General features: G+C 68.8%; 24 protein-coding genes across 66 annotated transcripts; 11 read left to right on the top strand and 13 right to left on the bottom strand.

The window, feature by feature from the left end:
* Positions 1-12,322: 12,322 nt before the first annotated feature.
* LBX2 (ladybird homeobox 2) lies at positions 12,323-16,561 on the top strand. Its single transcript, XM_080589803.1, has 2 exons — positions 12,323-12,915; positions 15,920-16,561. The coding sequence occupies exons 1-2, from the start codon at positions 12,585-12,587 to the stop codon at positions 16,315-16,317; spliced, it is 729 nt and encodes a 242-aa protein (XP_080445929.1). The 5' UTR covers positions 12,323-12,584; the 3' UTR covers positions 16,318-16,561.
* Positions 16,562-21,856: 5,295 nt separating this feature from the next.
* On the bottom strand, positions 21,857-28,189 carry TTC31 (tetratricopeptide repeat domain 31). Of its 2 annotated transcripts, none has more exons than XM_080589797.1 (17): positions 27,961-28,189; positions 27,735-27,802; positions 27,578-27,638; positions 26,998-27,209; positions 26,460-26,543; positions 26,163-26,231; positions 25,879-26,028; positions 25,603-25,734; positions 24,787-24,883; positions 24,348-24,438; positions 24,113-24,254; positions 23,902-24,003; positions 23,742-23,829; positions 23,447-23,594; positions 23,171-23,245; positions 22,799-22,901; positions 21,857-22,710 (listed from the first exon to the last, which is right to left on the bottom strand). In XM_080589797.1, the coding sequence occupies exons 1-17, from the start codon at positions 28,046-28,048 to the stop codon at positions 22,627-22,629; spliced, it is 1,794 nt and encodes a 597-aa protein (XP_080445923.1). In that variant the 5' UTR covers positions 28,049-28,189; the 3' UTR covers positions 21,857-22,626. The 2 variants fall into 2 exon arrangements, with proteins under 2 accessions (XP_080445923.1, XP_080445924.1); XM_080589798.1 differs by having other exon boundaries at positions 23,742-23,826.
* A 289-nt stretch (positions 28,190-28,478) lies between these two features.
* On the top strand, positions 28,479-32,668 carry CCDC142 (coiled-coil domain containing 142; the record flags this gene model as incomplete). Its single annotated transcript, XM_080589778.1, has 8 exons — positions 28,479-30,660; positions 30,733-30,888; positions 30,988-31,145; positions 31,243-31,401; positions 31,576-31,690; positions 31,763-31,940; positions 32,012-32,223; positions 32,383-32,668. 8 exons carry the CDS (start codon positions 28,479-28,481, stop codon positions 32,634-32,636), a joined length of 3,414 nt encoding a protein of 1,137 aa, XP_080445904.1. The 3' UTR covers positions 32,637-32,668.
* A 493-nt stretch (positions 32,669-33,161) lies between these two features.
* LOC308194219 (programmed cell death protein 4-like) lies at positions 33,162-36,621 on the top strand. Its single transcript, XM_080589801.1, has 11 exons — positions 33,162-33,404; positions 33,514-33,784; positions 34,238-34,335; positions 34,433-34,546; positions 34,826-35,047; positions 35,234-35,331; positions 35,394-35,508; positions 35,840-35,947; positions 36,016-36,126; positions 36,212-36,351; positions 36,429-36,621. Exons 1-11 carry the CDS (start codon positions 33,177-33,179, stop codon positions 36,478-36,480), a joined length of 1,557 nt encoding a protein of 518 aa, XP_080445927.1. The 5' UTR covers positions 33,162-33,176; the 3' UTR covers positions 36,481-36,621.
* Positions 36,622-36,702: 81 nt separating this feature from the next.
* On the top strand, positions 36,703-39,643 carry MOGS (mannosyl-oligosaccharide glucosidase). Its single transcript, XM_080589779.1, has 4 exons — positions 36,703-37,101; positions 37,219-37,439; positions 37,565-37,758; positions 37,827-39,643. The coding sequence occupies exons 1-4, from the start codon at positions 36,750-36,752 to the stop codon at positions 39,535-39,537; spliced, it is 2,478 nt and encodes an 825-aa protein (XP_080445905.1). The 5' UTR covers positions 36,703-36,749; the 3' UTR covers positions 39,538-39,643.
* A 248-nt stretch (positions 39,644-39,891) lies between these two features.
* On the bottom strand, positions 39,892-42,011 carry WBP1 (WW domain binding protein 1). The gene is made up of 4 exons (XM_080589802.1): positions 41,784-42,011; positions 41,422-41,524; positions 41,174-41,335; positions 39,892-40,994 (listed from the first exon to the last, which is right to left on the bottom strand). The coding sequence occupies exons 1-4, from the start codon at positions 41,850-41,852 to the stop codon at positions 40,336-40,338; spliced, it is 993 nt and encodes a 330-aa protein (XP_080445928.1). The 5' UTR covers positions 41,853-42,011; the 3' UTR covers positions 39,892-40,335.
* Positions 42,012-42,167: 156 nt separating this feature from the next.
* Positions 42,168-44,931, bottom strand: INO80B (INO80 complex subunit B). Of its 2 annotated transcripts, none has more exons than XM_080589799.1 (5): positions 44,733-44,931; positions 44,340-44,535; positions 44,046-44,164; positions 43,510-43,691; positions 42,168-43,258 (listed from the first exon to the last, which is right to left on the bottom strand). In XM_080589799.1, exons 1-5 carry the CDS (start codon positions 44,776-44,778, stop codon positions 42,392-42,394), a joined length of 1,410 nt encoding a protein of 469 aa, XP_080445925.1. In that variant the 5' UTR covers positions 44,779-44,931; the 3' UTR covers positions 42,168-42,391. The 2 variants fall into 2 exon arrangements, with proteins under 2 accessions (XP_080445925.1, XP_080445926.1); XM_080589800.1 differs by having other exon boundaries at positions 42,620-43,230; positions 44,733-44,897.
* Positions 44,932-45,358: 427 nt separating this feature from the next.
* RTKN (rhotekin) lies at positions 45,359-53,157 on the top strand (the record flags this gene model as incomplete). Of its 14 annotated transcripts, none has more annotated exons than XM_080589790.1 (14): positions 46,760-46,825; positions 47,196-47,436; positions 49,212-49,411; positions 49,493-49,554; positions 49,671-49,724; positions 49,791-49,908; positions 50,136-50,357; positions 50,427-50,521; positions 50,797-50,903; positions 51,168-51,296; positions 51,362-51,527; positions 51,611-51,715; positions 51,945-52,053; positions 52,397-53,157. In XM_080589790.1, exons 2-14 carry the CDS (start codon positions 47,332-47,334, stop codon positions 52,401-52,403), a joined length of 1,479 nt encoding a protein of 492 aa, XP_080445916.1. In that variant the 5' UTR covers positions 46,760-46,825; positions 47,196-47,331. The 14 variants fall into 14 exon arrangements, with proteins under 14 accessions (XP_080445911.1, XP_080445908.1, XP_080445910.1 ...); XM_080589787.1 differs by having other exon boundaries at positions 51,165-51,296; positions 51,852-52,053; XM_080589789.1 differs by having other exon boundaries at positions 46,762-46,825; positions 51,165-51,296.
* On the bottom strand, positions 53,131-58,860 carry LOC308194216 (drebrin-like). Its single transcript, XM_080589796.1, is given in 15 exon segments — positions 53,131-53,630; positions 53,714-53,768; positions 54,037-54,152; positions 54,275-54,860; positions 54,862-54,980; positions 55,061-55,181; positions 55,257-55,331; positions 55,477-55,531; positions 55,649-55,800; positions 55,911-55,988; positions 56,103-56,240; positions 56,706-56,780; positions 56,992-57,104; positions 57,197-57,249; positions 58,697-58,860. Coding segments are annotated over 15 exon segments (1,923 nt in total). The 5' UTR covers positions 58,783-58,860; the 3' UTR covers positions 53,131-53,529.
* A 2,184-nt stretch (positions 58,861-61,044) lies between these two features.
* On the top strand, positions 61,045-66,280 carry LOC308194210 (rho-related BTB domain-containing protein 2-like). Of its 3 annotated transcripts, none has more exons than XM_080589774.1 (9): positions 61,045-61,321; positions 61,430-61,533; positions 62,647-62,832; positions 62,919-63,841; positions 64,176-64,294; positions 64,529-64,679; positions 64,900-64,988; positions 65,100-65,205; positions 65,286-66,280. In XM_080589774.1, the coding sequence occupies exons 1-9, from the start codon at positions 61,130-61,132 to the stop codon at positions 65,453-65,455; spliced, it is 2,040 nt and encodes a 679-aa protein (XP_080445900.1). In that variant the 5' UTR covers positions 61,045-61,129; the 3' UTR covers positions 65,456-66,280. The 3 variants fall into 3 exon arrangements, with proteins under 3 accessions (XP_080445900.1, XP_080445901.1, XP_080445902.1); XM_080589775.1 differs by having other exon boundaries at positions 64,905-64,988; positions 65,286-65,444; XM_080589776.1 differs by lacking the exon at positions 61,045-61,321 and having other exon boundaries at positions 61,437-61,529.
* Positions 66,281-66,340: 60 nt separating this feature from the next.
* On the bottom strand, positions 66,341-72,855 carry WDR54 (WD repeat domain 54). The gene is made up of 9 exons (XM_080589777.1): positions 72,582-72,855; positions 71,998-72,060; positions 71,723-71,789; positions 71,310-71,366; positions 70,871-70,998; positions 68,959-69,059; positions 68,613-68,775; positions 68,376-68,450; positions 66,341-67,919 (listed from the first exon to the last, which is right to left on the bottom strand). Exons 1-9 carry the CDS (start codon positions 72,804-72,806, stop codon positions 67,788-67,790), a joined length of 1,011 nt encoding a protein of 336 aa, XP_080445903.1. The 5' UTR covers positions 72,807-72,855; the 3' UTR covers positions 66,341-67,787.
* Positions 72,856-72,919: 64 nt separating this feature from the next.
* On the top strand, positions 72,920-76,470 carry LOC308194208 (uncharacterized protein C2orf81 homolog). Of its 3 annotated transcripts, none has more exons than XM_080589771.1 (4): positions 72,920-72,981; positions 73,661-73,886; positions 74,063-74,275; positions 74,755-76,470. In XM_080589771.1, the coding sequence occupies exons 2-4, from the start codon at positions 73,662-73,664 to the stop codon at positions 75,616-75,618; spliced, it is 1,302 nt and encodes a 433-aa protein (XP_080445897.1). In that variant the 5' UTR covers positions 72,920-72,981; position 73,661; the 3' UTR covers positions 75,619-76,470. The 3 variants fall into 3 exon arrangements, with proteins under 3 accessions (XP_080445897.1, XP_080445898.1, XP_080445896.1); XM_080589772.1 differs by having other exon boundaries at positions 72,923-73,003; XM_080589770.1 differs by lacking the exon at positions 72,920-72,981 and having other exon boundaries at positions 73,319-73,886.
* A 1,164-nt stretch (positions 76,471-77,634) lies between these two features.
* On the top strand, positions 77,635-80,622 carry LOC308194209 (retinol dehydrogenase 12-like). The gene is made up of 6 exons (XM_080589773.1): positions 77,635-78,013; positions 78,892-79,131; positions 79,208-79,297; positions 79,366-79,554; positions 79,925-80,031; positions 80,139-80,622. Exons 1-6 carry the CDS (start codon positions 77,857-77,859, stop codon positions 80,331-80,333), a joined length of 978 nt encoding a protein of 325 aa, XP_080445899.1. The 5' UTR covers positions 77,635-77,856; the 3' UTR covers positions 80,334-80,622.
* Positions 80,542-83,724, bottom strand: LOC308194207 (uncharacterized protein). The gene is made up of 4 exons (XM_080589769.1): positions 83,663-83,724; positions 82,520-82,677; positions 82,243-82,409; positions 80,542-81,900 (listed from the first exon to the last, which is right to left on the bottom strand). Exons 2-4 carry the CDS (start codon positions 82,668-82,670, stop codon positions 80,614-80,616), a joined length of 1,605 nt encoding a protein of 534 aa, XP_080445895.1. The 5' UTR covers positions 82,671-82,677; positions 83,663-83,724; the 3' UTR covers positions 80,542-80,613.
* Positions 83,725-83,916: 192 nt separating this feature from the next.
* DCTN1 (dynactin subunit 1) lies at positions 83,917-152,742 on the top strand. Of its 11 annotated transcripts, XM_080589764.1 has the most exons (32): positions 83,917-84,052; positions 87,162-87,306; positions 101,955-102,203; positions 106,416-106,494; positions 109,399-109,430; positions 113,028-113,048; positions 127,212-127,232; positions 130,538-130,726; positions 133,803-134,000; positions 136,506-136,710; positions 137,864-137,942; positions 138,415-138,574; positions 139,519-139,623; positions 139,936-140,127; positions 140,911-141,027; positions 141,924-142,076; positions 142,642-142,802; positions 143,794-143,962; positions 144,391-144,459; positions 144,976-145,038; positions 145,136-145,285; positions 145,742-145,903; positions 146,221-146,352; positions 146,846-146,974; positions 147,331-147,473; positions 148,078-148,244; positions 149,734-149,748; positions 150,366-150,499; positions 151,351-151,540; positions 152,063-152,139; positions 152,287-152,376; positions 152,470-152,742. In XM_080589764.1, exons 3-32 carry the CDS (start codon positions 101,976-101,978, stop codon positions 152,605-152,607), a joined length of 3,768 nt encoding a protein of 1,255 aa, XP_080445890.1. In that variant the 5' UTR covers positions 83,917-84,052; positions 87,162-87,306; positions 101,955-101,975; the 3' UTR covers positions 152,608-152,742. The 11 variants fall into 11 exon arrangements, with proteins under 11 accessions (XP_080445890.1, XP_080445892.1, XP_080445893.1 ...); XM_080589766.1 differs by lacking the exon at positions 113,028-113,048; XM_080589758.1 differs by lacking the exons at positions 83,917-84,052; positions 87,162-87,306 and adding an exon at positions 91,712-91,975.
* Positions 152,743-152,946: 204 nt separating this feature from the next.
* Positions 152,947-157,073, top strand: NOP56 (NOP56 ribonucleoprotein). Its single transcript, XM_080589750.1, has 12 exons — positions 152,947-153,030; positions 153,228-153,317; positions 153,490-153,604; positions 153,696-153,857; positions 153,964-154,162; positions 154,391-154,578; positions 154,682-154,833; positions 155,035-155,135; positions 155,476-155,624; positions 155,816-155,937; positions 156,133-156,267; positions 156,491-157,073. The coding sequence occupies exons 1-12, from the start codon at positions 153,028-153,030 to the stop codon at positions 156,671-156,673; spliced, it is 1,599 nt and encodes a 532-aa protein (XP_080445876.1). The 5' UTR covers positions 152,947-153,027; the 3' UTR covers positions 156,674-157,073.
* A 336-nt stretch (positions 157,074-157,409) lies between these two features.
* IDH3B (isocitrate dehydrogenase (NAD(+)) 3 non-catalytic subunit beta) lies at positions 157,410-165,729 on the bottom strand. Of its 7 annotated transcripts, none has more exons than XM_080589752.1 (12): positions 165,629-165,729; positions 165,263-165,364; positions 163,643-163,741; positions 162,703-162,823; positions 162,245-162,305; positions 161,639-161,771; positions 161,043-161,176; positions 160,487-160,589; positions 159,859-160,074; positions 159,666-159,760; positions 159,496-159,556; positions 157,410-157,579 (listed from the first exon to the last, which is right to left on the bottom strand). In XM_080589752.1, the coding sequence occupies exons 1-12, from the start codon at positions 165,662-165,664 to the stop codon at positions 157,502-157,504; spliced, it is 1,239 nt and encodes a 412-aa protein (XP_080445878.1). In that variant the 5' UTR covers positions 165,665-165,729; the 3' UTR covers positions 157,410-157,501. The 7 variants fall into 7 exon arrangements, with proteins under 7 accessions (XP_080445878.1, XP_080445880.1, XP_080445881.1 ...); XM_080589754.1 differs by having other exon boundaries at positions 157,410-159,106; positions 159,859-160,005; XM_080589755.1 differs by having other exon boundaries at positions 159,859-160,005.
* Positions 157,692-158,946, top strand: LOC308194709 (uncharacterized protein; the record flags this gene model as incomplete). The annotated part of the gene is made up of 3 exons (XM_080590909.1): positions 157,692-157,800; positions 157,940-158,742; positions 158,794-158,946. 3 exons carry the CDS (start codon positions 157,692-157,694, stop codon positions 158,944-158,946), a joined length of 1,065 nt encoding a protein of 354 aa, XP_080447035.1.
* A 151-nt stretch (positions 165,730-165,880) lies between the features above and the next one.
* On the bottom strand, positions 165,881-175,016 carry VPS16 (VPS16 core subunit of CORVET and HOPS complexes). The gene is made up of 24 exons (XM_080589745.1): positions 174,815-175,016; positions 174,626-174,714; positions 174,418-174,515; positions 173,780-173,908; positions 173,243-173,387; positions 173,060-173,175; positions 172,655-172,777; positions 171,761-171,816; positions 171,343-171,432; positions 170,681-170,775; positions 170,431-170,507; positions 170,069-170,200; positions 169,846-169,973; positions 169,536-169,571; positions 169,266-169,374; positions 169,051-169,185; positions 168,841-168,949; positions 168,414-168,511; positions 168,163-168,267; positions 167,580-167,657; positions 167,222-167,391; positions 166,979-167,075; positions 166,693-166,796; positions 165,881-166,291 (listed from the first exon to the last, which is right to left on the bottom strand). The coding sequence occupies exons 1-24, from the start codon at positions 174,865-174,867 to the stop codon at positions 166,147-166,149; spliced, it is 2,517 nt and encodes an 838-aa protein (XP_080445871.1). The 5' UTR covers positions 174,868-175,016; the 3' UTR covers positions 165,881-166,146.
* Positions 175,017-175,545: 529 nt separating this feature from the next.
* On the bottom strand, positions 175,546-178,145 carry LOC308194202 (N-acetyltransferase family 8 member 3-like). Of its 3 annotated transcripts, none has more exons than XM_080589748.1 (2): positions 177,948-178,145; positions 175,546-176,352 (listed from the first exon to the last, which is right to left on the bottom strand). In XM_080589748.1, exon 2 carries the CDS (start codon positions 176,336-176,338, stop codon positions 175,646-175,648), a length of 693 nt encoding a protein of 230 aa, XP_080445874.1. In that variant the 5' UTR covers positions 176,339-176,352; positions 177,948-178,145; the 3' UTR covers positions 175,546-175,645. The 3 variants fall into 3 exon arrangements, with proteins under 3 accessions (XP_080445874.1, XP_080445873.1, XP_080445875.1); XM_080589747.1 differs by having other exon boundaries at positions 177,794-178,142; XM_080589749.1 differs by lacking the exon at positions 177,948-178,145 and adding an exon at positions 177,775-177,941.
* Positions 178,146-178,309: 164 nt separating this feature from the next.
* Positions 178,310-180,174, bottom strand: LOC308194201 (putative N-acetyltransferase camello). Its single transcript, XM_080589746.1, has 2 exons — positions 180,042-180,174; positions 178,310-179,413 (listed from the first exon to the last, which is right to left on the bottom strand). Exons 1-2 carry the CDS (start codon positions 180,094-180,096, stop codon positions 178,752-178,754), a joined length of 717 nt encoding a protein of 238 aa, XP_080445872.1. The 5' UTR covers positions 180,097-180,174; the 3' UTR covers positions 178,310-178,751.
* Positions 180,175-180,320: 146 nt separating this feature from the next.
* On the bottom strand, positions 180,321-187,850 carry CPXM1 (carboxypeptidase X, M14 family member 1; the record flags this gene model as incomplete). The annotated part of the gene is made up of 14 exons (XM_080588920.1): positions 180,321-180,591; positions 181,254-181,356; positions 181,902-182,041; positions 182,120-182,417; positions 182,516-182,695; positions 182,760-182,956; positions 183,043-183,166; positions 183,279-183,367; positions 183,469-183,619; positions 184,444-184,528; positions 184,599-184,738; positions 185,258-185,367; positions 186,147-186,254; positions 187,502-187,850. The coding sequence occupies 14 exons, from the start codon at positions 187,848-187,850 to the stop codon at positions 180,326-180,328; spliced, it is 2,340 nt and encodes a 779-aa protein (XP_080445046.1). The 3' UTR covers positions 180,321-180,325.
* Positions 187,851-211,246: 23,396 nt separating this feature from the next.
* On the bottom strand, positions 211,247-227,779 carry LOC308194341 (transcription factor COE1-like; the record flags this gene model as incomplete). Of its 5 annotated transcripts, XM_080590120.1 has the most annotated exons (18): positions 211,247-212,019; positions 212,136-212,211; positions 212,330-212,533; positions 212,709-212,891; positions 212,987-213,161; positions 213,456-213,521; positions 213,887-213,975; positions 214,311-214,437; positions 214,503-214,636; positions 215,631-215,748; positions 216,628-216,709; positions 220,983-221,051; positions 221,670-221,743; positions 222,019-222,074; positions 222,137-222,200; positions 222,371-222,527; positions 226,842-226,957; positions 227,525-227,779. In XM_080590120.1, 17 exons carry the CDS (start codon positions 227,777-227,779, stop codon positions 212,141-212,143), a joined length of 2,040 nt encoding a protein of 679 aa, XP_080446246.1. In that variant the 3' UTR covers positions 211,247-212,019; positions 212,136-212,140. The 5 variants fall into 5 exon arrangements, 3 of the variants coding, with proteins under 3 accessions (XP_080446246.1, XP_080446248.1, XP_080446247.1); XR_013950455.1 differs by lacking the exon at positions 227,525-227,779 and having other exon boundaries at positions 214,311-214,407; positions 214,503-214,730; positions 226,842-227,094; XR_013950456.1 differs by lacking the exon at positions 227,525-227,779 and having other exon boundaries at positions 214,503-214,730; positions 226,842-227,091.
* A 3,076-nt stretch (positions 227,780-230,855) lies between these two features.
* Positions 230,856-235,594, bottom strand: LOC308194340 (RING finger protein 145-like). 2 transcript variants are annotated; one of them, XM_080590119.1, is made up of 10 exons: positions 235,239-235,594; positions 234,430-234,538; positions 234,138-234,229; positions 233,542-233,777; positions 233,247-233,422; positions 232,979-233,119; positions 232,633-232,815; positions 232,298-232,445; positions 231,738-232,043; positions 230,856-231,577 (listed from the first exon to the last, which is right to left on the bottom strand). In XM_080590119.1, exons 1-10 carry the CDS (start codon positions 235,399-235,401, stop codon positions 231,035-231,037), a joined length of 2,097 nt encoding a protein of 698 aa, XP_080446245.1. In that variant the 5' UTR covers positions 235,402-235,594; the 3' UTR covers positions 230,856-231,034. The 2 variants fall into 2 exon arrangements, with proteins under 2 accessions (XP_080446245.1, XP_080446244.1); XM_080590118.1 differs by having other exon boundaries at positions 231,738-232,094; positions 235,239-235,592.
* Positions 235,595-239,809: the final 4,215 nt, after the last annotated feature.

Below are 239,809 nucleotides of genomic sequence, written 5' to 3'. Positions count from 1 at the left end.
GAGCTGCTGGGGTGCACGGCTGTCCCTCCCCGGCACCCCGGTGACCACCGGTGCGCAGCACGGGCACGCTGGCATATGGCTGTCATGGTGGGAATGAGCTGTCATGCCGGAGCGGGGAAATTACCCCGTAACGAGGCGCGCTGGAGATTAGGCTAATGAGAAAATCAAAACACAATTTAATTCCTGTCACCGCCTGATCGTCTTTAAACGACGCCGTGCGGTTCTGACGGGCCGGCCTGCTGTGCCCACGCGCCCCCCGGCACGGCGCCGGCCCTGCTCCGGCACCGCGCCACCGCCGCTCCCGGCCCTGGGGTCCCGCACCAGCCCCCGCCGAGCCCCCGCAGAGGGAGTGGACCTGGGCGGAGTGGGGGGGCAGCGCCCGCTTCCTGCCGGCTTCCCGAGGATGTGGGCACCGGAGGCTGGCACCGGGATGCCCGGCACCGTGGGAAAGTGGGGCCGGGGGGGGCACCTTCCTGCGGACGGAGGGGCCACGGCAGCCCCAGCCCCATGGGACACAGCCTCAGGGCCTGGGAAAGCCGTGCTGGCCACGCAGGGCTCTCTCCCGGCCAGAGCATCAAAGCAGCAGCCATGGAGGGGTGGGAGGGCTTGGGGTGCACATGGAGCTCAGCCCCCTGCATCCCCCAGCACCCCCCCGCTGCAGTCCTGTCCCCACCCTCTGCCGGGTGCCGGGACCACGCAGGCCCCATAGCAAGCCCAGAGCAGCCCAGGCTGACCTGCACCAGCCCCAAAACTGTGCTAGCCAGCGGCCCTGGCCCCGGCCCTTGGCTGCAGGGATGAACCTGGGACCCAGCGCCACCAGGTGCGGGCAGTGACAGCGTGGCTGCCCTGGCACAAGGGGCGCTGGGGCCGGCACCTCCAGGCCTTTCTCCTCCAGCCCCGTGCAGGGGCGCACGGGAGGTAGGGCTGGAGGCCGTGGGAGCACGGCCAGGCGGGGCGGGAGGGCACCCCCTCACCTTTCCCGGTTTATCTTGGACGGCGGCATTTCCTCCAGCCCTTTGTTTGCGAGGCTGCGCCGCCCGCGCCCCACCCTGCCTTCCTCCGTGCCGCCGGGCACGGTGCGGGGGGATGCGCACCGGGATACGTGTGGGGCCGCGCTCGCGCCTTGGGGCCACCACCCCCGCGTGCCCCACCACGGTCTTCAGGCTGGGGCCACCGTGGAGGGTGCTCAGTGCCCACAGGACATGGTGCTGGGCTCACCGCAGCCAGCCCCGTGCACACAGCAGTGCCCACACGGGAGCCGCTCGCACGGGGTGCACGCGTGGGATGCATGTGCCAGATGCGTGTCCTGGGTGCGTGGGCTGGATGCAGGCGTGGGGTGCAGACGTGCTCGGGGTGCACGTGCAGGGTGCACGTGGGCTGCGGTGCCACCCGCGTCCCCGGGGCCCTGCCGTCGCGGGTGCCACAGCACTGGGCCCGTCGGCCCCGCTATTGTTGCGGCCACAGCCCTGTGCGGCCTTTGAAGTTGGCGAGACTTCCTGCCCCGAGGTTTTATGGCCCGATCTGTCTGCACCGCGCGCTTCCCCCTGCCCATAAATCACTCGGCGCTGGGAGGCTTGGGGGAGCGCAGCGTGCCTGGCCGTAACCCTCAGCCCCGGCCCCGCACGAGGGCACCGTCGGGGCCCACGCTGGCCTGGGACCTGCCCGGGGAGGCGATGCCCTGGGGCCGAGTGCTGTGCGCACGGAGCAGCCGTGGGGCGGTGCCCGGTGCCGGGGCTTCACCTCCAGCACGGACAAGGGCAGCCGAAGGACACGCGGGCAGCTCCTGCGCGGGACCTGGGGTGCCCCAGAGCCCTCGTGCCTGGGGGTCCTTCCCTCCTGCCCTGAGGGATCCAGGGCGTGACTGGGGGTGTCTGCACCCCTGGCCAGGGGGTCCCCTGCCCTGCTCTGTGCCCCTGTCCTTGCATCCCCTGTGCTGGAGCCCTGCCTGGCTGTCTCAGGGACAGACAACACCCTGCCATCCCCATCCCCATCCCTGTCCCCAAACCCATCCCCATCCCTCCAGAACTGCCCCACCGCTCCCCACCGCACTGCCCAGCAATAAAACAGGCAGTGGTTTAACGAGGAGGACGTGGGGTCAGACTTTTAGGGCTAATCACTGCAAGACTGGAAACACCAGCTAGCAGCGAGGGCTGCGTGAGGGCTCAGCCCCGGCCTGAGGCATGTCGGGTGCTGTCCAGTGTGGGGCTGCGGGATGGGGATGGGAATGGGGATGGGGATGGGGATGGCAATGGCGATGGCAATGGGGACAGGGCAGCCTCGCAGAGGCCCCCAGGCCCCAGTCCCTGCCCAGCCGCTCCATCTGCCCGATGCTTCCGGCTTGACTCAGCGCAGAGGCGGCACAAGGGCTCGGTGGAGCAGTTACCTTTGCTATTCAGAGCATTTCCTGGGTTTTATTGTCTTCCCCTCCTTGTCCCACCTTCCTTGCAGGAAGCCCCCGGTCCCAGCGGAGCCAGCGGCTCCATGCCCAGGACGGTGCTCCCAGCCACGGGGAGAAGCGGGGCTGGCGCCTGCCCCCCGGTTCCCAGCCCAGGCCCCTGCAGCACCGGTGCACGCAGGGCAGCCTGCGCTCAGCACCAGCCCTGGCACCAGCCCCAGACTTGCCTGGGCCATGTGGAGCTGATCCGAGGAACTTGGGCCCTGCGGAACTGGTCCAAGGCTTTGCAGTCCTGCACCCGCTGCCAGCCCTTCTTGCAAGCACTGTGGAGGGAGAGCTCGGGGGGTGCCCCCGGTTGCATTCCCTGCGTGGGACATTTGTGGTCGCATCCCTGCACGGGACGCCTGCAGCTGCGTTGCTGCACAGGACGCCTGCAGCTGCACCAGCACCCGGCCCAGGGCACTTTCCTCAGCCTTCACCCCGGCCGTCTGCCCGCTGGCCGTGGCCACAGGGCCTGGGGACCCCAGGCTCCTGCTGCCAGCGGGTGCCTGCCCAGCCCCAGCTCCCCGCTGCGGTCGTGGGATGGCTCCAGCCCCACTTTGGGCGCTGGAGAAGCCACCAGCTGGGCTGGCTCTGCCCCGCAGCAGGCAGGGGATGCTGAGTGGGCAGGAGCGTGCAGGGGAGACCCCAGGGCTGGGAGCAGGCATGAGAGCAGCGGTCCCCTCCCCGCCCCACGCTCAGGCTGTCCTGGGGTCCCCGGCGAGGCCCCGACCTGGTGCAGGGCGAGGGCTGTGCCGCGCCGTGCCACATTGCAGTGGCTGGGCGGGAGGAAGAAGAGCCGTCGCAGAGGAAGCCCCATCCTTCCTCCTCCTCCCGCTCCCAGCCCAGGTCTATTCTTAGCCCCGGTCTGTCCTGCATCCTCCCTGCCCGGCCAGGGTCTGGCCCATGCTGTCCCAAGGAGGGCAGAGAGCACGTGAGGGACCCGCTGGGGGGGCCCTGCCCCTGCCTGCCCCTCCCTGCCCCAGGCCCTGCTCCCCCCGGCCGCACCCCCAGGGCCAGCCCAGCCGCAGTAACTCGAGAGCCTGACAGCTGTGCCCTGTGCCTTGCCGTGTTGTGCCGTGCCATGCCGTGCTGTGCCGTGCCGTGCCGTGCCGTGCTGTGCCATGCGATGCTGTGCCGTGCTGTGCTGCACCATGTGCCGTGTGCCATGCTGTGCTGTGCCCTGTGCCGTGCCAGGCAAGGACGCGGGGGGGGAGACAGAGCCCACTGGGTGGCCACCGGGCACCTCTGGGGCATTAGGACCGAGGGGATGGAGCAGGGGACGGCGTGGCCGGGTGCGGGTGACGGCAGTCTGCCTGCCTGCCCAGTCCCACCAAGCCCCTCTGCTTGGCCCAGGCCGGGGGGGACCCAGGTGTCCCTGGGGATGGGCCCTCCTATGACAGTGCCTGCGGCGTGGGGACAGCGGGTGGCGCCTACCGGGAACGGTCACGGCACGGTGACGCAGTGACAGAATCCCTGCTAGGCTGGGGACGCTGGGGACAGCCCTCTCCATGGACAGGGACCTCCGGAGCGGCACCCAGCTGGGTCTGGGGGCCGGGGTCGCGTCCCTCCTGGCGGGGCGCGGGGCTGCGTGGCCGCGGCCGTGGGCGCGGTGGCACGGGTGGGTCCCCGCGACCCCCGTGTCCCGGGGCCGTCCCCAGGCGAGCGGGGTCAGCGTGCCGGGAGCGCCGCATTCCTGCCGCTGGCCCGGCCGATCGGGTTACCCGCAGGCATGAGCCGGGCTCGGCCCCGCCGATTAATCTTCCCCTTGTAACACTTTGTAATTTGCCATTACAAAGCCCATTAAACGCGCGGGCCGGTCCCCGGCCGGGCGCGGGGGGGCTCGTAAATATGGGCCGTGTCAGGAGCAGGTACTCGGGGCCCGGCCGCGGGGCCGCGGGAGCAGGCACAGCCAACATGGTGATGGATGGGCCGGCAGCGCGCCCCTTTCATCTCCGGCCGGCCCTGCTGGGGCCGATTACGCCCGGCCGGGGGGCGCCCACCTGAGCCGGCGCCCGGGGCCGGGGCCGCCCGCGGGACCCCCCCGCGGGACCCCCGCTGCAGCCCCCGGCGGCCACGGCCCCGCCGCGAGGCCCGGGATGGCCCCGAAGCACGACGGTGCCGCGGCACCGGGTAACGGGGCGGGAGAGGGGCCCCGCGTTACCGGGGACCACAAGCACTGAGCCGCCAGACGGAGCCGCGGCGTTTTAATAACCCCGGAATTGATTTAGGGAGCGCGGGAGCGGGCGGCGGCGGTGCAGGCAGCGGGAGCCCCCCCTCGGGGCTGCGCCCGGCCGGGCACGTGGGGGCGCGGGGACTCCGGGCCGGGTCGGGGCTGCAGGCTGGGGACACGGGGGCACACGGCGGGGGGCAGGAGGGCCCAGAGCCCAGCGTGTCCCCCCCACACACACAGAGGTGTGCACAGGGTGGCACAAGCGTGTTTGCTGGTGCTGGTGCACACAGCAGTACCCCTGTGAGCATACAGAACAGCTGCATGTGCTACTCAGATGCCTACACCCACGTGTGCCAGCGCACACGAATTCACGTGTGTGTGCACAAATACCGGTGCGCATGCAAACATCCGCAAGCTGAAGCGCTCGACCCCTGCCGGGCGCACACCCCCTCACCACGTGCCGCACAGGCACCGGCACACGCAGCCATGCTCAGATGTGTCCTCACTGCCAAGCAGCCACATCTCCCACAGCGTGCGTGTGAGCACCCACTTGCACCACACACGTGCACACACGCACCCCAGGTTTGCACCCAAGAGGCACCCGAGCGCATGCATGCAGCTGGGGTGTGCAGGCAGGCGCATGCCCACTGTGCCCGAGCACCCACACGCAGGCAGCAGGCACAGAACCCCCACGTGCACGGCACACGAATACCCCGACCACGCGTGTGCGCTTGCAGAAATCACACCCATGCATGGACACACACAAGGCAGCGTGCGGGACACGGCTGGGCTGGGGGTGCCGGGGCTTGGGGGGGGGGGGGGGGGGGGAGGGGGAAATCTCCCCACAGCTGAGTCCAGCGGCCCCGCACCCTGCCCAGCCCTGGCACCCACGGGCGGGGGGGGTCTGTGTGGCGGCCGGGGGGCAGCGAGCAAGTGCTGGGGTGGGGACAGGGACGGGGTGGGGATGGCGGCGCTCTGCCCTCCTGCTGCCTGCCGGCAGCGCTGTGGCCGCTCCAGCCCGAGCCCCCACCCCGTAGGTGCCCCCCCCCCCACGGAGCAGGGCCCCAGCACCCGCCTCGCTGAGCCCCGCAGCCCTGGGGCGGGGACGCCCCGCAGCCGCCTGTCCCCCCCTGCTGTCCCACAGCCCCACCACCACCACCACAGCCCTGAGTGACAGCCCATGCTGCTGGGGGGGGGGCGATCAATGGCTGCCCCCAGCGGCACCGTGCCCGCCTGCCTGCACCAGTGCCGACGCACCAGCCCCCCCACAGACACCGCTGCTGCGTTTCGTTGAACTTTTCTTTTTAATTAACCTCTCGGCGGCGCGGCCCGGCAGCCCTGTCGGGGTTAATGATATCACTGACCCGCTGCGTGGCGGCCCTGATCGATACCCCCCCCCCTTCCCCGCGCCTCCGCCTGCCGCCACGCTGCAGCCCCAGCGCTCGGTGCGCCGACGCACGCCGCCCCACCGCCCTGCCCACCGCTGATCCCCCCGGGAGCCGGTGGGGTGCCCAGCACCCTGGTGCTGGGCCTCAGCGCCCAGCCCTGCCTGGCAGCATGCTGGTGCCTGCTCTGTAGGGCCGCAGGGGGGCGTGGGGCTGTGGGGCACTGGCGGGACTGCGCTGTGGGGCGTGGGGACGGCTGCGTGCTCCGGGAAACTGGTGGGGAGTGGTGTGCGGAGCTGCAGCCCTGGTGGTGGCAGAGCAGCTCAACCCTCACTTGTTGCCTCCTGACCACATCCCTGTCCCCATCCCCGTCCCTGTCCCTGTCTCTGGAGGATGCCCCACGGGCGATGTCCCACCAGAGGAGAGCGCTGCGGCACTGCAGCCCTGCTGTCCCTGAGCCATGCCCTGAGCACCCCAGGGTGCTGGTGCCGGTGCTCCCAGCTCATGCTCCCTGGCTGGGGAGGCTTCACCGAGCCGAGCGGTGGCTCCAGGCCGGGGTTTGTGGGGCTGAGATCGCACGGTGCCCTGCAGGTCCTGCATGACTGCCAGCCCGGCACCACTGGGTGCCTGAGGGGCCTCGCTGTGGCTGCAGACCGCCATTCCCGGGGCTGTACCCCACAGGTGCCAGGTCCCCCTCGCCCCTTGGGCATCCCAGAAGCCCTCTCCCCAGCCCCCCTCGGCCCCTCTGCCGTGTCGGGGTCCCGGGACACCCTGCCTGCGGCCGCCCCAGCCCTGCTCCTCACTCAGGTGCGCCCTGTCAGCGTGCGAAGCTTTAATCCTGCGGTCGTTTATCTTCTGAGCGCGGCCCAGAGCTGTCAGCGGCTCAGACGAGCCATTTCCTCATTTCATTGCCCCGGCGAGGGGCTGAGCTGGGGTCCCCGCGCTCACAGCCCTAATTGAATCCGCATGGCTGCGGGTCGCCGTGCCGGCCCCACCACGGCACCCGGCCACCCCACACCGCCCAGGGGCCCCGGGGTGCTGCGGCAGCGGGGCAGGGGCCAGCCCGGCCCACAGCCACCCGTCCCCGCCACCCCCCGGAGGGGACCCTGATTCCCACCCGGCCCCCACTCCGCACGGTGGCTGGGAACCCCCGGGGGCCGTGGGGACGCCAAATGTTGCCGTGTGCTCAGGACAGCAGTGGGAGAGGGTCCCGCAGAGCCCCCCCGGCAGCTGCCCCCACTGGCTGCCCCGTCGCACGGGCAGGGCTATTTGTGGCGCGGGGCAGGAAGCGGCAATGGGGAGACGGTGCTGCCTGCCCCGCTTCCTGCCCTCGCCGGGCGCGGGCGCACAGCCCTGCACAATGGCCCTGCCCGACCCTGCGGCAGGACGTGGTTCCCACGCCGGGGAGGCTGTGCAGACGCTCGCCTTGCTGCAGCTGACAGCGCCTGGCCCCGCGGGGCAGGGGTCCAGGGCCGCTCCCCGCAGCCCCCGCCTGCTCCCAGCCCCAGGTCTGGCCGCAGCCCCTGCTCCCCTCCACTCCCTCCTCTCTGCCCTGGGCAGCGTGGCCTCCCCCTGCAGCACCCCTCGCCCCAGCACCCTTGGGAAGAATCCCCAGGCCCTGTGGAGGGGCCTGCATGAGGCCACCCGGCACAGGCACCTCGCCAGCGCATCCCCCGCTCCCATCCCTCCGCTGCTGGCTGCTCCACGGGTGCCAGAGGCCACCACGGGCTGGGGCTGCCCCCACCGTCCCTGGGAAAGGGGACGGGGCTGTCCCCAGCAGCCCTGCCCTGACCCAGGGCCAGCGGGGCGCGGGGCTGAGAGGCAGCCCGGGAGGAGGGAGCAGCGTTTGCTCACAGCCGGAGGCTTTGAAATGCAACCACCCCCCCCAGGCCCATTTGGCTAGAGTTTGGCCCAGGCCCATATGGAGGCCCCTGTGGCAGGGGGGGTCTCAGGGGGAGGGCGGCAGCTGGGGCTGGGGGCTGGCAGCTCCCCCCATGGCACTGGGCTGGGGTCCTTGCAGCGGGGTCACCTGGTCCCTGCTGGGGCATCACGCACAGGGCTGGGTCCAAGCCTTCCCCAGGGCTGGGCGCTGCCTGGGGCCCCCAGTTTGCCAGCACGTCTGGTCCCAGTTTGCAGCCTGGAGCTCTGTGCACCCCCATGCACGGCTGTCACACGCCTGCACACCTCTGTGCACGGCCGCAGCTGCACGCAGGGCCGCTGGGTGTCTGCTGGGGGTGCACGCACACAGCACAGACGTGGGGGTGAGCACTGCCTGCACACCACGCACACCTGCACGGCCCCACGCATTTCAGGTGCCCCCAGCCCCTCAGCTCCCAGGGGGCACGAGCCCCTGCCCACTCCTTGCCCTGTCCTCTCCCGCCAGCGCTCATCCCCGCCGCGCTCTCCGCTTGATTAAGCTGCGGGTCCGCCCAGCACTTGTGCGTGCAGCGAGGTCAGTGCACGGTAATGAATAGATCATTTGCCAGTAACCCCTGGCGAGGGATCCCCGGCGCCCCCCCGCTCCCCGGACACATTAATACGCCGTTTCCCCGGGGCGAGTGTAATCACATCAGTTGCTGCTTCGCCGCAGCCGCCCCAGCCGCGAGCCGGGTGAGTGTTTATTGCCAATAATTGGCCGGGTCTCCTCCCCCGGCACCAGGGCGCGCAGGCCCCGCACAGCAGCTCCCCTGGTAATGCCCCGCGCGCCTCCGCTACTGACAGTTTAATTTTACACCGAGCTATTCCCCTTATTAAAGGAAAATTCATTTGCAAGCAATTTCCATGTGCAAACTGCTCTGCATTTCTAACTCTGGCGCGGGGCTGGGAGCGCCCCTAATTGAATTACTGCCAGGCGGTTCGTCATGGAGCCTGCGTTATTGAAATGGATTCACTAAATAATAGATCAGGGGCAGAACGCGGTGCCTTGGCATAAGCATATTAGAGGGCTGAGCTGCCGCCTCCCGCCCCTAATCACGTTACCCTGTCACGGGGAATTCGCTGCACAGCGCAGACACCCGAGCGTGGGGCGTCCCTGTCGCCTGCTCCCAGGGCTGCCATGGCCACGGGTGCCCAAAGCCGCGCTGGTGCCCCCCAGCCGCTGGCACCCCAGGCCACGGGTGCCCCTGCGCCATGGGTGTTTTGCGCTATGGGTGCCCTCGAGACATGGGTGTCCTGGGCAGGGGCGTCCGGGCAACCCCCAGCCATTGGCGTGGGCACCATGCAATGCACGCACGCCATCCTGCGTGTGCTCACACAGCCCTGTGTGCACGCACACCCTCACACGTGCATGCGCAGCTGTGCTCTGGCGCTGCTCACGTTGCTCCCGATGCGAGTGCTGCAGACCCTGCGCAGCTGCTGGGGCAGAGCCACGCTGAGCTCCGCCTCGGCTGTCCCAGGCCGTGCTGGGGGCACCCACGGGTGCGCTGGGGGCAGCTGCCCCCACTCAGGCCTGCACCAAGGGAGTGACATACAGGACACGAGGCAGGTGCTGGCAGAGCAGCACGGGGGTGTGCACCCCCACGGTGTTGGGGACCCCAGCTCTGTCCCAGCACCCGTGCAGGACGCAGCACCCGCCGGGCCGTGGGCGCCTGGCCAGCTTGGGGCCGGCCGCCAGCCAGGGCGCTTTGCCCCGCTCAGCAGGAAGCTGAAATTTTCCTGCAAAAATTCAGAAGTCTTTTTGTTTTCCACCTTGTGTCCTGCTTTGGGGTGAAGCGCGTTTCCCATCCTGTTCCCAGCAGCTGGGGCCGACGCTTCCCCACCCGGTGTGAACCAGGGGCCAGTGCCCTCTCTGTGCCTAGCTGGAGTCCGTGTGCCCATGGTGAGCAGGGCCGGAGCAGGACAGTGAGCCTGCTGCAGGGTGGGGGCGGCGGGTGGCACGCTGCTCTGCGCCCTTGTGTCCATCTCCGTGGCTGTGCACTCCCCCAACAGCTGCCCTGGTTCAGGCTGTGTGGGGCACGTGCTGGGGGGGATCTCACGTCCCAGCAGGGTGAGCACTGCAGCCAGACGCAGCCCTGTGACCAGCCCAGGTCCTGGCCCCACGGTCCTAGCCCCAGTGTTGAACTCCAGGCACCGCTGGCCCAGGGCTTCGTAGGCGAAGTTCTCGTCCCGGTCCCCAGAGCAGATGAAGTTGCAGGGGGAGATTTATTCAGAGGTGCAGGGCTGCTACAAACCCCGGTCAGTGCAAGAACAAGGAATTAGCCTAAGCAGCAATTTCCTGGTGTGTGTCACAGGGCATTAGCTGAGACAGAGCACAGGGCGCGGGCGTGAGCTGGGGCTCAGCCACCCCACAGGGCTAGGACCAGGGTGAGGAAGGCTGCAAACACAAGAGGGCTGCGCAGGCTGAGGGTGCAGCTCGTGGGAATCACAGCCCCAGCATCCCGGGGGAGAGCTCCCCTCTCCCCACAGCACATGTGGCTGGGGAGCTCAGAGAGCCCCTTCCCTGCCTGCGCTGGGTGGCTGGGACTCAGGGTCCGGCACGGTGCCCCTGTGCTGCCCGGTGCTGCCGGAGGGGACAGCGCGCACAGCTGGCACTGCCACTCGCTGCGGCCCAGCCGAGGCCTGGGCAACTCCTGCGGGGTCAGGGGCCAGGGGAGGCAGCGGGGGCCTGGCTCATCCGCGCCCTGGGACAGGCACTGCAGAGCCGGGCAGGAGCACGTGCAGCGAAGGTGGCACCACCGGCTCCTTGCCGTGTCTCTTTACCGCCAGCTGAGCGCACGAGCCCTGCGGAAAGGACAAAAGGCTGCGAGGCAGCCACATGGACGCTGCCGCATCGGCGCCGTGTGCAGGGGGCCGTGGGTGCCCCCACGAGCGGGACCAATCCGGCAGCACACAGCCAGCACCAGGGGAAGGGGCAGCCCTGAGCTCTCCCAGCCTGCGCCGCGGCACGGGGACTTCCCGAGAGCAGCTTTAAAACCTCTCAGAAATTGGTTAAATCTCACGCTGAGGGCTGGAGCGCCGGCAAGCCCTCACCCCACCCCCGCCCCGGGGTTTAATTGCTCCGGCTGCTAGGAAATTTCAAGGTTGAATTTGTCTAACTCCAATTTCCAGCCAGGGGATCGCGTTCTGCCTTTGTCAGCAACATTGGAAGCACCCCCCCCCCTCAGCTCTCCCCCTCCCCAGCACCAGCAGCGGCACACGCGGGTCCCCTTGCACCTGCTCCCACCCGCCCGGCGCGGTTCCCCCACGGCCCCCAGCCCACAGGTTCATTTTCTGTCATTACTGTGGTGACCCCTGCACCCGCAGCAGCATCTCTGGGTTCCCCGCTGTCCCCTCCCCACATTCAGGCTGCCCTCCCTCGGAGCATCACCCACCCCAGAAGGGCACCGGCACTGGCACGAGCCCACCCTGCCCAAGCAGGATCCCCTCTCCAAAGCTCCCCCAAAAGTGCATCACCAGTGCTGCATGTGCCGCACATTGGCCAGCCTGTGCCCACATGAGCTCCAGCAGCGCAGGGCTTCACCGCTGCACCCAGCAGAGCTGCTCCCCGCTTACTGCAGCATTTCCTCCTTCCCATTCCCCCCAGCAGCTGGGAGAGCCCCCAGGCCATTCCTTGCCTCCTGGGGACAGCCCCTCGCCCCTCCTTTCCCCTCCTATCTGCAGCATCCTGGGGGTGGCACTAGGACAGTGGGACGGTGTCCTCCACTCCCTCCCTGTTCCCATAGCTGGGTGCCCCCTCCCCAGACCCCCAGGGAAGATGCTGCCCAGCGCCCAGGCAGCATTCCCCTAGGATGCACCACTGGGCCTGGGAAGGATCGAGACCTCTGGGCAATGAGACAGCTCCTGGTCCCAATCCCGCCTGGGAAACCGGTCCCGGTGCCGGCGGCGGGGCTCACCTGCGTGTGCGGGCGTCCCTGGGCCTTTACGAGCGGACGGGATCACGGAGCTATTTGTACCGGGGGGTTTACGGCCGGGCCGCGCTCTGAAACCCAAAACCCGCCCGAAGCGGCCTAATCACTCCCAGACGCGGCGGCCCCTGCGCTTTTATGGGGCGTTTTAGAGCAGGGGAGCTAATAAATTTCTGCGACGGCAAAAGCCCCGCCGGGTCGGGCGGGGGGGCTCGGCGGGGGGCTAGCGGGCCGCCCCCGAGGAGCTCTTAAAACCGGGCGCGGTGGCGCGGCGCTGCGCCCCGGCTGCCTCCCGTTACAGCCGCACCGGCCCGGGAGCGGAGCCCCCCCCGCCCCGCGGGGCCGGAGCGGCGGGGACCCCCCCGGCCCCCCCCCCGCTCCCCCGCTCCCGGCTCCCGCCCCCGCGGCTCCTCCTCCTCCCGGTGCCCCGTTATCCGCCCCGGCCCCGCGCCTTTAAGGCTGCGGCACCGGGGCCGCGGGGGGCAGCGGCGGCGGGCGCGGAGCTCGCCCTGCCCGCCGAGCGGCTCCCGGCGCCGGGAGGCCGAGCGCTCCGCCGCCGCCGGGCCCCCGCCGAGGGGGCGGGCTGCGCCCGCCGGGTTTAAGTGCGGCCGCGGCCGGCGCGGAGCCGCTTCATGCGCGGGCGGGGCGGCCGGGACAGCGGCTCCGAGGGGGGATCCGCCGCCGCGGCCCCGGCAGCATGAGGCGGGCGCGCCGCTGAGCCGGCCCCGGTGCAGGACCGGGGACGCGCCATGACCTCGGCGCGGGAGGCGGCCGGTTCCCCCCCGCTGCCCGCCGCGGGCGAGGAGCGCCGCCGGGGCGCCCTGGACCAGCTGCCGCCGCCCGCCAACTCCAACAAGCCGCTGACCCCCTTCGGCATCGAGGACATCCTCAGCAGGCCCTCGGGCCGCAGGGCGCCCCCCGGGCACGGCGCGCCCCCGGCCCGGCTCCCGGACAAGGCGGCGGGGCCCGGCGCGCCCCGCAACGGCGTGTGCGCCCCGTCCTCGCCGCTCTGCGCGCTGGAGGAGCTCGCCAGCAAAACTTTCAAGGGGCTGGAGCTGAACGTGCTGCAGGCGGCGGAAGGTACCGGGGCGCCTCGGGGCCGGGCCGGCGGCGCGGGGCCGGGGCGGGGAGCGGGGCCGGCCGGGGAGGCGGCCCGGGGCCGGCGGGGGCCCGGAGGGAGCGGGGCAGGTGCGTGTCCGGCGGCCGGGCCGGGCCGGGCGCGGAGGGGGCGGCGGGCGGCGGACGCGCTCCCGGGGCGGGCCGGGGCTGGGCCGCCTCCGGGGTCTCTCCTCGCCTCCAGCCCGGCGCGGCGCGGCCCGGCGGCTGCGGTAAGTTTGGCTCGCGTCCGCACCGGGAGAGCGGGGCCGCGGCGCCGGCCAGAGCCCGGAAGGCGGCGGCGGCCCGGGAGGGCCCGGTGCGAGCCCGCAGCGAGGACCGGGCGCGGCGTTACCGCTCCGCGGAGCCGCGGCCCGGAGGGAGGCAGGGGCCGGGGCCGGCCCGGGGGGCCCAGCGAGCCCCCCCGCCGTGCGCACCGGCCGAGCCGCTCCGCGGAAGCTCCGCCGCGGCCCCGGGACGGGCGCGGTCAGAGCCCGGTACCGGGCCCTCGGCGCCCCGGAGACAGCGGGAGCGCGAGCTCCGCAAAATGCCGCAGCGGGCGCGGGGGCCGGGCCCCGGCGCCTTTACCGGGAGCCGCACATAACGAGCCGCCGCCGGGCCGGGCCGCGGTGTCCGCGCCGCAGAGAGCAGGGGATCGGTCCCGCCGGCGGCCCCAGCCTTAAAACGGAGGCACCGGCCCCGCGGCGGGTGCGGATCCGTTACCGAGCGCTCGGGCAGACCGGCCGCGGCCGGCTCGCTCCCGTCGGTAACGAAAACCTTTAACGAAAACCCGCGCCGGGCCGCGGCTTTTCCGCCCCCCGGAGCGGCGCTGGGTTCCTCGCCGCGTTACGAGCGGACACGCCGGCCCCGGCCGCGATCCGCGTTTGTAGCGCAGAAATCCCGTTTGCGCGGACTCCCGGCCCCGGCGGCCGCTGGCACCCGCTACCGGCAGAGGCGGCCCGGCGGGGCTGGAAATGGCCGCGCGGCTCTCGGGTGGGAACGGCGGCGGCAGCCCGGCCGCTCAGCCACGTCGCCGGCGGGGCCCGGCCCGGTCGCGGCTCCTCCGAACGCCCCGGGCGGCCCCGGGCTCCCGGCAGCGGCAGCCGCCGTGTGCGCGGCCCGGCAGCCCCGGCCCGACAAAGGCCGTTACGGGGCGGACACACGGGCGGGCAGAGCGCGGCCCTCGGAGCTGACGAAAAGAAACCGTTGCACGGGGACAGGGACGGGCAGAGCGGGCTCCCGTGATTAACGGGGAAAACAAAAACGTACCCCGAAGGACACACGGACAGAAACGGGACAGCTCGGGGCTCCGTAATTATCGAAAAAATAAAAGCCCGTACCCGGACGGACACACGGACAGAACCCGGGCAGCGCGTGGTTCCGAAATTAACGAAAAATCCTTTACCCGGACGGACACACGGACACGGACGGGCAGATCGGAGTTCTCATAATTAACAACGAAATCCTTACCCGGATGGGCAGAGCGGGGTTCCTGTAATTACTGAAAAAAAAGAGAAAAGAAAAAAAAAGAAACGTTACCCGGACAGACACCCGGACACGGACGGGCAGATCGCGACTCCCGCAATTATCGAACAAAACCCTTACCCGGACGGACACACGGACAGAACCGGCACAGCTCGGGACTCCCGTAATTAACGTAATTAACGAAAGAGCCCGCTGCACGGACGGACACACGGGCAGAAAATTGGGACAGCCCGGGGCTCCCGCAGTTATAAACGAGCGCGCCGCACGGACGGACACACGGACGGAGCCGCCGCCGACCGGCGCCTCGCGGAGACCGGGCCGGGCCGGGCAGCCCCGTTACGGGCGGACGGGGCCGCAGCGGGGCCGGGGCCGGCGGCGAACGCTCAGCGGGAGGAGAACCGAGAGCGGCCCGGGCCGCGGCCCCGCGGGCTACGGCGAAACGTTAGCGGGAGCCGCACGGGGCGAGCCGCCGCCGAGCCGGGCCTCGGGAGCCGCACTACCGAGCGCGGCGGGTCGGTGCCGCCGGCAGCAGAAAGGCTTCAGCGGCCGGGCGGATCCACGGGCGGAGCGGGACCAGGACCGGGACCGGGAGCGGGACCGGGACGGCGCCGCCGGTGGGAAGCCGTTACCGAGCGCGGAGCAGACCGGCCGCTGCCGGACACGGATCCGCGCATTTCGCAGAAGCGCTTTACCGGGAGGAGCCGCTGAGCGCGGTCTGTCGGGGCCTCGGAGCTTCGGCGCGGCCGGAACCGACTCACACCGCAAACCGGCCGCGGGGCACCGGCCCGCCGGTAACCGGAACGCTCTGAGAGCGGGCCCCGGGACGGGCCCGCGGGGAGCGGGAGTTCCTAAAACCGCTGAAGCGAAAGGACAGCCGGCAGCGCGGGCCGGTCGGGGGCCAGCCCGGCCCGGCCGCGGCGCGGTGCGGGCCCTGCGGCAGCGGCTCCGGGACGCACGACCGGGGGCGAGCCGCCGGCGAGGAGAGGCCGGACCGGAGCCCCGGAACGCTCCGCCGGGCCGGGCCAGCGGAGGACGGAGCGGCCGCGGGGCCGCGGGACACGGGTGGGCTCGGCCGGGCGCGGCGGGGAGCCGGCGGGCGGCGGCTCGGCACGGGTCGGGGCCGCTGTGGAGCGGCGGGGGAAGCGGGCGGAGCGGGCCGGGAGCGGCGGGCGGCTCCGGGCCCCGGGAACCCGCGGCTGGGCACTGGGCTCCGTGCGGAGCCACGGGCAGGGCCGCGCCCGGCACCGGGCACGGCACGGGGCGGCATGGAGCGGCGCGGCTCGGCTCGGCACTGCAAGGCTCGGCACGGCTCGGCTCGGCTCGCTTTGCACGGCTGAGCGGGGCCGGCTCTGCAAAACTCGGCACGGCCTCGTCGGGCACCGCTCGGCACGGCTCGGGTCGGTTCAGCACGGCTCGGCCGGGGAGGGCCCGGGGGGCGGCGGGGCCGGGGGGGGGGGGGGGCGGCGGGGCCGGGGGCGGCCGCGCTGACGCCGTGTCCCCGCAGGTCGGGAGCCGCTGGGCGCCTTCGGGCACCGCCCGGCCTCCAAGAAGCGGCGCAAGTCGCGGACGGCGTTCACCAACCAGCAGATCTACGAGCTGGAGAAGCGCTTCCTCTACCAGAAGTACCTCTCCCCGGCCGACCGCGACCAGCTGGCGCAGCGGCTGGCGCTGAGCACGGCGCAGGTCATCACCTGGTTCCAGAACCGCCGCGCCAAGCTCAAGCGCGACCTGGAGGAGATGCGCGCCGACGTGGCCTCGCTGCAGGCGCTGCCCCCCGCCGCCCTCGAGCAGCTGGCGGCGCTCCCCGAGCCCCCCCGCGCCCCCGCCGCCGCCCCCGCCGCCGGCCCCGAGCCGCCGCCCGCCGCCGAGCTCTCGGAGGAGGAGATCGACGTCGGGGACTGAGGCGGCGGGGCCGGGCCGGCACCGGGAACTGACCGCGGGCCGCCGCCGGAACGGGGCGGCCGCGCTGCCCCCGCCCCCGCGCCGGGGGCTTTGGTGCAATTTCTCTTTTTTGTCTTTGTTCTTTTTTTTTTTCTTTTTTTTTTTTTTAATTTTATTTTCTATCGTGACTGTCCCGTCGGTCCGTCCGCGAGGCCCGGGCCGCCCCGCGTGTATATATTTTGAATAAAGGAGACACCTTATTAACGAGGAGCGGGGGGGGCTCGCTGGGGCGCGGCGGGTTGCGCACGGGCAGACGGACGGACGGACGGACGGAGGGACGGACAGACGGACGGATGCGTGCACCCACGCACACGCAACCCCCGCTGCAGCCCGAGCTGGGCGCGCTGCGCACACGCGTGCAGTGCTCAGCCCGGGGGGGCTCCGGGGCGGGCGGGGGCCGAGGTGGGGAGCGGAGCCGCGGTCCCTGAGCCCCCCGGCGCCCTGCCCGGCCCCGCGCCCGGAGCGCTGGGACCCCCCGGCAGGGCTGGGTGCGGGGACGGGCTCGGGGCGCCGCCACCCGCAGCCGGGGCAGGGAGCAGCGGGGGGGCGAGCAGCGGGCCCCAAACAGCACCCGCAGCTGTGTGTCCGTGTGTCCGCGTCTGTGTGCTTGTGTCCGTGTCCGCGTGTCCGCGTGTCCCTGCCCGCGCGTCCTTGTCCGTGCTTTTGTCACCGTCTGTGTGTCTCTGTTGGTGTGTCCGTGTCTGTGTGTCTGTACGTGTCTGTGTTCGTACATGTGTGCGTGTTTCCGTGTCTGTGTGTGTGTGTTTCTGTGTCCGTGTCTGTGTCTGTACGTGTCTGTGTTCGTACATGTGCGTGTTTCCGTGTCTGTGTGTGTGTGTTTCTCTGTCCGTGTCTGTGTGTCTGTGTGTGTTTGTACACGTGTGCGTGTTTCTGTGTCCGTGTCTGTGTGTCTCTCTGTGTGTGTGTTTGTACATGTGTGCGTGTTTCTGTGTCCGTGTCTGTGTGTCTGTCTGTGTGTTTGTACATGTGTGTGTTTCTGTGTCCGTGGCTGTGCCCGTGTCCGTGCCCCCACCGCCCAAGCAGGGGGAGGCGGGGGCGCACCCCGGTACCCGGACACCTGCTCCGAGCCGTTGGGCTCCACGCCGCCGCCCTTGACGTCATGCTCCGGTGACGTCACCGCAGGGGGGGGCGATGACGTCACTCCCCGAGGAGGCTCAGGGCGAGCGGGGGGTGCCCGAGCGGCAGCGAGGCGCTGCGCCGTGCCGGGGGCCCGGCCCCGCACCCCCCCGTCCGTTCCCACCGAGCCGGGGCGGCCGCGGGGAGGTGACAGGCAGCTGCCGGCCCCGTGCCCTCGCCAGCGGTCCCCGGAGCCCCCTGTCATCGCCGCTACGTGTGAGCCCCCCCGGGCTCCATATGAGCCCTCGCTGATCTAATTACGCCGGTGCAAACTTCCGAACGGAGACCCGCTTCTTCCATTATTTACTCCATTTTTAATTGCATTGTCCTTCCCTTCCCCCAGCGCTGCAGCAGCGCCGGCCGAGGGGGAGGGGGAGAAATGAGATTTAGCCCTGAAAGTGCCTTTGAGCGTCCCCCCCCCGGGGAATTGCTTTTAATTTGACAGGTAGGAGGCCTGGGGAAGGCGGGCTCGGTGCGTGCGCGGGGCCGCGGCCATGCCGAAGCCCCAGGCTGCGGGTGTACCGCGGGGGGGGGAAGGCGAGGGGGGCGGCGGTGACCGGGGGCTCCCCTTGTGCTACGGCTGCGGGCACCCCGCGGGCGGGGGCAGAGGCCCCGGGCAGGGCTCCGGAGGAGAGGGGGCAGAGGACAAGGGGTGGGGGGAGAGGACCCCCAGGGGGTCCCGCCCTGCCTCCCTCCTCCCTCTCCTCAGTGCTTGTGGACTCCGGGGGTTGCCCGGCCTCGGGAGCCCCCAGCTCAGCACCCACACGGCTGCCCCGGTGCTGCTCCGGGGCTGGCTCCTTTCCCCCAGCTCCGCACAGGCCTCCAGAGGCCCAGAGACTTGGGGGGGCCTCACACCCCGCGGGGAGGGTTTGCACACCCAGCAATGGGGTTTGCACACACAGCGATGGGGTTCACACACCCTGCGGGGGGGGGTTGCATACACAGCAATGGGGTTTGCGCACACAGCAGTGGGATTTGCACACACAGCAGTGGGATTTGCACATGCAGCAATGGGGTTTGCACACACAGCAGTGGGATTTGCACACGCAGCAGTGGCGCTGCACGCCCCGCGGGATCCCAGGACTCTCACACTGACCCACGGTGCCCGCAGCCACGGCCCCGCAGGGCTGGGGCAAGGCTCCGGGGTGCTGTTGCCGCAGACGCCTCATTCACTTGATGGGCGACCAAAAAGCGGCGGTTTGTGCCCAGCCCCAGAGCCAGGAGCCCTGCGCTCACCCCACGAGCCCCCAGCAGCCGCAGCCAGGAGCCAGGAGCGAGATAACGAGGCGCCCCCACGGCCCCGCAGCCCCCCGGCCAGCACCGGCCCCCCCGGCCCCCCCTCCCGGCAGGCGGCCACGCCGGGCGATGTCCCCGGTCCCCACGATAGAGACGGGCACGGGGCCGCACGCCCGGGGCCGGGGGCTCCAGCGCCGCTCCCCCCCCCGCTGTCCCGGCGCTCCCAGAGCCTCCCCGAGCGCGGCCGGGACCCCACATCCTCGGCCCCAGCCCGCCCCATGCGCCCCACAGGCTGGGGGGGGGGGGGGGGGGCAGCGTGGGGCAGGGACGGGGGAGGAGGAGGGGGCTCAGGCCCCCGCGTTTCGGCCCCGTCCCCGCAGCGAGAGCCGGTGCCAGCACCTCCCGCCCCTCCGTCTGCGGGGCCCGCCGGCTTCGGTGCCCCTGCCGCGGCCCCAGCCTGCCCGAGCCCCCCCCCGGGCCCAGCCCCCCCCCCCCGGCCGGTCCCGCGGGCGCAGCTCATCGGGGCGGAAGCGGCCGCGGGGCCGGGCAGCGGCTGGAGCCCCCCCGGCCGCCCCGCGGGAGGCTCCGCTCCGGGACGCGCCGCAGGCGCCGGGCGCGCCGCCATCGGCAGCCGCTTCCCACCGCCGGGGGCGGCCCCGGGCCCCCCGCCCGCAGCGGCACCGCGCGGGGGCAGCCGGCCGCGGGCTCGGGCACAGGCAGCAGCTGCGGCCCCCCCGGTGGGCGAGCTGGGGGCGCTGCGGGGCTGCGGGGGGGGAGCGGGGCTGCGGGGAGCAGCGGGGCTGCGGGGGGGGAGCGGGGCTGCGGGGAGCAGCGGGGCTGCGGGGGGGTGCGGGGCTGCGGGGGGGAGCGGGGCTGCGGGGAGCAGCGGGGCTGGGGGGGGGAGCGGGGCTGCGGGGGGGGGTGCGGGGCTATTGGGGGCAGCGGGGCTGCGGGGGGGAGCGGGGCTGCGGGGAGCAGCGGGGCTGCGGGGGGGTGCGGGGCTGCGGGGGGGAGCGGGGCTGCGGGGGGGGTGCGGGGCTATTGGGGGCAGCGGGGCTGCGGGGGGGTGCGGGGCTGCGGGGCTGCGCGGCGCCGCCCGAAGCGGGGCCCCCCTCGCGTACTCCACGCGCACGGGCGCTGAGCACCCCGGGGGGGTTCCCCGGCTGCAGGACCGGGCCCCCGGTCCCGGGAGGCTCTGCCCGGAGCCGAGCCGCGGGCACGCCCCAGCCGCGCTCGCCCCCGGCCCCGGCCCCGGGGCAGGCTCCGTGCCCGCGCCACCCGCGGGGGCACCGCCAGGCCCGGCCCCGCGCTCCGCTCCTCCCCACGCGCTCTCGTCTTTTTCCTCTTCCAATTTTCTGGATGATTAACTCTGCTGCTGTTTCCTGACAACCTCTGCTGTTGGTATTAATTTCTTTTAACTAGTGATTAATTACTCGCTGTCTCCCGCGCTCCTTCTCCCCGCCGCCCATTTGCATATTAATCAAATCCTACTTGATGGCCTGCCTACTGCCTTCCTGCCACAGCCCCTGCGACTCCCGTCACCTGCAGATGACATTACAGGCACTGCTCTCCTAACAGCGGGGCTGGGGGCCCACAGCAAACACAGCGTGGCCCTGTACCGGGGGCAGCGGGACCCCCCCGGGCCCTGCCCCTCGCCAGGACCCCCGCTGACGGGAAACCGGGGCACCGGGAGGCCCCAGTGGGAGGCACTGGGGGCTGCCTGGGCGCTACCCCCCGCCTCACCCCAGGTGCTCAGAGCCTGGCATGCCTCGATGCCTCCCCCATCCCCATGCCCCTGGGACTCCCAGGCTCTTCCCCACACCAGGAGGTTCCCAGGGTTGGGGGCCCAGTGCAGTTGGGCTGACCAGGGAGGTGGTGCCCTCCCCATCGCTGGTGTATTCGAGACACGTGGCCGAGGCGCGAAGGGACGGGATTTAGTGATGGGACGTGGTAAGCCAGGTTGGCAGTTGGACTTGGTTGAAGCTCATTTCCAACCGAGGTGGATTCCATGAATTGGTGATTCCGCACTGTGCGGAGCAGCCTGGGCACGGAGCTGCCCTGTCCCTGCTGTGTGACACCGCTGTCCCCCCGGCAGCACCACCACCTCTCCTGCAGGACCCCCGCACTGCCCTGGGCAATTGCCCACCCCCTCTGTCCCTGCTGTCCCTTGTCCTGTCCTCCCCGGCCAACACCGTGTCCCCACTCCTCCAGGGAGGGAAAACAGCCCCAGGGGAACAGCCACACGGGACCAGGGCAGGGAGTGCCCACGCCCCCCCCTGCAGCACAGCCAGAGGGCAGCTCCAGTGGCAGGGCAGCAAGACTCAGGGCAGGCGAGCGACCAAAGCAGCAGCCCTGCGGGTGCTGGGCCCCTGAGGACACGGAGCCGCCTGGAGCACATGCACCAGAGCCGCTCACCGCAGCCCGGTGAGCAGCGACGGGCCCCGCACGGCCCCAGTGTGGTGAGCCAGCAGCCCCATGGTGAGGGCTTGGCGGGATGGAGCTGCGGCAGCGCCCGGCTGGGAGCCTGCCCGACACTCGCTTCTCTCCCATGCAAAAGCCACCGAGCACGGCTTGCCTCTGTAAATCACATGAAACCCTCAGATGCCTCAAAGGGCAGCTCCATTAGAGATAATCCCGCTAAAAACCCACAGATGTTCGCTGGGAAACCAGCCTCCCTGTGTGCCGCGGGTGCTGCTGCAAAGTGAGCTTTAATGGAGCTCAGCAGCAGCCCCAAACGCTTCAAAGGCCGCGCGCAAGTCCCAGGCCATCAATCGCTGCCAGGGCCTGGAGGGACTGAGAGACAAAACACATCCACCGTGCCCTGCCTGGGAACGCGGCCCCCCCCCCCGCCCCCGTGTTGGGTTTCCCCAGAGTCACACAGGGGGGCTGCGCGGGGGGGCTGCACCGCAGCACAGGGAGCCCGTGGCAGGCGACAGGGCAGGAGCTGGAGGAAAGCAGGGGCAGCAGGAGGTGGGGGGATGAGGTGTGACGGTGGCAGTGCCCCGGGGGGGACGCAGAAGCACAGCCCGGGTGGGGGGGGAGCAGCTTTGCACTGATGTGAATGGGGGGGCTGATGGGGTGCCAGGGACAGGCAGCAGGGCAGGGGAAGGAGCAGCACAGGAGCACATCTGGCTCTTGGTTTTATTAAGAAACCCAAAGCAGGTACAAATCCCTGAAGGCAGCGTCTGCCGCTGTGGGCAGGGCCCAGCCCCACTGCGTGCAGGGCTCCCGGGCACAAGGAGCTCCATGGGCAGCCCCCGGGGCAGCACGGTCCCTGGTCCCCAGAGCCCCCAGGGGGGAGGCCCCCAAGGCACAGCCACACCAGGTGGCAGGAGGTAGGGCCCTGGGCTGGGACCAAGCCCAGCACACAGCAGCACGGGGCCAGGGCTGCTGCTGCAGAGGGAGAGAGGGTGCGGGCAGGGCCCCCCCAGCCCGCTGAGGCCCGGGGAAGGCACCCTGCAGGGTGCCCCCGGCTCCTCCCAGGGCTGGGGACCAGCTCCGAGAGCCCAGCGCACAGCCAGGAGCCGCTGCTGCAGGACGCGGGGCACAAAGCGCCAGGCTGGGGAGGAAACCAGAGCAGGGAGGGCCTAAACCCAGCTGTGCTCACTCCTTGGCTCCAGGGCCTGGGGAAAACATCCCAAGAGGTCACAGCCCCCGCGGCCACAGCCCTGCCAGGAGGGGTCCGCGCTCCTGCTGGCTCCCCGGGGCGCGAGGCCGGGCGCTACGGAGCTGGGTGGCGCAGGAGCAGCAGTCTGTTGGGGCCAGCCCCTGGACAGGGTCCCAGCGGTGCAAGGGGGCAGCGTCCCACCACAGGGGGCCTGGCTCTGCTCCCCGTGAGCTGGTGAGGTTTGCTGGCTACAGGAGCCCCCCGGGGAGGGCACCCCCCTCGCAGCAGGCCTATGGGCGCTGCCAGGGGCTCGGCGTGGCGTGGGAGGGGTGCTTGAGCTGCAGCACCAGCCTGCTTCCCTCCAGGTCAGCATCCTGGGGAGGGAGAGATATCGGTGCTGCCATGGCCCCGTTGGACGCAGAGCCCAGGAGGGGCCGTGGGTCCCCCCGGCCCAGTGCTCACCAGCATGTCCTCGTAGGCTGCTTCTGCTGATGCCTTCTGCTTGAAGTTGATGAAGGCACAGCGTTTGCCTGGGAGCATCCGGATGGACTGGATCTGCCCAAACCTGCGTGGTGGAGTCTCAGCAAGCCTGCCCCACGGCCACCCCGCACCAACGCTCCCCACGCTCCGCAGGGAAGGTAAAACACAGCAGGGATGGGGCCGGGATGTGCCATCGCAGAGCAGGGCTCACTCCCACCACGGAGCACGGGGAGCAGGGGCCCAAGTGAGTCAGCCCCACAGGGCAGGCAGGGGGCTGGCAGGGCACCGTGGATGCAGGGTCCTGGCACCGGGATGGCGACACGGAGCAGGGCAGGCGCAGGGAGAAACACTCACCGGCTGAAGCAGTCCCGCAGCACCTTCTCGGTGATCCTGGAGGTGACGTTCCCAACCCACAGGGGATAGCAGTCCCTGCCAAACCGCACCACCATCACCGGCAGCTGCCTCCCTCCTGCCCACGCCTGGAGGGCTCCCCAGCACCCCCAGCTCGGTGGCAGCAATAGGCTTCACCCGGCCCTCCCGCTGCCCCGAGTAAGCACCAGGCACCTCCCCTGGGGCCCTGGGCTGCAGTCCCCGCCAGCCCCGTCTCCCTCCCCAGGCCCTGGGCCCTACCTGCCAGGATGATGCGGAGGCAGCTGCTGCTGCTTGCTGCTCGCTGCGGCTGTGGCCCGGGCCTGGCTTTTCGAGTGGCTCCTCGAGTTCACCACGGTCACAAAGCCACTCATGTCGGTGTCACAGCAGCTCCCGTTCACCCACTCCTCTGGTGAGAGGCACCCAGGGCTCAGCACACTGAGGGCTGGGGGCCAGCCCAGCCCCTGCATCCCCCGCTCCCGTCCAGCTCCACCGCACCCAGGGCCCCCCAGCACCATCCCTGAGGCAGAACTGCTGCTGGTGCTGAGCCCCTTACCGGGCAGGGGCAGCGGTGGATCCCCATCTTCCAGCAGGGACAGCACGGGGACGCCCCCAGGGCCGCCAGCCGTCTGGGCGCTGCTCTGCTGCGGAGGAGAGAGGGGTCAGGGCCCGTGGGGTGGCGCTGGGGCCAGCAGCACAGCAGGGCCGGAGCTCACCTGCAGCAGCACCCGGCAGGCCTGCAGCTGGGCGGCCGCGTCAGCGTGGGCACCATCCAGCCGCAGCAGCTCCTCGAAGGTCCTAACGGCCTCGGCGTAGCGCTGGGGCCACGTGGGGAGAGGGGCTGAGCTCCTGTCCCCAGGGACATGCTGCCTCTGCCCCCATGCAGGGCTCTGCCAAGCACCTGCAGCCCCCTGCCCGCCCTGGTACCTTCAGCCCCCGCAGGGCTTTGCCCTTGCGGAAGAAGCCTTTGGGCCAGTTGGGCTGGAGGCTGAGGGACATCTGCGCATCCCTGAGCGCCTCCTCGTATTGCTGGAGCTTCTCGTAGCAGTACGAGCGGTTCCCGAAGAGCCTGGGGGCAGAGCAGGGTCGTGGCTGCATGCTCTGTGCACACCAGCTGGGACGCGGAGCTCAGTGACCCCTCAGCGCCCAGCCCCGTGCTCACCGGTGCTCCCTGGGGTTCAGCTTCACGGCCTCGGTGAAGGCCTGCACTGCCTCCATGTAGTGGCCCTCCTGGGCGGCCTCGTTGCCGTGGCCTGCAGGGAGAGCATCGCCCGCTGCCAACCCTCGAGCGAGGCGGGCAGCCCAGGTGGGGGAGCAGAGCGGTGTCCCAGCACGCGGCAGGGACACGTGTGTCTGCTGGGGATGAGCAGGGCCACAGAGAGGAGGTGGCAGCAGCTTCGCCTTCACCCCGTCAGGTGGGAAAGGTGCCTCGGAGACAGCCCGGTGCCACACAGACCCACAGACAGTGAGAAGCACGAGGGTGCATGCCCAGAGCAACCCTCCTGGGGCAAAGCTGCCCACAGAGCCTGGACAAAGCAGGGCAGAGCTGCCATGTGCCCACCCTCTTGCTCTCGCTGTCCGGGGAGGCCCGAGGCACTGACCTGCAAGAATCAGGCTCTGCTCCACCACGCTTGTGTCCAGGGGCACAGGCTCAGTGGCCTGCGGGGCAGCCAAGCACGGCAGCGGGGGCTCAGGTGCCTGTGGGGCAGCCAAGCAGGGCAGCGGGGGTGAGGACTCCTGCCCCAGCCTGGGGGCCGAGGCAGACGGCCCAGGAGAGCTGCCTGTCCCCGGTGTGCAGGCACCGCTCCCCGCTGTGCCCCAGCTCATAGGGCTGGGCAGAGGATGGGGGCACCCCCACCCCCACCAGTGCAGCGCAGCCAGCTCCAAAAAGCTGGGGGAGGCTGGGGAGGAGCTGCCATGGCTCCCGGCCTAGAGCACCGGGGTGGACACTGCCCCTGTCACCACCCAGGCAGACAGAGCACGGCCCTGGGACCCACGTGCTGCGCCAGCCCCTTGGTGACTGGGGGCTCCCTCTGCCCACACACGGTTTCAGCTGTAAGTCAGGAGCTGGGCCAGCCACAGGCTGTGAAGAGAGCCCAGGGCGAGTCAGTGCTGAGGGTACTTACGGCTCCCATGCATCCTTTACCAGGTTCCTGCAGCTGCCATCAGCGTGCTCAGGAGGCCCCAGCCTGAAGGAGCTCTGGCACCAGGACCGCTGGTGCCCAGCCTTGGGACCGGCGGCAGCAGCACCGCTGCCCACGGCCGCCCTGGTTCCCACTCCCTTCCCAGGAACTGCCCAAGGGACCGCCCTGCCCGAGGCCCCTCGTGGGCAGGGGTCCTGCAGAGACGCCCCAGCCCCCTGGCAGCGCGCTCCTGCCTGCAGGGAAGGCCCCTCTGGGGGGCGAGATCCAACTCACTGTCTCCTGCAGCCCCTTGTCGGGCTCTACAGCACCAGGTTTGGTCGGTTTCTCCTTCCCAGGCACTTGCAGCTTCACACCTGCTTTCTGCCGTGCTTTGAAGACAAAGGTGCAGCTCAAGTCCAGTTCGTCCTAGAAGACGAGATGGGTCAGAGCCGTGCAGAGCCGCGTGCCCTGTCTGCATGGCAGGCAGCGGTCAGGGAGCGCAGCAGGCGCCACGCGGGGCTGACCCTGGCTGGCAGGCAGGCAGCGCAGCCCACGGCCGCAGCGCCTCACCTCTGCCTCCTCCACGCTACCATCCTGGTCCCCTGCTCCCTCCTCCGCACCATCCCCGAGGCTCTGAGAGGGGCTGGAGGCTGAGCAGCCCTTCTCCTCCTCAGCACCATCAGCATCGGCGGGAGCAGCGCTGTTCAGAGACGAAGTACTCTGCAGGGAGAGAATGGGAGCGGGAAGGCAGCTGCAGGCAGGGCTCTGCCCCCGGCAGCTCTCGCAGCCCCAGCTCTGCACGTTCCGAGGTTTGTGGGAGCCCTAGGGGGAGAGAAAGGTGCACGGCCGCTCACCGACTCAGCCTCCTGCTTGCTTTTTAGCTCTTGTTTTAACTTTTCCTGCTTCTTCCTGTCCTTCTGCTTCTGAAAGGCAGAGATAAAACCACGCGTTGGCAGCAGCCCAAAGCGGCACAAACCCAGGCCTGACCCGTGGCGCAGCTCTCTGCCCAGCGTGCTGCTGCGGGCAGGGAGCGTAAGCAAGCGCCAGCCCCCGGGAGACATGCCTCGCACCGGGGCTATCAGCGGGGCTCGGACAGCAGGGACCACGCTCCAGGCAGGCCGTGAGAGAGCCCCACAGCGGCACACACCCACCTTCTTCTTCAATTTCTTTTTCTCCGCTTTCTTCTTCATTCGCTCCTCCTCTGCCACCAGCTCCTTTGCGTTCTTCTCTGCTTCCTGGGGGGAGAGAGGTGTCAGTGACCAAGTATGAGCCCCCGACACCGCACCCCAGCCAGGAAAGGGCTGGGGTGTGCAGGCAGCAGGGCCTCGGCTGCCCCTGAGCGTGGTGGGAGCTGCTGCAGGGCTGACGGGGACACCACGGAGCTGCAGGGATTCGTGGGGGAGCCACGGATTCGGGAGGGGATCACGGGCAGGAAGCTGCAGCGGCTGCTGCTCACACAGGAACTACGACGTGGCCCAGCCACAACAGGCCGGAGCCCAAAGGGGCCATCGGGGCAGCCCTGCAGAGCTGGAGCCAACGTGGGGATCACAGGAGCAGCTTGCGAGAGCTGAGCCTTGCTGCAGCCAGGAGGCGGAGGGACCGGCGGGCACAGCATGGCAGGGACGGGTCAAGCTGGCAGCAGGGGCACCTCGGGGAGCAGGAGCAGCGCGTGTGGCCGAGGGCACTCACCTCCGCTGTGACCTGGTGCCTCCAGGACGCGTTCAGGCCGTGCACGCCCAGGTTTAGGAAGCCAGGGGCTGGGTGCACAGGCAGCGGCTCCCGGCACAGGATGGGGTTGTTGGTCCCGTGGAAACTGAAGCCGGGGCTGCTGTAGCTCCGGGCGTAGTCGATCCAGTTGTCACCCTCCTCCTCCTCGCTGGACTCCGGCTGGCTGGGGCAGCCTGTGCAGGGCGAGGCGCTGCCCACACCTCCCCACGGCCGTGCCCCCCGCAGCCCCAGGCACGGCCGCCCCCACCCCGCCTCCCTCTCCCCCCCGGCACCGAAGCAGCAGCAAACGGCCCCGCAGGCGGGGGAGCCGCCGGCCGCTGAAGGCCACGCTCCGATAACGGGAGCGGCGCTGCGGGGGAGCGCCCAGCCCCAGCACGGCCGGGCCGGGTCCTCCCCCCCGCCTGGCGGGGGGCGGCAGCCGCTGCCCGCTCCTCCAGCGCTTCGCCCCGGTGCCGGGGAACGCCGGGCACCGCCGGGCCGCTCCCAGCCCCCCCCCCCCCGCCCTTGGGGTCCCCAGGGGCCGAGCCCCCCAAGCCCTCACCTGGCAGCGGCTCCGCGGCGGCTCGTCCCGGCGCCGTGCGGTGCAGCGGGGGGCAGGCGGCCTGCGGGCGGAGCGGGCCGGGAGGTGCCGCGGCCGCCCCGCACACACCGGGGGCGCTGCCCCGGGGCTCCCAGCCCCCCCCCGGCCCGCCGCCTACCTGCACCTGCCGCATCCTCCGCTCGGCCTCGGGGGCTCCGGGCAGCAAGTGCCGGGGGCACGGGGGCGCTGCGGGGGCCGGGGGCAGCGCTCAGCCGCCGGCGGAATCGAAACCGAAACCCGGCGGCGCGGGGCGGGGCGGCGCGGGGCGGCCCCAGCCCTCCCCGCTCCCCGCTCCCGGGACCCCGCCCCGCGCCCCCCGCCGCACCCCGCCCCCAGCCCCGTACCGCCGCTCCAGCCGCCGGCGCCGAGCACGCAGCCCCAGGGGCCGGCGACGGGGGCGGCCCCGGGTCCCGTCCCGGCTGGGCCCCGCATGGCCCGGCCCCGCCGCTCCCGGTGCCCGCCGCCGGACCGCGGAAGCTCCCGCTCGGCGCGGGCCGGAAGCGGGGCGCGGGCGGGGCGTGAGGCCGCCGGCCGCCATCTCGGGTGCGGGCAGGAGGGCGGCCCGCGAGGCCCGTCCCGCCCCCAGCGGGGCGATTCGGGGGGCCCCGCGGCCCCTCGGGCTGCCCCCGGGGGTCGCAGCCATGGGCGCCGCAGCCCCTCCCGCCGCCCGTCCCGGGGCACGGCCGTGCCCCCCCGCACCCCGCGGCGCTGCCAGCAGGCGGGGGCGGGAGCGGGCGGGCGGCCGTCCCTGCCCGCAGCCCTGCGCCGGATTAGCGGGGCTCACGAGCGCTAAGCTCATTTCCCGGCGGCCCTGCCGGCGGCGGTCGCCCGTGCCCGGAGCCGTGCCCGTGCCCGGCCCAGCATGCAGGACGGACGGCCCGGGAGGAGCTGCGGGACGCCCTGCGGGCAGGTGAGGCCCCGAGCCCCGCGGGGACGGCGCGGCGGGGACGGGGCGCGCAGCTCTGCCCTCGGGGCCCGGCCCCGGTCCCTGCCCGCGGCCCCCGCTCCCCGGCGGCGCCGTGGGGGCCTTAGTTGGGTAACGGGCGAGCGGGCTGGTGGGGAGCTCTGGGGCCGGCGCACCCGGGGAGGGCCGGGCCGGGCCGGGGCGCAGCAGGGCGCCGCCACCCGCCGGCAGCACGGCCCCGGCCCGGCGCAGAGGTCGCGGCCTGGCGGCGGCACCGGGCCCGGCCCCGCTTTCGGCGTCTCCTCGGCAACTGCGCCCGCCCGCAGGGCGTCACGTGGCCCCGCCCCGGGAGGGGGCGTGGCGTTCCGGCTCGGCGGGCACCGATTGGCGGCGCGGGCGGGCGGCCCCGCCCCCTGCTGCCCGCCCCCTGCCCGCAGCCGCCGCCCGCCGCCCGCCCGCCCCCGCTCCCGGTGCCCGGCCCGGTGCCCGCCCCGCCGGTCCTGCCCGCGCTGCCGCCCCTGCTGCCGCCCCTGCTGCCGCCGCTCGCCGCCCCGCCCCGGCCGCCCGCGGAGCCAGGTGAGCGCCGCCGCCCCCCGTTCTCCCCGCCCCGCGCCCGGCTCGGTCCCGGTGCCGGTGCCGGTGCCGGTCCCGTCCCCGCAGGCGGCGGCCCCCGGGGCGGCCTGGCCCGCTCGCTGCGGAAGGCGGAGGCCATGCTGCGGAGCTGCGTCGGCCCCGGCCTGCGGCGCCTGCTGCCCCCCCCCGCCCGGCCCGGCCGCCCCGGGCGGGGACGCGGAGGAGCGCCCCGAGGCGCTGGCGGGGCTGGAGCGGAGCCTGGCGGGGCTGCGCCGCGCCTTCCGCGCCTGGGAGGACCCGCGCACCGAGACCTTCCGCGGCCACGTGCGGCACCAGCCCGCCGACGCCTTCTCCTTCCACCCGCTGCACCCGCGCGTGGCCGAGCGCGGCGCCACGCTGCAGGCGCTGCTGCGGCACCGCCACCTCCTGCGCCTGGCCCGCGAGTACTGCCGCCGCCTGCACGCCGCCTCCGCCTTCCTCCGCCGGCTGTTCCCCGGGGCGCCGGGGGCGGCCCGGCCGCTGCGGGGGCTCTGCGAGGAGCTGCGGGCGCACGCCGGGCACTGGAGCGCGCTGCAGCGGCGGATGCGCGGCGAGGCCTGGCTGCGCCCGCTGCTGCTGCCCCGGCACGAGGCGGTGGCGCACATGCGGCGGGCGCTGGGGCTGCTGGCGCTGCAGGCGGCGCGGCTGCTGGAGGCGCGGGCCAAGGAGGCGCTGCGGGGCCTGGCGAGGGCCGGGCCCCCGGGTCCCCCCCCGGCGCTGCTCGCCGACCTCTTCCAAGGGCTGGAGATCTACAACCGCGTGCTGGGCGACCTGGACCCCGAGCTGGGCTCCGTCCGAGGCTGGGCGGGGGGGCTGCCCCGCGCCTTCCCCCTGCAGAGGGTGCTGGCGGTGCTGGCGGCTGAGCGCGGCCGGCTGGCGGCCAAGCGGCTCGGGCAGCTCCTGCGGCACGGGGCAGAGGGCACCGAGCTTTGGCCTCCAGCTGGCTGCCCCATCGCAGCGGGGGATGTGGGACCTTCGGGCCGGGGAGTGCTGCAGAACCTCCCCGAGGAGCTGCGGGCGCTGTGTGTGGAGGACAAGGAGCTCGTTGGCCCCATCCTGGAGGTGCTGGTGGCCTCCGCTGACAGCCTCTGGCGCCACGTGCTCAGCGAGCCCGCGGGGAGCCCCGTGCCCCCATGCACGGCCCCGCGGCCGGGCTCCCCGGGCTGGAAGTCGGTGCGCTGGCTGGACACGTCCCACGCGGCAGCGGCCGAGGCCCTGTACACCCGGTACCTCCCGCTCTTCTGGGACGCCACCAGCGCCGCGCTGGGCCTGCGGCTGGAGCTGCTGGACTGCAGGGCAGGACGGGCCCCCAGCAACACGCAGGAGCTGTGCCAGGCACTCGCCCAGGGTCCCTGCGGAGTGGTCGCCTCCGGGAGACCCCCAGCCCTGCACCGGGGACCAAGGGTCCTGCAGGGCGTCCCTCAGCGCTGTCCCCCTGCAGCCTGCATCCCCCCGGAGTGCCAGGAGGAGCTGGAGCGGCTCTGCCTGCGCCTGCTGTGCCAGGGCGTCCTGCGCACCTGGGAGCGAGGTAGGGGGTGCGGGGTGGCCAGGGGGGCCCTGCCCGGTGCCCAGCACCGCTCACCCCGTGTCCCCCTCGCAGACTTCACCCGGGCACTGGGCTCGGGGCTGTGTGACCGGTGCTCAGCGGTGCCGGAGCCATCAGGGGGAGCGGCGCAGAGCAGCACCGCCCGGCTCCTGCAGCAGCTCTACCCAGGCCTGTCCTTCGCCCTGCGGCACCTGCCGCCCGCGCTGGAGGGTGAGTGGCACCTTGTCATGGCCCTGCTCTGCTGAGCTCCTGCTAGGTGCGGCGTCACCGCAGCCACCACCACGTCCCCACCGCTCTGTCTGCCCCCAGGCAGCCCCCCCGGCTCGCCCTGCCTGCGCCTGCAGCTGCTGGGCCGGTGCCTGGCCACGGTGCAGGCCTCCTGCTCCTGGCTGATGGGCAAGGCCTTCCAGTACCTGGCGTCCTGGTCCCTCCACCAGTTCCTGCTCGTCACCCAGGGAGACCTGCAGGTGAGTGCAGGGCCAGGGTGGGGGCAGAGGGGGCTCAGCCCCACTGCGGGGCTGGGGGCAGGATCTGGGTCACTCTTCTTCCCTCTGCCGCCTACAGCTGCTGAAGGCCGAGACAGACGCGCTGGTGCTGCTGGTGAGCGCGGCCTTCCTGGAGTCCGGGGACAGCCCCCAGCACCTCGCGCCCCACCAGCGGCTCCGGTCCCACCAGGAGATGTGGCTGTGCCAGCAGATCCGCTTCATGGCTGCCAGCATCCAGGTAGGGCCGAGCACTGCCAGCAGCTTGTGTGCCACTGCCACAGCCCCAGGTGCCAGCGGCTGCCACGCACCGAGCCCTGCACTGTTGGGAGAGGTCCCGCAGCGGGGAGGGAGTGGTTTGGCACGCCTGGGCGCTGGGCTGCGCAGCCCCAGCTCCCCTCGCTCCGCTCCCCAGCAATTTGCGGGGGAAGTGCTGAAGATGTTCTCCACTGACTGCAAGCGGATGTCGGCCGAGATCTTTGACCAGACCATGCCACTGGGCAAGCACTGGAGGGTCAGCCTCCGAGCCGGTGGGTAGCAGGCGCCCCGGCCCCCCCAGCCCTGGCAGGGCCGCGGGGCTGACCGGGTCCCCGTCCCCGCAGAGCTGCCCAGCTCCCCCAGCGAGTACGCGGCGGCAGCGGCCCAGACGGTGCTGGGCCAGGTCCTGCAGGGTGCCCAGCTGCTGCCCCGCGACTGCCAGGTGCCCGCCCTGGCCCGGGTCACGACGGCCTTCGTGGAGGCCTGGATGGATCACATCCTGGCTCGGAAGATCAAGTTTAGGTGAGGGTGGCGGGGCCGCGGCTGGGCAGGGGCAGGGGCCGGGGGCGCCCAGGCTGAGGCGCTGTGCGCAGCCTGCAGGGCGCCCTGCAGCTGCAGCAGGACTTCGCGCTGGTGCGGGACCTGGTGCAGTCGGAGCACTACGGGCTGGCGCCCGAGACCCGGCAGTCGCTGCTCTCCCTGCGCGTCTTCCAGCAGATGGACAGCGCCATCCTCTGCCTGCTGCAGCAGCCCAGCGGCAAGGCCTACCTGTCCTCCCACCCCTGGCCCTCCCTGCGCCAGTGCTGTGAGTTGGGACGGGGACAGGGATGGGAGCCCCCAGCCCGCAGCTCCCGCGGTGCCTGGCGCGGGCTCCTCATCCCTCCCCGGTGCCAGGGAGCTCGGGACGGGGGGCATGGGGCAGGCCCCCATCCCTCCTGTGACCCCGTCTCCTCTCCCCATCCAGGCTCCAACGATGGCGCCCGCACGCAGGAGCTGGGCACGAGCAGCCTGCACAGCCTGGAGACCCTGGAGGCGCCGGGGGCCGCGGCGGGGCCCCCCCCGGACTCCCCCAGCGCAGAGCCTCCCGGCCGGCTGCGCGCCCCCCCCGAGTCCTACCTGGCGGGCAGCCAGCAGCAGTGGCTGGCGCTGCGGCTGCGCGGGGCCCGGCGCTGGCGTGTGCCCGGCCTGCCCTGCATGGCCAAGAGCCCCGAGGGCTGAGCAGCAATAAAGCGCCCAGCGAGCTGAGCTGAGCCGGGCTCTGGGCCTCCGTCCCCTTCCCTGTGGGGGGGTCCCGTGGGAGCACCCGGGGGGGGCAGCCCCAGCCCCGGCTGCCGACTGCCGGCGCTCGCGGCCTCGAGCAGGGGGCCCGTGGCCGTCGTCCCGGTGCCGCTCCCTGCCACCCCGCGTGGGTGCCCGCCCGGGGACACCCCCGGGGACGTCCCCGTCCCCGCTGTGCCCGAGGGGCTCCGCCGGCCCCGCCAAGCCCCGTGCGGCTCAGGCCGTGCTCGCCCGGTGCTGCCCGGTGCCGTGCTGCCCACCCGGGGCCGGTGCGGGGGGGGGGGGGGGGGGAGGTTCCCCGCGGGGGGGTCGGGGTCCGCACCGCGCCGCTGCCGACCCCCGTGCCCCTGCCGTGCCCCCGCCGTGCCCCCGCGTCTCGTTTCTCCCCCCCCCCCCGCGGTGCCGCCGCGCCCGGTGCCGGGGTCTCCCGGCCCCCCGGTGCTCCCCGCGCCCGGTGCCGGCGAGACTACGGCTCCCATCATGCCGCCGCTGCCGCCCGGTCACTTCCTCCGCGCGGCGGGGCGGGGCGGGGTCGGGCCGAGCCGCGCACCCCTTCCCCGTCCCGGTCCCGGTCCCCGTCCCCGTCCCGGTCCCCGTCCCCGTCCCGGTGCCGCCTCGGGCCCGGCCCGGCCCGGCCCCGCCGCCGCCGCGATGTCCGCCGCCAGCGCGGCCGAGCTGGGCGCCGCCGACCGCGCCCCCTTCGCCACGGCAAGTACCGGGACCGGGACCGGGAGCGGGACCGGGAGCGGGAGCGGGAGCGGGGCGGGAGGGGCCGGGTCCCGGCGGGGCGCGCGGTGACGGTGCCGGTGGTGCGCAGGGCCCGTGCCCGGCGGGCGCCGAGGAGGACGGGGCCGAGGAGCTGCCGGGGGCCGGGGGGCCGCTGGCCTGGGCCCCCCGCGAGAAGCTGCTGCACGAGGCGCGGCTCAAGGCCAAGGCCAAGCGGCGGCTGCGGCGCGCCTCGTCCCGGGACTCGGCCCGAGAGTCGCTGTCTGAGGGCGCCGAGCCCGGCCCCGAGCCCGGCAGCCCCAAGGGCAGGGCCCACGACCGCAAGTCCCGCATGGGCAAGGGCCGCGGGCTGCCCAAGAAAGGTGAGGGGCGGGCTGGGGTCCCCGCGAGCCCCGGGGGGCTGGGACCCCCCTCCATTTCCCCCTGGGGCTGGGGACCCCGCACAGCCCTGTCCCCCCCCCCCCCCATGGGGCTGGGACCCCCCTCTTCCATTTCCCCCTGGGGCTGGGGACCCTGCACAGCCCTTTCACCCGCCCCCCCCCATGAGGCTAGAACCCCCCCTCTTTCCATTCCCCCCGAGGCTGGGACCCCCATACAGCCCTGTCACCCCCCCATGAGGCTGGGACCCTCCCCTGCATCCTCCCTGACCCGCACAGCCCTGACACCTCCCCACGAGCTTGCCCCCTTCCCCCCCCCTCCTCGCATCCCCCATGGGGCAGGGCTCCCTCCCATCCCCCCAGGCTGGCCCTGCTGGTAGCCCCCCCCGGGTGGTTTCAGTGCCCCCTGTGGCTGAGCCCCCTCTATGCCCGGTGCAGGCGGTGCCGGGGGCAAGGGTGTGTGGGGTGCCCCCGGCGTGGTGTACGGCTACCAGGAGCCCGACGCCCGCGACCCCAACTACGACGAGGTGGCTCAGGTACAGCCCCGGCCCCCTCCCTGAGCCCCTGCCTGGGGCAGCCCCCACTGTGGGCGGCTGGAGCCCCACGGATAGCCACGTCCGTCTGTCCCCGCAGGGGGACACGGTGTATGCCACCGTGGTGCCCGAGCTGGAGGAGGACGAGCTGGAGAAGAACGTGCAGCCCATGGTGCTGGAGTACTTTGAGCACGGGGACACCAGCGAGGTCATGGTGCGTCGGGGCAGGGGAAGAGGGGACCCTCGGTGAGGGGGACGGGGCCAGCTGGTGCGGGGCAGGGTCCCGGGGAGGGGAAGGGCCCCTTGGAGCGAGGAGGGGGGTCCCTTGCTGGTGGTAGCCCTTTGGAAGGGGCAGGGTCCCTCGGGGAGGGGACGGGGTGCCTTGGTGATGGGGAGGGGAGATGCAGGGGCCAGGCTGGTGGTGGGGCAGGGTCCGGGGAGGGGCAGGGTCTGGGGGGTGTGCGCGGGGCCGGCGTTAACGTGCTGGGCGCAGGCGCTGCTGCGGGGGCTGAACCTGGGCAGCCAGAAGCACGCGGTGCCCTCGCTGGCGGTGGCACTGGCGCTGGAGGGCAAGGCCAGCCACCGCGAGCTGACGTCCCGCCTGCTGTCCGACCTGGTGGGCCGCGTGGTGAGCCCCGAGGACATCGCCTGGGCCTTCGACAAGATGCTGCAGGACCTGCCCGACCTCATCCTCGACACCCCCGAGGCCCCCCAGGTGTCAGCGGGCGCGGGGACGCGGCCGTGCCAGGGCGCGCTCTGGGGTTGTGGCCATGCCGGGGGCTGCCGTGCGGGGAGGTGGCTGTGCCGGGGGGGTGGACGTGCCAGGGGGTGCCAGGGGAACGTGGCCGTGCTGGCAGTGCTTGGGTCGGCGGCGGGCCACGCGCTGACACCGTGCCCCCAGATGCTGGGGCAGTTCATCGCCCGGGCGGTGGCCGACCACGCGCTGCCCCTGGACTTCCTGGAGCGCTACAAGGGGCGCGTGGACTGCGAGCACGCCAGGTAAGCGCCGCCCCGGCCCCCGCTGCCCGCCCCGCGCCCGGCCCTCACCCCGTCCTCCGCAGGGCCGCCCTCGACCGCGCCGCCGTCCTGCTGCGCATCAAGCGCGACGTCAACCGGCTCGACAACGTCTGGGGCGTGGGGGGCGGCCAGCGCCCCGTCAAGCACCTGGTCAAGGAGGTCAGCGCGTGGCCGGCCCCGCGTGCATCCCGCGCCGCATCCCCCGGTCCCGCCCATTCCCCGTCCATGCGGATGTCCCCACGCTTCGTCCCCTCCCATGGGCCCTGCCCATGCCTCCAGACGTGCCGTGTGTGTCCCCCGCCGCACCCCTCTGCACGTGCGTGCCCACGTGGCACCCACTGCTCGTGTCCCCGGTCTGTTCTGCCATACCAGCAGCACCCCCAGCTGTCTCAGTGCCACCCCCCCATCAGGACCCCATTCCCAGCCCTCCCCACACAAAGTCCCGGTGCTGTGTCCCCACTGTCTCCACCGCAGCCGCCTCTGTCCCCAGATGAACCTGCTGCTGCGGGAGTACCTGCTCTCCGGGGAGGTGTCGGAGGCTGAGCGCTGCCTGCGGGCGCTGGAGGTGCCGCACTTCCACCACGAGCTGGTGTACGAGGTGAGGGGCTGGGGGGGCTGGGGGTGCCGGGGGGGCCCCGCGGCCGTGCTGACGCCCGCTGCCCGCAGGCGGTGGTGATGGTGCTGGAGGGCTCCGGGGACGCGCCAGTGACGATGATGGTGACGCTGCTGAAGGTGCTGTGGGAGACGGGGCTGGTGACGCTGGACCAGATGAACCGGGTGAGCGCGGAGGCAACCGTCGGGGGGGTGGGGGTGCGGGGCGGGGGTCCCAGGGCTGACGCCTGCAGTGTCCCCGCGACCCCAGGGCTTCCAGCGGGTGTACGCGGAGCTGGGGGACATCAGCCTGGACGTGCCCCTGGCCCACGGCCTCCTGGAGCGGCTGGTGGAGCTCTGCTTCCAGCGCGGCATCATCACCAGGGCGCTGCGGGACGCCTGCCCCGCCAGGTACGGGGGGGCGGGGGGGCGGGGGGGCCTTCATCCCCTCACCCCCTCCTCCTCCTCCTCCTCCTCCTCCTCCACAGGGGCCGAAAGCGCTTCGTCAGCGAGGGCGACGGGGGCCAGGTCAAGCAGTGAGCGCCGGGCACGGCCCCCCCGGGCTCCGAGGGCCCCGCCGCTGCTGCCCCGGGACCAGACCCGGAGCCGGAGCCGGGGCCGGGGCCGGGGCCGCCGGTGCGGGCGGGCCGGGCGCGGGCACAATAAAGCGGCTTCCAGGGACGAGCGCGTCTGCGTCTGCGGCTCGGGCCCCGCCGGTACCGGGGACGCCGCGGTCCCCCCCCAGCGGCGGCCCCCGGAGGCGCCGCCAGGGGGCGCTCCCCCCCCCCCCGGCCCGGTGACACGCGGCGATGGCGGCGGAGCGGCGGCGGCGGGGCGCGGAGGGGCCGCGGGAGGCGCGGGGCCGGCCCCGGGAGCGGGAGCGGGAGCGGGGCGCGGCGCGGGGGGCGCGGGGCGGGCGGGCGGCGCTGGGGCTGGCGGCGGCGCTGGCGCTGGGGCTGGGGCTGGCGGCGGCGGCGGCGGCGCTGGCGCAGTGGGGCCGGTGGCGAGCGGCCGCCCGCGCCGTCAGCCCGCACCCCGCGCCCCCCGCGCTGCCCCCCGGCGCCGCCGGGCCCCGCGCCGCGCCCCGCCGCTTCTGGGGCTCCTACCGGCCCCACGTCTACTTCGGCATGAAGACCCGCAGCCCCCGCGCCGTCGTCACCGGTACGCGGCGGGGCCGGGGGGGGGGCTCGGGCCGGGCTCGGGGCCGGCGGGCGGGGGGCGGCGGCGGGGGGCCGGGGACCGGCAGCCGGCTGAGCGCCCCCCGCCCCGCGCCCCCAGGGCTGATGTGGCTGCAGCAGCGGGAGGCGGGGGGCGGCCTGCGGCACACGTGCGAGCAGGGCGACGGGCTGGCGAGCTACGGCTGGCTGCGGCACGACGGCGACAACTTCGGGGTGCAGGACGTGCGCGACCGCGGGCTGCTGCTGCGCACCGAGTTCGTCAAGCGGCCCGGCGGGGAGCACGGCGGGGACTGGAGCTGGCGCGTCACCGCCCGGCCCGAGGTGGGTGCTGCCGCACGCGACCCCCAGCTGTCAGCTGGCAAACCCCCCTAGTCGTCGGCGTCCCCGGGAGGGGAACGCGGGCGGCCCCGGCACCCCCCGATCCGGACGCGTCCCCCCTCCCGCAGGGCGCGGGCAGCCCGGCCTCCCTCGTCTCCCTCTTCTTCTACGTGGCCACGGACGGGCAGGGGACGCTGCGGCCACACGTGGAGGACGGGACGCGGCTGGCCGCCGTGACCGGGACGTCCGAGGAGCTGGGCGACTTCAAGATCACCTTCCTCAGGCCCACCACGGAGAGCGGGGAGGACCCCAAGTACAGCAGGTGCCTCGCAGTGCCCGCGCCCCCCGTCCCCGGGGTGCCGCCGGGCGCTGACGTCTCTGTGCTTGCAGCTACCACTACCTGGACGCGTGGAGCCCGGGGCTGCACCGCCTCACCGACGTGGTGCGGAGCAGCCTGAGCGACCGCTTCGTCTTCTCCCCGCCGGGCGGGCCCCGGCAGCGCTTCCTGGCCGTGGACACCTTCCACGGGCTGCCGGGAGCGGCGGAGGCCCCGCACAGCCACCTGCTGCTGCACCAGGTGACGCTGCGGCTGCCAGCCCGCGTGGAGGTGACCTTCGAGTCGGGCAGCGTGCGGGACCGGCACGGCCCGCTGGTGGGGCCGGCGCTGACGGCGGAGCTGGCGCGGCACGAGGCCGCCTTCGAGCGGCGCTTCGAGGAGACCTTCGCCCTGGAGCGCAAGGGCTTCCCGCCCGCCCAGCGCCGCTTCGCCCAGGCCGCCCTCAGCAACATGCTGGGTGGGATGGGCTACTTCCACGGGCACTCCCTGGTGCAGTCCCCGCTGCACGAGCACCCCGTGCCTTACCCCGAGAGCTCCCTCTTCACCGCCGTGCCCTCCCGCTCCTTCTTCCCCCGCGGCTTCCTCTGGGACGAGGGCTTCCACCAGCTGCTGCTGGCGCGCTGGGACCCCGAGCTGAGCCGCGAGGTGATCGCGCACTGGTTCGACCTGATGAACGCGGAGGGCTGGATCCCGCGGGAGCAGATCCTGGGCGAGGAGGCGCGCGCCAAGGTGCCCCCCGAGTTCGTCGTGCAGCACAGCGAGACCGCCAACCCCCCCACGCTCTTCCTGGCGCTGCAGCGGCTGCTGGGGACGGCCCCGCTGCCCTACCTGCGCCGCCTCTTCCCCCGCCTGCGCGCCTGGTACGAGTGGTACAACAGCACCCAGGCCGGGCCCCTGCCCTACACCTTCCGCTGGCGCGGCCGCGACGCCGACCCCGAGCGCTTCCTCAACCCCAAGACGCTGGCGTCGGGGCTGGACGATTACCCCCGCGCCTCGCACCCCTCGGCGGACGAGCGGCACCTCGACCTGCGCTGCTGGATGGCGCTGGCCTCCCAGGTGCTGGCGGAGGCGGCCGAGCGGCTGGGGGAGCCGGCGGAGCCCTACCGGCAGATGCAGCGGGCGCTGAGCGACAACGAGCTGCTGGAGCGGCTGCACTGGGCCGAGGAGCTGGGCGCCTTCGCCGACTACGGCAACCACAGCCGGGCGGTGGGGCTGCGGCGCGAGGCGGTGCGGGCGGCCCCCGGGCGGCCCCCCCCGGCCCCCCGGCTGGTGCGCGTGGTGCGCGAGGCGCCTCGGCCCCGCTTCGTGGGGGCGCTGGGCTACGTCAGCCTCTTCCCGCTGCTGCTGCAGCTGCTGCCCCCCGACTCGCCACGCCTGGCCCCCGTGCTGGCCGCCATGCGCAGCGAGCGGCAGCTCTGGACGCCCTTCGGCCTGCGCTCGCTCGCCCGCGACAGCCCCCTCTACATGCAGCGCAACACGGAGCACGACCCCCCGTACTGGCGGGGCCCCGTCTGGGTCAACATCAACTACCTGGCGCTGCGGGCGCTGCACGCCTACGGCAGCCGCCCCGGGCCCCACCGGGAGCAGGCGGCGGAGCTGTACCGCGAGCTGCGGCACAACCTCGTCACCAACCTGTACCGGCAGTACGCCGAGAGCGGCTACCTCTGGGAGCACTACAGCGATAGCACCGGCGCGGGGCAGGGCTCCCACCCCTTCACCGGCTGGTCGGCGCTGGTGGTGCTGGTGATGGCCGAGGACTACTAGGGCAGGGTGTGCCGGGGGGGGGGCCGGCTTTCTCAGGGGCAGGTGGAGGCGCCCCGGGACCGGGGCTCGAGTCCTCCACCGACAATAAACCTTGGCCGTGACGCGCCTCGGTGCCTGTGTCAGGGATGGGTGCGAGGGCCAGGCATGCGGCATAGGAACGGCCGCTGCTGCCCCCGCACCTGCCGGACCCCAGCTGTCCTGGTCCTCCCCTGCTGCTGGGGGGGGGGCAGCACCCGCTCACTGCAACGCCCCCGCCCACGGGGAAAGATTGGGGAGGGGGAGGGGGGGTCACAGCTCAGCCCCAGCTCCACAGCACCCTGCGCTCCCCCAGGCCCCACAGAGGAAGGCGGCGGGGCTGTAACTCCACATCTCTTTAATGATGAGGGAACGCTACTCAGACCCCGCGCACAGGCCTGCGGGCTGCGGCGGGACGGAGCCGCCCCCCCCGGCCGGGGCCCGGCTCCCTGGAAGCAGTTCAGGGGGGACAGCGGGGGGCACGGCGGCGCCGCGGCGGGGCCATCCCGGGGGCTCCGCGGCCAGAGTCCACAGCCCGGGGATGGCGGCACAGCCCGCGGGGCCGCAGCGGGGAGCGGAGGCGGGGGAAGGCGGCCCCGCCGCACCCGGGGCCCTCTGAGCAGGGGCGGCTTCAGCACCGAGGTGCCCCCAGCCCGGCTGCTCCAAGGCGGGGAGCGGCGGCGCGAGCCGTGGCGGCGGGGAGATGCGCGGGCGGCACCGGGCCGGCCCCGGGGGCAAGGTGATGGTGGCGGCGGGGGCAACGGCAGGGTCGGGCCGGGCCCCTCAGACGGGCAGGGCGGGAGCGCCCGGCTCCCCGCCCCCCCCCTCGGCCGGGATGCTGCACCGGGCCGGGGGCGGCGCGGGGCCGGCCTTGCCCAGCAGGCGCACGCCCTCGCCCTCACCCTCCTCGCCACCCTCCTCCTCCTGGCAGCGCCCCACCTCGATGCCCGAGTCGCCCGTCAGGCGCCGGTGCCGGTAGTGCTCGCCGCCCTCCTCCGGGGCCGCGCCACCCTCCTCCTCCTCGCCTTCCTCGATGTCCGAGCACCGGTGGCAGTCGGCCTCGAAGAAGTCCACGTTGGAGGAGAAGAGGGCGTGCTTGTGCGGGGCCGGGCGGGCGGGCAGCTCCTCGGGCAGCTCCCAGCTGGCACCGGTGCCGGTGCTGCTGGTGCCGCCCTCCTCGCTGGGCGTGCTGGCCCGGCTGCGCTCCGTCTCGTCCGTCACCTGCACCGACAGCGAGGTGCTGCTGGGGGACGTCACGCAGCTCGACTCGCAGGAGCAGCTGGTGTAGTTCTCCGAGCTGGGCGAGAGCGTGAGGCTGCTGGAGCCCAGGCGGCTGCGCGGCCCGCTCAGCTGGGCCAGGATGGCGCTGTAGGGCGGCGGCGGCGTGCTGGGCCGGTGGGCCACCTCCTCGTAGGCAGGCAGCTTGAAGGAAGCCAGCATCCCTGCGGGGGGCACGCGGTGAGCACGGCCAACGAGAGCCCCCCACCGGCGCCCATCTCTGCGGGGCGCAGCCACCCCAAACTGCCACGGCCCCCTCTGTCCCCGGGGGGTTCCTCAGGACCGGGCCGAGCGCAGAGCCGAGCGCGGGGCCCTGGGGACGTGCGGGGGCAGTGGCACTCACTGAGATCCATCATGGAGGTGGGGTAGTTGCAGGCACCGTGGTAGGCGATGAGGTTGATCTCCCGCTGCCGCTGCTGCTGCTGCAGGCGCAGCTTGGCCCGGCGGTGCCGGTAGGCACAGCAGCAGCTGAAGAGGATGAGGATGGTCCAGAGCAGCCAGAACCCTGCGGGGCAGAGCGGGGTGACCGTCCCAACGCGCCGCTGCCCCCGCCTGCCCCGCGCCCAGCCCCCGCCCCCCCGCCGCACTCACACCACAGCTCGTAGTAGTACGTGCAGCAGCCGGTCTCTCCGCAGCAGTGCCCGGTCTCGCACACGTAGGGCTGGTTGTTCACCCCCGGGCAGTACTCCCGAGCCTGCGGGGGGCAGCGACACCGTCACGCGCGGGGCGCGGAGCCGGGCCGCCCGCCGCCGCTGCTGGGCGCCCGCTGCAGGGCACCGGGACCGGCCCCGGGGGGCTGCGGCGGGGCGGCACGGGGCGGGTCGGGATCGGGCAGAAGGAGACCGGACGGGACGGGACGGGACGGGACGGGACGGGACGGGACGGGACGGCACCGGCCCGCCCCGTCCGGGCTCGCGGCGCCCCCCCCGCCGCGCGGCCTCTCCCGCCGGTACCTGCTGGTGCTGCCGGCCCAGCAGCGCGGCCCAGGCCCCCTCGGCGCCGCCGCTCCCGGGCCGCTCCATGGCGCCGCCTACAGCCCGCCGCGGCCCCGCGCCGGCTCCTCCCGCTCGGCCGCCCCGGCCCCCGCCGCCCGCAGCAGCAGCCGCTGCCCCCCCGCCGCCGCCGCCGCCCCCATGGCGGCCGCCGGGGCCCCCGCCGCCGCCCGGGCCGCAGCCGCCGCCGCCGCCATCGCTCCCGGGCCCGAGGTCCCGCCCCCCCGCCGCCGCCGCGGCCAATCGGGCGCCGCCTCGCCGCCGCCCGCCAATCGGCGCCTCCGCCGCCGCCCTGCCCCCGCCAATCGGGTGCCGTCTGCCCGCACCTCACGCCCAACAACAGAGACAAAGGGACCGAGCCCCGCCCCCGCGGGGAGTGGCGGCGGCCGCGGCCAATCGGAGGCCGAGCACCACCTCCCCGGCCGCGACGGACGTGGCTCCTGCCCAATGGGGGCCTCGCCCTCCGTAGGCGCGCCTGACGGGCATCTAGTACCACCAATGGCGAGCTCGGTCCCGTCCCAGAGGCGGGCGCTTAGGAAGCCGCAGCTAAACAGACGCGAAAGCACAGCTCAGGCGAAAGATTGGCGGAGAGGCCGACCAACCAGCGGCGTTGTTCTTTGCCAGACAGCGCTCCCAGCCAATAGGGCCCGCCGGCAGCTGCCCGCCCACCCCCCACCCCCTGGCCCCGCCTCCGTTGCCCCGGGAGGGGCGGAGCCAACCGCGGCGTGCCCGGGGGGGCGGGGCTGGGCCCGGGGCCCGGCGGGGACCCCCCCGGAGCCTCCCCCAACGCCCCCCAGCCCTGGCCCAGGGACCACCGGGAAGCACCGGGGACCCCCCTGGGATTCCCCCGGTCCCAGCCCTGGCACCCGGCGGTGCCGCCAGTCCCGTCCTGTCCTGTCCCGTGCCTCCGGTCCCCTCCGGTCCCGTCCCGTGGGCGCCGGTGCTAGGCCGCAGCCTCCTGCAGCCGCAGGTTCTTCTTGTAGCAGGCCAGGCTGCAGAGCGGCAGCCCGGTGCGGGAGCAGGAGTAGCGCTTGTGGTTGGCGCAGCCGCTCACCCCGCAGAGCGTGGGCGGCGGCGGGGTGGGGGCGGGCACGGGCAGCAGCGGCAGCGCCATGCCGGCCGGGAAGGAGACGGTGATGCGGTCGGCGGCGTTGCAGTAGTGCACGACGGGGCAGGGCGCCTGCTTGGCCCTGCGCTCCCGCAGCGTCTTCACCTTGGCCTTGTTGGTCTTGGTGAGGCGCTCGATGGTCTGGTTCTTGTTCTCCTCCGCCTTCTTGGCCGCCTGCAGGCGCCGCTTGCGGGCCCGCTCCTCGCGCTTCACCAGCATCTCCTCCGTCATCTCCTTCGTCTTGTAGCCCATGGGCAGCTCCAGCAGCGGCTGGCTCTGCTGCTTGTGCAGGAGGGCTTTCTGCGGGGGCCACGGGGGTGCCATCAGGCTGCAGGAGAGGCCCCGGCAGGCGGGGGCACCCCGACCTGGGCCCCCATCCCTGTTCCTCCGAGGGCACAGAGGCTCCGACCTGATTCCCAGCCAGCTCTGGGGTCCCCACGCTCCTCATCTCGCCAGAGCCAGCCTCCTCTCAGGCAGCACCCAAACTAGGCAGGATGCCCCTGCCTGGGGGCTGCCCCTGAGCAGGCTTCACCACCACCACCCCAGCCCAGTCCCATGCCTCCATCCTGCCACCCTCACCTGTCTTGCCGTCAGCAGGGACTCATCCACTTCCTTCTTGAGCTCCCCGTTGTCGTCCAGCTCACCCTTCTCCAGGGCATCGAGCCAGCGCTCTTCTTCCTCCTCCTCCTCCTCACGGGCAGGGAAGCAACTCTCTGAGTCCAGGTCTGGCAGGGGTGAGGGGTCCAGGTTGCTGTCCTCATCTAGGCCAGGCAGCAAGGGACAAAACGGTAACTGCGGGAGCGCAGCTGCCGTGTCTGCTCCATCCTGGGGTGACGCCATCCCCAAACTGCATCAGGGTGACTCGCACTGCCCCCATGATGCAGGAACCATCTCTGCCCCCCTCAGTGAGGCACTGGACACTCGCAGCCTGCTTAAAGCCTGGAGGAGGGAACCAGAACATCCTTCCAGGGCTCCCCTCTTGCTCCAGCCCCTCCACTATCCCCTCCAGCCCAAGCCTTCCTCAGAGACCCTCCAGCCCCAACACCTCCCTGCCTTGTGCCCACATCAGTGGCAGCGGCCTGGGGCTGGCCGAGTGAGACCGCCCCAGCACTCACCCAGCCAGGCCCGGTACTGCTCGATGGGCACCCCCTCCGTGGGCTCGTCCTCCTCATCCACCACCATCAGCGGGGAGGGGGAACGCGGCGCCTCGGGGACCACCGTGAAGGTTGGCACACTGCGGAGAGAGCGCGGCAGCCCCTGAGGCCGGGACAGGGCTCTGGGGGGTGGGGGCGGGCACGGGTGCTGCGGGGCTGGGGGCGCTGGGGCAGTGGGACGCGGGAGGAGGCTGGCGGCCTGCCGGGCCCCTGTGCTGGGCAGGGTCTCAGGGTACAGCGGCCACGTGCTCTCACCTCTTGGTGCCCAGGATCTGCCCCCCGAGCTTGATCTTGAGCTTGAGCTGCGGCTTCCGCAGGGCGGCTCCAGGCTCCGGCGCCTCGAGCGCGGGCGGCCCCGCGGGCTCGTGGTGGTGCTTCTTCTTGTGCTTTTTCTTGTGCTTCTTGTGCTTCTTCTTGTGCGAGCCGTGCCCGCCGGCATCGTCCTCCTCGCCTGCGGGGCACCGGCATCAGCCCTGCCCGGAGCCCCGGCCGCGGGACCCCGGGAGGGGCAGGCGGGGACACCCCGCGGGGCCGGGGCTCCCGGGGCTGGGGCCAGGCCGCCGGCCGACCCAGGGGCACCGGGCCCGGCCCGAGGGGACCGCCGGGGAGCGCCCGGCCCCGGCCCGCCCCGGCCGCCCGGGGTCTCACCGTGCTCGCCGCCCTCCGCCCTGCCCCGCCGCCACGCCTTGCTCATCCGGCCGAGCCGCCCGCGCCCGGTGGCGGTGCTGGCGCCGACGCCCGAGCCCGCGACGTGGGGGAACCGATTCCGGACGGACCCGCTTCCGCCCGCCGCGGAGCACCGCGCGCAGCCTCGGGAGGGCGGGGGAGCGCCGCCGCCGCCATCTTTGAAGCGGGCAGAGGCCTCCGGGCCCCGCGGCCCGGGTGGGAACCGCTGCCGCGCGCCCTGGGGCCGGGCCCGCCCCTGCCCTGCCTCGGCCCGGCCACGGCGCGGGGGGGCCCGGGGCCGGGGTGCGGGGCGCGACGCGGGGGCGGGGGGGAGGGGCCGGGCCCGCCGGTACCGGGGAGCGCCGCGGCCGTCCCGGGTCAGCGCCCCCGGCCGGGGGGTCCCGCGGCGCCCCACGCGTGGGGCCCGACCGCCGCCCCCCCGGGGCGCGACGCGCGCTCGGCCCCACGCGCGTGCACGCCGGCGGCCACGCGCGTGTGCGCAGCCCCGGGCACGCGGGGCACGCGCGGACCGGCGGGCGCGCACAGCGCGGGGTGCGCGCGTGGGCACGGACACGCGCCCAGGCCACCTGCACGCCCCCCCGGCACGGGCACGGGCACGGACACGCGCGGCCCCCCCGCCGCCCCCGGCCGCAGCTGCCCGCCCTGACTCGGGCTTTGTCCGCCCGGGGCCGGCGGCGCCACGCGCGGCTGGGGGCACCGAGCCCGCCCCGCCCGTGCCAGGGGACGCCCGGTACCGGCCCCGGCCCCGGCGCCGCTCCCGCTCCGGGCGGGCTCGGTGCAGCTCAGTGCGTGTCGGTGCGGCTCGGTGCGGCTCGGTGCGGCTCGGTACAGCCCGGTGCGTGTCGGTGCAGCCCGGTGCGTGTCGGTGCAGCCCGGTGCGGCGCCGCCCGCCCCCGCCGCCAGGTGCCGCCGGCCCCGGGGAGGGGTTTGCGCGACTTCGGAGCTCAGGGAAGTTCCCGTGGGACCCGGAGCGGCCCTAGCCCCCGGCCCCGGCCCCGGCCCCGGCCCCGGCCCCGGCCCCGCCGCCGCGATGTTCTGCCGCAACCACCGCAGCCGGGTGACCGTGGCCCGCGGCTCGGCGCTGGAGATGGAGATCCGACGGGGCCGCTGCCGCCTCAGCCTGCTCGGCGCCGCCCCGCAGGTAGGGCCCGGCCCCGCCGCCGGTACCTGGGCGCCCGCCGGGTGCCGCCGCCCCGGAGCCCCCCGCGCAGCCCGTGCGCGCCGCGGGACGGGCGGGAGCCCCACGCGTGTCCCCACGTGTCCGCGTGGGCGCGCCGGGACCTCCCGTGCCGCGGGGTCCGCGCGGGGCCCCACGAGGCTCCCGGGGCCGTGGGAACGGCCGGGGCCGGGCCCGCGCAGCCGCCTGGGAAGGGCGAAGGCGGCGGCGGCCGCTCCCGTCCCGTCCCGTCCCGTCCCGTCCCGTCCCGTCCCGTCCCGCCGGTGGGACCGGGCGTTGCCGGCCCAGCGAGCCCGGCCGGGCGGAGCGGGAACCGGCCCCGCGGCACGGGAGGGGCCGGCGCCCCCGGCGGCTCCCACGGCCCCGCGCCCCCCCCGCCGGCTGCGGGGCCGCGTCCTGCCCGGGGCGGCGGCGGGGCCGTGCCGAGCCCGCCCGTGCCGTGCCGTGCCGAGCCCCGCGGCTCGGTGTCTGCCTGCGTGCGGCCGGGGGGCTGCGGCCGCGGGGGGCTTCGCGCCCCGGGCAGAGACGGGGAGGTCCCGGCGTGGGGGCGCCCGAGCCCCCTGAGCCCCGGGCCGGTTTACGGGGCGGGGGTCCCGGTAGCCCCGTACCGGCTGCACACGCGGCGGCGGGGTCTCGGTACACCGGGGGGGGACGGGGGACGGGCGGAAGGACCCGCCGCCAGGGGGCGCCCCCGCGCCCCGGGGTGCCGGTGCCGCCGGTGCCGCGGGCGGGGGGCCGGGCCGGGCCGGGCCGGGGGCGGCCCCTGTAACCGGAGCCGCCGGAGGAATGCCGGGGGAGGGCGGGCCGGGGGCGGGCGGCCGCCGCCTTCCTGTGCGCGCCGCGCCGCGCCGGAGCAGCGGTCCGGGATCGGCGGCAGGTACCGGCGGGGCGGCCCCGCTGCAGCGCACACCGGGGCCGGCAGGGGGCGGCGGGGGGGCGGCGCGGGGCGCACCGGGGCCACGTCCCCGCCACGCACCCGGGACCCCGACCCCGCAACTCACGCCACGTCCCGGCGCCCCCCTCACCCCCCTCCCCTTACACCCCCCCGTGCCCGGCCCCGCTCCCCCCGCGCCCCCCGCGCCCCCCGCGTGCGGGTTTCGGGGCCGCTGCCTCCCCCCCCCCCCCGCCGCCCCTCCCGGTCCCGTCCCCCCCCCTTGCCCCCGGCCGCCCGCGCTGCCCTTTCCCGGCACAGAGGCCGCTTGTTCGCCGGCCGCGGCCGGGCGATGAAAGGCCCTTTCTCTCCGCAGCCGGGCCGGGCCGGGCCGGGCGGGGGAGGCCGCGCACGGCGCTGGACGCGGCGGGGGCCGCGGGCCGGGGGCCGGGGCGGATGCGGGATCCCCGCGCCCGGTGTCGGCGGCTCCCCGTGGGGCCGCGGCGGGGCCGATGGAGGTGGCCGGGCGGGACGGCTGCGCCCCGCTGCAGGACAAGCTGCGGATCCTGGAGGACCTCAACATGCTCTACATCCGCCAGATCGCCCTCAGCCTCGAGGTACGGGGGGGTCGCGCCCCCCGCCCCCTCGGCAGCGGCCCCCCGGTACCGGCTGCCCCGCGGCGCCGGGGCCGAGGCTCGCGGCCGCCCGGCCCCGCGGCGGCACCCCCGGGGCGATGCCACGCGGCGAGGCCGGGACGGGGCGCGGGGACCCGGGGGCGGCCCCGGTAACGGGCCGGTCCCGCAGCCCGGGGCCCTGCCCTGCCGCGCGGGGGCCCCCCGCGTCCTCCCGGTGGGGCGGACGGAGCCCCGCGGCGCTCGGAGCAGATCCCCCCGCAGCCCCCTCCGCCCGCCCGGGCCGGGCCCGCTGCGACGCTCGGTTTGGGGGGGGGGTCCCCCGTCGGTCGCCCCCCCCTCGCCCAGCAGCGCCCCCGAAAGCTCCCCGCCGTGGGGCGGGCGCCCTGTGGCGAGCGGGGCCGCCGGGCGCGGGGAGAGGGAGCGGTGCAGGGGGGGCGCGGGGCTTACGGGGGGGGTCCCGGGGGGGCTGCAGCCGCCCGCGCCCCCCGCCGCGGCTCCGGTGGCTATTTATAGCTGCCGGTGATGTCACCGCTCCGGCGCTGCGGCTCCGCCAGCCCCGGCCCCGCGCCCGCCCGCAGCTCTGCCGGGCCCCGCTGCCGGGGGCCGGGGGCAGGGGGCTGGGGCGCGGGGGGCGGCAGGGGGATGCCCTGGGCCGGCATGGATCGCCGCGGCACCGGCAACGTGAGTCGGGGGCCGAGCCGGCGGGGGGGGCGGGGGGGATGCGCAGTGCCGAGGCTGCGGATTGCGGCAGGGGGGCTCCGGGGGGGTCCTGCGGGAGGGGGCGGCCCCGCGCCGGGATCTGGCATCCTCCGCCCGTGCGGCTGTGGGGTGCCCCCCTCCCCCTGCGGCTGCGGGCCCCGGGGCGGGGGGCTGGGGCTGCGGGGGCTTTGCCACCCTCCGATGTGGCTCCTGTGCAGCTCCGGTCCCGGGGGGGGGGGAGCTGGGGGGCAGTGCTGGGGGGGGCTGGGGTGTCCGTGGGGTGCGCGGCACCTCCGTGCGGCACGTCAGGCAGCTGCGGGATGCGTCACCGCTCTGTGGGGTGCGGGGCAGCATGTGATGTGCCTGTGGGGCACGGAGCTCCCCCGGGAGGCACGGTGAAGCTGTGGGGTGCGTGGCACGTCTGTGGGGCGCGTGGTGGAGCTGTGGGGCACGTGGCACCTCTGTAGGGCGCATGATGGAGCTGTGGGTATCCGGCTCCCCTGTGGGGTGTCTGTGGGGCACGTGGCTTGTCTGTGGGATGCATGATGGACCCGTGGGGTGTGTGGCACAGCTGTGGGGCATGTGATGCAACTGTGCGCTCTGCGACGTGTCCGTGGGGTGTGGGAAACAGCCGTGGGGTGGATGACATACCCGTGGGGCATGCGGCATACCCGTGGGGTTTGTGAAGTGCTTGTGGGGTTTTTGGCTCTCCCGCAGGGTTCATGATGTATCCGCAGGGCGTGTGGCGCTCCGCGGGGCACGCGACACGTCCTTGGGGCACGTGGCTCCCCAGGGGCCTGGGCTGGGATGGTGGCTCTCTGCCCAGGGGGTCAGGGGACGTGTCTGCTGGTGCAGCAGAGGCTAGCTTGGGGCAGGAGGGTCAGCCCCGGGCACTGGCCGTGCTGGGGGGAGCGGGGCCGTGTGGGGGCCGCTGTCCCCTCCATGTGAATGTGGCTGCCCCTTCCCGGGGACCTGCCGGGGTCTGCAGTGGCAGGGGAGGGCGGGACCTGGGACCCCCCCCAGCTGGGTCCTGTGCTCCCACGCCGCCTGTCCCACAGGACACGGACATCCAGAAGAAGATTGACCATGAGATCCGGATGCGGGAGGGGGCCTGCAAGCTGCTGGCCGCCTGCACGCAGCGGGAGCAGGCGCTGGAGGCCACCAAGAGCCTCCTGGTGTGCAACAGCCGCATCCTGGCCTACATGTCGGAGCTGCAGCGCATGAAGGAGGTGCAGGTGATGCAGCGCGTGGCCAGGCGGTGAGGACCCCGCGGCGGGGGGGGTGGGCGGGAGGTGGGGGTCCCCGGGCAGCGGTCACGGCTCTGCGCTTCCTCCCGCAGCCCCTCGGACGCTGGCCCCACAGACGACCGCCTGCCCTGCCGGGGCAGGGTCTGCATCTCAGGTATGGGGTCCCCAAAAGCCCTGCGGGGCCAGGGGGGTGCCGGGGGTCCTGCACCGGCCCCTGGGGTGAGGACAGGGCCCCGGGGGTCTCACCACCACTCCCCCCCACCCCCGCAGACCTGCGCATCCCGCTGATGTGGAAGGACACGGAGTACTTCAGGAACAAGGGAGGTGAGTGGGGGGGGTGGCAGCGCGGCCCCCAGCCCCACGCTGGCCTGACCCCCGCCCCCGGCGCAGAGCTGCACCGCTGCGCCGTCTTCTGCCTCCTCCAGATCGGGGTGGAGATCTACGACACCGAGATGGTGCTGGTGGACCGGACCCTCACCGACATCTGCTTTGAGAACGCCGTCCTCTTGTGCGCGCTGCGCCGGGCAGGTCCCCGCGTCCCTGCATGTCCCCGCGTCCCCCCGCGTCCCTGCAACCCACAAATCCCCGCCTATCCCCGCGTCCCCATTTCCCTGCATCTCCGTGTCCTTGCGTCCCTGCATCCCCACGTCCCCGGGGGCTCCCCGGCAGTGCCCCCCCGGCAGCGGGGAGGGCGGGGGCCGGGGGCTGCATGCGCCCGCTGAGCCGTGCCCCCAGCACGGAGGCCGGGCCGGACTTCGAGCTGAAGGTGGAGCTGTACAGCGCGGGGCTGGAGGAGGAGGCGCCGGGCAGCGCGCCCAAGAAGCTGGCCAGCAAGCTCAGCAGCTCCCTGGGCCGCTCCTCGGGACGCCGGCTGCGCACCGCCATGGACGGGGGCCCCGGCAGCCCCGGCGGTAACGGTGGCAGCGGCCCCCTGCTGCTGCCGGCCCCCAGCGTGCCGTGAGTACCTGACCCCCCTTCGACACCCCCCCCACGCACCTGCTTGCCCCTCACTCTCAGTTCCCCCAGGGGCCCCAAGTATCACCTGCTGGCGCACGCGGTGCTGTCCCTGGCCGAGGTGCAGGACGGTTTCCGCACCCACGACCTCGCCATCGCCTGCAATGGTGAGCGCAGCACCGTGCGGCTTCCCTGGCCAGGGCTGGGGCTGGGGGCCTGGGGGGGGGCAGGGGGGCTGGGGTGTGATGGGGCGGGGGAGAAGCAGCTGCGGGGTCCCAGCTGGATGGGGGCAGAGGGGGTTGTTGGGCTGGGGCTGGGGTCCTGGCAAGGTGGGGGGGCAGCACCGGGACGTGGGCAGCTCTGGGGAGAGCTGGGGACAGGCAGGGGGGAGCCATGGGGGCCCTGCCCTAGGGCCCCCCTGTGAGTGCTCTGCCTCCCCCAGAGGAGAGCTCCTTCTGGCTGCCGCTGTATGGCAGCATGTGCTGCCGCCTGGCTGCCCAGCCCCGCTGCATGGCCACCCAGATGATGTGCGGCTTCCTCAAGGTGCAGGTGAGCACGGGCACGGGATGGGGATGGGACGGGGACGGGACGGGGACGGGACGGGAACAAGGGTGGCGCAGGGACAGGCTGTGTTGGGGCAGGGTGGGTAGGGGACAGGCAGTGCCAGCAGCCCGCCTGGTGTCGGCCGTCCCTGCCGTTAGGCTACGGACCGTGGTGGGGACGGGGAGCGGGGATCCCTGCACTGGGGACGGGGCTGCTCCCACCCCCGGGGCCGGGCTGTGGGCGCTGAGCAGCCCTGTCCCACGGCAGCAGGCATCGGGGGAGCCGCAGGGCTGGGCTCGGCTGTTCTGCGTCCTGCGCGGCACCAACCTCCTCTGCTACCGGCGCCCGCAGGAGGCTGAGGCGGGCGTGGAGCCAGCGCTCACCATCGCCATCAACAAGGTAGGGGCCGGGCCGGGGGGCTGGGGGGGCGCGGGGGCGCGGGCTGACCGCAGCGTGCCCTGCAGGAGACCCGGATCCGCGCCACGGAGCAGGAGGCGCGCGGGAAGCTGCACAGCATGTCCGTCACCAACCGCTACGGGGCCGAGGAGGTGACCCACACGCTGCTGGCCGAGAGCCGCGCCGAGACGCAGCGCTGGATGGAGGCCTTCTGGCAGCACTTCTACGACATGAGTGCGTGCGGGGACGGGGACGAGGACCCCCTGCCCCGTGGCGCACTGAGTCCGGCCCCCTCCCCTCCCGTCCGCTCCCCGCAGGCCAGTGGAAGCAGTGCTGCGACGAGCTGATGCGCATCGAGGTGCCGCCGCCGCGCCGGCCGCCTGCCCCGCTGCCACGGCAGGGCTCGCTGTACCACGAGATGGGTGAGCGCGGCCGGCGCGCGGCTTCCTCACCTTCCTCGTCACCTTCCTCGTCACCTTCCTTGTCATCTTCCTCCTCATCTTCCTCCTTATGTTCCTCCTCACCTTCCTCCTCATCTTCCTCTTCTCCACTGACCAGCCTCTCCTGCCACCTGCGCCTCCCTAACCTCCTGCCTTCTCTCTGCTGTCCTCTGCCTCTCTCTGCCCCTGGCCGTGCCCTCCCACGGTGCAGCCCTGCCCGGCCCTGCCGTGCCGCCCTCGGCCTGCGAAGGGCTCCTGCTGCAGGATAACGCCGTCTCGGCGGAGATCCGCGCCCTGCTCTCCTCCTATTACAGCGACAGGTGACGTACGGGGCCGGCACAGCTACACATGGCGCGGCCGCGGGGCACGGCACGGCCACCCCGGCCACAGGGCACGGCACAGCTGCCCCGGCCTGCCGGAGGTGTCGCAGCAGCACCGGCTGCAGGGCAAATCCCAGCTGCCCTGGCCACAGGGCGCATCCTGGCTGTCATGGCCATGGGGCATGTCCTGGCCACCCAGGCTGCAGGGCACGTCCCAGTTGTCCCAGCTCCGGTGCACGTCCCAGTCCCGGTGCCTTTCCCAGCTGCGGGGCACGTCCCGGCCCTCCCTGTGGCGGGGGATGCACGTGGCTGGCCCCCCGCTGACCCCCGCTCTTCCCCGCAGCTATTGAGCCGGCCGACGACATCGAGGCGGTGACGGATATCCTGACGCGGCGGGCGGCGGGGCTGGAGGGGGGGCCGGGGCTGGGCTGCCCCCCCTGGCTCTCCCTCTTTGAGGGGCCCCCCCTGTGCGCCACCCCCCCCAGCGGGGTCAGCCCCGGCCCCCGTGCCCGGCCCCGCACACTCTCGCTCGACGCCAAGCTCAGCACCCTGAAGGGGCGGGGGGCCCGGCGCGCCCCCTCCCCGCACCCATCGCCCGGCTCCAGCTCCTCCAGCCCCGGCAGCAGCAGCCCGGACACGGAGCGTGCGCCTCCCCCCCCGAGCCTGCCGGCCCCCCCCGGGTACCTCCAGTCCCAGGTCTGAGCCCGGCACCTGCAGGGGGCCCTGTCCCCCCCCCCCCCCGGGGGGGCTGACACCACAGAGGACCTGTCCTGGGAGGGAGTGGGGGTTCCCAGGAGTCCCTGGCCCTGCTGGGGGCTCAGAGCTTCTTTCCTTGGGGAGAAACTGGAATTTACGGTGCCCCTGTGCCGGGGGGGGGGGGGGGCACTTGGGGCCAATGCCGCCACTGCAGGGGGCATTTGGGGCTGACCCCCTCCGAGGGGTGCTCGGGGCTCAGCCCACCATGAGCAGGTGTGGGCCCAGCCCCCGGGGGCCAGAGCCCCCCCACTCTGCTTTCCTCACCGTTCCTAACCCTGGCCCCGCTGCACGCCGTGGGGACCAGCCGACGCCACCACCTCATTCATGTGCATTAAAATTTATTTAACAGCCACTGCGTCTCACTGGGGGGGCTGGGGGTCGCGGGGGGGCAGGGTCCTGCTGCCTGCCCTGTGCCCCCCAATCTGGGGACCCGTCCCCCCCCAGCCCTGTGCTGCACAGGTGGGTCGGGGCTGTGGGGTGCGTGGCTGCTTCCCAAAGCTGCTGTATGGGGGGGTAGGGGGCCAGCGGCCCCAGTGCAAGAGGCTGTGCTGGGGGGGGGGGGGGGGCAGGGGGCTGCAGGCACCACACCGAGCGTGGGGCAGTGGGGCGAGGTGTGGGGCAGCCAATGCATGGGGGGCTGGGGGCAGCCCCGGCTGTGGGGGTGCTGGGGGGCACAGTAGGCAGTGCTGGGGGGGGCGGCGTGCTGCTGTCCCCCCCCGACTACACAGCATGGGGGGAGAGGTCCTCGTCCTCGGCTGGGGGGCTGCTGCCGGCAGGCAGCTGCTGGTGGGGGGCATCGCGGGCCAGCAGCAGGGCGAAGCCTGGGGGGGAGAGGGGGTGAGGGCTGAGCCCGGCCAGGGGTCTCGGGACACACGGGGGGGGGGTCGGGGGGGTGCAGCGGTACCTGGCTTGGCTTTGTGCAGCAGCTCCGGCAGGATGGTGTCGCTGGGCTCATCCCCCTGCAGGAGAGGGCCCCGGGGGTCCCCTGCTCTCAGGGCCCCCCTGCCCGGCCCTGCCCCTTGCCCCCAGCCCCGTCCTGCCCCCCCTTACCAGCCCCTGCCCTGTCTTGTCCCCCCCCCCCCAGTCCCGTCCCTGCTCCCCCTGCTGTCCCCTCCCAGCCCCCAAACATCCACCCCCAGCCCCCTGCTGCCCCCCCACTGCCCCCCACCTGCCGCAGGTGCCGCCCATCCCACCCATGCCACCACCACCTTGTGCCCCCAGCCCTACCTGCACCGGGGGGTCCTGCTCCCAGGGGGCTGGCCACCCCCCATGCCCGAGGCCCCCGATGCCGTTGTGTCCCAAGTCGCGGCGGGCCGGCTCCTGCTCGGGCTCCCCGATGGTCCCTGGGGGGACGGGGGCACGGCTGAGCCCCCCCCACCAGCCCAGGTGCTGGGGCTGGGGGGGTGCAGAGTGCAGGACCCCCACCCCAGCCCCACGCAGCGGGCAGGGGGCTGCGGGCACCCACCTTGCTGCGGCTCCCGGGCTGCCAGGCTGGGGAGGGCCGGATCCTGTGGCGGGCTGGGGGGGCTGGGGCCGTGCGGGGGCACCGGGGCGGGCGCCAGCCCAGGGGGAGGAGACCCCCCCCGGGGGCTCGGGGCCCCCTCACCCGGCCCCACCGGCAGCCCCGGAGATCCCCAAGCCGGGGGGCTGGGGAGGGGAGGGGTGCCCGGGGGGGGGCCCTCCTCATCCAGGGGGGTGCCGGGGGGGCTGGGCAGAGGCAGAGCCTCAGCCCCCGCGCTGTCGGTGGGGGACGGCACGGCCGGCCCCGGGGGGGGCTGCCAGGGAGGGCTCGGGGGCGGCAGCCCCCCGCCGGAGCTGCTGGGGGGGCCCAGCCCGGGAGTGCCGCGGGGGGGCTCGGGCTCTGCCCCACGGGTGCCGTCGGGGGGCCCCGACCCGGGGGGGCTGGCGGGGGGCGGGGACCCCGGCAGGGTCGGGGGGGGCCCTGCCCCGGCTGGGCTGGGACCCCCCCCGGCGGCACAGCGAGGGGGGGGCCCCGTCCCCGCGGGGCCGGCGGGGAGCGGCGGCGGGGGGCGGCGGGGGCTGGGGGGGGGGCGCCGCCCTGAAAGCCCCGGGGTCGAGGGGCGCGGGCGAGGGCGGGGGCTCCGGCCGGCGGAAGATGAAGGCTGACTCGGTCAGGCTGCGCTGGTACCGCAGGAACGGCCGCCGGGCTCCTGGGGGAGCGCGGGTCAGCAGCCGGCCCCCGGCCCGGCCCGGCCCCCCCGGCCCGCCCCCTCCCGCCCCCCGCACCTACCGGGCCGGGCGCCCAGGGGGCCGGCGGGCAGCGGAGCCCCGGAGGCGGACCCCGCGCGCTCCCGCTGCCGGAAGAAATCCCGGGGGTTCTGCGGGCGCTGGGACACCAGCACGGCCGCCTCCTGCAGCACCGGGAGGGGACGGCCGTCAGCGGCGGCCCCCGGCCCCCTCGTTCCCCCCGCCCCCCCCGCACTCACGGCCGCCTTCTCGATGGACTCGGAGCGCCGGGAGCGGTCCCGCGTCGCCTCCTCGTGCTCCCGCTGCTGCTGCTCCTGCGGGACCGGGACCGGGAGCGGGACGGGGCCGCGGTGAGGCGGCTGGGGCGGGGCAGCCCCGTGCCCGCGCCGTCCCTCCGTGCCCCGTCCCCCCGTGCCCCGTCCCCCGGTCCCCCCGTGCCCCGTCCCCGTCCCCGCTCACCCAGCGGGCTTTCTCCTTCCTCCGCTCCTCCGCCTCCAGCCGCGCCTGCTCCTTCCTGCCGGGACGGGGACCCTCAGGGCCGGCACCGGGGCCGCCGCCGGGGCTCGGGGACCGCGGGGACCGCGGGGACGGGGCGGGGGCGGCTGCGTGCCCCCGGGGGTGCCGCGCTCACCGGTGCTCCTCGATCAGCCGCTCCTTCTCCCTGAAGCGCTGCTCGCGCTCGGCCGCCTCCCGCCTCTCCTCCTCCATCCGCTCCCGCTCCCACCGCCGCCGCTCCTCCAGCAGCCGCCGCCGCTCCTCCTCCTTGCGCTGCTCCTCTTCGCGCTGCGCCGGGCGGCACCTGGCTCAGCGGGGCCGGGACCCCCGGGAGCGGCACCGGGGCCGGGCCCGGGCCCCCCGGGAGCGGCGGCCGCGCGGGGCCCCCCGGCCCTCACCTCGGCCTGCGCCCAGAAGGAGTCCCGCTGCGTCCGGCGGATCTCCAGCGCCGGGTTCGTCTTGCGGTAGTTGGTGCCCTGCGGGGACCGGCCGGGCCTCAGGGCGGCCCCGCGGCGGCGCCGAGCACCCGGGGGGCGCCCTCGCCCCGCCGGTCCCGGTGCCCGGTCCCCGGCCCCGCCGGCCCCGCTCACCACCAGCTCCTCGGTGTCGGCCGGGGGGGCCCTCCTGGCCGGGGGGGCCGCGGCGGGGGCCAGCTGGGCCAGAGCGCGGCTCAGCCCCTCCTGGGTCACCTCCTCGGCGCGCCGGGCGCTCAGCACCACGCTGGCCTCCTGCCGCCAGACGGGGACGGCGTCAGCCCCGAGCACCCGCGGGGGTGCCAAGGCGCCGGCAGCCGCAGCCCCCCCCCCCGCTCCCCCCGGGACGGGCCCGCAGCCCCCCCCGGAGCGCTCCCCAGGGAATCCCGGCGCCGTTCCCCGCCGCGTGCGCGCGCCCGACGGATCCAGGCGCGGGGCCGGATCCGGGCGCGGGGCCGTCCCGCAGGGCGGGCTGGGGCAGCGTCCCCGCTGCTGCGGGGCCGGGCAGGATCCGGCCGGGGCAGGGAGCCCAGCCACAGCCCCGGGTCGGCGGCCAAGGCTGGGAACTGGGAACGGCGGCGCCTGAGTCAGCAGCGCCAGGAATGCACTGAGCGCAGCAAGCAAAGGTCGGGGCTGCCCCGGGCTGGGGGGTGGGAGGAGGCGCGGGGGGAGCCCCCCCGGGTCGGGGCCGCCCCCGGCCCCCCGCCGGCCCCGACTCACCCTGAAGAAGGCTCTGATGGCCGGCAGGTGCCCCGCGCACGCCTGCCGCTGGGACTCGGGCGTCTTCTCCCCGACCTGGCACGGGCACAGGCGGCTCAGGGCTGGGGCCCCGCCGCGCCCCCCCCCGCCCCGCGCCCGCCGCCGGCCGGAGCCCCCCCCGCGACCCGGCGCGGCCGCGGGGCCGGGGGCCGGGGGAGGTCTCGGCCGTGCCCGCGGCGGGCAGCGAGGCGGCGGGGTCAGCCCCAGCCCCCCCCCCCCCCCGCAGGAGCCCCCGGCCCGCGCTCACCCAGCTGATGAGGACGATGCGGGGGGCGCCGGTGGCGGGGTCCCGGAGGCGGCACAGCCCATACATGACGCTGCCGGCGCAGAACTTGCCGGCCAGCTCGTCCGCGCCCCCGGCTGCAAGGAGGGGGCGGTCAGGGGGGGGCCGGGCGCTGCGGGACCCCCGCGCACTCCGCGGGGGCAGGCGGCGGCCGGGCCCCCCCTCGTACCTCCGGAGTCCAGCAGCTTGAGGTCATGGTGCTTCTCGTAGGCAAAGACGGCCCTGGGGGGGCAGAGGGAGCAGCAGCTGGGAGGGGGGGAGGCGGCACCCCCGGGGGAAGCGCCGGGAGGAGCCGGGGCAGGGCCGGGGGGGCGGCGGGGATCCAGCCCCGGGTCCCCGCCGCACCGGGACCGCGCGGCTCCGCCGGCCGCCGCCCACCAGTGCCCGGCCCCCGCGCCGTGCCCACCCCATCCCACCCCCCCGCCGTGCCCCCCCCGCTGCCCGCCGGGCTGAATTCGTGGAAGTGCCGCCGGCAGCATCCGCCCAGGGGACAATGGGGCCGCGGGAAGCGCCGCAGCGCCCGGACCCCACCGGCCCGTGCCCGTCCCCCTCCTCCCCCGGTGATACCGGCCCCGAGCCGGCCTCTCCCCGCTGCCCGAGAGCCCCCCCAGCGGCCGGGCAGCCCCGACCCGCCGGCGCCCCCCGGCCTCGTGCGTCCGGGGCCGGGGCCGGGGGGGCCGGTGAGCCCCCCGCCGGGGCGGCATTCCCCGCCAGCCGCCGCCGCCTTTGTCTCGGCACGGCTCCGATTACAGCCGCATGTGGCGGCACGCTGCGCGCCGGGGACACGGCGGGGCCCGGCTCCAGCAGCACGCGTGCGGAGCGGCACGGCTCGGCACGGCCCGGCACGGCTCGGCACGGCACCGGCACGGCACCGGCACGGCTCAGTAGCGGCGCTCTGGAGCACGGCGCGGCTCGGGGCCACGGGGCAGAGGGCAGCGGCCGCGGGGCCGCGCGGCACCGGGAAGCGGCGGGCGGCGGGGAAAGGGGCGGCCCCGCCCCCGGCCCCCCCGCCCCCCCCGCCCCGCCGCCGCCAGCCCGGGGGACCCGCCGCGACAGCCGGCCCCGACCGCGGCCGCGCGGTGTCGGGAGGGCGCCGGCTCCCGGCCCGGCTCCCGCGGGAGGAGCGGCACCGGTCCCGGGACAGGCTCCGCCGCCCCGCCGGCAACGGGAGGGCGCGGGGCTCCCACGCCCGGGCGGGGCCGGGCAGGAGCCGCGGTCCCCACGCGGTGCGGCCGGGGGGGATGGCAGAGCCGGGCGGGGCGCTGCGGGCACCCCCGGGCGGGCACCGGTGCGGGGGCGCGGCCGCTCCCCCCGGCCCTGGCGCGTCCCGGGGCCGTTCAGCCCCGGCGGGCCCCGCGCCCCGGAGCCGCTCCCAGCCCGACGAGCCGGGCCAGGCCGCCCGGTTCCCTGCCCGGGTCCGCGGGCTCAGCGCCGGGCGGGGCCCAGCCCCGGGGCCGCGGCACCGTCGCGGCACCGTCCCGCCGTCCCCGTTCCCCGGGGCCACGCTCGGCCGGCCCCGGTGCGCGGGTCCACGTGCGCCCCGGGACCCCCCGGCCCGGCTCCGGTGCCCGGTTCCCCGGCCCCGCGTGGGCCCCCCCCCGCCCGCTGCCCCGTACGTCGCGGCCCCCGCCCGTGCCCGGTGCCGAAGCCCGGTGCCCGGTGCCCTCACCAGTTGGTGGCCGCCCGCGGGTTGCCCACGTCCTCCTTGGCCGCCAGCAGCGCCAGCCGGTGCCGGTCCAGCCCCGGGGCCCCCATGCTGCGCCCTGCCCGGCCCCGCGCCGCCCGGACAGATCCTGCGCCCGGCCCGGCCCCGCCTCCGCCGCCGCCGGGAGGGCGGGGAGGGACCGGGCGGGACCGGGCGGGACCGGGCGCCGCGCCAGCCCCGCGCCCTGCGCCCGGCCCGGAGGGGGCGGCGGAGGGGGCGCGGGGCCGCTACCGGCGGCGGGGCCGTTACCGGTGCACGGGGGCCTCCCGGTGGCCGCCCGGGACGGGGTCGCTGCCGCCGGGGGGCCCGGCCCGGGGCAGAGCGCGGGGGCGCGGCGATGCCGGGCCCCCCCCCGGCGGTTCGGGAGCCCGAGGGCGTGGGTGTGGGGCGTGGGTCGCTCGGCAGGCCGTGGGCTCGCGGGTGCCACGCGGTAACGTGGGCAGAGCGCGGGGCCCACACCGCGGCGTGGGGGCGGTGCGGGGTCCCGCTGCGTGACGTGGGCACAGGGCAGGGTCCCACGCGGTAACACGGGAGCAGCGCGGGGCCCCACGCGTAACACGGGTGCAGGGCAGAATCCCCCGGGGGGGCCGGGACGTGGGCACAGGGCAGAATCCCACGCCGGGACGTGGGTGCACCGCGAGGTCCCACGCCGGGACGTGGGTGCGCCCGGTGCGGCGGGGCCCGTGCGGGCGGACGCGGCGCGTGACGCGGAGCCCCCCCGGGGCCCGGCCCCCCGGGAGCGGCCTCCCCACGCGCGGGGCCGCCCGGCGCCGCTGCCCTTATTTGGTCACCGCGGCCTCCGAGCCCCAAAGCCCCAGAGAGGGAAAAAATTCGGCGGCGGCAGCTGCGGCCGGGCGGGGGGGGCGCCCCCGGGGGGCGGGGATGAGCCCCCCCCCGCCGTGTCGCCGCACCGCCCCGTGTCCCGCACCGCCCCGTGTCCCGCAGCGCCCCGTGCTGCCCCCAGCCCCGCACGCGGGGGTGCCCATCACTGCCCCCCCCGCCCCCCAGCTCTCGGCTGCCGCTGCTGGCGGCATGGGGGGAGGAGGGCGGAAGGGGGGGGGGGCCCGGTCCCGCAGCCCCCGGACGCCGGGCACGTCCTGGGCCCTCCTCTGCTGCGAGCAAAGGGGGCGCCGCTGGGGGCCCCTGCGGGGGGGCCGAGCTGCGGCCCCCTGCGGGCACGGGGACCCACGCGCCACAGCCCTCGCCCCCCCCCAAAACAAGGGTCCCCGGCCGCAGCGGCCACCGACGCCCTGGGCCACCGGCTCACCGCGGCCCCCAGTCCCGGGGGGACAGCCCCGAGCCGCCGGGGACCCGCAGGAGGAGGCCGGGGGCAGGGAGAGCCCCGGCGCTGGGGGGGACCGGGCGGCAGGGAGCGGTGTGCCCGCAGGGCCCCGTGCGGCACCGGCACCCCGAGGCGCTGGGGCAGCAGCGCTGCGGGCACCGCGGGGCTGCGGCGGGGGTTTGGAACGGTGCTGGGGGCGTGGGGACAGCGGGACAGCGGGCAGCCCTGGAGGCCCACGGTGTCACTGGGGTCACTGGTTTGTACTGGAGCGTGCTGGTGGTGCTGCGACCGCTGGTGTCCCTGGGGTCCCGCTGTGCCAGGCGTGTGCTGGCTGCGCTGGGCCACTGGCACTGCTGGTGCCACTGGAGTCACTAGTGCCACTGGTGTCACTGGTGCCACTGGTGCTACTGGAGTCACTGGTGCCACTGGTGTCACTGGTGCCACCGGTGCTGCTGGTGCCACTGGAATCACTGGTGTCACTGGTGCTACTGGTGCCACTGGTGCTGCTGGTGCCACTGGTGCTGCTGGTGCCTGGTGCCACTGGTGCCACTGGTGCCACTGGTGCCACTGCTGTCCCTTTTACCGCCGGTGCCCCTCGCGGCCCCGCTGTCGCTCCGTGCCCCCGCCGCTCCCGGTGTCTCCGCCGTCCCCCCCGTCGACGCTCGGCGGGTGGGCGTGGCGCGGGGGCGTGGCTTCCCGCAGGACCAGCCCACGCGGGGGGCGGGGCTTCCTACGCGACCCCGCCCACCGGGGGCGTGGCGCCGCCGGCCGCGAGGAGCGCGGGGGCAGGGGGGCGGTCACGTGGGCGCGGCGCCCCCTGGCGGCGCTCCTTTGTCCGCGCGCGGGCGGGGCCGCGGCGGGGCGGGCGCGGATTGGCGGGGGGGGGCGAGGGGGCGGGGCCGGGCGGGGCGGGGCGGGCGCGGGTTGGCGGCGGGCGAGGGGCGTGGCCGGAGGGGCGTGGCTCGGCGCGGCGGAGCGGGCGCGGATTGGCTGCGGGGCGGGGCGGGGCGGGGCGGGGCGGGGCGGGCGGGGTAACGGGCCCGGGCGGCGGCGGCGGCGGCGGCGGCGCGGGATGGGCGGGGGGCGGCGCGGGGCGCGGCGCTGAGCGGGGCCCCATGGACCTGGATGTGGACTACGAGCGGCCCAACGTCGAGACCATCAAGTGCGTGGTGGTGGGCGACAACGCCGTGGGCAAGACGCGCCTCATCTGCGCCCGCGCCTGCAACGCCACGCTCAGCCAGTACCAGCTGCTGGCCACGCACGTGCCCACCGTGTGGGCCATCGACCAGTACCGCGTCTGCCAGGAGGTGCGGGGGGGGCGCCGGGCGGGGGCGGCCCCGGCCCCGGGGGGAGCCCCCCGTCACCGGGGGGGGCCCGCCCCGACCGCGGGGAGCCCCTGACCGCCGCCCCCGCAGGTGCTGGAGCGCTCCCGGGACGTGGTGGACGAGGTGAGCGTGTCGCTGCGGCTCTGGGACACCTTCGGGGACCACCACAAGGACCGGCGCTTCGCCTACGGCAGGTGCGGGCGGCGCGGGGGGGGCACGGCCCCGGAACCGAGCCCGGCGGCGGGCGGGGGGCGCCGAGCCCGAGGGACCCCCGGGCGCCACCCGCGGCCGGGCGGGACTCGGGGGGGCCGGGAGAGGTCTGACACCCCCCGGCCCGCCCCACCCCCCCCCGTCCGGTGTCCGGTTGCAGCCCCGGGGGCACCGTGACCCCAGGGCCCGGGCAGGCACCGGTGCCAGGGGCAGCTCTGGGTGCTCGCGGCGTCCCTGGCGGGCAGCGGCACCACCGGGGGGCTGCGGGGTATTTGGGACACACGGGGCCCCGCCGCACCCAGGGCTGCACGGCCCTGGTGTCCCGGGGCAGGACCCGGGGATCCCCTGCCGTGGCCGAGAGCACGCACTGAGCCCCGGTGCCGTGCGGCTGAGCCCGTCCTGGCACCGGGAGATGCCCCGTGGCCGTGGCTGTGGCTGAGCGGGTGACAGCCCCCGCCCCCCCGTGCCCCCCCCCGTGCCAAGTGACTGGGCTGTAAACAACCCCTTCCCCGTGGCCTCTGGCACGTCCAGGCTCTTATCGCCCCGCCACACCGCGCCAGCTTGGCTTGGCGTGCTCTGATCACCCCCCCGTGTGGCTGGGGGGGCAGGGACACCCGGTGGGAATGGGGGCACCCCTGGGTGAGGGGACACAGCCTGGGGTGCCCAGAGCGCACCCAGCGCCACCACCCTGCCGCCCCCTTCCCCGCAGGGCGGCGGGTGCTGGCTGAGCTGCGGCTCCCGTGCTGGCCGGGGGCCCGGGGGGGCGGGAGGACGGCGTCTATCTTGGTCCCCGGCATGGGCCCAGCTCCAAACACGGCTCCTGGTCACGTCTCAGAAGGCACGGACTAAAAACAAACCCGGCCTGGCGGCCACGCGGCTGCTCCTAGCCACCGTGGTCCCTTCCCACAGGGGTCCGGCCCCACACTGGGCACGGGACGCAGCTCGGGTCCCCTGCGCCCGCTCTGGCCCTGTCCCGGCTGCTGTTGGTGGGCATCTCCCTGCAGCCGCTGGTGCACGTGGCGCCTGCGGGTTGTGCCGGGGCAGGGCTGTGCTGACCCCCTTCCTCCTCCTCCTCCTCTTCCCCTTCCTCGCCGCAGGTCGGATGTGGTCGTGCTCTGCTTCTCGCTGGCCAACCCCAACTCCCTGCGCCACGTGAAGACCATGTGGTACCCTGAGATCAAGCACTTCTGCCCGCGGACGCCCATCATCCTGGTGGGCTGCCAGCTGGACCTGCGCTACGCCGACCTGGAGGCCGTCAACCGCGCCCGGCGCCCCCTGGCCAAGTGAGGCTGCGCCCGGTGGGTGGGTGGGTGGGGGGTCGGGGGCCGGGACCCCCGCGCGGTGACACGGCCCCGCTCTGCACCCCCAGGCCCATCAAGCCCACGGACATCCTGCCCCCGGAGCGGGGCCACGAGGTGGCCAAGGAGCTGGGCGTGCCCTACTACGAGACCAGCGTGGTGGCCCAGTTCGGCATCAAGGACGTCTTCGACAATGCCATCCGGGCCGCCCTCATCTCCCGCCGGCACCTGCAGTTCTGGAAGTCCCACCTGAAGAAGATGCAGCGGCCGCTGCTGCAGGCCCCCTTCCTGCCCCCCAAGCCCCCGCCGCCCGTCATCCACATCCCCGACCCGCCGGCCAGCCGCGGCTGGGGCCCCGCCGCCCTCTTCTGCACCCCGCTCTGCGCCGACGTCGTCTTCCAGCTGCAGGGCGGCCAGCAGGTCTTCGCCCACCGCGTCTACCTGGCCACCTCCTGCTCCAAGTTCTACGACCTCTTCACCCTGGAGGGGCCGCGGGGGGCGGCCAAGGAGCCGGCCGCCCGCGCCCGCAGCCTGGACGGGGAGCGGGGGGCGCTGGGCGAGGGGGCGCGCGCCCCACTGCGGACCTCGCAGAGCGACGATGCCCTGCGGCCGGCGGCGGGGGACGGCGCGGTGCCCGGCGCCCGCGACCTCTCGGCATGGGGCCGCGGCTTTGTCAGCATGCGCTGGGAGCTGGTGGCGGACCCGGTGGCGGGGCGGGAGAAGCGGATGACGGTGGTGTGCATGGACCGGCTGGTGCAGGCGGAGCCCTTCCGCGCCGTGCTGGAGTACCTCTACACCGGGCGGCTGGACCAGGCCCGCGGGGACCTCATGCAGGTGGCCACCATCGCCGAGCTGCTGGAGGTCTTCGACCTGCGCATGATGGTGGCCAACGTGCTCAACAAGGAGAGTTTCATGAACCAGGAGATCACCAAGGCCTTCCACGTCCGCCGTGCCAACCGCATCAAGGAGTGCCTGGGGAAGGGGGTCTTCGCAGGTACAGGGGGCGAGGGGTGGCGGTGCCCTGCTGGGGACATCACACGGGCTCCCTCCCCTCCAGCTGGGTCATTTGGCTCCCGCTGGGCTGAGCATGGACCCGGGCTCCCGGCCACCCTGGGCGCTGCCCCTCCACCGGGGCCACGCTGGGCTGCGCTCCCAGAGCCCTCGTCCCCTCCCCGCGCCGTCCCCAGCACCTGCATGGCTGTGCTGCGGTCCCTGTGCTGGGCTGGCCGCGGTATGTGGGGCTGGTGTCTTGGCACCAGCCGTGGCGTGGGACCGGGATGGCCGAGGGGCGCCTGCCCCGTGCTGAACCTGTCCCTGTGCCGCCCCAGACGTGGTTTTCCGCGTGGACGACGGGACCGTGCCGGCGCACAAGCCTCTGCTGATTGCCGGCTGCGACTGGATGATGGCCATGTTCCGGGGGGCTTTCCGGGAGAGCTACGCTGCCGAGGTGAGGGCACGGGGATGGCGGTGGGGGTGACCTCCAGGCCCCGGGAGGATCGGCTGTCGTGGGGCTGCGGCTGTGCTGGCACGGGGCACGTGGGGCCCAGCTGCGCCCATGGTGTCCCCGTGCTCAGCCCCGGCTGCGGCGGGGGCAGGCGATGCCGGTGGCGGGGCAGGGTCTGTCCTTGCTGCAGCGCCCACCCCGCCGCCAGAGACCGGCCCCCAAGCCCCTGTCCCGCAGGTCTCCCTGCCGGGCACCAACTGCGCCTGCCTGCGCGCCGTCCTCGACTTCCTCTACACCGGCGTCTTCACCCCCACGCCCGACCTGGACGCCATGGAGCTCCTCATCCTCACCAACCGCCTCTGCCTGCCCCGGCTGCAGGCGCTCACAGGTGAGCCCCCCCGGTGCCCGCGCTGACGCCAGCTGCCAATACGATTACGGAGCCGCGGGGCCGGGGATCGATGCGGCCCCGGGGTGTCATTAGCGGGGTCCTTATGTAAGAGCCGGACGAGCCTGGCGTAACCCCAGCGCCGGGCCGGGTGCGTCGTGTCCCTGGTGCGCATGGCTGCCCCGCGTCCCCAGGCGCTCACGGCCCCTCTCCCTGCCCCCAGAGCAGTACGCCGTGGACGAGCTGCTCCGAGCCTTCATGCAGCAGGTGGAGATCGACGAGCAGGTGATCATCTACCTGGAGATGACGCAGGTACGCGGGGATGGGGGAGCACAGGGTGGGGGCTGCTCCGGGACACGAAGCCCCAGGGTGGGCTCCGGGCTGTGAATCCCCAGCCCTGGCTCCCCCCACCCCTGCCTGCAGTTCCACAACGCCCGGCAGCTGGCCGCCTGGTGCCTGCACTACATCTGCACCAACTACAACAGCGTCTGCCGCCGCTTCCCCCGGGAGATGAAGTTCATGTCCCCAGGTAGGCTGCCGGGGGCCGGGCAGGGTTGGCCCCAGCCGTGCCGGGGCCGGCCGTGCCGTGACACACCGCCGTCCCCGCAGAGAACCAGGCCCACTTTGAGCGGCACCGCTGGCCGCCGGTGTGGTACCTGAAGGAGGAGGACCTGTACCTGCGCTCCAAGAAGGAGCGGGAGCGCGAGGAGCAGCTGCAGCGCAAGCAGCACACCCGCAGCAAGTGGTGCTTCTGGCGCCCCTCGCCCCACGTCTCCTGAAGCGAGGGGCACGGCCGTGACGCACCCCTGGGGCAGGGGGCACGGCCGCGCCCCGGCTGGCACAGGCCCTGCGGTGCTGGGCGGGGGGCTCCCCTCCCTGCCTCCCCCCCACCCCGGGGCTGCGGCCGCTGCGGGCCCTGGGGGCCGCTGCCTGTTTACACCCCCGTCCCCAGGCTGGTTTACAGGCGCTCGCTGCCGCCGCCGCTCTGGTTTACGGCCCGAATCCCCCCCCCGCCGCCGCTGCCGCCTCGCGGTGCCTTTCCCTGGGGCGACGGCGTGCCAAGCCGGGCAGGGCCCCCCCCCACCCCGGCCAGCGCTGGTGCTACCTCTGACCGAGCAGTATTGTGGGGCTGGGGGCTCTGCCGGCCCCCTCCCCTGCCAGGGCCTGCGGGAGGGTGCTGGCTCCCCGGGCTGGGGCTCCCCGGCCGGGCTCTCTGGTGCTGTATTTTCCCCCCTTCCTCTGCCTCAGCAGAGGTGGGGGCCAAGCTGTGAGCGGGGCACGGGGCGGGAGGGCAGAGGGGCCGCGGGGGCTGCACGTGCCACAGGAGCTGCCCCTGCCCGCGGAGGGCGTCCCGGCTCACCCCGGTCATCTCTGTGCCTTGGACACGTCCCGGCGGGGCCGACGTCCCCGTCCCGGTGTCCCTGCGCTGCACAACCCTTTGTACACTTTTCTACTCCGCTCGCCCCGACCCAGCACAACCTCCCGGGCGCCTGCGCCCGCCTCAAGGGCTCTTTGTACCTACGCCTTCCCAACCACTGTGAGTGGGGCGCCGCGCTTCGCCGCGCCGACTGTTTTAACCTTTAATAAAGCCTTTTGTAACGGGACGGGGCTCCGGCTCCTGCGCGGCAGGGTCCCACAGCAAGGAGCGACACGGGGGCCCTCGGTTCAGGTGCGTTTATTGTGGGTGAGGTACAGTGCAGTGGGGCTGGGGGGACAGGGCAGGGTGCGGAGTCCTGACCTGTAGCCGGGGGGGGGCAGCACATGGGGGTACAGCATGAGCGGGGGGGGTACAGCAGGGGGGTGCGGTGCCTGGGCTCAGAGGTGCTGGGAAAGGGGCACGATGGGGGCCAGGGGCTGTGGCTCACAGCTGGGGGCAAAGCGGTGCGTGGGCAGCGGGCCCCCTGCCCGCAGCGTGCCTCTCGCCCCCGCGCAGCAGCAGGGGCTGGGGCCGCCTTTCCCAGGGCCGTGCCGGACCCTGCTGCTGCCGGGAGCTGCAGGAAGCTCCTGCGGGGCCGAGCCGGATCCGGGAGCTGCGGGAAGCTCCTTCCCTGCCTGCTGAGGACGGGGCCTGCCCCGGGCAGAGCCCCCCCGCACGTGGGGCCCCGCTGCCCCGCAGGGCCCTGGGAACAGCAGCCAGCAGCGAGAGGGACTGGGATATGGACAAGGACCAGGGGGACAGCGACCGCTGGGACAGGGCCGAGCCCTGCCCTGGACGCAGAGGGGGAAGCACCGGGAGCACGGGGGCAGCCCCAGCACGGCGCATGCCCCCCTTCCAGCACCCCGTCTGGGGCCGGGGCAGAGCCAGCAGGGCACAGGGCCCCGGGCTGAGATGGGGAGCTGGAGCACAAGGACAGCCTGCTGGCACGCAGCGCCACGGCTCTGCTCGGTGACCTAGCAGTCTGTCCCTGGGGCGCTCAGCTGGCCTGGAAGAGCACAGTGCAGCCGCCTCTGCTTTTTCCAGCCCAGGAGCGCAGCTGTGGCCCCGCACATCTGGCTGCCAGCCGCCGAGCGTGCGGTCCCGCTGGGACGCGGCCGTGCCCAGGGCTGCTGGCAGGGTGCGGAGGCTCCTCGCCCCAGCCCGTAAGCACGCTGCCCCGAGGCAAGGCGGCCCACGCTGCAGCGCCCGTGGGTGCGGCCCCCCAGGAGGGAGCGGCTCCCGCAGCCCTCCCGGCCGGAGCAGCGTGTAGGGCAGGTTTGCCCTGGATCCTCTCCCGTTTGAAGCAGAGGTGCCGCGGGGAAGAGGGGAGCCGGTTCTGCTCCTCCCCAGGACTGCCGCTACCAGAGCCTGCGGCGAGGCAGCCGCTGCTCAGACACGTCACCTCTGCTGCCTCCTCCCCTCCCGGGAGGGCTCAGGAGGGGGCGAGGGGCAAGGGGGCAGCTTTTGGCTCAGGGACCCACAGCCCCGTACACCTGGGTCCCACTGAGCCAGAGCAGCTCCAAAGCCCCGTTCCCCGTGCACGGCCATGCCCCGCTGAGGGCAGGTTTGCTTTGGGAGTGACAGGATCCCACTTCAGCTCCGCCTCTGCGCTGATTTCCAGCCCAGTGGGGTACGGCGCTGGGCCGGAGGGGTGCCTGGTGACCTGGCTCGGGACAGAGGGCGCAGCTCGCGGCCTACACCTGGCTGTAGCGGAAGATCTCGCTGAGGTCGTAGCCGGTCACGGCAAAGGAGCAGCCCTCGGGGTCGCAGAAGCGGGCGCCGCAGATCTGGGTGTCGGTCACACACTCGGCGTGGCAGTGCTCGATCTGCAGCGGGAAGAGGAGCCAGCATGAGCGGCACATGAAGTAAGTGCAACCGGCACAGCCGCAGGCCCAGCAAGCTGCCTTAGATCCACGCCTTCCCGTAGGAGCATCGCCTCCAAGCAACGGGCAGGCAGGGGAGTGCGGCCACACCACGGGGATGCGGCCAGCGCTCCCCAGTTCAGGGGCACAAGAACCTTTCTTTTCTTGCAGCTCCACCGCTCGAGGGCAGGACTCAGGATCACGCCCGGGGGAAGAGCGCTGGGCCCCCACGCAGCAGCTCGGGCTGGGCCCAGAGGGCTCCCACCGCTCAGCTCCGCAGCCCCCCAGCGGTAGCAGCACCCCGTGGGAGGCTGTGCGACCCAGCAGCACCGACCCGTGGTCCCAGCGGGCCAGCGACAGCTCGCAGGGACCCACCCCGGCTCCAGGTTCCCTGCCGAGTGTCCGTGCCTCAGGACTCACCTCGACATCGTCGGTGTCTGGGTTCCTGCTGAGCTTCCAGACGTGAACGAAGGAGTCCTCGGCACCCGAGAGCAGCTGCGAAGGGGAGCAGCAGCGAGGCCGTGGGGACCGGGACACCAGAGGGGTGCAGCGCAGCGTGCTGGTGCTGAGCAGCCCCTGCCCAGCTCCGGGCCCGTGGGTCCCGCACGCAGAAGGCACAGCGGGCCGGGTGCCCACTGCGGGCAGCTTACCCCTTACCTTTCCCGTCAGCGGCGCCAGGTCCAGGGCGTAGATCCAGCGAGCGTGAGCATTGACCTCAGCCCGCAGGACGCCCGTCGCTGCCTCGTACAGCCGAATCTGCCCGTTGCCGTAGCCAGCAGCGACGACCCCATTCCAGAGCTTCACGGAGGAGCAGGTGCAGCTGGGCACAAGGGCACGCGTCACCTCCTCCCCTCCCGGCTGCACACCCGCACGCTGGGGCCGGGGGTCCCCTCCTGTCCCGGCCCAGCACCCTCCCAGTCCCACACGAGAGCCGGGAAGGGTCCGGCCGGGGATGTTTGGTACCACCTCGCTGTCGGGATCCTGCCGTGCCGCTCCGGCTTACCCGAAGGCTGGGATCTTGTTGAGCAAGGTGAACTCCTCCCCAGAGCTCCAGATGCAGAGGGTCCCCGCGTCATCAGCAGTCACCAGGTCCCCAGCCCCCTCCTGCAGGAGGGACGTGGGGTCAGCAGTGCCCCAGCACCTGCAGAGGCTGCTCGCGGCCCCAGGCACCGAGCTGCCGCGCACCAGAGCCAGAGCCTGCGGCAGGACAGGCTTAAAGTTTAACTGCCCCCAGAAACTGCTGACATTCTGCGAACGAGGAAGGCTGAGCTGTGATCGTACACGGGCATTTCAGTTTAAACATGTCAGTGTTTGGCAATGCTAATTACACACGGGATAAATTTGTGACAGCAATCACTACATCTCCTCCCTCTGCTTTCGAGTCACAACAGACCTCACCTCGACACGCATCTCGGATTGCATGTGCAAAGCACCATCCCTGCTTGCTAGAAAGCCTTTCGAACAAACCACGGAGCAAAGTCTGAGCGCAGCGAGCTGGAGAAGCCAGCCAGAGACAGATGAGAGACCAGCTTTCACATAAACAAGCTCCATATCCAGGCTAATTGGGAACCAGTTCTAAGCAATTAATTGTTCAAGGGAGTCCCAAGCGCAGAGAAAGTTAAATGTACCTAATTAGAGAAAGTGTTTGAAAGTGTCCTCGTTGGGAAGCATGCAGCCAGTAATGAGGAAGCCAATTAGTGGATCTGCAGAAATGTCAACCAGAACGAACTGAACTGGAGGAAGCCCCATCCTGACTCCAGACCGCTCTGTAATCAGGTGGAGTTATTTCACATGGCAGGAGAAAGGTCACCACGGCATCGGTGGCAGCTCGGACAAGACACCTCCGTCCATTCGGCAAATTTAGTGAGGGGAAACAGACTTCTGGCCTCAGACGCCTCCTGCACCCGGCCCTGGGTGCGGAGCTCTCAGCCCCGTGCGGGCGCTGCCCTCAGCCTCCCCACCTGCCCCGCTCCTGGGGAGCAGAACCGCGGTCCCGCAGCGGCAGCTCGGCGCCTGGGCTTGCTGCAGGGGTAGGGGCGTGACAGGGCTGCGCCCCCCGTGCTGCCCTGGGGAGGGCACGCTGGCAGCCTGAGTTCAGTGTGTCTTTATTCAGGGCTGGTTTTGCTCGTTTGCTCATGTAGCAGACCGGCCTTTGGCTTCAATAGCTGCTGTGTGCTCTGGCACGCACCCTGCTGCATCACAGGATATTCTCTGGCAATTAGTCACACGCCCACAGTCACCCTTCTTGCGGGAGGGCCTCAGCTCCTCATCTCCGTCAGGACGGTTCTGCCTCTGCACAGTTTGTCTTCTGAGAATCTGGGTGACCAGGACTGAGGCTTGGTCAGCTAAGGAACGGGGAGATGGAGGAGCTGAAAAGGCAGGAACTGGCTGAACACCGATGGCACAGTGGGACAGCTGATGGGGTGGCTGCTCCCAGCTGTCTGAGCAGCAGAGGGAAGAGCTCTGAAATGCCAGCCTGCAAACGCGGCGTTTTAAACTGCTCTTGATGGCAGTCTGCTTACGCTGCACGCCACGCTGAGCCAGCCGGGCGGCTGGTTACGGGCTGCAGCAGGGGCTGAGGGCGCCCCAAGCCAGAGCTTCACCCAGACCTGTCCTGACCTCCCCTAACAGCAGAGACCCCCCGGTGCCACAGCAGCCTCGGGAGCCAACGTCCTCGGTGCAGGAGGGGAGGTGAGAGCTGCCTGCTGCCCTGCACCGCAGGGGGAGGCTGCCTTGGCCGCACCACGGCCTGCATGCGGCAGGGATTGGGCTGGCCGTGGTGCCACACACCAGGAAAGGCCCCAGGCAGCCCCCACGCCGAGGGGTGGCTGGAGCCCCCACCGCCCCCTCCCACAGCCGGGGCCCCTGCAGCACCTCTGGCCCCGGGCAGTTTGCCCCGGTGGCCACGCACGTACCGGAGCCTGGCCCAGCTCCGCCGCGATGTCGGTGATGGCGTCGCGGTGCTCCTCCAGGACCTCGCTCACCGTCACGTTCGTCCCTTTGTGGGGGATGTCGAACACCAGCACCGTCCCGGAGGACGTCCCTGCGGGGGGACCGGAGGTGTCAGCAGGACGCGTCCCATGGCCGAGCCCCCAGCTCCCGCCGTGCCTGCAGCCACGCTCCGCTCTCCCCCCGACCCTCTGCCTGCGTGAGGCCGCTCCCGAGGGAGAACGTTGTGCAGACCGACCCCTCTGCCGGGCACAGCCGCCCCACACACCAGCTCCCTACGAGAGCCGCAGCGTGAGCGCAGCCCTTCAGCTGATCCTACGTCGCCAGGTTCCACCCGGGGCCACGAAGGCCGCCCGGCGTGGCCCTGCCTTCCCTTCCTCCCTCTCACTGCCACGCTTCACTCACCCACGCAGATGAAGCGTTCTCCAGCTGCAGCGATCCCTCGGGCAAACACGGCTTGTGCTGGAAGGAACCAAGAGCTGGCTGCAGCCTGTGGCAGCCCACAGGAGCGCCCGGTTGAGTTTCATCCCCAGTCCTGCAGTTGCCACAGGGCCCCCCGAGCCCCTCCCTCCAGCCTTCCTAGGCCCACATGAAGCCTGCACAGAGGGGTCAGGATGGTGCAAAACTTCCAGACCCTTCTACTAACCTGCCACGCAGCACCGGCCTGGCTCAGCCCTGCCTGGACGTGGGAGCGGTGCTGCTGGGGTCCCAGGCCGGCAGGAACCAGGCTGCCCAACAGGAACGCCCGATCCCACCCTGCCAGGGGCAGCACGGGGGGATCCAGGAGCCCCTTGCAGCGCTCCCACTGCGGCACTTACCCGGCGGGTGCTCTGTGATGTCCAGTGCGTGCCAATAAACCATGACGGAGCCATCCGACTCATACATCTGGGAAGAGAAAAAGCAGCGGGGTGAGAGCTGGCCGCCGGGAACGCTGCTCCCGCAGCCTCGGGCTCACCCCCCACCCACGTGAGCTCCAAACGGGAGCAGCGGCGCCCCGCTCCCGCAGCCCCACGGCCCGGAGCCCGGCTGGAGCCCGGCTGCCTTCGGGCCGCCCTCCCAGCCCCTGGCTGCCGTGCACGGGGGGCCGCCTCACCTGGATGCCTTTCTGCGAGGTCAGCACCAGCAGCACGCGGGCCGGCAGCACGCACCAGGCGGCCTGGAAGGAAACGCAGCTGGGGGGGGCTGGGGCTGGGGGCAGGAGCCCTCGCCCCCTCCCCAAAGGGGGGACCACCGGCAGCCGCCTGCACACACGCGGGCTGCGGGGCTGGGCTCGCGTGGGCCTCAGCGACCCCCCAGGCTCACGCAGAGCTCTCCAGGAGGCTCCTTCCCTCCCGCCGCCTCCTCCCGGTACCGGCGGCGCTGCGGGTGCTGCCCGCGCCCCGGCCGGGACGGCCCCCCCCCGGCACGGCCCTGCCTCCGCCCGCACAGCGCAGGGCCCGCGGGGCCTGCCCGGGCCGGGCACCGGGCGGCGGGGGAGCGGTAAGGCCCGGGCACACCGGGGAGCGCCGCCCGCCTCGGGGTGCCGGGAGGGGAACGGGGAACGGGCACCGGGACCGGGACCGGCACCGAGACAGCGCCGCGGCAGGCGCCGGGCGGCCCCGGGACCGGGCCGGGGCCGGGGCCGCGACCGGGACCGGGACCGCGACCGGGACCGCGGCCGGGCCCTGTCGGCCCCACCTGCGTGACGGCGGCGGCGGCGGCGGCCGGGCCCCCCGGCGGGGCGCGCAGCTGGCGCTGGGAGGCGCCCAGCCCGTCGGCGGCGGCGCTGAGCACGCTGGCGGCGGGGCCGCGCACGGCGCAGAAGCAGGCGAGCTGCCGGTGCGGCAGGCGCAGCACGCTCAGGTTGTTGTACAGCGCCGAGCTGCCGCCGCCCAGCTGCAGGCTCCGGCCCCGCCGGTACATCCCGGCCGCCCCGCGCCCGCCCCGCGCCGCCTCAGCCCCGCGCCGCCGCCGCTGCCATGGAGACGGCGGCGCCGCGCGATGACGTCACGCGCGGGCAGCGCGGCACCGGCGCGCCTCGGGGCGGGGCCGGCGTCGCCGCGGAGACCGGGCCGGCGGGGAGCGGGGGGTACGGGGGGTACGGGGGGGGCGCCGGGGGGGTACGGGGGCACGGGCACGGCTGGGGAGCGGGGGCTGGGGGCTGGAGTACGGGGGGTGCGCTCGGTGGGGGGCGGTGGGGTGAGGCGGGGGCACCGGGAGGGGCTGGGGGCACCGGGAGGGGCTGGGGGCACCGGGAGGGGCTGGGGGTACCGGGAGGGGCTGGGGGCACCGGGAGGGGCTGGGGGCACCGGGAGGGGCTGGGGGCACCGGGAGGGGCTGGGGGCACCGGGAGGGGCTGGGGGCACTGGGGAGTGCTGGCAGGTACTGGGATGGGCTGAGAGGCACTGGGAGGGGCTGGGTGGCACTGGGAGGAGCTGAGGGCACTGGGAGTAGTTGGGGGTACTGGGATGTGCTGGGGGCACCGGGAAGGGCTCGGGGCACTGGGAGGAACTGGGAGGCACTGGGAGTAACTGGGAGGCACTGGGAGGAGCTGGGGGCACTGGGATGTGCTGGGGTATATTGGGAGGAGCTGAGAGCACTGGGATTTGCTGGGGGCACTGGGAGGAGCTGGGAGCACTGGGGAGTGTGGCGGGTGCAGGGGGTGCCGGGCCAGGGGGTGCCGGGCGGCAGCAGGGAGCCCCCAGCCCTGCCGGGCTCCTCCTGGGCGCCGCGGGCAGGCCTGGCCGCAAGGGTGGCGGCTGTGTCCCCGTCCACAGCATGGCCTCCCGCGAGCGAGCGGCCGCCTCCAGGCTGCGCGGGGACAAGTCCCGGCCCCCCACGGCCGCCGCCGTCCCCACGGACGTTGTCCCCGGGCGCCTGAGCGAGGCGCAGTGGCTGGCGCTGGTCGCGGCTGAGGAGGGGGACGGGGATGTGGGGGACGTCCTGGCGGAGCTGCTGGGCCGCGTGATGGAGGAGTGCTTCCGCGTCTACCTGGCTCGGCAGGTGGGCAGCGCCCGCACCGCCTGCGGGACGCCGCGGCCGCCGTCCCCGTGGGCCCCCTGCCCGCCGTGCTCGGTGGCCGCGGGGCCGGGGGCTGCCAGGCCTCGCCGCGTGAGCCCCGCTCCCGGCTGCCCTTTGCCGTCCGCACCGGGCACCGAGGCGGGTCCTGTGCTCGGCAGCGCGTGCCCTTCACCGTGAGCCAGGCGAGGGACGCCGTGCTGCAGGTCGCCGCGTGGCGCTTCCTGGCGCGGGACGAGGGGGACGCGGAGCTGCGGGGGGACGGCGCCTGGCAGGAGGACGAGGAGCCCGCGCCCTGCGCCATCGACACCTGGGCTCAGGGCTCGGTTCCCGTCCTGCAGGAGCATCCGTCCCCGCGCCCGGGGGACAGAGAGGTGACAGCCCCCAGACCCTTCCTGCGCCCCGAACACCCCGGATTTTCCTTCCTCCTGTTCGTGGGGCCCGGGGGGGGAAGCCTGGCTGGCTGGGGCTGCACCCGAGGGTCCTCACAGCTGTGGCCACGTCTGGGTGAGGGGCAGGAGGGGCTCTGGGTGCTTGCTGCGGCTGCTCAGGGCATCGCTCGGGTGTTGCTGGGACAGTTCCCACCACCGCGTCCCCCGTGTGATGCCACAGGGCTGCAGGGGTGATGAGGGGCCGGTGCCTGCGGCAGCTCCGGTGCAGCCTGAGCAGTCCCTGCTGCACCCTTGGCAGCGCCGGCGTGGGGGCAGCCCTCAGACCCAGCCCAGGCTGAGCACACACCGTGACCCACCCCAAACATCCCCAGCTTTGCCCTTTCCTGGGCAGGTGCCACGCGTGGGTGCCGTGGCTGGGGCTGTGCCGCCCTGCCCCAACGCCGCCCCTGTGCCCTGGCCAGGTCTCCAGCACCGACACCGTCCTGTCCGAGACCGAGTGCGCCTCCTCAGCACCCCGCAGCGTGCCAGCACCTTCCCACACGCCTCTGCCGCAGGACGGGGAGCTCACCGCTCCCCAGCCACCCAGGGGAAGATCCAGCAGCTCCCATGGCCCAGCACCACGACCAGCCCCACTCAGCCCTGCCGCGGCACGGCCCCGCCACCAGCCCCGGCACCAGCCCAGGCCCTTGCCCGGCCTCGAGAGCCCGAAGCCCCTGGCACAGAGGGAGGCTGGCAGCGCGGCGGAGGACGGCGGGGACGGACTGCTGCTGCCTCTCTCCTGCAGACCCCTGGTGAAGATCCAGACGGGGAGGCCCCCGCGCAGCAAGGCGAGGGCGTGCGATCAGCCCGGCACCACGCTGGGAACCTCCCGGCTGGACCCCGCCAGGCGCTGGATCCGGCCCCAGGTGGAGGTGCTGGACCCGGGCGAGGAGGCCAAGCGGCAGCCGTGTCCCCCCGCCGCCCGCCGGCACAGCCGGGAGCCTCGGAGCCCCGCCGTGCGGTGTGAGGGGCCGGGCAGCTCGCTGCCCCCCCTGGGGCTGGCAGCTGCGGGGGGAGCACGGCTCCTGCCGCCCGCCCCGGGGGCCCGGCAGCCCGGCAGCGCCCAGCCCCCAGAGCTGGGCTCCTTGCTGGGTGCCGTCCGGCTGGCCCCCGGCGTCACCATCAGGCGTCGTGATGGCGAGAGACATGGGCTCTGCCTCCCTGCTCACCATGAGGAGGAGGAGGAGGAGATGGGGGAGGCCAGGCGGGACCTGAGGCCCCTCCGCCCCACTGTGCCCTTTCCCACTGTCGCGGTGAGCCAGGTCACCGGCTATGGCCCGCATTGAATGCAGCACCCATCCGACACCTCCCAGGCTGTGGGTCAGTGTGTGGCGCGCGGGGACCTCCCTCTGCTCGGGGCCAGCCCCGTCCCCATCCCTGCCCCCATCCCGGCGTGTCCCGCACAGACCCGTGGGCACTGTGGGTGCCGACCCCCTGCTCCCCTCTGTAGGCTCTGTGTGACCCGGGGCTGCTTCTGGCAGCCCCTTCCTAACCCAGCGCCTCCAACACCGCTCCCTCCCCTCCTCTCCTGGGCATTTCTCAGCAGCCGCCGGGTCCGGCACCGCGGGCTCCCGGTGTCCTGATGCACCGTGTCTGCGCTCGCCCCGGGCACGAGGCACTGCCTTGTGCCAGGCTGGGTGCCCGCGCCCCCGCTGCACCCCGTCCTCGCGCACCGGGCAGCCGCAGGCTGGGAGGGCAGAGCTGGGGCACAGCCCTCGGCACCGGAGGTGATCCACGGGGCACGGGCTGGGGAACAGGCACCGTCAGCTCCCTGCGGGCCGCCGGCCCTGTGCCCACCAGCCCCCTCGCCCTGCCTGAGCTCAGGTGCTGCGCCGCGTGCTTGGGGTGCAGGCTCGTCCTGTGGGGTTGCTCCCTTGTCTCAGCCGCCCGTTCCCGACTCCCCGGTGCCCGTGGCTGTACCGAGGTCGCTGCTGCGAGCGTGCGTGGGCTCCCGTGCCCCCTGGGCCTGCACTTTGCTGTCACAGGGGGCAGTGCCGTGGCCTGGGGCTGGCAAACTTCCACCCAACCGGCCGAGTGCCACCGATGGATGCAGCACGGGGTGAGGCTGGGCTCTTCACAAGCTCTGGGAAACAAAACAAATAAACTCAAGGTGCTCCCGTAGCACCTGGGAAGCAGCACTCGGCAGCGATCATTTATCACGCCAGCAGGCTGCTTTTCAGCTCGGCTGGGGGACCGAGCCACCACGGGGCTGAGTCAGACAGCTCTCCGGCTGCACGAGTGCCCCAGTTTCGCTAAAAAGAACCATTTCTGGGCTGTGGCCATCTGCCGATGCTCAGGGGTGGCTCAGCTGGGGCCGGGGATCAGCACCGGGGAAATGCCCGGTGTGGGCAGGGAGCAGCGGCAGAGCGGGGCCGGTGATGCTCATCCAGCGCCGGATGCTTCGCGTTGCCTGTGCCCGGGGGAGCTGGATGCATTCCCTGGGGAGTACCGCCGGTGCTGCTGCCGATGGAACGGCCAGGAGGGGCCGGCCAGGAGTGTGCCCGGGGAAAGAGCCGTGCCCGTCCCCAAACTGCCCCCGGGGGAGCCCCCCCAGCAGGGTCCCGGCACACCCTGGCTGGTGGCTGAGCGTGTCCCCGCCTGGTGGGACGGGGACCTCAGGGCTGTCCGGACCCAGCCAGCCCTCGTGCCACTGCTGGCCCCGGGGCTCACGGAGGGGCTCCCAGCCACGTGGGCGAGCAGCCCCGGGAGCCACGCGGGCCGCAGCGTGCCCAGCTTGGCCTCCTGCCCCCTTGTTAGCATCCACGAAGGCACATAATCCACAAAGCGATCATATGAAGGTGCTTTTATTAGGCGCCGGAAGTCCAAATCTAACTTCATCTGATTTGTGCACTCAGTTCTCTTTTATCTCCTAAAATATGCATTAAGTTTCACAACACATCTGTGCATATTCATTTCCTAGCTCCGCCTAGCCCCGCTTCGTATGCTAATTGTCTTATCAGGCCTTCTGCGCTTGCGTATCACTCTCTGGCGGTCGTCCGGGTGGTCGTCGGGCTGAAGTAAGATGTCTTCATCAGAGTTGAACTTTTTAACTTTTCCTTCTCACGCATGCTCTCTGAGCCCTCGGTCTCAGTCCAAACCACAAGGGTGGTTTGATCCAGTTCCCGGGGGCCGAGGGGCCCCAGTTATCTAGGTGTCTTGCAAATTGGGCATTCTTTTAGTCCTCGTTACTGCTCATCAGGAACCGGTGCATTCTCCCCTGCTATCTTTGCACATATATTTTGTATCTTCCAAGCGCAGCCCCGGCACAGTACATCACAAATGTAACACATACGAAGCAATAATCATTGCATAAATGTAGATGTTATCTTCTATTACCAACACCCTCTGCCGCTTCCTGGAGCGAGCCGCAGGTTCCTGCTGGCTGTCCTGGCTCGGGGGGCAGGGGGGGACCATGGCGTGCCAGGTGCAGGGCTGGACGAAGGTCCTTAGCTGGACTCTGTCCCCCGTGCGGAGCTCGGTGCCCCGGACGCACCCTTTCCCTGAGCCAGCCCCTGTCCCCCGCCATGGAGCTGCCGAGCGCCTGCAGCCACCCGGGCTGGTCCGTGCTGGCGCTGGGCCTGGGGCTGCTGCTCTGGGCCAGGAGGAGACGAGGCTGGGACCCGCGCAGGTGCCCCACCGACCTGACGGGCAAGACGGTCATTGTCACCGGAGCCAACAGCGGTGAGACGGCGCTGGTGGCGTGGGGGGGCCACGGTGCTGCAGAGGCTGGGGCGCGGGGACGCAGGAGGTCCGGATGCCACGCGGAGGGCCGGGGAGATGCAGGACAGGGGCGCAGGGCTGTGGGACCCCGCGTGGCCATGGAGCTTGGCTGCCGGGGGCCCCCCTCTCCAGCTGCCGGACTTGCTCCGGTGGCACAAATGGCCCCAGGAGAGGCTGGCAGCTGGTCCCCAGGGTGTGCACGTTGTGCCCCCGGTGCCTCCGCGCCCTGCACCATGCTCACTGCCGGCCGCGTGCCTGGGGACCTGGTGCCCACCGGCATCCTCTGCACGGGAGCTGCTCTGCCTCGCCAGGCTCTGGGCGGCCCCTGCGCCTGGACTCTGTCCCCGCTGGGTTAATGACTGACAGCCAAGGCCAGCACGGTGCCGCCTGTCCCAGCGGGCCGCCACGCCGCCAGCCGCCCCCCGCACTGCCTCGCCCCTAGGCTGCTCCCCCCCGGCCCCCTCTGCACGGCACAGGGCTGCCACAGGGCCACGTGTGGGCTCGGTGACCACGTCTGTGCTGCGTGCTCCAGGCGAGCCCCGAGCGAGCTGCGGCGATCTGCCACCCTTGGCTCCTTCCTGCACCGTCCTGCCCCATCCCCATCCCGCTCAGCCCCCCGGCCCTGCACTGCCTGCGGCCCAGGGCTGCCGGCCCCATTTCAGCCCCGCGCTGATGCCCCCTGCTCCAGGGCTGTGGTGCCCGCGGTTCAGCACCGGGCTCCTGGCAGCGCCTGAGCCGCCTGGCACGGGCCCTGGAGGCGGCGGGCACGGACCCTCGGGGCTCCCCTCGCCACAGGGCCCAGGCGGGGACCAGCCCGGCGCCCGCTCCGTGTCCTGCAGGGATCGGCAAGTGCGTGGCCCTGGACCTGGCCCGCAGGAACGCCCGCACCATCCTGGCGTGCCGGAGCCGGGAGCGGGGCCAGGCGGCGGTGGAGGAGATCCGTGCGGCCACGGGCAACCCCGCGGTGCTGCTGCGCCTGCTGGACACCAGCTCGCTGGCCTCTGTGCGCGCCTTTGCCCAGGCTGTCCTGCGGGAGGAGAAGCGGCTGGATGTGCTGGTGAACAACGCCGGCCTCACCGGTACGCGCCGGGGCCCCGCTCCCCATCCTGCCCTGGGGGGCGACGCCTGCCCCATGGCTCCCCGCGCCTCCCGCAGGGCTGCCCCTCACCATCACGCCGGAGGGGCTGGAGCAGACCTTCGCCACCAACTACCTGGGCCCGTTCCTGCTCACCAACCTGCTGCTGGGTGAGCGCGGGGGCTGCCGGGGCTGGGGGTGGCTGGGGGCCGCCCCGCTCACCCCCGGCTCCGCGCAGACCTGCTGAAGGCGTCGGCACCCGCCCGCATCGTCAACGTCTCGTCCTTCCGGCACGGCGTGGGCACCGCCGACGTCCGCTACCTCACCGGGCAGGCGCAGCCCGGCGGCTACGACCCCATCTACAACAGCACCAAGCTGATGAACGTCCTGTTCACGGCCGAGCTGGCGCAGCGCCTGGAGGGCACAGGTGGGTGCCGTGCCCGGCCGTGCCGCGCCGTTCTGTGCCCTGCTTGGCCTCAGGCTCCCGGGGGTGGCTGCGCCTCAGGGCCGCCCGCCCGTCCCCCCCACACCGCGCTGCTGTGCCGCGCCCCAGGAGCTGCACAGGGGGCTGAGGGGGCTCAGCCCTCTAGAAACACCCCGGGACCCCCGCATCCCCCGTGGGTGGGAGAGCTGGGCTCAGGGACGGGGCCCTTCCTTCTGCCCCAGGAGGGTGCAGGGGCCCAGCCCCTCTTTCCCAGGGCCATCCCGCCACCTCTGCCCGCGCTCGGGTCCCTGCTTGGGCACGGTGGCAGCTGCCCGGTACCGGCGGAGCGGGTGCTGATGGTGCCGCCGGGCAGGGGTGACCGCCAACAGTGTGAACCCCGGTGTGGTGAGCACCAGAATCATGCGGCACTTCAGCTGGGCGATGCGCACCCTCTTCCTCCTCCTCCGCCCCTTCATCAAGGTGAGCGCAGGCACCGGGGGGCTGAGCGGGAGCTGCCCCGCAGCTCAGGGGCGCTGGGCTGGACAGGGGCAGCAGGGCCCCCTCCTCACCCGTCCCTCCCCCGGCAGTCGGCAGAGCAGGGCGCCGTCAGCACCATTTACTGTGCTGTCTCAGAGGAGGTCTCGGGCATCACAGGCAAGTACTTTGGCAGCGACTGCGGGCTTGCGCTGCCCTCCGCAGCTGCCCGCGACACCGGCCTGGCTCGCAAGCTCTGGGAGGAGTCGGAGCGGCTGACGGGGCTGCCGGCGGGCCCCCAGCACTGAGCCGGTGCTGCTGGGGGGGCCCTGGGCTGCCGAGCCGCCTGGCACCCCCCGAGCTGCAGCCAGCACCAGGGTGCGGGACGCTTCCCCAGCTCCAGCGGTGGCACCACCGCAATGCGCGGCTGAGCTCCCCCAGCCCCTTCCCCAGGGGGGCACAGGGAGCGCAGCTGCGCTGGGACGGGGCAGAGGTGTCATCAGTGGCCACGGGCAGTCGCAGCACTCGCAGTGCAACTCCTTTATTAAAGACCTCTGTACGGCCAGACCCGCTCTCCGGGCTGGGCGCCTACTCCCAGATGATGTCCAGGTCCAGTCGCTGCTTGCGCACCGCCTGCAGGAAGCCGTCGTAGTCCCGGCGGTAGATGTCGCGGCAGCGGGACAGGTCCAGGCGGCACAGGCGGCCGTCGGAGGCCAGCAGCAGCTGCACAGTCTGGCTGGACACCTGGCTCTCGACCAGCGAGAGCTCCCGCAGCTCCAGCAGGGGCGGCCCCGGGGCCGCCAGCACCGTTTCAAACACCGAGTCCAGCGAGAAGGGGATGCCGAGCAGGGAGAGGCTCTGCAGGCGCGGCGAGCGGCACAGCAGCGAGGCCAGCGTGGCACGCAGCACCAGCCCGTGCGGGACTGGCAACGGGCTGGCGGTGCCGGCCAGGGACAGGGAGAAGCGCTGGAGCCGGGGGAAGGCGTGGGGTAGCAGGCCGGTGTCCCAGCGGGGGGGCTCGTCGGGGGGCTCCTCGTCGGGGCGGGCGCCCGGTGGGGCCTGCAGCTCGGTGCTGAAGGCCCGCAGGTTGGGGCAGCTGCAGAGCAGGGCGCCCAGGGAGAGCTCGTCCTCGTAGCAGAAGCCGTGCAGCGCGAGGCTCTGCAGCTGCGGGCCCAGGCTGTGCGCCAGCGGCAGCACCTCGCCCAGCGCCCGGCCCCGCGGCCCCGCGCAGGACAGGCTGAGCCGCACCAGGCGGCCCCAGCGCAGCGCGTCCCAGCCGGCCGCCGCGCCGTCCCCCAGCCACACGCCGACCTCCTCGGCCTCGGGGCAGGTGGCGCAGGCGGTGCCGAGGACGGGCTCCTCCACCTCCTCCAGCTGCCGCAGCGGCAGGGTGAGCCGCGAGCCGTTCCGCCGCTGCGCCAGCAGCTCCTGCAGCGAGGGGAAGCCGTCGGCGTCCCCGCCGCCGCCCAGCTGCTGCGCGTGGAGGAGGCAGAGCGCGTCCGGCACGGCGCTGTGCGCCAGGACCTCCAGGCGCGGCAGGGCCAGCAGCAGGAAGGCCAGCGCCGCCACCATGCCGCCGTCCCCCGCCGGCTCGAGGCCGCGGGCCAGGAGGACGCGGAGCGCGGGGCAGCAGAGGGCCCGCTCCAGCGGGTCGTAGGCCAGGTGCCGCAGGGCGCGCGGCGACACCTTCTTGCAGCGGGACACGTCCAGCTCCCGCAGGCGCCGGCAGCAGGAGCCCACGGCCGAGAGCACCTGGACATTGGCCTGCGTCTCCGCCAGCCCCAGGCGGCTCAGCAGCGGCAGCTCCTCCACCAGGTCCACCAGCACGTCCGCCGACAGCCGGCTGCAGCCGTGCAGGTCCAGGGCGCTCAGGCTCTGCCGCCGACAGACGGAGCCTCCTCAGCAGGGCACGGGGCTCGGGGGGGACCCCACACCCTGCTGCCGGACAGCCCTACGCCCTACTACCGGGCAGCCCCCCTGGCTGGCTCACGGGGGCTGCAGCACCCAGCCCGTGCCCCCAGCAAGGCGGGTAGTCTCGCACCCAGCCTCAGACAGGGCAGCGTCAGCCCCACGGCATCGGCTGCGGGAGATGTGGCGCACGGAGCCAGGGCCGGGAGGGAGGGACCCAGAGCCCCCCGCTCCCTCCCTGAGCCCCCGCACCCAGACCCCTGTGCTGAGCCCCATGGAGGGCGATCGCCCCCCGCCCTGCCCGCTCACCTTGCAGCGCACGGTGACGAGCTGGCCGATGGCGTTGCTGACGAGGCTGGGGCAGGAGCGCAGGCTCAGCTCCTGGAGGTGTGGCACCAGCAGCAGGTGGAGCGCGGCTCGCGTCAGGCGCCGGCTCTCGCCCAGCAGCCGGATGAGGTCCTGCACCAGGCTGCCAGCTGCGGGGGGCGTCGGGGGGGTCAGGGAGCGGGGCCCCGGCACCGCTCGCCCTTCCTCCTCCTCGCCCCCCACTCGCCCTCCCTCCTCCTCGCCCCCCGCCGCGGCTCACCCAGGTCGTTGAAGGGGCCCATGATGTAGCGGAACTGGTACTCGTCCAGGTAGTTCTCGCTGTAGTCCTTCACCCACACACTCTGCATGTGCTGCGCCAGGCTCTGCAGGCAGAGGCTGCCCAGCGCCGGCACCGGCTTCCTCCTGGGCATCTGGCTGCTGGGGGGGAGCTGGTGGTCAGGCGCTGCCCCCGGGCTGCCCGCCCCCAGCGGGCACCAGGGCTTCCTGGGCCCGAGCTTATTTTGGGCGGGTTTTAGCTGTTTCTGCACGGTTGTTTAAGGAAACTGCTGCCCAGGAGCGTGCTGTCGCACCGGCCTGGCTGCGCGGCTGCTGCCTGCTGGGCTCGGCGAGCCGCGCTGCGTGGGCACCGCTGGCGCCTGGGGCTCGGTGCGGTGGCGCGGTTTAACCGGGAATAAACCGCACCAGGACCAGGAGCCGCCAGCAGCGCAGCCGCGGGCAGCCTGCGCGAGAGGTGACAGCGGCGAGGGACGCGCGGAGACCCCGAGCGGCAGCCAAGGGGTGCCCAGGGCTCACGGCCGCGCGCCCTCCCGGCAGGCGGCCCGGGCACCGGGGGCGAGCAGCACGGCAGGGGGCAGGGGGCGGGAAGCTGCGGTGGGAGCGTTACCGGCGGCGCCACCGGGGGCTGGCACCCAGCGGGCCCGGCGCCGTGCCGCACAGCCGTGGGCGGGCAGCGGGGGGGTGCTGACAGCGCCCACGGCGGCCGGGCTGGCGGCGCGCTGCGGGCCCGGTACGGCGCGGGGGGACCCCCGGAGAGCCGGGAGCCGGGCGGGGCGGGGCGGGGGCGGGGGGGGGCCGGCGGGGGCCGCCTGCGGGTCACCGGGCAGCGGGGCGGGGGGGGGGGGGCCGGGCCGTGCTGCCGCCGGACACAGCCCGGCACCGGGCACCGGCCGCCCCCTGGGGCCGAGCGGACACCGGGCCCCTTCCGCGGGGGGGGCGGCGCGGTCCCGGCCCCGGTCCCGGGACCCGACCTCGGCGGAGCCGCGCGGGGCCCAGGGCCTGGGGGGGCCCCAGGGGAGCGGCCCCGCTGGTGCCACCGGGGCCGGGCCGGGCCGCGGGGGGGCTCAGCCCGGGGCCGGGGGGGGCGGGGGACCGGCCTGGGCCGCCCCCACCCCACGGCACTTACCGGCGCCGCTCCCCGTCCCGTCCCGTCCCGTCCCGTCCCGCTTCCTGCTCCCGCCCGGCCCCGCCCCCCACCCCACGGCCGCGCCCTGCCCCGCCCGGCCCGGCCGGGCCCGGTGTGCCCCCCCCGCCCCCGCCACGGAGCGCCCCGGCGCCCGGCCGGCTTCACCCCGGGCACTGCGCCTGCGCGCGGCCTCAGGTCCCTTCCGCCCTTCGCTCCCCGCCGGGCTGTCCCGCGCCGCGCCTGACGGCCCGCTACGCTGCCGGCCGCGGGGCCCTGCGGAGCGGCGTGGCGGCGGGCAGCCCCGGGGGGGCCTGGCGGGGGCCTGGCGGCAGGGCGGTGCCGTTGACTGCCGAGGGCGGGCGCGGGGCGCGGCGGTGGCGGCGGCGGCAGGTACCGGGCGGGGGGAGGGGCGGCACCGGGACCCCCGGGCGGGCGGGGGCGGGGGAGGAGCCCCGGGGAGGAGTCCCCCAGCCCCCCCCGGCCCCCCCGCGCGGGGTCCGGGCTGCGCCGAGCGCTCCGCCGGCGGCAGGGGGCGGCGGGGCCGGGCCGGGCCGGGCCGGTTTGGAGGCGCCGCGGCCGTTACCGGCACCCCCCTCACAGCCGCGGTACCGCGGGGGCGCCCCGTGAGCCGCGTCCCTACGGCCCCGGCCCCGTCCCCCCGGGCCTGCCGGGAGCCCTCCGCCGGGCCGGGGCCCTCGAGGCCTTCCCCGGGTCGCCCCCGCAGCCCAGGCCGGTCCCGCCGGGCGCCGCGCGGGTCTCGCTGTGCGGCCTCGGCCGGTCCCGTCCCTTCTCCGCTCAGCTCCCGGGCGGGGCAGGGGCCGCGCGCTGCTGCCCGGCGCCCCGGGGGCTCCGTGCCGGGTTAAAGGCGAGGCACCGCGACCCTCCTGGGAGCCGAGCGGGGCGGCAGCGAGCCGGCGGCCGGTTCTTCGCCGTTGCCACTCGGAATGGCCGGGGGGCTGCGGGAGCGGCGGTGCCGGGAGCAGAGGCTGTCCTTGTGACGGCCGTGCCGTACCGACGCCTGCTGAAGCCCCAGGTCCCAAGCAGGGCTCGCAGAAGCTGAACCGCGGGGGTGTTTGCTCCTGTTCCTGAGGAGCTCGCAGGGGTCTGTTTGCTTGTTTAAAAAATTTCTGACAATCACAGAACGGCAAGGACAAAACTTGGCAGTGAACGCGCAGGGGTTGCTGTAGCTGGCCAGGATCTTCCTGTCGCCGTAACGAGGAGCGTTGTGCTGGGTCTTTGGCCGGGTGACTCCGGGTGGCGAGCGGACCCAGGGCCAGGGCGACGCCGCCCCGTGCCCGGGAGGCGGGGTGCTGCCCTTGGTACGGGGGGGGCAGCTGCAGTTACGTGCCGCCGGGAGAAACGGGCTCCCCTTGGTCAGGAATTCCATAATTTGGCAAAGGAGCGAAGTTTGTTAAGGGTAATTGCATCCGACAGGGAAGCGAAAGCGGCCGTGTGGGCGCTGAAACGCGGCGGCTGCTTTCCCAGCACTTTGGTCAAAGTGTCCCGGAGGGAGCGGGAGCGACAAACGGCTGCGGCGGCTCCCAGCGCTGCGGCGGCGAGGCAGAGCGGGCGCGTCCCCGTCAGCTTTGGGGCGAGCAAAACCCGTGGCAGCTGCGGGAAGGAGCTGGGCTGTGAAATACCGAGCTGCGAAATAACCAGCGGGCGGCCGGCACTGACCTGCCCCTGCGAGCAGGGCGACGCGGCGGGGCTGCGGCATCCTGCGCTGCGGTGCTCGCTCCCCCGCGAGGCGCGGCGGCTGCGGTGCTGGCGGCCCGGCGTCGGCGGAGGAGCAAACGGCGGAACGCGGGCCGTGAGGGACGCGGAGCGCCGTTGGCTTCCAGCTCCCGGCGCGGCGCTGCCCGGCTTTGTTGCGGCGCTGCGCGGCTGCCGCTCGGCTGGGAAATGCTGCAGTTGTGCAGGGCGCAGGCTCGCAGCGCTCAGTGCCCGCGGGGTCCTAGTGCCGGGGGCTGGCTCTGGCTGCCACCGGGCTGGGCTGCCCCGTGGCCCCACGGCACGGCACGGTGCTGTGCCTGGCGGCAGCTGCCCCCCCTGCTCCGGGGCTCCGCACACAGGCAGGGCTGTGTTTTGCCCCAGCGGTGCCGTGCTGCTCACCTGCATCTGTCAGATGGCGTAGGGACGGGCGAGGGGCCCCCAGAACCGTGCCCGGCTTGCTCCAACGCTTTCGCTGAGCGGAGTTCAGCGCCCGTGGCGGTGTCGCAGGGGCTGTGCCCAGCGAGGGCAGACCGGCTGTGGCAGCTCTCCGCCGCGCTCCTGCCTGTCCCGCGAGCCTCTCTGCTGCTGTGGGGCGCTCGCAGTTACGATGACGCTTTTTGGCATCTGATGCTGTTGGCACGTGATGCAGGCTCAGGTGCTTTGTTCTGGGAGGCCAGCACCCGTACGGGAGGACGGGGTGTGGGGCCGGCCGGCGGGCACGTCGCTGCGGTCTGCAGGTGGCTCAGGACCTCCCTGCGCTGTGGGTGCGCAGGGACGGGGCGAGAGATGTCCCCAAAGGCCGCGGTCTGAATTAGGGTGAGGGCTGCAGGCCCCTGGAGAGCACAAAGGGTTCACGGGGCAGCGCGATGGCTGTTCGCGGTGCTGGATGTTATCCCAGGTGAGGACCCCGGTGAGGTGCTTACCGGCCCCGCAGACTCTCTGTGACGGGGCTCACACCGGAGGCTGCTGGGGGCGGGAGGTACGGCTGTACTGCTGTTGGCAGTGCTGGGGCAGGAGCTGGCACTGGGATCTGCCCTGGCTGTTGTGCCAGTTCAGGACCGAAATCTGCCTCCCCTGTGCTGCCGCGCCGCTGGGCAGTGGTGGGCTCATGGCTGAGAGCGGGGCTCAGAGCGGGCAGAGCGAGATCTCTGCATGCCCGGGGCTAGAGCAGAAGGGACCCCAGGCGGCCTCTGGTCACCCGAGGGCCGTGCGTAGCTGAGAGTTCGTTAGGGAGTCCTGAACCCAGCAGGGCTGGCCTGGATTTGTACTGCCGCGGTGAAGGTAGACGCCTGACGTGCCCTTTCTAGGATTTCTTTTCTCAGCAGGATTGCTGGCAGACTCAGGCACTTACGAGTCAGAAAGCTGTGCTGAAGCAGCTTTGTGTGTGTGTGTATATAAATATGAGCACAGTAAGGTAACATCTTGCTCTTCCTAAATAAAAAGCAAGGAGTTTTCAGAAGGCCTGTGGGCTTCCTGCTCGGTTTGCCCAGAGCAGCTAGGCTCTTGGTACTGGAGCTGCTCTGGGCTGGTTCTTGTCCCAACGTCAGCACACGGGCTGCTGGCCTGGCCTCCCTGTGTGCTCCTTGGCCGCCGGGTGGTAGCTGTCCTCTGACGGGCGCCGTTACACGCAGCGGGGGCAGCTGCCGGATGGCTCCCGGGGCTCGGGGAGGCCTGGGAGGGGGTGTCCCGCAGCGGGGCCCGGCCCCCAGGGGACGGGGAGGGGCAGCCCCAGACGATCCCTGAGGAGCGACGTGCGGGGTTTGTGACATTTTCCACTCTTTTGCAGGCGAAGGAAGATTGCCGCGAGCTCGGGCGAGGAGGACCCCGATGCGCGAATTATGCCCCATGCTGGTCTAGTTCAGCCTCCCGCGCCGATAAACGCCTCCTGAGTGGGATCCGCGAGCCAGCGCCCGGTCAGCTCTCACTTTGAGGTGCGTGTTACCACCCCGAAACGGGGCCGCGGCCCCGCGCCCTGCCCTGGTGCCCGGGCTGCTGGCGCCTGCCTGGCCCGGGCGCTCCGGGGCGCCCCGCTCCCTGCTGCCGGCCCCCCGAGAGGTGGGAAGGGGGCGTGCGGGCTGCCTGCTGCTGGCTGGCGGCGCTGGCGAAGGAACGAGAGCCGGGCGTCTGCCGGGGTGAGGGCTGGGCGCGAGGCCCCTCCGGCGCGGCTGGGAGCAGGTGGTGCAGGCGAGGGTGCCCCCCAAAATCGGGGGGCTGCGAGCCCCAGCCCCGACGGCGGGGCAGCCGTGCCGCTCGGGTGTCATTGCCTGCTCCTTGGGCATCACGTGTCGTTTGGAAGCGCGGCCTCTTTTAGGCCGACACGTCTGTGGTTTGTTGAGCCAAGCTCGTGGAAGGAATTCACGCACGGGGTCACTCCAGAGCTGTAACGCGAGTCAGAAACTCGGGCGTGCCTTTGTGGGGCCGGGCTGCGGCACTCCTGATAGCTGCGGCAGCCCCCGGAAGCACCGGGGGGTTGTTTGTTTCGGTTATTTTGTTTGATTGAAACACAGTTCGTTCGAAAATGACTGAGTTTGGGGTGGGAGGGGAAAGAGTTGTTCACTGCGACACGGCGCAGGCCCTGGGCTGCAGCCTGCTGGTCCCGCAGCGGCCGGCAGGCAGCCGCGTCTCGCAGGTATTTTTCTTCTTTGCATCCGTGGCTTAAGGCTGCCTCAAAGCGCTTTAATTATAGAAAAGTTCACCTTTCCACACGACGCAGTTTTAGTTAACGAATAAAAGTGCTGTCAAACATCGGCTTCTTGTCTTTTGATCAGGGTTCAGGTTTCACCCAAAGTTCACGTGGGGAGTGGGGAGTGGAGCGGGGGCTGCGTGGCGCAGCTCGCTGCGGTGCCCGGCGAGCGGGGTGTCCCTGGAGGCGCAGCCGTCCCTCCCGCTCCGCCGGGCACCGGGCGCGATGCTCAGCGCGCGGTTATCCACAAACCCGTTTTCAGAGGCCCGTGCTCTTCTGTTTGTGCTTTAAGCACGGACGCGGGAGATGTGAAGACAGAGCCGGCGTCCCGCGGCCTGGCTGCGCTCTGCCGTCAGCGACGTGGCCGCGCTGCCCCTTGGCCTCCGGCTTCGGGCAGTGGTCGGTTACAGCGGGGCTGGTCGCCGCCGCCCCTCGGTCTCCCTTTCAGCAGCAGAGTGCTCCGTGCGCTGCAGGTGCCGTGCTCTCGTTCTCGACCTCTTTCAGTGGCCGTGTGGGTGCTTTTTTCTGTGGGGAGCTTCCCAGGGGCCCCGGGGGAGCGTCGCTGGGCAGCCGCGGCCGCTTCCCGGCGTTCGGCCGCCTCGTGGTCCTGTTGAAAACGGAGGTGGGCTCCAGCCGCAGCGCTGGGGTCGTGGAGGGGGAGTGTGCCTCGGGTGCCGTGAGCCCGCCCGTGCTAGGGCAGGTAGGGCAGTGTTCGCTAGTGTTTCAGTCTCACAGAATCGAAGCGTGGTTTGGGCTGGAAGGGACCTTAACGATCATCCAATTCCAACCCCCTGCCGCGGGCAGGGACGCCTCCCGCTGGAAGGTGTGATTTAGCCGCAAGTGACCTGAAACCGAGGCTTCTTCCCCTTTTTTGTCAGTTATTCTGCAGCTTTTGGATGCGCTGGGGAAGCTTAAAATTCCCCTTGTCTTACTGTCCTTGTAGGCTTGTTTTACACATCAAATGTTGTCAGGTTTCGCATACGTGCTCTTAGCTTTCCCACGCAACTCTAACTTGCCCCGAAGCGGACGTTAACGATTCAGTGCCCACGCTTACTGGAAGCTGCTCGCACCTCGGGTGTCGGGGAGGAGACTTCGGGACGGGGAGGAGGGGGGCATGAGCCGTGCAGCGTTTGTCGCGTTCTCCTGAAATGGCAGACGTACCCTGCTGGCCGCAGCCGGCCGTGGGAGAGGAAAGCCTTCCCTGTACCTGCGCCTTCTGCCTGTTCCAGCGTGCGTCCTGCTGCTGGCGGGGCTCTGCAGGCAGAGCAGGGGCTGCGCGGTCGGAGGGGGAGCGGAGCGCCCCGCTGTTCCCGGGCTGCGCTTCCTGAGGTCCCCCTGAGATTCTGCAGTCGCTCCCCGGTTCTCATCACCGTCCTCGGCCCGACCTCGCTGCCGTCATCCGGCCCCTCCCAGCGCACCCGGCACCCAGCGCCGGCCGCGTGTGGGGTTAGCGCCCTGCGGGTGTTTGTGCCCAGTGGCCCCGGTGCCGGCCGTGCCCTCCCCGTTCCGCACCGCAGCTGGCTGCCGCTTCGGCTCTGCGCCAGCCTCGGAGGCCCGGAGGTCGCAGGAGGAAAGAAAACACCAGGGCGCTCAGAATCCGCACCTCCCGAGCCCGTCCCGTGCCTCGTCACAGGAACCTTTTTTCCTCCTTACAGTGAGTTTGTGGACGCCCGAAGCCGTGCTGCTGCCCTGCCCCGCGGCACGCCTGCCGGCGGAGCGCCGGGGGAGCCGCCCGGGGCCGCTGCTGCCGCGGGGTGAGGTCTGGACGACCTGGGCCGAGGAAGGGAACCCAACAGCGGGGCGGCGCCGCTCCCTCCCGCACAGCCTCCCAGGTGCTGGCAGCGAGCTGCGGGAGCCTTCCCGCGGCGCAGGTGGCGCTCCCCTCTCCGGTTAAAAGCGCTTGGCTGGAACTGGTGGTTCCGCCTCTGGTTAAAAGCACTTGATGGCGTTTCTGTGAGGGAATAAAACCCGTGCAGTGTTTATCACAGGGGGGCGGAGCGGGCAGCCCGAACGCGTACAAAATCCTTGCAGAAGAACGAGGGAAGGCTGAGAGGGGGGCCGCTTTCGGCCAGGGGGTTTCTTTGACCCATGACTCTGGGATTCTCCTGCAGTGTGAACGAAGATCCCCGGGGCTGCCAGCACCCACCCAGCGGGGCCCCACGCCGCCCGGTGTCACTTACCGATTGCGGTGTGCGGGGTTTTGCGATCTCGCCCCAAAATGTTGGCTTGGTATTGAGCAGCTGGAGAGAGAGACGTGACCGGGACAAGGCGGCTGTACGGGAGCAGGCAGCGCGTCGGAGCGCTCCTGGATGTTGCTTTGCAGCTTCCCTCTCCCGGTAATCAGTGGGGACTGGGCCGTCCCAGACGGGGGGTGTTTGTGGGGTCCTCGGGGACCCGACGGCCCCAACAACCCAACGCCGTTCGTGAGGCACGTGTCGGGCGGGTGCCCCTCGCTGCCCCAGCCTGCGGGCTGGCTGAGCTGATGCTGGTGTTGGTTTTTCATGCTGTTGTTGTGTTTGACCAACTTTGGTTGTGTTTCGCTTGGATCTTGTTCAGATAATGCAGGTTTTGCATCTGCTCTCCTTGATCTGTCCTGGAGCTGACAGAGCGGAGGGGAACGGGAGGGCAGTCTTGCTTTTTTGTAACCTTCCCAATAATTTTTGGGCTGGATTTCTGTACGTCCTTTAAAACGGCCCGGAGAGGAGGAAAAATGACGGAGTGAGACACTCACGTTCTTGCAGAAGGCGTGAGGAAGCGGTCGACAGCTTTTAGCTCCCCTTTCGTGCCAGCCTCCCGCAGGAGCAGGGGGTAGGCTCGCTGGACGCCGCGTGCCTGCCCGACGGGTGGCGCGGCCTTGGCGTCGGAGGAGAAGTACGGTGGGCGCTGGCAGCCCGCCCGTGGAGCTCGGTGGGCGCTGCGGCAGCCCCGGGCCCCGGCACGCTGCCCTCGCCGGGCCGAGCCCGTCCCGTGGCTGACGCAGGCCCGGCGCCCGGCCCGGTGTCCGTGTCGCCCCGGGGCGTCGCTCGCCCGGCGGGGCCACGCGGGAGCCGAGGGACCCCGGGTGCGGACGCCGGGCCGGCTCCTTAAGCCGGGCTCTGCAGAGCCCCGGTCCCCGGCCTGCGCAGGCGGCAGCAGCGGGCTCCCTGGCGCCCGCTTGGGAAGCTGCGGGTGCCGCCGGGCGGTTCCTCGCCGGGCGCCGGGCTGCTGGAACCGCCGCACGCGCTGCTGGGAGCCGCCTGGGGGGCACCCTGCGGGCCCCCCCCTCCGCCCCGCCGGGGCAGCAATTAACGCTGCTTCGGAAGGGGGGCCGATGATTTTAATTAGGCGTCTGTCCGGATCGGCGGACAGCAAGTATTGATCCGGGACGGATTAACCCTTCGGCTGCCGCAGCCCCGCTGGGCGCTGGCTGGGACGTGGCTCGGGGCTGGCGCGCCCGCCGCAGCCTCGCTGCGTCCCCGGGGCCGGCAGCAGAGGGCTGGGGGGGGTGCCCGGGTCTCGGGCAGCAGCAGGAGCCCGGGGGGCGCGGGGCAGCCCCCGGTGCCCGCCAGGGCCTTCCCGCAGCATCCTCCTGCGGTGCCCGCCGCAGCCGGGCAGCGTTAGGACCCAGCGCGCTGGCGGCGCGGTGACAAGCCTGGAGCGCAGTAGCGCAGAGTAGTCTCCGTCAGCTGGGCTGGATTCCTGCATGGCCCCGATCCGAGCATCCTCCGCCCGAAAAGGGCCCTCTCCCCTCTCCCTGTGACCCAGCAGCGCGTCGCCGGGGGGGCGCAGGGACGATGAGATCAGCTGAAACGTGAAAAGCGTCCGCTGAGTCGCTGCGAGCCATGAACTGAGAGCATTATTGGAAATAATAAAGCCTTGAAATAAAGAGAAAAGCCGGCGGCAGCATGGCCCAGAGCAAGAGACACACGTACAGTCGGGTAAGTTGGGGGGAGGGAAACTTATTTACCAACTCCTGGCTGTGCCGTGAGACATTGTTCTGCACCGTAACGCTATCTGTTGCAGTGAAACTGCGTCTGTTTTTGTGCTGAAATTGAGATTGTGTTTCCCGTGCTTTCTTATTTCCTGAATGCGATGCCTTCATCCCCACCAGTATCTGTTCAGATATGTGGTGGGTGGATAAATTTGTCTGAATTATGGTGGTGGCCGCGTCCTTCTGATTTAAATTAGGCTTTCTGTGCCGGTAATTGTCGCGGATAATGCAGCGAGGTGTCAGCTGAGCCTCTGGTGATGACAGAATCTTTCTAGGGCTTTTCAGCACAAAGATTCTGGGTTGTTTTTCTTTCTCCACCGTGGGCTTTTTCTTCCCGTCTGCTTATTTTCCAGGTTGCGCGGCGAGATAGCGACCCTCCGAGTGTCTGAAACCATTTCCAGGTTTTCCCGTGCTGCAGTTAACCCTGGGCTGTGCGGTGGGCAGCGCAACTGAAGCCGGGCACCGGCCTCGCGGCGAGGCCTTGCTTCCGAGTTCCCCTTTGTCGCTCTGCGCCTCCTCGGCAGCGCGGTGACGCCACGTCCCGGTCGCTCGCCGCTCTGGGGACCAGTAGCGCGGTGTCGGCGGCCGCCAGCTCGGCGGAGCGCCGCGGCTCCTGGCCGGCCGCGGGCTCCCTGTCCGCAGGGCCGGGCCGGGCACCGCGAGGCCGGGGCTGCGGGGAGGGGGCGTCCGGGTGGGCCCTGGCCCGGGGGGGGCTCGTGTGGACACGGCCTCTGCCGAGGGGCTGTTTGTGTGGCTGGCCGGAGGCGGCGGTGGCAGCAAAGGCCGCTGCAGGCAGCGGCTCCGTGCGGAGGGCCGGAGGATGCCGGGCGCAGCGCAGGGCCGGAGAGCTGCTTCGCCCGCCCTGCGGAGGGGCTGAGAGCCTTACCGGCGACGGTGGGCTGGGAGAGCGATGTCCTCGGCTTGCCACCTCCAACCGCTCGGCCCTGGGAGTCTGCATTTGCTCAGCGTCCCCGTTGTGGTGCGGGGAGCGGGGTGAAGAGGTGGAATTTCAGGCGGAGTGCCGGCAGTGCTGTGCTGTGGCTGCGCTGCCTCTCAGCCGGGTCGGACGGCCGCTGGCTGCGGGCGGCGTCCGCGGGGCTTTCTCGAGTTGCGTTGTGAAATGGGTTCTGCAGGACCGAAGCCGAGCCTGCCCTGCTGGGCGGGCTGGGTGATGGCTGTCCCGCCGGCACTCGGCGGGCTGCGCGAGGGTTTCGGTGAGGCCCTTTCACACACGCCCGGTGCCGTTGTGTTCGTGATGCCTGAGCTCTTTGCCTCTGCCCTCTGGCTTCCGAGCCTCGAGCAGGTGAGGTCCGGCAGGACTGCGGTGGGCGTGCAGCAGGGCTCTGTCCCTGCGGGGCCCCGCGGTGCATCTGCGGGGCATCCAGCAGCCACCCGCTTGTCGCCGCCGAGGCTCTGCCTCTGTGCCGCCGACCCCACAGCAGTCCCCCCGCCGAGCCGGGGCGGCACAGCAGCACCCAACGTCGTGCGCCTGGCCGTGGCTGGGCTCAGCAGGCGCTGCGGTTACCGGCGGGTCCTCCTGCCTTCTGGCTGTGCTGGGGCACCTCTTGGGTTTGAGGCTGGAAGCGTTTGAACCTGTGGTTGCGAATCTCATCGTGGGAGCTTTCGGAGGCAGTTGCCGTGTTCCTGGTTTGCCTGAAACTTTTGATCTGCGCTCTGAATGACGGTTTGAGGTTCAACTGGTCGTGTCTGCTTGGAGGGAGGCGTCCCCACGTGCCTGGCTTCTGGAAGGAACGCCGTAGGTGTTCCTTGGGCTGTCCCCTGCGATGCAGCGAAGCGCTGAAGCCGTCATGTTCGGGTGAAGCACAGCAGTGACCCAAATCGCATTCGAATCACAAGTTAAGTCACTTGAAATTACAGACATTTTTCAGTGGCTAATCATCAGCGTCGTTAAACAACGGAGGGAATTGTGCGTGGGGAGTCGGGGCGGTGGCGGCAGCTTGGCGGACGGCTGGGGGAAGGACGCCCTGCGGCTGCGCCCCCAGTGCCCCATTTCCCCCCAGCCTGTGCCTGCGGGTCCCCGCTTGGCCGCCGCTTTCTGTTTTAATTTAATTTAGTGGCTCATTCGCCCTTTTGGCCACCGCTGCATGGGAGTGATGGGCGTGAGCTGTCCTGAACTGCCCGTGCTGGTGCTTAAACAGCCTTCCTGAGGGCCCCAGGGAGCCTGTCAGGGCGCGAGCCGCTTCTCTCTGCCCTCGTGTGGGTCTGCTGGAACTCCCCGTAGCCCGGAGGTCCCCCGCAGCCTTGCTCACCCACCGGCAGCACAGCGCTCCGAGTGCCCAAAGCTCGGGTGTCCGGAGTGCCGGGGGGGCGGCTGGAGGAGCTCGCATGGGGGCACCGAGCACCTGGGGCTGATGTTGAGGTGCTCGCGCTGCTGCCAGAGCCTCAGCGCCGGCCCGGAGAGCTCTGCCCGTGTGCTTCGGGAGGAGATCAGAGGGGAACCTCTATTGAAGAACCCAAGGAAGCTCTGGGCTGGGTCACCGGCAGCCCTTTTGGGCAGCGTGACGCCCAGGTGACCGTCCCCAAGCTTCGTGGTGTTCCTCACCCCCCCGCTCACCCCGTGGAGGGCTGGGGGCACGTCTGCCTCCGGGAGGCACGGGGCAGACCCCCATGGGCTCCCCAGCCAGGCTCTGCCCTTCCCCGTCAGGCTTTGAGCGAGCGGCCGTCCCTCTGGGAAGGTCGATGGGGCAAGGCAGTACGTGCAGCCCGCACAGCTTCTCCCCTTTTTAGATCTGAAGTTGCGGTAATGGCGCTGGTTCTAATCCCTCTGGGAACTCCGGGCTCGGGTCTGGCCGGGCGGGCGGCCCCTGGCTCGTCGGGGCAGCCAGCTTGGTGCTCGCTCCGGTGTGGCGCACAGACAGCAGCACGGGGCGCGGGACGGAGTGAAGTGCCGGAGCAGAGAGCCCTGCAGCACCGTGTTGTCCTGGGGCGAGCAGAGCGGCGGTCCCGGCCTGTGCCCCACCCGGCTCTCCGCGGCTCCAGCTGGGTTGCTTCCTCCCGTTCTGGTCGGAGCAACGTTGTCGCGCGTTACCCGAGCTGTGCGCTCTCCAGGATTTTGGGGAGATGCCTGGGCCGTTTACCGCGGCCTGCTCAGCTTGAGGCCGTGGTGACGGGCGTGCACCGTCATCCTCACATTGGAGCGCCGCGCTTTGTCCCCCTGGCTTATTTGGAGTTTGTTGTGAAGAAAAGTTAGCGAGCAGTCCTAAGGGCTGGAATGTGTTAGGGGGCTTATTCTGTGCTCTCCCATCTTTCCTGAACGTTAAGATTTGGAAAGCACTTGCGTAAAAATTACTGCTGATTACCAAACAGACGCAGAGAAATGGACCACAACATTGGGCAGGCAGCAGCGTCAGGCTTACCTGCGCAGCAGCAGCACGGCCCTGAAGCGCCCTGCGCTCTCTGTATTTCGGTGCTACACTGGGGAGCAGAGGCTGAGGTTGGCAGTGGACGTGGCAGCACTCACACGCATCGAAGGCACCATCTGAGCAGGGAGCACACGGCGTGGGAGCCCCTTTGGAGCGGGGGCAGCGCGGCGCCCCTGGGCCCGAGTCTCGGCACGCGGCGGGGCGAGTGAAGCTCCTCGCGCGCCGGGGGCATCCCGCGGATTGCGTCCTCTGGGGCGAGGGTCTGGGGTCTTCCCCTGCGCATCGCTGTAGCCGCGCCGTGCCCTGGAGGCTCGGCCTTTTCCCTCAGCCCTGCTCGAGCGGGCGTCCTGGTGCTGAGCGCCCTGGGGGCGGCCTTTGCTGTCCGGTGGCTGTGCGGCGCTGGGGCTCCCCTTCTGCGCGGCTCCCGGGAATAGCGTCGCAGTCATTTGGGTTGGAAAAGGCGTCTGAGGTGGGCAGGTCCGACCGTGACCCTCACACTGCCAAGTCTCCCCTGAGCCACGTCCCCACGCACCACCTCTACGCGTCCTCTGGTTGCCGCTGGGGCGGCCCTCGGGGCGGCCTTCCTGCCCCGCACGGAGACCAGCGGGTGGAGGAGCGCAGCGCGCGCAGGCGTTGGAGGAGCGGGGCTTTCTCCCGGCTGCCTCGAGTGCGCCCTTCTGCTGCCACCAGAGCTCCCTCAGCTCAGACCCTCCGGAAGGCTCGGTGGCGCGGCCACGCAGCCACAAAAAGCTCCTTCGTCGTGGCATCGATCTGGCGGTGCGAGGATTCACGAGCACGGCTCCTACACCCCGGTTCAGCCCCACGCAAGCTGGGGACGATGGTACAAGATGCACAGGGCGCTCGGTCGCTGCGGCCTCCGGAGCTCCATCCGAGGCAGAGCCTGCTGCCAGGCAGTGACTTGTAGCCTCCCTGTGCCAGTCCTTGGCCTGTACTCGTACCGATACAACTGTAAAAAGGTTCCTCAGGGGTTCCGTGCATTGGGAAGTCCTGCTCTGAAAGGACCCGCAGCTTAGGGATCTTCCTCTTTAGTCGGTCCTGTTGTTGCCCTTCTGTTCGGGATGGGTTTCGTCTCGCTAGAAGTCATCTTCTGGAGCCCCACAGATCGCAGCGGAGGAGCCCCTGGGCCTTCGAGGCACGGTTTGTGCCTTGTGTGAGCCGGGGGGGGCAGCGGGGCTGGGCAGCGCCAGGCTCGGGCCTCAGCACAGCCGGGGAGCTGAAAGGATGCTCTGCGGAGTTCCCGACCTGCTCGGCAGGGGAGGGCGCAGCACAGGGACACGGGGAGACTAGCGAGCTTCCGACCTGCTTCTTAAAAAGAAAGCTGAGTTGACAGATTTACGAAATTGTTATAATTTTAAATTTGAGACTGAATACACGCGTACCTACTTCTGCTAGGCTGAGTCGCATTAACGTCTCTCTTTCAGCATCAGTGAGATCACAGACGTGAGGAAGACGTTAACGGCTCGTGTCGTTCCTGGAGGTGACGCATACCCGCGTGCCACTAACGCTGCTGCGTTAATTATAACGTCTAATGACTCGAGTGAAGGACAAGCCGTGAGGCTGACCTGTGTCCGCGCAGGTGGCGGGGAGTCGGGGGGTAAATGAAGCCAGAAGCCCTTTAGGTGCCGCTGCTGCTGACGGGGTGCTGTCCCCGCGGGGCAGAGGCTGCCGGCGTGCAGGAGGCCGGCGCTGGGGTCCTGTGCCCTCGGGGGCCGTGGCCTCCTGTGCCGGGGACGTGCCACTGAGCGCAGGCGGCCGCTCTCCTGCTTTCACCTGGCGGCGCTTTGCAGGGGCCCCGGGGCCCTGGCTGGGGCGTGGGGAGCTGCGGGAGGAGTCGGTACGTGGAGGAGCCGGGGAGGCGGCTGCCGGCCTGGCTGTCGGCTGTGCCCAACCTGGCGGTACGGCCCTAGAGTGCTGCTTCAGCCTCTGCTCGTTGGAGCCGTGTGGCGGAGCGGGGCAGGTTTCGGCGCTCTCCTTCTGAAGAGTGTGAGCGCTGGGGAGGGGAGTGGATGCCCAAGGCTGCTCTTCCTCGGTTTTATGGACCGGCCGCCGTGGGTGAGGTTCTGTTGCTGCAGGACAGAAACGCGGTGATGTGCCGGTGGCCAGAGCAGGGGACGGGACGGGACAGGACGGGTGTCATCGTGTGCGCCCCCGGGGCCAGGCGCCTGCGGGGATTTGCTGGAAGGTGTACGTGAGCCTTTGTTGGGCACCCCGCGGCTCAAAGCCTGCTCGTGCTCAGGGCTTGGAGGCTTAGCCCTGACCCGCTGCGATGAGTGGCCCTGCGGGGGGTGCCGCGGGCTGGCCGCTGGCACGGCGCGGTGCAGCTCCCCGCACGGGGCGGGCCGGGGTGCGCATCCGTCCTCCCGGCTGTCCTTGGGGGCCTCCAAGGGGAACTCGGCTCCTGCGCGCTGCCAGTCGTGTTGTGCCAGTTCTGAAGTAACCTTCAGGTGCTTTGCCTGCGCGGCTGCGTGCGGTGAGGGAGTACGGAGCCCTGCCTGCCTTGCTGAGGAAAATGCTAGAACTCGCTTAGAACGACCCTGCACAAGGGAACGCCGCCTGAGGGGGCAGGTTTTTTGTTTTTTTTTTCAGACTACTCAAGAGATTTACAATAGATTCACATAATCTTGCGTTTTGCTCTGGTGACATGAATTACTGTGGCCTGCCTGTTTATGCGGCTACAGAGAGCAGCCCTGTGCTCCATTTCTGTTCGGAGTCAGGAAAATGGCACGTCCTGGAGGCTTTTGCCTGCATTTTGATTTTTCCAGTTGCTTGACAGCAAAGCGGGGGCTTTCCGGTGCCAGGGCGGCCGTGGTATAACGAGCTTGCCAGGCGCTGATCTGCCTCAGTGGTTTATTTGTTTTTTTCCCATTGTTCCCTTTCGGCAAAGCCTGCCGTTAGCATCTTTCTGCTGCAGTAACTGGGTATAGCTGCAGCCTCAGGACGGTTTGGTGCAGGGAAGAGGTTTTATCTTGCACAGCCACTTGCTCCTCGTTGGCACCGAAAGGCGTCACAGCGGCAGAAAATCCGCGCTGAGCACGCTGAGCCACAAGATGTGGTGGGACCTTGGAAGGGGCTGACGAGGTGATCCTCTCGTCCGGCCGCGCTGCTGAGCCCTAGGGGTGGTCTCTAGAGAGGCATTGGCAGAGAACAAAGATATGCTGCTGCCTTTTTTTTTTTTCCCCATATGCATCTTTGCTGCATAGTTTGTAAGACAGGCCCTGAAGATCTTTTGGATCAAAAAAGGAAAAAAAGTCTTGTTCCCTGCAAAGTCCCAGATTTTCTTCCCTGGGGAGTTCGCGCGGGGCCGAGGAGGAGCAGCGGCAGCGGCACGGCTGTGCCCAGCCCCGCCGGTGCTCCCCGAGCTGCCCCTGCGCCAGCGTGCCCGGGCCAGGCCGCTCTGGGGGGCGGGCGGGGGGCTGCTGTGGTGTGGAGCCGCGCTGCGTCCGCCTGCTTCAAGGTCGAGGCTCTTGGTCGCTGCGAGGCGTGCTTTTTGCTCTGGTCGCGCCCTGGGGAGGAGGCGATGAAGACCGAGCCCTGCCTCGGCCCTGGTGCCGGTGCCGTGCAGAAGTGCCCCCCAGACGCCCCCCAGATGCCCGCCTTCAGCCCCCGAGACCAGGCGTGGTGTTGCTGCGGCAGAGGAGGCGTGATGGCCTCCTGCGGCCCGTCTGGCTGCTGCCTCCCTGCAGGCTGACGCTGTAGAAAAAACAAAAATCAAACATTTTGGAAGCTAATTCGGTGAAAGCCTGGCGGGGTCGTTTCTATGGGCTCCGTGGTGCTCAGCTCGTCCCTCGCGGTGCGGCTGAGCGTGCTGCCGCTCCGCACCTCCTGCTCTGCCTCCCCGAGGCCTCTCTGGGCTTCTCCCCCCCAGCTCCTGCCCCCGGCCCCCCGCGTGGTCCTGGGTCCTGCCCTGCCGCCCCTCCTGCAAGGGCTTTGGCGTGGGTCGTGCCTGGCAGCCTGCGCCCTGCCCGGCCCCGGGGACCCGTGGCACCGCGGTGCTGCCTGGGGGCCTCCCCTCGGCCGCCCGCGGTCCCTGGCGCAGGCTGGGCCGGACCTGGGGAGTGTCGTCAGTAACTAACAGCAGTCCCAATGCTGCGGGTCGCAGAGGCTCTGCGGGGCTGGACCTGAGTTTCTGCGCGGAGAAGGAGCGACTTTTTGCCCTATGAGTTCACGTAAGGCCACGTGCGTTCTGCTAGCTAGTCAGGCTATGGATCAAATCGAGAGGCGATGGCACGGTGACGTTACAGGTGCGATATCGTCGGTTTATGGTCTCGCTTCCCCATTTTCTCCACACGTATTCTGTTTCAAAAGCTTCCCTAGCCAACGCGCTGATGTGCAGACCTCCCACGACCGGCTGGCAGCAGCGGCGCAGGAGTCACTGCCCCAGCCTGGTGGCTGAGCCGTGCCGAGCTGTGCTGTGCCGAGCTGTGCCGAGCTGTGCCGAGCTGAGCTGTGCTGAGCTGTGCCGAGCCGTGGGCAGCTCCGAGCCCCCGCATGTAGCGCTGTCTGGACCCCTGGATTGGACCCACAGGTGTCGGGAGGGTGGACAGCAGGACGGCGGTGGTGCGTACGTCGCTGAGCAGGAAGCTTTCCGCTTAAATGGTGAACCTTCTTTGTCCGCCTCTAGGCCCGCTGTTTTCCCTGAGCTGTGCTCTCACGTTTTGTAGCTAGTGGGACGCAGCTTTTACGGCTCCAAGTATTGTGCAGAACGTTGTTGCTGGTCCTGACAATGAAACGATGCAATGTTTTGGCAGACATTTATCTGAATGTGTAGCGTGAGTTTTTAGATTTGAGGTCTTGTTTGTTGTTTTTCTAAAACTGATGAGCGATTTTCTTTGTATAAAAGGGATTTTGTGCTTTTGATTTCTGTCAATTGCATTTGGATGGAGAGTGGAATTGGGTTGTGTGGAAGCTGCTGTCCCAGCTCGCAGCCACAGCACGCCCTGAGCACTGTGGGGACGTTCTGCGTTCAGAGCCAACGTGTTCGGTACGCGAGGGACGGCAGCAATTTGGTGGTTGGTCTGCTGACGGTGGTGATCTGGGTTGCTGCACGTGCCAGGTAGCAGCTTCAGAACTCTGTCGGTTCTTTGTTCTGGCGGACGTCTGCCTGCCAGTGCCGTGCTGCGAGTGCTGCTTGGGGCCTGACGTCTGTCTGCGCGCCCCTCGGGTTGCGCGGCCCTTGCTCAGCTGTTTCCTGCCCATGGCTCGGAGGAGTGACAGAAGCCTTCTGCTCCCTCCTCTGCTGCTTCGCGTCTCTCAGTGCACTCGTCGGAATAGAGAGGATGTTCTTTCACTTGAGCCAAACCCAGCAGTAATCAAAACAAAATATCTTCTGCACAATAAACAGAGCTGCAGAGAAAGGGGGTGATGTAAATGCCAAGGTTTGCTTCGTTCTGGGGACTGGCGTAAGGACAGCACCACGCTGTCACACCGAGCCGTGCGACTGAGCAAACAGCCAGATGTCCCCCTTCCTTCCCTTAAACCATATGTAGAAGTAGGAGCCTTTGAAGGGCTAAATTTGAGGAGGGACAATTAGTAGAGCACTGATTTTCAAACCGTTAAAGTATACGGTTAATTTAACTCTGTGGCAATGTAATGTGAGTTTCCTCTATTTATGCAGTCGCATTTTAGAGGAGGCAGCCCTGGGCGGTGGCGGGAGAAGATCCCAATGCCTGTCTTGCCTGCCCCCCCTTACAAACTTCACTGAGGCTGCAGAATTGAGATAAGGCTGAGGGTCCCAGGCGCCGTAATCGAGTTCCTCACCCCCCTCCTTAGCGATGCTCTAATGGAGTTGGTCGACGTGCTTGGTTTCGCCTGACCAGAGAGGCACCTACTGGGGCAGCAAGCCTGATTTCTGGGGGTGAAGAGTGACGTACGCGTGGCCAAGTGTTTCAGATGGCGATGCCTCAAGCCGAACGGGTTTCCTGGTGGCATTTTCTGCCCGGCAGCGCTGTGACCTGGCGGTCCTGCAGGGAGCGGGACCCGGAGCAGCGCTGGGAGGCTGCAGGGCGCGTGGTCGAGGCGTAGGAAACGATGCTGTCGGAGCTCCTCCACCACGGGGGTTTCTGTTCCCGACTGTGTAGTGCAAGAGGCTGGAGGGCCCTAGGCAGCTGCCGACGTAGTGAAAGCAGAATGCAGCCAGGACCACTGAGGCAAGTGAGACTTGCACCAAAATCGGCCCCTTAGATCAGCTCTTTCCAGAGCTGCTCCGCGATCCTCTAAAACCTGCACAAACTGGGTCTGAGTGCAGTGGGTCTGCTGCAAGCTGACGAGCTGCAGTCGGTGGTTTTGCTGCTGTTTGTGATGCCCGTGGGCAGCAAAAATGGAAGGGAGGGCGTCTCGCTCGCTCCTGAGAAGGGCCAGCGCGATGCGAGTGGGGACCGACCCTCGGTTTTGGGCAGGGTGCTGGGAGGGCACCGCGCGCTGGGAACCCAGCCGTGCAGGGAACAGGGCACCGGCGTCCAAGCCGCTCTTCCGTCTGGTTGCACTGACTGGATGTAACGTGCTATTCTTGTCCTCTCTCTGCAGGCGTCCAGCACCGGCCCCAGGATGAGCGCGGAAGCCAGCAGCAAGCCCCTGAAGGTGGGCTCCAGAGTAGAAGTCATTGGGAAGGGGCACCGTGGTACTGTGGCTTACGTTGGTGCCACCCTGTTTGCCACGGGGAAGTGGGTCGGTGTCATCTTGGATGAAGCCAAGGGCAAGAACGATGGGACCGTGCAGGGCAGGAAATACTTCACCTGTGAAGAAAACCACGGCATCTTCGTGCGGCAGTCGCAGGTACGCTTCTCCCATGTGCGTGTGTCCTGCAGCAGCTTTAGCTTGCCGTGCTTGTGTAGCTCGTGGATTTCTTGGTTGAATAGAGGAAAATGGCTCTCTGCACCTACTGAAGGGAGAGTTAAAATGCTTTTCCTTCGCTCCCAGGGAGCACAACGTTAATGTTTCTGGGACTCTGTCTTCCACTGTGCAATGGAAAGAACAGCTCCAGCCACAAAGGCGAGCCCCACCAGCAGGCAGTGCCGGTGCCAGAGCTGTGGCTCGTACTAGCCTGGCGCTCATCCCCTCTGCCCGTTTCATTGAGCATCTCAGTCCGCCTTGGGGGGTTGTAGTGAAGTGTTTTCAGGTGAGTCAGGTGAAGAAAGTTTGAGTTCCAGACAGTGTGGGATGGTTTTACTTCGGCTCTGAAACGAGGAGTACAAAGCTGCCTGCTGCGTGCTGCCTCAGCGTGCTGCCAGCTCCGATATCCCCAGTAAGGTTTGGGACCTGCGCCTGGGTGTTGGATCGGTGAGCTCTCGTTGTCCGTGCACCCAGGTAGGAAGTAGCCATCTCAGTTATGTGCAGACAAGTCTCCTCCCTTTTAACTTCCATGCAGTCTTCACGCAGCACGAGCACAGCAAGGTGGCGTCGCTCTGTAGGCCCACCGGTAGCTGTGCTCCAAGCACGGTGTCGCAGCGAGAGGCGTTCAGCTCCTTTCCTCCTTCCCTGAGTGCAAAACCATTGCTTTAAGCTTGGCTCGAAGCAGAGTGCTGAGCTTGTTTCCCCTTCCACGAACCCTCCTGCTGCCCCACAGACGTGGTGGCTCGCTTCCAGGTCGTTGGCAGTGGGTGACTGCGGAAGTGCAGGGAAAATCGGCTGCTTTGGGAGAGGAGTCCTGAGCTGGACCCCGGCGTCCCCTGTCCCGGCCGTCAGGAGGGCCACCAGTTCCTGTGCGGTTCCAGGGGCACAGCGACAGTTCACGGATGAGAAGTGAACATTGTCCTGGCTGTTCTGCTGGGACTTGTGGACCCGGCTTCCTTGGCCTGCCTCTCAGCCTAGCCCGCCAGCTGGAAAAGAAAATCCAACTCTTGGTACTGAGTTACAATTAAAAGCTTTGGTCTGCGGGACCGGGATGTGCTGGGGGCTTTTTGGCACAGGGGGCAGTCTGGTGGTGCCTCTGGTGTCTGGTGGACACGTGGCTGGCAGCTCTGGCGTGCTGGGGTCAAGGTGCTGTGCCCGCCCTGGGCCTCGCAGAGGAGTTTCCAGCTCAAAACCTGGTGACGGAGGATGGTGGTGGAAAGGTTCTTGTGCGTGGCATTGCACTGGGGTGTTTGCGGGACAATCCGAAGTCCTCTGCGGTGTCTTCTGGGATGTGGAAGCTGCCACGCTGCGGGAACCAGCCCGAGGGGAGCCGTGTGCTGCGCTGCCTCGCCTGCAGCGGTTTGGGTCTTTGTGTCGCGCGGCCCCGCTGAGCAGCCCACAGTTTGCTTAAAAACGAGTGGCTTCTCCACGGTGACAGCGAGCAGCTTCTGCGCTGCTCTGCCCTGCGGCAGGGCAAACCCCTGGCTTGGGGGTGCAGACGTGAACTAGTGCTGGCAGCGCCGCCCGCCCCTCTGAGCCCGTGGTCGGGGTGGGAGGGTGAACTCAGAATCACAGAATCACAGAATATCCCGAGCTGGAAGGGACCCGCAAGGATCATCGAGTCCAACTCCTGGCACCACACAGGTCTACCCAAAAGCTCAGACCATGCACTTAGCGAGCTCGGTTTCCGAGGAGCGTGCCTGGAGCGGGCTGCGAGCCCAGCGCTTTGTGCCCGGTGCAGCGCGGGGCTGTGGCTCGGTTCCCTGCTGCCGTTTCTCAGCGCCCTCTTTTCGGGGAGCACGGCTTCCCAGAGGAGTTTCAGCACGAGGGCTGGGCGAGCTGGCCTGTACCAGAAGGGCTTATCCGGAACGGTCGCTCTGGTTTGGGGCATTAATTTTTCAAGAACTGTTTTTTAGATGCAAATGGAAGATGGCAGGATTCCCTTCAGTGGAGTTAGTGCTCTGCTTGTGCTCTCAGCTGTAAATCTGTCTGCTGCTTCCTCCCCTCATTCATTTCTGGTCTCTCCAGCGTGGCGGGTGGCTTTCCTGTGGTTACACGCAGTGTCAGACCTCTGGATGGCGATGATTTTTCTCAAGGAAAAAAAGTAACGTGGTTTTCTCATTGCTCATGGAGCAGATGGACTGTGTCCTTGTAAGCTCATCTTGGACACGTAAAATGTTTTTAAGAAATTTCCAAGATTAACTTTCTGTTCTCTCCACTTAAAAATACGCCTCCAGAAATGAGTGCTGGTGATACCAACATCAGTGAAGCCTAGCGGTGTTCCTGGTCTTTTCCTTTGCTCTGGAGTTTCAGCTTTAAAAACGCACTCGCGGAAAGTCAGAGACCTTTGGCAGAGTCGGGCACACGTTTCTGTCCGCTTCCCGCGGCTACCCCGGCGGTGGGTCCCAGGCCGGGTGTGGACGGGTTGCAGATGAGCGCTGTGCTTTGCCTGCAGCAAGCCGCAGCTTGGGGGAAGGATCGAGCCCACGCAGTGCATCCGCTCCCCGCTGCTCTGCCTCGCCAGCTGCGGGGGTGCGTCCCGGCGGCGCCCTGCGCTGCCCAAGGGGCAGAGGGGCCCGGGAGCCCTGGGATGATGACGGCCCCGTGCCCCTCACAGTGCCCCCACGGGGGGCAGGATGGGCCCCTGCGGCTGGGAGCCGGGAGCGCTCCCTGCCTCGCGGGGCTGCGGCAGCGGTGGGGATGTCCGTGCCCACGGGCGGTCCCCGTGCCTCTGGGGCGGGCATCTCCAACCGGGGGCTGGCTTGTTGGCTTCTGGCAGCCTCAGCGTCGCACCTGCCCGGGGCTCGGATGTGGGCCGTAGCTCTGGATGTGCGTCGGCTTACGTGGGAACGTCGCCGATTGTGGCGTCAGGTGGAGCTGCTTTTCTGCTCCTGCCTGGCAGAGGGACTCAGCTTAGTCCTGCTTCTGCAGCGCATCTCGCGTGTAGTTGTGCTTCTCCAGCGTAAACCAAAGGCGCCTCGTTCTAGTCCCTTCTCTTGCCCTGGGCCATCTCCGGGTACGTGTGGTGCTGGCGCCTGGAGGAGGACCCCAGGAGCACCCCGAGGGTGCAGCACGTCGCCGTCCTGTCGTCCTCGCCTCTTTCTGTCTCGCTGCCGTTAGCGAATGGCCCTGCAGGTCTGCATCGCCACGCTGCTCAGGAATCAGGTGTACCTGGCTGTGTCGGCAGTGCGCTTTCTGTATGACTTCAGGGGAAACTTGCCTCTCCCTCGCTTTTTAAACCATGGTTTGAGTGTTTTCAGCATTGGTGCAGTCGTAATGATTCCTGTGGCATCAGTCTCATTGCTTCTTTTCATTTAAGCATATGATACTTGGGCGTCTTCCAGAAAGGAAGCCGTGACTAGCAGGTTTACAGGATTTTATTTTTATTTTTTAATGTTATTTTTAAACTGAACTCCCGTGCTTAAGACTTTCACAGAGCGGGTAGCTGTGGCAAATGCCTGTCAGGAACAATTCAGGTGGTGTTGGCCTTCCGAGGTTGAGGAATGGTTTTCAGGAAGTGATCTAATCCTTTCCAGTCTTGTTTTCTATATTTATCGGGCAGAAGTGTGTCCAGAAATAGCTGACAGAGAGAAAAGCCCAGATCCTCAACCCTTAGGTAGCTTGGCGCAGCGCAGGCCTGGAGGTGTTCCTGTCCGCGCCTCGCGGGCTCCCCAAGAGCCGGGCAGCTTCGTCTGGGAGCAAACCCAGCCCGACCCCTCTGCTGGCTGCCTGGGCCTTCTGAAGCGCAGGAGTTGCTGTGTTTCGGAGAAAAGCAGTTTTCCTTACGGTGGAGAAGGGTTTTAAAATTAGTAAGACAAAACATGCAAATAGAAAGGAGCTTTCTGCCAGGTGCCAGTAACGCGACCTGGTCACCAGCCCGGGGCCGTGAGCGGATGGCGCTGTGGGTGGCCGTGAAGCTGCTACCGATGTTCTGGGCGGTCGAATCCCGAGCTCTGACTTTTTCTTCCTTAAGTGAGCACGCAGCTTTTTCAGGAAGCCTGCGGGAAGGAGGATGGCCAAACATCTGAACTTGAGTAACCGAAACAAAAATGTGCACCAAAAACCCTGTAGTCTCTGTAGGAACCTGCTGCAGGGGGGCGTTAGGTGGTCGCCCGTCCCCTTCTCCGCACTGATGGCTGTTGCGCTCTTTTCCAGATCCAGGTGTTTGAAGATGGAGCTGATACCACGTCCCCGGAAACGCCGGACTCTGCTGCCTTGAAGGTCCCCAAGAGAGGTACGGGCGCCGTGCTGCGCTGCATGTCCCGCGCCGGGGGCTCGAGCTGCGGGCGCGTTGTGCTCCGCGCTGAGCCTTCCTTCGCTCCCTGTCATCAGGCTGCTTCGTAACGGCCCCGTTCTGTTACCTTGGAGTCTACTCTTTTTTTTTTTTTCTTTTGTCAGGCTTGCCTCCCTTTGAGGCCCATTTTTTGAGCGATTATTTAGCGGTATGTTTAGGGATCCTAGGAGCTTTAGGGGGGAAAAAGAAAACCCGTCTGATTGTTTGCAGACTCCAGGACAGGAAGCTGTGCGTGCCAAGCTGAGGATTTCTCGCGTGTGGAGCATTTGTTGAACACATGCTTAGTGATTCCGAGTAGGGTTGTTTCCTTTGTTGTTGTTGTTTTCCTTTCCTGGCCAGTGGAAACCAAAATTTCCCTTTATTCACAACTGAAACCCACCCTGCAGCCGCATCAAGCGTGCCCGAAGGCATCCGAGGGGGGATGATCGGCTCCGAAGGGGGTGTTCCCGGCAGCTTCGTTTGGTGTCCCCGGGGTGGAGGGGAAGTGAGCTGGCGTTCGCGTCTCCTGGCATCCCCCCGCCTCCTCCAGGGAGCCCCGGGCTGCAGTGGGGACCTGGGGCTGCTGTGCCCCCGCCTCTTGGTGGTCGTCCCCTCAGCACCCGCAGCTCAACGGGGCGCTGGTAAGGCCAGCGCTGGTGGTGGGGTGCGGGGCTTAATGTGAAAGAGGAAAACTCTTCTGCTTAGTACCCGGGTCCGAATTGTGTCATTTTGCTCCAGAGCAAAAGAAAAAGAAAAGCCCAGTCTGTTGGGCGACTTCAGTCTGTTCTTTTTGTCTACTTGATGTTAATGGTAAACGAAAATATTCCCTAGCGTTTGTACGCTCTTTTCACTGTTTGTCAGTTCAGACTTCCCAGGCGAAGGCTTGTTTTTTCTTGTCAAAATTCTATCCTCGTTTAGGATGAGGAGCTTGTGTGGAGCAGTGCAAGCACTTCTTGCCCCACTTCTCCTGGAGGTCTGGGTTTTCTGAATTTACATTAATGGCCTTCACCTTTTTGAGCGCTGAATGTGCAAAAAGCTACACGGCTCCCGGAGGTGGGAGCCTGCTGTCGTTCTCCTCATCCCTGAGCTCCCTGGGGCTAGGCAGGAGGAATGGGCTGGTGCTTGTCAGACCCTCGTTGAAAGTCCCGAGAGCCAGGGAGTGGGCGATGCATTCAGGAGCACAGGACGGACACAGACCAGACGTGGGCCACTGCACGGAGGCAGCCGTGGGAGGAGGAACAAACGAGCCTCTGGGTGTAGCACGGCTCCTCAGCAAATGCTGCTGTGGGTCAGCACGAGGAGCCTTTAAATCGGGTGCCCCCTCGTTACGTGGGAGCCTTTCTGAGGCTCCGTGCTGCAGGGCTGCAGGGCTGCCGGTTTCTTTTAAAACCTTTGGGGGAGACCAGCAGCGACTGCGGCACCCGGAGGCCTGCGGCTGCTTCCTCGCAGCACGCCGCTGGCGTGCGTTCAGTGCCGCCTCCTCCTTTTCAGCACGCTCTGAGGCTCGTTGCCGCTGCCAGCAGCATTCACTGAGCTTCCTGCAGGGATGCTCCGGCCCTTTTCCCCCCGCTGCTGGTTCTTTGGTTGAAATACAAAGCGGGTGAAACACAAGCAGGTCACGTTGCGCCTCCCCGCGCGCAGCCTCAGCACCGCTTCGCGCACCTTGCGCTGCCCGGAGCCCCCCAAGCGGCGCGGGAGGGGACGGGCTGCCTGTGGAGCTCGGGGGCTGCGGGGCTGCTGCGGGCTCGGTGCCGCTGCCGTCCGCAGCAGCTGCCCTGGAGGAGCTGCTCCGTGGCGCCGGGCAGGACACGCCGCCGGCTGCGTGCCAGGGAGTTGCCATAGAAATGTCGGTGCCGGCTGCCGCAGCCGCTCCGCAGTACCCGCTGCGCAGACGTCTCAGCCCGGGCTCCAGCACCTGCCTCGCTCAGGGCGGGAGGCGTGGGGCGGGCGGCCCCTCTCTCCTCCGCCGGGTGCCCCTGCCGTGCTTGCTGCTGGGCCAGCAGCAATACCGAGCTGGCAATGCCGAGCTCTGGGTCGGAGCTGGGAGAGGAGGGGGCGAGCACCCCCTGCAGCTGTGAGCTGCTCGTGGACCCATCGGGCACCCAGCGGTGCAGCAAAGGGTGCAGCTGGTTTGGAGGGCGACCTGGGATGTCGCAGGGCTTTGGCTCCGGAGGAGCGGGAAGCCCTCTCTGCTCAGCCCGAGCGCTGCCAGGGCTGCGGCTCTGGGGCTGAGGATGCCCTCGGGGAAGTGACGCGCGGCGTCCTGCACCAGGGCAGGGCAGGGCAGGGAAGCTTGGACGTGTCCCTGAGCGGACCTCCGGTGTCCGTCCTGGGTGCGTGCAGGGTCCCGGCTGCAGGCAGTCCTGGTGGACACCTCCTGCTTTGCTGTGTGGAGCAAACGCCCTCCAGGCCCGTGTCTGCTCGTGCTCCCGTGAGGTTCTCCTGTTGGAGTCCAGCTGGTTAGATGCAGCCATTCGGGTCGCTGCGTTGCCGTTCGTTTCCCGTAAGGGGATGTTCTGAAGGTGGCTCAAGGTTCTCTGCATTGCGGTAACTTAATGGAAGAGGAGCAGGGTATCGTGACCTAGTTCTAACGTGTCTGGACGTTGGGCTCTTTTCTCAGACTGTGTCGGCAGCTCTAATAAGAGCCCCTGTTCCTACACACGTGTACGCCCTGTTACACCGCCACGTCCTGGTTTGTGCAGAGCTCCGTGGGCTCTGCCCCACTCCCACCTCTTTAAGAACATGTAAATGCCCTCTTAGCATGCCCCAGCTCTCGCTGGGCTGCAGACACTCTTGGTATGCAGGTCAGGCCCAAGGGGACTGCTGTGCCAAAGCTGATGGCTTTCTTTCTGTTTTTCTTTACAGATTCCCTGGAAGCTGCCAAAGCCAGCAAACTGGTGAGTGCTGAGCCCGTAACGCTGCAGGCTGCTGAGATACATTCACTTTGCAGCATGTGATTAGTGGGAGAGGCAGACTCACACATACCGCTCCAGTGTTTTCCCTTCCGTTAACTTTTATCGCCTCTCTAAAAGCTCCATTTTTCAACCCTGCAGGAAAAGTGCCTGGAGATGCACACACACAACGTGCCAAAAGGGCAGGTTTTCCAGCCTGTCTCTTGTTTAGTCCTTTTCAATTCTTTGCTCAATAGTAAGAGTGCCAATGATAAAGTGCATTTCTTCTGAAACCCATGGGAAATGAGGCTCTATAAGAAGCAATTTTTCAACTAACAGTGAGAAAGCAGTAAGTTACAGAGGAATACGCTCCCAGCACAGGTGTCTGTGTTACACACTTAAACCTAAGTTCAGTCAGTATTGCAACAGGCACGTCCTGCACGCTTCTTGGCTGTGTTCCTTAAAAAAAACACACAACAAAACACACCAGAAAAGCACCCGTACACCCTGCAGGAAGTGCACTCCTCAGGATATGTGAAATAAGCATTCTCTGGCTTGTTCGTAGGGCTTACAGAGGAACTGTGTGTTTACTTCTGAGTGTCTTTGTCCAGGAATCTCGATGGCTCTTGAGGCGTTAATGGGTACGTGTTGTATCCAAACGTACGACGTGTATTCCGTAAGGAACAGAAATCGCAGCAGGTTCCTATTTCACAAAGGCTTCTGGCCCCCAGACAAGCTCAGACAGTTGTTTAAGTGTGAAAGCACCAAAACGGCCACGCGTGTGTACAGGTACTGAGAAACCTGTGGTGGTGCTGGGGGGACGGTGACTTTGCTCTGTGCACGCCTCAGAACAAAGGTGGGATGTTCCCTGGGGACAGGCCGGCCCCTCCGGTGCCTAGGCAGCGGTGCCAGGGAAAGCAGCTTATCTGCAGGCAAGGGGCTTCGCCAGGCGGCCCTCTTGGGTGCTCAGCACCCGCGGCCCCGCATTAGGGCAGCTTGTCAGCCCGCTCACGGGCGTCGCGGTACCAGCGATTGCCAGGAGCGGGAGGGACTTCCCCAGGGCGGCGCAGAGCCGCGCTCCGGGTCGGGGTCCGCCTGCACCGCGGTGGGACGTGGGCACGGGACCCGCGTGTGGAGGGGCTCCGGGGGCTCAGCGGCCTCGCGGGCCTGGGAGGCTGAGCCTCGCTCGTGCTGTGAGGCCAGTGGACCCCAGAGTAGAGGGTGGAGAAGAAATTCCCGCCCCCCCCGCCTCGTATTTAAGGGGCTTGGGGGATTTTGCAGGGTTACCTTCTCTGCTGACTGAGGCTCCCCTTACCTGCTGGCGTGTGATGGCCGACTGGCCCCTTCCATTGCAGGGCCCTGCGCTGGTGGCACCTTCTCCCCCTTGTGTTCTCCGCCTGTGATGACATTTTAGTTCCCTGGTTTAATTATATGCTGCAATTAGTGCGAGGGTTGCTAGGTGAAACTGTGTGCTGTAAAGGTCAGACCAGACTACGGTTCCTCAAAATAAAGGCTGCGAGAGGGAGTTGGGGGTGCTGGAAGAGAGGTTTTAAAATTGTTTCAGAATGTTTGTAATAAGAGACATATAATATTTATGAAGGGGGGAAAAATGTAGCATTTGTGACATCAGGATGCTAAAATAGTAATTGTTCTGCAATTGTTCTGCCTAAGAGGGCTGCAGGAGAGGAGATGAACTGAAAGGGGTTGCTCCCAGGTTTAGAACCCCCCGATTAAATACCTAGTGGTGCCCCCTGTTTGGTTTTTTCTACGTAAGAGAGAATTGAATTCGGTGCTGGCCACATTGGAGCAGGGCGTTCTGGTAGGTGGAGCTCTGTGCCGTGCGGGGCTGCAGGTGCTGCTGTGCCGTGGGGCGGTCGGTCGAGCTTGTTGGTGTGGAAAAACGCTGGAGTTCAAAGTGTAACGTCCTGCTGCCTCTGAAATACTGTCCCGGCACAGTGGGCTCCCGGCGTAACCCAAATGATGCCCCAGAGACAAGGAGCTCCCCGCAGCGCGCTGCCCCTGCCCCTCCTGCCGAGGGCTGCCTCCTGCCCCCGGGGACCCGCGGGCGCCCGAGACCCCGCGGAGGCTGCGGGAGAGCGCTGTGGTCGGGGTCCTCTCGGCCTCTTCTGCCTTACCCGGGCGTGTGCTGGCGAAATGGTGCCCACTGCCAGATTTGCTCACATCGCCTTGGCGGTGCCTTGAGCAGTGCTTTGGTGTCCGGGCCCTGGTGTTGGGTACCTAAGTGAGGCTGTGAGCAGTGTCTATAGGAAAAAGAACAAGGCTGGGGGGGGGCTTTGCTGGGCTGTGAGCTGGCCACAAAGGGTGCCTAGCAGATGAGGCTGGCCCCTGCTGCAGGGCAGCCCCCACAGTGCCACGGACACAGAAGCAATAAAAAAAAAGATAAATTCTGGCACTTGTGGGAAGGTGGGGAGGCCCACCGAGTTCCAACCCAGTTCGCCTGCTCTTGTGGCATCGCTTCGGAGCTCACCTCGCCACGGCAAAGCACTGCTGCGGAGCGGGGCACAGCACGGCCCCGGGGGGCTCGGGGGCTCTGCCAGCAGGGGTCAGTGCGGGCTGGGTGCCTGCGGGGGGGCGATGCTGGGGACCCCGCTGTGCTCCCCCTGCCACCCCCATGCCACTCTCCCGGTTTGCTCCGGCACGTCCAACATCACAACCTGGTGATATCAAAAGCCCGGTGGCATCCAAAAGCCCGGTGACATGAGAAGCCCGGTGCTGTGCGCTCGCAGCGCTGCCCGAGCAGCAGTTCCAGCCGCACTGTGCAGCCGTGGCGCTGCGGGTTTTGGACGGAGCACGCGGAGGGGGCCCCGACCTGTGGGGACGGGGCAGCCGGAGCAGCTCCCCAGCACGCCGCCGGTGAAGCACGGCCCTGGGCAGCACGCTGCGAGAGCCCTGCTGCCGGGGGAACTTGTCCGTGGGGCAGCAACCGAGGGGGGGCTTTGCCTCGCTGGGATCGAGTCGTACTTCAAAGCAAAGCGTTGCGTTACTGTAAGTCGTAAGCGTGTCCCGAGGCGTAGTTGCTGGTTTTACTTCCTCTTCAGTAGCTGCAAATGTACCCCCCAAAAAATGAGAAGAAAGCAGCCGGGCACGGCGTCACCTTCCCTCTGCAGGGGCTGATCCAAGGTGGGCCAGAGCAGGAGGCGAGCGGCGTCGCAGGAGCTGGGTTTGGGGCAGGCCGTCCCCAGTGTTAACTCTTCTGTGCAAGTGCTGATGGCTGCCCTTAAGTGAATTAACTTTTCTTCCTTTGTGTCCTGGCACTTAAAAAAACTTTGTGCTGGAGGGATTTGGAGGCCGGATCAGTGACAGCGAAGTGAAGCTAGTAAATCAGGGGGCTGAGAACAAGCCCCGATGTCTACTTCCCTGTTAAGCCACCTCACATTTGCTTAAATGTGCCTGAATGTATTTTCCTTCCTTTCTGACGGTACATGTTTTTGCAGCCTGGTGAATTCATTGAGAAATGTACTCTTTCATGAACAACTGGCTCTCAAATCTCTGATATTTGAGCAGAGAGCAAACCGTTCTCATCACTGCCGTCTGTATGCTGTGAGCTCTAACTTTCTAACCTTTTGTTTCCTCTTCATGCAGCGTGGAGTGAAACCTAAAAAGGTGGTGCGTTTTTTGCCAATTAGCCTGCATGTTGCAGTCTCCTGGCCGCATGAAACGCCCCCCGGTGCATCCCAGTCCATCGTCACCCATTGCTGTGCCCCCCATCGTGCACTTGCATGTTTGCTCATTGCATGCGCTCCCCTTCTCCAGCCCCCAGCTTACCCAGAGGATACGAGGTAAATGCAGTGCGAGCGATTGCTCCTGAGCTGGACCACGGCTTGGTGGGAGCAGTTTACATTACCGTATCTCTGCCCCGTCACCGCCCCAGGGAGGCCCAGAGGTTGGAAGACGAGTGTTTTGCTTGTCAGTTATGAGAATCTCACAGTTGTGAGAACTTTCTGCTAATGAGTTAACTGCAGCTGGGCGTTCGAGGCAGCACGTGGTGCCAGTCGCTGTTACTTGTGGGCTGTGCCCAGCATCGCTCCCGACGTGTCTGTGCGTAGGTTTTACATCAACTGGCTTTAAATCTCGGACAGTGAAGTGAACACACACGGTGCTGCTCCCATGTGAACGACGGCTGACGCTCACCTTGGCTTTTGCTTTCTTCTGCCTTCTCTTTCCTCTAACTGGCATTTTAACATGGGGTGTGTTCCCCTGCGTACGGGGGCTGCAAGTACCAGCTGCATGCCGAGTGCTTTATGCGCTGTGGGAAGCATGAGCTGTGCTCCCTGGCGCTTACCGCGTTCAGTGGAAACATTTAAAACATTACAGATTGATTTTGGTACCCTGGTGTGTTATCACAGGGCCATCATGTGGCCCTTTCGTGGTCAATATGTAGCAGGTTTCTAAACAACACGGGGTAATGCTGCACCCCTGGGCAGTTCTGACGTGTAGCTGAGCGAGGTGAAGCGGGGAGCTGTTGTAGCGAAAGCACAAACCACGGGAGTTTGGGAGAGGTACCGCGCTGCTCCGAGATACGCTCTGGGGACGTGCAGACAAGTCACCGCTTTGCTTAGCTGTGGTATTGCCTTCCCCTTGGGATGCGGCTTCCCGTGCTGCTTCCAGGTAAGAACACCCCGCGCCCCGTGTGCTCGTAGTACAAAGCAGAGCAAAAAGCCTTCGGTATCCCTCATTGCCAAAATGAACTACAGCTACACGGGCCCTGGCAGAGAGTGACCGTTTCCCACGGGCTGCTTGGGGAATATTTGCTTTTGCCAAGGAAATCTTGCTGAGCGAAAAGCAGCGCCGGCCGCTCAGGGCCCTGGGCCAGCACAGCGTGAGCAGCGGCGCGGGGCAGTGAAACCATACCTGCTAGTCCTCCGCGCGCGGGATGCCCGTCAGCCGTCTCTGCTGTGGATCTTTAGTTCCCAGCCGCTTCCGTTCTGGTTTTGGGGTGCAGAGGTGACCCAGGCAACAGCACTGCTCCTCCTTCGGAAGGTCCCTGGATGGGGGGCAGCGCAGAGGCGTAGGGAGGAGCCGCAGAGGGGTGGCTGGGAGGGACGGCTGCCAGGTGGCCTCCCCCTCTGACCCCTTCCACGGCCTCTGTCCAAAACCTCTGCTCGTGTCCGGCGCTGAGCGGGCGTGCACGCACTCGTCCGGCTCGTCCAGTCCCGCTACCTCTTACCCTTGGTGGTTTGCACGCAGCTTGTCCTTGTATCCAGCTCTTTTCCGTGCCTCTGTTGATGGGAAGGACTCTCGTTCGGAACGCTTTGTTTCTTTATTTTCCAGCCCCCCTTTCACTGGGTTTTCCAGGCAGTTGGGCTGACTGTGGGTTGTCGTACGCGCGCTGCCATCTGCTCAGAGCTTTGGCTGTGTGTTGCTTTTGAAAGCGGCTGTATGCTAATAGCTGTCCGGAGAGCTCTTCCTGACTAGAGTTGTGTGGAGGCGGGCTCAGACAGGTACGTCGCAGCTTTCTGCAGAGGGACAGACCCATGCCATGTTTTTTCAGATGTCACCTGAGAATTTAATTTTTCAGACAAAAGCCTTTAAAAAAGCCTTTAATAAACTTGTCGGCTCTCCACCCCCCTCCTCTGCAGCTCTTGACATTGCACAACTGTGTGAAAACTGTGGTCCAGTTGGTAGGATCACAAAATAACTAATGTTATTAGCAGGTAAATCCTTATTCATGAGATTAAGGTAGCTCTTTGCATGTTAAATATAGATTTAATCGTATTAAAAGCTGCTGCTTGCTGCTTTGTTGTGCCAGATGGTCCTTATCCTCCGAGCTACTGTCCCCCTCTCTGTGTGTACCCTTTGCCATGGTTTTGCTGCTCTTTCGGTGTCGGTCAGGGGGATTCTTGTCCCTGGGGTGCTGCGAGGGCACCGGGGAGCTCCCCCCTCGCATGGGCAGCAGCCACGCATCCCTCGCTCAAGCTGCTGGGGCTGGTCCAGGCGTCCCCTCCGCATCCTCAGCGGGGATTGCCAGCCCCAGCCCGGGCTGCTCTGCCAAAACCACTGCTGTGCTGGGCAGGAGGAGTCCCCTGGTGCCTGCTTTGGAAGCAGGAGGAGTGTTCTCAGAGCAAAATGAGTTTGGTGCTACCCGAGCTGGCGTTTCACTGAGCATGCGGTCAGGTCAGCAGTGTTGTTCCCCCTCTTGCCGAAATGCCAGGCGTCACTGCTGGGTCACCTTCCAGCGACCGGCAGCGCTGGGTCCTGCGGTGTGATGGAGCTGGGGCGCTCTTGCCCGGGGCACTGGTGTGATGAGGGCGCTTAGGGCTGCCCAGAAGGGCTGGGCAGATTCTCTCCCTGCAGATAAATCTTAAGGAATACAAAGTGCACATGAAACGTGTTTTACTAGGGGTGCGCGAGCTGCCGGTGTCTGGGAGCACAGCTGGGCGCTGCCCGCCCCGCGTGTCCTTCCCTGGGCCTCTGCTCTGCGCTTCGCTCCTGCGCACCGCGGCCGCTCTCCTGGGGAAAGCCCCTGGGGGTTCCAGCACAGCCCGGGGTCCTGCCGCTGCAGCTGCCCTGGGCTTGGCAGCAGGAATCTGGAGGTCCCTTCGGCTGCGTGGCACTAACGCAGCTGCTGACGGGGTGCCCCAAAGATGCTGCCACGTTCCTCCTTTCATGGCTTTACGCCGTGGGCTCTGCCACGCTCGTCTGATCGTGGGGTAGTGTCTGAACACAACACGCTTCTGCCTTCTCTGCTGGCTGAGTCCTGGCCGTCGTACATCCTACCTGCTCACGTGCAGTCCGTCTGCTTTCTGCGGCCCGGCCCCGTCACGGCCAGCGCCGCGGTGCCAGCTGCGCGGTGGTGGCTGAGCTGTGCCCCCGCTGGCAGCGGGACGAGCCACCCGCGCGTTCTGGGCTCAACGGGCAGCAACTCCTGGGTGAAACGCTCAAACAAGGTGTGCCCGGCACTGCTGCGTCTGGGCCCTGCAGAGCACCGGGCACGGAGGTCCCGGGTCAGGCGGAGCGGGGCGCAAGTTCTCGGCTGGTCCCAGGTGACGGCCGGGGCCGGTCCCGCGGGCAGGCTGCTGGTGGCGGCTGCTGCAGGCGTGGGTGGGAGCGAGCCCGTCTCTGGCGTGGGAGCGTGCTCGGTGCTGTGCCCCGTACGCCTCAGCCAGGTGCTGCTGCCGAGAACTATTTTCCGTCGTGCTGCCTAGCCGCAGCTCACCCATCCTGTACCAGCGTGATGCCCGCTTTTTGGATTGCTGTTGTTCCCACGCCGGTGGCACTCCTGTCCCCTTCATTCCAGGTGGCGTTTGGCGTGCTGGAGCTGGATTTTAAGTGTTTTGTTTTGAGCCGAGTACAACAGATCCGCAGTGGGCTTCATCTCCTGCTCTGCTGTGTGCTTGCTCTCGTTCCGCTGCCCCCCGTCCCCCCGCCTAGTGCCGCGTCAGGCCGCGGGCCCCTGGTGTTCGCAGTCACATCTCCGCTGGGGCAGCAGATGGCCGCCGCCAGCCTGGAGAGGGCGCGGGGCGCTCCGCTTCCAGATGGCTTCTTTTTAAAGAAGAGGGGCCAGCCCAAGCCCTATTAATCCTTTAAGGGGAAGAGTAATCCGATTACCTCACAAAGCGTGCCTCACATCTGAGCTGCTGGAAACGTGTCCTACAAAAGGGTCTCGGTGGGGCTGGCGCCGGGGCCTGCGCTGCCAGCACCGCTCCTGCCCGGCGGGCTGATGGCAGTGGCAGCGCCTCCGGGGTCGTTCACGGGGGCGTGCGGCGAGGCCTGTGGGGTTGCAGGGTCGGTTATTTTGCCGTTAGCAAAGGAAGGGCCAGCGCGCAGAGCTGAGCAGCGTCTGGCGCCACAAGCTGGTCATACCACGGAAAGGAGCTGAGGTTAGCACGAGCTGGGCTGGCTCCAGAACCGAGATAAGATTCAGCAATCTTGTAATCTGTGGTGGTGCTAGCAGCTCCCTGCTAATCTGCACGGCTCTCGTATAAATAACTTCTCTTGGGTATTGCTGAATGGTTTCTAAAGGGCAGCTCTGAGGCATCTAGCGTCGTTCTTTTCAGTCGTGAAGTCGCATTTTCTTATCTCCTCCTCCTGCTTACGAGGGCAGCTGAGGAAGGTGTGGCCAGCTCCGTGCTGGATGGAGAAGAAACGTGTATAGTCTGGATATGCGTTCGGAGAGGGGTTGGTTCGTTAGAGCAGCTCCTGCCCTCCCCCACTTACTGTAATATCCTTAATTCTCTTAACGTTAAATCTGTGTAAGCTTTCATGTGACTCCGTTAGCAATAGATATGGCACTTTGTTCACCAAGGGGCTTACAGCCATGAATGAAGGATGCTTTTGTCTGAGAACACTTAATGTGTGTGCAGGCCTTGTGCCTGAAGGGAAACGGTTGAGACTGCGCGATGGGGGCGAGCCTCTGCCCTCTGGTCCCCCTGGGGCACCCGGCGAGGGGCTGCCCCCGAGCAGCTGCTTCGTGCCTCCCCGTAACTTAAAAGCCATCTCTGTATAAAATCAACTCCTGATCCAAAGCAAATTTTACTGTGACACGCTCAAGTTAGTGGAACTCTGTAGTTCTCCATGACCATGTGCTATTCGTGCTTTGAGAACTGCCGTTCGGAAAGCCTGGAGCTGCTGCCTGCACCCGGTGGGAGCGCTGCTGGGCAGAGGGGCTGCTGCTGGGGGCCCGGCCCGGCTCTGCAAGGTGTCCGCGTTGTTTGCTACCTGTTACCCTCCGCAGGAGCTCCACGTGAGGGTCGTAGCCAGATAAGGGGACCTGAAGGCCCTGAGGCTTGGGTCCTGGGTGTGTCCTACCCCGGGAATGGTTTCTGTAGGCGCTGAACCGTCTGATTTGGCAGCTCGTGGAATGGTTTGGGCCGGAAGGGACCTTTAAAGATCATCAGTTCAGCCCTTTGTGGACTAATGGGCTGACTGTGCTGACCCAGAGTAAGCTCCTTTTTGGTTGGCCCTGAAGAGTCATCATCAAAACTGAAGAGGAGGGAGGTGGCTGCCGACAGGGCAGGCGCGCCAGCCTTGTACTGGCGGGTTGGGGACGTAACTTGGCCTCCGGGTTCTTCGTTATCGGGAAGCTCGGCAGAGTGTGGACGTGGTCAGGAGGCTGATGCAGGTCCTCAAATAGTCTCTGGGGAGCAGAATCAGACCTGGCGATGAGCAGGTCCTTGCACAAGGCAGTCGCAGCAGCCCTCATCCTGCACAACAGTTTGCCAGGTGCAGGCACGGTCCCTGGCAGCGGGTCTGGCAGCTGCAAACGGGGAACGGAGCTGGGAGCGAAGACCCAAGTGCAAGCCAGGAGGGTGACTGCGGCCAGCGCAAGAGCAGAGGGCTTGAGACCAACGCACTGCACTTCAGTGCCACAAATCCGTGAGTCTGTCACTGCCTTGGATGCTCAGTAATCCATCACAGGAGAAACGGCTTGGCCCAGGAGCTGGAAAGGCAGCGCTGGGGCTGAGAGTGACCTGCAGCTGGACCAGCACTAAAAGTGGGTGCCGAGGCACCAGGTGAAGGGGTGGCCGTCCTTCATAAGGCCCTGTCCTTACAGATCTAGCAGCTGCTGCCAGGTCACTGCTTCCCGGCACAGGCGTTTGTTTTTCTGGTGCGGGCTGCGGCCAAAGCCTCACTGCTGAGCTCAGTGTTGGAGGGACAGGCCCGGCTGGGCTCTGACCTCAGGCTGCGTCCGCAGGCGCGGGGTGCTCGGGCTGCTGCAGGCAGGCGGCGGGCGGGAGAGCCCGCGCAGCCCCTCGGGAGCGGGATGTGTGTGCGTGGAAAGCACGGCGCGACCTCAACCCTGCGGGGATGCCCGGCCAGTCCTGCAGCAGCCGTTCCCTTTGGGGGCACTCGCTGCAGGCAGCCCTTGTCCTGTGAACAGCAGAAAATCGTTAATTGCTTGAAAAGGCGTAACTTTAATCTGGGCTCATGTGAAAGATATTACTACAAAAACTAGGCTAACGTGGTGCGTTAACTGTCCGGATAAATGTAAGTCTGCCCGTAGGGAGCTTTGCGGACAGGAGCCGTGCCCTGCCTGCCCGTGCAGACGGGCAGATGCCACCGGGCTGCAGCTCCCGGCCCCTCTCCCCCGGCGCCTGCGGGGGCTTCGGCCCCTCGGGCACGACTGCGCTCCCCTCGACCCTGCCGGGCGCCTTCGGTCGCCTGTCATTAGGTGCAGGCAGAGACTTCTTGGCTCTTGCTGAACGTGTGCAGGTGGCTGCTGCCTGTGCCTGCAGAGACCGGGTGCGAAGTGCTGTGGTCTCATCCTCCTTCACGGCGGCGGCCTGGGCTCCTGAAGCTGCTTCTCTCGGTTAACGTGAAATCCGCTGTTTTGTCCCCGTGCGTCAGCTCCTGGGAGCTTGCGCTTCCTTTGGGCTCTTCCTTGGGCCGAGTGCTCAGCCATCTCTCGGCTCACGGGAACGCTGTCTCGCTTGCTTTAGCAAATAGCCATGGGATTGGAGGCGTTTCCTTGGCCCGTCATGCGCAGGAGGTACTAGAGGTCAGCACTTCATAGCCGGGGTGGCTCTGTGCTGCAGGGGCCAGGCTTCCCTCAGTGTTTATCTTCTGTGGCTGTCTTAAGACTTTTTTTCCCTCCTTTAGGAATTCTCAGCGGTCGAGGCAGCCGCGCCTAGTGGCCGGGGCTCCTTTTTACGAAGTCCCCTCTGCAGTGCTTGTGGAATGCAGTTGTCGCGTACTTCTTGCACCCTAGCGCGTTTTGCAAAACTTGCACATTTTTGCTGTGCAGCTAAAGCTGTAGGAGGGTCGTTTCTCCCTGCTCCTGGTGGAGGGGAAGCTCGTCTGCGTGTGGGGTTGGCTCTCCCAGGACAGCCTGACGGCTGGCAGAGCAGTGGCTGGGCAGGAGAGCCGCAGCGCGGTGGGCGAGCTGGGCGGCTGTCGGGCTGCTGGCTTCTGCAGCAGGAGGGGACGGGGGGCCAGCGACCTGCCTCATCCTCAGCACTGCTTGGAGACCCCCACCTGCCGAGGACGGAGCCCAGCCCCGAGCCTGTGATGCTGCCCGGTGCAGGAGCGACGCTGCCTGAGGGGGAAATGCCAAGGAGGGCGCTTCCAGCCTGGCCAGATGCCCCAGAATTGTTGATGCTATTTATCTTACCGAGGAGTTGCAGCTCAACTGCCCGGGGGCTGGTGAAAGCCCACCTGTGCTCGGGGGAGATGAAGCGATGGGGAAGGAGAAGTAACTCGCATACGGACCACAGCTTGCAAGTGCTTGTCCCCGAGCTGCCAGGGTAGCTGCCCGTTCCCTCAGGACGCTCCGCAGCAGCCGAGACGGAAGGACCGTCACCCTGCCCAGCTCCTCCCAGCACGCAGGCTGAAGTCCTGGTGTGCTCGGCAGCGAGCTCAAGGACCCAGGGCTGCTCTGGCAGAAGGACACAACAACCACGAGTGTTGCACAAGGTCTGGGCTGTGAAATGTGGGCAGCTTGGCTCCTGGGACCAGGAGTTGCAGAGGGTCTGACTTCCAGGTCCTAGGTCGGGAGCGGATGCGCTGTTGAAGACAGCAGTGATCATAGCTGCTGGACGAGGAGGCGTTTGGAGCATCACGACAAAATGCCAGGCCTTGTTTCCTGCGTTAATTACCTTTCTCACTCTTCGTGTGATAGCTTTATGGGATATCCACGCTTGCTCTGTAACTTAATCCAGGGGCGTAATCCTGCATCCTGCGGGAGAACCTCACGAGCTGCACCCGCGTTCTGAGTTCTGCACCGAAGCCACGTGCTGTTCGATCGGCCACTTAAGTGATAATTAAGTCTCTGGGAGGATTTCTCTGGTTTCAGAAACAAAACCAAACCAACCAGCAAAAAACCAACCAACCAAAACCCAGGGCGTGGAAGGCTTTAGAGGAGCTAAAGGCCGAGACCTGCACCCCCAGCACGGAGGGGCTGGGTTTCTGCGCTGCGGTCGTTAACCAGAGCCTTGCACCTTGCGTTCTCCTTTGAGGCCTTGGACAGCGTTGCCCCGTAAGGGAGAAGAACAAAAAGAGATGGAATCTGGCCTCGGGTTAGCAGTTCCCGTGCGGGGAGTTGTCCCCTTCTCGCTGCAGGTGCGCTGCAGCAGGGGCAGCCTGCGCCATCCCTCGTGTCAGCCCCAGGGGCTCTGCGGGGATCGGGGGGTGCTGGCGCGCGGCTCGTCTCCAGCACTAACCTTGGTGGAATGAAATCCAGGCCGTCCCTTGTAGACTATTGATGGCAGCGTGTAACCTGAACGCGGCGCGCTAAGTGCTTTTAAGGTACCCCGAGGACTGGGCCGAGGCAGATGGAAGAGGAGGGGGCAGAGCAGGGCATGATTCAGCTTCTGGCCGCGCCGTGTGCCGTGCCGCTGCAAGCCTCCTTTGTTGGGCTGCGGAGCGTCACGGAGCAGCGGTGCCCGAGCTATTTTGGGCTAATAGGTGGTAGCTGCAAGGTTGCCTTTTGTGCAACAAGGGCCCGACGTTTTTGTAGACTTTCAGTCTACAGGAATGTGTATTCCTGCAGCACAGCCGCAGCCCGCTTGCTGTGGCACTGCAGGACCCCAGAAGGGTGGGTGCTAGAAGGCGCTGCCGTAGAGTTTGGATGTGCTGCTTTACTGATAAATATTGAGGAAGCTTTCAGCAAAGGCTCCGTGAGAGTTTCCAGCGCGTCGTCAACCAGGGGCACGCGGTTTCACGGGTGAGCCCGGCAGGGCAGGAGGTCGCACACGGACGGACGCTCCTGCGCGCTGGCCTCTCGCGTGGGAGCCGAGGCTGTGATGCACGGCGTGCCTTACGGCCCCGCTGAGCTGAACGGGGCGAGCGGGGGCTGCTGGGCAGAGGGGCCGGGTGCCGCCGCCGCGTGCCCGCAGCCGGGGTCCGGTCCTGCGGGAGGAAGCGGGGCTGAGGCCTGCGCTCGGTTCCGCGAACCGAGGGGGTCCCGAAGGGCCGGGTAAGGCGGCGGCACGTCTCCGTGCCTGCCCGCAGCGCTCCGCTGCGCTGACCCGGTCAGGGCCTCGGGGCCGCCCGCAGCCCCCAGCGTCCCCTCCTCGGCCTGCGGGGCGGTAACGGCCCGGTGCGGGGTGCCCGCGGCGCCGGGGGGCTCCGGGGGCCTCCTGAGGGCCCGGTGTCCGTGCGCGGGGCCGCGCTCAGCGCCCGGACCCGGCCCGCCCCGGGGGCGCGCAGGGCACCGCGGCCCGGCCGTTGTCCCGGTCACAGCTCGGGTCGGCACACGGGGCGCAAAGGCCGTGCGGGGGGTGGGACCGGGGGGCCCCGGTGCGGGCTGCCGGCGGTGGCGGCACGGGAAACAGCCGCCGGGGGCCGCACGGGGCAGGGCCGGGAGGGGCTGCGGGCTGCGGGCCGGGCCCGTCGCCGGGAGGAGCCCGGAGCAGCGGGGGCGCCCCCGCCCTGGCGGGGACCGGGCCCGGCGCGGGGGGGGCCCCGCCCCCGACCGGGAGCTGCGGGCGGGGCCCGGTGGCGGCGGCGATGACGTCAGGGGGCGGGGGCGGGGCGGGGCGCGGCCATTTGCAGGCACCGCCGGGCGGGCGCCGCCGGCAGCTCCGGGCGGCTCCGGGCCCCTCCGCTCCGCGCCCGCTCCCTCTCTCGTCTCCTCTCTCCTGTCCTCTCCTCTCCCCTCCCGCTCCTCTCCTCTCCCCTCCCGCTCCGCCTGCCCGTTCCGCAATGATGAGGCAGGCCCCGGCCGCACGGAAGGTACAGCCGCTGTCGTGCCTCCCCCCGCCCTCCCCCGGTACCGCTCGGCGTCGGGTCCGGGGCCGGGGCCGGGGCCCGCTGCGGGCGGGGGGGCGCGGGGCGAGGCGGCGGCACCGGGCTCACGGCTTCACCCCCCCCCCTCTTCCCGGTGCCGCCGGGCAGCTGCCGCCAGCCGCGTGCCGGTGTCGGCCCGACCGGCCCCGCCGCGCCGGGAGCTCGCTCCGGGCCCCGCTGCGTGCCCGCGGGGCCGGCCCCGGCAGCGCCGGCAGCCACGGAGCGAGCGCGGCGGCAGCGGGAGGGCCGCGCCGCACCGCACCGGCAGGGCGCTGCGCTCTCACCGCCGTACAGCCGGGGGCCGGCGCTCCCCCGGCACCCCCAGCACAGCCCGGTCCCTCCCGGAGCCGGCTTACCGCGAAGCTCCCGCTCCATCCGCTTCCCGGCGCGGGGTCCCGCAGAGGCTCTGGGCGCCCCCGCGGCGGGGCTCAGCCCCGCTCAGCAGAGGCCCGGCCGGCCTCCTGGCCCCTCCGCCAGCCTTGGAAGGTCTCGGCTTGGTTTGCTCTCGGTTCTCCTCTCGCTGCTTTGCCTCGTGCGACGGCTGCGGGAGGGTTCGCGCACCAGGCGTTGCCGCTTGTTTAAACGTGCTGAAATCCCGTGCAGCGTGCCCCCGGCAGCACCGCGCGCCTTGGGACCCCCGGGAAAGCAGCCGGGATGGAGCTCGCCGGTGTCACGCCGCACGGGCGGTGACGGGGGCGACGCCAACAGGTGGGCTCTGGCCCAGCGCTCCCTGGAAGAGGCTCGGCTCCTCATCGCCGGGCGATCACTGGGAAGGGAAGGGCAGTGCTTCCATGCAGCAGGAGCCGCACGCTGACCTCGGCTGCCCACTGCCAGAAGCCTCCCAGGGACAACGTGGGAAATCTCTGCGGCAGGGCCTCTGGTGCAGGGAGAGCTCTGCTCCGCTGCGCCTGAACCCTGTGAGCCGCGTCCAGCAGAAGGATCTCGGCGAGGCGGTACTGGCCCTGCCCGGCGCGAGGAGATAACACAGGCATGCTCGTCCGGAGGGCAAAGCTGCAGCACGCTCGGGATGGTGCCAGCACTCGGTTCTCTGGGCTGTGACCCTCGTGCTCCGAGTGGAACCGACTGGGCAGCACCCCGGGACCTGCCATCCGCAGCCTCACGTCGCGCATGGGTGACGCCGGCTGCTGCCGTGGGCAGTTGGAGGTAGCCGGGAGTTTCGCCGGGCTGGATGCGGGGTCTGTATACGAGCGAGTCTGCCTCGAGCCCCGGATGCGGCTCTTGCTCCTGAGCGCGGGGCTGCCCGGGGAGCGAAGGGTGTGTAATAGCATCATCGAGTGTTTATGCAGCAACATTACGCAGCAGAGTTCAGAACCACCAAATAAAATATTAATAGCCACGATGGGCCGGTGCAGAGCATCCTGGGATCCGGGAGGTCACAAAGTGTCCGCGTTAAGCGACGGCGTGGGGAGCCGGTTCTGGAGCCTGGCAGAAGCTCGAGGGCCTGAGCCCCGCTCCCGAGAAGGGCTTCCTCGATGCTCCCGCGGTGGGAAGTGCTCTGTCGGGGGCGTCGTGCTGCCTCCCTTGCTCTCGGATGCTCTTTGCTGCGTGGGGAGCGGGCAGTGAGAGCTGGAACCTACCTGATGGTAATGGCTGGGAAGGAAGAGCCAGCATCCCAGCCCGGGCACCGCTCTGCAAGCTGCTTACAAGTGCTTTGGAGACCACAGATGGTGAATTGCTGCCTGAAAGCTAACCCCAGCTGCTCCCTGAGGAGGCGCGAGGGTCTTGCCTTTATTCCAGGTGGCCTTCGCACTCAGCCCCAGGGGCTCCCCAGCGCCTTCGGCCCCCTCCAGGCAGGGAGCACTTCTGCCTTCACAGCGCTGGCTCGGAGGAGCGGGGCGTGCTGCGGACAGGTGGGTGGCGGGGACAGGCGCCGCAGCGGGAGCCTGGCCGCCCTCCCGAGCAGCAGACCTCTCCTCTGACCTCCCCTCAGCAAGGGGCGTTCGCCCGGCGCACCGCAGATCTGACGCTTCGGCTCTTGGTAGCGGCATGGCATCGCGTGGTCTGGAGCCAAAACAACCTTCCGCGTTATGCTAGGCCGTGCTGGGAGAGGAGGCATGAGACCAGGATTGCTCTCTGCCGTTTAACGTGGCGGGCTTTTAAAGGCCATCACCAGGAGGTCTCTGCCGTTCTTCAATATCCGCTTTGCAGTGGGGAAGGTGCTCTGCTTCTGCCCGCCCCCGTGGACCTGGAGCCGCCAGGCGAGGGCTGAGCGATGCGAGCGGGATCAGCGGTCGCTTGTGTGGCGTTCCTGCTGGTGCCGCGGGGTCCTGGGGGGGCTTTCAGATCTCCGTGTGGGTTTCTAGTGTCACGCCACGTCACCTTCAGTTAGCAGGGCTTTCCACAGAAGCCCTACTCTGGAAAAGCTTGGGCTACTGCTCCAAAGTCAGCGTGGTGTTTGTCAGAGAGTCTTCAGCCTTTGCCGTTTCTGTTACGTTTTCCCAGATAGGTTTGCAAATTGGCAGATCTGGGAGATGAGCGTCTTCCCCTCTGCGCTGACGTGGGCCTGCTGTTGAGCGCAGCCTTGTAGAAAACTGGAATGGAGCAGAGCAGGGTTTAGCCTAAGCAATCCCATTGTCGATTAGCTATTTTGAAGCGGCAGTCTGTCCAGTTCTAGTCTATATACAAAAGGAAGAGTAGCTGCAAGATCTCCTGGCTGGCTTTTCCAGGCCCTCCGTGGAAGGCCAAGCTCCTGAACATCAGCGGAGTACTGGTCAGCGCGGCCGTGCTGCGGGAGGGAGCGCCGGGAGGAGCCGCGGTGCGGGGCTGCGCTGCAGCGCCCGAGCGTTTGCGAAGGGGCCGGGCGTCTCGTTCGTGTCTGCAGCCTTGGGTCCTGGCGCCTGGCTGCGCTTCTTGCTGCTCGCGGCTACTTCTCGCGCTGCGTTAGGTAACGGTGAGAGATACAAGAGAGATGAGAGGTGAAGCAGCACGTGGAAAGCTTCAAACGCTCTCCGGTGCTGCTGTGCAGGCGTCGGAGCTGCTGCAGGGTGCAGGTGCCCGGTTTTGGTGGCTTCAGCGTCCCGCCGCGTGCGGGGCCGTCCGGCTCTCCCCACTGCGGGCTGGTGGCAGAGCGCTGCCGGCTGCTGCTGCGGCGGTCGCGGCGCGGCGTTCGTTAACGGGACAGTCCTGCCCGCGTGTGACTGCCCTGCGAGGCGTGCCGAGCCGCGCGGCGTGAGATCACCACGTGGGTGACGGCTGTTCTGCTGCCGTGTTGCGTCCCAAACAGCGTGTGTTGGGGGCAGGGGGTCCTGCCTTGAAGCTTACAGGTGTGTTTGTTTCCAGAAATGAGATGAAAATATGTAGCGTTTGAGAAGAAGCTTCACGAGATGTCATGCCTACAAATCTTACGACTAAAGAGCAGCAGAGCCCGGGGGCTCTGGCATCTCTGTGGGCAGCTGGTTTGGCGATGCTCTAGGGCCTTCAGAAACAAAGGGTGGGAGGGAGGAATTTTTTTTTTCTATATTTCTTTTAATAAAAAAGTCAATCTCACAGTTTTGTGACCTCTCTAGGAAAGACGGTGTGTTGAGCAAAACCCCCTTTTCGGCAGCAGAATGCCGGCGAGCCCTGAGCAGTGCTGCAGGAACGTGGCCGCGTTTCCAGGCTGACCCCAGGCAGCCCAGGTTTTGCCTGCAAAGCCGAAGCTCTTTTCGGAAGCAAACGGAGCCTCTGCCCCCAGGGCGCCTGCTGGAGTCCTGGGGCTGGCTCCTGCGTGGATCCGTGGGTTTGGGGCTGTAGCCAGCCCTGTGGTCCCGCACCGATGTTACAGGGGGAGAAGCTGGGCTGGGGCACGGTGAATTCCGGGCGGTCTGGGCCAGAAAACCTGAGCGGGAGGCTGGGCTGCTGCCGGGCTCTGTCTCCTTGGGGGCTCTGCTTGCAGGGTTTCACCTGGAGCTGTGCTGGGAGCGTGGGTTAACGAGCACCAACACCTGATGCCACGCACACTAATTGCAGTGATGTCTTTTGTTTCCTTTACCTGTTCTCTGCTGCATCTGCTGCTGTGCTGCTGCGGTCTGTCTCTCTGCTCCTGTCTTTCCCTGTGTGAATGTTTCTCCTCCTCTGCCTTCTACTCCTGTTGCCCTCCAGACCACCGCCCGGCGGCCCAAGGTGAGAACCAGCAGCTGCGGTCCGGGGGCGTTGAGCACCTCCGGTTTTCGGAAATACGAACTCGTTGAGTGTTGACCCCAAAGTGCGTTCGCTGTTGTCCTTCTTTGTGCAGAACCTGAAGGAGCTCACCAGACTGTGCTCCTCTAGAGTCACTGGGGACAGCCTTCTGGGGCAAGCTGTGTATTGAGAAACTTGGTGCTCTGAGCCAGAGCTCATCTAACAGAGCGGAGCTTAAAGGCAGCGAACTAATGCCAAGCCTGGCTGGCAGAGCACGCTGCTTGGTGTCCCCTTTAATGTCGTTACTTGCTTCTCGCTGACTGTTGCTAGCTCATGCGGGAGACTTTCCAGCATCTTGAGTTTATCAGCGGGAGGAGGGAGCTAAGAGCTAGCTTCTGGGACTGCACTGATTCCAGCACAGAGAATCACTCACGTTTCGAGGTCTGCCCCAGCAAGTAGGACCTGCAAAGGAGCACAGCACATGATTAGATGAGAACAAACAAGGGAGGTAAAACCTCAAAGAGCTCTTCGATAGCCAAGTTATGGTTTGTAAACGATAAGCAATTTTATCTCTTCTGTGTAGGGTACTCTGCAGGGAGGGCTTCATTTTCACTGACATGTACAAGGAGCACAAAGCAGGGCAGCAGCTGATCCACTGCATCCCAGCGCAGCCGGGATCCCAGCTGCCAGGTGTCTGGCTGGCCTTGAAAAAAATGCCCATTAACGGGCATTTGGGCACTGTAGGACCGGAGCCCCACCTGAGGTAGGACCTCAAGGGTAAAAAAAAAAAAGTGACAGCAGTATATGAGCAGTCTGCAAGGTTAAAACCTGTAGGTTAAAATTTCCTCTAAAGCGTCTAAAAGTGTAAAGCCCCACGTGCCTGAGACAGGGCAGGGGTTTTGCTGCGGGCCTGTGCGACACATTTACAGCGAGGCAGAGAAGTGAGCTCAAGGTAAGCAGCTTTGGTGTGCTGCTGTGGATTTCAGGCCAGCTTGCAGTCCCACCTGGGAGCTTGCCCCTTACCAGGCAAGTCCAGGAGAGCTCTCCGCTGATCCTGTGCCACTGCCCCCCTCCAGTGATGTGCTGCCTGTGCTGGGGAGGAGCAGGGAGCGGATGTCCTGCGTGACCTTCTCCCACTCCTGTGATCCTACACCCACACTGGGCAGGAAGGTAGATGAAGCCATCCGTGCATGTTGAGATCAGAGCTGCTGCCCGTGCTGACCAGCGGGTACCCCACGGCACCGAGGGCCCCTCTCGAGCATCGCACCCTGTTCTGGTCGGGCTCACAGCCGATGGGGTCAGCAGGCAGGTCTCGTCCTGGGCCACTGGTTTCAGTGGGAACCACTGGTGAGGGTTGTGCAGTAACTGTGCTCGGGGCTCTAGGGGTGCCAGGACACGCTGCCCTGCCGTCCTCCTGGCAGCAAGCGCATCCCCGGGACCTTGCCGGGCCCCAGCCGCCAGGCTGTCAGCGGGCTCTGCGCCGCTAAGCCGCACCGGGTGTGTCCCCGGGCGATGCTTCTCCCTGCCCGCAGAAGCTTAAAGCTCGCTCTGTGAAGTGTTTGTAATCCCCAGAGCAGCAGGAACGAGAACTTCCTTGTTCTGAGTGTCACGTTTCTTGGAGATCCCATGAGTGGCTTGGCACCACGGGGTCTGCTCCCGGGGGCCGTGCTCAGGAGGGAAGGCTGAGCCCGCCTGTCCGTGGGGCGTTTGTCAACCGCGGCTGGGCCAGGCTTGGCCAAAATGAGCAAAGAGTCTGCAGAAGACCCGGCTGCAGCAGGGCGGGTGATTGCCCTGTTCCTAGTGCTGCTTTAGCAGGCGGGAGCGGTGCTGCCCGTGCCGTGCCTGTCTCAGTGCCCGTCCCTTGCCAGCCTGGGTGAGCTGTGTGTCTTGTGACACTGCAGTGCACCAAAAAGCCAAGACTGAGGAGTAAAACACTCAGGAAATTAATTTACATGGTGTTAGGTGCCATGGAGACGAGTGCTTCAGCAGTGCAGCCCATGAGGGGCCGATCGGGTGAACCCCGATCCTGGGTTATGCAGCCAGCCTCGCTGCCGGCTTTCCAGCCTGCGGTTAGCAGCCCCGTAAGCGCTGGTGAAGCGGCTCTGCCGCTCTGCTTCTTCAGGTTCCACTGGGCTCTGGTGAACCCTTGGTACTCTTCATTTTGTCTGCCTGTTGCCCTAGGATCCGTTGCTTTGTGCCCACAGCCCAGTTGCAAGCAGAGGACGCAGGTTTAGGAGCCTGCTGCAGTGTCCCCATGGCGCTGCCGGCGGCATCCCCGTGCCCGAGCTGGGCGCAGCGCGAGCCCCTTCCCGCGGCAGCCCCGTGTCCGTGCCCCTCTGCACAGGGTGCAGAGGGGCGAGAGCTGCCCGGCCCCCGGCTCTGTGCGCTTTTGGGTTTTGCTGTCTCATCCTCCGCAGCTGGAACCCCAAAAGCCCCGGGCACGTGTCCCGTCTGCAGACAGTGCTGAGGGCCCCCCTCAGTCCCTTCGCTGACCCTGTCTGCACGCTCACCCGATGGGCGAAGGCAGTGCCTGCGGCTGGGCTTAGCGAGAGGAACACGGCGCTCAGTCTGACTGCAGCAGCAGGGCAGATGTGGTAGCGCAAGGCAATAGTTTGTAAGGCAACCGCTTATTGTCCCTGTTACTACAGGAGGGAGGAGAGGGACTGCTGCGTCCGACCTGTAGCAGGGCTCGTGTGCACAGACAAAAATCTGTGGTTTTGTTTGTTTTTTAGCTATGGTAGTGGCGTAATAAACTTTTACCTTCCCTTCAGCAACTGATTATCTACGAATTTTGCTCAAGTCAGACTCTGTAGCATAAAACCCACAGAATTTATTGCTGGGAAATCTCCAGAGTGCTGTTCATCCTCAGCACAGTGCAGGTCTCGGTAAAACCAGGTCATGGATGTGCTCAGCGTAGCCAGAGGCGCTTTGCCGTCACCGTCCCCCTGTCACCGTGCCCTGCTGAGCCCCTTCTGCCATCTGGGCGAGCTGTGCCCGACCTCAGCCCTCTCCCAGGGCATCCCCCCTGCCTGCGTGGGACTGCGCTGCCCGAACTCCCGCTCCGTTCCTATTGCAGCCAGTAAGTGCCCAAGGAGTGCGAGAGCCCAAAGCACCTCTGAAGTTTTATTCTGGGTTCCCTCTGTGCTGGAAATGTGGGTCTCAAGGACGGTGGTGGCAATGGACCAACACCGTGGTGAAAGGAAGGCAGGACTGAAGCGAGGTGTGAGGGGGGCAGACTGGCCGTGGAAGCCCCCTCTCCCCCGAGACACGCTCCGCTGATGCTCTCCTCTGCCCGCGTTGTTTTGCAGCCCACCCGGACCGCCAGTTCCGCAGCATCCAGCGGCACGGCCGGGCCCTCGGGCTCGGCCTCTGCCTCTGGCGGGGAGATGAGCAGCAGCGAGCCCAGCACGCCCGCTCAGACGCCGCTGGTGGCCCCCGTCATCCCGTCTCCTTCCCTCACCTCGCCGGTGGCACCGATGGTTCCCTCACCCACCAAGGTAAGGCGCGGCACCGGCTGCGGTCGGTGTGGGGGAGAGGAGTGGAGAAAACACCCCCGGCACTCGTAGGAGGGAAATGGGCCGGCGGTGGTCCCTGTGCAGGGCTCGTGTGCCCGCCCCGTGAGGGCCTGCCAGGCTTCGTCCCGCAGGCAGCCGGGGCTGTGGGGGCAGCGGGCCCAGCGTGGCGGGGGCCGGATGCAGAGGCTGATGGCCCAGACCCGGGAAGGCGCTGGAGAAACAAAGGGTGCCGTGGCCTCGCTCGGCTCCTGGTGCGTTCTCCCTCCCGGGTCCCCGTGGGACACACGTGGTGTCAGACCACCCCCAGGGAACGCGCCGAGGGGCTGAGGCTGCGACTCGGCGGTGCGGGGGGTGCCCCTGATGTGTCCGGCACAGGGCTGGGACGCGGCCCCTGTCCTCCCACCGGCATCAGCAACCCGCAGCGGGCAGGCCGGCAGGAGGGGCACCCTGGGTCACTGCTGCCTTCAGGTGCACAGACCCCTAGGGAGGACCCGTCTTTCTCTAGCTTGGGTCTTTCTAATAATTATATCTGCGTAGTCATTCCATTTTTGTTCTTTAAAATAGTTTTTCATTACTTCCGTCCTGCTTTGTATTAATTAGTTAAAATGAGAGCTCGTGAAAGATTTAGGGCACAAGGGTGAGGAATTAATAGCATGAGAGGACAGAGAGCCTGCTCTGAGGTTGTGTGTCAAGGAAACGGCTGGAAGAGTCACCAGCGGGTGGGAAGGAAGGAAGGAAGGATATTGCCGTTCCCCCGAGCCCTGCCTGGCCCGGAGGGTTGTGGTACCAGGTTTATGGAAAGTCTGCAAAAACTATTTGTGTGGTAGCGCTGGTGACAGCGGCACGTCCAGGGTTGAGAAAGCAGCAGAGCAGTCTGGTCTTCCTGCGCTGTTTGACGTGTGGGATTTTTTCAAAGCCCATTCCTTAATGTCACCCAGCTTTGTGACTCTTCAGCTTCAGCCACGGGGCTGCTTTCAGCCGGGGCTCCTGCCAGGAGAGGAGGGCCGCGTCCCCTTCTGCTGCCCTTGCTCACAGCCAGGTACCGCGTGCTGGTGTCAGCATTTAGCTGGCGGTGGGAGCTGACCTGGCAAATACAGGATGAGGTTTCCCTGCCGTGGGATCGAGTGGGCAGCGGTGGGGAGCCTGGGACCGTCCCCGGTGGTGGCAGTGCAGGCGGTGCCGATTGCAGGCTGCAGCCGCAGGCAGGGGGAGTGGGACTGAAACCCAGGGGCCGGGTGGGGACCGGGAGCTTTACCCAGCACTGTGCAACTTCACCTACAAAATGTAAGGACGGCGGGCCCTCAGGTGGGATCGGGGTGTTCTTTAAAGGATGCAGACGCTGAGCTTTCCTCACAGGCGCGTGGTGGCAGGGCGTGAGGTAAGCAGCAGCGGAGGAAACCCCGGCGGGTACCGGGGAAGGGTTCTCAGGGTGAGGGTGGTCGGATGCTGGGAGGGGTCTGGGGAGGCCACGGGGCCTCGTCCGCGGGGACAGCCAGCCCTGGCCGGACAGCCCCGAGCAGCCTGGCCTCCGCGGCGTGGCCGCGGGCCTGACCGCAGAGCCCCGCGCGTCTCCTCCAGGACAGGCCGGGCTAACTGAGGCCTTTCTCCGTCCCCAGAGCGCCTCGGCAGCCTCCCGGGTGGGCCCCGAAGGCCGGGTGGGCCCCGAAGGCCAGGTGACCGCCGCCCCGCGGCTCTGGTTTGAGGAGTGTGCATGTGGAGCTGTGTCGGCTCAGTAACGGGCGGCTGAGCTTTGCCTGGACCTAACTCGCTCTTCAGCAAAACCTCGCGCGTGGCTGAATGCCCTTATGGCTTTGTGCTGCTCCAGCGATGTTTTCCCTCCCCGCAGGCAGCTCCCAGTGACAGCCCAGCCGTCTGCGCTGGAAACTCGGCGCTGACCTCGCCGCTTTTTAGGGCGGTCACTGGGCCTTCCCCAGAGAACAGGAGGCTTGTCCAGGGAGATGCCGTAGCCGGGTGGGATGCGGCCCCCGAGGGGGCAGCATTTGTGGCTTGTTGGAGACCTCGGGGCTGGGGCCCTTCCCCACGCACCAGCTTTAGTTTCAGCCACTTTGGTCACAAAACAACGCTGCGGGCTCCGGCGGTGTCCCTGTGCAGCCCTTCCCGGCCCAGCGCCGACCAGGATCAGGCAGCACCGCCTCAGGCCCTGTCTCACTCGAGGCGTAGGCGGTTTTCTGACAGCCCAAATCCGCTGGGAGCAGGAGCGGATTCAGGCTGGGAGCTGCGGGATCCCTGGGGGACCCTGGCTGCTGTGTGAGCTGCGCTGGGGCTCGCAGCACAGGCAGCTTTTGGCTTTGGTGCCTCCAGGCAGCAGCACTCCCAGCTTTAGGCCTGTGCCAGGCTTGCCCCTGTAGCCCTCGGTGGCCGAGACCCCCTTTTTTTCAGAGGTCTGCCTCGGTCTGCAGGCTGGACGCCGTGGGAGGGAGAGGGGAGCAGCTCCCACGGAGCACAGCAAGCGTGTGGCATGAGCACGGTTTGTGATGTGCCCCACCGGTGTGTCTGCACGTTTGGGTTACACGCTAATAACTAAAAGCACGGGCTGCTCTGTCTGTAACGCTGCACACGTTGCTGTGGTGGAACCTTTCTGAGAGATCTGCTCTTCATGGAGATGTTTCCTGCGTGCCATAACTCTGCTGCGACCCTAGGGGGAGGAGGAGAGTTACCGCAGGGTGAATGTGGGCGGGTTACTGCCTCGGGTTTTATTTATCTACTTTTGTTAAACGATTCGGGCATCCTTAGTTCCCGGTGAAGTCAGTGGCAAGGTGCTCAGCATCATGTGTGAGCCAGCCTCTGTCAGTGTCAAGGGGAACACTTACCGCGAGTTCTGTGTAGAAATAATCAACAGGTTGAATAGATAACTCCGTAGCTGCAAGTGCGGAGTGATGCGCTCTTCTAAAAGTGCCCCGGTAATGATGCCAAGTTACAGGCGGGTGACTGGGCCAGGTTCTGAGGTTTTGCTCTCAGTGGGTTAAATCAATGTCTTTGGAGGTCTCTCCAAAGAACGTTCCTGTTCCCTCTGGTAATTCTTTGCTTGACTTTGCAGGAGGAGGAAAATTTGCGTTCTCAAGTCAGGGACCTGGAGGAAAAATTGGAGACTCTGAAGATAAAGCGAAATGAAGACAAAGCAAAGCTTAAAGAGCTCGAGAAGTACAAGATCCAGCTGGAGCAGGTGCAGGAATGGAAGAGCAAAATGCAAGAGCAACAGGCTGATCTCCAGAAACGGTTAAAGGAGGCCAAAAAGGTGGGCAGCCCTGGGGAGCCGCGCAGCCACGATGCTGGGGCTGCCATAGGGAGGAGCGATCCCAGGGCTAATTCAATTGCTGAGAATGATTTGTTTGTTTTGGGTGGGAGTTGTGTGTTTTGTTCTGTTTTTTTAATATCCTAGCATTAAACTGTGGACTGTCCTGGCTCTTGGCCTTCTGAATACGTGCAGGGTTGTAAAATGGCCTCTGACCTCACCTATCGCTGTTCTCTCCAACGTAAATATTGATTTAGGTATTGAGCTGCCAGTGCAAATGCCAAGTGCAGTCAGACTACACTGCATGTTTAATTCACCATGTGCGCGTGGGTGCCGACTACATCTGGTGCGTCGTGGCAGTAGTGCACGCAGCTTGTCCTGGAGCTGGAGTCATAGCTTCCTTCTTTACCCACGCTAGCTGTGAGAGCAGACAGCCTTTGGGCGGACCTTGCACAGGCCTGTCAAGGTATCAGATTTTGTGCACCCTGGGAATTGCTTTGCTTTCTGCTGCCTGCCTGACCCATCTGTCAGACAGCTTGAGGCAGGAATGTCTGCGCTATCCACAAATCGATTCCTCTGTCAGTCTTGTGCAGGGTAAGACAAGACAGGGTTAGGGGCGGTTTCCTTTAATAGCTGGGAATGGAGAGTGTGATGGTTGAGGAGCAGGTCGTCCATCTGACCGTGCAGCGTAGGTGTCCCCGTGTGGCAGCAGCTGCCTTTCTCCAGTTTAATCTGCTGCTGCAGCTCTGCCAGAGCTGTGGGAATGGCACCGTTAAGATTCCAAACCCGCTGATAAACTGCTGTTCCCACCTTCGAAGTCTGAAGGAGAGTTCCTGGAGATCTTGGAGCTGAGTTCAGAAACCAGTAGGCTCCAGCAGCTTTAAAAGCTTTGCCAGGTGCTGAGGTTTCCGATGCAGCTGCGGCAGCCAGCCCTGTAGGAGCGTGCCCACCGGTAACGGAGCAGGACCTGCTCATCTCCCCCGATGCCGGCTGTGCAGGCCTAAGCTTCCCTGATGTCCCAGTGCCTGGATGTCTTGACAGATTTCTTGAAACTGCCATGCTGCTTCTAATTTCCTCCATGAAGGAGGTTTTTTTTGCCCTGCACTCTTGTCTTTGACTCTCTGATGTTTGTGAGGAGTCATCTTGTCCTCCCTCTTGCTTGCTCCTGTGTTATGCTGGGGGATTCCCCTCTGAGAGTGGGCCGAGTGTCCTTGCACAGTGCTCGTCGCGTACAGCAGTTCCACCCCAGCGTGGCTGTGTTATAAATACAGCAGTGACACGAGCTTTGCTTCGTTGTGCTGAGTCAATGATCAGTGCAGGTTCTATCTGGGAGCTGGGCTGAAGGAAGTTGGAGTGTCTCAGGAGCTGTTCTTGCACAGCGCTTGGATGATCCAGTGGGAGCCAAGCACGTCCTGACGGTGTCAGGGAGGGCTTAGGGCTGGGGGGGTTATCAGTGTGTATAAATACCTGGGGGGGATCTCCACCGTTCCTTTCCTTACGTGCTCTGGGTCAGTTCCTCCCTCCAGCAGGCTCCCAGTCGTTTGTCTGTTGTAGACTTTCAATTTGTTAAAATTCTTCTCCCTTTAGCTAAAACGCTGAATCTCGAGCTCCTGCTCTGCAGGGTAGCTTGGTGAGAGTCGCTGCCAGTGAAGGCCCCAGGGCTGGGAGCTGAGGGCCCTGGGCGCTGCTCCTTATGGAGAAGCATTTCTCCATCGGGCTCTGCTGCTGCTGTCGTGGTTCAGCAGGGGAAGGTGCTGAGCCGCTGGGATTTGCACCGTGCCCACGAGCCCTGTGCCAGCTCGTGCTGGGGTGTGGTGTCCTTACCCCCCCCAGGTGAGGGGTTCCTGGATCCCTCCCTTCTTCTGAAGACTTGTCTCCTTCTAACGATAGCTCTAGGCTGCCTTCTCCCAGCTGGCTTTTGTGCTGTCCTCGCCCGAGTTAGGCAATCACGGCTCCCTGCCCAGCCCTGCCTCGGGTGTCACTGGGTGTCCGCCGTTTGGTGATTACTGCTCGCTCTGCTCCCCAGGGACAGGCGATGCGCTCCTCACGCTGCAGCTCGGTGCTCTCGGGCAGTCGGCCGCACGCCAGCGGCGCTGAGAAATGAGCTTTTTCTTCTCTCTGCTCTTTGCGCTGTTTTGTCCCGGTGCCACCTCCTTTTGTTTCCCCAGCGATCTGTTTGTTTGTGTGGTCCAGTACAAGTGCTGCAGGTCTAGGTCTCTTCTCTCTTCACGCCCCCCTCCCCTCGCCTGCAGAGTGGTTTCTGTGGGGCTGTTCCTGCTGGGCTCTTCTGATGGAGGGAGAGGTTCCTGGGAGAGGGGAGATGGACGCTGGGGGGCACGGGCGATGGGCCTTCTCCTCTCAGCCCCGACACAATTTGTCAGTTGGACTCGTTCCCTTTGGGAGAGCCGTGAGAGTTGTAATCGTCTGAGGCTCGTGGTTTGTGAGAGGGCTCTCATCACCGCCTTGGGCATCCAAGGCATGGTCTCACCTGCGTGTGCTTGGCCACAGGAAGCCAAAGATGCCCTGGAAGCCAAGGAGCGCTACATGGAGGAGATGGCAGACACCGCCGACGCGATTGAAATGGCGACCCTGGACAAGGAGATGGCGGAGGAGCGAGCAGAGTCCCTGCAGCAGGAGGTGGACTCCCTGAAGGAGAAGGTGGAATATCTCACCATGGACCTGGAGATCCTGAAGCACGAGATTGAAGAGAAAGGTGGGAGAGGAGCTGGGAAGGCAGCTCTGGGTGGGCTTGGCTGGGGCGCCCCTCGGCAGGGGAGAGCCGGTGGCTGCCGGGGAGCTGCGGTGGCTCCTCACCGCCGATCGCAGCGGGGCTGAGGCTTGGCCTCTGCGGCTCCTCCCTGGCACCCGCCGCGGCTTTCTGCTGCCGGCCCTGCTCGGCAGGGAGCGACCGCCACGCCTGGGCAGGGCAGGGCAGCAGCTCAGCGTCGTGCTCAGCCGGGCGCCGGCCTCGCTGCAAAGGCAGAGATCGAGCTGCTGCTCTCTGAGCCTGGGGATGAGCATTCTTGTCCTGGGCTTGGGGAGGCTCAGGTTTAATGCCAGAGGCTTAGTTTTAAAACTCGTTACTGTTTCTGGGGACAGCGGATCCCACCCCAAAAGGTGTTGCGAGTAGGACATACTTCATGTGATCGGTAACGTAACTGCTTTTGATGCTCACTGATTTTAGATCCAACTTGCCAGCTTTGCACTGAGCATAGCTTCAAAACCCGTGCACTGCCCTTGATTTGATTCCCCTGTGCCTTTGTAGCTCTTTGTATTCAAGGTGAGCTTTAAAAATTACACACAGCAGGAAACGAGCCAGCCATTATGCATGCACTTACGCATATATAAATACTTGTATTTATACCTGAAATAAATCGAACCCGTAGAAGATCAGGCATGCAGGCAGAGGGGTGTGACAAAGATGGACGTGTTGAGGGAGAGGAAAGAATGTGGAGAGGACAGCAGTAGCCTGCAGGGACACGTGGACGTTGCTGAAGTGAGCGATGTCTTTTTATTTGAGTTTGGTTTCGCTGAATCCTGGGGGCCAGGAGGGTTGAGATGAGAGCTGAGAGCACTCGCTGCACCCGGCGATGTGCAGCTGTGCCATGGCCCAGCGGGGCTGGTACGGTGGTTCTCCCTCTGCACCGACGGCCTCGATGGCATCAGGGGACTCTGTCAGCCTGTGAGCCCGGTGTTAGGCACCAGGCTTGTTTTGCGCAGGTGCAGGAGGAGATGGGTTTCCCCGTGGTGTGACGTAGCTGTCCTCCTCCTGGTGCTCGCGACGTCACGTTTGTGCTGAGGGATCTGGATCTGGTTAGCAGCTGGTGTTTCTGCACGAGCAGAATAATGTTTCCTTTCCACTCCAGGCTCGGATGGAGCAGCATCCAGTTACCAAGTCAAACAGCTGGAAGAGCAAAATGCAAGACTCAAGGAAGCTCTAGTGAGGTAGGAGACCGCTCGTCACCCCAAAAGGCTGGGAGGCTGCTGCTGAAGTTGCTCCCTGTGAGAACCCGTGCCCTCTTGGTCTTTCTTTACTCCCTTGGTTCTTCCCTTCTGTGCTTTAGCCCGTCCCATGTGTAGTTATTCCTTCCTCCCTGTCTCACCTGTGCTCTGTTGTTTGTTTCCCATTCTGCCTTCTTTGCTCCCTCCAGCCCCTGTAGCTCTGATTTTTTTTCCGAAGGTGCTGGCTCAGGCACTGGTTGGGCATTACAAGCGTCCTTGGGAAAGCTTTAAAAATTCACCTCTGTGCCCAGCTGGTCCGTGCAGGTCAGCAGGGCTCTTCAGCAGCTCACTGCCAGTGGGCAGCCAGCACAAATGGGGGGGCGATGTCTTGAAGCCCACCAGGAGTGGTGTATTGCAAGGGGACAGCTTCTTGGCCTCTGCTGGGCTTGTGGTGAGTCTGGTCGCTCTCTTGAAGGATGCGGGACTTGTCTGCCTCAGAGAAGCAGGAGCATGTGAAGCTTCAGAAGCAAATGGAGAAGAAGAACACGGAGCTGGAGTCCCTGCGCCAGCAGAGGGAGAAGCTTCAGGAAGAGGTGAAGCAGGCAGAGAAAACGGTCGATGAGCTAAAGGAGCAGGTGAGTCCACTGGCAGAAGGGTGGGTGGGGAGGGGAAGCTCGGGGCTGCACTGGGCACCGGGCAGCTGCTGCCAGGCAGCTTTGGGTCACCTCTTGGCACGCAGCTCTTTCTGTCCATCGCTCCTGGAGAGCCTCGGTGATACTGCTGCAGGGACTTTAACTTCTGGTCTGCACTCACAAGCAAACGCTGTTCCAGCCCTGGAACTGTGCTGGGCTCTGCTTGGTGCGAGGGTGGCTCCCGAGCGTAGGGCGCAGGCTGGTTGTGCTTCCCAGCAGTGATCTGCTGCTCCCTGAGGTCTGGTCCGTGTAATCTCCCTGCCTGGCCGTCGTCGTGAGGCTTGTTCCTAGCCAGGCTGAGATGTGGGTGCGGGTGTGGGGCCGCCCTGAGGAAGCCCCCGGGGTGGATCTTTGTTCCCTGCAGAGCTGCCTGGGCACTTCTCTGAACTGCTCCCCCAGAGGGGCCTGGCCCCGTGCTACCTGAGCGTTGCCTGGGTTATGTAGACGTGGGCTGCTGGCAGAGGTGATGCCTCAGTGCAAGGACTGCAACACCCGTTCTCTGTTAAGTGTGTGTGTGTGTAACCGCCTGCCAGGCCCTCGGGAGCTTGGTAAGGCCTGTGTCATGAGTCTAGAGGCCCAGCCCAAAGGTCAGCATCATTTACGCTGACCCAAAGCTGTTCAACATTGTGCCCTGGAGCTGCAGCTAAAGAGCCAGTAACAACTGTAAGAGCCAAGCCTTGCTTTTCATGTGCCCTTCCTGCTGGGGCTACAGGACCGGCTGCTGGCTGTGCTGGTTTGAGGTGTTTGCTGTCCTGGGGGGGGTGTTCTCTGTTACTGGGAGGGGTGCGCACCAGCCATGTCCCACAGGGCGATCCCACTGTGGTGTAAAGTGACTTCAAACTGCGTTCTCCAGCTGGGTTGTAGTGTGATGCGGTGTGTGCTTCCAGGTGGATGCTGCTTTGGGCGCTGAAGAGATGGTGGAGACCCTGACAGAGAGAAACCTAGACCTGGAGGAGAAGGTCCGGGAGCTGCGTGAGACTGTCGGGGACCTGGTAAGGCGAACTCCTCTGGGACAAGGGGCAGTGCTTGCGCTGCCTCCTTCACACCTGCCGTGCGGAGGGGCTGGCACAAGGGCCGCGCAGCCTCTCACTGGGCAGCGAGGCTGCCCGAGGTGCTGGGAGCTGCCTGGCAGCGGTGCCAGAGGGGTCTGGGAGCCTCCACAGGCATTGTGCTCAGTGCCGCTTCCGAGCGCTGTGCCCGTATGCCGTGCGGGGCATGCCCTTTGCACCCCAGGGCGCCCCTCCGCTCTGCTCCGAAAACACCAGGCTGTGGAGTAACTGTGTCCCCTGCTGCCCCGTTGCCAGGAAGCCATGAACGAGATGAATGATGAGCTGCAGGAAAACGCCCGGGAGACAGAGCTGGAGCTACGGGAGCAGCTGGATATGGCAACGGCGCGGGTCCGCGAGGCGGAGAAGCGCGTGGAGGCTGCGCAGGAGACCGTGGCCGACTACCAGCAGACCATCAAAAAGTACAGAGAGCTGACTGCTCACCTCCAGGTAGTGCGTTCAGCGCTGCGGTGGGGCTGGGCTGGGGAGCAGGCGCTGCCAGCCAGGAGTGCTTCCCCTGGCGCCAAGGTCCTTCGGGAGCAGACCTCAGTGACAGGGAGGCAGCACGCGTGGGCGAGAGCGTTCCCAAAGGAGGTGGCCCCTGGGGATGGGATGGTGGGAGCAGGTACTTCTCCTCTCGTGTGGAGGTGGGCAGCACACAGATGGCTGATGGCCTGCAGAGCGGGCTCTGAAGGGAGCTTCCCTGAGCCTGCAGCAGCGCCAGGCTGCACGTGCTTGGCGTGACCTCTGACAGGCCTGGCCCTCTGGCCTCCACCCAGAGGGGGAGTTCGCTGGCAGAGCCCCTGCTGGCGGCTGCTGAAGTCAGCGCTGACCACATGGGCGTTTTGGCCTTGTCCTCTGCTGAGCTGCTTCTGCTCCAGGCTGGGAACTGAGTCTTGGAGAGGTCGGGATAGCGTGGGGTTGTTCCTGCACTGCTCTTGGCTCTCCTCGGCTTTGCTGGCAGTGCAAAGGAGACGGGCGATGAGTCCGTGTGGATTCCTTGGCTGTCGTACAGCTTGGTGTCAACGGAGCGTTTGGGCAGTGCTCGTGTTCCTCCTCCTGACGTTCATCCATCACTGTGTGTGTTGCACAATGAGCCCCCAGAGCTCTCCCCGCCCTACCCGAGAAGGGGGCGCGTGGAGGTTGAGCGTGGGTGTGCTGCAGAGGTGTGGGGTTGCAGACCTCTCCCGCAGCGGTTTTCTCTGTCTGACAGCAGCTTCTTTCTGTGCTCAGGATGTGAACCGAGAACTCATGAGTCAGCAAGAAGCATCTGCTGAGAAACAGCAGCAGCCTCCTCCCGAGATGTTTGACTTCAAGATTAAGTTTGCGGAGACAAAAGCCCACGCGAAGGTAGGGGCAGCAGGAGAGCTGTGTGCCAGGCACACCGACTGGGCACGGGGCACTTTTCCTGTGCGCCAGGCTCCTGAAGTGTGCGGGTGCTGGGCTCAGGGCAGGTTTCCCCCCCACACGTGGTGGGGCTGGCCCTGGGGCAGCTCTTGGGGCTGGGCTGTGGTGCTCCTGCCAGCAGTGGAAACACTGAGGCAGCTGCTGGGATCTGGGGGGAATACGGGGCACGTGATGGGGGGAGCAAGATCCCAGCACGGGGGACACAGGCTGTCGCTGGTGTGAGGGTGGACGCGGGCAGGGAAGGCTTAATGGGGCAGAGCGGTTTGATCAAGAAAAAAACCATCTCTGGTTCTGTGTGGTTTGTGTGCCAGTGGGTTGGCACAGGCCAGTGCAAACTGTCCTGCTCTGCTCCTGGCCGTGCTGCACCCGAAAGGCCCTGAGATATTTTCATTGCCTCTGCTGCCCGGCAGCGGGGCTGGGGGGGGCTGGTGTGACACAAATCAGCTGTCGCCGCTGGGGAACAGCGGGTGCCCTTCTCCCAGCAGAAACGTCAAACTTCTCCAATGCTCACCGCTGTGCAAAAAGGGATGTTTTCTTCTCAAAGCGTGCTCAGAGCTGGCAGTGTTAGCATTGTTCTTTATCCCACTGTGCATGCCGTCTGGGAAGGAAGAACGCTTGTGAGCACAGCGGCGTGGTGTACCCTGACTTCTCTGGGGCCAGAGCTCCAGAGCAGCCCCCGGGCACTTCCACAGGGCAGCCAGTCGGCAGTGATAAGGCAGGGAGAGTGGGGGTAGCTGTGTCCCAGGAGCAGGGAGGCTCCGGGTCCCTGCTGCACTGAGCGGGCTGGGACGCGCTGAGCCGGAGAGGGGTCAAGCGGGCTCTTGGGCTGTGTGCTGCAGGCCATCGAGATGGAGCTGCGCCAGATGGAGGTGCAGCAGGCCAACCGGCACGTCTCCCTCCTCACCTCCTTCATGCCAGACAGCTTCCTGCGCCACGGAGGGGACCACGACTGCATCCTGGTGCTGCTGCTCATCCCTCGGCTCATCTGCAAGGTGGGACGGGTGCCACGGTTTCAGCCTGCCCTGGGGGTTAGGCTTCCTCAAGAGCTCGCGTTAATTCTTGTGCTGAAGCTCTGGGCTGGGGTTATCTCCTGGGCTGGGCTGATGGGGCTTGGAGCATCTTCAAACCCACCGGGCCTAACCAGGAGGTGGTGGCTGTGCCACAGCTCTGGGGGAGATTTTCTTTCTGTCCCGCGTAACTTTGGCATTTTGAACGTTTACTTGTTTGAGAGCTTTCAAAATTGCCTGGGAGGAGGAGGGAGCAGAAATTCCTGCCTCCAGGCAGTGACAGATCGGTGTCTGGAGCACTCGTCTGTGATGCCAGTGGCTCGGGTCTGTCAATGCAGGGCGGGCTGTCAGCCTTGGTGTCTTGCAGCGCTGACCGGACTGGTTGGCTCTCTGCTGTCCCTCTTGTTCTCCCTCTGGACTCAGAAATCTTCCCCAGGAAGCTTGCTTGTCTGGGGGTAGGGGTGCAGGGGGGAGTTCGTCAGGTCCGTGACTAAGTGGGACAGGTCAGAGCGGGCAAAGGGGGATTCTGAAGGTTTGTCCTCCCCAACAGGCCGAGCTGATCAGCAAACAAGCTCAGGAGAAGTTTGATCTGAACGAGAACTGCGCAGAGCGTACCGGCCTCCGGGGCGCCCCGGGAGAGCAGCTGAGCTTTGCTGCAGGGCTGGTGTATTCCCTGAGCCTCCTGCAGGCCACGCTGCACAAATACGAGCAGTGAGTACCCAGCTGCCCCCAGCCCTCGTTCCCACCCACTTCACCCTCTGCAAGCACAGAGCTCGTCTGGAAGCACGGAGCTCCGCAGCCCCGCAGCAGGGCCCGGACCCTGCTGGAGCTGAAGTTTGGGCAGTCAGGCTGGAAAAAAGCTGAGGGGCCCCGTGTCTTGCCCTGCGGTGGGGTGGTCGCTTCTGTTGCATCTCCTTCCTCATTTTCTTCCCAAGAACTGACACATGGGGGACTCAAATCTCTAGCATGCATTGCTCATTCTTCAGCTGCGTCTGCGTGTCTTTAGGTCAGGATTAGCCTTGGTGCATTGATTTTTATTTTCCATCTCTCCTACATCACAGTCTTCTTGCTGAGCTTAATTGTGTCTGGGATTCACTCTGGGCTTCAGGCTCCCAGCCCCGTCTGTCCCCACGCAGCCCAGTCCCCCCTTCCGCAGGTGCCCCGTGCTCAGTTCCACGGGAGAGCTTTCCCAGAGCGTCACTGAACCCTTGGTGAACGTGCTCCAAGGCCTGGCCGTACATAGCTGCAGCATGGAGGCTTTCCTTGGGGGCTGGCTCTTGCCTTCGGGGACCAAAACGGCTGTGGCGAGGCACAGCTTCCACCTTGAGGTGTGCCTGGATTTGCTCCCAGGAAGGCGGCTCACGTTGAAGTAGAGGGCTGAAAGATCCCGTAGCTCCTGCGCCAGCGTGACTGCTGAACCCCTTCCATTGCTGGGTGGCAGATCTTCTCGTGTCTCCTTAGAGACTGGACTGCTCTGCTCTGGGGCTCCCTTTCCCTACAGCTCCCCGGCAGTCCGTCTCATGCCCTGGTTTTCTACGGATGTTTTGTCCTCCCACAGCCTCTCCCTAGCTCCCGTGCTGGTCCGCCTGCTGGCTGAGGCTGGCACCTCGAGTGCTCCGGGGTCGGCACCCAGAAGCACAGCCCCTGTCGGTGCCGTGCGCCTGTCCCGGAGCGGCTGACTGTGCCTGCGTTCCCTTCCCAGGGCGCTGAACAAGTGCAGCGTTGAGGTCTATAAGAAGGTGGGGATGCTGTACCCCGAGATGAGCGTCCACGAGCGCTCCCTGGACTTCCTGATCGAGCTGCTGCACAAGGACCAACTGGACGAGACGGTCAACGTGGAGCCGCTGACCAAAGCCATCAAGTACTATCAGGTACCTGTCCGTGGCGCGGGGTAAGCTGCAAATCAGCCTGCGGGCAGCGGTTCCCTTTGGGTGTTTTTTACCTTCAGAGCGTGCAGGACGTGAGCCTGTGACACTGTCACCTGGGGGCTGTGTCCTCTGTCCCCGGGAGGATGCGGGCAGGAGGGACGTGGTTCCCCCGTCCCAGGCTCCTGCAGCTCTGCGGGCGGGTCAGGGTCGCTGACCCTTTTGGGCTAAAGGCTGTCGGCTCGGTCGGGGGGCAGGGTGTTGGCAGGGGATCTGGCGGGGGTCATTGCAGGAGGTTTCGCTTCAGTTGAAAGTTAGGCCAAAACCTCGGTGTTTGTTCCTGTTACGTATTTCCTCATTCGGTTTATTTGCTTGCGTGTGTGGAAACTTTGGAGGGGTGATGATCTCTGCTGTGCTGATCTGTTTTCACCTAGCACCTGTACAGCATCCACCTGGCCGACCAGGCTGAGGACTGCACGATGCAGCTGGCTGACCACATCAAGGTGAGGTGGTGCCAAATAACCTGAGTGTCCTTGTCGCTTCTTGTCTGCCTCTGCCCCCCAGATCCCTTGAGATCATTCTGTGAGTTGAGGTGCCCCTCTGCCCCCGCCTCCCCTCGCAGGCACTGTGGGGCAGCACAGCCACGCTGCAGGTTCCCAGCTCGGGGAAAGGGGAGGGCAACCCGGGCCCCTTGCCCTGCAGACATTGCCGGGAGAGAAGAGCAGCAAGGAGGGTGCAGGGAGCCCCGTGTCTGGGAGGGAGCGTCGTGTTTCCCGAGCTGTTGTACTCCCTGGGCTTCAGAGGGGAGCACAGGTGTCTTGTGCCCCACAGAGTAAAGCAAAAATTGATTCAGTGCCTCAAACTTCTCTTCTCCCGGAACACCTGGAGCCCTGGCAGCGTGGCATATAGAGGGCTTGTCCTGAGACACCCGAGACCAAAGCCCCAGCTTGTCCTAGGGCAGCTGCCCTGCCTGGTCTCCGTTGCCATGAGCTCACGGTGCCTGTGCTTGTGCTCCGCAGTTCACCCAGAGTGCCTTGGACTGCATGGGCGTGGAGGTGTGCAGGCTGCGAGCCTTCCTGCAGGTAGGAGTGCCCGGCGCTGGCTCTGCTGGGTGGTGCTGGGTTCCCCCACGGATGGGCCCTCGGTCAGTTTTCCTGAGGTCCTTTCACTGCACCCCAGGCTGGGCAGGAGGCGTCCGACCTCGCCATCCTCCTCAAGGACCTGGAGACCTCGTGCAGCGACATCCGCCAGTTCTGCAAGAAGATCAGGCGCCGCATGCCGGGGACAGACGCCCCGGGGATCCCCGCGGCGCTGGGCTTTGGGCAGCAGGTGAGCTGGGCAGCAGGCAGGGAGCCCGAGCGCTGCTCCCCGTGGGGCCACGGCCACGTGCTGGGAGCTGCGGGCTGGGCTGGGCTGGCACCAAGAGCATTCAGCTCGCTGCTCTCCTCCTCGCCAGCTCCACGGAGGGAGCACGCTGGCAGGCCGTGCCCTGCATGAGCCAAGCAGCAGCACAGGGACGGAGTATCTCTGGGCTTTACGTTCTAGTCAGGGTGGAGATGTGGCCTTTGTAAGCTACTCTTCTCTGCTAGCCTTGAGCTTCTTTCTGTCTTTCCTGGTGTTTTCCATCTTCCTCGCGATCCTTCAGAAGCGTGTTTAATGCCAGGACCTGTTGAACTAGAGGGAGGGAAGCGTTGCGCAGCCGGGAGCCGCAGTGTGTGGAAGAGAGCTGGAGGGCAGCCCCTCTGCTTCTGCCCTCCCTGACCACCCCGCTTTGCCCGGCTCCAGGTGTCGGACACGCTGCTGGACTGCCGCAAGCACCTGACCTGGGTGGTGGCCGTGCTGCAGGAGGTGGCCGCGGCCGGGGCGCAGATGATCGCCCCTCTGGCGGAGAACGAGGGGCTGCTGGCGGTGAAGCTGGAGGACCTGGCCTTCAAGGCGAGCGAGCAGGTGGGAAGCCCCCTCCTCGGCTGTTCCCTGCTGCAGCGGGGGGAGGCCGGCGCACGTCCCTGAGGGCTGCGGACCTGCCCGTGAGCACTGTGGGCCTGGGAGGGCCTCGGGGAGCCTGGCAGTGAACTCCTGGAAGGTGGCCGGGGAATGCCGAAATGCAGAGCGCTCTGGTCCCTGCTCTGTGCTCTCCTTCCCCACGGCTGGCCTCGTGCTGCAGCCACACCAAGGGGCACCTTGTGGGGAGCCGGGAGGGGGCTGCAGCGCTGGCTGCGAGCTCGGCTGAGGGGCACCTGCAGCTTCCTTCCTGTCCTGTGCAGATCTACGGCACCCAGGGCATCAACCCCTACGAGTGCCTGCGGCAGTCCTGCAGCATCCTCATCGCAACCATGAACAAGATGGCCACGGCTATGCAGGAGGGAGAGTACGATGCTGACAGGCCACAGACCAAGGTGGGCTTCGTCTGCGGCAGGAGCTTCAGGCATTTGAGCATTTGAGCTGCTCTGATTCCCCGCAACTCGGGATCCTGCTGAGGGAGACAAGACCTTTGCGAGGTCTTGGTGCCTCCGAGGTTTCCCCAGGGGCTGACACTGGTGGTGGTGAAGGCACAGGGAATGGTGACCCTCGGGAGAACAAATCCTGAGGTGCAATGCCCCGAGGGTGGTGGTACTAGGACATGGTGCTGAGCACACGGAGCGAGCTGCTGATGTGCTCAGCACGTGGCGCTTGCCCTGGCAGTGCTCTGGGGTACTCTGCTGCTGGTCCCCTGGCAAGAGAAGTCTTCTGGGTGCAAGGGGGGCAGAGACCTGGGGATGGGTGGCAGAGGCCTGCAGGTACAGGGAGGCCAAGAACAGTCCCCCACTTGTCATGTGGTCCATTTGCAATTACCGCAATTCTTCTTAAAATACCGCTATTTGTATCTTGTTCCTCTGGTCTGTGTCGCAGCCCACCCCACCTGCTGACCTGCGGGCCGCGGCTCTTCGGGCAGAGATCACTGATGCTGAGGGGCTGGGGCTTAAGCTGGAGGACAGGGAGACAGTCATCAAGGAGCTGAAAAAGTCCCTCAAGATCAAGGTGAGCCGTTCCTCATTTATCTCTGCCGGCTCTGGGGAGCTGCAGTGCTGCTGCAGCGCTCACGTCCGTGCTCCAGGCGGCGTGTTGCCCCTGGTGCTGGCTGTCTGCAGTCCCGGTCAGATCTCCTGGAAGCACTGTCCCTGTTACCAGGGAGGTGCTGCCTGCTGTGTGACCGCAGCCTGGGGCCTCCCTGCCAGGGACTGCCCCGGCCTTCCCCCAGTGTTCTGGGCGCCGGGCACAGGCACGGCGTGGGCAGGACTGGCGGATTCTGGGCAGGCTCCCCCCAGGCACCACAAGGAGCTCTTTTAGCACGTGCCACCCCCAGGGCCTGAGCCCTCTGATTTCTGCTGCTCCAGGGCGAGGAGCTCAGCGAAGCCAACGTGCGCCTCAGCCTCCTGGAGAAGAAGCTGGACAGTGCGTCCAAGGATGCAGATGACCGCGTGGAAAAGATACAGACAAAGCTGGATGAGACCCAGACGCTGCTCAAGAAGAAGGAGAAGTAAGTGTGAGGTGGGGTTTGTGGGGCTGGGGCTGGCTGCTGGAGGTCTCTGATGGGGACTGCACAGCCTGCATTCCTCGGGCTGGCTGGGAGCGTTTGTGCGTTAGTGCAGGGCGATACTGGGGGGGGATGCGCAGGGGAACCGGTGCGTTCGTGGTGCACAGCAGAGCTCAGGCTGGGAGAGGGATCCTGGGAAAGGCCTTGTTCAAATACCCTTTGTGGACAAGGCCGTTGTCCTGCCGTGTTCTTACTGCCATCGCTGTGCTCCAGGGATCTCTTGCACACGCGGTCTGTTTGCAGAGCAATCCTGCCTTCAGGTGGGGAGGTGCAGCCTGCGCAGGGGTCTGTCCTGCGGGATAAAGGCCGGGCAAACAGCTAAGGGGAAGCTGGGTTCAATATGGGCACACGCTTCCTTTGGGTGATACGTTGCAGCCTGCAGTACTGACTGGTGGGGCTCCAGCTCCCGAGTCAGCAGGCTTGTGCTTGAAACAGCAGCAGCCAGACCCGTGACAGAGCTGGGAGCGCTCCTGTCTTGCTCTGCCCGACTCTTTCCCCCTCGGGAGCACCTCTGATTAGACCTGTGGCTGTGTGCGCTCTTCCCCAGGGAGTTTGAAGAGACCATGGATGCTCTTCAGGCAGACATTGACCAGCTGGAGTCAGAGAAGGTGGAGCTGAAGCAGCGCCTGAACAACCAGTCAAAGCGAACCATCGAGGGCCTGCGCGGGGCTCCTGCCTCCGGGGTTGCCTCCATCGTGTCTGGCATTGCCGGAGGTGTGTGACCATCGAACGCTTCTGCAGCCGCCGTGGGGTGGTGGCAGGCCGCAGAGGGGCAGGATGCAGAGGGCAGGAGCTGTGCAGGGGAATGCCCCCTGCACTGGGAGCAGTGCAGCTCTGCTGCCCAACCTGTCCTCGGGGAGCCACAGCCCTGGTGCTGCTGGCCGGGGACAGGACAGGAGGGGTTTGGGCTCTCGTGGTGATGGCAGTGCCCAGCAGCTCTGTGCGTGGTCAGGCAGAGCAGCGAGGGCACCTTTGTGGAGCCGGCTGGGCCCGTCCTCCCCGCAGGGTGCTCCAGGGGAGCTGCAGGGCTCCGTGCCCTCCCTGCTGCATGCAGCGCCCACCTCTGTGCTGCAGCTCCCCAGGACATGGGTGGGCTCTGCTGTTCGCCTGGCTCGGTGAATGAGAGCCAATTTCCCCTGAAGCCCACAGCAAGGGGCGGGTGATGGTGAAGGACGGGCGATGGCTAAGGTTGCGCTTCCTCGTGCTGCCTAGCAGAGGTGTTAGCGCCTTCTGGGTCACGCTGTGCGGAGAACACCCTATGAAAACTGCCGGGAGGCGAGTACAGAGGCAAAGCAGGGCTGTGGGGTGGCAGAGCTGTGCTGGCGTCTTTGCCAGGAGCTCTGGCTGTCGGGCAGTGCACGGCCTGCTGAACTGGGAGCTCAGGTGTCCTTTGGGCCTGTGCCCAGGGAGGCTGGGGAGCAGCCTGTCCCTGCAGCCCCGGCGGGGCAATGCTCTGCCGGGTCCGTGTGCTGGCCCTCGCGGCCCGACCGGGGCTGGGTGTGAGCCCTGCACAAGGAGGGCAGGGCAGGTCTCAGGCTTGCTCTGGCTGCACCACGAGTGCTGTCAGTTTGCCAAGAGGCAGAGGTCACCCCCCTTTGCGATACTCCTGCCCCCAAAACGCCCCGTGAGGATGCACTGCAGATCCTGGGTGCAGCAGCTCCTGCTTCCTGTGGAGCTGCAGCTTCTCCCTGAGTCGCTGCGGCCACAAGCTCTGGCTCTCTGGGCACCCTGAAGGTGCCACCGGCGTGGTCTGGGTCCTGAGCAGCGTACGCAGTGCTGAGCACTGTGCCAGCACCAGCCTGCACACGAGCGCTGCGTTTTGCTGGGGACGTGCAAAGCCTGAGGGGCCTCGGTGGAGCTGCTCCTCTGCCCCTGAACTGGGAGGCTCTGGCTGAGCGTCTCGGGGCAGGTCAGGGTGGATCCGCACCTCTTCAGACCCCGGGCAAGGGGCAGCAGCTGTGGGCCCACGCGTGTCCCACTTGGATGGCTCACAGCCTGCGGTCCTGGCCGGATCCTGCGGCAGCGGCGCAGAGTCCCGCTGTGCCGGCCGGGGTCACCGCTCCCCGAGCGAGGGGATGGGGCTGGCACAGCACCCAGCCGTGGGGGACCAGAGCCCCTCTGGGCATAGCTCCTTTCAAACCTGATCCTTGGCTTAATTCTGCTTCTTCTCATCTTTCCTCTGCCTCCTCTCCTTGTACCGCAGAGGAACAGCAGAGAGGTACAGTACTGCACCCCAGCATGCGAGTGCTCCCCAGCCCCGGCCGTGCATGCAGGGAGGGACTGCAGGGAGGTGTCCCACGGGCACCCAAGCATGGCCCAGGGCAAGGTCTGGCCAGGGCGGAGGGGGGAAGGAGGGCAGCTCCTGCGCCAGGACGCTCGGGTGCCACGCGGGCTGTGGGGCAGGGGAGCGGGCAGCTGGTGTGCTGAGAGCCCAGGAGGAGCGGGGAGCGTGAAGCTGCTGCGGGGGCAGGCTGCTGTGAGCCCAGCACTGGAGAGAGGGGCCCTGGAGCAGCCGGAGTCCAGGGGGAGCCCCGTGTCTTTGGGCAGTGGGCGACGGGTGCCCGGTGCCAGGGCTGCTGAGGAGCGTGGGTGCGTGATGCTGCCCGGCCCTGCTGGTTTTTGGCCTTTTCCGTCTGAGCAAGGTGTGCAGTGCTGCATGTTCGCGATGGCTCGCGGGGCACCTGGGCGTGCACCAGCAAGCCGTGCCGCTGCTCACCCGGTGCTGCAGACGCGTGTCCCGGTGCCCAGCCCGGTCTGCATGCCTGGCACCCGCTGCAGCTCCCCGGGCCGGGGCGTGGGGGCTGCTGACACCGCTGCTGTTTGTGCCTGCCGCAGGTGTGGGCGCCGGCCCGGCGGCGGGAGGCGGCTCGGGGCCAGTGCAGGTGAAGGACTCGCCTCTTCTACTCCAGCAAATCGAAGCCCTGCAGCTCTCCATCAAGCACCTCAAGAACGAGAACAACCGGCTCAAGGTGAGGTGGGGGCAGCGCCTCGTCCTGCGGCACAGAGCCCAGCCGGGGGCAGGAGGGAGGACGGGGCTGGCTTGGCCTCGGGGAGCGGGGTGCTGCCGTGCTGGGCACCTGGCTGCAGGCGATGTGCTCCCTCCTGCGCCACCGAGCATCTGCCCTGCACGTGGTGGGTTCCCTTGGGGAAGAAGGAGCTGCTGTACGGAGGGGAGCTCAGCCAGGAGAGCTCTGTGGGGAGCTCAACCAGGACGCGAGCGTGCAGGGCTGGCAGCGCCCGGTGCTGGGTTGTCCCTGCCCGGCTCAGCCCCACCACAGCGGGGTCAGGGCGCTGGCTGATGGAGACTGATCAAGTCGTTGATTGATTAATGATTGCACTATGAGGAAATTGGCAAAGCAGCAAATAATCTAATTAGCAAAATAACGTTCCACTGGTATTAATTCATAGACACATAATTATGCAGATTATTATGCATAACTATGAAGACGTTAATTGTAGCTCTTAAATCTGATGAGTCACGTCCGTGGCCGCTGCCGAGTTACCGTTGAGTTTCCGTTCTGTGAGTACCGCGGTGCCGATCTGTTCCCCTGCCCTGAGGCTTACGGACGCTCAGCGGAGGGGCAGTGGCGAGGCGTGCAGGGGCTCCCCTCCGGTGTCCCGGTGTGTTTGGACATCGCCACTGCCACAGGCACCTGGGCTCCCACCCTTGGAAGGTCCACCCGCTGCTGCCTGCTGCTCTTTCTGACTATAATTTTATGTCTTTTGTTTTGCCCCCCTTTTCATTGTCTTTACACCTTGTTTTCTTTGCTCTATTCCTCCCAAATAACTTCTCCTGACCACCTTTACCCATTGGTTCTAGGGAGCCCAGATGAAGATGGAGCTGGCCAGCTTGAAACCTCTGCATGTAGCTAAGGTCTCTGTTGCCAAGAACAAGCACGGAGAAGATCTGGCTACGGTCAGTCTCTATCGCAAGACAAGCCAGCTGCTGGAAACCCTCTACCAGATGAGCACCAACACCAAGGTGGTGGACATGAAGCAGACAAAGTCAGGTAGGTGCTGCGCAACCCCCTCGGGGCTGAGGCAGCTGGGAGCACCACGCAGAGGTCCTCTGTGCCGCGGGGGGACCGTTGGGGGACCGGCACCTCCCGGCCATCCAGCTGGCATCCAGCAGCAGGGTCTGTGTGCCGCAGGGCACGGCTCCAGCCTGTCCCCGTATCCCTGGGAGGGAGGAATGCGGGCTGTGCTGCTTCTGCTGGCCGGGCTTCCCCTGTGCAGCTCTCTTGGCCCAGAGCCGTGGCCCTCCTGTCCCACCAGGTGCCTGGGGACAGCATGGCACCAGCCTGGCGGGCAGGAGGCTGAAGCCGTTTCCCTGTGTCAGGGTGGCTCAGCCTCTTCCCCAGGGTGCTGTGGGCTGAGCCTGGAGCCTCTCATCCCCCCAAACCTCCTCTGGTAGCAAAGAACTGGGGCTGCCTGAGCCGGTGCTCCACAGCGTGGGTCTGTGCCCGCGCACTGTGCTCAGGGCTGGGCGAGATGGGCCCTGCTGGGCTGTTCCTCACGCCCTGCCTTCGCAGGAAGGAGCGCAGCAACGCGCCTGCTGGAGCAGACGGCCCGCCTGTGGTCCCTGAAGACCACCATCGACACGCTGCAGGTGAGGCGGGCCCGGGGGGGTGTCGGGGCGAGGGGTCAGAGGGGGGCTGCCGGGCACAGCCCTCCCCTGCCCCCCGGGGCCAGGTGAGGCCCCTCCAGCCCCCCGTGGGCTCGCGGTGCCGCGGTGTGACGGGGCCGCGCCCCCCAGGCCGACACGCTGCGGGAGGTGGTGCAGCAGCGCCCGGGTGCCAGCGTCCCCACGGCCTTCGGCGTCTTCCCGTCCTCCTCCTTCCTCAAGGTGAGCGGGGGCCGGGCGGGGCGGGGGGGCTGATGGATGATGGTCACCGACCACCGATCAATAACCACCCCCCTGACGGCCGCCGTCCCGCAGGCACAGCGGGAGCAGGAGCAGGGCGCCGCCACCTTCGGGCGCGTGTCGGTGCCGTGCGCGGCCGGGCAGGGCCACACGGAGCGGGTGCTGCTCACCCCGGAGCTGCTGCAGCGCCTGCAGGGACACTTCGTCTGCTGAGACACCGAGACGCCCCCGGACCGGACGGACCCGGACCGGCCCCGGACCGGCCCCGGCCCCGGCCCCGCCGGCCCCCCCCGCCCCGCACCCCGCCCTCTCCCCCGCCTCCCCCCAATAAAGCTCTCCAGCCCCGCGCACCGCGCCTTTATTTACGGGGCGGGGTCACGGAGCGCCGCGGCGGCTGCTATTGGCTGTGGGCGGCGAGGGGCGGGCAGCAGCCGCGCTACCCGGCCCCGATTGGTGGGGGGGGGCAGAGGTGGGCGGGGCCGCCTCGTTCTCCCGATGATTGGCCGGGGCGGTTCGCGCCGATTGGGGGGGGGGGGCAGGCGCGGCCGCCCATTGGCCGCGGGCGGGGAGGGGCGGGCTTCCGGCGCGGCGCGGCCAGTTCCGGGCGGCGGCGGCGGCGGCAGAAGCGGCGGGATGGTGAGCGGGGGGCGCCGCGCCGCATCCGCCCGCATCGGGCCGGGCCCGGGCCCAGGGGGGGCGGGGGCGGCCCCGAGGGGCGCTGCGGGGCCGGGCCGGGCCGGGCCGGGGCCTCTTGCGGGGCGGGGGGCGGGGAGGGCACCGAGCGGGGCCTGCGGCCGGCCCGGCCCGGCCCGCGTGTGACCGGCGGCCCGCAGGTGCTGCTGCACGTGCTGTTCGAGCATGCGGCCGGGTACGCGCTGTTCGCCGTGCGCGAGGTGGAGGAGATCAGCCTGCTGCTGCCGCAGGTACGGGGCTGGGGCGGGGGGACGGGGGGGGGACCGGGGGCACGGGGCCGCCGCGCGCCCCTCCCGGGAGCTGCGGGACCCGCCGAGCCGGGGCCGCCCGCCCGGGGCCGTTCCGCGCCCGCCCCGAGCCGCCACGTGCCGGGCCGGGCCCTCACCTTGGCGCCGCCGGCAGGTGGAGGAGAGCGTCCTCACCATCGGCAAGTTCCACAACGTGGTGAAGCTGGTCGCCTTCGCGCCCTTCAAGTCGGCGCAGAGCGCGCTGGAGAACATCAACGCCGTCTCCGAGGGTGAGCTGGGGGCGCACCGGGGGACGGGGGGGTCTGGCGCGGCACGGCCCGGCCCGGCCCGGCCCCGCTGAGTCGCCCCCTCCCCCCGCAGGGATCCTGCACGAGGATCTCCGTCTGCTGCTGGAGACCTCAATGCCCGCCAAGAAGAAGAAGGCGCTGCTGGGAGTCGCCGACGCCAAGATCGGGGCCGCCATCCTGGAGGAGCTGGGCTACCAGTGCCAGACCGGGGGGGTCGTGGCCGAGATCCTGCGGGGTGAGCGGACAGGGGCAGGGGGATCTCCCGGCCGGGGGCGGGGGGGGCAGCCCGGGGGTGCTCAGCCGCACGTCCCGCTGGGGTGATGACGGAGCTCTCCGTGCAGGGATCCGCCTGCACTTCCATGCGCTGGTGAAGGGCCTCACCGCCCAGTCGGCCTCCAAGGCGCAGCTGGGCCTCGGCCACAGCTACTCCCGGGCCAAGGTGAAGTTCAACGTGAACCGCGTGGACAACATGATCATCCAGTCCATCAGCCTCCTGGACCAGCTGGACAAGGACATCAACACCTTCTCCATGCGTGTTCGGTGAGGGGGGTCCCCGGGCGGGAGGAGCGGCGCGGGTCTCCTCCCCACGCTTACCACAGGCAGCTCGTGCTCCGGCTGCCTGTACAGAACGGGGAGGGAGAGCACGGCCCCGAGTGCACCCCGGCCGGGGAGACCGTGCCCCGGCTGGATTGTGAGCGGGGACACACGCGGGGCTGGCGGGTGGGGGTGTGCGTGGGGCCGGGCTCTGCCCTGACGCTGTTCCTGCAGGGAGTGGTACGGGTACCACTTCCCCGAGCTGATCAAGATCGTCTCCGAGAACTACACCTACTGCCGGCTGGCCAAGTTCATCGGGAACCGCAAGGAGCTGAGCGAGGAGAGCCTGGAGGGGCTGGAGGAGATCGTCATGGACAGCGCCAAGGCTCAGGCCATTCTGGAAGCTTCCCGCTCGTCCATGGGTAGGTGGGGACGGGCAGCGGTGGCTCCGTTGGAGCTCTGAGCTGAGCTGAGTGGGGTCGCTGCGCGGTTGGTGTGCTCAGCCCTAGTGCTCGTCTTGCCCAGGCATGGACATCTCTCCCATCGACCTCATCAACATCGAGAGCTTCTCCAGCCGCGTGATCTCGCTGTCCGAGTACCGCAAGGGCCTGCAGGAGTACCTGCGCTCCAAGATGAGCCAGGTGGCTCCCAGCCTCTCGGCTCTCATCGGGGAGGTGGTGAGTGCGAGTGTGTGCCCCTGGCTCCCCCCGGCCGCGGAGATGATGTCTGAGTTAATCTGTCAATCCACTGAGCCGTGCTGCTGACACTTTTCATTGCTGATCCCGGCCCGGGGGCTGCATGCTGCCCCGTCCTGCCCCGTCCTGCTGGCGTGGGGCTGCGGGACAGGGGCAGCCGTGACCCCCAACTGTTCCTCGCAGGTGGGCGCCCGCCTCATCTCGCACGCCGGCAGCCTGACGAACCTGGCCAAGTACCCGGCCTCAACGGTGCAGATCCTGGGGGCCGAGAAAGCCCTCTTCAGGTACCGCTGCAGGGTGGTTGCGGTGATGGCAGGCCCCTGGGCCGCTGGGTGCGACGGGCCGGGCCCCTGCTGCCTCGGCCGCGTGTGATCAGCCAGCCCCAGCCCCTGAGCGACCACCACGGCTCTGCGTCTCGCCCGGCGGGGCGTGCCGGGTGCCCCGGGCGGCTCTGCCCAGGGCTTACCCTGGAGGTTAGCGGTGCGGCGGGCTGGGAGCTGGGAGGCAGCCCCCGGGTCCCGCCTCGCTGCCTGCGAGCCAGTGCCGGGGCTGGGGGAGGAGCAGCGGCTCCGCCTGGGGCCCCCTCGGCCCTGGGCTCTGCCCTGACGGCTCCCCCGGTTCCAGGGCTCTGAAGACGCGGGGGAACACCCCCAAGTACGGGCTCATCTTCCACTCCACCTTCATCGGGCGAGCAGCCGCCAAGAACAAGGGGCGCATCTCCCGCTACCTGGCCAACAAGTGCACCATCGCCTCCCGCATCGACTGCTTCTCAGGTGCCTGGGGGGCGGGCGGCCGCGGTCCTTGGCGCCCCGCAGCCTCTGCCGTGATGGCGATATTTTTCGTCAACAGCATTTCACTGGGTGAATGGTGACGCCTGTGGTCTGAGCAGAGCGCTGGGGCTGGGGGAGGCGGGTGCGGAATGGGGCAGGGGGAGGGGTGCTGAGCCCCTGTCCTGTCCCTGCAGAGGTCCCCACCAGCGTCTTTGGGGACAAGCTGCGGGAGCAGGTGGAGGAGCGGCTCGCCTTCTACGAGACCGGGGAGCCGCCCCGCAAGAACCTGGAGGTCATGAAGGAGGCCATGGTGGAGGTGAGGCCGTTTGGGGTGGTTGGGCAGGGCCCCGTGTCGGACGTGATGTCAACCTGCCATCCTGACCCGCCGTGGAGGCAAAAAAAACTGATTTAATGAGGCTGATCCGACGGGTGCCGTGGGGAGGGGCTGGGACCAAGTCGCGTGCTGGGAGCCGGTCCCCCCGCTGATGCGCTCGCTCTGCTCCCCTGGCAGGCGAATGAGGTGGTGGCTGAGGTCAAGAGGAAGCAGGAGAAGAAGGAGAAAAAGAAGAAGAAGCGGGAGAAGCGGCGGCTGGAGGCTCTGGCCGCAGCTGCAGAGGAGATGGAGAACTCGGTGCTGGAGGCAGAGGTGAGGGCAGGGGCACCGGGCGGGTGCCTGGCAGGAGGGGGCTGTGGTGACCCTGCTGTGCGGGGGCCAGCTGTTCCTTGCCCTGCAGGGTTTGTGGGGGCGTTAAGCCCCCCAAAACACAGCCCAGGCCCCACAGGTGAGGGAAGCAGCCTGCGTGGACCTGGCATTCGTCTCCTCCCAGGGCTGGGCACAGGCCATTTATTTACACTGGGTTTCCCTTCAGGAAAACGACATAGAGCCCATTAAAAAGAAAAAGAAGAAGAAGGAGCAGGAGCCCCTCTCAGAGCCCGAGGAGAACGGGCTGGAGGAAGATGCCTTGCCCAAGAAGAAAAGGAAACAGACGGGAGAGGCTGCCCAGCTGGAGAAGAAGAAGAAGAAGGCGGCCAAGGACTTGGAGGAGGACTAGGGGAGCAGGAGCTGGAGCAGGGCCGTGCTCCAGCAGCGCAGACTCTTGGCCTGGCAGGAGCTCAGCTCGGCACGGCCGCGGCCCCTTGCCTGCCGTCCCGGGGTTCCCGGCAGCTGCATGCCCCAGAATGTTACTCGGCGGGGCGGCCGCATTAAAGGCAGTTTGGCACCTCGGGGTCTGGGTGCGTCCATGGGCCAGGCCCAGGTGCCAGCAGCCTCCACGGCAGCACGTGGAGGCCTGAGCCTCGCTGAGCCCCGCTGTGCCTTACGCAGCGTTGCCTCCTCGAGCCCGTTTTGGGCTGGCTCTGGCTGCGTGCTGCCTGTCCCAGCACCCACAGCGTGCGCAGCAGGGGCAGGAAGTTGCTCGGTGTGACTGAACCTCAATAAAGGGCTGAGGGTGCCGTCGGTCGCCTCTGTCTGTTGTTCTGCTGCAGCTGCAGTGGCTGAAGGCCTGGGAGAGGCAGGGGGAGGCCCCAGCGTTCCTTTGCTCCTTCTTGCCCAGGCGGGGGGGCCGGGCTGCCCCCTGCGCCCAGCAGCACCCTGCAGCCCTGCCCCTCCTGCCCCAGCTCACCCCCAGGAGGGGGCCCGCTCCCTGCCAGCAGCAGCCCAGGGACCACCAGCACAGCGACCACCACGAGTCGTGGTCCCGCTGGAGCAGACGATGCGGCGTGGATGGCGCCGTGCCCCCCACCCCCTGCTGCGTCCCTTGGGTCAGTGCACACCCAGAGCCCCCCATCGTGCTGCAGAGGCCGGTTTATTACAGGGAAACAATAAATTACCAGGCAGGCAGAGCGGGCGCCCCTGGGCTGCCCAAGGCCGAGCAGCAGCCCTAGACATCCAGGGCTGCTATCACCGCTTGGGTGAAGTCCAGGGACGTGGCGTATCCACCCATGTCCGCTGTGCGCACCTGCAACAAGAGGGGAGCGTCAGCACCGCCGGGCTGCGGGGCCGGGCCCCCCCCAGGCCCTCTGAAGCCCCCGTCGGTGTCCCCAGCGCTGGTGTCCCTGCGCCGTGGAGCCATGGGGACACCCGTGGGAGCAGGGTGCGGGAGGCTTGTCAAGCCTGGATCGCGCAGCATCAGCCCCCCGGGCTTTGCTGCTGTGTCTGACACCGCAGGGCTGGGGGTGTGTGCGGGGCCGGGCGTCCAGCCGCCGGCTTCAGCAGAGGCCAGCGCCGCTCCCGCTGCTCTGAGAAGCCCCCACGGGGGCTGCTGGGGGCTGCAAAGGAAGGGTGGTGCCTGCCTCTGCGCCCGGAAGGCTGCGGTAAGCGGCTGCGGTAAGAGCAGCGCTCCCTGGGCAGAGCTGCGCCCCGGCAGGCCGGAGGGAGGGTGAGGGACCGGGCCCCCAGCTCCAACAACCGGCGTCCGGCCCCTGGAGCCCTGCCTCGGGTCCCTGCCAGGGCTGGGGCCGACCCGCACCTCGCCGCGACCCTGCAGTGCGGGGCAGGGCGGGGGGCGAGCAACCCTGCGGGAAACGGCAGCCGGGCGGGCAGGGCTGCTGGGCAGCGTTGGTCCCTTTATTTGCAAACGCGGATACAAAGCACGGCCCGCACGCAGGCCCCACTCGCTCCCTCGCGCGCGGGGCAGTGGCTGGCTGCCCCACGGGCCTGCCCAGTGCCTGCAGCCCGGCCCCACGGCACCGCGGGGCCCAGCCCCGGGGCCTGCAGCGGCAGCGCGCCCACCCCGGGCACTGCGAGCAGCCTGCTCTGCCTGGGCCTCCTGCACTGCTGTGCCCGCGCCTCCTGCACCGCTGTGCCCACGCCTCCTGCACTGCCCTGCCTGGGCTGGGGGGGGCTCAGCTCACAGCCCCAGGCCCCCACGGCCTCCAGGCCCCAGCCCCTCGCAGAGCCGGGGCAGAGCAGCAGCCCCCGGCCTGCAGCAGGTGCTGGGGGCCGTCAGCGCCCACACCCCACAGCCGCCTGCCGCCGGACGCGGGCTGCCCGTGCTGCGCGAGCCCCTTTCCCTTCTGCATCCCCGGGCGCGGGGCCTCAGCCCTGCGGGCCTGTTTATTGCTAAAGCCTCTGCGGGCAGGGGAAGGCTCCCACAGGACCCCGGCCCCGCTGAGCTGCCTGCCAGGAGCCGTGCTGGGCGCTGCCCATCACCTGGCACCCCCCCGGCTACGGGGAGAAGGGGAGACGGAGCCGACGCGAAGCCGGGGGGCTGGGAGCCCCCCCAGTGCCAGCCACGGGTGGGTGCTGGGCTGGGGAGGAGGCGAGCCCCCTCCTCCCCAGGGACCCGGCAGCCGGGGGGCGGGAGGGGGAAGGCGGCGCTGCTAGGCCTTAAGCTGGGGAAAGCTGGTGGAGGGCGCGGAGAAGTCCCAGGGCTGCCCGCGGGCGAGCGGGGCTCCTAGGCCCCATAGTGGGGGTGCAGGTTGTCAATCACAGACTTGACGAAGTCAGAAGTGGTGCAGTAACCGCCCAAGTCCCGTGTCCGAACCTAAAAATCCAACACAGGGAAGGGGAGAAACAAGGGAGAAACGTGATCGTGAACTGAGCGCAATGACCGTGAGCAGGGAGAGGAGGGCAGCTCCCCTCTGCGCACCCTGCCGAGACCCCAGCGGGGCAGCAAGCTGGGAAGAGGCCGCCTGGCGTCCCCCAGAGCTCCGCGAGGCAGCAAACGCTAAGGACAGCACGAGACAAGCACAGAGGGGCCGACTACAGCACGGCTGCACGCACACAGGTTTCTGAGCTGACGGCCGGGGAGGGAGCTGGGTGCGGAGGTCGGGGGCCGGCGCTGGCCGTAAGGACGACGCAGCGCCGCGCTCCGCCACCACCGCTCACACGGAAGCTACAGACACACGCCGGGACCGGCTGCCCAACACTCACTTTTCCGACTTTGATCACCTTCTTCACCGCGTCCGCAATCAAGTTGGAGTGAAATTCCAAGCTAGGGAATGAAAGCAGCCGCAGGTCAGCCCCTCGCTGCCAGTCTGCACCCCCCCCGGCTGCCCCCCCCCCCGTCCCCCCATCCCCTGCCCCCCCCGGCGGGCCCTTACTTGAGGTGCCGCAGCATGTTGGCGGCCGAGAGCAGCATGGCAGTGGGATTGGCAATGTTCCTGCCCACGGCCTGGGCGAATGGGTGCCGGGCGCCCTGCAGGAGGAGAGGCCCGGTGAGGGAGCAGCCCCGGCAGCGCGGGGTGCTGGGGAGGGACGGCAGCCTGCGGGCAGCCCGGCAGAGCCCTCCCTCACCATCTCGAAGACGGCGTACTCGGCGCTGTAGCTCTCCCCGGGCACCACGCCGGCACCGCCCACCAAGCCAGCCGCCAGGTTGTCGATGATGTTCCCGTAGAGGTTCGGCATGACCAGGACATCGAACTGGTAGGGGTTCTGCACCAGCTGCGCGGAGGGAAGAGGCGGGTGTGAGCCCTGCACAGCAGTCCTACCCAACACAGGCAGCAGGCAGCCCTCGGGACAGGGAGGGTTCATGACTCTGTATCCAAAAACATCCCCAGATGTGGTCAAGTGGCAGCTGGCAGAGCCCTGCTGAGAAGGGCTGGGCGCCCTGGCATCCAGGCAGTTTTGCAAGCCTCTACCAGACGTGAGCTGCACATGGCCCTGCCAGCTTCAGTCCCTGCAGCTCCTGCCCTCAGCTGGCGCAGAGCAGGGAGAGGCCCAGCAGCACCCAGTCCGTGCTCCCTCGTGCAGGGAGCAAACCTCAGGCCGGGGCACGGTGACCACCTGGGCCTACCAAGCCGTCAGCAGCAGCAGCTTTTCAGGTTTCACACAGGTGTTTTGAATCCCCTCGCTCAGCAGGGGAAGCAGCAGGAGGTGCAGAATGGCTCTGGGACGGGGTAGGGCAGGGAATCAGGATCCTCACCTGCATGCAGCAGTTGTCAATTATCATGGTGTCAAACTTGATCTTGGGGTACAGTTCTGCCACTTCCTCGCAGCACTGCAGGAACAGCCCGTCACCTAATTTCCTGAGACACAGCAAACACAGTGAAGGTCCTGCAGGACCGCAGTAAAATCATTGCAGAAGCAGGTAAAGCGGTGTCCCACCACAGCAGGGCACAGGAGGGCCGGCAGCCCTAGAGCACCCCCCACCCAAAGCCAAAGCGGCGGTGAAGTCGGGGCCCAGGGGAGCAGAGACCAGCTTGCAGTGCCAGAGCTTGTCCCCTTCTCAGCTGACAGCCCGCAGGATGCAGCTGTCATGGCTCAGCGAGGCTCGTGCTAGAGCCGAGCCCATACAGAGAGGGGGACGGGGCCGAACACTGCTGCCAGGAAAAGCCCAACCCCTCTGCAGCCAGACGGGCACCTGCCACTGCTCCCATCGGGACGAAGAGCTGGGAGCAGCAAGGCCTGCAACGTGACGGCAGTCGCGTGTCCGACAACCAGTGACGAGCGCCCCCCAAACCCGCTCCCACAGCACTCACATAATGTTGGCTTTGTGCACGGCCGTGACCTTAGAGCGCCCTTTTTTGGTGGCGAAGTCAAAAGCGAACTTGGCAATGCGCTGCGACTTGGCCCGGGTGATGATCTTCAGGCACTCGATGACCCCCTTTGCGCTCTGGACACAGAAGGGGTGTGAGCAGCCGTGGCGTGCACCGGGCAGCCCTGCCTCAGCGCTTCTCTAGCTCACCGCCCCGCGCCACTGAGCCCCAGTGCGCTCAGACACAGACGAGGAGCCTCTGCCCAACGCTGGATCTCCTCTCACCAGGAGGTTCCTCAAACCCACGGTGCCTTTCCTGGGCCCTATCCCTCCTGCAGCCCGTCAACGTCCCTGCTGGGGTCTGCACATATTGGGATCACCAAGCGCTCTCCAGCCCATCTCCTACGCCCATCACTGCCCCCTGGCACATCGCTGCAGCTTCAGCCAGTTCCTCGGTCGTGCTGACCCGGTACGGAAAGCAGGACCGTGGCCCAGCAGCAAGGAAAGCCCCCCAACGCGGGGCAGGTGTCCCCGTCCCTCAGCGAGGCCAGCGGTGGCCCCAAAGCAGAGCAGCTGCGCGCTGGAGGGCGGCTCCCGTACCTCGTGCTCCAGCGAGCTGTACTCCCCCTCCGTCTGCTCACGAATGATCACGAGGTCCAGGTTGTTGTGGCGTGTTTTATAGCCTGGCAAGCTCTTCACATGGACAACATTTGCAAACAAGTCTAATTTGCGCCTGCAAGAGAAGCAGCAGCAGCAGCAGGGTCAGCACCTCGCCGCGAGCTATGCCTGGGGCAGTGGGGGCGCCCTGCAGGTGCTGCGGTGACGGCTGGTGACGGTGCCACCACGTCTCCATCTCGTCATCCCGCAGCTACGGATCCATCCACCCCCGCCTTCGTGGATCGAGAGCTGGCCCCACCTCGTCACAGCAGTGCTCTGACAACCCCGCATCCAGGCAGGCCACCGCTGCCCATTTTCCAGCCACCCTCCCTCTCCTCGCCAGGACCCCCAAAAAAGCAGGAGGGGGGGGCACTCAGCAGGGGCAGCTCCCGGCCAGACTCTCAGATCCTTCCCTCCCCGGCAGCACACTAACTGCCCGCCTGTCCTTCGGCCCCAGCTCGCCGCCAGGACACAACCGATCGCACTGTGGCTGTCCCACGAGCGCGGGATGTGCCCAGCCCCGGCAGCCGAGCAGGGCGCTGAGCTCACCTGAGTCTCATGTCGTAGGAAGCCAGCTCGCCCTTGTACTCCATGGGGGTGTGGATCTTGCCTGCGGGGATATTGAGCAGGAGTAAGAACAGGGAGCGCGCTGACGGCCGCTAAGGACATGGCCTGAACCCGGGCACGACAGCAGCAGGGGCTGGGGGGCTTTCAGCAGAGTCTTGGCCAAGCGAGGAGACCGGCCTCGCGCTACGGGAGCCAGGCGAGATCCTTTGTTCCTCTAGCCTGTGCCAGATCTTCCTTCAGAAGCAGAAGCTGGATACAACATCCCCATTCATAAGCTAAGGAAACCAAGTACGGGTAGTCTGCCTCTGCTTACAGACACCACGCTTCCTTCTCCAGGGCTAATCCTGCCCTCCGAAAGCATCTAATGGTGTTCGAGTTAAGAAAACATCTTCCTCGGGCAAAGCCGGAGCCCCTCCGTGGCGGGCAGGCGCTGTCCTTACCTATGAGGGCCACCTTGCTTTCCTTCATGGAGTCCACCACCTGATCCAGCTTCTCCTCCGAGGCCATGTTCTGCACCTCGCTCAGGTGGTGCTCGTCGAAGACCACCGGCACGCTGGCAGCCTGCAGCAGGGAGGCAGCACGGGAGCCACGGCCCGCAGCACCGCAGCACCGCCGGGGATGTTTTACACACACTGCAGAGGGGCACTGGCTGCACGGCCCAGAGCGCTGGGGCGTGAAGCCTTAAACCAGCCTCGGGGAGAGGAGGGAAGCGACCGCGGGCTGTGCTGGGCCTGGCGCTCAGGGCCACGTCTTCCATTTCAGCCCCAGCTGAACAACAGCGGCGTTTGCTGCCACCGCTAGCGCCAGAACTCCCGGAGCGTAACCACAGCTCCAGGCACACAACTGGCAGCCGGGCAGGCAACGCCGCGCTCTCTTCCTGTGACGCGACGCAGCCTGTCACGCGCCAGAGGCCAGAACTGTTCACTGCCAGCTCCCGCCCCGAGTTCTGACATGGCCGCGGGAAAGCAGAGCTCCTCGACAATGAGGATCGTGGCCAGAAGCCCGTAACGGGGCCCGGACAGCCGGGCGGTGGCAGCGCCGCGGCCACGTTCCCAGCAGGAGCGGTGGGACCCGCGTCCTGCCCAGGACCAGCCCGGATCGTCCCGGTGCCCGCCACTGCCTCAGCAGAGGGGAGAGGAGCACGCGGGCCGTGGGGGCAGCACCGCTCGCTCCGTGGCACAGCTCCGGGCTGGGAGCGCCTTCACGCCAAAGACTGAAACTCTTTGCAAGAGCTGAATCTATGCACGGGAAGGGCAAAGCCCCGGGATCCTCACACCCCTGCAGCTCCTGCGCTGCAGCCCACGGGCACGGCACTGCCTCAGCGGTTCCGCAGCTGCTGCCCCCCCCCGGCCCCGTCCCACCGGGGGCAGCAGCCGTTACCTTGAACACCTCCTTGACGGCGTGCATGAGCTCCGGGCCCACGCCGTCCCCGGGCAGCATGGTGACCTGGAAGGTGCCCTCCGGCTTGGCGTTTTCCGACTGCAGGGAGAGCAGAGGGCACTTAGAGCTCCTGCCGCCCCCCGGGGCCGCGATCCATGTGCGAGCCCCAGCCTGCACACCGCAGGACGGAGGAGGACTTCCAGCCTGGAAAACATCCACGCTGGCTGCAGAGTTCTCGGTAACAGAACCTGACTGCGGTGCTAGCCCCGAGCTGCCCCTAGAGCCCCTCCTGCCCCTCCCCGGGCACCCACCGAAGCGGCGCTGGAACATCCCCGGGCTTTTGTGCCAGGACAGAGTCTGAAAGCATTAAGCAGAGTCAGCCCCAAGGTAATCCTCGAGCCACCCCCCAAGCACCTCCGCATCAGCACTGCTGCCCCCCCTTCGCTGGATCCTATTTTTACACCCTCCTTTTACTGATCCCGCCCCTGCAGGCAGTAATTCCCTGCACAGCCGACACGAGACTTCACAGAACCAGCCGCAGACGGGGCGGTCTCAGGAGGAGACAAGAACTGCACCTGGCAACTCAACTGGGCAACAAAGCACGTACAGAAAAGGTAACGCCGTGCGGCGTGGGACGTGCACGTGTCAGCGATACGAGGTGCAGGCAAGCGGAGAGGCAAAATGGAACAGCAAGGGCGAAACGAAAGACGAGAATCTCTGCTTTTGTCTGTTTTGGAGAACACAACCCTGGAATCAAGCTGCAGGGCGGAAAACCTCGCCAAGTCAGCGTCGAGAAGGGGCAGAGCACGTGCAGATGCAGCCCCAGTGCTGAGCCCTTCCTTTCAGTGTCTTAAATACTAACGCAGGACACCTCTGCCTGCAGACGGGACAGGACAGAAGCTGTCCTGTCAGCCACGACATGACAAACAGGACGTCATCCCACTGCCTGGTGCTCCTGTTGTTTGCTCCGTCCTCACTCCTGCAGAGAACAGCCTGCTGCTCCATCACGGCTCTCCTTTTCAGACCATAAGGGGTAAACCACGCTCCTACGCGCTAAGCTACTGCTCACTCCTACCTTATCTGACCTCTACTAGTGACCGCACACTACTGCACAGGACACTGCACGGTAGTTACTATAATTACGCACACCAAAGTTAGGATGAAGCAACATGAAGCAGACCAAGACGCCTGTCAGTACCGCAGCCCTGTGCTCTGGCTGCACCGACCCTGCAGCAGCCAGCGGCAGGCGGGCAGCCTGCGGGGACAGGGACAGGGACTGGCACCACGCAGGCACCGCGGTGGGATGCAGGGGCGGTGGATGCAGGGACGCAGGCACAGCGGATGCAGGGCCGGCAGGACGCAGACACAGCGGATGCAGGCACAGCAGGACGCAGGCACAGCAGGACGCAGGCGCTCCCCAGGCCCTGCCCCACGCCTTTTGGGCCGTCACCCCGCTCCTGCTCCTGCTCCAGCTCCGTGCCCTCTGCCTGCACGCGTCCTCCTCCGGCAGCTTCTCGCAGGCCTGCCCAGCGCAGCCCCAACCCGAGGAGCTGTGCCGGGCCGAGCCCCCCCCGCCCCCCGCCCCCCCCCGCGGCTCGGGGAGCACCCCCCGGCCCTCACCTTGCCCCGCGGGGCGTCCCGGAGGGCGGCGGGGGCGCTCAGGGCCCGCCAGGCGCCGAGGCTGCGGGCACGCAGGAGGCCCTGGGGGACGCGCAGGAGGCCCTGGGGGGGGGGCGGCAGGCGGTGAGCGGCGGCCGGTGGACCCCGACCCCCCCCCCCCGCTCCTCCCGGCCCCAACCCCGGCCCCCCCAGCCCACACCGCCCCCAGCCCCAGCCCCCTGACCCCAACCCCCCTCACCCCAGCCCCCCCCCGGCCCAGGTCGCCCCCGACCCCCCCCCCAAGCAACCCCAGCCCCAGCCCCCCCCAACCCCAGCCCCAGCCCCCCCGGCCCCGGCCCCAAGCCCGGTCCCCGCCGCCCCCCTCACCCCGGCCGCCGCCCGCCCCGCGCCGAGCGCCGCCATGTTGCCGCCCCACAATGCAGCGCGGCTGGGGAGAGGGGCGGGGCTTGGGGGTGGGCGTGGTCTGCGATGTGGGCGGGGCTTCACGGAGCCCCGCCCCCAGGAACGGCCCCTTAGGGCCTCAGCCCCCCCCCAGCCCCCCCTCCCCACCCCCCCCAGGCCTCTGAGACCGCCCCCAGACCCCCCCGGCCCCCAACCAGCAGCCCCCCAAGGCAGCCGGGCACTCTTGCTCTTTATTGACTAGAAAGGGGGGGGGGGGGCAGCCCTGCCCGCAGCAGGCAGCCCCCGGCCTCCCCCCCAGCACAGGGACAGGGACAGGGCCCCCTCAGCTCGCCCCCTGCCCCCACAGCCAGGGGCAGGCAGGGGGCGGGGGGAGCAGTGAGGGGGTGCAGTGCTAAGAGGTCCGGGGGGGCCAGAGCGATGCGGGGCTGGCTCCTGCCCCCGGCCCCAGCAGCTCCCCGGGGAGCACAGGGCCCCCCCGGGGCTCACTTCTTCAGGAGCTGGGCCCGGGCCCGGTTCAGCTTCTCCACCACGCTGGCGTCCGTGCTGGGGGTGCACTTGGACAGGACGAAGTTCATCTCCGCCTCGCTCTTGTGCTCGATGGCAGCGTCGGCCGCCTGGTCCAGGTCCCTGGGGGCAGAGCGGGGGCTGAGGGCTGCAGCACCACTGCCCCGGGGGGGGAAGGGGGGGAAGGAAAGAGGAGGACCCCCTGCAGCCCCCAGTGGCTGCAGAAGGATGAGGCTCACAGTGCTCCCCCAGAGCCCCCCAAAGCCCCAGGAGTGCCACTGCACGAGGAAGCAGCTGCTCCCAACAGCCCCAGCCATGGCCCCCAGGGCTCCCCCAGGGCTCCCCCAGGGCTCCCCCAGGGCTCCCCCAGGGCTCCCCCAGGGCTCCCCCAGGGCTCCCCCAGGGCTCCCCCAGGGCTCCCCCAGGGCTCCCCCAGGGCTCCCCCAGGGCTCCCCCAGGGCTCCCCCAGGGCTCCCCCAGGGCTCCCCCAGGGCTCCCCCAGGGCTCCCCCAGCTCCCACGCACCCCACGAGGATGAAGGCCTTGACCCGCTGCTCGGGCGTCACACGGGGCGCATACTTCTTGGCCTCGTAGCGGTTGTGGTGCTTCACAGCGATCTCCACGAAGGGCTGAGAGGGGAGGCACGGGGTGAGAGGGGAGGCAGCTGCCCCCCACCCGCCTCCCCCGGTTGCTCCCACTGTGCCCCACAGCCCCGTCCAGCCCCACAGCCCCTTCCTCCAGGGCACAGGAACAGGGTGAAGGGCTGGCAGGGAGCAGGGCCAGGTCCTCCTTGAGCGAGGAAAGCTCTTACCAGGTAGCCGATGGGCGACTTCTTGCTCTTGGAGAACTTCTCCATCTCCTCCCAGTCCCCGCGCGTGGCCAGGGCGTTGATCTTCAGCCACCAGTAGCTGGGGGGGCAGAGGGAGGCGGCTCCTCCAGCTGCCAGCGTGCTGCAGCCCCCATCCCGCCCCACGGCACAGGGATCCCCCAAGCCCTGCTGGGCTCCCCGAGAAGCCAGGACCCCCTGCACCCCGAGCTGCCCTCCCGGACCCACCGCTTGTCGGGGATCTTGAAGTCCCGGTAGAGCTGCTCGGCCTTCTTGTGGTGGCCGTCCAGGATCAGGGTGGAGACGGTGTCATGCAGCGAGAGGTCGAGGTAGGGCTTGTCGAAGTCCTCCTGGAGGTGCCGCTGGAGCCGCAGGAGCTTGATCTGATCCTCTGTGGCCTGGGGAACAGAGTCCTGGCTAAAAAGGGTCCCCGTCCGACTGACAGCAGCACCCCCCCGGCAGGAGGGGGGCCCTGTGGCTCCCGTGCCGTGGCCGTGGGCCAGCTGAGCCCCGTGCCAGGCGGCGCTGCCCAGCGCCAGCCACAGCGGGGGGGCCACAGCACCTCCCTGGCCCTGGCCACACTCACCTTGGCAGCAAACTCATTCTTGGCCTTGTAGTACTCGTCCACAGCGTTCTGCAGGGCTCCTACTCGCCCTTCGATGCGCTGGGGACAGAAACCACAGCCACGTCACCCCGTGCCAGCAGGGATGGCACGCTGCAGGGGACAGGGCAGCACCCTCGAAGCCCAGCAGGAGGGCTGGCCAACACGGACACGGCCAAGGCCAAGCTCCAGCATGGTGACACTCTACTTCCATCACCCAGGATGGGCAGCGGGACGAACCCCTCCCTGCCCTGGGGGGATCCAGAGCTCCCCGTCACACGCAGGAGGGGCCGGTGACTTCCAGCGCAGAGCCCCAGGGAGGCGATGGCCCTGGGGTATGAGCCAGGGAGGTCCCTTCCCACACCCGGAGCCTACCCTGAGGGTGCAAGCTCCACAGCTGTAAACACCTGACACACTGCTGAGCCCCATGGGACAGGCACAGCCCCCAGGCAGGATGTGGCCCCCCAGCCCCTTCCCCAGGAAAGGTGCCCAGCCATGGACCAGGAGGGGCCAGGCTGGAGCCCCCAGCCCTTCTGCCACACTCCTCCTGCCCCCGCCGGGCACAGACCTTCTCCGAGTAGCTGGAGTGGACGTGGAAGTTGCCGAGCTCCTGGTGATTGTCGTCCTGGTTGTACAGGTCCTTCAGCGTCTCCCGCTCCTGGTGCTTGCAGAACTGGGGGGGCGATAGGGAGAGGTGAGGGCGCGCGGGGACTGCGAGCTGCCTCTGCCGCACCGCAGTGGCTCCCAGGTCCCCAGCCGAGGTGGCGGGGCAGGGGACGCAGGGCAGAGCGGGCAGAGGTCCGACCGGGCAGCCCCTACCTGGCGGTAGAGGCTCAGGGCCACCGGCTGGTTCTGCAGCGTCATGAAGAAGGTGCCGCGATTCAGCTCGTTCTTCAGGTGGAGCACAACCGTGTAGACTGGGATAGCGACAGTGTTTTGGGACAGGGGCAGCGTTTTGGGACAGGGGCAGCCAGCCCTCAGCACCAGGAGGGGAACAGGGGCACATCCAAGCGCAGGGCACAGCCCTGTGCTTCCCCCCTTGCTCCGCTGGGCTCAGGCAGCTCCCACCACCCCCATCCCACGCAGCACAGAGCCATAAACACGTTCCCCCAGACCCTGAGTTCTTCCCAAGAGAGGTTTCCTGCCCAGATGATGCCAGGCAGACCCCCGGTGCTGGGTTCCGCAGAGCCTCTCCTGCCTCAGGACCCTTCCTTACGTGCGCTGGCTCCCCAGCCCTGCCCCTTACCCAGGTCCGTGTCCCCACTCTCGATGGCCTTGCTCAGGGCCAGCTTGCTCCGCTTCATCTTCAGCAGCAGCGGGACCTGCTCTCCGGAGCGCGGCTCATACTCCAGCAGCTGTGGCCAGCAGAGAGGGCATCAGCATGCAGCCCCCGTGCGTGACCCCAAGCCCTCGGTGCCACCACCCCCCGGACACGCCGCAGCCCGAGCCCAGAGACCTTGATGGCCAGCTCCGGCCGGCCGCAGTCGTAAGCCCGGGCGGCGATCTCGGAGTAGGAGATGCCCGGCGTGTCCCCCAGCTTCTGGTTGATGGCGTAGGCCACCTCCTCGTCAGACTTGTCCTTCTGCTGCACCTGGAGGGGAGCAGAGCAGAGCAGAGCAGCGCAGTCAGCATGGCCCTGGCGTGGCGGAGCCCCCGAGCTGCCCCCCTTGCCTTGTAGCAGGCCCAGTGGGCCAGGATGCGGCTGACGCCCTGGATCTCCGAGAGGCGCAGGTACTCGCAGATCCTGATGGCCAGGGGGTAGAGGCGCCGCAGGACCAGCCTGGGGGGGACGGGGAGGCTCAGCAGGCCTCACGAGGGGTCCTGAGTGCTCAGAGCCCGCTCAGCACCCAGGTCTGTGCGGGACTGCAGCAGGGCCGGGCACAGCCTCAGCCTGGGCTGCTCAGGGATGGGGCCGTCGTGCCCTGTGCAGGGGAGCCTCACCTGTCCAGCAGGACCTCGATGGTGAGCCGCTTGTATCTGTGGTGACAGTCAAGGGCATTTCAGACCCCCAGCGCGCAGGCGACGCTTGCTGGGTGCCTGTCCCCTCCTGGCAGCACCCCAGGGCCAGCAGGGCCAGCCCAGCAGCACGGGATCCCATCACAGAGGGACAACCAGCATGAGGCCGGGCACAGCAGCCTTCTCCTCCCCATCCTGCTCCATCCCAGAGCCCCAACTCAGACCAGCAGCAACCGCACCAGCTACCAGACCCCCTGCCCCCCGGGGCCCCCCTGCCCCCATCCCCAGAGGATACTGGGTGAAGGTGAGGGGGATGCCGATCTGGTAGTCCCGGATGGCGTTGAGCACCCGCAGGTCCTGGCACATGCGCACAAAGCTCTCCGGGGGGAACTTGTCGATGAAGCACTTCCCAAAGGAGGCTGCCTGCGGGAGGAGAAGCGCAGGTCATGGGAGAGGCCTGGAGCAGGCGGCGAAATGCCTTCGGCCTCACAGGATCCTCCTCCGCCTCCTTCACTCACCCGCAGCAGGGACTTCTGAGTCTCCGGCTCGTGCTCGTAGCCAGCCGCCTCGATGCACTGGCTCACCGCCTCCGGGAGCAGCTTCTGGTCCTTGATCTCCCGCAGGTACTCGTCTGCCTTCTGGCTCTCCTTCTGCAGGGAAGCGCAGCCCGTGGGGGATCTGCGGGCCAGGGGACGCCCGCCAGCCAGGGTGAGCCCTGGGTGCTTGGAGCCCACGGGACCACAGCGGCTGCTCTCGCCCCGGCAGGGACTGCCAGGCCTTCCCACATCCCACCATGGTGGAGGCGATGCTGGGTTTGCATCGGAGCCACCCCAACAGGCTGGGGGAGGAGGCAGGTACGGAGCAGGGCAGTGTGCCGAACCTCATACTCCTTCTGCGCCTCTAACAGGAGAGCCCCTGGTGCCATGGAGGCGATTTTGAAGATCTCTTGGCTGGCCTCTGCAAGGGGGAAGAAAAAAATACAGCATGAGAGGCTGCCCCAGAGCAGGTGAGTGACCTGGGGCTGTCCCAGTGCTGCTCCTGCCCCTGCAGCTCTGGGGCCCTACAGGAGATCTCATGCCAGTGCCCGCTCTCTGCGGGGCTGGAAAGGCTTCACCCGGAGGACATCTCACCTGGGATCTCGTGCAGGAACTCGTGGGAGGTGCGGGACAAGATCCGGACCCCATCCAGTTCTGGCACCAGGTAGGAGTCCTCATCCAGGACAAATCTGTGCTCCCTGCTAAGGGCTCGCGGGAAGGGAGCACTGCGGGCTGCAGCCCAGCTCTGCCGGGGGCCAGGCCAGCCCAGCAGTGCCACGGAGCGTAACCTCGTCACCCACCCCACCGGGCTGGGCCTCGTCACCCCCCTTTTCCCAGGGACTGGAGGGGGAGACAGGGATCGTCCCACCGAGGCAGCCCTCACTCACCCCTGGGGGATCTGGAGAGGGCCGGGCCAGGCACAGCACTCCCGGCTGCAGGGGCTCGCACAGCACCAGCTCCGCTCTCAGAGCTGGGAGGGAGCCGGGGTGCTCCCCGCTGGGACACTCGGAGGAGGGGAGCAGAGGAACCCAGCTGGAGGAGGGGCTTTCACTGCTGTACGGGACTGGGACCAGGCAGGGGAGACCGCAGCAGGACTGCGGAGGGCAGGGATGAGTTCAGCCTCATCTGAGCCTCCTCGGGATCACTGACACAGAGGGGAGCTCCTGAACAGCAGTGCTGGGGGCAGGGCCAGCAGCGGCCCGAGGAGCTTGTGCTGGCCTTCGGAAATGACCCCGGTCCTCCTCCCCAAAGGATACTGGATGCACTCCGTGGAGTTCCCGACCACCATCAGCTGCCGGTCCCACGCCATCACCACGGCGCGCTGCCGGCTGCGGGGACGCATACACCTGGGGGGGAACCCGGCGGGGTCAGGGAGCGCTGCCCCCAGCCCTGCTGCAGCACCGAGCCAGCCCCGCAGCCCCCACGCCTGGAGCGGGGACACGAGGTCTGGTCCCACTCGTCCCAGGGTGGCCGTGGAGCTGGACAGACCCCAGCAAAGGGTCGAGCATCCAGGGGCGCGTGGTGGGGATGCAGCGCAGGGGGACAGCCGCGCAGGGGGACAGCCGCGCAGGGGGACAGCCGCGCAGGGGGACAGCCGCGCAGGGGGACAGCCGCGCAGGGGGACAGCCGCGCAGGGGGACAGCCGCGCAGGGGGACAGCCAGCGGACCACTCACCAAACCATCTGCTTGGGCGGAGATCGGATGCTGCTGTTGAACTCGCAGAGCTTCTCCTGCAGCAAGAGGGAAAAAGACGAGTCAGGGAGATGTGAGGGAAGGTGGTATCGTGCGCACTGCTGGAGCCACACACCGAGGGGCGCGATAAGAGATGAAAACCAGCACAGAGCACATGTCCTGCTGAAGAACCTGGCTACATCTCCAGCCCCAGAAGGAGACAGGGCCACGGCTGACACAGCCGAAGGGCGAGGGCGCTGTGTGAACTTAAACTGACTGCAAGAAGCATTTATCCACTGCTGTGGTGTGCAGCCCATCCACATGTAAAGCAAGAAACTGCTTGTGCTCAACTGAGACCAGCAAGTGAACAGAGGCTAAAGGAAACTGATTTGTTTCAGGGAAGCACATACGGTAACTGGGACATCTCCAGTACGGGAATCAGGGGCAAAGTCCTGCAAGGTCTCCTATACCTGAGTGACCACACTACTCATGGTAATAAGAGCGAGACTATCTAGGAAATGATATTAGAACCACCCCGTTTGGGTATGGATGTAAGAGAATCTGGCGTGGAAAAAGCAGTTAGGGGCAGGCTGTTTGGGAATAAGAATTTAGATGTAGAAAGGGATACGCAAATGTGGATTTGGAAATGGAAAAAGTGGTGAAATAGGTATAAAATCAGGTGAAAAAACAAAAGAGGGGGCATATTCCAATGGCAGGAGTGCAGATGCTTATCAGCAGCAGCAAGGACAGCCAGCAGAGCTGAGCCCATCGGTGCCCAGAGGGAAGCTGCTGGGATGCCCGCCCAGGACGCCTCAGGTCTGGCTGCGAGAGGCAGCGAGGGAGCACGGAGCAGGGGCAGGCTGCCCCCAGCACCCAGCCGCGGGAAGGGGACCTCACCTTCAGCGTGGCCAGCCCCATCCAGATGTAGCCAGTGTCGGTGAAGAGCGCCAGGCAGCGGTAGTTGAAGGACACGGCCATCTGCAGGTAGGCGCCGGCAGAGGGGCTCATGCCGGGGGGGGTCTGGGATGAGGAAAAGGAGAGGGTTAAAGGAGAGGGTTACACCCAGGGGCACAACCCGGGGACACAGAACGTGCCACATGCTGGCACCGACTGCGTAAGGGGCTGCGAGCTGGCCAAAGCTGTCCCCTCCCACGCTGTGCCTGCCTTGTCCTCACCCCTTTGCCCTGGCCAGGTGTCCCTGCTGCCCGTGGGACAGCAGGGGACAGGGGAAGAACCTGCCAGCGGGTGCTGGAGGCCGCAGACTGCCCCGCTCCCCTCCGAGGGCCGCCGTGGGTCACTCACCACCACGGAGCAGGAGGTGTTGTCCAGCAGGTACAGGTCCTGGCCGACCGCCAGCAGGACGATGGTCACTCTGTCCTGGGACAGCACGGCCCAGCAGGACGGGGGCTTCTGCAGACCTGCACCGCGCACCAGCGTCAGGGCCCCGCGCCATCCGGAGCGGGGCGCGGTGGGGAGGAGACGCACCTGGGACCTCGGGCATCCTGCGCAGCTTCAGGTCGTCGATGTTGGTGGTCAGCGAGAAGCGGTGCGCCCCGGTGAGGATGGCCACGCCGGTGCCGTACTCCGTGTGGAAGACTTTCGCCTCCAGCACGTGGTTCTGCAGCACCTCCTGTGCCACGGAGAGAGAGGGAGGGAGGTGGGCCTGCGCTGGGGCACTCGGGCTCTGCAGCATGCTGCCAGGAGAGGCACCGGGGCTCTGGGAGCAAAACTGTCCCAGGGAGGAGTGAGCCCAGCCCCGTGCTGCACGGCCAGCAGCATCCCAGCTGCGACAGTTCTCGCTCCTGCAGCAAAGCGGGGTCTTGCTCCGTCCCCCAGCTCGTGTCCGAAGGGAGGCAGCCCTGCAGGGAGGCTTTGGGAGCCTCAGGCTCTCAGCCGAGCCCCGTGGGGCCGAGATCACCGAGGAAGGCCTCACAGCTCCTCTCCAGCACACAAACCCAACCCTGCCCACCTGATGGTGACGAGCTCCCCGGCCCTTCCCGTGCTCTGTGCCGCCCCACTCACGTTGCCCATGCTGAAGTGGCGCTTGAACTCGCAGAAGAGGTTGTAGATGAGCACCGTGCCGTCCTCCTGGATGCACAGCAGGTCCTCGCTGGCCGTCCAGCCCAGCTGCACCACCTGGCCGCTCTTCCACTGCGGGCACGAGACCGGTCAGCGTGCTGCGGGGCTGCTTGCGTCCCACCGAGCTGTCCCTCCAGGAGATGTATGCAACGGCAACGGCCGCGGTTTGGTGCTTGCAGCTCTGGAGCCCCCAGCTCTGCAGCGCCCTGAGGTTAGGGCAGCTTTCCCCGTGTCTGCCCCAGCTCTGTACAGGGGGAAGGGAGGGCAGGGTGCTCCCAGGACACCAGCACTGCTCCTCCTGTCCCCTCTCCCAGGCTGGGTGCCCTCCTCCTCCCTCTCCCCCCGCGCCCCCCGCACGCACCATCACTCCCGAGCAGCCTCTCCGAGCTTCCCGGGGGCTGCAGGAGCTGCACGGAGGTGCGGAGGTGCTGCGGCAGCTCCGTGCTTCCCCGCAGCCAGGCCGCAGGCGCTGCCCCCGGGCACACGAGGGCAGAGAGGGCCGCCGGTCCCGCAGCCCCCCCCGGGCACGGCAGCGCCCCCGTACCCCCCCCCGCCCGGGGCCGGGCCGTGCCCCCGCTCACCGGGATGCTGGCGAGGAGCAGCCCCGAGGCCGAGAACGTGTCCAGCAGCGGGCGGGCGCCGGGCGACTTCTCCCTCCGGGCGCAGTTCCGGAGCAGAGCTGCGGGCGGCCGGGGGGGCCCTCAGCCGGCGGCACCCCCCCGGGGCCGGCCGGGGCCCGGCGCTCGCCGCCCCCCCCGCTCCCGGTCCCGGTCGCGGTCCCGTCCGTACCTATGGGCCCCCCGTACGGGGCGGCCGCCACCAGGCAGTCCCGCAGCTCCTCCCTCAGGCCCCACTCCATGGCGTACAGCTCCGACTTGCTGCCGGCCGGCCGGCCGGACACACGGACAGACATACAAACGGACCGGTGAGGCGCTGAGGCCCCGACCGGCCGCCCCCCTCCCGCCGCCCGCCCCTCACCGGTAGAAGGCCTCCTCGCCCAGCGGGTTCCAGTTGGCCGTGTAGCAGTCCATGGCGCCGCGCCGGGACCCCCGGAGCCGCCGCTCCGCTCCGCTCCGCTCAGCCCCTGCCCGTGCCCGTGCCGGTGTCCGCGGCTCCGCCCGGCCCGCTCCGCCCCGCCGCCACCGACGCCGCGGCTGCCGCCATCTTGAGTGAGGGCACTGGGGTGGGGGGGCGCCGCCATCACGAGTGAGGGCACCGGCGGGGTGAGGGAAGCGCCGCCATCTTGAGTGAGGGCGCGGCGGGGCGCCGCCATCCCAAGGTGTCCCCGCGGGGCCCCGGCCCCGGCCCCCCGGTGCTGGGCGCAGGCGGTGCCCCCGGCCGCGACGCCCGCCCCTCGCTGCCCCGCAGCACCGTGCACGGCCCACATCCCCCCCGACATCCCCCCGACATCCCCCCGACATCCCCCCCGACATCCCCGCCGCCCACCGGGCCTGCACCAGGCTGTGCCCGGTGCCGGGCAGGGGAAGCAGTGTAGGGCCGCAGGGCACCGGGAGCACCCCGGGCCGCAGGGCAGCACCGGGGCCCGCCATGGGCTGCGGCACGGGGCAGGGAAACGCCAGCCTGCAGCACGGGCAGGAGCTGCGGGGGCTTGCACACACAGGCACACCCCTGTACGCACCCCTGTACACATCCCCATACACATCCCCATACACATCCCCATACACACCCCCGTACACTCGTGCACCACGTCCCACAGGTCTCTGTTTATTTCTCAGTGCTCTAGGAGCAAGAAAAGCCCCCGGGCGCTCGGCCTGCTGCGACCTCCCAGTGCCGGTGCCACAGCGGCGCCTAGCGCGGCGGGGCCGGGGACAGAGGGCGGCCGGGCAGGTCGCAGCGGTAGTGGAAGATCTGGAAGCAGAGGAGGCTGGCGAGCAGCGAGGGGCTGGAGGTGCCCACCTTCCTGAAGCCCTGGCCCTCGTAGAGCCGCTGGGCCACCACCTGCACCACGGAGGTGTAGAGCACGACCGCCCCGTAGCCCCGCGCCTGGGCGAAGCGCAGCACCTCCCCACAGAGCGCTTTGGAGATGCCCCGGCCCCGGTAGTCCTTGCTGACCGACATGCGCTTCAGCTCCAGGGCCACCCCTCTCTGGGACGGGTCCTGCGGCGGTGCCACGGCCACCATGCCCACCACGGCCCCCCCGGCCTCCGCCACCCAGAAGCAGGAGTCGGGCGCCCGCATGTAGGTGGCGCGGATGTTGAGGAGGTCGGTGTGCAGCGCCTGGTGCACGTAGGACGTGCTGAAGGAGCGGAGCAGGGGCCAGGCGGCCGCCAGTGCCAGCGCCGCGGCCCCCAGCGCCAGCAGCCAGCAGCCGGCGGCCGCCCGCACCACGGTGAAGAGGGTGAGCAGCGCCAGCTGCATCCGCGCCGAGCGCAGCGCGTGCCGGTACACAGCCGGCCCGTGCTCAATGATGCCACGGGCAAAGAGGGACCGCACGGTGTCGTAGTCCTGGTCCCGGTACTGCCGGATGCGGTAGGGCGCCATCGCTCTGCTGGCACCTGCGGTGCGGTACGGGGTGTCACGGCAGTGCCTGGCTCGTGCAGCCGTGAGCACACCCGGCCATCCCTAGACCCCACAGTCGGTGAGTGGGCAGGACTCGCTGCACGGGCACCACGACATCTCTTATCGGCTGAGCACCAGCCTGTGGTCTGCATTGCCCTGTCGGTGTGATTGCCCTCCTCCCACAGAACTAGCACCTGCACGAGCTCTACCTGGGGCGGGCACCCTGGGCCCCCATCCTGCTGGTCCCTCGTGGGGTTTTGCTCTGCTCCCCTCACCTTGAGCACTTTGAGCAGCGCCAGCCCAGGGCTGTGATGGGGCTGGATTTGCATGGGGGTCCCTCTGCAAGCAATGGGCAGGGGGGCTCCCCATCTCTGTTCCTGATGAGATCACGGAGATGCTCATACCGCCAACCCCAGGCTACGGTGAGCATATCCTGAGGGCCCCGAAGCCCTCGAGATTGCAGGGCTGGGATGAGGGGACGAGCAGGACTTCCCCAGCAGCACAGCCCCTTCCTGCCCCCCTGGCTCCCCAAGCAGCCCCAGCACTCACTGGGCTGCCAGCAGTGGTTCCAGCTCCCCCCGATCAGCGGCAGAGCAAAACCTGGGCAGCCGCCCCGCACCTTGCAGCCCGCCCTCTGCCCTTGTGCCACAAGGAGCTGGCAGCGAAGGCAAGGGGCAAAGTTTGTGCCTGTGCAGGGCGCTGAGCTGCCCTGGTGAGGGGACCCCAGGCAGAGAGGGGCTGGGGAAGGGGCTGGGGCCTTGGGGATGCTGCAGCCCCCCGGGGGCTGTGCTGGCCTTGTCGCTGGGGTGCCACTTGGCCCCATCCAGCTCCGTTAGGGATGTGGCACCGTGCACCCCACCGGTGGGCTCCCGGGCCCCCACCCGCTGCTGCCAGCCCTGCAGGCCCTCTGCGCACACCGTGCAGCCCCCCAGCCCCAGGGACACGGGCACGCAGCCCCCCCACGGGGCGCACTTTGCATTGCGCAGCTCCAGATCCCCCCCCCCGGCTTCCCCTTTCCGCCCTTGCCGCTTCCCTCTCCTCCCTTCTCCCCTTCCCTGCTCCCTTCTCCCTGCTCCATCTCCCTGCTCCTTGTCCCCCCCCGCCCCCCCCGCCCGCTCCCCCCTTCCCTCTCCCCCCCCATATCCCCGCTCACCCCCCCGTTTCCCTCTCCCTCCCCCCGTCCCCCTCCCCTTCTCCCCGCTCCATCTCCCCGCTCCCTCTCCCCGCTTCCTCCCCTCTCGGCCCCCCCCGCTCCCTCTCTGTCCCCCCTCCCTCTCCCCGCTCCCCCCGTCTCCCCCCCCGCCCCCCCGGTCCCCGCTCCCCCCGGTCCCCCCCCGCTCCCTCTCCCCGTGCCCCCGTCCCCCCCCCGCCGCCCGGGCCCGTCCCCGCACACCCACAGCCGCGGCCGTGCCGGTTACCGGCAGGAGCGGCCCTTACCGGGGCCCGGGCCGGGCCGGCGGCGGCTGCGGGCGGACGGCGAAGGGGAAGGGGCGGCCCCGCCGCTCCGGCTCGCCGGGCCCCGGGAGGAGCCGGCTTCCCCGCGGCGCCTCCGCCGAGGCCGGGACCGGGACCGGGACCGGGCGAAACGCACCCGAGGGCGGCCCCGGGAGGCGCGCGGCGGCGGGAGATGCTCGGGCACGGCGCGGGGATGCGAGGACTTGGCCCCCCCCGGGGACTTTGCCCACGGGCAGCGCCGGTGCCTTGGGCTCCGTGCCAGCGGCTCCGCGTCCCTCGAGCAAAGGCCGGGGGGCCCGAGGGGCGGCGGGGGCAGCAGCACCCGGGGGCCGGTGCCCTGCTGCGGGGCCGGGGGGGGGGGGGGGGGGGCGGGGGCTGCCCGCAGACCGGGCGCGGCCCCGCGCGGAGCCCTCCCGAGGTGCTGCTGGGGGTCCTTGGGGAGCTGGCAGCCCCCCACCTGCTGCTCCCCCCCCCCCCGGCACAAAGACGGGCCGCGGGCAGCGCTGCAGACACTTTTATTTCACTGCCTGCGAGGGGGGCGGCAGGGGCGGCCCCCAGGCACTGCAGGGGGGCAGCAGGACACAGCCACACAGCACCTCCGTGGGGTCCCCGCGCACCCAGGGGACACGGGGGCATCACGCACACACGTACACGCCCCAGGGAAACCCCCCCGGGAGGCTGAGCCCCCAGGGCGGGCTTCTCGGGGTGCAGCAGGGTTGGGACGCTGGGGCCGGCCGCCCCGACCCCCTGCGTGTGTCCCCAGCCAGGCACCGCACGGCACGAGGGTCCCAGCCCCCCGCGCCCCCCGGCCACACGCTCCCTGAGAGGCATCGCTGGTGCGGCTTGGCCAAAAGGCACGAGGCGGGGGGCTCCCCGGGCGCGGCCCAGAGCTTCCAGCACCTGCAGGGTCCGTGCACGGGCTCTCCCGGCGCCGCCGGGCTCAGGGCAGGTCGTAGCGGTAGGTGGTGACGGTGCAGTTGGCCAGGCGGCCGTAGGCGGTGGGCAGGAGGTAGTGGCGGTGCCGGTGGAAGCCCAGGCGCTCGTAGAGGGCGCGCGCCTCGTGCTGCAGCATCATGGTGTTGAGCACCACGGCCCGGCAGCCGCGCTGCTGCCGCGCGAAGGCCAGGGCGGTGCGTCCCAGCGCCGCCGCGATGCCCCGGCCCCGGTAGTCCTTGCGCACCGCCATCCGCTTCAGCGCCAGCTCCTCGCCGCCGGCCGGCCGCACGCCCACCGTGCCCACCACCCGCTCATCCGCCTCCGCCACCCAGAAGCGGGCGCCGGGGCTCTCCATGTAGGCGGCCCGGATGTCCCGCAGGTCGTCCCCGAGGCAGCGCTCGATGTAGGTGCTCCAGGCGCAGCCCAGGAGCTGCCTGCCCAGGGCCAGCAGCAGTGTCAGGGCCAGGACGGGCAGCAGCAGGGAGCGGGAGCTGGCGAGCAGCAGGCAGAAGACGCAGCCCAGCACCAGCAGCACCCAGGGCTGCCGCAGCACGTGCAGGCACAGCGCCGGCGCGTACTCGTTCATGCCGGTGGCGAAGACCTCGCGCACCGCCTCGTAGTCCTCGTCGCGGTACGGACGGATCCGGTAGTCCGCCATGGCGCGCCCTGGGGCGGGAGAGGGCGGCTCGGCCCCGGCCAGTGCCCCCAGCCCAGGAGGTGCCCCGAGCCGTGCCCAGCCCGGCCCCCCCTGCCCAGCAGGACCTCAGGACGGGCTCAGGGCGACCCGAGGAGCCCAGGGATGGTGCAGCACCGGCGGGTGCGGGCAGGGAAGCGCCAGCACTGCCCCGTGCCCCAGGGAGCCCCCGCGCCCCTCGGTGCCCTCCATGCCCCTCAGTGCCCCCCGTGCCCTTCAATGCCCCCCGGGCCCCTCGGTGCCCCCGCACCTCTCAGCATCCCCTGCACCCCCCAGTGCCCCCCACACCCCTCGGTGCCCCCCATATCCCTCAGTGGCCCCTGTGCCCGCTGGTGCCCCCCGTGCCCTTCAGTGCCCCCGCAGCCCTCAGCACCCCCCGCACCTCTCAGTGCCCCCCGTGCCTGTCGGTGCCCCCCGCACCCCCCGGTGCCCCCCGCACCCGCCGGTGCCCCCCGATCTCTCCGTGCCCCCATCTCTCAGCGCCCCCCTCCCCTCCTCGCGCCCACGGACCGGCCCTGGGCGCCCCCCTCGCCCCCCGGCCCCCCCACCCCAGGGACCCCCCCAGCCCTTGCCCCCCCCCCCAGCCCCGCCCCCGCTCACCGCGCCCTCCGCCCGCCGCCGCCGCCTGCCCGCCGCCGCGGCGCTCGCTGCCCATTGGCCGCCGCTATTTCCGCGACCACGCCCCCCCCGCCGCCACCAGCCAATGGGCGCCCGGCGGAAGGGCGGCGGGGGCGGGCCCGCGGGGGTCACATGAATGAAGCGTGAGGGCGGGGAGGCGGGCGGGGCCTGCGAGCGGGGGCGGGGCTTCCGTCGGCGGAGGCGCCATTGACCTTCAGGGCAAGGGGCGTGGCAAGGGGCGGGGCACGTGGGCGGGGCCTGCCCCGTTACCGCCCCGCCCCCGGCTCGCGGCGCTGGGCCCGGAGCCGGCGGAGGCGGCGGCGGCGGATCCGCAGCGGGAGGTCGGGGGGGGGCCGGGGCGCGGCCCCCGCTCGTCCCCGCGGGCGGCGCCGGGCCAGGCGGAAGCTGCAGGCCGTGGGCACGTTGTCGAACGGGACGCGGCACGGCCGGGTGGCCGCCTCGTAGCCCTCGGCCCGCGCCGTCACCTCGTACTCGCCCGGGTTCAGCAGCCGCCAGTAGTCCCCGTCCGCGGCTGGGGGGGGGGCGTCAGGGACGGGACGGGACGGGGCGGGGACACCCCGGTCCCCAGCCCTTACCGGTCCCCAGCCCCCCCAGTCCCGAAGCCCAGCCCCACGCCCAGCCCTGTCCCTGCTGCCGGCCCCACCCCGTCCCTGTCCCGGTCCCTGTCCCCTCCCCTGTCCCCATCCCATCCCCTTTGCTATTCCCGTCCCCGTCACATCCCATCCACACGCCTGTCCCCATTCCCACCCTCATCCCCCTTCCTGTCCCCATCTCAATTCCTCTTCCACCCCATCCCACCCCACCCCACCCCATCCCATCCCATCCCATCCCATCCCCATCCCCATCCCATCCCACCCCATCCCACCCCATCCCATCCCCATCCCATCCCCATCCCATCCCATCCCACCCCATCCCACCCCATCCCATCCCATCCCCATCCCATCCCCATCCCATCCCCATCCCATCCCATCCCACCCCATCCCATCCCCATCCCATCCCATCCCCATCCCATCCCCATCCCATCCCATCCCATCCCACCCCATCCCACCCCATCCCATCCCCATCCCATCCCACCCCATCCCATCCCATCCCACCCCATCCCATCCCCATCCCCATCCCCATCCCATCCCATCCCCACGTCCCCTCCCCAGCCCTGTCCGTGTCCCCCCGTACCGGTCCGGACGTCGTGGTTGATGCCGTCCACAGAGATGATGGCGTTGGCGATGCCCTGCTCCGTGTCCACGTCCCGCACCACCCCCTTAATGCCGCGGTGCACCTGGGAACCGCGGACCAGGGCGGTGTCAGGGGCATCCCCCACCCCCAGCACAGCGCCCTCAGCTGCACCCAGCGCTTTCCATACCCCAAACCAGGCTGCGGGGCACGGCACGGCACGGGACACGTCACACATGCCCTGCAGCCAGTGTGCCGGCACACACGAACCCTGAGTAGGGTGTGCACGCTCCCAGCACACACACGTGCACACCCAGCACACGCCCACCAGCAGCACACACACGCATGCCCCAGCATACAAACACCACCAGTGCACGCACACTCCCAGTACGCACACACGCAGCACACCTGTGCACACCAGCAAACACACTCGCACCCCTGACACGCACGTGTGCACCCCAGCGCACACCCAGCGCACACAACCCTGGCGCATGCCCACCGCAGCCCCCTGCTGCCCCAGCCCCAGGCCAGTGGCAGATACCCATTGGGGGAGGGGGGAAGGGGGTGCAAAGCCTCCGGGGGCATTTGGGGACCCCATGGCCGTGTCCTGCCGCCAGCCCTCAGGGCCGGGGGTGCCACTGGGTCCCGCACCTGCTCCATGTAGAGCAGCAGGGACTCGCGGTTGTTCTCCCACTCGGCCGGCAGCTCGGAGGCGTGCGGGAACTTGTCGCAGGAGAGCTCCACCGTGATCTCGAAGCAGTTGGTGTGCAGGTAGCTGAAGTCATTCATGCCTGCGTGGGGCGGCGGGGGCGTCAGGGGGGAGCTGCTGCCGCCGTGCCCCCCCGCTGCCCCCCCAGCCCTGCGCTCACTGCCGGGCACCGTGTGCCAGTTGGCCCCGTTGATGATGTTGCCGGAGCGCATGAAGTCGTCGTAGTGGCAGAGGCGGCGCTCCTCGCTGGCCATGGCCAGGTTGGAGGTGGCGTAGACAGTGGCCAGCCAGCGGAAGACGCCGTCGTCGGCCGTGGGCGTCAGCTCCTGCGCCTTCCAGTAGGTGCGGGTCATGTCGAAGGGGTAGGTGACCACCAGCTCCCCGCCGTGCAGGTTGGCGCTCAGCACGAAGGGGTACCGCTGCATCCAGTCGATCACCGCCCGCGTCTCGGGGGCCACCTGCAGGCACGCTGCGTCAGAGCCGCGCGGGCTGGGGGCGCGCAGCCGGGACCCCCGCTCCGTCCCCGTCACAGCGCCCGGCTCCGCGGCGCCCTCACCGTGGCGTTCGCGAAGGTGTAGTACTCGGGGATGGGGATGTAGTGGTTGGGGAACTCGTGGGGCACCAGGTCGTTGTCCTCGGCGTCCCACAGCGCCGTGTTGAGGTCGGCGAAGTTGTGGTTGAGGTCGATGCCCTCGTAGGTCCAGCGGCCCATGGCCCAGCCCGACAGCTCGGAGCCCTGCGGGGGACGCGGTCAGCGGGCAGCGGGGCGGGCGCACGGCCCGGCGGGCCCCGGGCCCTACCAGCTTGTAGGCGGTCTCGTAGCCGTCGGGGTTCATGGAGGGCAGGAGGTGGATGCGGGTGTCGGTGACCAGCCGCACCACGCGGGGGTTGCCGCGGCGGAACTCGCGGCACAGGTACTCCATCAGGTTGAGCAGCAGCTCCCGGCCCAGCACCTCGTTGCCGTGCATCCCCGCCACGTAGCGGAACTCGGGCTCGCCTGCGGGCACGGCACCCGGTGGCTGCGGGTCCCCGCTGCGTCCCCCCGGCTCTGCCCCCCCTGCCCTGGGGCCGTGGGGCACATACCCACTTCGTGCTGCCCGGGGTTGTCGGAGATCTCCATGACGTACATCTTGAGGCCCAGGTAGCTCTTCCCGATGCTGTAGACGCGGGTGATGTTGGGGCACTCGTCGTTCACCCGCTTCATCAGCTGGGGAGGGCAAAGCTCTCTGCACTGGGATCCAGCGCACCCCCAGGGGTGCAGGGACCCCTGGACCGGTTTGGGAGGTCCCCAGGGGTGCAGAACCGCCTGCCCCAGGCACCTTTCTCATCTCCTTGTAGTTGTGATGCCGGAAATCCAGCTTGTCCGTGGGCACGGGGTCGCTGGGCCAGTAGTAGATGTTGTTCGGGTCTGCAGGGAGCCGGGGACCGGTGAGAGAGCGGCGGGGAGCGGGAGCAGCTCAGCCCCCAGCCCGCGGGGGGGACGTCGGGCAGGGGCCGGCAGGCGCCCACCTGGCAGGGGGCAGCCCAGGACCTCTGCCCGCAGGCAGATGGTGCCGTTCTCGAACCAGGTCTGCGGGTTGATGCGGATGTAGCGGGCCACCACCGGCGAGGGCAGCAGGTTGAGCACCGGCGTCTCGGGGTCCTTGTTCCCCGGGAAGACCTGGGTGGGAGGCGCAGCCCCTGCGTGCCCCCGTGCCCGAGCGCGGCACCGAGGGGGCAACGCGGGGCTGGGGCAGAGCTGCCGGCTGGGGACCAAAGGGTTACGGGCGTGCGGCCGCCCAGCCCCGGCCTCCCCTGGCCCCCCTCCAGCCCCTAATGAACAGTGGACACGTGGCGCTGGGCTGAGCCCAGCACCGGCACGGGGGGACCTGATTTGGGACACAGCCACGGGGCCTGGGGCACCCGCACTGCTCTGCCCCCGCCCCACAGCGGGACCCCGGCACAGGCACCAGGGGTGAGCATGGGGACCCCCAAACTGCTCCTGGCACAGGGACCCCAAAGCTGCTCCTGGCACGAGGGCCCCAAAGCCGCTGCTGGCACAGCCCTGCCCCAGGAGCCCAGCCCTGCTGTGGCAGCCCCCGTTCCTCGCCCATCCCCGCACCCACCCGGGGGGGCTGCCTGCACCCTCCCTGCCCGCACCCCCAAGCGACCACAGCTGCCCAGCTCTCACACGTGCACCCAAGCACCAGGCTGCCGTGTTCGCCTTCGGGCACGCTCTGCCGTGCCATGGGGCCCTGCGCACACCCGCGCGCGTCCCCCCCGTGCTCCCGGCCCCCCCCGGGTGGGCAGCGAGGACAAGCAGCCTTTGTGCGGGAGGGGAAGCGCTGGAGGATGCTCTCCGGGAAGGGAGGCCAAAGGCAACAGCACCGGAGCCCAGCACAGCGCCTGCCCGCGCCGTTAACTCCGCCGAGCCCTCGCTCTGCACCGGGAGTCAGGGCTGGGCTGGGGTGCAGGGGGGGCTCCGCTCCCCCCCCCGGTGCCTACCGCCTCCTCGGTGCCGTTGTGGCACGGCTGCCACGTGTGCGTGTCGTTGCTGAACTGGACCTTGTAGGAGGTCACCCAGTCGTACCTGCGAGGGGCAGAGGGTCACGGGGGCCCCCAGCCCCCAGCCCCGGGGCCAGCCCTGCCCCGCGCCTTACGTCCAGATGGAGTTGAGCCCCTGCGTGATGACCCCGGTGAAGTTGGTCAGCCGGCGGGCGTCGATCTCCAGCCACTGCTCCTTGTCCTCCTGCCCCGCGCACCAGCCGCCGTCGAAGAAATCCCCGTCGTAGAGCCCCGACTGCAGGCGGGAGGGGGTCAGGGTGGGGGGGACACGGGGCCCATCCCGGGCACGGCCCCAGTGGCCCCGCAGGGAGCTGTGCTGGTGCTGCAGCGACAGGGGACAGCTCCGTGCTGACCGGGCGCCTCTCGGCCAGGAGACCAAGCCCTCCTTTAACGGGGCCCTCAGGGGGTCGTGCTGGAGCCCCCCCCTCTGAGCAAAATGCAGATGAAGCCAGCAGGGCCAAGAGGGGCCAAGAGCCCTGGTTCCCCTGACACACGTGTGCCATGCACACACCATGCACACACCATCCACACGCCATGCACACGCCATGCACACGCCATGCACGTACCGCATGCCATGCACACGTCATGCAGGTACCATGCAGGTGCCATGCACGCCGCACACGCACCGAGCACACACCACAGACCATGCACTCACCACGCACTCACCACGCACACACCATACACACATCACGCACACATCACCCACACACCATGCACACGCCATGCACACGCCACGCACACGCTGCCGTCCTACCTGGATGTTGAGCCGCCCGCGGTGGGCGCCCAGGCCGTAGCGCTTGTCGCTGGAGGCGCGGAGCTGGGAGTCCAGCACGCGCAGGGACTCCAGCCCCAGCGGGGGGCACTCTGGGGGCAGAGCAGAGGGGGCACGGCGTGCTCAGCGACCCCACGCAGGGCAGCTCCCGTGCAGGGGTCCCCCCGGGGCTGCCCCCCATGCCGTGCCCTCCTCTGCCTGCTGGTCCTGTGCACGGGGTCCTCAGGCAGGGCTGGCGTCAGGGCAAACCCCGCTCCCCACAAAGCAAATCCTGCTCCCCACAAAGCAAACCCCAGTGCCTACAAAACAAATCCTGCTCCCCACAGAACAAACCCCACTGCCCGCCATATGGAGGGGCAAGGAAGGAGGCAGAGGCAGGCAGCACCCCTTTGCCGTGCAGACCTGGACACCCGGTGCCCCCCCAGCCCAGGGGTGTCAGCCGGCACCGTGTTGGGGACGTTCTGGGGGTCCAGCCCCTGCTGCCCCCAGGACTTGCAGCACCCGGGGGCGTTGTGCCCCCCCCCCCCCCCCATGCTTCCCAGCCCCAAGGGGCACGGCCACGTCCCGGCACTGGGGCGGACGCAGGGAGCCCCACCAGTGCCCCCAGCCCCGCTGTGTGATGGGGGGGGGGAGTTGGGTGTGTGTGTGTGTGTGTGATTTGTGTGTGTGTGTCCCCCCACACGCATGTGTAAGGTGTGTGCACAGCATGCGGGGCTGCTGCTGTGCTGGTGTGCCCATGGTGAGAGCTGTGCCTGCTCTGTCTGCATGCAGCACGGAGCTGTGCTTGGCACGGGGGCGTGCAGCACGTCGGTGTGTGCACACGCGTGTGCCCCCCTGCACAGCGCTGCCCCCCCCAGCACCGTGTACATACGAGGCTCCTGCGGGGCAGCCGGGTCCTCGGCTGGAGCCTTCGGCTTCTTCTTCAGCACCTTTTTCTTCACCACTTTGACCCGCACGACCTTCCTCCTGGGCACGGGGGCTGCGGGCAGGCACAGGGACGGGGGGGCTCAGGGCCTGGGGGCTGCCGGCCCTCGGGGCGCCCCCAGGTTGGGGGGGGCAAAGCTGGCTGGGGCTGGGGGCCCACCCACCCCAATGGCCCCAGGGGGGCCATGAGGAGGGCTTGGGGAACTGGGCAGCCCCGCGTGACCCCTGGGGAGCACCTGGCATCCATGTGCACACACCCATGTGCGCACACATACAAGCACACACCCATGTGCACACATACATGCACACACCCATGTGCACAAACACACAAGCACACACCCATGTGCACACACATGCAAGCACCCAAATGCACAGCCCCGTCCCTCTGGCTCACAGGGATACCCTGGGGCAGCCCCTCACACACACGACTTCAGCACAGCCCCCAGGTGTGCACAGCCCCAGCTCACGCACATGAACACGCATGCACGCAAGCACATACACACACGCACACACACACACACACACCCTGCCCGGGCATCTGCACAGAACTGCAGCGGGACCGGGCACAGACGGCACCGGGAATGCCGACGCTGCACCCAGCCGTGCCGGCTGCGTGTGCAGGCAGCGCACAAACACACAAGCACAAACCACAAAGCGCACACACGCGGGCACAAAGCACACACTCCCACACGCCGATACACACAAACCACGCACACACGTCCATGCTCACATGCACACTCACCCATACACACACACTCACACACGTGTGCGCGCACTCACCCCAGTGCACACTTAAATCCCTCCCCTCGCGCACACACACTTGTGTACAAACAGCCCTGCACACAGCCCCGCTTACACTGCCACGCACAGACATGCACAGAGCTGCACACACACAGCCGCACACACACAGCTGTATACACACAGACACACACTGAGCTGCACACACACCGCTGCACACACACATACACAGACACACACACACAGCCGCACACACACAGCCGCACACACACAGCTGCACACACACACTAACGCACACAGATGCACACAAACACACACACACGCATACATGCAGACACACACACACCAACACATGCACACGCACGTACAAGCACACACACACATGCTCACACACACGTACATGCACACACATAAACACACACGTATATGCACACTCGTGCACGCACACATGTAAAAGCAGACACACGCACATGCACACTCACATGTAACCCCCCCCCCACACACACACACGCACCCACACCCCCACGCCCCCCCTCACCCCCTCGCCCCCCCCCCGGCTCCTACCTTTGGCCCCGGCCCCCCCCTTCAGCGTCCCGCGCTCGGGGGGCTGGGGGCTGGCGGGGGTCGCGCTGCCCGGCCCCCCCCGCGCCGTGCCCCTCGGGGGGGTCGCGGCCGGGCCTTTCGGGGTCCCCCCCGTCGCGGCGCCCCTCGGGGGGGTCGCGGCGCTGCTCGTCGTTGGCCTCCCCGTCCCGGCGCCTCTGGTGGGCGCCGCCGTGGAGCCCCGGGAGCCCCCCACCCCCGCGGCCCCGGGCCTCAGAGCGCCGTCGGGGGGCGCCGTCTGGGCGGGGGGCGCGGGGGGGGCGGCGGCCAGCAGCGGCAGCAGGAGCAGCACCGGGAGCCGCAGCCCCGGCATGGCCGCGACGGGACGGGACGGGACGGGACGGGGCGGGCAGCGGAGCCGAGCCGAGCCGAGCCGAGCGCAGCGGCCGCCCCCGCCCTCCCCCGCCCCTCGCCGCCCCCCCGGCCCCTTCCCGGCCCCGTCCCCGCCCCCGGGCCCTCCTCGCCCCCCGCCGCCCGCTGCTCTCGCCGGGGCCGGGGGCACCCCCCGGGAGCGGGCTGGGGGCTGCCCCCGGCAGCGGGGGGCTCGGGGGCACCCCGGCTCTGCTCGCCCCCAGCCGGGCTCTGCGCCCCCCGGGGTCCCCGGTGCTGGGGGTGCCAGGGGGGGGCTCCCGAGCCCTTGCTCCCGCCCGCGTCTCCCGCCCCCAGCACCCAGCACCCAGCACCCAGCACCCAGCACCCAGCCCCGCCGGCCCGGCCCGGCCCCAGCCCGGTGGTGCTGCAGGGGAGCCCCCGGCCCCTCGTGCAGGCGGGGGCTGCTCAGCACCGCCAGGATCCGGCCCCGGGGGGACGCCGCTCGAAGCCGGACGGGATGCGGCCGCTGCTCGCTGGCCCCGGTCCCGCAGGAAATCTGCGGTCGGGTCCTCCACGTCGGCAGCGATGTGCGGGGACCAGCGGGGCAGCCCGGGGTGCCCGGCACGGGGTGCTGCGGGGGCCCCCCGGTCCCTGGGGCTGCCGCCTGCCCCCAGGGCTGCCCGCACCCGGTTCTGGCAGCAAAGGGTGCCCCCATCTCTCCTTGGCTGATCCCGGAGTGCTCGCACATCGGGTATTGTTGCCGCCCTTGCAGGAATGTTTCAGCTCTGATTACACAGCAGTTTTGGGCACAAAACCCTCCCAGACTGGAACAATCCGCTCGGCCTGTTCCCTGCTTCTCACCCGTGTTCGCTGTTCTTCAGCCGCTCTCCCGCTGTCCCCAGCCCTCCTGGGGCCACTGGGTGCCCCTCGTGCTAGGTGGGTGCACTGGGTGCCCCGTGGGCACCCCGCTCTGCTCCCCACACCCCATCTGCCCAAAGGGAGACCCTGAGCACTCCCCAGCCAAACCTGACCATGGAGCCGTGGCCGGCTCTGCGCAGCCATGCACAGCGCTTTCCAAGAGCAAGGCATGGCTGTGGGGGCTCCAGGAGACCCCCACCATTGCTCGCAGCAGCAGCCGGTGCCACCGGCTGAGCCCGGGCACCCGCGAGGCCCCACGAGCTGCTAGCATGGAGCTGAGCCCAGCCGGGGCTTCGCAGCCAGATTCTGGCAGAGCGCAGGCGCTGAGCGGCGCTGCCCTGGGGCTGCGAGTGCACCGCGACCCAGCCCCGGCCCTCACCGGCAGCGGGGGGCAGTGGGAAGCAGGGAGGGATGTCCCCCCAGCCTCTGGCCGGGGGCACAGGGACCCCCAGGAGAGCCAGAGCCGAGCCCCAGGGACGCGATGCCCGCGGCACCCCGCGCACCCGGCACAGCAGGAGCAGGGCGGCTGCGGTGCTTGTGCCAGCACCGAGGCAGCTCTGAGCACCCTGCCCTGCCCCGGCCATGTCCCTGCCGCAGGATCCAACCTGCAGGGAAATGCGAGGTGCTGGAGCTGCTTCCAGGCCCCGCGGTGTCCGGGGAGCCCAGCCCACACCCATCGGGGGGATCCTGGCTGGGGCGCAGGGAGGGGAACTGGGCACCTGCGGCAGGATGATGCCCATGGGCTGGGGCAGGCGGGTGCAGGTGGGAGGCAGCGGGGGCCATGCAGTGCCGGTACCTGCCTGCTGGCACGGCCCTGCTGCCCCTGCACAAGCTCTTGTGCGGGCTGGGGGAGCTGGGGGCTCCCCTGGGCTGTGGCCGGACCCTTCCCCAGCCCTCTGCAGCTACAGGAGCCGGAGCTCTGCTGTGATGTCTCACCGCAGCCCTGTCCTCTTTCCCTGTGCCCTGTGGGGAGCTCTGGCACACCTCGGCCCCCCGTCCTGCTCTGAGCAGCGTCCTGCGAAAAGCCGTGCCGCTGCTGGCACCGACGCCAGCCTGCCATGACCTCATTTTCCACCCCAAAAGGGCCTTCCTGGGCCTGACCTTCACTTGTGGTTTATTAGTATTTTTACAGCCTCCAGCATCTGGGCTGGGACAAGTGGGAAGGAGGCAGCGGCTGGGCTCTTGCTGGCCACTGGCCACCGGCACCCTTTGGTGGCCGAGAGCAGCTGGGGAGGCTCCGTGTGCCTGGTTGCAGTGGGCAGGGAGCAAAGCCAGCAGGTTGGGGTGCTGCTCCCACCCCCATCCCCTGCTCCCGGTCTCTGTGGCTCTCCTGGAGCCTGCCGCAGCCAACAGATCCAGCCCAGGATTCCCGATCTCTGCTCTCCCTGGATCCCTGGAGGGGTCACTGGACTCGGTGTGGTGCAGGGGGCTGGGAAGTGGCTGCACATTCCTCCTGGGTGGGAGCAGCCCTCTGGGGCTGGGCCAGCACCAAAACGGGTTGTGTTGGCTGAGAGGAGTGGGACGTGGTCCCCCCTGGAGGGGGTCCTCGTGCTCTGCGATGCTGCTCCTTCCCCAGCCCTGGTGAGAGCAGGGTATGGCCGGGAATGCCGTGCGCTCCCCCACACCAGACATCTGGCCTGCAGAACCATGGCTTTATTTCACATCCCGTCCCGGGGCTAGGTCGCAGGAAGGGGTTGCAGGGAGCCGAGGCAGCTCCCGCGGCGTGCCGGAGCGCCCGCATCCCAGCGGCTCCGGGAAGGGCCGGGAGGGGAGGCTGCCTGGGGGCCTGACTCAGCCGCCACGTGATGGGGCTTTCTAGGTTCGCAGCGGGCCTGGCACGGCTCTGCGCTGTCCTGGCTGTGCTGCTGGGACCGGTGCCCGGCCGCGGGGCAGGAGAGGCCGTGCTGGAGCTGGCCCCGCTCCGGGGCTGCCCGCGGCAGCGGTGACCGGAGGCCAAGGCACTCGGCGCAGCGGGCTCCAGCGGTGGATTCCGCCCCAGTCAGCACTTCCAGGGACTTGCTGAATTTCCACATGCAGCTTGGACCGGAGTCAAGGCGTCCGCGTCCGCACTGCCGGCCAGCCGCCAGCTCCCTCCCCGGCTGCGGGAGATGCCTTAAAGGCGCCGGGCTGGGGCAGGGGCAGGGGTGCTGCACACCTCGGCTTCATCTCGGATCCGACAGCGCTTCCTTGACCCGCCGGTGCCTGCACTCCTGGGGAGCCTTTGGCTCTCCGTGGGGCTGGAGAGGCCCCGGGGGACCCCAGTAGCAGGGTGCCCCAGGAGGGAGCTTCTCCCCGGGGCACGGATGGCTGTGAGCCCCGGGCTGCCCCGTTGTGCTGCTGCCCCGTGCCCTGGCTCTCTGCCCTGCCCTGCCCGGCCGGGGACCGCAGCCCGTGGCTGAGGTCGGGGCTGCCAGCCAAGGCAAACACTTTGGCAGCCGCTGCTGGCTGCGAGGCTTGTGCCCAAACCGCCCGGCGGTTCCGCGCGCACCCAGGGAGCCCACACGGGTGGCTGAGTGCCCACCTGCAGGAGAGGACTGCCAGCACCAGCCTGGCCCCCTCTGGCCTCATCCCTGTCCCCCAGGCGCTGTCCCACCGCAGGGTGACGGCACCCCACGGGCAGGGGGTGCGGGCAGACCCCCCCTGCCAGCCCCACATCCCCTGTGTGGGCAGGGATGCGGCAGGTGGCTCTGGGTTGGAGTGGGGTCGCTGGGTGTGAGAAGGGGCAAGGGCTCTGTGGGGCTTTGTGGGGCTTTCTGGCTGCTCGGGGCTGTGCCCTGTCCCCAGCAGCCACCTCTGCACCATGCTGATGCCAGAGCCCTCCTCTGGTGGCCGCTCCAGAGAGGCTCCATGCAGGGACAAGGGGGGCTGGCAGCAGCCCTGTGCCCATCCCAGGGGTCCCAGCACAGCCCCCAGCCCCAAGGGAGGCCATGCTCCGGGGCTGTCCCCTCCCTGGAGATGGTGTCACCCCACAAGCCCCGGTTGTGACATCGCCTTCCTCACTGGCACAGCCGGGACTTGGTGGTGCTGAGCCTGGGTATGTGGTGGGCCAGAGGAGCTGTGCCGGGACCCCGACGGGAGCAGAGTTAATGTGTGCCAGCCCCGAGCGGGGCGAGGGGTGCGGGGGGACCCTGGGTGCTGGGCTCTGTGCGGGAGCACCCCCGGAGGGCTCCCACCTGGATCTGCAGGTGATGCCCTACGGCTTCGTGTCCCTGCAGGATGGATGCGACCGCCCGGGGCCGCGCACGGACCATGGAGCTGCACAACGAGAACCAGATGGTCCTGGAGATGATGGCGTGTGTGATCCTCACCTGCTACCTGTCCCACGCAAATGTCTTCTTCTTCTACCTGCTGGTGCTCCTGCCCCTGCTCTTCCTCTTTGAGGACGCCATCGGAGAATGAGGATGGCCGCGGCTCCTGCCTGAGCTGCTCAATAATGCCTCCTGCCCTCCGTGCTGTGTCGTGCCTGGGTTGGCGGGTGGGCGCGCTGCACCCCCTGCTCGCCGTGTGCCTCCTGCCTGGAGGTGGGGGGGGCTGGCACCTGGGGCAGGGACAGGGACAGGGATGTGACGGCCAGCTCTGCAGCACGCAGTGCAACGGGGAGGTCCCACGGCCGCGCTCAGCTCCAGGCGGTGGGTCCCCGCCTCCGTGCAGCAGCGCAGGGGGGGCCTGCAGTGAGATGTTCTGAGCGGGGCCAGCTCCAGTGTTGGTGCCTCCAATGCACCTGGGCTCTGCCCTGCCCCGTCCTGCTGCCCCTGGGCGGCTGTGGTGGTTGTACTTGGGTGGGCAGCCGAGTTCCACCACGGCCGCTCTCGTTCCCCCTCCTCAAAGAGGAAGGGGGAGAAAATACGACACGAAGAGCTCGAGGTTTGAGATAAGGATGATTTAATTAAAAGGAAAAGGGAGAGGGGAAAAAAAAAGGCTTGGAGGGAGTCCTGATGCGGTGCCAGCACTGCTCAGCAGCAGACACAACACTGGAGTGATACCAGTGCTGTTCCTGCTACCAGTGCAGAGTACAGCACTGCGTGGGCTGCTGCAGCGAAAGCTGACTCCATCCCAGGCAGACCCAGCACAGCAGCTGCAAGGGGAAATCCTCCAGAAGGGGCGGCGGGAGGCAGGGCAGGCACTGGGGCGAGCACCAGGGGTCTCTGCTGCGGTGCCACCAGGGGACAGGACCAGGGGACACGCAGCACGCTGCCCTGAGACGTGCGCACCCACTTGGACACGCGCAGCCTCTGGGCACGCACAGCCGATGGCCTCGGCACCCACAGCAGCAGGCACAGCTTTGGATGCCGGGTCCTGGACACGCACAGCCGACGGGTGTACACAGCGGGGGGCACGGGTGTGCACACCGGGGGATGCAGGGGATGTGTGCTCAGTAGACATGGACGTGATGGGACACACACATTCGATAGGGGACACCATGGGACACAAGGGCCACACTGCGGGGTAGGGGACTTTTGGCATGCCCCCCGGGTCCGTCAGCCTAATGCAGAGCCCAAGGGGGGGCCGGGAAGCCCCCACCCACCTCCGGCACAGGCCCGCCATCAGCAGGGCAGCGTCCCGCTCCTCTGGGCTCTGCCAGCCCCGGCGCTGCCGGTCCTGTGAGCTCACAGAGGCCACGTGCAGCTGGGGACGTGGGGACAGCAACGGCGTCCTGCAGGGACCGCAGCAGGGAGCTCCTGCTTCCCCCCTGCCCCCCAAAAGCCTCCTTGTAGGTGTTAATGGCAGCTACACGACCCCCCCTCACCCAGCGTGACCAGGGCTGGGACGGGGTCCTTGCCACGAGCGGAGACAGGGCTGGGACATGGAGACAGGGCCAGCACCCCCCAGGCACAGGCAGGCAGAGCCACCTCTGTCCCTGCAGTCACCCAACCCTGGGCTGCGCGAGCCCCGAGCACCCTCCAGGTGCTGCCCCCACCCTTGGGCATGGAACGGCCCAAAAGAGCCGGGCACCCCGAGCCCCGTGGGGCTGACCCAAAATGGAACCGCAGGGGACTGGTGGCCAGGGCATGGGGACACGCCAGTGCTGGCCGTGGCCACGCACACCCCCTGGCACGGACACCCCGGGACACACAGCCCCCCTGGACACGGGCCCCCTGGGACGTGCTCCCCCGTCACACAAGGACCCCCTGGGACACCCTCCCCCCGGCACAAGGACCCCCTGGGACGTGCTCCCCCTGGCACAAGGCCACCCCAGGACGCAGCCCCCCCAGACACGGACTCCCCGGGACACACAGCCCCCCTGGACACGGGCCCCCTGGGACACCCTCCCCCCTTGCACAAGGACACCGTGCGACATGCTGCCCCTGGCACAAGGCCACCCCTGGCACAAGGCCACCCCAGGACGCAGCCCCCCCAGACACGGACCCCTGGGACACACAGCCCCCCTGGACACGGGCCCCCTGGGACACCCTCCCCCGTCACACAAGGACACCCTGGGACACAGAGCCCCCCTGGGACATGGACACCCTGGGACATGCTCCCCCTGGCACAAGGCCACCCCAGGATGCAGCCCCCCCAGACACGGACCCCTGGGACACTCGTCGCCACTGGACACAGACACGTCGTGCCACGTCTCGGCTTTATTGGCAGGTGTTACGGGCACAGCAGCAGGGCCGTGGCCGGGCGCGGTGGTGCGGCGGTGCGCGGGCGCTGGCGGCCGGGGCTCCCATCAGCGGCGGCTCCGCGGGCGCCCGGTGCCGGCGGGGACGGCTCAGTAGCGGCGGCTGCGTCTCCCGCGGCGGCGGCGGCTCCTCCCGTAGCGGCGACGCCGGCTGCTCCCGTAGCGGCGGCGACGGGGGCTCTGGTAGCGGCGCTGGCTGCGTCGGCGGCGACGCTGGCTCCTGCTGCGGGTCCTGCTGCGCCGGTAGCTGGCCATGCTGGGCTGGGGGCGCGGGCGCGGGACGCTTGCCCTGTCGTGCCGGTGGCTTGCGCTCTGCGCCCCCGCGCCCCTTTTATAGGGGCCCGCGGGCGAGGCCCTTTGTGACGGGGCGCGCGTGCCACTGAGCGGGGACCCCCGGCGGGGCTGGGGGGCGGGGGGGGGCTGGGGGCGGGGGCGGGGGCTCGCCTGCGCCCCAGCTCCTGCTGCCAGGCACCGAGCCCCACCGGGCACGTGCCTTTCCCACCAAGAGTTGATGCTGAAATCGCAACGAGGAGTTTGCAGTGCCCCAGCGCCCACGTGCTGTGCTGTGCTGTGGATGCTTCACCCTGGCAGCGTGGTCCCAGCCCCAGGGGGTGCTGGCTGGCCCCAGCTGTGGCCACACGGGCTGCTGTGGTCCTGCTGCAGACAGTCACAGAGTCACAGTCACAGAATCACCTAGGTTGGAAGAGACCTCTGAGATCACCCAGTCCAACCTCTGACCTAACACTAACAAGTCCTCCACTAAACCATATCGCTAAGCTCTACATCTAAACGTCTTTTAAAGACCTCCAGGGATGGTGACTCCACCACTTCCCTGGGCAGCCCATCCCAATGCCTAACAACTCTTTCAGTAAAGAAGTTCTTCCTAATATCCAACCTAAACCTCCCCTGGCGCAACTTTAGCCCATTCCCCCTCGTCCTGTCACCAGGCACATGGGAGAACAGACCAACCCCCACCTCGCTACAGCCTCCTTTGAGGTACCTGTAGAGAGCGATAAGGTCGCCCCTGAGCCCCGTCTTTTCCAGGCTGAACAGTCGGCTCATATTCAGCTGCCTATCAACCAATACTCCCAGGTCCTTCTCTGCCAGGCAGCTTTCCAGCCACTCATCTCCCAGCCTGTAGCTCTGCTTGGGGTTGTTGCGCCCCAGGTGCAGGACCCGGCACTTGGCCTTGTTGAACTTCATGCAGTTGACCTCAGCCCATCGGTCCAGCCTATCCAGATCCTCCTGCAGAGCCTTCCTGCCCTCAAGCAGATCGACACACGCACTTAGCTTGGTGTCATCTGCAAACTTACTGAGGGTGCTCATCCAGATCATCGATAAAGATATTAAAGAGGACTGGGCCCCAGTACTGAGCCCTGGGGGACTCCACTGGTGACCGGCGGGGCTGGGGGGGCAGGGGGGGATGAGAGTGGGGGCCTGGGCTCGCCTGCGCCCCAGCTCTTGCTGCCAGGCACCGAGCCCCACCAAGCGCCCACCTCTCCCCAGTGTCATGCTGGTGGTTCCCTGCGTGCTGCGCTGGGCACCCTGCAGCCTGCTTGTGGGCGCACTCCTGGGGCTGCTCCTCAGCAGGCGCACATGTCGGGATGGTGCCCGGCCCTGCAGCAGGAAGGATGCACCCAGCACTGGGAAGGAGAAGGGCCACAGCACGAGGCCTGTCCATGTGTCACCCCCGTGTGATGGCCAGGCACATCGCTGTCCCCATGTCTCCTGGGAATGGTGACACACTGACAGCCCCTCAGGCTCTGGCCACCTTCCTGCTCGGTGGCTGGCCCCCCCAGGCACAGAGCAGCCCAGTGTCCCTCTCTAGTGCCTCCAGACCTGCCAGAGGATGTCAGGGTGTCCTGGTTGCAGCTAGGATAGAGTTAATTTTCCTCCTAGTAGCTGGTAGGGTGCTATGTTTTGGATTAGGATGAGAAGAGCGCTGATAACTTGCTGATGTTTTAATTGTTGCAGAGCAGTGTTTACACCAGGCCAAGGACTTTTCGGCTTCTCGCTCTGCCCTGCCAGCCAGCAGGCTGGGGGTGCAGCAGGAGCTGGGAGGGGACAGAGCCAGGACAGCTGACCCCAACTGGCCAGAGGTGTATTCCGTACCATATGGGGTCATGCTGAACAATTATATGGGGTGGCTGGCCGGGGTGGGGGCCCAGCTGCTGGGGGATAGGCTGGGCATCGGTCAGTGGGTGGTGAGCAATTGCGTTGTGCATCACTTGTTCCGTACACATTATTCGTAGCAGTACTATTGTCATTATTATTATTTTCCTGTCTTAATAAGCTGTCTTTATCTCAACCCACAGGCTTCACTTTCCCGTTTCTCTCCGCAGTCCCAGAGAAGGAAGGGGGAGGATGAGCGAAGGGCTGTGTGGTGCTGAGCTGCTGGCCGAGTTAAACCATAGCACAGGGTGGTCCCCAGGCACAAGGGAGCACGGGGACCCCACACACTTGGGAGCAAGCTCCCTGCTGAGCCCCCAGCTTGGCAGCATCCCTGTTGGGCCTGGGGAGGTCTGCACCTGCAGCCTGCATCCCCCTGGTGGGGGGGGCTGGGGACCCTCCCTGGGGGGCTGTGCAGGGCTGGCATGTCCCCGTGTTCGGACACTGTCCCCATGACCCCTCTGTGCCTGCATGTCCCTGGTAAAATGCACGGACTAGGATGAGCAAACATCCCCACAGCTGCTCCCCGGCACTGGGAGCTGGGGGGGCTGCGGAGCCCTTCAGAAGACCCTGGCTGGGTGGGAAATGGGGTCCCCGGCCACTTGGGGGGACACAGCTTGGCTGCGGAGCGGGTTGGGGCCCTGGGAGAACCCCAGCCCCGCTGACATCACGGTGACAGCACAGTGTCCCCATGGCTACACAACATCACGCGTAGGCTCCGTGGGTGCCAGCGGCCGCAGCAGGAGGAGGCAGCACCGCACCCCCAGTACCACCATGTGCCGCTGGGCCCCCCGGCCGCGTGCCCCACCAAGGCGGCGCAAGAGGAGCCCCCGGCCCAGCAGCCGGCGCAGGCGGCGCCGTGGGAAGAGGCAGCGGAGACGTGGTGGTGTCCTTGCACCCCGAGGGACCCCGAGGGGACCCCAAACTCCCTAGCCCCCAGGAGCGGTAGTGGGCACAGCACTCAGTCTCGCTTCTCTCCTGCAGGTTTCCAAGCGAAGACGGTGTATTACTACCGGAGGAACAGGGCCCTGTGAGCGCTCGCCATGCCTGCGCCCCTGGAGCACCCGTGGGCGCTGCCATCCGCCCCAGCCGTGCTCCCCGAAGGCTGCTGGGGATTCACCTGCCATTAAATCCTGTGTGTCATCCTGCACAGCCTCCTCTGTCCTTCCTGGTGCCGCCGGCCCCAACGCACTCACCCCTGGTCCCTCCCAGACCCCATCCGCCTCGGGGTCACCTCCCTCTCAGCCCTGCCCGGCCCCTGGCTCCCAGCCCCAGCACGGGGGGAGCTCACCGTGAACACCGTGGGTGGGTTTGGGGGTGGCCCACTGGGGGCCGTGGCTGCCCACAGGTTGCACACAAGGGCTGGCATCCTGGGGACAGGGGGGCTCTGGGCTGGGTCCTGATGGTGCCCCCACTGCCTCAGGGTGACATGGAGATGGGGGGACCCAGGACACAGACACCCAGCACGCACACTGCTCCGTGCCACGCAGGGGCTGCTCCTGGCCCCGCTCCGACCCAAGCAGCCCCTGCACCCACCGGGAGTAGGACAGGGACAGCATTGGGACAGGGATTCGACGGCTAGGGTCGACGACACTGCCGTGACAGCAGGGCGATGTGGAGCGCCCCAGTGCAGCCACACATGAAGCACTAAGAGGAGCATGAGGCTCAGCACCATCCTGGTGGCACTGAATGACTGCGGGGCCCTGCACGACCCGGGGCTGTCCCTGAGGGGACAGGCAGCCTGCCTGGGACCCCTGCCCAGCAAAGGGGGAGCTGGGCACGGCCACTAGCAAGGCGGGCTCTGCCGCTGCTGGGGTCATCACGGGGCAGCCACGTCGCTGCCAGGAGCCTTCACCAGGGCATGGTCCTGAGCCAGGCCCTGGGCTGTGACTGTGCCATGTGTGGAGCTGCACATGGGGGCCCTGTGCCACGCACCCCATGCAATGTGCCCTGTGCCGAGGCCCTGTGCCACCTCTGTCCCACCGCGCTGCGAGCACAGCACCGTCTCTTTTTAGAAGGTCTGTGGCAGCACCGAGCTGTCACACCAAGCTGTCACCGAAAGTCACAGCACCGAGCTCTTTTCAGACAGTCTGTGGCCACCCAGACCGAGCGCCCGCTCAAAAATGCGGCGGTTCAGGTCTCCGGGTGCCCGCAGTGCCTGGGCCTGTTGCTGCCCCCGAGGGCGGCAGAGACACCGTGTGCGAGGTGTGAGCAGGTGGACGGCCTGCTCAGCCTGGTGGCGGAGCTCGAGGAGGATGTGGAGAGGTTGAGGGCCCTCAGGGAGTGCGAGCGGGAGACAGACCTGTGGGGCACCTCCCCGACAGGCCTGAAGGAGAGGCACCGGGGTGAGACACCCCAAGCAGTGGTGGACCCCCCGCCCTGCCGAGCAGAGGGAGGGGACCTAGGAGATGGGGAGGGTTGGAAACAGGTCCCTGCTCGACATCGCAGGCAACCCCCCTCCCTACCGGCCCTGCCTCCCCAGGTGCCCTTACACAACAGGTTTGAGGCCCTGGAGCTTGGGAGACCGGTGGGTGAGGATGAGGTGAACAGCCTACCCAGGAGGCTGCCTGGGGCGAGGAAGTCAACCCCACGCCTCAGGACTGCCTCCACCAAGAACGACAGAAGGGTGATCGTTGTGGGCGACTCCCTTCTCAGGGAACAGAGGGCCCTGTTTGTCGGCCTGACCCCACACGTAGGGAAGTCTGCTGCCTCCCTGGGGCCAGGGTCAGGGACATTGCCAGAAACCTTCCCAACCTGGTTCGCCCCTCTGACTACTGTCCTCTTTTGATAGTCCAGGCTGGCAGCGATGATATTGAAGAGAGAAGCCTGAAGGCTATCAAACGGGACTTTAGGGGGCTGGGACGATTGGTAGGTGGAGCGGGAGTACAGGTCGTGCTCTCCTCCATCCCTACAGTGGCAGGGAGGGGTACAGAGAGGACTCAGAGAGCCCAGCTGATAAACAGGTGGCTCAGAGGCTGGTGCCAACACAGAAATTTTGGGTTTTTTGACCACGGGGTGCTTTACTTGGCACCCAACCCACAGTAGCGCAGGAGCTGGCAGGGCTCATTGGGAGGGCTTTAAACTAGGTAGGAAGGGGGACGGGGAGGGAATAAGGCTTGTTAAAGGTGTGCCAGGGAGAACAGTGTCAGGGCCGGGGGAGCAGGCAGTGGCCCAGCTGAAGTGCACCTACACTAATGCACGCAGCATGGGCAACAAACAGGAGGAGCTGGAAGCCATCGTGCAGCAGGCAGGCTACGACTTGGTTGCCATCACGGAGACGTGGTGGGACCGCTCCCACGACTGGAGTGCTGCAATGACTGGCTATAGGCTCTTCAGAAGAGACAGGCAGCACAGAAGGGGTGGTGGTGTGGCTCTCTATGTTAGAGAGTGTTTTGGTGTTGTGGAACTTGAGGCTGGGAATGATAAGGTTGAGTCCCTGTGGGTTAGGATCGGTGGGAAGGCCAACAAGGCAAGCATCCTGGTGGGGGTCTGTTACAGACCACCAAACCAGGATGAGGAGACGGATGAGGAGTTCTACAGGCAGCTGGCAGAAGCTGCAAAATCATCAGCACTTGTTCTCATGGGGGACTTCAACTTCCCAGACATATCCTGGAAGCACAACACAGCCCAGAGAAAGCAGTCTGGGAGGTTTCTGGAGAGTGTGGAAGCTAGTTTCCTGACACAGTGGTTAGTGATCCTACTGGGGGAGGTGCCCCGCTGGACCTTCTGTTCACAAACAGTGACAGACTGGTGGGAGATGTGGTGGTCGGGAGCTGTCTTGGGCAGAGTGACCACGAAATGGTTCAGTTCTCTATTCTTGGCGAAGTCAGGAAGGGGACCAGCAAAAGTGCTGTCTTGGACTTCCGGAGGGCTGACTTTGAACTGTTCAGGACACTGGTTGGCAGAGTCCCTTGGGAGGCGGTTCTGAAGGGCAGAGGAGTCCAGGAAGGCTGGGCACTCCTCAAGAAAGAAATCTTAAAGGCTCAGGAGCGGTCTGTCCCCATGTGCCCAAAGATGAGCTGGCATGGAAGAAGACCGGCCTGGCTGAACAGAGAGTTGTGGCTACAGCTTAGGAAAAAAAAAAGGGTTTATGATCTTTGGAAAAGAGGGCAGGCCACTCAGAAGGATTATAAGGACGTAGTAAGGCTGTGTAGGGACAAAATTAGAAAGGCCAAAGCTCATCTGGAGCTCAATCTGGCTACTGCCGTTAAAGATAACAAAAAATGTTTTTATAAATACATCAACACCAAAAGGAGGACTAAGGAGAATCTCCATCCTTTACTGGATGCAGGGGGAAACTTAGTGACGAGAGATGAGGAAAAGGCTGAGGTGCTTAATGCCTTCTTTGCCAGTTGTTCTCTGGATACCTGGTACCCTGAGCTGGTGGAAGGGGATGGGGAGCAGGATGTGGCTCTCACTATCCACAAGGAAATGGTTGGCGACCTGCTACAGCACTTGGATGTGCGCAAGTCGACGGGGCTGGATGGGATCCACCCGAGGGTACTGCGAGAACTGGCGGAGGAGCTGGCCAAGTCGCTTTCCATTATTTATCGGCAGTCCTGGCTAACAGGGGAGGTCCCAGGCAACTGGCGGCTAGCAAACGTGATGCCCATCTACAAGAAGGGCTGGAAGGTTGACCCGGGGAACTATAGGCCTGTTAGTTTGACCTCAGTGCCAGGGAAGCTCATGGAGCAGATTATCTTGAGGGTCATCACGCGGCACTTGCAGGGCAAGCAGGCGATCAGGCCCAGTCAGCATGGGTTTATGAAAGGCAGGTCCTGCTTGGCGAACCTGATCTCCTTCTATGACCAAGTGACACGCTGGGTGGACGAGGGAAAGGCTGTGGATGTGGTCTACCTTGACTTCAGTAAGGCTTTTGATACCATTTCCCACAACATTCTCCTCGAGAAACTGGCTGCTCATGGCTTGGACTGGCGTACGCTTCGTTGGGTTAGAAACTGGCTGGATGGCCGGGCCTGAAGAGTTGTGGTGAATGGAGTTAAATCCAGTTGGAGGCCGGTCACTAGTGGAGTCCCCCAGGGCTCAGTACTGAGGCCAGTCCTCTTTAATATCTTTATCGATGACCTGGATGGGAGGATTGAGTGCACCCTCAGTGAGTTTGCAGATGACACCAAGCTAAGTGCGTGTGTCGATCTGCTCGAGGGCAGGAAGGCTCTGCAGGAGGATCTGGATAGGCTGGAGCGAGGGGCTGAGGCCAACTGTATGAAGTTCAACAAGGCCAAGTGCCGGGTCCTGCACCTGGGGCATAACAACCCCAAGCAATGCTACAGGCTGGGAGATGGGTGGTTGGAAAGCTGCCTGGCAGAGAGGGACCTGGGAGTATTGGTTGATAGTCGGCTGAATATGAGCCGACTGTTCAGCCTGGAAAAGACGAGGCTCAGGGGCGACCTTATCGCTCTCTACAGGTACCTTAAAGGAGGCTGTAGCGAGGTGGGGGTTGGTCTGTTCTCCCACGTGCCTGGTGACAGGACGAGGGGGAATGGGCTAAAGTTGCGCCAGGGGAGGTTTAGGTTGGATATTAGGAAGAACTTCTTTACTGAAAGGGTTGTTAGGCATTGGGATGGGCTGCCCAGGGAAGTGGTTCAGTCACCATCCCTGGAGGTCTTTAAAAGACGTTTAGATGTAGAGCTTAGTGATGTGGTTTAGTGGAGGACTTGTTAGTGTTAGGTGAGAGGTTGGACTGGGTGATCTTGGAGGTCTCTTCCAACCTAGGTGATTCTGTGACTGTGACTCTGTGACTCTGTCTGCAGCAGGACCACAGCAGCCCGTGTGGCCACAGCTGGGGCCAGCCAGCACCCCCTGGGGCTGGGACCACGCTGCCAGGGTGAAGCATCCACAGCACAGCACAGCACGTGGGCGCTGGGGCACTGCAAACTCCTCGTTGCAACTTCAGCATCAACTCTTGGTGGGAAAGGCACGTGCCCGGTGGGGCTCGGTGCCTGGCAGCAGGAGCTGGGGCGCAGGCGAGCCCCCGCCCCCGCCCCCAGCCCCCCCCCACCCCCCAGCCCCGCCAGGGGTCCCCGCTCAGTGGCACGCGCGCCCCGTCACAAAGGGCCTCGCCCGCGGGCCCCTATAAAAGGGGCGCGGGGGCGCAGAGCGCAAGCCACCGGCACGACAGGGCAAGCGTCCCGCGCCCGCGCCCCCAGCCCAGCATGGCCAGCTACCGGCGCAGCAGGACCCGCAGCAGGAGCCAGCGTCGCCGCCGACGCAGCCAGCGCCGCTACCAGAGCCCCCGTCGCCGCCGCTACGGGAGCAGCCGGCGTCGCCGCTACGGGAGGAGCCGCCGCCGCCGCGGGAGACGCAGCCGCCGCTACTGAGCCGTCCCCGCCGGCACCGGGCGCCCGCGGAGCCGCCGCTGATGGGAGCCCCGGCCGCCAGCGCCCGCGCACCGCCGCACCACCGCGCCCGGCCACGGCCCTGCTGCTGTGCCCGCAACACCTGCCAATAAAGCCGAGACGTGGCACGACGTGTCTGTGTCCAGTGGCGCCGTGTGTCCCGGGGGTCCGTGTCTGGGGGGGCTGCGTCCTGGGGTGGCCTTGTGCCAGGGGTGGCCTTGTGCGAGGGGCAGCATGTCGCACGGTGTCCTTGTGCAAGGGGGGAGGGTGTCCCAGGGGGCCCGTGTCCAGGGGGGCTGTGTGTCCCGGGGGTCCGTGTCTTGGGGGACTGCGTCCTGGGGTGGCCTTGTGCCAGGGGGAGCACGTCCCAGGGGGTCCTTGTGCCAGGGGGAGGGTGTCCCAGGGGGTCCTTGTGTGACGGGGGAGCACGTCCCAGGGGGCCCGTGCCAGGGGGTGTGCGTGGCCACGGCCAGCACTGGCGTGTCCCCATGCCCTGGCCACCAGTCCCCTGCGGTTCCATTTTGGGTCAGCCCCACGGGGCTCGGGGTGCCCGGCTCTTTTGGGCCGTTCCATGCCCAAGGGTGGGGGCAGCACCTGGAGGGTGCTCGGGGCTCGCACAGCCCAGGGTTGGGTGACTGCAGGGACAGAGGTGGCTCTGCCTGCCTGTGCCTGGGGGGTGCTGGCCCTGTCTCCACGTCCCAGCCCTGTCTCCACGTCCCAGCCCTGTCTCCACGTCCCAGCCCTGTCTCCACGTCCCAGCCCTGTCTCCGCTCGTGGCAAGGACCCCGTCCCAGCCCTGGTCACGCTGGGTGAGGGGGGGTCGTGTAGCTGCCATTAACACCTACAAGGAGGCTTTTGGGGGGCAGGGGGGAAGCAGGAGCTCCCTGCTGCGGTCCCTGCAGGACGCCGTTGCTGTCCCCACGTCCCCAGCTGCACGTGGCCTCTGTGAGCTCACAGGACCGGCAGCACCGGGGCTGGCAGAGCCCAGAGGAGCGGGACGCTGCCCTGCTGATGGCAGGCCTGTGCCGGAGGTGGGTGGGGGCTTCCCAGCCCCCCCTTGGGCTCTGCATTAGGCTGACGGACCCGGGGGGCATGCCAAAAGTCCCCTGCCCCGCAGCATGGCTCTGGGGGAGCGCACCCTCCCTGGGCTGTGGAGGTGCTCGGGGAAGGGCAGGGTTTGTGCACCCGCAGTTGCCGGGGGCTTGACGGGGTGAGCGGGCATCACCAACGGGCAGGGCAGGGGCCGGCATGCCCCGGGGTGGTTGTCCTGGCTGGGACATGGCAGCACCTCTCCCCATCCCACAGCCCTGGGGTGCCGGCACGGGTGGGGGGCAGCTGGGGGAAGGGACCGAGCCCCCTCTGTGCTCCCCCCAGGCAGAGGCAGCGCGTGGGAGCGGGCTTGGCGTGGGCTGGCCCCAGCAGCATGCGCAGCTCCCTGCAGCCGCTCTGCAAGTTCCTGTCCTTCGTCATCACCGTGGCCTTCTGCGACCTCCTGCTGCGCACTGCCTTCCTCTGCCTCTTCTTCCTCCTCCTGCCCGTGTTCGTCGCGCACGACCACGTGCTGCCAGCCCTGCTCACCCTGCTGCGCGCCATGCTGCCCGTCGCCAACATCTTCCTCAACGGGCTGCTGCCGGCCCTGGTCGCCTTCCTCACCGCGCTCTTCCCGCCCACCGTCATCCTCCTCTGCGCCACGCAGCTGCTGCTGCCTCTGGCTGGCTGGGCCCTGGCTTTGCTCTGGTGAGGGCCCCACGGCTCAATACAGCCCCGGCACTGCCACGAGTCCGCCTCCTGCTTGCGCCTTGGAGGGGGCTTTGTCCCTTGTCCTGCAGCCTCACGGCCTCGCCTGCTGCCGGCCCCTCGCCCCGGTGAGCAGCATGTCCCTGGCGTCCTGCCACGTGCTGGGGACAGTGGCTGGGAGGTGACCGGGCTCCGGCAGAGCCCGGAGGGATGTGGGGCAGCGGTGCTGGGGGTGGGAGGACTGCGGGGTGCTGAGGTCCCATCTGGGGGCCTCCAGTGGGTCCTTGTCACCCCAGGGGGGGGATGGAGCTGCCAGGCACTGCTGGGGATGCAGCTCCCAGAGCCAGCACCGGAGCTGGGCTCTCAGCTCCGGGACAGACGGACATCCCCAGGAACGCCACGGCATGGCCACGTCCCTGGGACACCACAGGTCCCACCTCACCCCCCACTCCCCCTCTCCCAGCATCCCGGGCTGGATCCGCTGCTGGGGGGTCAAGGGGCGAGACTCGATCAGATCCCACCCTTGGGTGCTCCCAGCTCTGCACACCTCGAGGCTGCAGGAGGGGGCTGTGCCCTGGGGGTGCTCCAATGTCACCGCACTGCAGTCCCTCCCCGCGCACCCTGCACACCCCGTGCCCTCTGCGCACCCGTCGTGCAGCCCATGAACCCCACAGACCCCGCGCATCCTCTGCATCCCGGGCACCCCCTGTACGCCCTGCACCATGCTCTGCATGGCCTGGGGACCCCGGGGGTCACTTTGCAGCGCAGCCCCTCCCTGCTTTGCTGCTGCCCCCCGTTAAGGTCCCAGAGGACAACGGTGCAGCCTGACAGCCCGCGCTATCCAGAATGAATCGACTTACCCTGGGTGCAGCTTTTCGGCATGTGCCTCATTTTCTTGTCCCGGAGCTGAGCGCACAGCCCCAGCCCGCTGCCTCGAGCCGTTAACAGCGGGATGGAGCAGTGCAGGATGGGGGTGCTGGGGGGGGCTGGGCCGGACGGGTGGGAGCCTCGAGGTGCGCCCCATGTGTGCAGCCCACGTGTGCCCCCCCGGACAGCGCTCCTCTGCCCTGCAGGGACAGCTCCTTCCTGGGCCAAGAGGGGTGTGCGAAAGGGTCACATCCCTGCTGCCCCCTGCCCCGTTCTGCAGGGGCTGGGACAGGGGCACGGGGTGCTGGGTGCTGGTGTAACACTGCCAGGATGGGCCATGCACAGGCAGGGGGAGGTGGGTGCTGCGCCCTGCGGGCCCCTGCCCTGGCCCCCAGTGCTCTGCCCCCACCTCTCTTGCAGCAGGGGATGATGAGAAAAGCTCAACGTTAGCAGCGAGTTAATAGGAGCCGCTACCTCCCCCCGCCCCGCTGCAGCAAATGGTGATAAATGGGTTCCATATGGTTCCCATAAAGGCAGCGAGTGCCACATGCCTCTCCCCTCTGCCCCAGCCGTAAGCAAATAAATTAAAGCAATTACTGCTGCAGCTTGTCTGGCTTTTAATGAGCCGCGAGGAGCGGCTGAGAGCTCCCGACGCGTCCCGATGGCTGGAAATGTCAGCGTCTCCCCAGCGCAGCGCTGCAACCGCAGCCAGGTGCTGGGGCCCTCCGGGGCCACCGGCTGCAGGGGAGCGGGGTGCACCAGGGGGTGCTTGGGGTGGGAGTGCCACAGGGAGGTGTTTTTGTGGGACGGCTGCCCCCAGTCTGCTCTGCGCACGTCCCCCCTCAGCATTGCCCCCAGGGCACCCTTGGGTCCTCTGCAGGAGCCAGCTGAAGGTGCCGGGGCGTGAAGCCGTGTGCGCTCCCACAGCCAGCGGAGAGGGGCAGGAGAAGGGGGCATGGGCTGGGTGTGTGGCAGGGGGTGCAAGGAGAAGGTGCGGGGGTGAGGGGACATGGATGTGAGCACGGTGCTTGTGCAAGCAGGATGGGTGTGCAGGGCACTGATGTGAACACGTCACTCCTGGACCAGGGACGTGTGGGCATCAAGGTGAGCATGGTGCTTGTGCAAGGAGGGCGCACGGGTCCTGCTGCTTGTGCCAGTGGGATGTGTGTGCAGGGCTCGGGTGTGTGCAGCATTTGTGTGTTGCTCGTGCAGGTGGGGTGTGAATGTGGGGCCCTGATAAGGGCTTGTGCGAGCCAGGCGTGTGTGCAGGGCACTGTTGTGGCCCAGCAGTGCGCACGCGCAAGGCACCGGTGTGAGCAGGATGAGTACCTGGGGCACTGCTGCAGGCACGTGAGCGGGGCACGAGTGTGAGTGTGCAAGCAGTGTGTGTGTGCAGAGCAGCACGGTGAGTGTGCGGGGGGGTGAGCATGCAGGGCCCCTCTGAGTGTGCAGGCGTGGGGGTCACTGATGGAGCATGAGGGGGGTGTACCCGCAGGGCGCTGCTGCAGTGTACGAACGTGCACCAGGGCAGCACGAGTGTGCAGGGTGCTGCTGCAGTGTACCAATGTGCACGAGTGCAGCACGAGTGTGCAAGGTGCTGCTGCAGTGTGACGACATGCACCACGGCAGCACGTGTGTGCAGGGCACTGCTGCGAGTGTGCAGCGAGCCCTCGGGAGCGTGCAGCCGTGCGGCACCACTGCAGCATGTGAGCAGGGCGCAGGCCTGCAGATGTCTCTGTTTCCCACCAAATGCGCAGCGGGGCTGGCGGCACGGCCGTGCTGCGCCCCCCAGGACCGCGGGGTCCCTGCCCAGCCCCATCCCCGTCCCTGCGGTCACACCCACGAGCTGGGGACACCGGCTGCGTGCTGCCGGCCACGATGCCACCTGTCCCCAAGCACCGTTCCCTGGAGCCTGGCCCCCGGGTGCCATAGCCAAGGAGAAATCTTGGCAAAGTGCTGGTGGCATCAGGTCCCCAGGAGCTGTAGAGGCGGTGGGGGGGGCCCACGGGGTGCAGGACCCCTCCCAGCGGGGCTGCGCCCTGCTGCAGCACGGCCCAGGGGGTCCTGGGGCTGGGGGCTGGAGGGAACCCCGGAGCTCCATGGCTCCCTTCCCAGCCACGGGCACAGCGTTCTCTCCTCTGCCTCAAGCACCAGCCTGGGCAGCCCCTGTGATATCCCCGAAGTGACAATTGACAGCAGCAGGGTGGGCACCCCAGGGTCCCCCCTGGACCCTCCCCGTGTCCTCCAGCAGGTGACGGCCACCATGGGGGCACCTGGGCTGTGGGTGGGGGTCCCGTGCAGGTGATGAGTCCTGTGCACCCAGGTTTGCCTCGGCTGCTGCTGCCGTGGGTCAGGCATGGCGTGTCCCCAGGAGGGGCACGGGGATGAGGTGGCCCCGAGCCTGGCTCCCCGTGCGGTGCCCGGTGCTGGCTGTGCCGCGCTGCCGCTCGCTGAGCGCTCCCGCAAGCCTCGCGCTGCGCCGGCGCCCGCCGCAGTTGTACACACAGGCAGCCTCATTAACCTTTCTTGATTAAGGCAATTATTTCCAGCACATTATCCTCTAATCTAAACATCGCAGGCTGCGCTGCTCCGCGGGGCTGGGGGCGGGAGCTGGCACCCGCAGCCACGGGGCTGTGCTGGGGGGGGGGGCAGAGGGGTGTCCCCAGGGCGCCCTGATGGGGGTCCCCTCCCTGCCCACTTTGTCCTAGCCCCCCAGGCAGGAGACCCCTGCACAAAGGGGCAGGATGCCGGGGGGGACCCAGAGAGGCTGGGGGACCCCAGAGGTGCTGGGGCACCCTAAGGGCTGGGGGACCCTGGGGAGGGGGGGCAGCTCAGCCCAGGGGTCTGGGGGCTGCCCTGTGCCCCAGCCCGCGGGGTCCCTGGTCCCGACGTGGGTGCAGGTGCTGGGGTGCCCCATCCTCATGGGGCAGGGAGCCCTCGGGGGCAGCAGGGGGGATCCAGGGGGCTGCAGACACTCCACAGGAACTGCTGCCTGCGCCAGGGGCCATAAATATTTATGGTCCTTCCAGGCAGATGCTGTCAGCATCTGTGCGAGGAGGAGGAGGCTGCCGGCACGCCGCTCGGCAGGATGGATGTGCGCCGTCCCACCGTGCCGGCTCCTCGCTGCCACCATGGCCCCAGCCCCTGCCCCAGCCCCGCAGGGTGCTGGGGACACCCGGGGTAGTGTGGGGAGGGGGCACCAGCACCCCCCGGGTCCTGCCCGTGCCAGAGGTGGCTGGTGCAAGGACTGAAGGGTGATGGGGACGGTGGGTGACCCCTGCTCCCTGCCCCGCCGCAGGTGGCACAGAAGCAGGGGGGAGTGGGCCGTACAGCAGGGGGGTGCTGCCGCCCAGAGGGACCCAGATGGGCTGGAGAAATGGGCTGCAGGAACCTCAGGGAACTGCTGGAGAAGCGCCGTGTGCTGCCCTCAGGGAGGACCAGCCCCAGCACCGGGACAGCTGGGGGCATCCAGCTGGAGCCAGCTCTGAGACCCCCTCACCCCCCCAGGGACGGTGCTGGGGGCAGGCAGTGGGGGCTGCGCTTTGTGCACCCACCCCGGCTGCACCCCGCGGCTCTTCTGCCTCGGTTGGAGCACCCCGTGCCCCCCAGGGCAGGGCCCAGTGCTCAGCGTGGGTGCTGTGGGCGTGCGGGGGCCTGAGAGGGGCTGAGGGGGCCCAAATTGTCACTGCCACCCTGCTGAGCGCCGCCCAGCTGCCTGCACCCAGCCGTGGTGCAGGCTGCCCCAGACACACGCGGGTGCTTGCCGCTGAGTGTGCCAGCAGGGAGGTGCGGCCACGTGCAGCCCCCCCAGCGTGGCAGCAGGGCCCACCTGCCCCTTGCACGCACGTGTGTCCGACTGCCGGCTGTGCCCCCCTCTGTGCGCAGGGTCAGGGTGTGGGGCAGGCGCTGCGGGGGTGCTGAGACCCCCGGGCTCCTCAGGGGCACAGGGGCACGGGGGTCCTTCCCCCTGCGTGTGTGTGTGTGTGCGTGTGTGTGTGTGTGTGCACGTGTGCCTGCACGTGTGCGGGGCGCTGCTGCTGACCCCCAGCGCTGCTGCAGCCGGGGCTTTGTGTCCAACCCGTGCCTCGAACGCAGGGGCCGTGTCCTGCACCGGGTGGCGCTTGGTGCGTGGGGTCCGTGCACACACATCCCATGGGGGAACACCCACATCCGCACACGCGTGTCCCTGTGCACACTTAGCCCACGCACACGCTCACCCCGCGGCCCCGCAGCCTGCTGTGCGCCCTCTCCCTGTGACCCCCACGTGCAGGAGTGGCTCTCGGGGTGGAAAACCCCGACCGAGTCTGGTGCCTGCTCACAAGCCATGTGCGTGCCCCGCTGGCCCTTGTGGCTAGGGCGGTCCCCAGGACCCCGTGTCCCCCCCATGTCCCCCTGCCCGGCTCCTCTCCCTCCTGCAGGGCTGTCCCAGGCCACTTTTGGGCTGTGGGGGCAATGGGGTCGGGGCACAACCCCCTGCCCTCCCATCCCCCAAGCGTGCTGGCTCAGTCCCTGGCTGTGCTCAGCCCCCGGGGCTGGCTGTGGGGCAGGCACAGCCCCACACCTCCAGGTCCCACAGCACCCGCTCCCAGGGACCATGGTGAGCCTGGTCTGGGGGCGGCCGTGGCAGCCCCCCCAGCAGCTGCGAGGCTCTGACCCTGCAGGGCGGGGAGGAGCGGGCGCGTTCCTTGGGGTCCCAGGGGTCCGGTGTGGGGAGGAAGCTCCGCGCCCGCCTCGCTGTGCTCCGGCAATGGGAACGGGCTGTGGGGCCGGAGCCGGGGCTGAGCGCTTCCAGGTGCTGGGGGCCAGGACCGGGGCAGCAGCTCGGCTGCACGGAGAGGGGACCCCCCCCCCGGGCAGGAGCAGCCGGCAGCCTGCGGCCCCCAGCCCTGCCTGGCCACATGGCACCAGGCTCCGGCACCCTCCAGAGCCACCCTGTCCCTGTCCCTGTCCCTGTCCCTCTCTCCCTGGCCCCAGGACCCCCATGCGCTCACCCTACCCAGGGCTGGTGCAAGGCAGCCCCAGGGTCGGGGTGCTGTGGTGCTGTGGTGCTGGTTGTGCCCCCACTTCGGGGCAGCCCCCTCGCCGCTCACAGACCCTGCCGAGCCGCTGCCTTTCTGCAAGTCCTTTTATTTCCGTTTCAAAAAGCCCCCCCACCTCCAAGCCAGCCTGCACCGCCCGCCCCGTGCCACCGCCGCAGGGGGCACCAGCACCCTGCTGGGGCCACCCCGTCCCCAGCACTGGGTGACCCCGTCCCCAGCCCCCTGTCCTCGAGGCTGGGCTGGGGACAGGGGCCAGCGCTGGTGGCTGGAGGTCACTGGGGTGGGGGGGCTCTACCCTGGGACCCCCAGCAGGGGACAGGTGGGGACAGCTGGCGAGGTCCCAGCTCCGGAGGAGGGGACGATGTGGGTGGCACGGGCTGGGCACGGAGGCGTCACCTTGGCTGAGGCGCGAGACACACGGCGGCAGGGGGACAGGGGCACACGGCCACCCTGCAAGGGGATGCGGATGGGACAGGGACGGGGATGGGGGGGGGAGTGGTGGTTTTTTTCTTTTCCTTTATTTACAAATTTTCTGTCCGCTCCCCCCTGCCTGGAAGTGCCAGCAGAGCCCCAAACGGGAGGGGGGGGGGGGCAGTGCCAGCCCCGGGGGGCTCCCGCCCGGCCCGCCAGAGCCCCCTGCCCTGGGGCTCGCCTGTCGCTAAAAACAATAATAATATTATTAATAATAACCGTAGTGATAATCACAATAAAAGAGCTGCAGCTGTGTCCTGCGGCTGCCGGCTCCGGGCGCTGACGGGGCCGGGAACCGCGCTGAAGGGCTCAGATGGCTCGGGGTGGGCAAAGTGCTGCGTGCCCCCGCGGGGGGCTCGGGCCGGGGGGGGGGCAGCGTGGCCCCCCGCCCCCCCCAGCCAGGCAGGCTGCGCTGGGCTGAGCCCCCGCACGGCCCCGGTGCTGCGCGGGGGCGCGGGGGCAGAGACCCGGCTGCGGCCGCCCGGGAGCTGCGGGTGGGCGGCCGCACATCTGGAAGCGCGCAGCTGGGCAGCGAGCTGGGAGGTGCGGGGGGAGCGGGGCCGGCCGGAGCCTTCCGCCCCGCTTCCCGGCGCTGCCCCCGCACAGGGGTCCCGGTCCTGCTGCACAGGTCTTGGGGTGCTTCTGAGGCTGCACTCGGAGGGGTTCATTCGATCCCAGGAGCTCCCCAAAGGCCTCTGGCTGGCCCCATGAGGGACTGTGCCGAAACCAGGGTCCGGCCACGCTGTCCCCTTCTGGTCGTGCTGGCCAGGGTCACCCCGCTGCCCCAGGGGCACCCCGCTGCACCAGGGGCTGAGCTCCGGGACCCATGGGCAGCCAGGGCAGTAGGTCCTGGCCCCGCAGCCCCCCCAGCCCCGGGCACGGGTCGGAGGGGCCGGCACCGCCACGCTCACGGCCGCGCTCGGTCCCGTCCCCGTCTGCTGCTCGGGGCTGTCCTGGCTCCTGTGGGCAGCACGAGGAGCCTGGGCACGGCTGTAAGGGAGGGTGAGGGGTTGGCAGCGCTGGGGGGGGGCGCAGGACCCCAGCCCTCCATGGCCCTGTCCCCATCAGGTCTGGATGCGGCCCCGCGTGCGCCGCCAGGCACCTACTGTGCTTAGGAATAGGCCAGTCCCTGGAGCGACCGCGCAGGGGTGTGGAACTTGTCCGAGTCCTCAAAAGCCGGGTCTGGGCAGTGGGGACGGAGAGAGTGAGCCGAGAGGGGATGGGGACGGGAACAGGGATAGGGACGGGGACAGGGATGGGGGCAGCAGGCTGGGGGCAGCCCCTTCCCGGCCGGGCTCACCTTGCAGGCTGCTGCCGCTGGTGCTGGAGCAGGCGGGCGGCGGCGAGGTCTGCGGCCGCACCACGGGGGCGAAGGCGCTTTTCTGCTTCACCGCCGAGATCATGTTGACAGGGGAGAAGGAGAAGCCCCCGGCGGGGGCGGAGGTGGTGGTGCCGGACGGGAGGGTGATGGAGGAGGCGCCGAGGGGGGGGCTGGCGGGCATGACTGTGGGGGGAAGGCGCTCAGGACCCCGAGCCCCTGTGCCAGCTCCCCCAGGGACATCCAGGGGGGCCCAGCTGGCAAGGGACAGGGATGGGGATGGGGAGCCCTGGGGCCGGTGCTCCGGGGGGTGCCCGCGGCCAGGGCAGAGCCGGCGGCACAGCCCCAGGTGCGGACTCACTGGCGTAGGGGGAGTTGGCGGTGGAGCCGTTGAGGAAGCTGGGGGAGCCGGGCACCCCCAGGCCGGCCATGCCGCTGCCCCCATAGCCGTTGATGCCGGAGGTGCCGCCGTAGCCGCCCTGCTGCGGCGTGGAGCTGGGCACGTAGCCCCGCGGCGAGGCGCTGCTCGTGTTCCGGGAGTAGCCTGCGGGCGAGAGCGGAGGTGGCACGGGGCAGGGCCATGGCCCACGGCCCCCCTATGGCCCCTCCAGCCCCCCCCGGCCCCGGCCCCAAGCCCACCTTGCTCGGGGCCCTGCGCCGAGTCGCCGATGTTGACGGCCAGCTGGCTGCCGAAGGAGTTCACCCCCATCACGGCGCCGGGGCCGTGGCTGCCGAGTGAGGAGAGCTGCGCGGGGGCACGGGGGACGCTGTACAGCGCCTCGGCGATGTCCGCCGCGCGCTTCAGGATGATGTCCTGGGGACGGGACGGGCACGGGCACGGCGTCACCCGGGGCTGCGGCGGGGCCCGGGGCCAGCACGGACGTGGGAGCAGGGCAGCTCCCGCTGCCGGACCTGGGCGGCTCCGGCTTCCGCGCAGGTGGGGGGCGGCAGCGCCGGGGGGGGTCCCGTGGCCCTGACTCAGCGCCCGGGGAATCCTAACGCGGAGCAGATGTGGGGCCGGCTCCTGCGGCCCTGCTCCAGTGCCAGGAGCTGAGCCCGGCCAGCCGGGGGGGGGGGGGGGGCGCGGGGTGGGATGGGGCTGCTGTACCTGGTTGCTGTGCGGCATCCCGTAGAGAGCCTCCACCAGGTCGGCCGCCCGCTTCAGCAGCACCTCCTGGGCAGTGAGTGGCACGGGGTCAGGCAGGACCCAACCCCCTCTGCACCCCCCAGGCCCCCATGCCAGTGACACATCCCCGCAGCGATGTCACAGCCCCATGCTGGCACCTCCCCGGGCTGCCGTGCGATGCCCTGAGCCCAGCCCCACGTCAGCCCCACGGGGCTGGGACCCAGCGCTGCCCCACTGTGCCCCCCGGTCCCCCCTGCCCCTTGGCGGGTGGCAGCACAGACCCCGTGCAGGGGACCACCAGCGTGTCCCTGCCTGCCACCACCAGCCGTCCCTGTCTGCACCCGCGGGTGCCAACGGGCACGATGGAGAGCAGAGCGTGGTTTCACTACGGCGCTGGGTGAAGGGGTCCCCACCTTGGGCAAGCGCTCGGGGTCTCCGGGGTGCCGGGGAATGACCTTCTGCAGGCGCTGGAACCCGTAGTCGATGGTGGGCTCGTTCAGCGCTGGCCGAGGAGAGAAGAGGTGAGCGGTGAGGCCAGCCCCAGGCCCCCAAACCTGCCCTGTCCTCTGGGGAAACTGAGGCATGGAGCACTCTGCATGGAACTGAGCAAGGGACAGCGGGAAGGGGGACCCCGGGGTCTCTCCTCCCACTGCAGGGACCCCCCCCCACGTCACCCCTGTTCCCCCCCCATGCAAACTGCCTCAGCCCCCTTCCCCTGGCATCCCCGGTATCCTGCGCTGGCTGTGCCCTGGCTGTGCCCTGGGGCCGGCAGCGGGCACAGAGACCCCATGGCACCCCCGGCGGCCGTGCCCCCTCCCCGGGGTGCGGGCCCCTCACCGGTGTAGACGAAGCGCCCCGGGGCGCCCTTGCAGAACTGCTTGGACTTGTAGGAGAGCGTCACCTCCACCACGCCGGGGATGTGCCGCGGGGGGGTCTGCACCCGGATGGCGTGAGGCGTGATGAGCTGCGGGGAGAGGGGGGGGCTGAGCCCTCGGCCGGGCACGCGCCCCCCCCCGCCCCGTGCCGTACCTCGCTCCACACCAGCATGGTGCCGAAGACGACCTGCAGCCCGTCGAAGAAGTTGTCGCCGATGACGATGACGGTGGCGCCGCCGGTGGTCCAGCCCTCGCTGGGGCTGATGGCTTTGATGCAGGGGGTGGCTGCTTCGGGCGGGGGGGGAGAGACAGGGCAGCAGTGAGTGTGGGGCGCGCGCGTGGCGGGAGCGGGGGGCGCCGGGGTCGGGGCCGGGGGCGCGAGCTGGGGGAGAGAAGGCAGAGAGGGAGAGCAGAGGCAGAGAGTGAGAACCAGGCTGCGGCGGGGCGCGCGGCCGGGGACAGACGGACACGGACAGACGCCACGCGTGAGCACGGGATGGCTGGCTCTGCTGGGGAGATGGGGACAGGCGGCGCGGGGACGGGCGGGGACAGCGGTGGGACGGGGATGGTGCCACGGGGGCGGGCGGGTGGATGGACAGACAGTGTGCACAGGACAGACGGACAGACGGAGAGGGAACACGTGTCGGACGGGCAGACAGAGCACGTATACATCGGTCAGACGGACACAGACGGACGTCAGGGATGCACAGAGTGGCTGGCTGGACAGTGTGTGTGTGGTGGCAGGAGAGCCTGGACGTGCCGAACAGACAGCCAGACGGAGGGACAGACAGAAAATGCACATGCGTGGCGGGTAGATGGAGAGACTGTGTGCTGGACAGACGGACGAGGCATAAATACCGGGCTCAGTGCCCACCCCAGGGTGCCCGTTTGCGCCGCTGACCCGGCAGGGAGGTGCCGGGGCCAGGGAGCTGCAGGCTCGGAGCAGTGTGGGGCAGAGCGGGGGCACTGCACGGCCCGCCTGGGGGTCCCGGCACGGGGACACGGTCCCCTGGGGCTGGGGGCTGCCCTGGTGCCGTGGGGCACACGTGGCCACGGGGCTGTGCCGGACCCCGCAGCCTGGGGACCCTTCTCCTGCCCCAGCCCCGTGCCCGGCCACTGCTTGCACACACACACGCGTGGCTCTGGGTGTGCGCGTGGGGATGCGCACGGCTGTGCATGCGTGCCAGGAGCACGGCACACTCGAGTGCATGTTCCATGGGCACACGTGCGAGTCCCGTGTGTGTGTGTGTGTGTGTGTGCGTGCGTGCGCTCAGGCGCTCACCTTCGGAGGGGTCGAGGCGCCGCGCTCGCCGCCCGTGCTTGGAGTTGTTGTGCACGAACATGTTGTCGGACACGGCCAGCACGTGGCCATCCACGTTCACAGTCGTCGACACGACCACCTGCGGGACCGACATCAGTGCCACCATCCCCTCGTGCCCCACGGGGGACGCAGCCATGGGGCACTGGGGCTGGTGCCCGTCCCCATGGGGACCCCGTAGGACCCCCTGCCACGGGTACGTCACCCCACGGGAGGGTCCTCACCCCCGCGGTCACCTCTGGTGTCCCCTCTGCCCCTGGGCACGGCAGCATTGTCGTCCAGCCCCTCCCTGATGTGTGTGCCAACATGTACCACGCGTGTGCATGCGTGTGCATACAGGTGCAGGAGCCAAGGGGGGGGGGTGCGTGTGTACCTGAACGCGCTGGTGAGCGCTTGTGTGTGTGCAGGCGCGCTGGTGTGCGCATTGTGCACGCGCACGGGTGCCGTACCCACGCAGAACACGGCACTGCAAGCCCCCAGCACCACCCCCAGCACCGCCACGCTGCCAGGACCTGCCCGTCCCACGCCACCCCCTGGGGACACCCTGGGTCCACGGTGGGGACACCCCACCCCGCCCCCTGCGCCCCCACCCCACCTTCCCCCCTCCCTCCCTCCGGCGTGGACTTGGCTGTTCTCCCGGAGCTGCTTGGCGCTATGCAAATTGGATAGGTCGTTAATCATGTAAAAATGTCACAATTATCATATCTTTACGAGAGGCCCTAATGAAGGCGCCCGTGCTGGGTGGGGGACGGGACAGAGCCCCCCCCCCCCAGCTTCGCTACGGAAACTCCAGCTGTGGGAAGGGGGACGGTGGGGAAGACTTTGCAAAGGGGTCGGGGGGAATTCAGGATCTGATTCGCCTTCGGTGGATCAAAACCCCCAATTCCCCTCGGCCCCTCTGAGAAAGAGACGGGGCTCCTGATGTGTGGGGCACGGCTTGAAGGGGGGGCCCGGGGCTCACCTGGAAGCGCCGCATGTCCCGTGGGTTCCCTGCGTTCTTCAGGCAGTTTTGGTTGCACTTGAGGAAAAACTTGAGGAAAAACCTGGGGAGGAAGGAGGGAGGACAGCGGGGTGAGGGCAAGTGTCCCCGCTGTCCCCATGCCCCCAGCCAGATGTGCTCAGGAGCTCTCCGCCACGCAGCCCCCCCCCATGCATGCACCTCACGGCGATGTGTGCGCACACGCCTTGCACAGACACACCCCAGGGCCCACGTGCTGAGTGGGGCTGACTTGGAAGATGGGTGGGCAGCAGGGCGAGCTGCCCCCGCCACCTCCCGGCCTGATGAAATATTCAAGCTGCTTGTCCACGGCCCTAATCAGCATCGGCCCCTCAATAATTAATGAGCAGCAGCAGCAGCACTCACGCTAGGGGGAGGGATGGGGTGGGATGGGGTGGGATGGGGATGGGGATGGGATGCACAGGGATCATGGCACACACACCTAGGAGCACAGACCCGTCCCCCGGTATCACGGACACATCCCCTGGGATCAGACGCACATGCCCCGGTACCACACGGGTGTCCCTGCGTGCACGCACACACAGTGCGCACACAGCTGCACAAGCCCCGTGCAAGGCCACACACCACCCCCCCACACACCCCCCGAGCTGTGCCACCCACTCCCCCATGCCCGGTCGCGGTGCTGAGCCCCTGGTACCGGGGAGACCCCACTGTCAGCGCTGTGTGAGCACAGGGTGGGGGCAGCCCCGGCCCCCCCGCACCACCCCGGGGAGCCATCCTGCCCCAGTCCTGCCTTGGCATTGTCTGAGCGCCTGATCCCAGCACCCCGCACTGACGCTGCGCCCCAACATCCTGCTCCAGCATCTCCCTGAGCACCCCGCCCAGCATGCTGCCCTGTGCCCTGGTACCCTGCCCCAGCAGCCCAGCCCAGCACCCCAACCCAGCACCCCATCCCAATAGCCCATCCCATCCCATCCCATCCCATCCCAACAGCCCATCCCATCCCAGCATGCTGCCCTGGTACCTTGTGCCAGAAACCTGTCCCAGCACCCCATCCCGTCTTGTCCCAGCACCCCATCCCATCCCAGCACCCCATCCCCTCCCACCCCGGCACCCCATCCCCTTCCATCCCATCCCAGCACCCCATCCCATCCCAGCACCCCATCCCATCCGATCCCAGCACTCCATCCCCTCCCACCCCAGCACCCCATCCCCTCCCATCCCATCCCAGCACCCCATCCCCTCCCACCCCAGCACCCCATCCCATCCCAGCACCCCATCCCATCCGATCCCAGCACCCCATCCCCTCCCACCCCAGCACCCCATCCCATCTTGTCCCAGCACCCCATCCCATCCCACCCCATCCCCTCCCACCGCAGCATTCAGCCTTGCCCCCCCCCCCGGGGCTGCAGAGGGGCTGGGGAAGGCTGGGGGGGGCAGGAGGTGGGTGGGAGGGGTCGCAGGCCCCCCGAGAGCCCCGGGCATCCCAAGCGGAGCAGGGCCCCCCCCCTCCCGCCGTGTCCCCCGGGGGGCTCCTGGCCCCGGCCGGCACAGGGACGGTTTTACCGGGAAGGGCACGGGAAGCGCCCCCCCTCCGCCCCCCCCCCCCCGTGTCCCGGGCGCGGGGCCGCGGCCTCGCAGGTGGTAATCAGCGGAAGGAAGGCGCGGGGAGGGGGGGGGGGGGGCAGGAAAGCAACCCCCCCCCCGCCAGGAGATTGACAGGGGCGGCGCGGGGCGAGCCCCCCCCGGCCGGGCCGGCCCCGCGCCGCCGGGAGGGGAGCGCAGCGGAGCGGAGCGGGGCGGCTCGGGGCGGCGGGCGGCGGGCGGCCCCCTCCGGCACGGCGCAGATGGGCGCGGAGTTAAAAATACAGCGCCGCGCATCCATTAGCATCCTGATGCGCCGCGCTCCCCATTTAATATGCAAATTCCCGGCAGTGCTGCCGAACACCTTCTGTTCCGAGCGCATAAATTTGAATTCGCAATTAGAATAATCTTGTATAATTAATGAAAAGCGTCAATTTTAGCTCCTAAGTAATTTGATTAACATGTTGATAGGGCACTTATCTGGCTCTCTAAACCAGTGGGGCCGGGCGTCGGGCCGGGAGCGGGCGCGGGGGCAGGGCCGGGGGGCGGCGGCGCCGGGCGGGACCCGGCCGGCCCCGGGCACCGAGCGGGCCGGGGGGGGCCGGGGGGTCCCCGCCGGGGCCGGGCCGTGGGGCAGCGGCCGGGGCAGGGACAGAGCCGCGACCCCCGGCCACGGCACGGGGCAGGGGCACGGCCCCCGTGGGTCCCCGTGGCCGGGGTTCCGGGGGGGGGGGTCCGGCCCAGGGGGGACCCGTCCCCACGCCGGGCAGCCGGGGGGGGGAAGAGGAGGGCGGGGGCCGGGGGCACCGGGGACCCTCTGGCCGCTACCGGGAGTTTGTCTTGGCCGGGCCGCGGCCGTTGCATCCCGCAGCTGTGCGGGGATTTCCTGATCCATAGGGCGGGGGCGGACGCACATCTGGCCGGGCACAGCTGGCCGGGCACATCTGGCCGGGCACAGCTGGCCGGGCACAGCTGGCCGGGCACATCTGGCCGGGCACAGCTGGCCGGGCACAGCTGGCCGGGCACAGCTGGCTGCAGCTGGCAGGGTGCGGGGGACCAGGCCCCGGGACCTGACACCCACCCAGGGCTGGTGTCACACCGGGAGGGCAGGGGACAGGATGGGGACACGGTGTGCGAACATGGCCAGAGCCTCCCCTTGTCCCAGGTGGCCTCCAGCGCACGGGGAGCCACCCCCAGGGACCCCAGGGACCAAGGGGCATGGAGCGAGGTGAGGAGGGGACACGGCCCCAGCATCCCCCCAGCGCCACCGACCCCCGAGCTGGCAGCCCCCAGGGACAGCCCTGGTGCCACCACTGACATGGGTCCCCAAACGCCCCACTGTGCCCCAACAGCCTGGTGGTATCACCGGGAGGGTGCCACCATCCTGGGAGATGTGCGGGGACGGGGATGGAGAGATGGCACGTGGGGTGGGGAGACAGGAGGACGGACAGACAGAGGGACGGTGGGGTCTGGGGTGCTGCAGGGCGGAGGGAGGAGCAGAGTAACGCCTGGGGAAGGGGTGAGGGGAGGGAGGGAGGAGGATGCGGCAGGGAGGGAGGTGCGGTGTGTGCAGCCTGCCCAGGGCGGGTGGAGGGCACAGGGCTGCACACAGATGGACAGACAGACAGACAGACACCTGCCGCAGAGCCAGGGCTCTGCCCGTGGGGCTGGCTGGGGAGGACGCGGTGCTGTATCCAGCACAGAGCGCCGCCTCTCCCCTGTGCCGGGCTGTCGGCCTGGGGCACAGCATGGCACAGCACAGTATGACATGGCACAGCACAGCATGACATGGCACGGCATGGCACGGCACGGCACGGCATGGCACGGCACGGCACAGTACAGCACGGAGACTGGGTCCCACTGCTGACCCCCAGTCCCACAAGGGGGGGACCAGGAGGTGGCTCCTGACCATCTGTGCCCCCTTGTGTCCCACTGCAAGGGCAGGGGACCCCCTCCCCGCTCTGTCCTGGGGCCGGGGTGCCCCAGGGGTGTCAGCCCCTGCATGGGGACCCGGGGGTGACACCTGCTCAGCTCCAGCACCGAGGGATGGGGCGCACACACGGGGACCCCAGCACGACACAGGGGTGCCAGCGCTCATCCACCACGCAGCAGGAGGCTCGGGGGGACTCGGGGCTGTCCCTCCCCTGTGGGGCACACGCCTGGGGACACCGCGCCATGCCAGGCTCTTCCCGCTGCACGTGGCCCCGTGCAGGAGTGGGGCTGCCCCGCGGCCCCGTCTGGCCGATGGCAGTGGCTGGGTGCCGTCTGTATTATTTATTTGTTTGACGCACGTCGGAAGTGCTGCGCTGACTGCGAGCGAGCGGCGCTTCCCCATCTGTCACGGCTGGCTGCCACCGCAGCCCAGTGGGGGGACGCGGGGACACAGGGACCTGGGGACATACGGACTCAGGACGTGGGGACGCGGGACATGGGGACGCAGGGCACGAGACAGCAGAGGTGAGGGTCCGTGGGGCTACACGGTGCTGCTGGAGCAAGCATTGGGTGGAGACGAGGCGCTGCCTCGTTCGGTGCCACCCGATGCCATCCGCAGGCAATGGCCCGTGCTGGGGGGGGGGGACTCCTACCTGTCCCCCAGGGCGCAGGGCAGGATCCGGTGCTGCTGTGCCAGCTGCACAAACAGCAGAGAAGAGGGAGCAGGGAGCGCAGAGCGGCTCCAAGGTCGTTAGCGCTAACAAGGCAGCGCTCACATCCGGCCCCCAGCCCAGGGACTCCCTGCCCTGGCTCCTCGGGGACCCCCGGGCGCTGCCCCGTACCTGTCGATGATGACGGGGTCCGAGGGCGTCTCGTTGCGGTTCCCGCAGCTCTTCTTGTCACAGCAGCGGCTGGGGGAGAGGAGCAGAGTGAGGGAGAGGTGCCGGGACAGCCCCATGGCCCCCCAGGACCCCAGGGGTACCCCCCACCCCCAGAACCCCCCCCATCACCTTTCCCTTTGCTGGGGAGCAAAGGTGGGGGGGCAGACAGGGAAGGGACAGCCACGTGCCCCCAGGGGAGCAGGGCTGGAGGGGTCCCCAGGACAGGGACATCGGCCACGTGGTGCCAGGGCACGGGGGGCTGGGGCGCCACAGGGGATGCCCTGCTGCAGCCCCCCCTTACTGGTCCCACTGTGCCACCAGGCTCTGAGTTTGGGCTCTGCAGCGGGGTGCCATGGGTGGGCTCCGTGCGCCGGGGTCGCCCACGCCCCGCATGCTCCCACGGTGGCCCCGCGCTGCCCACGGGGTCAGGGGACACGGCTGAGCCCCAAGGAGCACCACAAGGAGCACAGGGCCCGGCCGCAGCATCGTTAGCGCGGCTCCTGGAGATCAATTAGCCGTGCTGGCACGGAGCGCTAATTTGCACAAACACCGAGTGAGCGTGGTAAACAAGAGCGGCTCTAATGGGGCACGGGGGACCGCGGTGCTGGCACCAGGCAGCTGGGGCTGGCAGCCCCCCCGGCCCCCTACCTGCACATGATCTCGTGGGTGAGGAGGACCCGGCACATCTCTGGGTTCTTGTCCTGCCCCTCGTAGATGATGGCCTGGGGGGGAGAGCGGGAGGTGGGGGCTCCGCCGGGCCCGGAGCTGCGGGGCTGGGGACCCACGGGGAGCAGCGGCCGTGCCCACAGCCATGGGGTGTGTGGGGCGCGTGCACACGCGTGTGCCCATGCACACCTGTGTGTGCCCACGCTGCACACAAGTGCACACAGCCGTGCCCATCCCGCACGTCTCCGTGTGCACGTGCGGGGCTCGGTGGCTGCGTGGGACGGGGAGGCCGATGCAGGGTGGGGGCCACGGGGACCCCCCGCAGCGTTACCTGCTTGGACATGGAGTCGACGAGCCTGACGTAGAGATCCTGCTCGGTCCGGACCCCTGCAGGGCGAGAGGGGTCGGTCAGCCCGGCACGCGCCCCTGCACCCCCCCCCAGCACCCACCGTTGCTGTAGAGCAGCTGCAGCCGGTAGTGGATGCCGTTGTTGGTTTTCTCGCCGTTCTGCTCCTGGGGAGGGGGGAGAACGGTCGGGTGGGGGCCGCGGGGTGTCACCGTCCCCCGGGTGCAGCCCCAGCCCAGTCCCGAGCCGCAGACCCCTCACCCTACGGTGGCCTCACCCCCCCCATCCCCGCTCCACCCGGACCCCGCACCACCCCCCGGGTGCCCCCCGGCCTCACCCGCTCCTTCTCCACGAAGTCGATGAAGGAGGTGCGCTCGATCTCCACGGGCTGGCCCTGCCGGTCGTACATGGCCAGGACGAAGTGGAAGAAGTTGGATTTCCGCAGGTTGGAGGGGGGCTGCTTCTCGAAGTGGGCTCGGGCCAGGCCCACCCCGCTGCGGGGACGAGGCAGGGGGTGAGCGCGGGGCGGCTGCTGGGGTCCTGCGCCCCCTCCCCAGGGCCACCTGCGTCCCCCCACAGAGCCCCTTCCCCAGGAGGGACTCGGCACGACGTGCCCATCGTGATGCCCACGGGGCGGGGGTGTCCCCGGCACCCATGGGATGCTACGGAGAAGGAAGCAGGGAGGACCACGGCCCCCCAGCCCTGCACCATGGCCAGGATGTCCCCCACCCAGCTCGCCCCCACCACCTGCAGGGCTTGCCCTGACGGCGAGCGAGGCCGAAGGCCGTGGCGCACAGAGGGGGGCAGTCATGGAGACCCCCCAGTTCCCACTGCCGCAGCGGGGCCCCACCACGTGCCACAGTCGGGGCGAATGCAGGCACCAGCAGCCCAGCCCCACGGGACCCACTTGCTGTCACAAGGACTTGCACACGGTGACAAAGCAGCGGTGGCACGGGGTGACAAGGCTCGGGTGGCACGGGGGATGCCAGCGGACGGGTGGCAGCTCCGGCACTGCCCGCTCCCCCGGCACACGCAGCCACCCACACGGCCGGCACCGTCCCCAGCCCGGCGGGTGGTCCCCGGCCCCGCAGCGGTGTCAGCGCCCGTGCGGGGGCCAGCGCCGCCCCCGCCCCGCACATCGGCGTGGGGGGCCGCGGGAGCAGGACCCGGCCCCGCCGTGCGGCTCGGCAGCCAGCGGGGCGGCGCGGCCAAGACAAACACGGGGATGTAAAAAATTCCCCGCTTCCGTGATTAAAAACACATCGGGCGATGAGCGAGCCGGGGGCGGGGGGCTTGGCCCCCCCAGCACCAGCCTCGGGGGGCTCAAGCTGCCGGAGCCGGTTCCCACGCTGCCTCGGAGCCTCCCCAGCAGGGCAGGGACCGGGACGGCCCCACGGGGACCCCACAGCCTGCACCGACCCCCGGTGTGGGGCAGGACCCCGCTGTGCCCGCAGCCCACCGCAGCCCCCCCCGGCGTGGGGCAGCCAGGGCGCAGGCAGGGGTCAGCACTGAGGGGGGGGGGGCACAAACGTGCGGGGCTGGACCCCTCCCGGCCCTGCTCCAGCCCCGGAGCCCCCCGGGGGGGTCACAGGGCTCGGTGGGGGGCAGCCCCGCAGGGCGCCCCGCTGCCGGAGCCGGGCCCGGTACGGGGCCGGGCCCCCCCCCGCTGTGCCGGGGCACGGCCGCCACCTGATGGCCGGCCCGGGAACGGCGGGGGGGGGCACGGCCCGGGCACGGCCCCCCAGGCCCCCTCCGGCCGCCCAGCGCCCCGCAAAGCTGCGGGACGCTCCGAGGGCGGGGGGCGCGCAGCCCACCGAGCTGCCTGCGGGGGCTCGGAGCCCCTCTGCACGCACCGGGGCGCCGGTGCCCCGCGCTTGCCTGGCACACGGGTGCCCGAGCACACTGCGGCGTGCACGGCCGGACGCGCGTGTGCACGCTCACACACTCGCTGTCCCTGTGCGCTGCTGGCAGCCCTGCACACCTCCGCGCACACGCACACGCTCGTGTCCTCGCTGCCTCACACCCAGGCTCCAAGCAGTGCGGGGGGCGCTCCCCGGACCCCGTCCGTGCCGACAAGCTGGGGCTCCGGCAGTGCCGAGCTCCGAGCTCCGGACCATCCTCCCCACACGTGGGTGCTGAACCCAGGACCCCGCAGTGCACGGGGACCCCAGCTCGGTGCACGAAGCCGCACGATGCTGCTGGGACAGGGGACCCCACCGGCTGCGCTGGAGCCCAGCCACGGGGCTCCTGGCTAATGCGAACGTGGCACGGTCCCAGCAGCAGGCAGAGCCGGGCAGCTGCAGCGAGCCAGCGCTCGCCCCGGCCTTTTAATTCCCCTCCGCCTCCCCCAGGCTTTTTTGGCCCTAAAGTGCAGCAGGGGGGGCGGGGGGGCCCGCGGGCTGCCGGCCGGGTAATAGCTGCATCTCTACTCCCAGCGCTGCCGAGACCCCGGCGCTCCGAGAGCCGAGCCCGGCTGCCATTAATTATTAAAGGAAATCAGAGCATTTCCTAGCAAATGAGACCAGCGAATGTCTGTTACAGGAAAGCAACATCTTCCACTCACGGATCCTCCAGGAACAAGGGGCACCACGCAATTATGCAGCCCAGGCTCCCCGCTCGGGCTGCGGGAGGGTGGGAGGGAGCCCGGGAAGCCGAGGCACGGCGCGGGCTTCTCCCCGGGACCCCGTCCCCGAACGTCACCCCCGGGACATGCTCGGGGCTGCTCGCGGGCAGCACGTGGGGAGCGAGCCTGCGAGGCGCCGCAGGACCGCGGGGCCGGTGCTTGCCGGTAATGAGAGGCCCCGGGGCCGGGCAGCCGGGTGTGGAGGTGGCGAGCAGCCCGCGAGTGTCCACACGCGTGTCACCGCCGACACACGCACCGTTCACACCCAGCTGCTGGGGACAGCAGCGGGACAGGGACGGCACTGCAGGCTGCCGGGCACATCATCTGCCGCCCCAAAACTGTGGGGCTGGGCAGGGGTCCCTGAGCCCCTTCCTCATGCACCGACACACGGGGACACACGGCAGCCCCGTCCCCACCACCGAGCCCAGCCCTGCCTGTCCCCCGCTGTCCCCCCGTGCTGCTGCAGCCGGGGAGCAGAGGCAGGGGGACGGACGTCATCCGCCTTCCTCAGCACCACACTGGGGCACGGGGAAGTCTCTGGGTGCATGACGGCCAGCACCTCCCTGCGCCCTGGCTCTCACCCCCTCTGCAGCCCCCTCCCCACCTCCCGGGGCCGGGCCAGCCCCCCCAGTGCAGCCCCTTGGTGCAGCCCCTCTGCTGGGGTGCTCGGCCAGGCTGCACCGGGTGGCTTTGCCGGGGACGCAATAGGATCGCTGCAGTTTTGCAGCGCCCTGGGGCATCTGCGAGTGCAGCAGCGGGGGGGTTCCCAGGGGAGACCCCAGGGCTTCCAACACAGCCCCCGGGGCGAGCAGGCAGCACGGCTGGCAGTGGTGCTGGGGTTCCCGGGCTCGGGGATGGTGCCCAGATGGGCAACCCCACCATGGGGCTGGCGGTGCTGGGAATGTCCTGCTCCGCTGTGGCAGTCACCCCCCACCAGAGCCCAGCCCCACTGTCCCTGGTTGGGAGGGGACACGGGCACCCTCAGCATGGGGCAGGGGCACTGGGGAGGCAGCACCCACACTCTCACTGGGCTGTGTCCAGGCTGTCCCAGGGCCCGCGGCACCTCCTGGCACCCCTAGGCAGAGCCGCAGCACGCCGCAAGCACGGCACCCCCGTACCGAGCCCCCCAACTCATGGGGACAGCAGGAACAGGGGCACTAGGGACAGGGGTGGAGGTGTCCCCCTGCCACGGCCGGGACCCCTCTGGGCACGGGGCTGGGGAAGGGCAGGGGAGCATTGCGCACGGAGCCCGGAGCCCTGAGCCCCACGGGGACGGGGTGGAGCACAGGGAGCCCCACAGGGAGGGCAGGGGATGGAGACAGGGAACAGAGAGCCCTGTGAGGAGGGCAGGGAATGGGGTGAGACAGAGCACAGGAGGGCAGGGGGCTGTGGAGGCAGCAAGCCCGGCGGTGCAGGCTGCGTGAGCGGTGTCTCGCCCGGCCGATGCCACCAGCCCTGCCCAGGAGGAGGGGAAGGCGCCGCCGCCAGCCTTACCCTACAGCCGGGGCACAGGGTGCGGGTCTGGCCCCAAGACGCACAGCACGCAGCTCGGCACGAGCCCCTCGCAGCTCCAGCAGCAGCACCTGCCCCACTGCGGGACCCGCCGGCCCTCCCAGCACGGGGTGACCAGCCTGGCACGCATGGGGTGACAGGGCTCGGGGTGCTGCTGAGGTCCCCGGGGGTCCCCGCGGTACCCAAGGTACTCAGGGTTCTGGATAACCTGCGAGGCCCGAGGAGCCCAGGGTGTGGGGGGCACTTGGGATGCCTGAAGTCCCCAGCGGGCACTAGGGATGCCCAAAGCATCCGGGCTGCCCACGGACCCCGGGATGCTGAGGGGGTTGGGTGCCTGGGGTGCCCAGAGCGTGCAGGGTGTGCCTGGAGTGTGCGGGGTGTTTGTGGGGCACAGGGTGCCCGTGGGGCACGGGGTGCTCGTAGCACCTGGGATGCCGTGGAGCTTGTGGTGCCCGGGCTGCTGGGGGCAGCTGGGATGCTCCTGGAGCCCACGGAGCCCGGGGTGTCCACGGAGCTCGGGATGCCCGTGGTGCCGGGGATGCCCCCAGAGCCCGGGGTGCCCACGGAGCTCGGGATGCCCGTGGTGCCGGGGATGCCCCCGGAGCCCGGGGTGCCCACGAAGCCCGGGATGCCCGTGGTGCCGGGGATGCCCACGGAGCCGCCGTCCCCTTACCTCTGCGCCGCCGTGCTGGCGTCCAGGATGCCGGTGCCCTGCAGCCACCTCACCGAGGGCAGCCCGGCCGTCAGCGGCTCTTCCTTCATGGGCAGCCCCCCCCGGGGCAGCGCCTCCTGCACGGAGAACATGGCAGGGGCTCAGCGGCCGCCCCCAACTTCCCCCCCCCACCACCCCCGGGCGCGGCGCTCAGAGCCGGGCAGGTGCCGGGCGCCGCCGTCCCGGCCGCCGGGGAAGCGGCATCTGCGGCGGCTGGGCGGCCGGGAGCGAGGGGAGGCTGGGGGGGGACCGGGGGGGGGCCGGGGGGGCGGGCGGAGGCAGGGCCGGAGAAGTTGGAGACGGAGGAGCCCAAGTGCGGGGAACCGGGAGGGGAAGGGGCGGGGGGCGGCGGGGGGGGGAGGGATGGGGAGGGCAGAGGAGGAGGGGGAGGGGGGAGGGAGGGAGGCAGAGGAGGGGAGGGAGGGAGGGAGGAAGGCTGGGAGGAGGAGTGGAGGGAGGGCTGGAGGGAGGCTCGGGGGGCTGGAGGAGGGATGGAGGGAGCAGGGGAGGGCTGGAGGGAGGGAGGGAGGCTGCGAGCACCGAGGGAGGGATGGAGGCACGGGAGGAGGAGGAGGAGGAGGAGGAGGAGGCCGGGGGAGGGCTGCGGGAGGGGGCAGGCGCTGCCCGGGGCGGGGGCTCGTTACCGGCCGGGCGGCGGCGGCGGCGGCGGGCGCGGCGCGGGGCGGCGGCGGCGGCGGCGGCGGCGGCGGCAGCGGCAGCAGCAGCAGCAGCGGGCGGCCGGGGGGGGCCGGGGGCGGCGGGAGCCCGGGGGGGGCGCCCCCCCCGCCCCGCCGCCGCCCCCCCCCCGCCCCGCGGCCCCGCCGCCCCGCCGCGGCCACCAGCACCATCAGCACCAGCACCCGCCGCCGCGGCCCCGCCGCCCCGCCGGCCCGGGCCATGCCGCCGCCGCCTCCCCGGGGAGGCAGGGCCGGAGCCGCCGGGGGAGGCGGGGGCCGCGGCCGGGCAGGCTGACATCATTCCGGGGAGGAGCGGCCCCTCCCCGCGCCGCCGAGGGGCTCCGCGGGCAGCGCCGCCGCGGCCGCCGCCGGGGGGGAGAGCGGGGGGCAGGGGGGGCGACACCCGGACCGCCGGGGACGGCCCCGGGGGGGGCCCGCGATGGGACGCGGCGGGGAGCCCGGAGAGGGCGCAGGGATGCTCTGGTGGACACCTCGGCTGCACCTGCGAGACGCCCCGAAAGGACCCCAAACTGGTCCTGTGGATGCCCCAGAGTGACCCCAGTGCATCCCCCGAGACACCACAAAAGGACCCCAGACTGGTCCTGCGGATGCCCCAGAGTGACCCCACAGCATCCCCTGAGACACCCAAAGAGGACTCCAAACCATTCTCATGGATGCCCTGGCGTCACCTCTCTGCATCCCCCGACACACCCCAAAAGACACCAAACTGGTCCTGTGGATGCCCCAGAGTGACCCCACTGCACCCCCCGAGACACCCCTAAAGGACCCCAAATCGTTTCTGCAGATGTCCCAGAGTGACCCCTGAGACACCCTGGGATCCCCAACAGGCTTTGGAGACGTCCCCTAGGGACCCCACAGAACCCCTGGGGCACCCTGCAGAGACCCCCCCCCCCATCGCCTGATGCCCCCCAGAGACCCTGGATGGACCCCAGGCAGGCTCTGAGCACAGCCTGGCCCCGCTGCGTCCCCCTGACATCCCGAGAGGCCTCAGTGCCCTTCGGATGCACCCCAAGGCTGCCCAGAGAGAGCCCTTGGGCCCCTCAAAACCCCACAGAGACCCACGCAGCCCCCTGTGCCCTCCCGACGACCCCCCCGTGCCTCCTGAGGGACCCCAGTGCCCCTCTTTGTATCCCCTGCATCCCCTCCGCTGACCCCAAACGAGCCCCTTGGATACCCCAGAGTGACCCCAAACGAGCCACCGAGCACCCACCACGAATAATTGGGTCCTTGGGGATACACCCCGGGGGCAGGGACCCCGAGGGCGGCGCTGAAACAGAACGAGGCAGCCCCCAGCCCCCCCCCCCCCCAGGGTCCCCAGCACCCCAAGGGGCCAGGCTGGGGAAGGTGGAGCTGCCGGAGGGTCCGGGGGGGGACGACACACGTCCCAGCAGGTTTCTGTCCCTGTCTGCAATGGGCAAGTAAACGGAGCAGGAAAGGACAAACCAGGAGGGGACAAACCAGGAGGGGACAAACCCCCGAGGGATGAATCAGGGAGGGATGGACCCAGGAGGGCTGCACCCAGCAGCAATCGCCCCCAGGACCCCCCCGCAGGGGAGGCTCAGGAGGAGGCTGAGGACTCGAGGCTCTGCTCCATCCTCCTGCGGGAAGGCAGCGCTGCCAGCCGGGGGGGGGGGCGGGGGGGTCCCGCGGGGCTTGGACAACTCCCCCGGCTCCTGCGCTGCGGGAGGGGACAGCCCCGGGGGGGTGTGGGGGGGTTCCTCGGTGTCCCGCAGCCCCCGCTCCTTGCGCAGCTTCTGCACCAGGGCTCTGCAGGGGGACCCCCCCGGGGGGGCTGAGCCCACCGAGCGCCCCCAGCTCTGCCCGGAGCCCCCCGAGGCTGGTGGGGCCGTGGGGTTTCCTGCAGAGATGGGGGCATCCGTTCACCTGTGCACCCACCCGGCCCAGCGTCCATCTGTCCGCGCACCCACCCATCCTGTTGTCCATCCGTCTGTCCCTCCGTCCACCCATCCCCCCCACTATCCACCCATCCATCCACGCACACATCCGTCCCAGTGCCCATCTGCCCTTAAACCCCCCCATTTATGCACCCCCCCACCCCAGCACCCCCCCACCCAGCCCGTTGTCTGTCTGTCCGGGCACGCGCCCACCCCCATGTCTGTCTGTCCCCGTACCCCCGGTGGGTGCCCAGCGGTGGGGTTTGGGGTGCGGAGGGGAGGCAGGGGCCCTGCTGCCAGCCCCGGGCACCCCCCCAGCACCAGGGTCCTCGGGGGGGGCCGCCTTGGTGCTCCTCCCAACCCCCCCCCCATGCTGCCGGTGCCGGCGGTGGGATCGCAGGGGTGGGCAGCACCCAGGGGACCCCAGCCCTGTGCCACCCCCCCGCCTCCCTCACTTCCAGGCAGCACCCTCGGAGCCGTGCCCGGGGGGGGGAACACTGGGTTTCTCTGCCAGGGAGCCGCGTTCCCTGGCACGGATCCGGTAACGCACCCTAATGCTGGGGGGGGGGGCACGGGGGGGCTGCCCTGCTCACGGCTGGGGGCGAGGGGCACGGGACCAGCCCCTTGGGGGTCCGGGGGTCGAGGCGTTGGTGTAAGGCTGGGGCTGGGGGCTGCGGGGGGAGGAGGGAGCCTCGCCCCGAGTGGTTTGGTTTTATGGCCGGTTCTCTCTCCCTCGGCTAATGGGCTGCACAGGGCCCCCCCGGGACGCTGCGTCACCCTCCTTAGGGTAAGTGCAGGGTGGGGCTGAGCTGGAAGGGGGGAGCCCATTTACCTCCTCCCCAGGGACCCCGGCCCTTGGGGCCCTCCCTGCCTCCCCTGCCGGGCAGCAGAGAGGCTGCCAGAAGGGCTGGGTGCCCCCCAGAAGGGACCCCCCCCAGCTGGGCTCCTGCCCCAAATCCCACCAGGCACTGACGCCCCCCCAGCCACAGTGGGGGTCAGCACCACGGGGACCCCGGCAGGGCTCAGTGCCCCCATCCCCATCCCCTCTTGGGCTCAGCTGGGAGCGGAGGGGGCCCCACGCCCTCCCCCCAGCATGTGGATGGGACTGGGGAAACGGGGTTGGGGCTCAGGGCGCCCAGACCCACACCAAGCCCCCCCTTCCTGTGCCAGACCCGCACTGAACCCACAGCACCCCGCACCAGCCCCCTGCCAAGCCCAGCGCACCCCTCCTCCCCCAGCCATGCCCCCCGTGCCAGGCAGGCACCCGCCCCGCGCCCCCCCAGCACGCAGGGCTGAGCAGGGCTGCGTGCGGCCCCAGCACAGCCCCCCCGCGGGGCCCTGCCAGGCCCGGACGCGTGGCAGCAGCACGGGGGCGCAGCAGCTTCAGCTCCGGATTTATTGCAAAAATCAGTCCGTGGGGCACGGCTTGGTCCCAGCCCCTGCGCGCTGCGTGGCCCCAGAGAGAGACCCCAGTCCTGGGGGGCCTGGAGACCCCTGGCACCGGGGGGCTGCTGGTGCGGGGTGCCCAGCGGTCTGCAGGAGGGGATGGGGATGGGATGTGCTAGGAGGGGTGGTGGCCACTGTGGATGTCCCCACCGTCCCCCGCACCGGGGTTGGGGCTGGCAAAATGGTCCAGGCTGGCGGGCGAGGGCACCAGCTGCTGCGAGTCCTTGCCGGGGGGCCCGGCCCCGAGGGGCGCAGGGGGCACGGGGCAGGGACAAGGGTCCCCGTGGGGCTGTGGGATGGCACCCGCTGCTTCCTCACCCAGGGCAGGGGCGCTGGGATGAGCAGGGAGCTGGGGGCTGCAGGGCCCAGCCCCGTCGCCCTGGCAAGCCCTGCCGTCCCCTGGGCCTGCGGGCGCGCTGTCCCCACGGGGCAGCCCGTCCTCCCGGGGCTGTGCTGGGGCTCCTCCATCCACCAGCACCTCGTCCTCGTGGGCCGGCACCTCCTGAGCCGCCGTCCCGATGCCGGCATCGTCCTGGGGGGCTGCTGGTGTGACCTGCTGGTGGCACATGGGGCACGTGTCCTGCACGTAGAGCCACTTGCGGAGGCAGGCACCGTGGAAGAAGTGGCTGCAGGGGGTGATGACGGCCACCTGCATGTCCTGCGGGCGGAGAGAGGACGTCACCCGGCGGCACCTGAGGTGCAGGGCTGGGGCAAGGGCCGGCACGGGACCCCGGGGGCTGCTCCAGCCCCCCCCGTGCTGGGGGAATCAGCAGAACGGGGCCCTCCCGGTGCTGCAGGGCGTCCTGGCAGGGGCTCACCTGGAAGCAGATGGCGCACACGTCGTTGTGGTCCCGCAGCTGCCCGCGCGTGGCCCTGGGCAGGGAGTTGATCTTCTTGGCAGCCTCGCGGCGCAGCAGGAAGCTCCTCCAGCCTGACTGGGCGCGCAGCCAGACGTTGAAGTAGGAGTGGATGATGATGACGGAGGCGCCCATCCAGCTCCACTCGCCAAAGAGGGACTCCCAGGTGCCGTAGGCCACCACGCACAGGGCCACCAGGAACTCCAGCACCCGGCTCACGGCGTTCACGCAGTAGATGATCTCGTCCATGCGCTCCAGCGGCGTGTCCTGCAGCAGCTCCACCATGAAGAGGGCGTAGATGAAGAGCGTGCCCATCACCTGGCGGGCAGCGGGACGCGCCTGGGTGCTGCTGGCCGGCACACAGCACACCCCAACCCCACCCCACCCTTGGGAGCACGCCTGGGACACGGCCGTGCTCCAGAGCCCCAGGGAACCTCTGCTCACCCTGCCCAGGGCCGGGGAGCTCCCAGGGACATTGGAGGGGACGTGCACCCCCACAGGAGCAGGGGCCCCCCCCGTACCTGCAGGGAGGTCAGCATGCAGCTGGAGACCAGGATGAGCAGCCAGAAGTCCAGGTGGAAGAAGTGGGCGATCTTGTAGGCCATGAAGCAGGGGAAGACCAGCAAGAAGAGGCACATGCTGATGCCACGGAAATGCTTCCAGAGGCTCCTGGGGGGGCGCAGCTCAGCCAGGGGGTGCCTCCCACCCAGACGCCCCCCGGCAGCACCCTCTGCTGCCGGCCCCCTGCTCCAGCCACCTCTGGCTCTGTTCCTGCCCCGAAGCGAGCAGCTCCAGGCCAGGCAGAGGGGTGCAGGACGGGGCTGCGGCCTGCTGCTCTTCCCCAGGCGACCGGTACCTGTTGCGGGAGGCCCCCAGCGCCAGCACGATGGGGTCAGCTATCTCGATCATGGACTGCAGCGTGGATGTCACCACGATGAAGAGGATGATGCTGAGGAGGAAGGTCCGCTGCAGGACCTGCAGGTCGAGCAGCCCCGTCTGCAGCGCCAGCAGCAGCAGCATCACGCCTTCCGTCACCCCCCTGCCAGGAACAGGGCGTGAGGACGGGGGCCCCCATGCCCCCAGCCCTCCTCATCCCATACTGGATGCATCCCAGCCCCGGGATCGCTCCCGACACCCCCATCCCGTGCTGGGCTCTGACAGGGGACGCCCCCTGCCCACCCTGCGCCCCAGCCCGGGCTCACCTGTGCATGACGTTGCCGTTCTGGAAGGCGCTGAAGCCCAGCAGGTAAAACTTGCAGAGGTTGAGCACGCCCAGGGCCAGGTAGGAGACGGTGAAGGTGAGGCCGACGAGGGAATAGGGCGTGCTGCAGCACTCGGCCACGCTGCGAGGGAGCCAGGCTGAGCACAGACCCTGACAGCGCCCAGCGCAGCCCAGGGAGTGCCCGGCCCCATCCCTCCTCCTCCTCCTGAAGCCAGGAGGGAGGAAGGCAGAGCTCAGCCGGCGCCTACCTGCTGAGCAGGACGAAGAGCAGGCCCTGCTGGGCTACGGCGCTGCCGGAGGAGGCCAGGAAGGAGGAGAGCCGCAGGGAGAAGAGCACCAGCCAGAAGACGAGGAAGAGGAGGGGGACGGCCAGCTGGCTCCAGAGGGACACCCCCAGCGCCAGCAGCCGGTACACCTCCATGGCCTGCGGGGCAGCACAGCACAGCTCGGGGGGGGGCCCGCCCCATCCTGCCCCGTGCAGGGGGACGAGGGGTCTTGGTGGGCTGGGGACAGCCACAGCGGCGGGTCCGCAGCCCCCCTTACCTGCATGATCTCGCGACAGGCGGCGGCAGCCAGCTGGAAGGGGACGAGGACGTGGGCGCTGAGCACGTAGAGCACCTCCATGCTGGTGCAGATGGCAGCGAAGGTGTTGGCCAGGGGCAGCGCGTGGAGGGGGAAGCCGCAGAGCCGGGCCAGCACGGGCAGCAGCGGGGCGGCGAACAGCCAGGCCTGGCGGGTCCTCATCAGGAGCGCGCAGAGGGTGCAGACGCAGACCTGGCCTGCAGAGGGGACGTGGAGGGTGCTAAGTCCCTGCAGCACCCTGATCCTGCTCCCGGTCCCCAGCCATCAGCTGAAACCGAGGGCAGGGGGCTTGGGGAGACCCCACGCTGGGGCACGCACAGCATGTACGGCCACAACGGGACAGCAACACCCCGAGACTGCCTGAGCTGGGCACTGGGGGGGCTCAGCCCTTCCCCTGCATGCGCTGGGCCAGGCCTGGGGTGTGCCCCTGGACGCATCACCGCAAGCCTCTGCCTTGTCCCCTGTCCTGCAGCCGTTCCCCACCCTCCTGGTGCCACTGTCCCCACGCTGGGGGTCCCAGGGCACTTGGGAGGCTGGAGCAGCCCGGGCTGGCTCACCTGCGAGGGCAGTGGTGAAGCGTCCAAACGCGGCTGTGTCGCTGTACACAGCACCCTGGAATCCGTGCTCCAGCTCGCGGCGGACGTAGTCACTGCACAGAGAGAGGCTCAGCACCCTGACACGTCCCCGCACCCCAACACGTCCGCAATGGCCACCCCTGGGGGTGGGTGCTCACAGCGCCCCGCAAACAGCCCCGCTGCTGCAATGCCCCCAAACTGCCCCCACCCCACACCGCGCAGCCCAGCACCGCGGTGCTGTCCCCCTCCCCGTCCCCCCGTGGCCAGGCCTCACCTGGCCGCCTGGTGCCCCGCACAGAGCAGCAGCGCCGTGAGCAGGTGGAGGTAGAGCTTGACCAGGGAGCGCACCGGCAGCACCAGCAGCACCACGCACAGCACGTGTCCTGCGGAGAGGAGTGGGTGAGAGCCCTGCCGGGGGGGGAGAGCCCTGCCGGGGGGGGGGGAGAGCCCTGCCAGCCCGGCCCCGCCGCTCGGGGACCCCCCTGTTACGGCACACACACATCCCCTGTCCCCAGCACCGCCACGGGACGGACCCAGCCGGGGATTGCTGCCCGTCCCCTCCCAGCATTTTGGGACTCTGCAAGCTGCGAGGAGCCTGGGTCTGAGTTTGGCTTCCCGGGCACAACTGGCTGCCTCCGGTGAGAGGCCGCTGCCACCGGGCTCTTCTGCGCCTCGCACCCCCACGGGGCCGGTTGGGGCAGCCCCCACAGCGGCCGTAGCTGTGCGATGTCCCCTCGCAGGGAGCCGTCGGTGCCAGCGGTGCCACCGGAGCCACCCGTGCCGTAAGGCACCGTCCCCGTTTGCCCACACCGGGGCCGCGACACCGGGCACACCGCAGCACCCACACCCCACGGCCGTCCCCCCGCTCGGTGGCGGGGCTGTCGGTGGGCACTGGGGCGGGTGCGGGGGGCACGGGGCAGAGCCGCCACCCCACCGGGCTCCCCGGCACCGGGGGCCCGCGGGGACCCTCTGGGCACTCGGCACCCCCCGGCCCCAGCCCCAGCCCCGCCGCGTCCCCGCCGCGCCCCGGTGCCCGCCGGAGCCGGGCCGGGCCTGCCCGCCCGGTGTCCCCGCGGCCCTCACCGAGGCAGGAGGCGGCCCGCAGGGCTCGGGCCCGCAGCGGGGCGCCCCCGGGCAGTACCGGCAGCGGGCCGGGCCCCGCCGCGTCCCAGCGGTACAGCGCGTCCAGCAGCGCCAGCGCCGGCACCCGCAGCGCCACGTTGGCCGCCGCCTCCAGCCGCGACATGGCCGGGACGGGCGGGGGAGGGGGGCCCCGGGGCCCGGTGCTGGGGGGAGGGGGAACGGAGGGGGGACACCGGGGGAGCTCCCCCGGCCCGACGGGGGGCGCCCGGCTGGGCCCTGTGCGGGGGCTCCCGGCGGGGCGGGCCCCGCCCCCGCTGCCCCTCCCGCTCCCGCCGCCGCCCCGCGCCCGCCGCCACTTTCGCTTTCTCCCGCCCCGCCCCCGCGCTGCGCCGCGCGCCCGGTGCGTCGCGGGGGGAGGCCTGGAGCGAGGGCCCGCCCGCGGCCGACGCTGCGGCCGCCATCTTGGAAGCGGGCACGGGTCCCTTCGGCCCCGCTGTTCCGCCATCTTGAGTGAGGGCGATGCGCATGGGGGCGGCCATTTTGGAGAGGGGCGCGGCCCGCCGCGGTGACGCCGGCCCGGCCGGGCGGCGGCCATGTTGGGTGCGGGCAGGCTCCGAGGGGGAACCCGCGGCCGCCATTTTGAGAGGGGCGCGGCGGAAGGGGGGGCCGCCTGCACCGCCTCCGTGCCGCTGATAAACCGAGCGCCAGCGGCCAAGGCGGCTTAAAATCCCAGAATCACAGAATCACAAAATCCCAGAGTCCCAGAGTCCCAGAACCATCTAGGTTGGAAGAGACCTCCAAGGTCACCGAGTCCAACCTCTGAGCTAACACTAACAAGTCCTCCACTAAACCATGTCCCTAAGCTCTACATCTAAACGTCTTTTAAAGACCTCCAGGGATGGTGACTTCCACCACTTCCCTGGGCAGCCCACCCCAATGCCTAACAACCCTTTCAGTGACGAAGTTTTTCCTAATATCCAAGCTATACCTCCCCTGGCGCAACTTTAGCCCATTCTGTGAGAAGCAAAGTTGTGTTTTTGCAGTAAAGAACTAATTTTCTATACTCCAGGGTAGTTGTGTAGTCATAATAAGGAGAAATGCTCAGTAGATAAGTGGACAGTAGAAGGCCTCACTGTTCCAAAATAAGGCAGAAGCTTGAGAAAAAACAGGATGAGCAGCGTTGGAACAGTAAAACAAAGATCACAGGTTCTCAAAACGTAAGAAAGGGGGAAAAAAGGGAAAAAGGAGAAATTAAAGGGTTGAAAAAAAAGAAAAATTGTACATATATGGTATAGAGGAGCGTCGAGTAGCTTGTGAACCTGCAGTACTTGGCCAATGAGGAAACAGGGGAGGGGATCGGGCGTCAGGGAACAGGGAATAAAAGGTTATGCTTTGTTTACTAAAATGCGCTCCTGATTGACAGGACGCCCGCCACTGCAATCGCGAATAAAATAGCTCCACAGAAGATCCTGTCTGAAGAAAATTATTTGAGATTTTTCTCCCACTGGGCCATGCCCTGGGCACCCCCAACCCCACGGGGGTGGAAAGAAATGTCCGCACATCTGGATGGGCTGCGTGCAGCTTAACAGGGCACCAGGACGGTGGGTGGCAGAGGGGCCTGGCAAGGGCCGCCCTCAGTCCCGGTCCCTGCTGTACGCCCGCACCGGTGATCCCCAGACGCTGACTCCGTGCCTCAGTTTCCCCGCGGGGGCAGCAGGGGTAGCACAGCTCCTGCATCCCGCGGGCTGGCTCTCGGGGCTGGGATCCGGAGAGGAACGGGGCTGGCAGCACCCGTGGGGAGCTCGCTGATGCCGACCACGCACCCACCAGTCGCCAGCTGCCGGCACCTTCCCAGGGAGGCTGCCCGGTGCCTCCCGGGAGTGTGGGCACCGCCGGGCTCCCACCGGGGAAGGGGCAGGTTGATGGGTGTCAGGGACCGGTGGGCACACGGACAGACGGATGGGAACACGGACAGACGGACGGGTACACGGACAGACAGACAGGCACATGGACAGATGGACGGGCACATGGACAGACCGACGGACACACGGACAGATGGACGGACACATGGACAGACAGGCACACGGAGAGATGGATGGGCACACAGACAGACGGACGGGCACACGGACAGACAGACAGGCACAAGGACAGGCAGACGGGCACACGGACGGACCGACGGGCACTCCCGACGCCGCGCCCTTGGGTGGCTCCGTCCCACAGGCTCGGCTCGGCGCGGCCCCCGGCCCGCTCCCGGTGTCCCCCCGGCCTTCCCCCGGCCCCCCGCCGCCCCCCGCCCGCTCCCGGCCCGCAGCACCGCGGACAGCGGCGGGCAGTGCCGGGCGGGGCTCCCCGCTCCTCCCGGTGCCCGTCCCGTGCGCTCCCGGTCCCGGCGCTCCGGGCTCCCCCGGGGCCCCCCCGGATCAGGCGCTCCGGTCCCAGTCCCGGTCTCCAGCCCGGGTCGCTGCCCCCGTGCGCTCCCGGTCCCTCCGCTCCGTGCGCCTCGCTCCCTGCAGCCCGGTGCCTCCGTCCCGGCTCCCGGTCGCCCGTTCAGGAGCCGCCCCGGTGTTCCCACAGGGGCCGCGGCTCCGGGAGCCTCCGGGCCAGGTCCCCGGAGCTCCGCCGTGCCCTGCGCCGTGCCCCGGGGCCGGGCGGTTCGGCGGGCGCAGCCCCCGGTGCGGCACGGGGGGCGCCGGGGCCGCGGAAGGCGGCGGCGATGCCGGGCACGGCCCCGTTAGCAGCGCCCGCTCGCGGCTCCGCGGGGCTTTACCGGCCCCCGCGGCCCCCCCCCCCGGCCGCTCCCCGCCGGGCACGGAGGCAGCGCGACCCCGTGCCGCAGCCCCCCGCAACCCCCGCTCCCCGTGCCCGGTGCCCGAGCGCTGCCGGTCCCGGGAGACCCCCGCCCTGGGACCCCGCATCCCGGGACCAGCTGGAAAACCCGCACCTGGACCCCCAGCCCGGCCCCCCCAGCCCCAGCCGCACCCCCCGAGCATCTCCGGTGCCTCCGGTGCCCCTGCCCGCGGCTGCCTCCGCTCGCCCGGCCCCGAGCGCGGCTGCTGCCCCTCGCGGGGTGCCCCGGGGACACCCCAGGGCGCTGGCAGCGCGCCCCGGTGCTGAGGTTTGGCTTTGGCCTCGGGCAGCGGGGGTGAGGCAGGTGCCCGCGGCCAAAGTGCGCGGGGTTAGGCTGCAGCAGGTGAGGTGAGAGCACGCAGAACTGGAAACACATCCAGCAGGAGGAGGGATGGACGGACGGACGGACGGATGGATGGACGGACAGATGAAGGGATGGAGGGATGGATGGGTGGATGGGGAGATCGTCATGGAAAAGAGGGAGCTCCTCATGCACACACAGAGAGCCCCGGAGGTGCAGATGTAGCAGCTCTGCCATCATGCCGGGGGCATGCTGGGGGTGTGGGTGCCACAACGAGGGCTCCCAACAGTGCAGGGGTGCTGCAGGGTGTGGGTGAGCTCCCCCAGAGCCCCAGCACAGGGCTTCTTCCTGCAGTGCCTCGTCAGGAAGGTTCGGGTGGATTCAGTCCGGGCAGGCCAGGCAAGAATTTGGGTGCAGGCAGTGAGGGTGCAGGGAGCCTGGGGCAACCCCCCCCCACAGCGAGGACTGGGGGCAGTGACAGGCACTCCTGGAGCAGCCCCTGGAGCGGCAGCTCTGCGTTTGGGGCTGGTGCACGAGCACAATCCCATTCTGAGGGAACGTTCCACCGCCTGACACCACTCATTCTCCAGTTCATGCTGCTTCGGGCCTGCATCCTGCAGCCTGGGCTGCTGCGGCAAGGCTGACGTGGGCTGCACCCGAACCCCTCGGCTCTTCCTGCTTCCCAGCTGGCCGCCGAGCACGTGTTCGGGCAGGGGCTGTGCCCGAGCAAGTGGCTTTTGGGAACGTGCTTGGGAGCTCGTAGGAGCTGTCCCTGACCGTGGCCCCTCCAGCTCCTGGTGCAGACGGGGCGTTTGCACCAGTGCCCATGGGGGGGGACAGGAGGGGGTCTCTGCCGGTGGGAGCCAGCAGCTGGCTCAGCACGGCCTGCACAGAGCCATGGGGACAGTGGCAGGCGCCGCGCTTGTTGTGGTGACTGCTAAACGCCGGGGCTTTGCCAGGGAGCTTGGAGGGAGAGGCTGGCCCTTCCCGAGCTGGGGCTGCTCCCTGCCTTCGGGCTCACCTGGAGCTGCTGTCACCGACGGGGGACAGGGATGAGGCCAGCCCGCAGGGCAAAGCTCCCCCAGCGGGGACCATCACCCTGCCCGGTCCCCTGGCAAGGAGGCAGAAGGGGGTGCCTGGGGCAGCCGCTGCTCACAGCTGAAGCAGAGGAACCCCCGCCAAGAGCCATCTGATGGTGGTGCTGGTGGTACTGGCGGTGGTGGTGCTGATGGTGGTGGTACTGGCGGTGGTGGTGCTGATGGTGGTGGTGCTGGTGGTGGTGGTGCTGGTGGTGGCAGAGTGGTGTCTGACCCCATAACCCAGGGGCGCCAGCCGGTGACCCCATCCCTCACTTCAGGCAGTGCCACATCGCACCGAGCTGCTTTAGATGCACTTAGCGGGCTTTCTGCTGCCATTTCGGGTA

Source organism: Anser brachyrhynchus (assembly GCF_964034855.1).
Source record: "Anser brachyrhynchus genome assembly, chromosome: 4".
Classification (NCBI taxonomy): Eukaryota; Metazoa; Chordata; class Aves; order Anseriformes; family Anatidae; genus Anser; species Anser brachyrhynchus.
This window is presented reverse-complemented; position numbering and strand designations above follow the sequence as displayed.

Excerpts from the sequence above, each read along its gene's own strand:
- TTC31 (XM_080589797.1), bottom strand. The coding sequence starts at position 28,048 with ATGCGGGGCCCAGCCGGGACGGGACCCGGGGCCGCCCCCGTCGCCGGC. Across the intron at positions 24,255-24,347 it reads CTGAACCCCAGGGAGCACCG|GCTCTTCGGGAACCGCTCGT; the intron begins GTGAGCACGGGG and ends CTCTGCCCCCAG. Across the intron at positions 24,004-24,112 it reads AAGCCCTGCGGGGGCTGAAG|CGCTACGCCGAGGCCGTTAG; the intron begins GTACCAGGGCGG and ends ACGTGGCCCCAG.
- LOC308194202 (XM_080589748.1), bottom strand. The coding sequence starts at position 176,338 with ATGGCGCCCTACCGCATCCGGCAGTACCGGGACCAGGACTACGACACC.
- LOC308194207 (XM_080589769.1), bottom strand. The coding sequence starts at position 82,670 with ATGCCCAGGAGGAAGCCGGTGCCGGCGCTGGGCAGCCTCTGCCTGCAG. Across the intron at positions 82,410-82,519 it reads GGGCCCCTTCAACGACCTGG|CTGGCAGCCTGGTGCAGGAC; the intron begins GTGAGCCGCGGC and ends CGCCCCCCGCAG. Across the intron at positions 81,901-82,242 it reads TCGTCACCGTGCGCTGCAAG|AGCCTGAGCGCCCTGGACCT; the intron begins GTGAGCGGGCAG and ends TGTCGGCGGCAG.
- LOC308194209 (XM_080589773.1), top strand. The coding sequence starts at position 77,857 with ATGGAGCTGCCGAGCGCCTGCAGCCACCCGGGCTGGTCCGTGCTGGCG. Across the intron at positions 78,014-78,891 it reads TGTCACCGGAGCCAACAGCG|GGATCGGCAAGTGCGTGGCC; the intron begins GTGAGACGGCGC and ends CGTGTCCTGCAG. Across the intron at positions 79,555-79,924 it reads GCAGCGCCTGGAGGGCACAG|GGGTGACCGCCAACAGTGTG; the intron begins GTGGGTGCCGTG and ends GCCGCCGGGCAG.
- INO80B (XM_080589799.1), bottom strand. The coding sequence starts at position 44,778 with ATGAGCAAGGCGTGGCGGCGGGGCAGGGCGGAGGGCGGCGAGCACG. Across the intron at positions 43,692-44,045 it reads GCAGTACCGGGCCTGGCTGG|ATGAGGACAGCAACCTGGAC; the intron begins GTGAGTGCTGGG and ends TGCCTGGCCTAG. Across the intron at positions 43,259-43,509 it reads CCCTGCTGACGGCAAGACAG|CCTGATGGCACCCCCGTGGC; the intron begins GTGAGGGTGGCA and ends CCTCTCCTGCAG.
- LOC308194340 (XM_080590118.1), bottom strand. The coding sequence starts at position 235,401 with ATGTCGCGGCTGGAGGCGGCGGCCAACGTGGCGCTGCGGGTGCCGGCG. Across the intron at positions 233,423-233,541 it reads CCTGTCGCGAGATCATGCAG|GCCATGGAGGTGTACCGGCT; the intron begins GTAAGGGGGGCT and ends GCTGCCCCGCAG. Across the intron at positions 233,120-233,246 it reads CTCTTCGTCCTGCTCAGCAG|CGTGGCCGAGTGCTGCAGCA; the intron begins GTAGGCGCCGGC and ends GCTCCCTCGCAG.
- LOC308194219 (XM_080589801.1), top strand. The coding sequence starts at position 33,177 with ATGCCGCCGCTGCCGCCCGGTCACTTCCTCCGCGCGGCGGGGCGGGGC. Across the intron at positions 33,405-33,513 it reads ACCGCGCCCCCTTCGCCACG|GGCCCGTGCCCGGCGGGCGC; the intron begins GCAAGTACCGGG and ends GGTGGTGCGCAG. Across the intron at positions 34,547-34,825 it reads GGGACACCAGCGAGGTCATG|GCGCTGCTGCGGGGGCTGAA; the intron begins GTGCGTCGGGGC and ends TGCTGGGCGCAG.
- LOC308194201 (XM_080589746.1), bottom strand. The coding sequence starts at position 180,096 with ATGGGCAGCGAGCGCCGCGGCGGCGGGCAGGCGGCGGCGGCGGGCGGA. Across the intron at positions 179,414-180,041 it reads GGCGGCGGGCGGAGGGCGCG|GGCGCGCCATGGCGGACTAC; the intron begins GTGAGCGGGGGC and ends CTCCCGCCCCAG.
- WBP1 (XM_080589802.1), bottom strand. The coding sequence starts at position 41,852 with ATGGAGCGGCCCGGGAGCGGCGGCGCCGAGGGGGCCTGGGCCGCGCTG. Across the intron at positions 41,336-41,421 it reads GTACTACTACGAGCTGTGGT|GGTTCTGGCTGCTCTGGACC; the intron begins GTGAGTGCGGCG and ends TCTGCCCCGCAG. Across the intron at positions 40,995-41,173 it reads CACCTCCATGATGGATCTCA|GGATGCTGGCTTCCTTCAAG; the intron begins GTGAGTGCCACT and ends TGCCCCCCGCAG.
- LOC308194208 (XM_080589770.1), top strand. The coding sequence starts at position 73,449 with ATGTGCTGGGGTATATTGGGAGGAGCTGAGAGCACTGGGATTTGCTGG. Across the intron at positions 73,887-74,062 it reads GCGTCTACCTGGCTCGGCAG|CGCGTGCCCTTCACCGTGAG; the intron begins GTGGGCAGCGCC and ends TGTGCTCGGCAG. Across the intron at positions 74,276-74,754 it reads CGCGCCCGGGGGACAGAGAG|GTCTCCAGCACCGACACCGT; the intron begins GTGACAGCCCCC and ends TGCCCTGGCCAG.
- LOC308194210 (XM_080589774.1), top strand. The coding sequence starts at position 61,130 with ATGGACCTGGATGTGGACTACGAGCGGCCCAACGTCGAGACCATCAAG. Across the intron at positions 64,680-64,899 it reads CCGGCTGCAGGCGCTCACAG|AGCAGTACGCCGTGGACGAG; the intron begins GTGAGCCCCCCC and ends CCCTGCCCCCAG. Across the intron at positions 65,206-65,285 it reads GATGAAGTTCATGTCCCCAG|AGAACCAGGCCCACTTTGAG; the intron begins GTAGGCTGCCGG and ends CCGTCCCCGCAG.
- VPS16 (XM_080589745.1), bottom strand. The coding sequence starts at position 174,867 with ATGGACTGCTACACGGCCAACTGGAACCCGCTGGGCGAGGAGGCCTTC. Across the intron at positions 171,817-172,654 it reads TGGGGCTGGCCACGCTGAAG|GAGAAGCTCTGCGAGTTCAA; the intron begins GTGAGGTCCCCT and ends CTCTTGCTGCAG. Across the intron at positions 170,776-171,342 it reads AACTCCACGGAGTGCATCCA|ATTTGTCCTGGATGAGGACT; the intron begins GTATCCTTTGGG and ends CAGGGAGCACAG.
- NOP56 (XM_080589750.1), top strand. Across the intron at positions 153,318-153,489 it reads TCAGCCTGCTGCTGCCGCAG|GTGGAGGAGAGCGTCCTCAC; the intron begins GTACGGGGCTGG and ends CGCCGCCGGCAG. Across the intron at positions 155,136-155,475 it reads GCCGAGAAAGCCCTCTTCAG|GGCTCTGAAGACGCGGGGGA; the intron begins GTACCGCTGCAG and ends CCCCGGTTCCAG.
- DCTN1 (XM_080589758.1), top strand. The coding sequence starts at position 91,943 with ATGGCCCAGAGCAAGAGACACACGTACAGTCGG. Across the intron at positions 143,963-144,390 it reads AAGCCATCAAGTACTATCAG|CACCTGTACAGCATCCACCT; the intron begins GTACCTGTCCGT and ends GTTTTCACCTAG. Across the intron at positions 152,140-152,286 it reads CCACCATCGACACGCTGCAG|GCCGACACGCTGCGGGAGGT; the intron begins GTGAGGCGGGCC and ends CGCGCCCCCCAG.
- MOGS (XM_080589779.1), top strand. The coding sequence starts at position 36,750 with ATGGCGGCGGAGCGGCGGCGGCGGGGCGCGGAGGGGCCGCGGGAGGCG. Across the intron at positions 37,440-37,564 it reads GCGTCACCGCCCGGCCCGAG|GGCGCGGGCAGCCCGGCCTC; the intron begins GTGGGTGCTGCC and ends CCCCTCCCGCAG. Across the intron at positions 37,759-37,826 it reads GAGGACCCCAAGTACAGCAG|CTACCACTACCTGGACGCGT; the intron begins GTGCCTCGCAGT and ends CTGTGCTTGCAG.
- WDR54 (XM_080589777.1), bottom strand. The coding sequence starts at position 72,806 with ATGTACCGGCGGGGCCGGAGCCTGCAGCTGGGCGGCGGCAGCTCGGCG. Across the intron at positions 68,776-68,958 it reads AACAAGATCCCAGCCTTCGG|CTGCACCTGCTCCTCCGTGA; the intron begins GTAAGCCGGAGC and ends CCTTGTGCCCAG. Across the intron at positions 68,451-68,612 it reads TGGCGCCGCTGACGGGAAAG|CTGCTCTCGGGTGCCGAGGA; the intron begins GTAAGGGGTAAG and ends TCCCCTTCGCAG.
- IDH3B (XM_080589751.1), bottom strand. The coding sequence starts at position 165,664 with ATGGCGGCGCTCGGCGCGGGGCGGGCGGCGGCCGGG. Across the intron at positions 160,075-160,486 it reads TTGACAACTGCTGCATGCAG|GGCTGCCTGCTGCCTGTGTT; the intron begins GTGAGGATCCTG and ends CCCTGTCCCGAG. Across the intron at positions 159,761-159,858 it reads AGTACGCCGTCTTCGAGATG|GGCGCCCGGCACCCATTCGC; the intron begins GTGAGGGAGGGC and ends CTCCTCCTGCAG.
- LBX2 (XM_080589803.1), top strand. The coding sequence starts at position 12,585 with ATGACCTCGGCGCGGGAGGCGGCCGGTTCCCCCCCGCTGCCCGCCGCG. Across the intron at positions 12,916-15,919 it reads CGTGCTGCAGGCGGCGGAAG|GTCGGGAGCCGCTGGGCGCC; the intron begins GTACCGGGGCGC and ends GTGTCCCCGCAG.